The 273,107-nt window shown below is 40.3% G+C and overlaps 6 protein-coding genes and 2 non-coding genes across 13 annotated transcripts in view; 5 read left to right on the top strand and 3 right to left on the bottom strand.

Annotated features, from left to right (window-relative positions):
- Positions 1-6,585: 6,585 nt before the first annotated feature.
- Positions 6,586-9,325, bottom strand: NEUROG2 (neurogenin 2). The gene is made up of 2 exons (XM_012436470.3): positions 8,927-9,325; positions 6,586-8,545 (listed from the first exon to the last, which is right to left on the bottom strand). The coding sequence occupies exon 2, from the start codon at positions 8,542-8,544 to the stop codon at positions 7,726-7,728; it is 819 nt and encodes a 272-aa protein (XP_012291893.1). The 5' UTR covers position 8,545; positions 8,927-9,325; the 3' UTR covers positions 6,586-7,725.
- Positions 9,326-31,472: 22,147 nt separating this feature from the next.
- On the bottom strand, positions 31,473-116,187 carry ZGRF1 (zinc finger GRF-type containing 1). The gene is made up of 29 exons (XM_064383987.1): positions 116,099-116,187; positions 113,163-113,252; positions 111,929-112,009; positions 106,687-106,746; positions 102,890-103,078; positions 100,322-102,578; positions 93,186-93,250; positions 89,725-89,775; positions 87,074-87,157; positions 75,407-75,509; positions 75,230-75,327; positions 73,781-73,931; positions 71,361-72,010; positions 70,506-70,644; positions 69,262-69,446; positions 67,695-67,891; positions 63,547-63,686; positions 54,611-54,754; positions 53,854-53,968; positions 52,210-52,472; positions 49,633-49,792; positions 46,254-46,331; positions 45,905-46,052; positions 42,212-42,339; positions 40,088-40,211; positions 33,668-33,844; positions 33,396-33,530; positions 32,426-32,687; positions 31,473-32,193 (listed from the first exon to the last, which is right to left on the bottom strand). The coding sequence occupies exons 2-29, from the start codon at positions 113,184-113,186 to the stop codon at positions 32,075-32,077; spliced, it is 6,327 nt and encodes a 2,108-aa protein (XP_064240057.1). The 5' UTR covers positions 113,187-113,252; positions 116,099-116,187; the 3' UTR covers positions 31,473-32,074.
- A 221-nt stretch (positions 116,188-116,408) lies between these two features.
- LARP7 (La ribonucleoprotein 7, transcriptional regulator) lies at positions 116,409-139,485 on the top strand. Of its 6 annotated transcripts, none has more exons than XM_064383984.1 (13): positions 116,409-116,527; positions 124,130-124,333; positions 125,687-125,787; positions 125,864-125,947; positions 126,069-126,233; positions 126,319-126,412; positions 126,485-126,832; positions 126,922-127,066; positions 128,776-128,927; positions 129,691-129,809; positions 133,787-133,946; positions 134,807-134,898; positions 139,146-139,485. In XM_064383984.1, exons 2-13 carry the CDS (start codon positions 124,132-124,134, stop codon positions 139,224-139,226), a joined length of 1,743 nt encoding a protein of 580 aa, XP_064240054.1. In that variant the 5' UTR covers positions 116,409-116,527; positions 124,130-124,131; the 3' UTR covers positions 139,227-139,485. The 6 variants fall into 6 exon arrangements, with proteins under 6 accessions (XP_064240054.1, XP_064240052.1, XP_064240053.1 ...); XM_064383982.1 differs by having other exon boundaries at positions 128,776-128,933; XM_064383983.1 differs by having other exon boundaries at positions 116,410-116,527; positions 126,482-126,832.
- LOC105706294 (non-histone chromosomal protein HMG-17-like) lies at positions 120,770-121,705 on the bottom strand. The gene has a single exon (XM_064383986.1). It carries the CDS (start codon positions 121,620-121,622, stop codon positions 121,350-121,352), a length of 273 nt encoding a protein of 90 aa, XP_064240056.1. The 5' UTR covers positions 121,623-121,705; the 3' UTR covers positions 120,770-121,349.
- Positions 135,538-135,644, top strand: LOC135277914 (U6 spliceosomal RNA). Its single transcript, XR_010345475.1, has one exon. It is a non-coding gene; the product is annotated as a U6 spliceosomal RNA (small nuclear RNA).
- A 34,950-nt stretch (positions 139,486-174,435) lies between the features above and the next one.
- Positions 174,436-189,165, top strand: LOC135277767 (oligosaccharyltransferase complex subunit OSTC-like). The gene is made up of 3 exons (XM_064383745.1): positions 174,436-174,788; positions 183,486-183,558; positions 188,956-189,165. The coding sequence occupies exons 1-3, from the start codon at positions 174,439-174,441 to the stop codon at positions 189,163-189,165; spliced, it is 633 nt and encodes a 210-aa protein (XP_064239815.1). The 5' UTR covers positions 174,436-174,438.
- The window catches only part of ANK2 (ankyrin 2), a 678,679-nt gene continuing 594,729 nt past the window's right edge, over positions 189,158-273,107 (top strand). Inside the window, exon 1 of the mRNA XM_064383969.1 lies at positions 189,158-189,768. Coding sequence (XP_064240039.1) covers positions 189,697-189,768 — 72 coding nt within the window. The 5' untranslated portion in view covers positions 189,158-189,696. The remainder of the gene's footprint in view (positions 189,769-273,107) is intronic.
- Positions 203,955-204,061, top strand: LOC135277836 (U6 spliceosomal RNA). The gene has a single exon (XR_010345418.1). It is a non-coding gene; the product is annotated as a U6 spliceosomal RNA (small nuclear RNA).

Here is a 273,107-nt window from a genome sequence, read left to right as displayed (position 1 = left end):
TGTTATGAAAGTGTCGGCAAGATCCAGAGTAATGTGGAGGCAAAAAGGGTACCACTGGCCAGTGCCTTCATCAGTTCAGCCTCACCCCCTAGAGTTCAAAACAAAATGATTCTCAAAACTCTAGGACATTGAGAAAACCCTCCCCAATGTAGAACAAAAAAGCCTAAGATGCCAGAACAGTTCTACTCAAGGAGACTCAAACCCCCTTTAAAATTGTTTGCTTACAGAATAATAAAATTCATTTTTCACTATACCCTTTCTGAGACTCCCAGACTGAAAGTGTCAGGTGGACTTTCCTAGATCTACTGAAAATTATAGGAAGGAGCTTCTATTGCAGATGCCATGAAAAACTCTACTGAACCTGTTTGCCTGTGCATATGCCCAATGTCACACAGAGATATAGTCCAAAATGATCTTCTAATTCAAGAGAAACATTGAATGTGAACTCAGGACTTTGAAGTCTTTACTATTTTTCCAGCAAAATTATGTTTTTTTCTCGTCTGCTTCCAAGCTGTTGCCACGGTAATTTTGAGGGTTAGGGGAAATATTATTTACTTGGATAGGATGTATTTATTTATTTAGAGACAGAGTCTTGCTCTGACCCCCAGGCCGGAGTCCAGTGGCATAATCTCTGCTCACTGCAACCTCAGCTCCACGGTTCAAGTGATTCTCCTGCCCCAGCCATCCAAGTAGCTGGGATTACAGGGGCATACCACCACGCCCGGCTAATTTTTGTATTTTTGGGTTTCGCCATGTTGCTCAAGCTTGTGTGGAATTCCTGGGCTCAAGTGATCCTCCCACCTCAGCCTCCCAAAGTGCTGAGATTACAGGCACGAGCCACTCCACCTGGCCTAGATAGGTTTGATATTTTTTTAAAACACCTTTTTGATCACATTCTAGGCACTGTGATATGAAAAAAAGTATTAATGCATTAATACAATGATTATCTAAAATTTACAGCTAGTCTTTAGTTAGTTTCACAGTTACGTTCAAAGTTTTATCTCACTTGACTTCTTTCCCAAATTATCTGGAAAGTAAGGCAAAAATAAATAAATCATATCTTCACATTGAATCAACTTTCTTGTATTGGTTTGCATGCAATGCTTCAGTAGATGTAAAAGTTTGAAAAAACACAAGATTAAATTAAACTCATCTCAGAATCCTTCATGTTTGATTACTTCGATGCATAGCAAGATTTATGCATTGCAAGGGGAAAAAAAAGAAAAGAAAGCAATGGCAAGCCCGTGGGGTTACTCTTTTGTCACGCTGGCACTAGTTTGGCTTCTTTGGGCTATTCTTATGCCAAGGAGGCAGTAAACCCCCTTGAGAGTCATAGAGCTTCCCCTGGAGCCCTGACGGTGCAGAGAAGCTTTTATGCCAAAGTACAATACACAAAGGGATCATAAACACGTTTGAAAAGGAAGATGACCTCTTTGTCACTTGGAATTAGGCTTTATTGCAAGCTGCTGCCATGGAAACCAGCCCCCAGCTCTCTCCATATTTTAAGCCTTCCCGTTTCCATTTTACATGGCAGCACCTTTATTTGATTCTTTCTACATCAAATAAAATAGGTGAAAGGTTTTGGTTCTTTGCTCTATTGTTTAATGTCTCCACATTTGCCTTTAGGTATGGAGCAAAGGGAGTGAAGGTGGAATTGAGAATTTGAGTGCAGATGGAAATAAAAAGAAGGTGATGATGGAATTATTAGAAAGAAATAGAGACAAACATTGGTGACACAACCTGCTGTACAATTCGACGAGATCTATCAGAGTAGATATACACTCCGTATTGAATCTTTTAAGAGCCAGCTACAGTCCAAACAGGCTACCCTCGGAGATGTGTCCTTTGGAAATAACTTTTAACATGTTGCCTCTTGATTTTTTGCATGGCTGGACTTCCATGTGCAGCAAGAAGAGAGTCTCCCAGGTAACACGAATCTAAAGAGCTGCCCCCAAAGTCGAGCCTTAAAAGTACGTTTCCATTGGGAAGAATTGTGGATCCCGGGTTCATTTCCTAAGAAATATATAACTTTTGTAAGAAACTGACTATGCAGAAAACCGAATGCTTATATAGTTACAGCCTTGAAAAGTAAAAGGCAAAGATAACCAAGTAAAAAGAGAATTGTCGATGAGCTAACCACCGCTGAAGCTCTGCGATCCCAAAGCTGCTCGGACATTTGAAGAATGGCCCGGGGTCAGTTCGGTGAGATGCGGGGCTAAGGAGAAGAAGGAGTGGGACCCTGGACGCGCAGGTGTTTCAAGGATCCTCCTCCTTTACCCCTTCCATCTCTGACTTCCTCTCCGATTTGGATCCCGGGAGGCCGAGCATCTCTCACGCAGTTGACACCTCTCCAGGCTGGAGCGCGAAACCGGCGCCAGTCCGGGTGCTCAGGGAGGCCTGGCCTTTCACTCGGTGTTCTCAGTAGTCCAAGTTGGCATTTCCCTCTTCGCGGTCTGAGCAGCTAGAGAAGCAGAGAATGCGAGCGAAAGCAGACAGAACCACCCCTATCTCCCCTCCCCCGATACTGGCACCGAGACGGGGAAAAAAGTCATTTGTTGTAACGCACACACCATCAGGATTCTTTCCCACTCCATCCTCCCGACTCACGCCACCTTGTAGGGAAATAATAGGTTCGGCTACACTGGCTTTCGAATTCTGCTTTCCGGATGACTGAATTTCTTTGCTTGCCTCTCCAGTCGGGGACCATCTGAAACTGCCTCCAAGCTGCGTTCCCAGGGAACCCCCCTCAGCCCCCACTCATTCCACTTGGGTACTAAAGAGCGACTCACTTCAGCGTCCTCCATAAGACGAACCCCATCCCGGCTGGAGAAACCAAACTGGGAAGAAAAAACGCGTAGGGGGCGAGGAGGACCGCTCCTGCAGACCCAGCCCCTCCTTGGCCCCGGGGGACCCCTGCCGGTGCCCACTCGGAGCCACGTGGGGCGGCCCCAAGGGAAATGCACCATTCCCCAACCCAAGGGCTTTGGAAAAGAAACTGCAAAGAACAATAAGAAGCATGGGCGGGGGGGTGGTGGAGCGAGGGGGTGCCGGTGGGGTGATGGGAACTATGGTCTTTCACCCCTCCTTTTTTGGACATTCCTTAAGTTTAATCATTAAAGTGGATCCTTTAAAAAGGAGGCAGCAGCTTAACGCTGCTGTTTCTGACAATCTGCCCCACACACTGTCAGCGAAGTGAAAGATCTGGATCTAGCTTTGTTGCTTCGCTACCAATAGCAGACTTGGGGAGACCAAACCTCCGATTTCTGGCCACATCAAAGCACTGATTATGCAAATACCCATTTTTTTTAAGAATAAAAGAAAATGGAGGGGGAATTATTTATCACACAATGAACCCCCTGCCAGGGCGGGAAACAATAGATCAGACCCGATAGCCCTTCTAGCCCCAGGCTGGGGGAACGGGAAGGGGGGAGGTATTGGAGCCCTCACGTTTTATTGGTCTAACCTAATTTCACTAATTCTCTTTTCACACATTTCTTTGGCGGATTCGGAGGCCGGGACTTTCACGCTCCCGGGAGCGCCCTGCATTGGCGCGATTCAAGAGCTGCCCGCTTTATTTAATTAATACATTCAAAGCTCGCTTGGGAGCCCGAGGGGGCTCGGGGGAGACCGAGGCCGGCAATGAGGAGGAGGCGCTTTTAACCGGTTCCAGGTGTCGGTGCCCAGAAGTCACAACCGGCCCAAGGGTGTGTAATGCAGGGGGGCGTACCCAGCGGGTGAGGGAGCCGCAGCTCCCAGCCTCGCCCTCCAGCCCGGCCCTTTAGCTGCCGGGAGCTTGTGACCCAGACTGGCGGGTGGGCGGCTGAAGCCGGCCTTGGGCCTAAACGCCCTTCCTAGGCCATCGGACTAGGCTTCGGGAAGTGCCGAATGGGCCCTTGCTCCCTCCTGGCCAAGGCCGCCCGAGGCCTTCGCCTTAACTGGGGCACCGGGGCGCCCACCCGGCTCTCACTCCAGGTGCGGCTGGCCCGGGGAGCCTCAGCACCTCCTCCTGCCTCCGGCTGCGCCTGGGTCCGGCTCCCGTGGCGGCCCCAGCGGCTGGCAGTCCGCCTCTCTACTTTTTTTTTTTTTTTCTCTCCTTCTTGGCACTCAGATGGATGTATTTAAAATCTAGTGAAGGAAAAATGAGCCGTAACAAGGCCTGGGCATTTTAGAACAAATAAATACAACCAATCCCGGAACGCCGACCGAGCTAAAGCTACGCTCCAATGAGGACAGGACCCACCTTCGCGCCTCACCCCACTTAGGAAACGCTAAGCTGGCGCTGGAAAGATCTAGCAACACTGGCAGTCTGGGACTGTCACTGGAAGAAAATCTCCACAACGTTGTTTGAAGTGTCTCTCATCAGAGAGCCACCAAAAATAGAACGCCGTGGCTCCGAGGCCTGCAAACCTGCTTGGTGCACACAGATCCAGCTCATCACAGCGCGGTCACAATATCGGGAGGGAAATGGATAAAATGGGAAAATGACTTTGTTGCCTATTGCAGAAGCAGCGGCTTCGACCCTCTAATTGTACTCATTCCTACTGGGAAGGGAAGAGAACGACTGGGCTCAGTCCACAGACTGTGAAGGTTGCAACGGATTAGGGAAGAGAATCTCGGCGCTGAGGCAGTCAGAAGCTCATTCTTACCTGCTTTAGATGATTAGACGCCATAAAAAATAATTGCACCAATTTAGTGTAAAATAGGATATGTTCTAGATGGGGAAGAGAAAGCCTGAGTGTGAATTGCAGATGGTAGATGGAAGCCCTGGCACTCAGGATGTGCCTGTGTGTAATGGGGACGTGCAAGCTCCAGCTTTGAGAACTTGAGCAAGACTCTGGACCTGGAAGAAGTGTGTAGAGTCATCTAGGTCAAGAGTGAAGTCTCTATTAGCTTTATTCAGAGCTAGGATTATTAAATCATCTGTACATCCTTGCCTCTCCAACTGAGCCATTAGGGTCATCTTTTTATGGGATGGCTTCACCAATGGAGAAGGTTTCCCATAGTCGGACAAGTAGATTAGCCTGAAATTTTGTCATGAACTCTTTCTTTGGCAAGTTTCCAAAGGAAGCACCATGTAATATCATCAACAGAAGCAGCATTGTTCAGCACCAAAACTGATGTCTTCAAATGATCATATTATATAATTCCTTTGCTTGGTGGCTTGGCTTTTTAGAAACATAAATGTGAGGCTGGGCATGTAATGCCAGCACTTTGGGAGGCTGAGGCAGGTGGATCACAAGGTCAGGAGTTCGAGACCAGCCTGGCCAAGACGGTGAAACGCTGTCTCTACTAAAAACACAAAAATTAGTCGGGTGTGGTGGCGTACGCCTGTAATCCCAGCTACTCAGGAGGCTGAGGCAGAAGCATCACTTGAACCTGGGAGGCAGAGGTTGCAGTGAGCCTAGATCAGAGCAAGACTCCATCTCAAAAAAAAAAACAAAGTGACTATATGAGAAATATCACTTTCTCCCCTTGTCAGATAATCAAAGAGCAGCTAAGAGTCACACAGTCTTTAAATCAGAGGGGATTTACCAAAAGGCCTCTCATGTTTGCCTATAAAAATGAAACAACCCTGAGTTAGTTCTTCCTTTGATTAAAATGGACTTGTTAGAGAGGAGTAGTTTCAGATAGACATCTCAGGAGAAATTATTATTGCATTGTGCAGGAGAGTGGAATATTTAGCCCAAACAGATGCAGGTAAGACATTCATGGGGAGGGGGGCGCTGCGAACAACCAAGGTTTAATGTGATCTTTTTCAGCTTGTGTTGTCGTAGAAACTCTCTCCCAAGGGGATTAAACCTAGAATGTGGTCAATCTTCATTTGGTCATTTTTGACCCAAAGCCAATCAAAGGTCATTCGTTGCTGCTTTGGAGATTGGGGTGTAAGTTAAACCATTTTTGCTTTCTCTTTGAAGAAGTTTTGACTATGTAATTACTTTAACAAACATTGGAAAGCAGAGCTATTTTTTTTTTTTCATATGTTTTCAATTCCAGCTCACCGTAAATATCTGCATTATTCTGGGAGTCTGCTTTTAAAAGCAACTAGCTTGTTAAAATGTCTAATAGGAAATCTGCTTCTAATAATGAATTTGTAAGTAGCGTTACATCACAGATGTTAGGGCTGGAAAGGGGGCGCCCTTGGGAGTCACGTCCAGGGCCTTCAGTTTACAGATGAGAGTTGAAGCCAAACAAATTGTATAAGAAACAAATTTCTACGCACTCCACCAAGAAATGTCAACTTCACTTTTTTTTGAATCAAGGTTCTCTAAACTTTGGAGCTTATCATGACTTAATTACCATTTAAATTCTTCTCCGCTTTTTTGCTCATCTTGTTTGCTCAGAAATTCATTTCTTAAAAATAAATTGTGTGTTTGTATTGAGAGTTACATTCTTATTTCAATATTAGTGTCTCAAATATGATTCAGCTTTTTGTGATTTTAGTGAAATTCTACACAAAACATTGCCAAAAAATACAAGTACTATATTCAATTTGACATGGGGAGAATTTAAAAAAAAAAAAACCACAACTCATTCAGCATCTAAAAATCACATAAGCAAGAAAAAGTTATAATACAACACACAAACTTATGAAAATTAGATACTTTATTTATAGTTTAATCACAAGAACAACTTTCTTGTTCTTCAAGACGTAAATACATACTAGAATAAACTCTGTAGAATATACAAAAAATACATATTTTCCCATGAAAAATTTATTTATAATAAATAGAAGGGAACACGTGTGTGGCTGATCCCAATAATTCTCCATGTCTGCTTAGGTTTTCAGACTGTTGATTTATTTTTAATCTCTCTAAAGAATGGGGGAGTTCCTTCTCCCCTAAAAGGTCGAGATAAATAATGCATGAAGCAATCCTCCCTCCTGATTTTTCCCTTTTCCTCCGCATTTTTCCTTTTGATAGAGAGTTCAGCCTAAATTTCCACGCTTGCATTCAATCATTACAAAGCCTACAAATTATACAATGACTTCTAACCTGCCCCTGTAACAAAACAAGTTTTTTCCCCTTATAAATCATAAGAGACAGATGGCAAAATGGGGAAGAAAGAGGAAAGAGAAGGACAGGACAATAGGCATTGTGACGAATCTGGGAAACAGAACAAAGTGCACATCAGAGAGAGAAAGTTTGGTTTGACAGGTGAAATTCCCACAGCCTGCAGACAGCAATGGGAATAAAGCAGATGCCAGCCATTGCAAATCTGTGGATAATATTATTACCAGTAAAATCATTCAGATGCTAAGATACATTTCTTTCTACTCGACATTAACATCTCTATGTAGAAGCAAAGGTGAAGAGATCACAGGAACCAGTTGCATTCCCCCTGCGATATTCACACGAACTGCTCCAAGTCCTCCGGCGTTACAGAGAAAGGGGAGGAGCGTCAGTCCGCTCTGCAAACTCTTTAGATATGCCACCATCATCTCTTCCCAGCGTCTTTTCGTCTCAAGAAGCGCCTCCAAAACGCCACCCTTCGCTTTGACAATAAGCTCCGTCACACCTTCAATAAATCAGAGCCCGTCTGAATGAATGAGACCCAAAGCCAGGAAATGCAAGAAACAAGCAAGGAATCAGAACAGCTACACCTGCCCTTTGAAGTGAGATGGTTTCCAGGGCTTGGAAAGGAGGGGCAGGGGAAGGGAGGAGGGCTCGGTTGGGGACAGGAAAGGGGACCCACTAAGGCCTGGCGTGGGTAGCAGAGATGGCAGCTCTAGATACAATCCCTGGCTATGGGAAGGTGAGGTGCATAGCGGTGCTTGTCGGGAGGTGGGGGCTGCCAATAGTCCATGTCTGACCCGGCGGGGCTGGCGGGCGATAAAGTGCAGCTGTAGGGGGAGGTGGAGTTGGAGGACGCGGAGGAGGACGGCGCAGGGCTGTTGGTGCAACTCCACGTGGAGGCGGGCGAGGGGCTGTCTCCACTGCTGCTTAGGGCGGCGCTGGCGCCTCCCGGGCTCAGCAACACCGCCTCGGAAAAGAGGGCCCCCGGCAGGCCCCCGCCGCCGCCCCCGCAGTGATCCGCCAGGCGCAGGGTCTCGGTGAGCGCCCAGATGTAGTTGTGGGCGAAGCGCAGGGTCTCGATCTTGGTGAGCTTGGCGTCCTCGGGGAACGTGGGGAGCACCTCGCGCAGCGCGTCCAGAGCGGCGTTGAGGTTGTGCATGCGGTTTCGCTCGCGGTTGTTGGCCTTCAGTCTCCGGGTCTTCTTGATGCGCTGCACTGTCTCGGCGGTCTTGGCGCCCCGAGAGACGGCCCGCGCCCGGGAGGGTCGCCGTTTGCACTCGTGCACCAGACCCAGCAGCCTTGAGGGCCGGCAGCCCTCGGCCACCGCCGCCACGCCGCCCCGCGACCCCTGGCCGTCCTCAGCCCCGCGCTGTGGACGCGCCCCGCCCGATGCGCCCAGCTCTTCCTCCTCTTCTTCGTCGGCGCTGGACGACAGCGGGGTCAGAGCAGCCGAGGTGGGGGATGCCGAGCCGAGCAGCACCAACACGTCCTCTTCCTCCTTCAACTCCAAGGTCTCGGATTTGACGAACATCCTACCGAAGAGGGAGGGGAAGGAGGAAAAGGCAGTGAGGTGTAAGGAAGAAAACAGGCGCGATCTTCTGGTTAGCGGGCGTGCTGCGGCGCGCACCCGAGAAGACTGGCTCGGAATGGCGCGGAGGTGGAAGGCGGGGAAGAAACCCAGGCAGTGCTAGTCAAGGTCAGGAGCGCCGCTAGCGCTCCTTGTGACCCTGCCGCCAGTCAGCCGGGTCCTGCCCTCTGCGGGCGGTCCTGACTGCTGCGTTCCCGCCTCGAGAAGGGACACGGCGGCCTCCGCGAAAAAGATTCTGCGCGGAGCAGAGGGCATGCGGGCGTGGTTGGACTGATCAGGTGCGGGAAACCACCTGCGAAGTTGGAAGCGTGGCTCGAATACTTACTTAGTTGGCTGTAACTGTGCCTCGGCGTTGCTGTGACTTTGGCGTGTGCCCGGAATCTCCGCGCAGCCGCGAGCGCAGCGCCGCGTCCTTCGCCCTGCGCGAAAACTGCAAGCCCGGCGCTACCGTGGTGCAGCTCCGCGGGGGACCTCGGCGACCGGAGAGTTTGCCAAGAGCCCCGGAGGCGGCGGCGGCGGCCCGCCCGGGTCTCGTGTGTTGTGGTGGTGGTGCGTGTCTGTCTGTCAGTCAGTCCCTGGCCGTGCGGCTCCTGGCACGCGACTCTCAGGCACTCCAGTTAAAGCGAAGCTGCTTGTGGTTCAGTGGCTGTGTGTCTGGCACACGACTCTCCTTAAAACCCCTTATATACCACCAAGAAAACAATCAGATCTGCCCCGGACCCCCCTCCCCCGCTACCACCTCCTCCTCCTGCCCCCCTTCTCCCCCGCTTTCCCTCCCCTAGCTTATTCTTTTCATTGCATTATCATCATTCATTTCTTTCTCTTTCTTCACCGCCTTTCCCCCTCCCTTGGCCCTGCCATCCATCCTCCTCCTCCCACCACCCCCGCCTCTCTTTTCCCCCTTTATCTAATCAGCATAAAATGGTTCTAAAGCTCCTGTTGGAGCTCCAGGCTGCGGCCGAAGCTGGCGAAGCCGGGGCAGCCTCAGCGGCTCAAGCTGCGGCTGTTGTCGCCGCCGCTGTCCATTGTGATTGGTGGCTCGCGCTCGGCTGGAGCGTGCCGCTAATTTATTAATGAATGGAGGTCGCGAGGCGCAGCTGGCCAATCAGGGCGCCCCGGACTCCGGGAGGCCTGCGAGCCACGCGCACCGGAGCCCGCTCCCTTTCAGCAGCTCATTAGGGGCCCGAGCGCTGGGGGCGGATGGGGGACCCGTGCTACCGCCCCCGCCTTCGTTCTCGCTGCCGCCGAGGCTCCCCCGCCCGGCGCGCGCGCAAGCACCGCACCCGGCGGTGCCGGGCCTCCTAGCTCCCGGGTGATGGGAGCTAGGAATTAGTTAATGGGGGTCAGAATCCCGGGGAAAACAGTTAGCCCTGTGGTGCTGCCGGGCGTCTTTTGGCAAAGCCTCTTAGGAGCTGTATCAAATAGTAAGCGATTTTAAAACGGATTCATTTGGTCAGGGGAGGAGAAGGGCATGGATGGGGAGCTGTGGACACATCGTGGATAAGTATGTTTGGCGTCTGTCGAAACTGGCGTGGGAGAGTGAAAAGAGAGGACACTGGGGATTCAAAGAGGCGTCTACTGGGAGGGGAGGTCGGATGGGAGAGCAGTTGATGACCTTTTGGAGGATGTGAGAATAAAAGTACTCACATGTTAGAACTGAAAGGAACTCCATCATTTTACATGCGGTAAACTGAGGCTGTGGGCACTGATACAGGTTTTGCAGGGGTTAACCCAGTTTATAGCCTGGAGGCACAGCAAGGAGGCTTCCTGCGTGGGTGGCAGCGAACCGAGCGGGAGGAGCGCTGCGCTGACATTTCTGTGACCTCTGCTCCGCGCTGGGGGGCGTTGTAGGGACAAGGGGCCCATCTTCCCAATTCTCCTCTTTTTCAATGAGAAAAAAGAGCTGAAGGGTGACTGGACCTCGGAGGAAATTTGTTCTGAATTGCTCGTCAGCCCTCCCCACTTTCCCCACGTTCGTGCCCACCCTCTTGTCGACTTGGGAATGGATCCGGACTTCAGTAGACTGGAGTGGCTTCCCTTGAGATCCCTTTTGCGAATTAACTTTAGGCGACGCACAGTTGGAGTGTTAGGAGTGGAAGAGGAGAAGAGAAAGAGAATACCATCTTCTGGTCTCTGTCTCCCTCGGTTTATAGGACTTGGAAACAAGCTGTATTTCAGAGAAGGGGTGGTTAAAGTGGCTGTTAGCATTTTGGCATAGCTTTAACTTGTTTAATGTTTTCTTCAGGGAGGTAACAAGACGGAGTGGAAGTCACAAAGCAAAGAAAATGAAAATTATAATCCTATGAGAAGGAGCATTGCCCATTGCAGTTCTTGAACCTACAGACTTCCCTCTGTCTTGTAATTACTTGAAAACTATCATGATTTCCACTTTGCTCTTTGATGTTTGTGTTTTCATGTTCTCCCTTTTTAAAGTAAATTCCATTCCCAAAATATAAAAACATCATCTGCCAGTTTCCTCCTCAATTCTTGTAGAACAGCTTTATTTCATTTGTTAGAAGTGCAGAAATAAAAAGAAAGCAAAAAGGGAGACACTGTCAGTGTTCGTGGCACACAGCACCTGTCTCTCACACATTTTTGGGTTTCTGTCTCTGTATCATGAACCTGCAGAATCAGAAGTTCATAAAAAGTCTGACCAACAATTATGCTAGAAGTGCTTACCTTTGTTGCTGTACACATGAGCATTAATTTACAGGCAATTATCACTGATACCAAACAGGCAAATACTCTTCTCATAGTCCCCATAAAAGAAAACCCGCCAAGGGTGTGGACTTGTCCAGCCCAGTAGGGACTAAAGGAACACGTGGGAGCAGACACATAATTTTTGTTTGTTTGTAAATTTGAATAAAATAAAAGGACAAGAAAGCTAGGTTGTGAGGAAATGATCAAAGACTTAAAAATAAATACTGGAATGATAGGAGGAATCTTGGTTTTCCAGTCTTTAGATGTCTATATCTCTTCACAGGAGTTGTCTGCAAAGAAATACAAGCCAAAATAGATTAATGTAATAAAAACAAAGATTTATTTTAGTATCAGTGGAGATACCTGCCTTTGGACCGGTTGCTTTAAACTTTTGGTTTAGCTAGGAAGTGCTGGGTTGATTTAATAATAAAATATACTTGGGGGAATAACAGAATTGGAATCCAGTTAAGTAGAGGCTTAAAGGGAAACTTGGTGCCTTGTATAACCCCAAATTACAGTGAGATCAAGCTGGGTCTGATGCTTAGTGCCAGTGAAACACACAATGGATTTCTTGAGTTGATTGTTAACAGTATTTGGACATCTGACTCTCCAGTTTTTATATTCTCCCAGGATTTTATGTTTTTATGACTCACTGAAAGGACATGTTTTCCTTTGACAAAATTCAAACCTTCTGTACTGTCTGTGAGTGATAAGTTAATAATGCATATTTAAGTATATCAGTAATGGTAAAATTATACGAAGGTAAACTGCACACTTCCTATTCTGGAAGTTTCCTGCAAAAGGAAAAACCAACAGTGTCAAGAAACTTAGGGTTGTATACATATTCAAACATTGATATAAATCAATTTCTAATCATTAAATGTAAAGCCATTGTCAGGTTATTAGAATTTAATTTTTTTAAATAAGGGCTTCTTTGGGCATATGCAGGGATGTATGTCAGATTACTATAAAAAGTACATCTGTAAATGGAAACACATGGACACAGGGAGAGGAACATCACACACCGGTGCCTGTTGGGGAGTGGGGGTCAAAGGGAGGGAGAGCATTAGGACAAATACCTAATGCATTCGGGGACTTAAAACCTAGATTATGTGTTGATAGGTGCAGCAAACCACCATGGCACAAGTTGAAACATACCTGCACGTTCTCCACATGTATTCCAGAACTTAAAGTAAAATTTTTTTTAAAAAAAGATATAAAACAATTTTTAAAAGTACATCTGAAAAACAAACAAACAAAACAAAAAAGAAACAAAAGAACCTGCCCTCTATATATCCTGGAATGGTTGTGTGTTTGTACTGTAGCCTTCAAGAGCTACCTCACTCTTGATAACAGAGCACTTCTGAAAATATTTCTCACTGTGAAAAATATGATTTTTAAAAGAAAACAAGCTCAAGGACAAACTCATGCAATCCCAAGACCAACCATTCGTACTCACTGTTGCCTAGATAGCAGAAGTGTTTGTGTTCAGCATTTTGCTTAGTGTTGCCAGAAAAAGAAGGCAACTTCGATTCGTAGTCAGCTTTGCGAAGGCATAACTAATGCCAAATATCCTTAGCTGGACTCTTCTAGCACTCTTTAAATTCGAGAGGCACTTGTGTGGTCTAAAAGATTGTCCAGATGAAACGAGGCTGAAATGTTACGTGAAGGGGGAGGGGTTGAGTGAATAGCACAGCCAGGATTGTGGCCGAGGGCCGCTCCTGTCCATCGCACGAACTGTCCTAAGGGGCCAAACTGTTCATCTTCAGCCCTTCTTTCAGTGCGCAATCCTACTTTAAGAGAACAAAAGCTCAAAGCAGGCAGTTATCAAGAAATGGGAGCACAATGATTTAAACTCATCCCCAAGCCTCAGAAAGAAAGGGGGTTGAGTGTGTGTAGTGAGAGAAAAGTGGGGTAAGGGGAGGGGTAGGAGGGTGGGATCTTTAGAAAGTCTTTGTTGCTTCTAAGAAGCTTGAACTTTGAGACGACCCAAAAGCCCTAAAGTTTAGGGTAGGTGTTGCTGTGCAGCCATAGGCTACATCCCCTCCACACTCCGACCTCACAAGTGGCAAAAGAGGACAAATGGTCGCCGCGCTAGTCCCTTGCTGTTGCAGATGATTGTCCGGGGCGCGAAAGAGGGCGCCCTTCCCTGAGAGGGCAAAAGCCAAAGTTTGGCTGTCCAGTGAGCCTATCCCCCAATTCACAGTCAACTACTGTCGGCCAAAGAAGACAGCATGTCTACGCTCTGCTAAAATAACAACAACAGGACCAAGTACCGGACAAGGGGGCTTTGTAACCCAAATCCTAATCCTCCGAGTGAGTCCTCAGAAAGATGAGAAGATGGCGAGAAAAAGTTGGTAAATCCTAAACATCTTTCACACCCAGGGTCTCTAGTTCTTTGCTGCAGGCTAGAAACACAGTTTCCAGATCAGGGGAGCCTGGGATGGGAACAATTAGCTTTCTCCGCAGAGCACTCTTTGCAATGCTAGGACTCGTTATTGATAGTGGTGAGCGCTGGGAATGAGTGTGAATTCGGAGTTTCTGACGGTCCCCTATCCGGGAGCCAAGGAAGTCAAGGGGAAAACAATGTAAATTCGCCCTGGTCCCCAGCTACTGCACCCCACAAGGTATCCTTGGTCTTCCCCTCCTTTATCCCCTGTCCAGAGAGTACTCTGCTTGAACCTAGTCCTGGAGAGGTCCCGGCCAGGTCACTTCACTGCGCTTCACTGAGCCAGCCCCTCCCCTTCAGTGTTTTCGTGGCGTCAGAGGAATCCGTATTCGCCAGAGCAGACAGAAGGCAGGAAAGATCATCCTCCAGACCCCAAGCCCCACTCTAGAGACCCTGGTCCCAAGCCCGCACGGAGAGCTCTGGTGCCTCCAAGCCAAACATTCCGGAATTCGGTTTGACCCACAAGGTCGGCTTGATAGCGGCGGAATCGGCCCCGCAGGTGCTAGGTGGCTCGCTTCCTTCTTCGCAGACGCTACCCTGTCCCCACCGCAGACTTCTTACCCCAGATGCAACCCGCTTCCCAAGTGTTCCTCTTCTTTCCCACGAAGGAAAGAAATTACCGTAGGAGATTTTGCCAATCCATGCCAGCTTTCTGATTGTTTTCTTCAGGTGAGCGGAAAAGAACAGCCGGCGCGTGAATGGAGGGCGGGGGCCCACTAGGGAGAGAACCTCTCCACCACCCTTCTGTGCCTGCAAAAAGGGACATTGGCTATCCAGGGGAAAGTGCAAGAAAGAGAGCACTAATCGCTGAACCAGGAGACAAACACGATTACCAGCTCCGAGCCTTGAGTCAGAAAGTCTCATAGACTTTAAGATGTTAATCCCCAGCATAATCCTTCCTTTGGCGTGTAGGAATAGTGCAGCCACAAGAGTTGTTTTGTTATTTATATTGGCGTTTAATAAAACTCAGCCAGTGGTGAATGGGCTGCCCACTCTCCAATGGTAATTAATTCCCTATTTCAGTGACCCAATTGTCCTGGGACAGAGCGGTGGGCCCGTCCCAGTGCCCCGATCCCCCTTTGTGCGGATACACTGCCCTCGTGCTTCAACAGCTATGGAAACTCATTCTTTTGATGTCATTCAAGGAGTTTTCCTTGGGCATCTTCTAAACTTCAAGGACCCTTTTTTTTCCTCCATTTCATGAAAAGCAGTGCGAGCTTGACCACCTCTGTAGAATTTAATGATTTGGTGAAAGGGCCCTTTGGGATTTGTGTAAGGAGTTAGACAGAGAGAAAGGAAATTTGGCAGCCTGCTCCCTCGCAGGGACCGTCCCGAACCTGGAAAACACAAAACTTATTCAGAAAAATGGATAAAGATCTTGAAAGCTGATTTTCCCTCTCCTCTCCCCACTAAGGAAAAAAATACCAAAAACAAAATAAAACTTAATTCTCTTCTGGAAATACATGTAGTGTTTGTTGTTGCTGATACAAATTAAAAGGGTGATGTTGAGGTAAATAAGTTCTAATCTTTAGCAGAGACGATTCCTTAATGTGTACCATTTGGGAAAAGGATATCAGTTTATTACTTTAAGTTATTCATTGAATCATCCCTCCTTCCTACATTCAAAATACACTTGATGAGCACCCAATGTGTGTCACACACTGTACTAGGCCCAGGAAACACTGTAACGCACAAAACGCACGTTCCTACCCTCTAGAGCTTACATTCAAAAGGCATTAAAATTCATTTTAGGAGTCAGGCGCGCGGTGGCTCACGCCTGTAATCCCAGCGCTTTGGGAGGCCGAGACAGGCGGATCGCGTGAGCTCAGGAGTTCGAGACCAGCCTGGGCAATAAGACAAATCCCTGACTCTACAAAAAAAAAAAAAAATTAGCCGGGCGTGGTGGTATGCGCCCGTAATCCCAGCTACTCGGGAGGCTGAGGTGGGAGAATCACTTGAGCCCGGGAAGGGGAGGTTGCAATGAGACGAGATCGCACCACTGCACTCCAGCCTGGGCAACAGAGTGAGACTCTGTCTCAAAAAAAAAACTGTTTTATATATCAGAAAATGATACTTGTATGTAGACAATAAAACAGTGTAATATAATAGTGTTGGGAGACGGGGGTGTGGCGTATTTTCAGGGATCTAAAGGTATACTTTAGAACCTAAAACATTGGCGGTCGACCCTTATCGCTGATTTATCCATTCTTTCTTCACCCAGCAGTATTTCTCGAGGGCCTACGGATTGCTAAGCGCCTAGTGAGGCGCAGCGTTTGCACCGGGCGCGAACCATGCAGCTGTGGCCTGCCTGGTAGAAACGACCCTGCGATAACGCAGTTGCTAGCACCGCTCTCGGCGGAGGAGCCAGGGCCGGGTCTCCAGGCCGGGAGGGGGCGGCCGCGGCGCGCCCGGGCAGCGCTCCCTGAACAAGTAGCTCTTCTATGTCTTTACACGCACTTCCAAAAAAACTTCGCAAGTCACAGAAACAATTCAGAATTCAACTAAGAAAATACAGAGTGAACCATATGGCCTGGGTGGCTCGAGTCGGCTGCATTTTCCTCCAGACAAAGAAGGGATTGAGGGTTGAAGGAAAGGAGAAAAAAAACCAACTTTCCGGCTGATGAAGCTGTTGTCTGGAGGCAATGATCCCAAATCTGAAGGCTTTATTCCGGCTCCGACGGAGACGTGATATGTCATATGATTAGCATCTTTCATATTTACAAGAGTGGTATGGGCTGCCAGTCTTGAGAGAAAGGCGAGAGAAAGAAGGGGGCATATGCTGAAATGGATTTAGCATTTGAAAGAGAGAAAGGAGATCGGATAAATACACTTAAACGAGGATTTAGTTTTACTCCCGTTGAGTTCTAATAGATTGTTGATTGAGATTTTAGGGGCCTGGAACCGAGGTGTCAGCAGTAATTTAAAGAAGGTATTCAGTCCGCCAGCGCCTCTTTTCTCCGTTTCTCCCTCCCACCACCCACCCCCCCCCACGCCCCTCCCTCATTTACGCCTTCAAGCAGTACGGGGCGGAGAAGACTTTTAAAACAAAACACAAAACAAGATCTTATGTGAGGGCGGTGTCCTAGGGAGCCCGAGCGCTGACGGGTGTGCAGGAGGCGCCCCCTACAGCCGGCTGCGCCTTCCGGATAGCGCTCCCTTCCCGCTGCACTTGAGCGTTTTCAGGACGCGCTTGGGTCCGAGAGGGCCGGGCTCGCCGGAGGGCAGCAGACTTACCACGGGCGCGCAGCGCAGTCGGGCGCCCCCTGGCGGGGCACGGAAGTCGAGGGGGTATCCCGAGAACACCGCGGGGCTTCGGGTCCGCGGGGAAGTTCCCGGGCCAGCCGGCCGCCGGGGGACAGCGGGTTTGGGATCTCGAGGTCGGTCCGGGGACGCCCTCTGGGGCGCTTCACCTGCGGCTCGGGTTACAAACGCACAGTGCCCAGCCGCGTCCTCCCCTGCAGTTTCAAAAACCGAAATAAACAAATACAAAATACCTCCCCTAGTGGTTCTGATGGCTGCCAAGTTTGAGAACAATCGGATTTAAGCCCCACGAGTTTTGTTTTTTGTTTTGAGGATTTAGTAAGTCAGCTAGAAGTGACGGCAAGACCCAATAGGCTGGGGAAAAAGACTGGGTCTCCAGGCTCAAAAGGACCTCAGATGCACTGAGTCGGTATAGACTCTGTATTAACATCATGTGTGTACAGATGTTTTCTTCACGCACCCAGAGCCACTTTCAGATTCATTCTCCAGACTGCCTGTCGCTCCCCTGGTACATTTTAATTACCATCCGAATTGGTATTTGATGTTCATTTTTAGCTAGATGTCTCGTGTGTAAAATGTTAGGCGGGGACAGAGAGCTTTCAGCATCATTTCTCTTAGGCCTTAGTTTATAGGTCCAGATACCCAAATTTCTATTTCCGCTGGCCATTTTTATCTCTTTCCCGCTTAAATTTACTTGTCCTTAACTTTGTCAACAAATTACTGTGCTTTCCTAAGAGTTTAAGTAACTTAAGGACTTACCATTTTAGCACTTTACCTGTTAATTAGAATGAATTTAAGTTGCCCACAATTATCAACAGTACAGACTAATACATTATACAATAATTTACTACAAAACTTTGGTAGTAAATATATTCACATATAATTGCTACAATAACAAAATGTCATGCAGACATTAAAATTGTATTTCTGATGGATATTTAATTTTTAAATCTCATGTTTTAGTATGACCCCAATTTATAGATATTTGTATCTAAATGATTGGACAGACATATAAGCTCATACATCCTAGAGTGAAAAATACATTCATAGTGGTTATCTTTTTTCCCGTTGAATAGTGATAGTTAAGTTTTTTATCTCTGTGTTTTCTAGGTAAATACTGGAACATTCATAATCAGAAATTGTTATTTTTTAAAATGCTGGCCTTTTATGTTGTAGTCTCTGTCTAACGTTGGAAGGAAATTTCAGTTCAGAGATGTCTAAAGTGGTGGTAATTTATATCATAGAACTCATCCACAGTTAAAATTAAGGCCCCAGGAGCTGGGCCATTTACATTGACATGGGATACTGTAATTTTAAGACAAACGTTTAAAACTTGGTCTTGAACTATCAATGGAAACACTGTTGTAGAGGAGAGGAACATACAGTGCAATTTCAGTATTCTTGTTAAATCAAAATTCCTAGGGCTGGACAGAAAAAGGAAAGCTCCTCAATGCTGGATCACAGAACTTTCAGGGAGATGAGACCTCATCTTAGGGTTTTGGTGGATTTCTAAAGAAAGATTTGTGTTTTTTTTTTTTTTTTTTTTGAGACAGGGTCTTGCTCTGTCACCCAGGCTGGAGTACAGTGGTATCATCTCAGCCCAATGCAACCTCCTTCTCCCAGGCTCAAGTGATTCTCCCACCTCAGCTTCCAGAGTAGCTGGAACTACAGACAGCACTATGACACCTGGCTAATTTTTGTATTTTTAGTAGAGACAGGGTTTCACCATGTTGGCCAGGCTGGTCTCAAACTTCTGTTTGCCTCGGCTTCCCATAGTGCTGTGATTACAGGAATGAGCTACCGTGCCCAGCCAGATTATTAAAAAATAATAACAAAAAACAACAACAAAAAACTACAAGTCTCAAAGCAATACATTCTCTTATTTAATAACACTTGCCAGCAGGAAACTCTTTGTGTCTAATTTTTCTTAAATGTGTTTCTTCTTGACCTGCCCTCAATAGTAATTAAAAACTTTCCTCCTTTTTCATTTTGTGCTTGGAAATATGGCATTTATGGCTACTGTTTTAAAAAATAATCAGGATCCAGAAAACATTTGATTCTGAGTTTTGCTTTCTTACACTGTTAGGCTTTTGGCTTTCTCTGTGACAGAAGCCATCTTAACCTGAAGGATGCCACTGTGGGTTTCTGTTTAACAGCATTTTTATAGTACCAATCACCACACTGAAACTATGTTGTATTACTGTTGGGTGCATGAGACAGCAGGACTGAGAATAAAAGAAAGGAAAGGATTTGCAAGAGGATAATGGCATTCTTCTCAGCAAATTCTCTTTTTCTCCAGGGTTTTTATTTTTGAGGATTTGAGGCTTCATTTTCTCTTGAAGGAAGAAAAAGATTAACCTCACAATACAATAATGTATAGAAAAATCAAAAGATGCCTTTCTAAGGCTATATGGTAAAAATCTACTAAGAAATTCTGAAAAAACAAAATAGACTAGAAATAAAAAATAAAACTCTATGTCAATGTTAACCCAAACCCAAACTCCTATTAACAGCCTAAATAGAAGATAGCTTTCACCTTGTTTTGTTTTTAAAACAAAGTATGCCACTAAAAGGTAGAGAAAAATATAATTTTATTATTTACATGAATTTGGTGAGTTCTGTTCTTTTTTATGTATTTATTTATTTTGAGACAGGGCCTCGTGCCTGTCATGCAGGCTGGAGTGCAATGGCATGGTCACAGCTCACTCACTGCAGTCTCAACTTCCCTGGGTCAGATGATCCTCCCACCTTTAGCCTCTTGAGTAGCTGGGACTACAGGCATGCACCACCATGCCTGGCTAATTTTTGTATTTTTTGCAGAGATGGGGTTTTGCCATGTTGTCCAAGCTGGTCTCAAACTCCTGAGCTCAAGAGATCTGTTCACTTCAGCCTCTCAAAGTATTGGGATTACAGGTGTGAGCCAATGCACCTGGCCTAGTCTTATTCTTACAATTCAAATAATTTGAGTTACATTGGATTTGAGACCAACAGTATTCTCAGAAAATAAATGATCAGAAGTTTCAGGAAGTTGCATTAGGGTTCAGTGTGTTGTTTCTTAAGATAAATTGCTGGCCACCCAAAAAGTCATACGGTATTTTGATTTCTTCTCTGAGTCTTCCTTTGGCTCTCAATGTCTCATAAAATTGGCATTAAGAATGCTAAGTGTTTTCGGCTGGGAATAGTGGCTCATGCCTGCAATCTTAGCACTTTGGGAGGCAGAGGCAGGAAGATTAATTGAGTCCAAGAGTTCCTGGATGCACTGAGCCAGATGGTGCCACTGCACTCTGGCCTGAGCAACACAGAGGGACTGTCTCTAAAAAAAGTAGTTCCTCATTCGAATAAAAGCCTTTTCCAGCAGGCATGGTGGTTCATGCCTGTAATCCCGGCACTTTGGGAGGCTGAGGCAGATGGATCACTTGAGGTCAGGAGTTCGAGACCAATCTGGCCAACATGGTGAAACCCCGTCTCTACTGAAAATACAAAAATTAGCTGGGTGTGGTGGCTCTCACCTGTAATCTTACCTACTCAGGAGGCTGGGCAGGAGGATCACTTGAACCTGGAAGGCATAGGTTGCAGTGAGCCAAGATCATGCCACTGCACTCCAGCCCAAGTAGCAGAGTGAGACTCCATCTCAAAAAATAAAAATTTAGGCCAGGCGCAGTGGCTCACACCTGTAATCCTAGCACTTTGGCAGGCTGAGGCGGGCAGATCATGGGGTCAAGAGATGGAGACCATCCTGGCCAACATAGTGAAACCCATTTCTACTAAAATAAAAAAATTAGCTGGGCTTGGTGGCGGCGCCTGTAGTCCCAGCTACTCAGGAGGCTGAGGCAGGAGAATTGCTTGAACCTGGGAGGCGGAGGTTTCAGTGAGCCAAGATCACACCCCTGCACTCCAGCCTGGCACCTGGCAACAGAGCAAGACTCAGTCTCAAAAATAAAATAAAATAAAATTAAATTAAAAATTAAATTTAAGAAAAGCCTTTTCCTTCCCTCTCATCCTAAAAATTCAAAGTGCTTTTTTCTCCCTAACAAAATAGAGGTGAAATAAGCCACATAGAATTTTTAAAATAATAATTAGAAACATACGAATACAGCCTCCTAAGAAGTCAGTAGTAATCTTTCAGTTCCAAGCATTTGGCCAAGAAAGAATATCTAGATAGTTATTTCAGTCACAACTTGCTGGTACTGGAATTTCTTTTTGACATTTAAGAAGAAATAAATCTGTAACTGCAGGACACAAAGTGATTTTTCTTTACTTACCCAGGTGATTTAATCAGTGTGGAGAGCCAAGTTAAAAGTTAGGTCAACATGGCATTTATAGAGATGAAGACGATCACTTTTCCTCCTTCTCCTCCTTATTGGACAGTGTATAGTCTATCCCCTTGGCAAGGTTGTGTCAGCGCTCTTGACAAAGTTATCCTCTAAAGGAATGATTTCTTTTGCAGTTTTTTCTCTACTTAGTCTTTCTCCATATTTTTAGGTTGCATTGGGTGACCAAAGGATTCAGTGTTTTTCTGGAACACTTTTTTTAGATGTTTATTTGCAGCTGATACCTTTTGCAAACTTGGAGGATACAGGGACTGCTTCTTGGGGAAGCAAACCTACAATGAGCCAGGCACCACCCTACCAGGTACGAACCTTAAATATATTATTTAATTTTGTCTTTGCACAAATCCAATGAGGACATTATTGTCATTACCATTTTCACAAATGAGGAAACTTGCCTAAGATCACCCAGATCCCAACTGCAGTCTAGGCCTGTGACGCTGTATACCCAGGCTTGACAATTTCAGCCTTGTGCCCTCTCCTTGAGGAATGTGTTGACCCTTCTGAAGGGAAAAGATTCTCTGTGGCCTCATCAGTGCAGGCAGTGCTACTGTTATTACAATGTTATCTAAAGATGGACAAATATAAATCTACTGTAAATTCCTTGTTTTTATCTCTTATATAATCATGACAACCAACAAAATTTATAAATATAAGTACAACTATAAAGGCAATTCCATCCAAATTAACATCAACTTGATGGGATAGATGTCATATATATTTTTTAATCACCTAAACGTACAACACAAATTTCATATAAGCTGCCACTGTGACGTGTCAAGTTTTGGTGCCTTTAGTATGACACCAGGTATTGTGTGATATGCCCACCACTCCCCACCCACCTTTTCTGATATACTGAGAAATATTTGTTTGTACAGTGTCATTTGGCTATCATTAAGTGTTGACTAATAATGTATATAGTAAGCTGCCATTTTTTTTTCTTATTGGCTACTAAAGCACTCCGTGGAGCCAACATGAACAGAAACATAAACAGGGCACTAAAATCTCACATTATTAATGAGTACAGAGAATCCCTATGTCCCCACAGATGCCTGTCCTTAGATTCATAAGCTCCACACCAGAGTTGGGACCTACCCCATGAACTGACAACGGGAACACCACCTCCTGAGTTCTTCAAGACATGTAATGAGATAGACATATCCCAACAAGATTGATTGGAAATTGCTTTAATGTGACACTGCTACAGAAAAGACACCCAGAGGTGCTCAACTAGCCATTTTCTCCTTTTTTTTAATAGTAATCAGATCCCCATTTTTAGCTGGACATGTGGCTACCTAGGATAAAGACTACATTTCTCACTTTCCTTACAGCTAGGAGAGGTCAGTGCAACCCAATTCTAGCCAATGAGGTGCAAACAGAGGTGGCACATGCAACTTCATGTCCTTAAGGGCGGGGGCATGCCCTCCTCCCTTGCTTTTCCTTTACCCTGCTGTTTAGAATATAGATATGATAAATGGATTTCCGTCTAGGGTCATGAGGAAGAGGAGCACAGCCTGGAGATGGTAGAACAGTGACACGGTATCAGTTCTCCATTGCTTACTTTCCAACTTAATTGCAAGGGAGAAATAAATGTCTACTTGTTGAGGCCACTGTTATTTTGGGTTTTCTATCATCCACAACTGAATCTAACAAGCTCCAAACCCGCAAACCAATAAAAAGTAACAGAGAGAAGGAGCTCCTTTCACGTCTCTCTCAAAGTTACCTTGGTTCCTAGATAGTCAAAGGTGGCAATCTTGGCAACAGAAGAAAGTAAACTAGTGAGCATCTTATGTGGTCTTCATGGCAGTCAGTGGTCACCAGGAACTTGATGATAGCAGAGTGGTCCAGCTTGTTTCTCTTGGGGGCGTTCTTCCGAGGGTATCTGGGCTGCCTCTGGAGTCGCAGTGTCTTGGGCCATGGGAAGGTGGGTGACATATGGTTCTTTTTTTGTGTGTGGCTGTGGACACCTTTCAACACTTCCTTTGGCCTTCAAAGCCTTCACCAAAAGGAGGGGCAGGAGCTTCCTTCTTTGCTTTCAGTGCCATCTTGTGAAAAGGGCACACAAAGTTTTTTGTTTTTTTGAGACGGAATTTCGCTCTTGCTGACCAGGCTGGAGTGCAGTGGTGCATTCTCGGCTCACTGCAACCTCTGCCTGCTGGGTTCAAGTGGTTCTCCCGTCTCAGCCTCCAAGTAGCTGGGATTATAGTTGCCCACCACCACACTCAGCTAATTTTTTGTATTTTTAGTAGAGACAGGGTTTCATCATGTTGGCCAGGCTGGTCTCAAACTCCTGACCTCAGGTGATCTGCCCACCTCAGCCTCCCAAAGTGCTGGGATTACAGGTGTGAGCCACCGCGCCCGGCCGGGGTATTTGAAGTTTTAACACAGGCAAAAGTAGTCTCTAGAGAGAGTGGATTAGTGGTTACTTTGGGTGGAGGAGAGACTGATTCGCTCCAAAGGGGCCCAAGGGAAGTTTGCAGGTAATGAAAATGTTTTCGATTGTAGTGGTGGTTACATAGGTATACATACATTTGTCAAAATTCATCAAGATGTACACTTAAATTAGGCATATTTTCTGTACCTCAATAAAAGTAGTTCTTAAAAAACAAAAACATATTTCTTGGGATAAATGACTTTGAACTCCGTGGTTCTGATACAGGTGGACCAATGATCTCATGTTGAGAAACAATATTATAGGTGATGGGATGCAATAAAAAAATTCTAATGTGATCACACTTGCAATGTTAGAAAAATCATTCTGGTAGGAAGAGTGACTGAAGACAATGAGTTGAAGAGCTTAGGGACATATAACTTCTGGGCACATGGGACATGTGAGATCAGTTACCATAAATGTGTTGTGGCACCCATCTGCACATTAGTATAATTTCCTCTAGAACACCCAGAAGCCCAGGTGTAAGAAAACGGAAAAGGATGTCTGAATAAATCCATAGAGTTTTATCAGCTGGAAAAAAGTCTGCAGCAAGCCAGTAATTTGCCAAGGTAGTTGAGAGTGCTTAAGTAGGAAGGTGTCTGGGCAGAGAGGAAAAGATAAGGAAACTGATGATAGAATGTCAGAATAGTAATGAGTCAGGAGATGAGAGATCATGTTGAAGCCAGAAAATGTGTGTGGAAGTCAGGGAGAGGCCGTGGTCAGCAGCATGTTGGAGTAATTTAGGGTGATGATAAATCTCAGATGATTTTTTTTTTAAGTATAGACAACATGGAATGAGCTCTAAGATATATTGTTCAGTGAAAAAGGCAAGTATACAAAATTTTTTACACAGTAGCCTACCATGTAAAATGGGGAGACCAGGCTGGGTACAGTGGCTCATGCCTGTAATCCCAGCACTTTGGGAGGCCAAGGTAGGAGGATTGCTTAAGGCTACAAGTTCAAGCCTAGCTTGGGCAACATAGCAAGGCCCCTTCTCTACATAAGGCTATAGTGAGCTACATTTGCGCCACTGCACTGCATCCTGGATGATGAAATTAATCCCCATCTTTTAAAAAAATTGAGACCTGGCATGCTCACACCTATAATCCCAGCATTTGTGATGCTGAGGCAAGAGAATCTCTTGAGCCCCAGCAAGGGCAACACAGTGAGACCCTGTCTCTACAAAAAATACAAAAAAAATTAGCCTGGCATGTACTTGTCATCCTAGCTACTGGAGAGGTTAAGGTGGGAGAATCACCTGAGGCTAGGAGGTTGAGGCTGTAGTAAGCTAAGATCATGCCACTGCACTCCAGTCTGAGGGGCAGAGCAAGACCCTGTCTCTAAAAAATAAAAATAAAATAAATTAAAAAAAAAAAAAGCTGGTGGCGGGGGAAACATTTATATGCATTTACCTTGCAGAAATATCTTACCAACATACAGAAATCTTATACCATTGGTTGATTCTGGGGAGAAAACCCAGGAGGCCGGAGGAGACAGGAGCAGGGGAGACTTTTAGCTATATTCCTTTTTGTTTCTCTTGAGTATCAAACCATGGGAATGTTTTCTATTCAAAAATATATAAATAGAATTAGACAAAAATTAGGGGAAAGAGAATAGATGTGGCATAAGGAATAAAAACAGAATACAGAATGAGATATTCATGCTTCAAGCATATAAATTAGGCACTGGCAGACACGGTGGCTCATGCCTGTAATCCCAGCACTTTGGGAGGCCAAGGTGGGCAGATCCCTTGAGCCCAGGAGTTTGATCACACCACTGCACTCCAACCAGGGTGACAGAGTGAGACATTGTTTCAAAGAAATTTAGTAGAGACAGGGTTTCACCATGTTGGCCAGGCTGGTCTTGAATTCGTGAGCTCAAGTGATCTGCCTACCTCGGCCTCCCAAAGTGCTGGGATTACACACATGAGCCACCGTGCCCTGCCCATTCTAGATTTTTATAACTTTAAATAGTTAAGCACTAACTGAGCACCTACTGTATTGGTGCTGATCCCAAATTATTAATGCAAAACATGATTCTGAAGAGCCACTGGAACTAAAGTTATATATGTAGCTCCTTTACCAGTGTGTTGACTATTTTGTCCTTGGTCCCTTACATTCAGTCTGCTTGCCTAGGCAGCAAACATAGTGCATACAACAATGTCTGGTCTCATACAACAACATCTAGACTCATCAAATTACACTGGACTGCTTGCTGTTCATTACACTTGACCTTATGCTCTAATTTTGTTCTTATATGATGCCACCATGTTGCTCAGGAAGGTCATCATCATCCATTCAAAACACTGGATAGGGCTCATAATACCTAAAAGGAGTCACAGACCTGTGGGAGTGGTCAGCTGGTTACACGTACATCCACAGCTGTGCTGAAAGACTCGGGATCTTTATATGCCTCAGGACTTGTTAACCATATTGTCTTCCCCACCTGGTAGTCCCTTCCATTCACAACCATCCTTCTACCTCTCTATGACTTACATGGTCTTCAAAGATATAACTTCTACTTCACACTCCATAGCCTGACATTGACTCTAAATATAAGAAACCTAAGGATGTAGGAGACAAAGTATTGAGCTCCTGATGACATCATGGCCACGTTAGCTCTTATTTAGAGGTACACATTCCAAAAGAATGGGCAGAGGAGCCAGATCTTCTTGCTTCAAGTATGCCCCTTAGTTTTTCCATCGATGAGAGCTCTACTTTGCCCCATGTGGGGGTGGAGTGGTAGATAACTAGCCCTGCATTCCATGCCTGGCCTAACACATAAAACAAACTGCATATGCCTGTTGTGCACAAAGGGCCAGCCACAAGAGTAGATGCTCAATGAATGCACTGACTTTAATGGCACCAAAGAAATAATTAGTTCTATGCCAAGAAGCCACAAATCCATCATAATCAAATGAAGTAAATCAATCTTTAAAGAGGCTAGCTACCATAAGTACCCTAAAACTTTCACTTAGGAAATTCTCTCTACCAGTTCTTTAGCCTGCAAGGTGACTGCTTCCTGATTTTTCACACATACAAGCATGCATACATACATCTTCATTTATTACCAGGACTAGATTTGCAATAATTTAGACACTCACAGAGAATTTTTAAAAATCAACCTAAGTAGTGTTTCAGGATGAGAGAAACTAAGAGGACTGCAGAGACCTTTGGTTAGTATTTTTCCTTTACTTTATAATCAAGTCATGCTAATGTAAACCAAACACACAACTTGAACTAAACACACATTTCACTCATGACTAATTACAAAGCAGGCATTTCAAATCAGTGTTGATCTAATGTTTTTAGAACAATTATTTAATTTTCAAGGTCCAATATCTGTCGAGTAAATCACCAATTTCCAGTTCATTCTTATTTAATATAAACTAATCTAATTAGTATAAAGATATTTCACAGCTGTCTTTAAATTAAGCCATAGTCAAGAGCAAGCTGCATTTCAGGTTTGCTTTGGCATCCCCAAATCAAATGTTTTTAGTTTAAATATAAAAAAGCAATAACACAAGTTATGTTTTATTTTGAAGTTTTAAGCTAAGCTCCATAACCTCAAGTAACCTGTAATTTTTCACAAGTAATTCAAATTTTGAATAAGGACAGGAGCTGGTTACAGAGGAAAGCAAAGTATATTATTTTTTCACCTACTTTTGAGAATTATAAGAATTTTAAGAATCACCAGTTCAGCTATAAATACATTTTTGTGAAAAATCAATACTTCTCTTGCATTAAGTAACAAACTACATCTCATAATAGCAAATGTAGACATTTAAAGAGAAATAAACAAACCCATTTCTCTAGTAAAAATTATATTTACCAGGCAGGTATAGACTGTTCAACATATAGGCCAGGCACAGTGGCTCACACCTGTAATCCCAGCACTTTGGGAGGCTTAGGGAGGGCAGATCACAGGTTCGAGTCCAGCCTGGCCAACATGGTGAAACCCCACCTCTCTGTCTCAAAAAAAAAAAAAAAAAACCAACCAACAAATAAATTGTTAACAAATGGTCACATACTAAATTAACTAAGGTAAATGATCAGGACATGAGTCTAGTTGGCTCAAAGAGGACTGAAACATTTTTGGTTTCAGTGTCTTTCAACCTTTTGATAAAGTGACTTGCAATACAAGTGGTACAGTATAGCCTAGCCTCAGAGTTGGATTAGCTTGGGTTCCAGCCTTACCTTATACTAGTCATGGTAGAGTAGGTAGATCACTTCAACTTCTCTGACCCTTGGCTTAATCATTTACACAATAGGGAAAATACCTATACCCCCACTGGGGTAAATGTTTGTGACAAAATCTTGAAACAAAAAAATCCAACACACATACTATATAAAGTAAGCAATTAATGATGAGTAAAGCCTAGAAATTTCATTCTATTTCAATATGTGATAATAGACATTCTATAAATTAAAATCTTGATGACATTCTTATATAATCCTATCATTTACTAAACACAAGTTGGGAGACATTGTTTTAAGATTATTGTTATCTATAGATATTTGATGGCTATAATTGTAAAACTGGCTTATTACTTTGAGTATATTATAAAATCCTAAGAAACTTTAATATTTTGGTTGTTTATTGAATGGGATGCTTCTTAAAGTTCAATTTGTGTTTTTCCAACCTTGCAATCTGAGGTGAAAAAAGTAAAGAATGTGTTAGCCTGGGCTTTGGGGATTTTTTTTTAATGTCAAATATTTCTATTATCTTTTTCTCACTGTAATACATATAAAGACCATATTAATATTCAGGGTTCAGAAAGTATATTTTCACTCAAAATATATGATGGAGCCGAAAACAACTCCACAATGGTCAATACCACCCAATCAGAAGAATGTTTTGATTTATTAATCTCTTTAAGAAAGATAACGTAGATGAGCCCTTAGATCTCCCGCTCCCTTACTGGTTCTTTGAAGGAAATAAGAAAGTGAGAGCTGTTTCTCACCTCATTTCTGTTGTAACAGCCTTGGGAAAAAGGAATGAGTGAAGACTCTGCTGTAATGGACAGGGGCTAGGGCAGGAGCACTAAGATCCGACTCCTAGATATAAACCAGGCCTGCCGCAGCTGACATTACACTTTGGGATGACCTTCTGTGACCCAATCCATGATGGGAAAGATTAAAACCAGAGACAAAACTATTAATGCCATATCCACTGTGGAGTAAGGTCCACCCAGAGTGAAAGAAACCCTCTCCATCCTCTCCCCTACGTGGGAATCTCCATCCTAAACTAATGGAGTGGGGGCAGCATGGAAACAGAAACTAAACCATTTCCATTTCTTCCTCCGCACCACCATTACTTTTTCTTTTCTAAAATTCCTGGTGTAAAAGAGTGCTTAATCTAGTTAGCTATGCAGGTGGTCTAGAAAGAATGGAAAGGGGTTCTGCAAAACCAATATTATTTTCTATTAACAGAGTTTTAATTTTCTGTTAATTATAATATACTATAAATTAGAAAAAGGGAAATAATAGGTATGTAGCTATAAGATAGGGCTAATCCCTTAGCAAAAATAGCAGCATAGTATATTGTCAATCTTTTTGCCACCTTCTACACCATAGCATTTATACTAACTTCTTATGTTCTAAACAAGAGGAATGTTGTTGAATGGAAAGTTCTTTTAAAGATTTCAATGTGTTCCTGTTTAAAAAGGAGCCAGGTGTGGTGGCTCACACCTGTAATCCCAGCACTTTGGGAGGCTGAGGCAGGCAGATCCCCTGAGGTCAGGAGTTCGAGACCAGCCTGATCAACATGGTGAAACCCTGTCTCCACTAAAAATACAAAAATTAGCCAGGCATGGAGATGGGTGCCTGTTATCCCAGCTACTTGGGAGGCCGAGGCAGGAGAATCACTTGAACCTGGGAGGCAAAGGTTGCAGTGAGCCGAGATTGTGCCACTGCACTCCAGCCTGGCAACAGAGCAAGACTCCATCTCAATAAACAAAAATAAAAATAAAAATAAATGAAAAGGTTTCAGTGGCCTCTGTCACATTAAAATAACTACAAAAACACATAAGATAAATATTTGACACTCATAGCTGACCAATTATTGTCACAAATTGGGAGGAACAGTAATGAACCGCTACAATGATATAATTGGATTGAAAATATAAAATTGATACACTAGGTATAAAATGCCATTAGAAACAGAGTAGGCATGCTCACCTAAAAAAAAAAAAACCCTTTATTAAATATCAAAAATACAAGGTTTATACCTACCAAAAAATAAGGCAGCTATACTTTTCAGTGCAGTTACTGCTTTCTGAGATTGCTGGAATGCTGAACCCACCCTCTACATCAGAATATTTGGCAATGTCTGGAGACATTTTTAATTGTCACAACCTTGGGGTAAGGTGCCACTGGCATCTCGTGGGCAGAGGCCAGGGATGCTGCTACAGAGCACAGCACAGCCCACCATAAGAAAGAATTATCTGGTGCAAAAATGTTAAAAATGCCATTACTCTATACTATCAAGACCTCTCCCTACATCATGGTAGAAATTGAAATTTCTGGAAAACTGACAAAATGAGAGGTTAAGGGTAGGGAGCAGTTAATGACAGCACAGGCACAAGTGTGGAAGATTGTGCCAGAGCCTCTGAGCAGTTCTAGATAAAAGCTAGTAGGAATTAGACTGGGAATAGTGCAAAATCAGTCAGCCATTCAGCTATAGATCTGAGATAGAAATTCAACTATCATCCAAATGAATAGTAAGTGAAGCCAAGGGCAATTCACAGAGTGTTTACATAGCTCTCACAAGGGTATGTAACAGAAATATATCCTCAGATATACAAAGCCTCAAAAGATATATCACCTATATACACTTTTTGAGGAAAATAAATTACCTGAGACCTAGCTCCAGCAGGCCAACAGACTCAAATTAAGAAATAAAAAACAGGGAGGTCTGGGCAGCAAAATTCAGGAACCCAGTTTAAATGTATGTTGTCAGTTAGATTTATGGGTAAAGCACGGTTCTGTAATACTTCCTTCAACTATTCCTTCTGCTTTGTAAGGATCTGTTAGAAGTTACATCTTTCACTTCACAGTTTGGAAGAACACTTAAAAGAGCAACTGTTGTTGCAAACAGTAACACATTTGGGAAAAGCCTTGGAGAATGAGTAAACCAGAAGTTTTATTATTGAATTTATTTTTCTCCCTAAGAGTTCCCAAAGAGGCTGACCAGTCATTTTTTTTTATTGTGAAATAATTCAAGTAAGAATTTTCCTGCATCTTTGAAATGAATATTGAGTGACTTGGATCACTAAGATTTTTTTAATTGGTAAAAATATTGCATTGATATTAATTATAATCAAGCCCTTGTCATTTTTCCATCCAGGATGTATAAATGCTCCTTCGTTAATAATGTCCAAGAATCAGTATGGACACAAATGGTTTAAAACTTAACTATATATATACACATAGAATATGAGCATAGAAAAAACATTGAAGGAATGTTAGTGATTATCTACCAGTAGAGTATTTCTAGGTGACTTTCGTTTTCTGTTGTATACTTTCTTGCATTTTGCAAATTTTCTACATGAATAATGTATTATTTTTATAATAAAAAGTTGTAATCCACATAGATAGATCAATACCTACTGTGCAAACAAATGCAGAGGTAAAAGACTAGAAAAAAATGAACCAAAGGTAATTTTCATTCATTTGTTCATTCTTCCAATGGATACTTATTAAGCACCTTACACATATCTACATCACATATGGTGCAAGGCACTAGCCAAGGCCAGGTGTTGAACACTGCTATCTCCAGGTGTAAACTTTTAGTGTTTTCCTTTCTTCTTTTGTGTACTTTTCAAAAGGTTTAGACATAAAAACATATTTATGAATATATTTTTATTTATAAAATAGTGAGGCCTTATAATCACTGGAAAAATATTCTCATAAAATTAAAGTTTAGAAAGGTGTTGGTAATCTGATTGTGTAGACATGTTCCAACAGATAAGCTCTGGAGACGTTCACTTATTATTGAAGTATGTAGGCATTCTCCATACCCTGCCCCTTGTAAAATTCATTTCATTAGCAAACAGAAATCGTTCTTAGAAAAAAACTTATTTTTTTAGTAGGATTTTATACTACCTTTAATATCTGCCTATCTTAATATAAGTACTGTACATTTTTTGAAGAACAAAATTTTACATCTGTTTAGTATGTTATTTAAATATCATAAAGCATTTTTAATAACAGTTTAGAGGAATCAATATAAAAAAATAGTGTAAAATGAGTCTGAATTTACATAAATACAAAATATTTATACCATGCCTTTTGTGAATGATATTTATCTTTTTTCACTCTTTTTTCTCTGTTTTTCTTCAGCTTGTTTTTCAAAATAATCTTTAAGGAGATGGTTCAGCTGTGGTTCATACTGGCTTGCATGTTGTAATCCATCTTCCCTTCCTTAAAAAAACATATAACATTGAATAACTAAATGCTTATATATGATTATTTATATATATATATGTATATATATATAACATGAGACAACTATTCTTTATTTTACAGAGGTCCCAATATTATCATGTCAGTTACTTCCCACAGTGGCAAATTCAGTTGTTCCTGCTTGAAGCACCCCAAGCATTAACCCATAAAAGTCAGTTTGAACTTGAAATAAGTGCATTATTTATTTTACCTTCGCAGTGTTGGATCACACGTCCCCACAGTCGATTTTTCCTCAAACAGGCTAAATTTCCCACAATCAGCAAATGCCTCTTTCCTCTGGTCAATGCAACATTCATTCTTTTTTCTGAATCAATGAATCCTACTTGTCTTGTCCTTACACAGGACAAAATAATGATTTCCTTTTCAGCTCCCTGAAAAGCATCTACTGTGGACACCTGCACAGTTTTAATATCAGGATGGTCAAAGTCTACAGCACTGAGTAAATGACAAAGCTGTGGAGGAAAAGACAGCAATCATGTAGTGAGAGATTGTGAAGAACTTAAGCTACTGAACCTACTCAAAGCAACCATTGTAACTTAACTAATAGTAAATAATTTTCATTTTTCTTTTATGACTCACATAGACTGGGCTAGTTTCTAAAATGATAAATGACTAGATGACAATATTAATTATGACACAAAATCAAAAGCTGTTTATCTACTGCTGGGAAACTCATTCGGATATGCTAATTTGGAGCTGATAAACTAATAATGAAACAGATGAAAAAATACTAAAAGGAAAAAGAAAAATCTAGTTAGAAGTAATTGGCTCAAGTGTACATTAACATCTTGTATCTATCCTTGATTTACTGATAAAATGTAATAATAATAAAAGAACATTTTGGATAACAGAGATTCAATCCCATCTGTCCACAAAGCATACACCATATTTTTTTCCCACTAATTTGTTTGTTGCATTTTTGCCCCAACAGCTGTAAACTAAATTTAATTAAACCTTGTTAAGTTTACATTTAATTATACAGAAGAAAAGCCAGACCAAAAAAAAAAAAAAAAACCAGAATGTTTCTTTTTTAATACATTAATTATAGTACCAAAAGTTTTTCAGGCTCCAAACCAACTACTATAAATGTAATATCAAATATGGTAATGTGTAATTATAATATCTAATATATGACAAATATTGTAATACATAATACCAACCTTGTACATTTGGGATTTGTATAATGTTATCACGCCAATCATAGAGCCCGCTATTCCACTTGCAATCAGTGATTGAATCAGCTTGAGTGTAAAAGCAGCTTCTGCCACATTATGAAGGCTGTTATCTCTTTCTAGCTGGAGTAAGAAATAGATCCTAAATTACATTTCCCAGAAAGGCTATGGAAAAAACAAGTAAATTCATACAAACAACAACAAAAATTAAACCAGGAACCTAAACCATGTTGACTCTCACCAACATTAATGTCATTTACCTGTTCTAGTCCTTTAACATTATAAAAACACAGGGTTGGTAGCCATTCCAATAAAGGGCTCCTCTCTATTTCTGTTACACCGTTCATGAGGTTTCCTTCATAAAACATATCATTAGCAATAGCACTGATTGCAGGGTGACAACGGTATTGAGTTCTCAACAGAACTGGCTTGTGACCCTAAGAAATTTAAATGAAGAAAAATAAGAAAATAAAACATAACATTTTTTATTCTTCTAGGGAAAGCAAAATTATACTTTTAATATTAAAAATATTGCTATATTGTGGTCTTAGGAGATGAATTACAACCATGATAGAATAGACTATAAATAAAAATATTTTTAAATTACTAAAAATATGTTCATATTAAACTATTAAATTAGAAAATTATAAAATGTAAAAAATGTCAACTTTAGACTTATCTAATAAGTTTGGCACCTAACATTATTATTATTATTATTATTATCATTATTATTATTTAGACAGAGTCTCACTCTGTAGCTTTGGATGGTGTGCATGGCACGATCTCAGCTCACCGCAGCCTCCACCTCCTGGGTTCAAGTGATTCTTCTGCTTCAGCCTCCTGAGTAGTTGGGATTACAGGCACCTGCCATCATGCCCAGCTAATTTTTGTATTATTATAGAGAATGGGTTTCACCATTTTGGCCAGGTTGGTCTTGAACTCCTGACCTCAGGTGATCTGCCCACCCTGGCCTCCCAAAGTGATGGTGTGAGCCACCGCACCCAGCCAACATTATCCTTATATATCTGGAGTTGGTCTAATACTAAATTGAAAAGATTCTCTTAAAAAAATTAGGAGGTATTGTAGATATCTCATTAACTTCCCTCATTGAGTAAAAGCCATTTTTCATTCTGAATCTTCAAAGAAGTTTCAGATTTTGTTAATGCCTCATAAAATCCAAGTCCTATCTACTTTAGGGCTCTTCGAGCAAAGAGTTCTACAGTGTTGTTAAAACATTTTGCATAGCTACAAGGTACTCTAATAATAATACATATATAATTAAATGCAGGATTAATGACCACAAGGAGATAGAATCTTCTATGGCAAAAAAAAAAAAAAAGGAAAAATCAATGACAGTACTCTTTGGGGCATACATTTGTCTAAGTTTGTAAGTCCAAGTCAGCAAGCAAGGAAAACTGCTGACAAAAATGTCAAGTATAAAAATGCTGAAAGACAAAAAATGCTCTGCTCAGAGCGGGTGCAGTGGCTCATGCCCCCGTAATCCCAACACTTTGGCAGGCCGATGCAGGCAGACCACCTGAGGTCAGGAGTTCAAGATCAGCCTGGCAAACATGGTAAAATATAAAAATTTCTCTACTAAAAATACTAAAATTAGCCAGGCATGGTGGCAGGAACCTGTAAAACCTGCTACTTGGGAGGCTGAGGCAGAATTGCTTGAATCTGGGAGGCATAGGTTGCAGGGAGCTGAGATGGTGCCACCGCACTCCAGTCTGGGCGACAGAGCTATTTGTGCACTAGACTCTATATTTATGCACTCCAGCCTGGGTGACAGAGCAAGACTCTATATTTATATTCTATATTAAGTTATATTTATGGTATGGTTTCAACTATGTACAAATACATTATTTGATATAGGCATATAACCCTAGGATAAAAGATAGAAGGAAAAATGCGAAAATCTTACAGTTTTCTCTTAAGGCCAGTGAGATTATTATAGATGTTTTGTTTTGGTTTTACCTTTTTTCTTTCTTTTCTGAGACAGGGTCTCGCTGTTGCTTAGGCTGGCCTCAAACTCCCCAGGCTCAAGCGATCCTTCTGCCTCAGCTTCCTGAGTAGCTGGGACTACAGGTGCCTGACAGCCCACCCAGCTTTATCTATTTCTTTCTTTCCCTCAATCCCCCCCCTTCCTTCCTTCCTCCCTCCCTCCCTTCTCTCTCTCTCCCTTTCTTTCTTTCTTCTCTCTCTCTCCTTCCTTCCTTTCCTTTTCCTTTCTTCCTTCCTTCTTGCCCTTCCTTCCTTTATTCTTTCCTTTTTCTGTCTTTCAGTGGCGAGATCATAGCTCCCTGCAGCCTCGAACTCCTGAACTCAACTAACCCTCCCACTTCAGCCTCCCAAGCAGCTGAGATTAAAGATTATAGGCACAAGCCAACACACCCAGACTGCCTTTTCTCTTTTCTGCAGTTTCCACACTGTCTATAAAGAGTAGTACTTTTATTTCTTTTACTTTTAATAATTGTGAACTAGTTCAAATATATAGAAAGCAAAGAAATAATATTATGTCCATGAACTTACCACCAGGACTTGACATTAGCCAATTAAGTCATTTTTGTTTTGGCTCTCTCTTTTGTTAGATAAAATATGACATATATAGCTAAAGATCCTCCTTCATTGCTTTCCTCTACCACCTTTCCCAGAAATAACCCCAGTCTTGATTTTGTTTTGTGGAATCATGTTTATTGTATTGGTATGAATCTATAAATAACATGTTATCTTATGTACTTTTGAAATTCTCATAAATGGCATTTTACTACAATTATCCCTTTGCGTTTGCTTCTTCCAACATCCACTATGTTTCTGAGAACTTTCTATATGGATCAAGCTCATCTATAGTAACTGTTCTTTATTCTACTCTGTGACTAAACCACTTTTTTGTTCATCCCTTATTTGCCCTTTTAGAATTCCCCCAAATAAAAACCTACTTCATATTTTAAAAGGCATTGACAATAGGTACAGGAAAAAGGGCAGAAAGGTATACAGAGTACACTACCATTTTTAAAACAGGAAGGGAAAATCTTATGTATTTGCTTACAATGGCATAAAATATCACAAGAAATGTACAAGAAGGGGATGACAGTTGCTTTGGAGGAAAGAGAATTAATAGTTGGGAGACAGGAGAAGAAGTCTTCACTATCTTCACGTTTTCTAGTTCCTCTTGAATTTTGAACTATATGACTATATTACCTCTTCAAAAATGTTTTAAAACTTTAAATAACTTTTTATTTAAAAAATTCTGGTAGAGGAGGGGTCTCACTCTAGTACGAGGGCTGGTGTCGAACTTGTGGCCTCACTGGTGTCGAACTCATGACCTCAAGTGATCCTCCCACTTCAGTCTCCCAAAGTGCTGGGATTTACAGGCCTGAGCCACCATGCCCAGCCCTTTTTTAAGATTTTAATTTTAGTTAAGATTTTTTTTAAAAGCCTTTGAAAAAGTCTGATACCAAAGAAGTTGGATACTGCCTTGTCACAGAAGAGTAGAAAGTTTTGCAATTAAATTCAATCACAACAGCTCAAGACAATTGAAAGCTTCATTCTTCACAAAACAGAATACAATTGAACTCAAAATTCCATGCAACTTGAAACTCAATCTAAGGGAGAACTTCTTAATTAAAAAGGTAGAATAAAGCTGTCTTGTAGAATCCATTCTCCAATATATAAAGGTACAAAAAATACAAAAACAACAGCAAAGAAAATTCAGCAATTATGCAACCAAGAAAGGTTTACAGCCAACCCAATGTCATAAACTTCAAAAAGTGCTAGTCATCAAGAAAGAAACAAAATTCTGAGGTGGAAGGGGAAAATGCAGCATAGTGAGCCAGAATTTATATGATGGTAATGGTTCCTAAGAAGAATAATGAAAAAGGGGAACGTGAACTGGGCAGTTTTTAGTAGAAATGAAGGCTCAAGAACTGTGTCCCTTTTCCAGAGGAGGGATACTCTTGGGCCTCAGATGTCCTATCAGTTTGATGGGACACTACCATAATTTCAGGGTACTGAGAAAACAGAGAATACAGATCTGAGAAAGCAACTGATTTCCAAGCATAAACACCAGAAAATGAAACAAGAATGGCAACTATATAAACATAGTGTTTATACAGTTGTATAGTTTGTATAGAATCAGTGTTCTCTCTCTCTCTCTGCCATGTGAGGATACAGCAAGAAGGTGGCATCTACAATCCAATGACCAATGGGATAGAATAGAAAGTCCAGAAATAAACCCTTGTATATGTACTCAACTGATTTTTTATGAGGGTCCTAATACAATTAAATGGGGGAAAGGGATAGTATTTCAACACCTGGTGTTGGGAAGCCTGTATATCCACATGCAAAAGAATGAAGTTGGACCCTTATCTTATACCATATACAAAAATTAACATAAGAGCTAAAATTATAAAATTCTTAGACAAAAATATTGGGGAAAATCTCTATGACATTGGATTTGGCAACAATTTCATAGATAGAACACCAAAAGCACAAGCAACAGAATAAAAAATAGGTAAATTGAACTTCGTCGAAATTAAGAACTTTTGTGCATCCAAAGATACTATTAAGAAAGTGAAAAGACAACCAAAAAAATGGAAGAAAATATTTGCAAATCATATATTTGAAAGGGCATTAATTTCCAGAATACATATTTTTTAAAATCTCCTATAACTCAACAACAAAAAAAACAAACAAGACAATTAAAAATGGGCAAAGGACTCAAATAGGCATTTCTTCAAAGAGGATACATAAATAGCCAGTAAGCACATGAAAAGATGCTCAAGATCATTACTCTTTAGGGAAACCATGAGAGTCCCTTTCACATCCATTAAGATGGCTATGATATTCAAAAACCAACAAGAAGTGTTGGTGAGAATGTGGAGAACTTGGAACCCTTGTACACTGCTGTTGGGAGAGTAAAATGGGTGCAGCTGCTACAGAAAAAAGTTTGGTGGCTCCTCAAAACTTTAAACATAAAATTATCATGTGACCCAGCAATTACATTTCTAGGTATGTATTGAACTGAAAGCAGGGATTTGAGCAAATATATATCAATGTTCACAGCAGATAATTCACAAGAGCCAAAAGGTAAAAACAACCCAAATGATCTATCAACAGAAATGCAGTACATAGATGTAACAGAATATTATTTAGCCTTATAAAGGAATGAAATTCTGATACATGGTACAACAAAGATGAACTATGAACACATTCTGCTAAGTAAATGAGACAGACATAAAATGACAAATAGTGTATGACTCTACTCAAATGAAGCACTTAGAATGGCAAATTCATAGAGCTAGAAAGTAGAATAGAGATTACTAGGAGCTGAGGGAAGGGGAAATGAGAAATTATTGATTAATGGTTCAAAGTTTCTGTTTGGGATAATGAAAAAGTTCTGGAAATGGACAAGTGATGGTTGTACAATATTATGAATGTACTCTAAAGTAATAATAATATAGTACATGTACTGCTACAATATGAATGAACCTCAAAAAGTGAAAGAAAACAGACACAAAAGATCATATATTGTATGATTCCATTTATATAAAATATCCAGAATAGATAAATCCATACAGAGAGAAAGCAGGCTGGTGGTTGCCAGAAGCTGTAGGGAAGAGGAAATGGACAGTTAATTGCTAAATGGGTATGGGAGATTATTTTTAAGTGATGAAAACATTTTGAAACCAGATAGAAGTAGTGGTTACACAAGAAACCATAAATGTACTAAATGCTACTAAACTGTTCACTTTAAAATAGTTTCTGCTATATAAACTGCATGCTCTAAAGAAAAAAAAATTTTTTAAGAAATTTAAGAAATGGTTTTATGTTAGATGAATGCAATGGTTTGAATGTGTCCCTCAAATTTCATGTGTTGGAAACTCCATCCCCAGTGCAACAGTGTTGAGAGGTGGGACTTTCAAAAGGTGATTAGGCTGTGAGGATTCTGCCTAATCCTCATGGATTAATGCCATTATCACATGAGTGGGTTCCTCATAAAAGGATGGATTTGTGAATGGATTAATGCCATTCCTGGTGTATGTGTGTGGGTTAATGGATTAAGGCCATTATCATGAGTGTGTTCCTCATAAAAGGATGAGTTTGGCCTCTTGCACTCTCTTGCTCTTCCATCTTCCACCACAGAATGACAATAAAGCAAGAAGGCCCCTAACAAATGCGAGTCCCAGGTCTTAGACTTCTCATCTCCAGAACGATAAGCAATAAAGTTCTGTTGTTTATAAATTATCCAGTCTGAGGTTTTTCTGTTATAGCAGCACAAAACAGACTAAGACAGTAAATTCCACTCCAATTTAAAAATGTTAATAATTAATTTAAAAATTATTTGCAATGTGTAGTGTTCCATGTAGATAATAGAGGCATTACAGGTTTTTTTTGGTTTTAGAGCAAAAGCTGTATACTCTACCCACTACTCAAGTAAATAAGGAAAAAATTCTTTTTATAAAAGGGCACTTAAATTACAGAGTTCCACTTGACTTTTTTGTAAACCTTTATTACAACAAAAATGTTATTGATTAATTGGAGTACAACTAATGTTATACTCCAATTATACATTAATTTGAGGCAGGACTAAGTCTTCTAACATTTTCATTCTCTGTCAACACACGCACACAATGTATAATCAATAAATGACAGTTCTGTAAGAATTTAGCAGTAGGTACCATTAAGCAAAGTCGATCAAAAAGAGTTTGCTCCAATCCATTTCCATGAGCTGCATCAGAACCCTGAATAGTAGGAGGTAGCTGTTTGGGATCCCCAACAAGAATCAGTTTTTCACACTCAAACCTAAAACAGAATTTCAAAAATTAATCTAAGCAATTAAAAAGAGTGCATTAACATCATTTATTGCACTGTTAGCCAAAACTGTATTTCAAAATATTCAAATGCTATGAAGTATCCTGAGTACTAATAAAGCTTAGTAGTGCTGTTAACTGCATTAAAGGCTTTGAAAAGCTATGCAATAAAGGCTCTTTTACATAATTTAGTTATCCTCCTCACACATAAAACCTAGTAGGTGCCCCTTGCCTCTGCATGGAATTAATATTTCACAGAGCATATTTGGGAAATACTGGTTTTGACTCCGCAAACTCTTGGAATTAGAGTCCTTCTTAGAAGTCATTTAGCTTAAACCCTTGTTTTAGAAGTGAAGTAAATTGGGTTCTTAGGAGTTAAGCGTCTTCCTAAAGAGGAGTAGGATACAGTGGGGAAAAAAAATCAAAGTTTTATTTAAAAAAAAACTATATCTAAATCTCAACTCCATTATACTTTAGAGACCCAGCAAGTTATTTAATCCTTTCATGTTTCAGTATTATTATTATTTTTTCTTTGTTTTCTTTTTTTGAGACAAGGTTTTACTCTGTGTCACCCAGGCTAGAGTGCAATGGTGTGATCTCTGCTCACTGCAGCCTTGACCTCCTGGGTTCAAGCAATCCTCCCACCTCAGCCTCCCAAGTTGCTGGGACTTTAGGCACACAGTATCATGCCCAACTAATTTTGTATTTTTTGTAGAAACGGGGATTTGCCCTGTTGCCCAAGCTGGTCTCAAACTCCTGGACTCAAGTGATCCACCTGCCTCAGCCTCCCAAAATGCTAGGATTACAGGTGTGAGCCACTGCATCCAGCCTATGCTTCAGTATTGTTAGTAACTTGGAGGTAATAATAACTTGTGTGTCTATTTTAAGGATTAAATGAAATATGTAATGTGTTTAGTTTATAGTAGGCATTCAACAAGTATTACTCCTCTGCCCTTTGCAGTTCTTTCATCCTTGGCCCCTGAGTAGGATAACCAACTCATCCTAAAATTTGAAAGCCCCATGATCCAGGAATCTTCCAAGTCCCAAGCAAACCATGATAGTTAGTACCTTACTCTATCATTAAATGGGGACACAGCATAGGCTAGAACTCAGACCTACTGAGTCCTAGTCTAGTACTCTTTTCATTACCTTTAGGATTCCTTAATAAGAGATGCTTTAAAAGCACAATGTTTCAATTGGCTAGGACAGCTTAGAAGATTTCATGGTCCTCTAATTTTAGTAGACAAATTTTTATATTCAATTTGTTTTTCTTTATATGCTTTATATGTTTTCATCGTCTAAAATTATTTACAAAACCTAAACACTTGGATTATATTAAGGTAAGAAAACTGAAGGACATTCTTCAACAATGGAGTTAGGTTCTTAAACTATGACTAAAGAGCACTTTTTTTTTTTTTTTTTTTTTTTTTTTTTTGAGATAGAGTCTTGCTCTGTTGCCCAGGCTAGAGTGCAGTGCCATGATCTCAGCTCAGTGCAACCTCTGCTTCCTGGGCTCAAGTGATTCTCATGTCTCAGCTTTCCCAGTAGCTGGGATTACAAGCATGCACTACACACATTCAGCTGATTTTTGTAATTTTGGTAGAGATGGTGTTTCACCACATTGGCCAGGCTGGTCTCGAACTCCTGGTCTCAAGTAATCTACCTGCCTCGGCCTCCCAAAGTGCTGGGATTACAGGTGTGAGCTACAATGTCCAGCCTAAAGAGCACTTTTAATCTAGTTGAGAAATCTGCAAGTTTCTACGAGAATCCTAGCACTAGGGCTATAGTATGTCATCCAAATGTCTAAACTGTGATCTAACAAAACTTTGACACATCAGCCTCCTAAAATTCCCCTATATTCTTTTTAAAAATCAGTTTAGTATTTAAATTGTTAAGAATTTTCAAAAAAATTTGGTAAAGGATTGAACTGCAGAAATGTTTGATATAATTGTGACAGCTGAGTACCCCTGGGGAAAGAATCTTATAGGTTACCTTGCAATGGGAAGGAGAGAGGCCGGTTCAGTTATCTGACTACACTCGTCCAGCACAACTACTGGAAATTTAAGATCATTCATGCATGGGAATGGGCAGGCTGCACAGGTAACTCCAACTACTTGAACCTTTATTACAACAAAAATGTTATTAATTAACAACTATTAAGAGAAAATAACGGAATGTATTTACCAAAGAACTCATGGGCTAAAATTAGAGAGTGAACTAGTCCTAATTTAATTCCTAGCCATCAGAAATCTTAGGTCATGATATCTCCACATTTTCATTATTCCTACATACAAAATGGAAATCAACAAATATAGGTTACTTAAGCCACAAGTCCATTAACAAGAACAAATAAAAGACACATTTTGATATTCAGAAGGAAAGTATCACAATATCAAGGATTTGTAAAATAGGATGACACACATATATTATCTTCTAGATGAGGTTAAGTAGACAACATATATTAATCAACACAGGCCAAAGTTCTTCACAAAGAACATTAAATATGCTAACAAAATATTCTTTGCTTAGCCTTCAAGCACATTAGTTTTATTTATTTAAAAATGTAAAGATGGCTAACTAATTCTTAACAACAGTAAATAAAATGTACTCGTAGCCTGTAAGTATATTTGAATCTTATAAGTTAAACATCATAGCAGCATGCCATTACACTGAAGGCAGAAAACTTCACAAAAGCTGAGTTTTACCTCTAGAACTAAATGTAAACAACAGGGAAACTTATGAATTTTCTAATTAGATGTGGTCATTGGCCTAGTAGCCCACTATCTATACACACACGTGTACATACACATACACACACACATCTAATTAGAAAATTCCTAGATTTCTTTATTGTTCAGATTTAGTTCTAGAGTTTAAAAGTCAGCTTTTGTGAAGTTTTTTTGCCTTTAGAGTAATGGTACACTGCTATAATGTGCAACTTATAAGATTCAAATACACACACACACATGTATGTATACATATGTGTATATAAACACACACAAACATATACAGTCATGTACCACAAAACAATGTGATGTTTTGGTCAATGATGAACCAGATATATGATGATGGTCTCATAAAATTATAATGGAGCTAATAAATTCCCAGCCCCTAGTGACATCACAACCTTCACAGCACAATGTATTATTCATGTGTTAGTGGTGATACTAGTGTAAACAAACCTACTGCACTGCCAGTCATATAAAAGTATAGCACATACAATTATGTACAGTTCATAATACTTGATAATAAATGACCATTTTAGTGGTTTATATATTTACTATAGTATACATTTATTATTATTTTAGAATACACTCCTAACTTACTAAAAAAAAAAGTTGACTATAAAACAGTTTCAGGGACATCCTTCAGGAAGTATCCAGAAGAAGGTATTGTTATTATAAGCGATGACAGTCTCATGTGTCCTACTGCCCCTAAAAACTTTCTAGTGGGACAGAATATAGAGGTGGAAGACAGTGATATTGATGATCCTGACCCTGGGTAGGCCTAGAATAATGTGTGTGTTTGTATCTCAGTTTTCAACATTAAAAAAAAAAAGTTTTAAAGGTTAAAAAAAAGAAAAATTTTAAATAAAAAAGCTTATGCTAAATTTAAAGAAATTACTATTATAGAAACCTAAAATATTAAGTCTTCTTTTAAAAAAAGTTATCTTTTAATTTATTACTATGTGTGAGATTCTAACAGCAGAAAAGATTTTATTATTGACCTAGCAAGTGTTAATTAACTATAAAGCATTTTTAAAAATTAGTTTTATTGTGAAAATATGTCACTTTAGAAATGTGTCAGGTCTTCCAGGCACAGTGGCTCATGCCTGTAATCCCAGCACTTTGGGAGGCAAAGGTGGGAGGATCACTTAAGGTCAGGAGTTTGAGACCAACCTAGCCAACATGGTGAAACCCCATCTCTACTAAAAATACAAAAATTAGCTGGGCATGATGGCGGGTGCCTGTAGTCCCAAGCTACTCAGGACGTTGAGACAGGAGAATCACTTGAACCCAGGAGGTGGAGGTTGCAGTGAGCTGAGATCATTCCACTGCACTCCAGCCTGAGTGACAAAGTGAGACTCCAGCTCAAAAAAAAAAAAAAAAAAAAAACGAAAAAAACTATGTCAGGTCTGAATGCCTGACTGGACCTTAGAAATATACCAGAGAAAACTTCTAAAAAAAGAATTCCTCTAAAATATTTTCATTTGTGCATAGGTGATACCAACGAGCAACAGATCATGGTAACTGGGCTTTCATTCAGAAAATCATCCAAGAAATAATTAACAATGATATATAAGAATAATGATTCTTACATATCATTATTATGTTGGGTGAATAAAATGGTAAGTAGTCTACATAAATGACTAATTTGTATTAATTGAATACAGCCAAACTAAGCCTTTCTGGATTTGGTTAAGAAGAGAATACAGAGTTAACTCTGCAATTCAAATAAAAGAAAGTTAGTCTGAAGTTTTCTGAGGACTTCCAGAACCAAAACTTGTTATAGATTGATTATTATTTCCAGTTTCTCCTTCCCTCCCTAGGAAAGTATTATTACACATCCACACCCTTTGCCATGTTACCTGGCAGTGCTTCCCACCAGAGAAGTAGAGGAGTATATTTCCCTGCCTAACTGACGTTAGGCTTGGCCATGTGACCCCTTACAGCAAATGGAATGTCAGCAGACATAATATGAGCTGAAGCTTTAAATGTGTTTCTGTGATCTGTCCTGCCCTCTTGCACTTCTGCCATCTGTCAGAAGATCATGCCATAGCAAATGTTTTCAGAAAGACAGACTTGACCCATAGCCTCAGGCCAAGCCACACCACTTGACTTGTAGAGTCATAAGGTGTTGTCTTAAAGTACTGAGACTGAGTTTGTTAACCCTCATTATTTCAGCAATAGCTTATCAATACAGGGTCCCAAGTAGACTAATTTTCTCAAATCTCTAGCATAAAGTTGCCAATGTGCAAGTGGTCCAGGAAGCCAACAACTTTCTTTTCCTCCATCCCCACTGCTTTTCCCCATGCTCTCCCTTCATAGAAGGAAGCTGCTGATTGATTTCTTTCTCTTCCAACAGCTGATGCCCAGGCTTCCCTGGATCAAAACTTGATAAAGGAGATGGTGCTACTTGTTATAGCCTGGAATCTTGTGTGCTTAGTCTTGGCTCCCAATACCTGGAAGTGTTTGAACTACCTGGATTCTTGGATACACACAAACACTAAAAGTTCTGGCTTTCTTGGACAGCATCAAAGACAAATTTCACTTGGATATTCTGCTCAGGGTCACACCTTCTCTATCACTATTTCTCTTAGAATACAACCAATTATATTTCTCAGAATACAACCAATTTTATAAATATTATAACTTTCAAGGAATCTATTCCCACCTCTATACTTTCCTTCTCAAGCCTATGAAAAGAAAATAAAGAGGGAGGAGAAAGGATGACTTAGCCATGGTGAGTTGGAGATATTCATGAATGTGAAGAATGCTTTGAAGCAAACATAAAACATACACTGGGTAGACCATATCCAAGGATATACATACATGCACCTTAGTAGAATCTAAGCTATCACAGCAGTTTGTTCTATTTAAAGCAAATATTTTTTCATCAACAGAAATAAGAGAATCTGAATGGCATATATAAACCAAGAAACAAACTGAAGCTACTACTTCTTACCTGTTTCAGCAGGGTTCTATTGGTCCCCAGTTTATGCTGCTCAATGCTTTTTCTCACATAGACTCTTTCTGTAGGAGTCAGGTCTTCTTTCATTAGTGCATGTAGTTCTTTTAATTGTTCACTTTCATTTTCTGAGCCAGCATGTAAGCTAAAGAATTATACAAAAAACACTTCTTTTTATTCCATTTTTCATAACATCACAGTAAAACAAAATACAGATTTTCTAAGTTAACCAAGAAAAGATAAGCCTTTCTCCATTCTTCAAAAACCAAATTTAAGGTAAGAGTGATATGAAATTACCATACTTCCCTCTGACCATGCTGTGACTTCTGGAATTTTGCATTCTTACCTATAAGGTAAAATTGGTTTGGCAATCTTCCTAACACTCCCAACTCTGACAAAGTTTTCAAATCCAAGACTGAGAAGCCTTTAAATAAGAAAACAATATAAAGTAGATTCTGATTATTTAGGAAACAGAATATAAAGTTTCAAATAATAACTGTGTTATTCCAATTAATTTTGTGTAACAGTATATTTTAATTATAAAATTGGATGTGAAATACCTAAACTCATATAAAGTAAATGCAATATAGTTGGTTTTTTAAACATAAGGCATTTTCTAGAGAATTTTTAAATATGCGTTATTCCATTTTGAAGGCTCATTAAATGTTCATAAAATACCAATGTTAGTATTTATCACAAATAAAATTGCCTCTAGAGACATAAGAAAGAAAGTAATGGCTACCTTACACTTAGCACCAAGATTTGTTAGGAAGAGCCTCTTTACGTATGTTACATTGTTTAACCCTCACTACAGCTCTAAATGATATCTCCTCTTAGAGATGAGGACCCAAGCATAGAGGAGAGGTATCATGATTCAAACCCAGGCAACTCTGTCTACATCCAAAGGTTATGATCATTTCTCTACATACGTTACCCTCCAGTTAGGGCTTTGTGAGGAAGGAACCCCTCACCTACACTTCCCTTTTATATATCTTACAGCTCTAGCACTATGCTGGAACACAGTTGGAACTCAGTGAATGCCCAACCCTCCAAAACTTCTTCCACCATGTCAGAATGGGAATTTAAAGAGCTGGAGAACTAAACTATAGCTCTCTAAAAATAATATTCCAAAATAATTATGAAACAAACTATTTAGTGTGAATATGTGAATAGATTCAATTGTTACATTTTTCACAGTCTTCACCTTGAAGAATAATAGCTACTTAACAGGCTGAAATACTAGTTTACAATTTTTTTCCAATGCAAGTTTGGTTAAATCTATAATAATAAAGGGTAAAGTCTCTTCAAAGTACTATTCACCCCATGCTATTTCATTTCTTCTCAAGAAACTGTTCCATCCATTACAATAGGAAAACACTGTTCAAGTATACAATGAAAATGTTATTTCAGTGTGAAAAACCCATATAAAACCAGACTATAAGCAGTTGAGGCTTAGATCCTAATTAGAGATTCACATTTCTCAGGTCCTCATCAGAAACTTAAGCATTAAGGAATCTCTTTTATATGTTTCCTGTAAACTTTTAGTATTGAGTATTTACCTTCCCTTCTCATTCTACCTTCTGTTTTTTGTTTTGTTCTGTTTTCTAACAGTCTACAGTTAATTTTCATCTTGGGCTAAGCAATCTAAAGTTCTTTCCTGTGTAGACTCCAGGTAACTCCTCATTATCTTTATTTTTTTTTAAAAAACAAAAAACAAACAAAAAAAAACAACATTGTCCTCAGCCACTCTTTTAAATTACTTATAAGAGTGTACACTGGAAAAATCTTTCTGAAGGGAAATTTTGAAAAGTACATTTAGAAGCTTAAAAGTTTTTGTATCGTTTATTCTAGGCTTAGGATTATATTCCTAAGGAAAGAATCAAAAATGGATACAGAGTTTTATGTTTAAGGATCTTTGTCATAATATAATTCATACTGACAAGAATTTGGAAATAATTTACTGATCAAAAATTGCTTAAAATATGATATAAGCAAATCATTGAATATAACAGTTATAAAAAAATTATGTTTTCTATGATTTTTTTTTTTTGAGACAGAGTCTCACTTTGTCATCCAGGCTGTAGTGCAGTGATGCAATCTTGGCTCAATGCAACCTCTACCTCCCAGGTGATTCTTGTTCCTCAGCTACCTGAGTAGCTGGAATTACTGGCATGTGCCACCATTCCCAGCTAATTTTTATATTTTTAGTAGAGATGGAGATTCACCATGTTGGTCATGCTGGTCTTGAACTCCTAGCCTCAAGTGATCTGCCTGCCTCAGCCTCCCAAAGTGCTGGGAATACAGGCGTGAGCCACCTTTTTTAAGTAAAAAAAAGCAGGACACAAAACAACACATACTATCGAATCTCAAAGTTGGAAAACAAAATGTGTGCGTGTGTGTGTGTGTGTGTGTGTGTGTATTTAAAAATCTGTAAATAAATATAATAAAACATCTGTGTAGTCTGCATATATTCTACATAAGCATCAACTTGTATGATTATGAAAATTAATTTTTAAAAAACCTAGACTTAAAAATAATGAAGGGTTTCTCCTAATCAAACTTTGCCATTTATATTGAAATTCAGATCATTAAACATTGGAATGTTGGTGAAATACTGTTATACTTCTTTGAATTTTTAATAAAGTCATGTAATCACAAAAATTACCTTCAGAACAGATGGTTATTGTCTTCTTTGCATCCCTCTTATTGAAATAAAAAACATAATTTACTTAAGTTTTTTTTTTTTTTTTTTGAGACAGTCTCCCTGTGTCACCCAGGCTAGAGTGCAGTGGTGCAATCTCAACTCACTGCAGCCTCCATCTTCTGAGTTCAAGCGATTCTCCTGCCTCAGCCTCCTGAGTAGCTGGGATTATAGGCACCTTCCACCATGCCTGGCTAATTTTTTTTTTTTTTTTTTTTTGGTATTTTTAGTAAAGACGGGGTTTCGTCATGCTGGCCAGGCTGGTGTTGAATTTCTGACATCAAGTAATCTGCCTGCCTTGGCCTCCCAAAGTGCTGGAATTACAGGTTTGAGCCACCACACCCGGCCTGATTTTAACCTACTTCTAAGGTAACAGACCCAAGACTCCTGGGTCAGAGACAAGAGCACAGGCACAGGCAGCAGCATAATCATCAACATATTTGCATTGGTTTCCCTTGGCTTCCAAGTCACACGAGCAGACAAAAAACAGGGTCCAGGTAGATGCCTGCACATACCGTGGGTTGAGGAGTAGGGCAAGAACACTGAGGTTGGGGATCCATTATCTTATTAGAAGTAATAAGCAAGCCTACTCTTTGTCCTAGAGGGACAGTTTTTACTTCATCAGTCAAAACTGCTTATTGCAAACAAACTGTGACAAATGCGTTGGATAAGAAAGGTCAGGGCCTTGCATCCTTGGCATCCCAGCAGGGATGCTCAGGTTCACTGGCAGATTGCTTCCCCCAATAATACGTCTCTTGCCCTATATGTTCTTGGCTGAACTTGAATTTTTGCATGAGTATCACTGTGCCAAAATTTTCAGTTTTGGTTTTAATTTTATCCTACTTACAAACTAATTAGTTAGCCTTTTACTATTTCATAGATGCTGGCTCCTGGGTCAGAGACAAAGGTTTTGCATTCTTGGCATAACCAGCAAGACTACATGGACACTCGGGGCTCATAGCAGGTTACTTCTCTCAACAATATCCCAAAACATTAGCTACTTAAATGCACTTGTCATGCCTACCCAAGAAGTACTCTGTCAACAGCCACATTCGTAGAAGAAGAAATCAGCAGTTTCCATGGCCTTGCATTTCCAGTGTTGGGAGCTTCACTCTTTTCAAACAGCTGTACAAAGAACAAAATCACCACTGCCAGCAAATAACTCTTTCCTGCTCCAAACACACCTAATTATTTTAAAAGAAGAAGAAAAAAATAAAAAGTATAAAATAAATTTCTTTTTTCTTTTTCTTTTTTTGAGACGGAGTCTTACTCACTCTGTCACCCAGGCTGGAATGCAGTGGCATAATCTCAGCTCACTGTAACCTCCACCTCATGGTTTCAAGTGATTCTCCTGTTTCAGCCTCCTGAGTCACTGGGATTACCGGTATGTGCCATCACGCCTGGCTAAGTTTTATATTTTTAGTACAGGCAGGGTTTTACTATATTGGCCCAGCTGGTCTGAAACTCCTGAACTCAAGTGATCTACTTGCCTTGGCCTCCCAAAGTGCTGGAATTACAGGCGTGAGCCACCTTGCCTGGCCAAATGTAAATAAATTTCTACAGGCATAACAAATATTTCATCCATCTCTCCCTGCTTCATTTAATTAATATGTTCAAAAAACATTGAGTGCTCACTGTGGGCAAAGCACAGGGAATAAATAGATAACCAAAATACCTCCACTTTTAATGAGACCATCACCTACTTAAAATGATAAGTAAAGGAATAATTATAAAATAATATGGTAAGTAATATTATTTTGGATCAGAGAAGGAAGAAAATCTATCTCTGTTTTGATGGAGATGGGAATATTTCCTAAAATTAGGAAGTAGACCTAAGACTTCCAGAATAAGCTATCCAGACTGCTTAGAGAAAGGGCCATTCCAGGCAGAGCCGTGACAAAGCATGTAGCTGTTAAAAGAGCTTTTCTATATAACCTCTACCAAATAGGCAAGGTATGAGGCTGACAAGGTAGGCACAGGGATAAATCACAAAAGCTCTGTTTGCACAGCTAAACAAAGTTTGAATTTTATCTTAAAGGCCAACAGAAGTCATCTAAAGATTTTAAGCAGTGGGTTTGATTTTTTTTTTTTTTTAAACAGAGTCTGGCTCTGTTGCCCAGGCTGGAGTGAAGGGTACAATCTTGACTCACTGCAATCTCTGCCTCCCATGCTCAAGCCATCCTCCCACCACAACCTCCCAAGAAGCTGAAACTGCAGGTGCATGCCTCTATGCCCAGCTAATTTTTAAATTTTGTAGAGATAGGGTTTTGCCATGTTGCCCAGGCTAATCTTGAACTCCTAAGCTTAAATGACCTACCCTCCTTGACCTCCCAAAGTCCTGGGATTACAGGTGTGAGGCCAAGCAATGGGTTTGACTTCATCAGATTGTGCTTTAAGAAAACAACTTGAATGAAAATATGAAGTAAGGCAAAACTAATGGTAGATCAATTAGAAAGTTGTGTGAGATAATTATAACAATAATAAATGTTAACTTTACTAAGCATTTCCCATGTGCCAAGCACTGTTCTAAGCTCTTTACGTATGCTAACTAATTTAATCCTCCAACCCTATGAGGTGAATGCTATTATGATCTCCATTTTACAGAGTAGGAAATTAAAGATTAAGAGATATAACACCTGCCCAAAATCATACAGCTAACAAATGATAGAGTCAGGACGTAAATTCAGGATTCTAACTCTAGAGCCCACACTCTTATCCACTAGGCTACATGGAGATATGATGAAGGCTTGGACTGAGAAGATACAAGTACACTGGAGAAGAGATAATCAATATGAAAGACAGATAGAAGCTAGAAGGAACACACCTCAGTGACTAATCTGATGGTGGGAGATGAATAGTGAGAGAACAAGAGGAGGATTAAGAGAGAGTCACTTAATCTTGAGAGAAAGAATAGTCTAGGATGACTCTCAGGTTTAATTTGGTCAACAAAGTGGATGTGATGTAATTCTTCAAAATAGGACAAAAAAGTAGGATTAGCTTTGGGATGGAGGTCTATGAGAGGAAATGTGCTACAGAGGCAACAGAATCCAGATAGAACTATTTACTATAAGTAGGAGGAAGTAAATCTCCTTCACTGTGACAGAACCAAGAGCTAAGAATAGCTCCAAAATTAGATAAATTGGAGAAAGAGGGCAGGACATTGAAAGCAGTTTCTGTTACGACCTCCATTTCCTCTTTAGGGTCAAGAGAAAGGGTAAGAATGAGGTTATGAGAAGAATTAAGGTTTGTAATCACTGATATGAAGGATAGAAGAGTGAGCTGACTAGGAATAAATAAAAGATTCTGCCGATCAAGTTAAATCTATTCTAGTAGAGCAACATGTAAACATCTAGATCAAATCTGGATACTCTGACCATAAGCTTATAATGCTACTCATTTATCTGACAGCTAATAAGTCTCCCTTTTAGAGTAGTCAGTTCTGTTCTCATCCAACAGTTTACCAAAGTGGGTTGAGGTTAAAAAAGTCTACTTAGAGTTATTCTTGAACCTCTTTTGACTAAGAAATTATAAAGGAGCAGACTGAGTTATAAAAGCTTACAAATAGAAAACAATTACAATTATTTTCTTTCTTGCTTCTTACCATGTATGATCGTGATAGGGAGGGTATGAGCTTGCAGTTCCTTCACTTCTTCAACGCTTTCATGTGATGCCATCATTTGAGCTATCTGAATTAGAGCTACAGCTTGATCTTTGTTTAACTTGTGTGCTTGAATCAACTCACTAGCAAACTTCAATGTTGCTCCTAGGCTGAGTAGTTCAAATTTTGTGTTGACATTTGTGAAGGCTGGTGGGATAAATTTTCTCTTACTGACTCTTTTGTTGCTAACTATAGTTGGTGAAGACCTAACAAAAATGAAGCAAATAAACAACAAAAAGATTAGAGGCATTTGAAAAGATTAGTAGAACAATTCATAACTTAGCCATCACTTTGTAAGCATTACAGAGAACAGTTTTTTATGGAAACAAACAGTAAGTGGATATACACTGTAAATGGATATATACGCCAATATTGAGGAGGGTAGAAGAGAACTAATGTTTGTTGAATACTTACTATGTGCTGACACTCTGCTAAGCATTTTACATATTACTTGATGAAATCTTCACAATAACACTAGGAAGTAATTAATTAGTTAATTATCCAAAATACAGATACAAGAATATTAAACTTTCCCCCAACACCACACCACAAATAAGTGGTAGGCTGACTTTAAAACCCATGCTCTATTATCCAAACCTGACTGAGATAATTAATCTAGCCCTCATTTCAGGTAAAACTAGATCACATGAATGGTTTTATTTATATTTCTATGAAAACTCAATTCATTTCAAATTGGATGAACAACATAATGAAATCATAAGGATATTTTTTAACCTAGGACTTCATTGTAGTGAGAAAAATAAAACACCACAGATAGATAATAACATTCCAAATTGAAAACTGAACCTTTTCATATCATTTTTAATGCATTTAATATAATATACCACTTCCAATTTTTTAAATAGGGACATGGTGCTTGAGAAATTGAAAATGAAATATGCCTACATCGAGAATAAAATCAGCATCAATATACACACTGGATTCAAACTGTAAAATGATTCCTTTAAATGTTAAATAATTTGTGGTACAAAAATACAGATAATAAAAAATAAAATCAACACTGAAATAATCCTTAAATTATTTCTTGACAAAGTGAAAAAATTTACAGTAACATTTATTAGCTCAAATGTTAATAAATAGATAAAAAATAATGCTTAATTCCTTTTCTCTTTTTTTTTTTTCTTTTTGAGACAGAGTTTCGCTCTTGTTGCCCAGGCTAGAGTGAAATGGCGCAATCTTGACTCACTGCAACCTCCGCCTCCTGGGTTCAAGCAATTCTCCTGCCTCAGCCTCTCAAGTAGTTGGGATTACAAGCATGCATCACCACGCCCAGTTATTATATTTTTAGTAGAGACAAGGTTTCTCCATATTGGTCAGGCTGGTCTTGAACTCCCAACCTCAGGTGATCCGCCTGCCTCAGCCTCGCAAAGTGCTGAGATTACAGGCGTAAGCCACCGCGCCCAGACCCTTTTCTCTTTTTAACTACTAACAGTAATGTCATAGTCTGAAAAATAATTACAATTTCATTGGCAACATTTTGTAATGTACTTTTATTGAATTTTCATATTCACTTCTGATTAGCATTTTTTAATACCAATGACTCAAAGGTAAAAAAAAATGACTTACATTGTTAACAGGTACTGTGTTAGAGGTAGAGTAGCTGGATTAAAGTAGTCCTGAATGTTTTTCAAAGTAGTCAGTTCTGTGCTAGCATTACAAACCAATAATGCATGGACAACCACTGTATAGAAGATGCAGAAAATAAACATTTGATGTAAACAAAATGGACCATAAAAACTCTGTTAAATGTTCACAGAACTCAGAGTTTGGCTACTGAATTAAGCACATGACATAAAACAAACTCTTAAACACACACAGAGATCCCAAACTCATATTCATTGAATTACTATGCTATCTGCCCGTTCGTTTTACAATAGCTACTCATATATTGCATAATTTAAATCATATTTGGACTTCCATATATCAGCAAATGAACAAGAATAGTTGTGTTGAGTTAGTACCCAGTGGCACAACTTCACAGACAGCAGTTCCCTTTAATTAACATATCATTTGTGCCATACAGTAGTATTTGTATAATTTTTAAACACTTCCTTGCATTTTTTTCTTCAATTACTTTACAGAAATATATGGAAAACAGAAAATCAGAACAATCTAATTAGAAAATTAGAACAAAACAATCCATACACAGCATTCTTCCCGAGAAATATCTATATATTCAACTTTCATACACATTTTTAGGAACACATTGTACACAATAGTAAGAACTAGAGGTGGATGCTTTTTGTTGGCTTTAATCAAACAGTGCATCTTATGTCTATCATTCTTTTTAAATATAGACTAAAATGAGCATAGTAATACTCACTGTTAGTGGGCCAATTAGAAGGGAAATAGCCTTTCAAAGGCAGTAGTTCTATCTCATTGATAGATGATGGTCCAAAGAAAGCACTACATGCAATAAAAGTATCCAGCTCAAAGTCTAGGGTTTTTGAAACCACCCAAAGATCGTCTGAAAAGACAAACATTTTTAAATACTATACAGACACATGTATGGTTCTATATTTTTTTTAATTATATGTATTTGCAAATGTGTGTACATACATCTATAGTACACATATACCTATACATGATGAGAAGTTCTGGAAATATATTCATCAACTATCAACCTAAAGGTTGGGAGTTCTCCTGAACAAAAGAACCAGCATCAGATTCTGCAATCAATACAGTACCTCTTGAATCACATAGAAAAAGGCTAAAGAGATGGCAGAATTACAGAGTTAGGAAGAAGGAAGGTAGAGACATCACATAGGAAGAAGAGTTAGGTACAATGGGAATCCCTAGGTTTTGCATGAACTGACAGAAGGCCTAAGAAGGCAGGACATGGGCTAGCCCATAAGACTATTGTATTAGTCCGTTCAGGCTGTTATTAAAAAAAATCTTAAATGAGTAATTCACAAATAGTGGAAATTTATTTCTCATAGCAGTTTTGGAAGCAGTTGGCTTCCTTTCTGTGGAGAACAGAGAGAAGTGGAAAAACCATGGAAAACCTTGAGTTGGAGGGCCTGTTTTGAACTGGTTTGTGTTTCCCTGAACTGATTTTGGCAACGGGCAGAAGGGCTGTAAAGAAAGAGAGGGTCAAAGCGGGTGAGGAGGCTCTTGGGGTTCTGCTCCTGCTTCCCATCCCATCCTCCCCGCATCCACAATTGTCCTAGGACAAATAGGGTAAGACGATTTATACTTCTGGTCCAGAAATCCTCTGGAGGGGGAAAAAAAAATCAGGGCAGCAATGCCACCTCTGTGCTATAAAGAGTGGAGAAAAACAGACGGTAACTCATTAATCACAGGCAGTCTCTACCTCACCTCCAAACTCCTAGAACTGAAGAATTTTACAATCTAAGAAATGATACCTCTTAATGTTGCTTTTTTCCTTTAACTAGAGGGTTCAGACCTCACTTTAGGGATTATTCTGTGGGTAGCTGTGATTTTCTGGCGCATGGGGCTCTCCACTCTATAGCTCAGTTACACTTTCAACTCCCTGAGCTCCTCAGAGCTGACCAGATTGGGGTGGGCCTTCCCCGACATACACTGCCAGAAAGAAAAGCTGATACTGCCAGGGGAAAATGAGTTCACAGATCAAAATAATGACACATTTGAGGAACACAAAGACTTAAAAAAAAAAAAAACTGGATTATAGATTCATATAGAAAAGGGAAAGCTAGAACAGATAGACAAATAATTTAAACTTGGCCTGGTAAAGAGACGAAAAGAGGTAAAGGAAGACAGTAACAATGTAAAATAATAACAGCCGAGTGCAGTGGCGCACACCTGTAGTCCTAGCTACTTGGGAGGCTGACATGAGAGAATTGCTTAAGTCCCAAAGTTTGAGACCAGCCTACTAAAAATAGTCAGACCTCATCTCAATAAACAAATACATATGTACATACATACGAGAAAACAGGCCAGGCACTGGCTCACACATATAATCCCAGCACTTTAGGAGGCTAAATCAGGAGGATCACTTAAGCCCACGAGTTCGAGATGTGCCAGGGCAACATAGCAAGAACCTATCACTACAAAAAATTTTTTAAAAAAATAACTAGCTGGGTGTACTGGTTTGCACCTGTAGTCACTGCTACTCAGGAGGCTGAGGTGGGAGAATCACTTGGGCTTAGGAGGTTAATGCTGCAGTGAGCCATGATTGCTCTATTCCAGCCTGGGTGACAGAGTAAGACCTTGTCGCAAAAATTAAAATTTAAAAAAAAAAAATATGAAAAAGAAATGAATAGAAATATTAGGTTGGAAAAATATGGCAGTTGAAATAAAGTTATAATTGATAAGTAGTAGAATAGATACATTTGAGCAATAAATAGCCAATTCAGATAATCATATTGATGATATTTCCCAAAAGTAATAAAAGACAAAAATTCAGAAAATATAAAAGAAAAATTAAGAGATTTGGAAGACGGATCCAGAGTGCTAACATTTGAATAACAAAAGACCTAGAAAGGAGAAAAAGAGAGGAAGATTATTTGAAGAAATAATGAAGATCAATTTCCCGGAAGTAAAAAAATAATAATAATGAACTTTAGATATAAAAGGCCCATAATGTGCCCAAAAGGAGAATAAAAGGAAAAACCCAGTAAGACACTGCATAGAGAAATATAAGACTATCAAAGTCATGGAGAAAATTCTAAAACTCTCAGCCAGAAAGAGCACATTAACACATTAAAAAAAAAAAAAAAATTAGAATCAGAGTGGCAGCCAGGCAGGGTGGCTCACCCTTGTAATCCCAACACTTTGGGAGGCCAAGGCAGGTGGATCACCTGAGGTCAGGAGTTCGAGACCAGCCGGGCTAACGTGGTGAAACCCTGTCTCTACTAAAAATACAAAAAATTAGCCAGGCATAGTGGTGGACACCTATAATCCCAGCTACTCAGGAGGCTGAGGCAGGAGAACTGCTTGAACCCAGGAGCCGGAGGTTGTAGTGAGCCCAGATTGCACCACTGCACGCCAGCCTGGGTAATAAGAGTGAAACTCTGTTTAAAAAAAAAAAAAAAAAAAAAAAAGAATTAGAGTGTCATCAGACTTTTTAACAACAATGAATGCAAGAAGATAACTAAGTATATTAAATGTTGGACTAAAATATTTGAAAGTGCTATTTTAATTCAACAAATCAACATAATGCTTCCTTCATTCAGAAAGCTTGCTACAAATAAAACAAAATACAACTGAACTAAACAGTGTGCTAATAATAGAGGTCATTTACATTCTGGAGCAGTTCCTCAGCTCTCTTTGGGAACCAGTAAGTTTGTGGACCAGAACCAGCCTACAGACTCTACCTTGATTAGCACTAGTTTAGATTTTTGTCAACCGGGGGTAAGCGGGGAAGAGTAAGGGAAGAAATCAGGGGAAGAATCAAGGGATGTGGATGCTTTCTAAGTATCTATTTTATTGGGGGCGGGGTAAAATTTAAATATCAATTTATTTTTTTAAAAAGTAAGAAATGGCTAGACACGGTGGCTCACATCTGTAATCCCAATACTTTGGGAGGCCGAAGCGGGTGGATCACGAGGTCAGGAGTTCAAGACCAGCCTGGCCAATATGGTAAAACCCCGTCTCTACCAAAAATACAAAAACTAGCCAGGCATGGTGGCATGTGCCTGTAGTCCCAGCTACTCGGGAGGCTCAGGCAGAAGAATCACTTGAACCTGGGAGGTGGAGGTTGCAGTGAGGCGAGATCATGCCAATGCGCTTCAGCCTGGGTGACAGAGCAAGACTCGGTCTCCAAAAAAAAAAAGAAGAAATGATTAAAAAGAGCATAATAAAATTAGAACAAACAAAAATAATTTATTATAGAAACATATCCAGGTATCAATTACTATAATAAATTCAACTATTAGGCTTATTCTATTTAAAAGGCAAATCTTTAAAATTGAGGTATATGCTGTTTATAAGAAATACTTGTAATCTAGAAACAAAGATGAAAAAAATGAAAAAAAAAACACTATGAAACAAATACTAGTCAAAATAAACAGCATATCTATATTAACAGATTTTCAAGAAATAATTATTAGAGATGGAGAGGATCATCTTTATATAATGACGTAAGTTTAAATTTACCCCAAAGTTAATAATAATTTTAAAAATATATGTATCTAATAAAATAGCCCTAACATATAATATTGAAAAAGTAATAAAATAACAGGGAGAAAATGCACCACAGAGGAAGTTTTCAACTCATCTCCCTTAATTACTTAGATAACTGCCACAAAAATTTGGCAGGACTACAGAAGATCTGAACAGGACAATTAACAAGCTTGATCTGATCGTTAAAGAGTTCTGTATTCAACAATTAGAGAAAACATATTTCTCTTGTACTATGCCATTAAAAGAAACCCTTAACAATACCTCTTTTCAGTCTTTAAGATCAAGCGTACAAAAACCTTAGTAGGCAAGTTGTGGTGGCTCATGCCTGTAATCCCACCACTTTGGGAGGCTGAGTTGGGCAGGTCACTTGAGGCCAGGAGTTTGAGACCAGCCTGGCCAACATGGTGAAATCCTGTATCTACTAAAAATAAAGAATTTACTGGGTGTGATGGCAGGTGCCTGTCATCCCAGCTACTTGGGAGACTGAGAAATAATTGCTTGAACCTGAGAGGCGGAGTTTGCAGTGAGATCATGCCACTGCACTCCATCCTGGGCAACAGAGCAAGACTCTGTCTCAAAAATAAATAAACAAACAATAAACTTTAAAGAATAATATTATAAAAATCATAATATCTACCTATTACAGATTTAGTCAGAAGTTAACAAAAAGTTAACATAGAAATTCTCTACATTTTTAAATATTAAAACACATGCTAAATTACTCACAGGTTATAAAAGAAATAATAATGGAAAATTTAAAACAAACTGAATTATAATGAAAAAAGTAACTCAGCAAAAATAGAGTGGTAGGCCAGGCACAGAGGGTCACATCCGTAAACCCAGCACTCTGGGAGCCAAGGCAGGCAGATCACTTGAGGTGACGGGTTCAAGACCAGCCTGGCCAATATGATGAAATCCCATCTCTACTGAAAATACAAAAAAGTTATCTGTGTGTGGTGGTGAGTGCCTGTAGTCCCAGCTACTCAGGAAGCTGAGGCAGAAGAATTGCTTGAACCCAGGAGGTAGAGGTTGCAGTGAGCTGAGATTGCACCACTGCCATCAGCCTGGGAAACAGAGCCAGACTCCATCTCAAATGAACAAACAAAAAAATAGAGTGGTACTTTAAGGAAAACTTACAACCCTAATAATTATATTAGAGAAGAGAAAAGTCTCAAAATTAGCTAAGTATCCAGCTTAAGATGTGTGAAAAAGAAGAGTATATTATCCCAAACAAAACAGAAGAAATCAAAAAATTAAAGAGAAAGCCAACAAGAACAACAATAAAAACAAAACAAAAATACATTGCTGATCTTCTGATCAATAAAGCCAAAAGTCAGTTCTTTGAAAAACATAACAAAATAAGACAAACCTCAGGCAAGACTGGTCAGAAGAATAAAAATATGAATAAAACAATGGTGGCATTTCAGATCAGTGAGGAAAAGAAAAACTAATCAATAAAAAATGACTAATAATCCAGCAAAACTGGTAATAAGAAAAAAATGGACTAGGTATGGTGGCTCATGCCTGTAATCCCAGCACTTTGGGAGGCCAAGGCAGGTGGATCACCTGAGGTCAGGAGTTCAAGACCAGCCTGGCCAACATGGTGAAACCCCATCTCTACTAAAAGTACAAAAATTAGCCAGGCACCTGTAATCCCAGCTACTCAGGAGGCTGAGTCAGGAGAATAGGTTAAACCCGTGAGGCGGAGATTGCAGTGAGCCAAGATCACACCATTGCACTCTAGTCTGGGTGACAAGAGTGAGACCCCCATCTCAAAAAAAAAAAAAGATGAAACTGGATCCCTATCTCACACCATATAACAAAAAAAAAAAAAAATCAATTTCAAGTAGACTGAAGATTTAAATCTCATAGTCACCAAAACAGCATGGTACTAGTATAAAAATAGGCACACAAACTAATAGAACAGAATAGAGAGCCCAGAAATAAAGCCAAATACTTAGAGCCAACTGATTTTCGACAAAGCAAATAAAAACATACGTGGAGAAAAAAACACCCTTCAACAAACTGGGGTAATTGGCAAGCCACATGTAGAGGAATGAAACTGAATTCTGATCTCTCACCTTATACAAAAATCAACTCAAGATGAATTGGTATACTTAAATCTAAGATCTGAAACCATAAAAATTCTAGAACATCAAAAAAACTCTTCTGACATTGGCTTAGGCTAAGACTTCATGACCAAGAACCCAAAAGCAAACACAATAAAAACAAAGACAAGTAGATGGAAATTAAACTATTAGCAAAAAGCTTCTGCACAGCAAAAGAAACAATCATCAGAATAAACAGACAACGCACAGAGTGGGAGAAAATCTTCACAATCTATACATCTGACGAATGACTAACACTCAGAATCTACAAAGAACTCAAACAAAGCAGCAAGAAAAAAAATCCCATCAAAAACTGGGCTAAGGACATGAATAGACAATTCTCAAAAGAAAGTCAACAAACATGAAAAATGCTCATCGTCACTAATAATCAGGGAAATGCAAATCAAAACCACAAGCCAATATTGCCTTACTCCAGCAAGAATAGTCATAATCAAAAAATCAAAAATAATAGATGTTGGCAGGGATGTTGTGAAAAGGGAACACTTTTACACTGCTGGTAGGAATGTAACCTAGTACAACCAGTGGAAAACAGTATGGAGATTCCTTAAAGAACTAAAAGTAGAACTACCATTTGATACAGCAATCCCACCACTGGGTATCTATTGAGAGGAAAAGAAGACATTACACAAAAAGATACCAACACATTTATAGCAGCACAATTCACAATTGCAAAAATATGGAACCAGCCAAAATGTCCATCAATCAATGAGCAGATAAAGAAATTGTGATGTATATATATACATACACCATGGAATACTATTCAGCCATAAAAAGGAACGAAATAATGGCATTAGCAACCACCTGGATGGAACTGGAGACCACTATTCTAAGTGAAGCAACTCAGGAATGGAAAAACCAAACATTGTATGTTGTTACTTATAAGTGGGAGCTAAGCTATGTGGGTGCAAAGGCATAAGAATAATACAATGGACTTTGGGGACTCAGGGGAAAGGGTGAGAGGGGGATGAAGGATAAAAGACTACAAATGGGTACAGTGTATACTGATAAGGTGATAGGTGTAGCAAAATCTCAGACATCACTACTAAAGACTTATTCATGTAACCAAACATCACCTGTTCCCTCTAAAACTTAAGGAAATAAATAGCAATAATAATAATAATAAAGATTTAAATGTCAAAAACCAAACTTTAAAACATTTAGTAGAAAATATAGGTGAATAATTTTAGAACTCAGCATAAGAAAAGCTTTTTTTTAGATTTTTAAGAAATAAAAAGCATTGTCAAAAAGAAAGGATTAGTATAAATATGACTATTCTATAATTAAGAATTTTTATTTACTTTAAGATACCTTAAAGTAAGTGAAACGACATGATACATACCAGGAGCAGATATTCACAACATACATAATCAACAAAGAACTAATATGAAGAATACATAAAGAACTTCTATAAATAAAAGAAGCTTATAAAGAACCCAGCAGTAAAATGACTAAGAAGAAACATTTGTTACTAAATAAACACATGAAGAGTATTTTAACATCACTGGTGAGCAGAGAAATGTAAGCTAAAACCACAATGAGATCATCTTACACTCATTTGAACGGGTTGACCCATAAGATCTCTTATACTTAGGATGAGTACAAACTGATATAACCACTTTGGAAATCAGTTTGGCACTACAACCTAAAGATGTGTGAAGTATTTCATATGCTGTAAGGCAGCATTTTCATTCCTTGAGTCATATTTAAATAGAAAACTCTTACATATCTACAACAGTAGAAGAATATTTATAACACCCTGTTCACAATGGTAAAACTTAGAAACCCAAACAACAATGGAAACAATAAACTATTAGCATGTTCACAAAACATTATACAACAGTCAAAACAAATAATCTAGACTCTAGATTTAAGAACAACAATATGGATAAATGGCAGCAACATACTAACCAAAAAAAGATAAATTCTGAAAGATTATATACAGAATGACATCATTTTAGTAAGGTCTAAAAAAACTAAAACTTTTATATAGATCTTTAGGAATTCATTTACATAAATCTATACACAAACGAAAGAAAAATTTTGTTGAGTGCAATAATCAAAACGATAATTACTTTGGGTTTGGAGAGAGGAGATGAGGTAGTGGAGTTAACTTAAATGTAGGTTGACTTAAATATAACTTAAATTGTGGGCGCACAGATGCTTACTATATTATTTTAAATAACTAATTAACTAATTAAATAACTAAATGAAAGCAAGCTATGTGAGGACTGATAACTAAGAGTAAATCACAAAATCACAGATAATGATTAATGCAACTTAGTGCACCTAAGGTCCTTTAAAAACACTCAGTGCTGGCCAGGCATGGTGGCTCATGTCTGTAAACCCAGCACTTTGGGAGGCCAAGGTGGGCAGATTACCTGAGGCCAGGAGTTCAAGAAGGGGCTGGCCAACATGGTGAAGCCCTGTCTCTGCTAAAAATACAAAAATTAGCTGGATGTGTTGGCGCACACCTGTAATCCCAAATACTTGGAAGGCTGAAGCAGAAGAATCACTTGAACCCTGGAAGCAGAGGTTGCAGTGAGTCTACATCATGCTACTGTACTCCAGTCTGGACGACAGAGTGAGTAAGACTCTGTCGTGGAAAAAAAAAAACAACAACACTCAATGTTTAAAGGATGTTATCTCCAAATACACAAAATTTAGGGTCCAATGTTGCCAAATTACATAGACAATAAAAGAAGCATCAACAAACTCATTACTACATTTTTTCAGTTTATTTTCGACACTAACAGCACAGTTGAATCAATATACTTACTTACTTATATGATTCCAAGAACTAATTAAATGTTTTTGGTGTTTCTTTATCTAATAAAGTTTTCAAAAAGCCCAAACATCTTAAAATATGTATGGTCTAATTTATTATACAATAATTTATAATACATAGTACTATTAAATTACACTTTTAAAATTTAACTGAAGTTCTTTAACATAAAGAACTTATATAGCTGTACGTAATGGAGATACAAGGCTAGACTGAATCACCAATATGATCAGATCAACTTACTTTTGCTATAAGCTGAAGAACTTTCCTTTCGACTCAGCTTAAGATAAAGTCTGGTTTTTGGTTCATTATAAAACTCAGGATTTACAGTAGTAAACTTCTGTAGTTTGCCATACCGTTTTCTCTGAAAATCAAATCCTTTTCTGAAAAATAAATAAAAAATAAAAATGAATTGCAATATTAAGGTGCAAATTTTTTGAAAATCTTTAAAATACGGTATGAAAAGAACCAGGGTTTTATATGTTTACCTACTTTCATACATGTATACAAAATATAAATATATTTTATCAAAGTAAGAAAATAACAACTCTCACAGAACTGTCATCCGTTTTAAAAGAGACCAAGATAGAAAAGTATCTAAAAGAGGGTAGGGGCTAGGGGAGAGATAGCATTAGGAAAAATACCTAATGTAGATGACAGGTTGATGGGTGCAGCAAACCACCATGGCACGTGTACATCTATGTAACAAACCTGCACGTTCTGTACACGTAACCCCAGAACATACAGTATAATAATAAAAAAAAAAGAATAAGCCCCAGTTCCTACAATTGATCATGTAGCAACATCTGCCTTGCATTGATATTAAAAAAAAAAACAAAACAAAAACTAAGAGATAGAACACTTCATGTGCTTTTTAAAATTTTTAAATTTAAATATTTTTATTGGTATATAACAGTTATATATATTTTGGGGGTACATGTGATATCCTGATACCTTTACACATTGTGTAATAATCAAATCAAATCAGGGTAACTGGGATATTTCATTACTTCAGACATTGATCTTTTTTTTGTGTGAGGAACATTACAATTCTTCTCTTCTGGTTATTCTGATATATATACAGTAAATTACTGTTAACTATAATTTCCCTACTATACTCTCAAATACTAGAGTTTATTCCTCCTATTTTTTTTTTTTACACTTTAACCAACCTCTCTTCATCTCCCATCCCCTTTTCTTCCCAGCCTCTGGTAACCACCATTCTACTCTCACTTCCATGAGATCTGCTTTTTTAGCTCCACACATGAGTGAGAACATGCAGTGGTTATCGTTTTATGCCTGGATTCATTCTTTTTCTTTCTCTCTCTCTCTCTCTTTCCCTTCCTCCCTCCTTCCCTCCCTTCCTTCCTTCCTTCCTTCCTACCGGCCTGCCTGCCTGCCTTGACAGGGCTGGCTCTGTTGCTGGTGGCATGATCTTGGCTCACTGAAACTTCACCTCCTGGGCTCAAGCCATCCTCTCATTTCAGCCTCCCATGTAGCTGGGACTATAGGTGCACACCACGACACCTGGCTAATTTTGTATTTTTACTAGAGATAAAGTTTCATAGAGAAAAGGTTTCATCATGTTACCCAGGCTGGTCTTGAACTCCTGTGCTCAAATGATTGGCTCTCCTCAGCCTCTTAAAGTTCTGGGATTATGGGCCTGAGACCGTGCCTGGCCTTTGACTTATTTCACTTAACATAATGACCTCCAGTTGCTGAGGATGACAGGATTTCATTCTTTTTACAGCTGAATAAGATCCCATTTTGTGTGTGTGTGTGTGTGTGTGTGTGTGTGTGTGTGTGTGTGTGTGTGTTTATATACCACATTCTCTTTATCCATTCATCCATTGATGGACACTTAGGTTAATTCTGTATCTTGGCTATTATGACTACTGCTGAAATAAACATGAAAGTACAGGTATCTCTTTGATATACTGATTTCCTTTCTTTTGGATGCATACCCAAGAATGGGATTGCTAGATCATATGATAGTTCTAGTTTTATTTTTTTGAGAAATCTTATTTTCTAAACTATAAAATGGGAATAATAACTTATTCCTGTATCTCCATATCTCACAGGTTATTATAATGATTATATAAAATAATTCATGTGATGATACTGCTACCAAAGCAGCAATATAGAATAGAACAGAAGAGAGGCCTCGAAAGTAATGCCACACATCTACAACCATCTGATCTGTGACAAACTGGACAAAAACAAGCAATGGGGAAAGGATTCCCTATTTAATAAATGGTCTTGGGAAAACTGGCAAGCCATGTGCAGAAAGCAGAAACTGGACCCCTTCCTGACACCTTATACAAAATTTAACTCCAGATGGATTAAAGATTTAAACATAAGACCTAACACCATAAAAACTCTAGAAGAAAATCTAGGCAATACCATTTAGGACATAGGCATAGGCAAGGACTTCATGACTAAAACACCAAAAGCATTGGCAACAAAAGCCAAAATAGACAAAGGAGAGCTAATTAAACTTAAGAACTTCTGCACAGCAAAAGAAACCACCATTAGAGTGAACCGGCAACCAATAGAATGGAAAAAAATTTTTTGCAATCTACCCATCTGACAAAGGGCTAATATCCAGAATCTACAAAGAACTAAAACAAATATACAAGAAAAAAACAAACAACTCCATCAAAAAGTGGGCAAAAGATATGAACAGACACTTTTCAAAAAAAGACATTTATGTGGCCAACAAATATACGAAAAGATGCTCATCATCACTGGTCATTAGAGAAATGCAAATCAACACCACAATAAGATACCATCTCACGCCAGTAGAATGGCAATCATTAAAAAACCTGGAGACAACAGATGCTAGAGAGGAGGTGGAGAAATAGGAGCACTTTTACACTGTTGGTGGGAGTGTAAATTAGTTCAACCATTGTGGAAGACAGTGTGGTGCTTCCTCAAGGACCTAGAAATAGAAATACCATTTGACTCAGCAATCCCATTACTGGTTATACACCCAAAGGATTATAAATCATTCTACTATAAAGACACATGCACATGTATGTTCACTGAGGCACTATTTACAATAGCAAAGACTTGGAAACAATACAAATGCCCATCAAAGATAGACTGGATAAAAAAAATGTGGCACATATATCCGTGGAATACTAGGCAGTCACAAAAAAAGGATGAGTTCATGTCCTTTGCAGGGACATGGATGAATCTGGAAACCATCATTTTCAACAAACTAACACAAGAACAGAAAATCAAACACTGCATGTTCTCGCTCATGAGTGTTGAACAATGAGAACACATGGACACAGGGAGGGAAGCATCACACACTGCGGTCTGTTGGGGGGTGGGGGGGCTAGGGGAGGGATAGCAGGGGGCAGGGAGATTGGGGAGGGATAACATTAGGAGAAATATTTAATGTAGGTGATGGGGGGATAGAGGCAGCAAACCACCATGGCATGTGTATACCTATGTAACAATCCTGCAGGATCTGCACATGTAACCCAGAACTTAAAGTAAAATAAATTTAAAATTTTTTTAAATAAATAAAATATAATAATAATTCATGTGAAGTGCTTAGTTAGAAGAGGGCCTGGCATATATAAGCTCCCAACAAAAATATTACTATTAAATCACCATGATGCAAATGGTCATTATATTTATTTTTAATAATCTAACTTTTACAAAAGACATACTTCCAAAAAGTAGCATTCTATTATCTTATAAGCTATGTAGTTTAGGCATAAAAATGATCACTTATCTATTATGCCACACTGCTAAAAATTATTCCTATGGTTTGTCAGATAGGATTTCCCTTAGGATTGTGGAAAATAGCCCCAACTACACATAAAATAAGTTAGAAAAATAGCATCCTGCTAGTTAGCCTAATATTGTTCACACCGTTTGATGCTTAGAGGGAGCCAAAATAACTTTAAAGACTTACTCCCTGGCTGAGCATGGTAGCATGTCCATAATTCCAGCCCTTTGGGAGGCTGAGATGGGAGGAGGATCAATTGAGTCCAGGAGTTTGAAACCAGCCTGGGCAACATAGCAAGACCCCCATCTCCACAAAAATTTTAAATTAGCTTGGCATGGTGGCATGTGCCTGAAGTCCTAACTACTCAGGAGGCCAGGGTGGGTGGAGAGCTTGGGCCCAGGAGTTCAAGGCTGAAGTGAGCTAAGGATCACACCGCTGCACTCCAGCCTGGGCAACAGAGCGAGACCTTGTCGCTATACAATTTTTAAAAAAAGACTTATTTCCATTTTGCAAGTTTAGAAACTGAGGTATTCTATCTTTTAAATAGTTTTCCTATCTTAATCTCTTTTAAAACTGATGATAATTCTGTGAAGGCTATCATTCTCCTATAAAATCACAAGCAATTATTTGGTACTATAAAACGTACTTCACCAAAAGCTGGCATTCCTCGTAGAGTGGTATCTTTTGACTTCTTAAGTACAAGCCAATACTCTTAATATCACTTAAAACCATGCCAGGTCGAGTTCCTTCCTGTGTTAAATATCCTGGAGTCACGTCCTCAAGCCATTTAAAGAATTTACATCTATTAGCTTTGGGTCCATCACATGTATAAAAGAGACGACCCTAAAGTGAAAGAAAAAAGATCAAAATTTAGTGAAAAAAATGCTTTTATTTTTCTATTGTTCTTGCATTTGTCAAGGCTTCTATGAAGACTGCTTGGCATTGTTGTACTCTATAGTAAATTAGCCAATATACAACTTAGCTTTATTATTAGCTTAAAATTTAAAATTTAAAACCACCTACTTTTCCATTTACTTTCTGTTTATCAAAAGATTACATTATTCTGAGAATAAAAGCTTATTTGAAAATGTGTTTCTCTGATTTAAAACGTTAACTATAAGCAACCTGAATGCTGTTTAGAAATACTGAATATCTTATGCATTTCTTTCTATTCTTTTTTCTCATTCACATTAAGTGCACACACCACAACCCAACAAGAGCAAACACATGTAATTTCTTTTTTTTTTAAACAAAACTCAGATGATACATTTTCTACTCTGTAACCTAGCCCTTGTACCCAACAACATAGTATGAGCAGGCAACTATGTCATCAAATAATCTTAAAAAGAAAGCAAAGACTGTTAGTGGCTATATTTTAGTCCACAGTTATACCGTTATTTATGAATTTTTGCTTTTGACACCTAAATTTAAATCCAAATTTACACACTTAGCTAACGATAAAGTGGGATATGCAAATGGTGGAAGGAAACTGTACTATGAATGGAAACACAGTTCAACAATGAGTACAAGCCATCAATCAACATAAATTTCATTAATCTGACTTACTCCATAATATATTATTAAAAATATAAATTAAGTCAGCATATTCTTCTATTCCTCTGGCCTTATCTGTTACTTGTACTAGGGACTAAATAGTAGACTAGCTTCAATATTCATTTCTTTCAGGCTATTTCTGAATTCTCTAAGCTCTCAGCTTGGAACATATTCCCTTTCTCAGTGATCTCACTGTAATGAGCATATTCCTCCTATTTTATCAACTACAGAAGTATATAAAATTTTCAGCTGAGCACGGTGGCTTATGCCTGTAATCCTAGCACTTTGGGAGGCCAAGGCAGGAGGATCGCTTGAGCCCAGAAATTTAAGGCTCCAGTGAGCTGTAATCATGTCACTGCACTCCAGCCTGGGCGACATAGTGAGACCTTGTCTCTAAGAAAATAATGATAATAAAAATAAAATAAAAATACTACACAAAAAGTTCCTGAGCAACTTGAAGGTTAATCTTAACTCATATTTTTGTATCCTAGAGTACAGATAATTCTTTCAATAAAACTTTAAGCATTTACCGCATGTTAGGTACTAACACCTCAAATAGAATGCTCTTAATAAAGATTCAGTCTTTAAACTTATAATAAGTACCTAAAGCCTTTATAAGACAAGTATTGGTATGGTAGGGGGAGGGGAAGCAAAAATACCTTATTTGGACCTTCCTTTTTAACCATGACAAGTTTTGCAGGTTGACTATGATGACAGGATGGTACATTATTTTCTATGCTTTTAGGGTTCTCTCCCTTCAACGATGTGTAAAATGATATGTCAACTTTTGAGAGAGCTTTGTGCAAGTTTTGTGCTAACCCAAACAACAATATATTTAGATGTTCTACAAAAAAGAGAGAGAGAGAGAGAGAGATACAGAAGAAAATTAAATAGAAAATAATTTTGTTTGTATCACATATATACTGTTTGTAGCTAAATGTGATAGCCTTTTAACAGAGTCATATATAATACAAATATCCATTTTTTTAAAGGTATTTTCTGCTAAATTTAACAGGTCATTTATAACAGTTCTAGTTAAAAAAAAAAGAAAGAAATAAAAACTCTAACTTTAAAAAGATAATACTGGGCTGGCGCAGTGGCTCATGCCTGTAATTCCAGCACTTTGGGGAGGGCAAGGAAGACGGATCATGAGGTTAGGAGATGGAGACCATCCTGGCTAACACAGTGAAACCCCGTCTCTACTAAAAATACAAAAAAAATTAGCCAGGTATGGTGGCATGCACCTGTAGTCCCAGCTACTTGAAAGGCTGAGGCAGGAGAATCGCTTGAACCTGGGAGGCAGAGGTTGCAGCAAGCTGAGATCTCACCACTGCACTCCAGGCTGGGCGACAGAGCAAGACTCCATCTCAAGAAAAAGAAAAAGAAAAACATGATAATACTGTCCAAGCATGGTGGCTCATGCCTGTAATCAAAACACTTTGGAAAGCCAAGGTGAATGGATGACTTGAGCCCAGAAGTTTGAGACCAGCCTGAAATACATGGTGAGACCCCATTTCTACTAAAAATACAAAAATTAGCTGGGCATGGTGGTATGCACCTGTGGTTCCAACTAATTGGGAGGCTAAGGTGGGAGGATCACTTAAGCCTGGAAGGCAAGGTTGCAGTGAGCAAGACTGCTCCACGGCACTCTAGCCTGAGCAACAGAGTGAGATCCTGTCTCAAAAAAAAAAAAAAGAAAATCGTCATTTCCCACTTTCAAAACTCAGTTTTGATCTGAAATTAGAGTAACAGTTACTGTCAAAAACTAGAATCAATATATGAAAAATAAATCGTGAATGAGGAATTTACTATAAAAATGCACAACATAACGTATTACACTCTCACAATTCTATTACTTACATGAAACAGCAATCAGAATACTATAAAAATATAACAGTCATACCTATGAGGCAAGATGTGAAAGTCTGCTTATAATGAGCAGGAGACTGAAAAACAGCTGGTATGTGAATTTGCCTTTGGGGAAGATAAGCAGACTTTAATTTCTGCCCACTTGGAAAGCATAGCTCAGAGCCACTTATCTCCTGCAATGGAATAATTCAAGTTATGGTAACAACTCCAGAAAAATACCGTTTACTAATGAGTAAATTATTTTTCATAGACATATTTTTAAAAAATGTCATTTTCTTTTGATTTCTAGGATCCTTGAAAACTACTTTCAAATTTTAAATGAGAAACCAAATATAGCAAGAATAGCTATTAATGGCACTTTTAACCGTAAATAAGAGTAACTTTTCTTATCTGCCCCTTAATAAGTTTTTATATATTTTTTGCTAAGAAAAAGCTAGCTGATGTGAATGGATCATTATGTATCTTTATTTCTAGTTATGACTATAATAAGGATTATTCACAACTAATGTGAAATAAGATACACCTTTACCCTAATGATCACTTAATTAGCAAACACAATTGACAGTCAAAAGTAAAAACGATCATTAAATCATTAAAAACAATCAGTAGTAGTGATGAAAACAGAAATAGGAACTATCACTTATTAAGTATTGATTATGTGTCAGACACTGCACCAGATACTTTCAAATAAATCATTTCATTTAATGTTCATTAAGATCAGGAGAGATTTTAAGTAAAAGAAAGTGATGTAACTGCAGCTCAGAGTTAGGATCAAATAAAAGCCATCTGTCCAAATTGCTCTGATGCAGTATATTTTGGTAATTCTTTTACTGAAATTCAGACAATAACTATTGGAATAATGCATTACAAGGCTGGTACATTTCCTCACCTGTAAATCCTTTACACTGTCGTAGCAGGTAGACCCTCCTAATACATTTTTAATTTCCTCTGTCTTAGAAGTCTCCTTTAAATTCAGAGGAAGTACTTTTTTTCTGGAAACCAAATCTTGACTGCTAAAATCCTGCTGCTGTTGATAGAGCATGCCTTTTATCATTTGCAAATGCACAGAGTCTAAAGAGCTATCACTGATAGCATCACTCTGTCTTTTACTTGTATCTCTAAAATGCATCCCAGAAATAGCCTCGGCAAAGAAGCCATCGGTTATTCTCTTATCAACTCCGTTTGGAGTAGTCACATTGCATTGGGATGTGTTTTGATATTTCAGCCACTTGCTCTGAGTAGATATATTAGTGAGAAGTGAAACATCCCCTGGAGTCACTTCCCTAGATTCTCCACCGAAAGAGGTTTCATTATGATCCTCAGGCTCAACACTAAAAGAAAGAACTGCTGACTCTTCACACAAGTTGAGCTTGGGGGAACCAGAAGACTCACATGTGTTAGAGTTGATCATATATGAATGAGAGTCTAAGTCAGGTGGTCCATCAGTAGGTGGCAAAGTAATAAGTGGAACCTGGGTTCTACTTACTAATGAAAGCTTTCGAAGGTTCTCATTCTCCAGAGAACTGGATTTTTTCCTTCCTGAAAGAAAACAGAATGCTGATTAAATAAAAATGTACTACTAGTCATCACCTAGGCTCTAGAAAACAGTGGGTATATAAAAGCAAAAAGTAGTAACTTGCCCTGAAAAAATACATATATGTGTATATTATTTCCTTAAAAAAAATTAATGGTTTTAATCTCAAAAAATAAAGATTTCAAAGCTTAATTCATATATACTGAAACTTTTTTAGGGTTGATAAAGTCCTCTTTTTCTTTTCCTCCTTAACTAAGAATTTTTTTTAATTAATAAATTGTATTTACATACCACTTACGTTTTCAAAGCACTTTAAAGATAATAACAACAAAAATGCATCATTCTCATTTTACAAATGAGCTTACAGAAGCTTAGAGGTAGCATAACTACAAAGTGTCAGAGTCAGGATGAGAACCTATATGAGTTTTTTATTGAGAACCTAGACTAATTTTTTATACCCACTCCATTCTTTCTCTGGAAACTGAAGTTCATGGTTCATTTATATGACTATGTGATTGTAACTTCCTTTATATATTTTTACACTCCTGAATTATCATGTTACCCTTCAGGGTGAAAAATATTTTAGCTTTATTATGAGTTAATCGTGTTTGATAAAATTCTGGTGAACTCATAGTAAATTCTGTCTGAAGGAGTTTAATGATTCCTTCTATGTGTCAGCAGCTTTAGTGATAGATATATTACTAAAAATCTAAGAAGCAATAAATATTTGTTGAATACATAAACAAATGAATAATACTGCATCAGAATTATGTAAGCTTATAGTTTTTATCTGATATTGCTATGGATTCCTATTTTATAATAATGTACCTTCCTGACAGAGTTGCTGGAGATATACTCTGGAGATCATTTAGAAAGTAGCAGAGCAGTAGGTGAGTCAATGAATATTCTTTTATAAAGTGCTAACAAGTTGATCAAGCAACACTGAGAAAAGTTAAAAATCCATTAAAGAAGTAAAAGATTCATGGTATAACTGTGAAAATCATCTATTATTTCATTGCCGTATCACTTGTTCTTGAATAGCCACTCCCGTGTATTTGATTCTTCTCTACCTTGTTGCCTTCTACCAACCACATCCATAAAACCTCTCTAACCCAATTACCAATTCACATTACAAATTTTTTTATATCATCCATCCAAAATCAAAAAAATTATCTACAACTCACCCCTCACCCAAATAAACTCAGAACTAGGGGAAGATATATTGATAAGATTATAAGAAAAGAGAGAAGAAAAAATTTTAGTGGAAGGGATCCTAGAGAATAGTATTGTATTTATCAAGAAGCAAAAGCTGACTCATAGTGAAGAGCCAAAATGTATGAAAACCCAGCGTCCTAGGAATGCTGGAATACCAAAGCAAAAAGAGAAACTAAGAGGTTATGCTAAGGTCAACCAATGGTGTTGGTGAAACAGTCACAATGAGTCATTCCTCTGGAACAGGAAGGGGCTGTAAAGGGGTTAGACACTGGAGTTACAGCTGTTAAGACCTATTGACAATGGTAGATGATACTTTCAGGGGTCTGTGTGACAAAGTTGGGAGGAGAAACAAGAAGGAACTAGATAGCTAGAAGGGAATATTGTACTTGCAATAGCTACCTATGATAGAAAAAGTTCAAAGGAAAAAAGGTTATGGAAAGGCTTCAAGGGGTATGACACTGAATCTGGTTCTAAGATATTTTTAGTGTAATAATCTCTCAAATAAAAAACCTTCATCTTAAATGGATAGCCAGATATTAGAGCAATATGGTAACAACTACCCTCCAAGTGGAGAAAATGAAGATCATCAGGTAAAGTTCTTGCTTTCAGGGACTTCTCAGAGAATTCAACCATGAAGTCTTCATCTCTTGAGTTCAAAGAAAAGGTAGAAACAGGGCTCAATGTACAGATGTTTTGTTCTGGTGATGTCACCTATACAAAAAGAAGAATCAAAACTATCGACCAAAATCTTCTGATTTTTTTCTTTAGTTTGAATGAATTCTAGTCATCTATATTATAAAAATAATAATGTAAAGCACATCATGCAGAGCTATGGTAGGGGCAAAGACTATAAAACTTCTTCCAAAAAGGACAGAACTTACTAAAATCAATAAGAATAACAGCAAAATACAGAGCATAAAATCTTTCGGATTTATTTGTCAGACTTTGATTTGAACTGTTCTGGGTTATTAGGATTTAATGGGTCAGACTTTGATTTGAACTGGTCTGGGTTATTAGGATTTGGTCCTGAAGATCTACTAAAAATACAAAAATTAGCTGGGCATGGTAGTGCACGCCTGTAGTCCCAGCTACTCAGGAGGCTGAGGCATGAAAATCACTTGTACCTGGGAGGTAGAGGCTGCAGTGAGCTGAGATGGTGCCACTGAACTTGAGCCTGGGAAAAAAAAAATTTTTTTTGTATTTTTAGTAGAGACGGGGTTTCACCACATTGGCCAGGCTGGTCTCGAACTCCTGACCTCAGGTGAACCACCCGCCTCAGCCTCCCAAAGTGCTGGGATTACAGGCGTGAGCCACCACACCCAACCTAATTTTTCAAGTTTATCTTGTCTTCATTTCCTTTCTAAAAATCCCTCCTAAACTTTTAAGTTTTAATTGGTTATTTTAATTCTATTTCTTCCTTTCTAATTATGCATGTCTCATTTCCTGTCATATTGCAAAGATCAAAGCATCTTCAAATAACAAAGAAAGCAGTCATCTACATTTTGTTAGATTCTAACAAAAATTACTCTGCAGGTCAGGCGCCATGGCTCATGCCTGTAACCCCACCACTTTGGGAGGCTGAAGTGGGCAGATCACCTGAGGTCAGGAGTTTGAGACCAGCCTGGCCAACATGGTGAAACCCCATCTCTACTAAAAATACAAAAATGAGCCGGGCATGGTGATAGGCGCCTGTAGTCCCAGCTACTTGGGAGGCTCAGTCAGGAGAATCTCTTGAACCTGGGAGGCAGAGGTTGCAGTGAGTTAGGACTGTGCCACTGCACTCCAGCCTGGGCAACAGAGCGAGACTCTGTCTTAAAAAAAAAAAAATTACTCTGCTGTTTTATCACCAAAAAACATTATTAGTTAGTTATTGATAAACATTCTTGATCATGTTTAATAAATCATCTAGTCTTAAGATTTTTATCTTTTTAGATTTTAATAGATTCATTTCTTGTGAGACTACCAAAAATTTTTTATTCTCAACTATTAAAGCTCTATTTATATCATACCTTATTTGCTTCCCATGAAGTCTTCTCTGCTGATTTAAAATTACAATCCAAATACTGATATAAATGTTCTGAATCTTTAGGAGAAAAACCTAAAATTGCTGTGGAAAAATAAAGCAAGGATCTTTACATAACAGTTTGTTCAATGTCACCTATTTTTTAATGTTATATTTTACTTACAATCATTTTCAATTGAGTCCTTCTCAGACCCAGATAGCACTTTAAAATTGTCTTCAATGTTAAAGGTAGTACCTCCTTTTGGAAAGTTTTCTTTATCTGTGAACTAGAAAACAGAGATCTACTTATCAGTTTATTTAGTAAAAAGAAAAAGTATGTGTGTACACACATTTATATGTGTATCTACATATGTACACATGCATACACAGTTTATTATCATAATTTGAGACACAGAAAAACAGAAACATTATGAAGCCAGTTCTATTCAGAGAAAGCATAGTACATTATGGTTCATCAATTCTTTTTTTATATTTTTTGATACAGAGTCTCAGTCTGTGGCACAGACTGGAGTGCAGTGGTGTGATCTTGGCTTACTGCAAACTCTACCTCCTAGGTTCAAGCAATTCTACTGCCTCAGCCTCCCATGTAGATGGGACTACAGGCACATGCCACCAGGACCAGCTAATTTTTGCATTTTTAGTAGAGATGGCGTTTCACCATGTTTGCCAGGTTGATCTCGAACTTCTGACCTCAGGTGATCTGCCTGCCTCACTCTCTCAAAGTGCTAGGATTACAGGCGTGGGCCTCTGTGCCCAGCCTTCATCAATTCTTATGACTCACTTTTCTTACATTTTGATATCTTTGAAGTAGGGAAACACTTTAAAAGTGATGACATTTTTACATCTCTATAGCACAGGCAACAGTTGTGACATAGTTGTCATTGCCTGTGCATGTGCAAATGTATGCAAATTAGTCATACTGTTCATCTGATAATCACTTAAATATGAATTAGTTTGTGCATTGCTAATATCAAACATGTTCTAAGTCATTTTGTTGTTTAAATGTCTTCAAAAGATTATACTATGTTTTAGCCCTAAACAAAAAAGTATTATGTTCATAGAAAGGCAAGAAAACAAAGCAATGTAATATACAATTAAAAACTGTGCCTAGCAGAACATAGTGGCTCATGTCTATAAACACTGCACTTTGGAAGGCCAAGGCAGAAGGATTGCTTGAGGATAGGAGTTCAAGACCAGCCTGGGCAGCATAGTAAGACCCATTCTCTACAAAAATTATATACATATGTTTGTGTGTGTGTGTGTGTATGAATATGTATATATATATGTCCAAATAAGCCTAAAAGCATTCTTTCAATATATATAACACTAGAAGTCTAAGTGAAGATTAAAAAGTTCTAGAGATCCATTTCAAAACAATGTAAATATACTTAACACTACTGAACTGGTTGAAATGGTAAATTTTATGATATATGGTTTTCACCACAGTAAATATTCTATAAAGTTTTTAAAGTCTAGGATATGGAACACTGTGTAATGTTTAAGTGACTGCTCTTCGTTTTTAGTGCTATATAACTGGTGCTTTTTATAGTGATAGTATCTCAGAATTTGATGAAATACAGAATTTTTTTTTTAAGTCAGAGATTGCTATGTGCAAGCATTGTCACGCTTATTCAAAAAGTCACTTATCTGTTTGTAGATCTAATCATTTTGTTTCAGAACATTTTTGGTAAACTCAGGATATAAAGCATATAATCATAACTGATATAGATAACCACTAGAAATAAAAATAATAGACTTAAGTTTCTTTTTCAATATGGAATACTTCTAAATTTTATTCTCCTCTCAAAAAATACAGAGGATGAGAAACAGAAACTCCATATTTGATGAAACTAAGAAACAATAGTAATCCTGAATTATAATATAATATTAAGAAGATGGAGAATAGTACAGACTTGGCAATATCAAGAAAATCCAACCAAAGCACCTAGTAAAGGAAAGCCCAATAAGAAGTAAACTGATTTGCCTCAATAACCCTACAAGGGTTCAGAAATTGAAGGCCACACCTGAAAGTAGGGTACAATGGACTGAAATATTTGGTAGAAGATTCTAGAAAGAAAATCCAGAAAACGCCGGAGAAAAAAAAATCAGCAAATAATTTTTTTAAAGTTTCATAAGATGAGTGGATATGTATCTGCAGAATGAAAAGATCCACTGAGTACAATGTATTAATGAAACCCGAAGGAAAGAACATCACAGTGAAATTTCAGAATATCAGGATTTTTTTTTTTTTTTTTTTTTTGGAAAGTGGGTCTCATTCTATCACCCAGGCTGGAGTGCACTGGCACAATTTCAGCTCACCGCAACCTCTGCCTGCCAGGCTCAAGGGATTCTCCTGCCTTAGTCTCCCAAGTAGCTGGAATTACAGGCACATGCCACCATACCTGGCTAATTTTTAATTTTGTGTAGAGATGGGGTTTCGCCCCATTGCCCAGACTGGTCTCAAACTCCTGAGCTCAGGTGATCTGCCCATCTCAGCCTCCCAAAGTGCTGGGACTATCTAGCACTTTGGGAGGTCATGCATGGCTAGAATTTTAAAGTCATTAAAAATTGCTAGGCTGGGCACAGAAGCTCACGCCTGTAATGCCAGCACTTTGGGAGGCTGAGGTAGGTGGTCACTTGAGGTCAGAAGTTTGAGACCAGCCTGGTCAAGAAAGTGAAACTGAGTCTCCATTAAAAATACAAAAATTAGCCAGGTGTGGTGGTGCACGCCTGTAGTCCCAGCTACTCAGGAGGCTGAGGCAAGGAATCGATTGAATTCGGGAGGCAGAGGTTGCAGTGAGCCACGATCACGCCACTGCACTCCAGCCTGGGTGACAGAGTCAAACTCCATCTCAAAAAGGAAGGAAGACCAGGCACTAAGGCTCACACCTGTAATCCCAGCACTTTGGGAGGCTGAGGTGGTAGGATTGCTTGAGTGCCGATGTTTGAGACTCGCTCAGCCAACATAGGAAGACCGCATCTCTAGAAAAAGTTTTTAAAAATTAGCCAGGTGTGCATCTGTAGTCTCAGCTACTCAGGAGGCTGAGGCAGGAGGATGGCTTGGGCCCAGGAGTTTGAGGCTACAACGAGTTATAATCATGCCACTGTACTCCAGCCTGGGCAACAGAGTGAGACCTTGTATCAAATAATAATAATTCTAGAGAGAGAAGGCACTGTTAAATTTAAATTTAAAAAGAAGCCAGGCACAATGGTTCACTCCTATAATCCCAGCACTTTTGGAGGCTGAGGTGGGTGGATCATTTGAGGTTAGGTGTTTAAGACCAGCCTGGCCAACATGGCAAAACCCCATCTCTACTGAAAATACCAAAAAAAATTAGCTGAGCGTGGTAGTACATGCCTGTGGTCCCAGCTACTCAGGAGGCTGAGGCAGGAGAATCACTTAAGCCTGGGAGGTGGAGGTTGCAGTGAGCTGAGTTCACGATACTTCACCCAAACCTGGGCAACAGAGCCAGATCCTGTCTTAAAACTTTCACGTACACACACTAAAAAAATTAAAAAGCAGATCATATCCAAATTCTATACTAAGTCAAACTATCAATCAAGCATGAAAGCAAAAAGAACATTTTCAACATGCAAAGTCCCCCAAATTTTATCTCCATTGCTCTCTTTCTTGGGAGGTACTCAAAGATGTACTCCAGGATAACAAGAAAGGAGATGTAGTGTTCAAGATGTAAGCAACCCATGCTAGGAAAGCAGCAAAGGGCATTCTCAAGATGTCAATTATACAGTGCATACTGAAGCAGGCAGATGAAAAACCTGGAAAAGATGCCATAGGAAAATAATGGAACAGACACAGAGTATCTGAAAAGTTTGTATGAATTCCTGTATTCCTTTATAAAAAGTATTTTATAAAGCTTTTGGAGGGTATGGCAAAACTTTGCCCCAATATTCAAAGAACACTAAGCAAATTTTAAAAAGAGACAATTACAAACCAAGAAAAAGCCACAAGTTATAAAGGGAAGAAAAGGTAATCATAGTACACCAGTTGGCTCAGCAGTAAAAATATTAAAACATTTATAATAAGGAAACATTGAACATATATTTATCTTAAAATTGTAATATAGCTCTTAATATAATACGCACCTGGAAGAATATAAAGGAGGGATTCAGAAACAACTAATTTTACTGTAGCCACTCTAGCCCCTGTAATCATCAGCTCTTTTTAAAGACAGTGCAAAATAATAATAGTTAATAAAAGCATCAAGGTGCTTTTATTATTAATAATAATGTTTTTATTAATAAAAAACATTAAGTGAATACTTAAAGAGTTCTGGGCTCCAGAAATCACAAAAAAACACTGACAGATTTGATTATATAAACTAAAACATTCAATTTTAGAAAAATCATAATCAGGCCAGGCACAGTGTTAAATGCCTAGAATCCCAACACTTCGGAAGGCCGAGGCAGGTGTATTGCTTGAAGTCAGGAGTTCTAAACCAGTCTAGGCAAAACGGTAAAACCCTATCTCTATAAAAACTTTAAAAATTAGCCAGGCTTGGTGGTGTGTACCTGTAGTCCCAGCTACTCAGGAGGCTAAGGTGGGAGAATTACTTGAGCCTGGGAGGCAGAGGTTGCAGTGAGCCGAGACCATGCCATTACACTCCAGCCTGGGCAACAGAGTGAGACTCCTTCTCAAAAAAAAAAAAAAAAAAAATCAGAGTCAAAACACTAATATATTGGAGAAAAATGACAAAAGGTTAATTTTCTTAGTATATAAAGAGCAAAGAACTTCTACAAATCAAATATGCAAATAATATACAGAGAAACTCTATACCAAAATTATAAAAATTACTAGGAGATACTGCAGCAGATTGAAATAAATGGAGAAAAATATTTTTATAATATTAAAAATTTATCAGTAACATATTGTAAAAATGTTAATTCTCCTCAAAATTGATATGCACAATGAAATTTAATCCAGATTCCCAGCTTGTTTGTGTGTATGTGTGAAAATTGTTAAGCTAGTTCTAAATGTATACACAAATGTAAAAAAAATAAGAAGAATAAGGTGGGAAGATTTAAAGACATATAGAAAGTGGTCAGGCGTGGTGGCTCACACCTGTAATCCCAGCACTTTGGGAGGCCAAGGCAGGCAGATCACCTGAGGTCAGGAGTTCGAGACCAGCCTGACCAAAATGGTAAAACCCCATCTCTACTAAAAATACAAAATTAGCCTGGTGTGGTGGCGCATGCCTGTAATCCCAGCTACTTGGGAGGCTGTAGAGGGAGGATCACTTTAGTCCAGGAGTTTGAAGCTGCAATGAGCCTGTATAATGCTACTGCACTCCAGCCTGGACAAGAGAGAAAGTCTGTCTCAAAACAAACAAACAAACAAAAGATATATAGAAAGTACATAGGCCAGACACTATGGCTCATGCCTATTGTCCCAGCACTTTGGGAGCCCAAAGTGAGAAGACTGCTTGAAGTTAGGAGTTCAAGATCAGCCTGGCAACATAGCAAGACCCTGGCTCTAAAAACAAAATTAGCCAGGCATGGTGGTATGTGTCTATAGTCTCAGCTACTTGGGAGGCTGTAGAGGGAGGATCACTTTAGTCCAGGAGTTTGAAGCTGCAATGAGCCTGCATAATGCCACTGCACTCCAGTGAGATTCTGTCTAAAAAAAAAATTAAAACAACAGGAAGAAAGACAGAAAACACATACTTTGTGACTTCTGAAATTGCAGACCAATAAATCAGAAGAGAAACTAACAAGAGACCCATAATGTATGGATACTTGATTCATGGCAAAGGAATGAAGAAAAATAGATTTTTCAATAAACGGTGCTGAGTCAACTGAATATTCATATGGAAAAAATATGTAACTTCACATAAACTGTACTCAATACATAAAAATCAATTACAGGTAATCTGTAGATCAAAATGTAAAATGTAAATTAATAAAGCTTCACAAGATAATATGAGCAAATATCTTAATGATCTTGAGGTACAGAAAGATTTTTTTTCTTTGAGACAGGGTCTCACTCTGTCACCCAGTGCAGTGGCATAATCATGGATGGCTCAAGGCAGCCTCAACCTCCCAGGCTCAAGCAATCCTCCTACTTCAGCCTGCTTAGTAGCTGGGACTACAGATGCACATCATGACATCTAACTAATTTAAAAAATATGTTTTTTGTAGGGACAAAGTCACTGTGTTGCCCAGGCTGGTCTTGAAGTCCTCACCTTAAGTGATCCTCCTGCTTCAGCCCCTCCAAGTCTGGGATTACAGGTGTGAGCCACCAAGCCGGCCAGAGAAAGATTTTTAAACAAGATACAAAAGCACTAATTGTAAAGGAAATAACAAATAAATTATATTACATTAAAAATGATAAACTAGGGCCAGGCACAGTGGCTCATGCCTATAATCCCAACACTTTGGGAGGCCGAGGCAGGCGGATCATGAGGTCAGGAGTTCGAGACCAGCCTGGCCAGCATGGTGAAACACTGTCTCTACTAAAAATACAAAAATTAGCTGGGCATGGTGGCAGGTACCTGTAATCCCAGCTACGTGGGAGGCTGAGGCAGGAGAATCACTTGAACCCTGGAAGTGGAAGTTGCAGTGAGCCAAATCACACCACTGCACTCCAGCCTGGGTGACAAAACAAGACTCCATCTCCAAAAAAAAAAAAATTATAAACTAGGCCAGATGTGATGGTTCACACCTATAATCCCAACACTTTGGGAGGCTGAAGCAGGAGGATCGTTTGAGCCCAGGAGTTTGAAACCAGCCTGTGCAACTTGGTGAAGTCCCATCTCTTAAAAAAAAAAATTTTTAATTAGCCAGGCAGCCGAGCGTGGTGGCTCCTGCCTGTAATCCCAGCACTTTGGGAGGCCGAGGCAGGCATATCACTTGAGGCCAGGAGTTTGAGAACAGCCTGGTCAACATAGCAAATTGTTCAGCTAGTTCAAATTTATATACAACATACTAAAAATACAAAAAATTAGCCAGGCATAATGGCATATGCCTGAATCCCAGCTATTTGGGAGGCTGAGGCAGGGAATTGCTTGAACCCAGGAGACACAGGTTGCAGTGAGCTGAGATCACACCACTGCACTCCAGCCTGGGCGACAGAGCAAGATCTTATCTATAAATAAATAAATAAATAAATAAGCTGGGTGTAGTATTGGGCACACGTAGTCCAAGATACTTGGGAGTCTGAGGCAGGAGGGTTGCTTGAGCCCAAGAAGTCGAGGCTGCAGTGAGCTGTGTTCAGGCACTACACTCCAGCCTGGTTGACAAGAGTTAAGACTCTGTCTCAAAAATACAAACAAACAAAAAAGACAAACTTTGATTCATCAAAGAAACCATTAAGAGTGAAAAGGTAAGTAAGGGTCAGGAAAGATATTTGCAGAGCATACAATTGACAGTGAGAAGGTATTCAAATTACATAAAGAATTACAACAAATTTTTTAAAACATAAGCACATCAATTAAAAAATGAGGAAGAAAGCGGAACAGACACTACATCAAAGAGGATAAAGAGATGGCCAATAGGCATACAAATAAGATGTATGGCAGGCAGGAAAATGCAAATTAAAACTATAACTGAAGTACCAGTATATACCCACCAGAATAGCTAAAATCGAAAACAAAAAACAGTCAGCATCAAGTGTTGGTAAAGATGTAGAGTAATGGGGACTCTTATACACTCCTGATGGAGATGTAAATTATAAAAACCACTTTGGAAACCAGTTTGGCATTATGTACTGAAAGTAAATATATCCTATCCAGTGACTTAATGATAATACTCCTAGGTAGTATAACCAACAGAAGTATGTTACACGTGTGTGTATATGTACATGTTCATAATGGTACTTGAATGTTCGTAGCAGTAATATCTGTAACAGTCCCTAAACACGAATAACATAAACATCTGAAGAACGGATAAATTGTGATATATTTATGCAAGAGAATACTACACCAGCAATGAACATGAATAAATTATAGCCACAGGCAACAACATAAATAAATTTCAAAACTGCAATATTAAACAAAAGAGGGTATACACAAAGAATACACTGTGTATGTTTCTATTTATATAAAGTTTTAAAAGCATAGCTAATATATGGTGCTATACGTCAAGACAGTGGATATCTCAGGGAAAAGCGAAAAGGGTAGTGATTGAAAAGGGGCAGAAGGAGAGCTTCTGGGATGCTGGTAATGCTCTACTTGTTAAAGGTAGAGGATATATGAGTGTTTGTGGTGATTACTTATTTTGTATATATATTATGCTTTTTTTCTTTATTTCTTCTAATATGTATTATGCTTTAACAAAAAGGGAAATTTTAAAGAAAATCTCAGTGATGGCGACTGTTTCAAATACATGCTTATCATTCTCATCTCATGACCTCTATTTTCATCCCCAGAAACCTGCCTTTGTAGCAACAGTGTCATATTTAAGGAGAGAGGGAAATAACAGAAGAAATAAAATCTAGCCAGGAGCAGTGGCTCATACCTGTAATCCCAGCACTTAGGGAGGCTGAGGCGGGTAGATCACCTGAGGTCAGGAGTTCGAGGCCAACCTGACCAACATGGTGAAACCCCATCTCTACTAAAAATAAAAAAATTAGCCAGGCATGGTGGTGGGTGCCTATAATCCCAGCTACTCAGGAGGCTGAGACATGAGAATAGCTTGAACCCAGGAGGCAGGGGTTGCAGTGAGCCAAGATCGCACCATTGCACTCTAGCCTGGGTGACAGAGCGAGACTCAGTCTCGAAAAAAAAAAAGAAGAAAAAAGTTTATTAGATGTAAACAGATGAGTATATTCTTTGTGTAATCTACCTATTTGCTTTTGTCATGAATTTCTTGTCTTCTCTGAAGTGAAAAGTAATCTGTTAAACTCCCAATCCTAAAAAGGTAATATGTCTTTCAAGTAAAATATTTTATTATTTAGTTTTATTTAAGACATTATGCTTCTTGTCAATTTACTGTACTCCTTTTTAACATAACTTTACAAACACCTATACTATTTTTTAAAATTGTAGTATAAACATAAAGAAAATGATTTGGCAAAATGCAACTATAGACATATTTTTACCTGCAAGAAGTCAATCTGCATACACGTGCTAGGTAAGTTTGGTGACAAAAAACAAGTGTCCGTCATGAAGTTTTCATACTCAGTGTTATCTGGAAACTGACTGCATCCTAGCTGTGAGCTATGTCCTCTGACCATTAAACCACTAGCAGCTGATCCTTTTACTTGATGTCCTTGAAACTCAACAGGCTACAGGTAAATTATTAAAAATAAGAACTGCATAACTATATATTGACATATATATTCACAAAGTCAACACATACAATATAATACATAATTCAGCTTTTTATTACCAGGAACTAATGTAAATAATTACCAGGAGTTGAAAACCAGGAAATTCTCCTGTTATCCTAAAACATATGTTTTAGGTAACTAATTCAAAGTGCATCAATTCAATTTAACTGCATTTAAGTTCAACATTAGAAAGTATGATTTAGGCTGGGCGTGGTGGCTCACATCTATAATCCTTGTGCTTTAGGAGGCTGAGGCAGGCGGATCACTTGAGGTCAGGAGTTCAAGCCTGGCCAACATGGTAAAATCCCATCTCTACTAAAAATACAAAAAATTAGCCGGGCGTGGTGGTAGGCATCTGTAATCCCAGTTACTTGGGCGCCCGAGGCAGGTGAATCACTTGAACCCAGGAGGTGGAGGTTGCAGTGAGCCGAGATCATGCCACTGCCCTCCAGCCTGGGAGACATAGCAAGACTCCATCTCAAAAAAAAAAAAAGTATAATTTATAGCCAATGAGGGGGGAAAAAATGAATAAGTATAATTTTATTATGAGTATAAAGATAAGTATAATAATAATGGCTAATTAAACCAGAAATATTTAGTTGCTTCTTTCTCTATGTTTCCACTATATATTACATAACTGTGCATTACATACAATATTATACATTACAGACTTACAACTTCATACTACAATGAAATTTTTCCTTATTTCTATACTAATTGCACTGTAAGCCCCTTGATGGCAGAGATCTTATGCTTCATCTAGGTATCATCTGTATTTAACACAGTACTTGGTATACAGGAAGCAATCAATAAACAGCCAATAACAGAAAAGGAAAAATGAGAAAGAATGCAAACAGCATTTCTCTTTACTTAGGGGTTTTTGTAAAATATCAGGCTTAACTGCAGGATAGGTGGTGGACTCTCTGCCTTTCAGTAGAAAGATGTGATATCCTACTGTTCTGAGAGCAAAGGCCTAAGAGTGTGATTCCAATACAGATATGTTCCTTAGAGAGGTTCTTTTATTCAGTCTGCTTTCAGGCTTCAAATGGCTTTCTCTGCTGCCCCCTGGAGGGTTCTAGGATTTTTACTCCATACAAAGTAAAGCCCACCCAAAATGTAAAAAAATAAGACTGATAATAGAGTCAAAGGAATGTAGATAACGGATTAATTCATCTTTAACTAACAAAATGACAATAATATACAATTTGAATATACTCATTCAAAGATGAAGACTGTAAGTCACACATTTGAAAGAAAAATCTAATTTAAATGCCCCTTTAATAGGACTTTGGTGGAAAATAATCTTCTGAATTTAAAAACAGGTTCACACCTGTAATCTCAACACTTTGGGAAGCTGAGGCAGGTGGATCACCTGAGGTTGGGAGTTCAAGACCAGTCTGACCAAAATGGAGAAACCCCGTCTCTACCAAAAATACAAAATTAGCCGGGCATGGTGGCACATGCCTGTAATCTCAGCTACTCTCGAGGCTGAGGCAGGAGAATCGCTTGAACCTGGGAGGCAGAGGTTGCAGTGAGCTGAGATCATGCTATTGCACTCCAGCCTGGGCAACAAGAGCAAAACTCTGTCTCAAAAAAAAAAAAAAGAAAACATAAACATTGCAATAAAAATGAGTCTCAACTGTTAAAGATTCTATATATTTCTGCTTTGTATGATGGGTAATGTACACTCCCCACAAGGAAATAGGTACCTTGCCTTCTCTCTCTCTCTCTCTCTTTTTTTTTTTGAGACAGAGTTTTGTTCTGTCACCCAGGCTAGAGCACAGTAGCACAGTGTTGACTCACTGTAACCTCTGCCTCCCAGGTTCAAGTGATTTTCATGCCTCAGCCTCCAGAGTAGCTGGGACTACAGGTGTCTATTACCATACCTGGCTAGTTTTTGTATTTTCAGTAGAGATGGGATTTTGCCATGTGGGCCAGGCTGGTCTCAAACTCCTGGCCTCAAGTGATCCACCCGCCCTGGCCTCCCAAAGTGCTGGAATTACAGGCAGGAGCCACTGTGCCTGGCCAAAATAGGTACCTTGCCTTCTATACCACCATGTAGATCTCTTCCAGAGATGTCTTGGGTTTTAGGAGTAGAACTCCTATTTATATTTTTATGCTGTTGTCTGTTAATTTTTTATATAGAATAGGTAGCACCACTAGAGCTTGGTTATATACACTTCTATATACTCAGAAGTATAAGTGGTAGAATAGACTATAATAAGTTAAAAGCTATAAAGCCATTCATTTTGTTCCCCACAGAGTATTCATTAATTGTACTCTACATGGCTTTGTGTCCAACCCCTAGTGTACCCCATGTCTGGAAGGATACTGTAAACACTGTATTACTAGCTCATTAGTAGTATAGAGAAAGTTCAAGACCAAAAACGGGGCAGGAGTCAATTAGTTTTTCTTGTTCTTAAAACCAGATTCATTTATTATGCTACTAAACTTCTGCCTGTGAAAACTCTGATACTTGAGTTAAAAAAAAAAAAAGAGAAAATATAATTTGCTATAGAAATTGATGTTCTTCACAAATTTTACCTTAGGATAACAGGTTTTCCTCTCTATTTGTTTAGGTATAACAGCTAGAAAAGCAGTCTCTTCTTTACTTCCCAAGGAAGAGAACTAGAATAAAACAGCGGTAAGTTATCTAGTTAGCTAGAATAGTTTCACAAGTGGTTCATGATTTTGACAGAAAAATAATTGCAAAACTGAAGTTTGCCCTGTGAAAACACACTTGCCATCTCTAGCTTGCTTTTCTCTATACAAACATACAAGTTATCTCTCCCTGGCAAAGGGGTACTCTAGTGGATAAGTAATTTGAAAACTTACCATATTAGAAAACTCTGATTCTGAATTTTTAATTAAATCTTTGAACACTAGAAAAAAATTGCCATGTACATAATAAATCTCCTGTCAAACCTAACACTATGTTAATGTAGATCATTTATTTTTAAATTAGTAAGAAATGAAAGGAAGAAAAATGGAAACAGTGTAACTGACTATTTGAAGAATGAATCATCTCCTAGCAATCACAAAACACTTGATATTGATAACAGCAACAACTCATTTTTAGTTCATCAAGTAATATACAAAATAACCATAATTTTTCATAAGACTTGGACAGACACAGAAAATGAATTGAACTACAAAAATAATTGTTTAAATGTTTAACAAATATGGAGAAAAAACACTTTCCTAACAGACCAAAGAGGTAGTCTATTTCTTCAAATAATGGCCACTATCCTTTAATAACACTTATATATAAACACAACTGCCAACCAAGTAGTTATTAAAAATATTCAATCTATATTTTAGAATTAGAATTTTCTTTTTTTTTTTTTTTTAGACACAGAGTCTTGCTCTGTCACCCAGGCTGGAGTGCAGTGGTGCAATAATTGCTCACTGCAGCCTTGACCTCTGGGCTCAAGTAATCCTCCTGCTTCAACCTCCTGAGTAACTGAGACTAAAGGCATGTGCCATCACGCCAGCTAATTATTCTTATTTTCAAAATTTTTTTTAGAGATGGAGTCCCACTGTATTGCCCAGGCTGATCTCAAATTCCTGGCCTCAAATGATACTCCTGTCTTGGCCTCCCAAAGTGTTGGAAGTACAGATGTGAGCCACTGTGCCCAGCCAGAATTACAATTTTCTTATATACAGTTTTCAAAATTCTCTGTTGGAATAGTTCTTTTGCAATGTGTAGTTAATTACACTTTCAAAAATGGCATTAAAAACATTTTATATTTTGGTGAGAGGTTGTTTCAGAGTGTTGTAGTAAAAAAGAGCCATTATAGGCTGGGTGCATGCCTATAATCCCAGCACTTTGGGAGGCTGAGGTGGGAGGATCGCTTGAGGCCGGGAGTTTGAGACCAGCCTGAACAATACAGTCAGACTCCATCTTTACAAATAATTATCCAGGCACGGTACTGTACACCTGTGGTTCCAGTTACTTGGGAGGCTGAAGGAGGAGGATGGCTTGAGCGCAGGAGGCCAAGGCTGCAGTGAGCTGTGATTGTGCCACTGCACGCTAGTCTGGGTGGCAGAATAAGAACCTGTCTGAAAAAAGATAAAAAAAAGAAACATTACAAAAATACAAATGTATTCCTATTTTAAAGCTAAAAACAGATTTAAATAACTTTTATTCCAAAAGGTTAAGACCTTTTCATTACTGTGGAATGACAGCATATTTTTGTTGTTTTGTTAATGAGAGGAAGATTACACTATGTCTCATGATGTTGCCCAGGCTGGACTCTAAGCCCTCAGCTCAAATAAGCCTCCTGCCTCAGCCTCCTGAGTAGCTGGGATTACAGGCACGGGCCACTGTTCGCAGCTTCAACAGACTTTTAAAAAATGTGTGATATTTAAGTGGCAACTCATTTTAAGGGAAAAAATAGTGATAGTGTTTATCTGTATTTTATGCTTTGTGATACCTATCTTTTAAAAATTTTAAACCTTATTTCTTCAAGTGAAAAAAAGAATATGATCATTTGTAAGCTAAATTATGTAGTTGCTATTTATAATTTTATATGTATAATCTTGTTACATAAAGATAAAAAATGGCAAGAAACCATAATACAGATATTTTTGTTTTATTTTGTTCTGTTTTAGGCAACAGAGCTATGGGGCAATTGTCAATGGCTCATGGGTTTGGTAATGTTTGCAAATTTGCAAAATTAACTTCATAGTAAAGAAGTTGTTATTTAGGCTGGGCGCAGTGGCTCACACCTGTAATCCCAGCACTTTGGGATGCCAAAGTGGGCGGATCATGAGGTCAGGAGATCGACACCATCCTGGCCAACATAGTGAAACCCCGTCTCTATTAAAAATACAAAAATTAGCTGGGCGTGGTGGCACATGTCTGTAATCCCAGCTACTCAGGAGGCTGAGGTAGGAGAATCCCTTGAGCCAGGAAGTCAGAGGTTGCAGTGAGCTGAGATCGCACCACTACTCCAGCTTGGTGACAGAGTGAGACTCCGTCTCAAAAAAAAAAAAATTTGTTATTTAACCAAATTATATTGATCTTATAGTACATTTATACTAAATGAATATCACTACAAATGATTTCAAAACCTGACAATATGTAATACAAACAAATTTATTTACAAACTTAAAATTATATGCCATACCTATATATAAAAATATATATACAAATATAATTTGGCTAATTCATACTTTAAATGATAACTTACCTGCAAAGACTGAAGTGGTTCACTTAGTTCAACTTTATCTTCTTTTAGTATCTTAGGAATAGAATATTAATATAAGTTAAATCAATAAGCAATAATAATTTAGAAAACAAAAATATAAATTTCTATTAGAGTTAAGAAATACTAGAACACCATCACTAATATGAAATAAAAACTGGCCAGGCATTGTGCTCACACTCTGTAATCCCACCACTTTGGAGGCTGGGGCTGGAATGATTGCTTGAGCCCATGAATTTGAGACCAGCCTGGGCAAAACAGTGAAACCCCATCTGTGTGGTGGCATGCACCTGTAGTCCCAGTTACTCAGGGGGCTGAGGCAGCAGTATCACTTGAGCCCAGGAAGTCAAGGCTGCAGGAGCCAATCATGCTACTGCAGTCCAGCTGGGGCAACAGAGCAATATACTGTCTCAGAAAAAAATAAATAAAAACCAAAATCCTAATGAAACAGTACTGTCACTTAGCAAGAATTTAAAAAGCCCTCAACAGTACTAGTAAAATTGAAGTAAAATAAATATTCTAATTGTAAAACATTAAAATTTTTATATTTGAAAATATCATGGCCGGGCATGGGGGCTAATGCCTGTAATCCCACTCTGGGAGCACTCTGGAAGGCCGAGGCGGGCGAATCACCTAAGGTCAGGAGTTTGAGACCAGCCTGGCCAACACAGAGAAACCCCGTCTCTACTAAAAATACAAAAATTAGCTGTACATGGTGGCATGTGCCTGTTGTGTCAGGTACTCGGGAGGCTGAGGCTGGAGAATCGCTTGAATCCAGGAGGTGGAGGCTGCAGAGAGCCAAGATTGCACCACTGTCCTCCAGCCTGGGCGACAGAGTGAAACTCCATCTCAAAAAAAAAAAAAAGAAAATATCAAGAACCCAAGAAAGACAGTTGTTCCTAGCCTTCTAAATAATTAGTTCTACTTCTGGAATCAAATCTAAGGAAAAAACTTAAATTGCAAACAATGATTTATGTGCAAAAACATTTATTAAAGTGTTACTTATGATAGCAAAATGCTGAAAATTATTTAAATGACCAAAATAGAGAACTGTTTGTCCAAAGCACAAGAAAGCCATAGGATGGATGGTAAATAACCTTTAAAATGTATGTTTAAGAAGAATAATTAATAACGCTAGATAATATAATGATATTAAGGGGAAAGGATATAAAGCTATTCATACACAACAATCTAACCATATTTTTTTAACTGGGCACACACCAAAAAATCTGGAAACATTAATAAATATTCTAAGAGGTAGGGTACGTTTTATTTTTTCCTGTTTTGTATATTTAGAAAAAAAGGAAAAAAATCAAGATTATTAAAAGGAGAGAAGAAAGGACCAGTAACATAGAAAATAAAGTAAGATATAAAATGGAGGCAAGTGAGGCCGGGCACTGTGGCTCATGCCTGTAATCCCAGTACTTTGGGAGGCTGAGGCCGGCAGATCACCTGAGGTCAGGAGTTGGAGACCAGCCTGACCAACGTGGTGAAACCCCATCTCTACTAAAAATACAAAAATTAGCCAGGCATGGTAGTGCGTGCCTGTAATCCCAACTACTTGGGAGGCTAAGGCAGGAGCATCACTTGAACCTGGGAGATGGAGGTTGCAGTGAGCCAAGATCGTGCCACTGCACTCCAGCCTGGCAAAAGAGCAAGACTCTGTCTCAAAAAATAATAATAAAAATAAAAAATAAAATGGAGTAAGTGAAACATTCTACTTGCTTTTTTCCCAAACATATCTGTAGAACTGACCCTTCTAAAGTACTAATGATAACCCCACTGAGAGAGAAACTCATCTAGATGATTTATCCTAGAATTTCAATTCATCCTAATTAGAACTTTTTTTTTTCTTTTTTTGAGACAGAGTGTCACTCTGTCACCAGACTGGAGTGCAGTGGTGCAATCTCGGCTCACTGCAACCTCCGCCTCCCAGGTTCAAGTGATTCCCCTGCCCCAGCTTCCCAAGTAAGCTGGTACTACAAGTATGCGCCACCACACCCAGCTAATTTTGTATTTTTAGTAGAGACAAGGTTTCTCCATTTTGGTCAAGCTGGTCTTTAACTTCCTACCTCAGGTGATCCGCCCACCTCGGCCTCCCAAAGTGCTGGGATTACAGGCGTAAGCCACCGCGCCCAGCCCTAGAACCATTATCTTTTATATAACTACTGTGGTTTGGTTCCCAAACAGCGCAACAAGGTACTCTGGGGTGGCACAACTCACAGGAACTCCACAAGATGTTTTACATGTAGGGAAACAGTGTCACTTGATATCTGTCTGACACTGAATGAACTACTAACTCCAGGTCTATTTCAACATCAGATATTGCTACATATCCTTCAATGACATCATGTCTTTGTGAAGTTGGATTCTGAGAAACTGCTATGAAAAAAAGCAATTACCATGAAAAAATCAATGTGTAACAAGAAAAAAGGTGGTGTTACCTAATCTATTCCAAGATTTAAGAAGTTGTATACTGCTCAACAGAGATACACATTCCATTAGTAACAGTGTGGTTTCTTTGGGGGTTTTATATATATATATATATATATTTAACTGCACTTTAGGTTCTGGGATACATGTGCAGAACATGCAGGATTGCTGCATAGGTACATGCATAGCAATGTGGTTTGCTGCCTCCGTCCCCGTCACCTATATCTGGCATGTCTCCCCACGTTATCCCTCCCCAATCTCCCTACTCCTGACTGTCCCTCTCCTATTCCCCCTACAACAGACCCCAGTGTGTGATGCTCCCCTCCCTGTGTCCATGTGTTCTCATTGTTCAACACCCGCATATGAATGAGAACATGCGGTGTTTGATTTTCTGTTCTTGTGTCAGTTTGCTGAGAATGATGGTTTCCAGATTCATCCATGTCCCTACAAAGGACACAAACTCATCATTTTTTATGGCTGTATAGTATTCCATGGTGTATATGTGCCACATTTTCCTTGTCCAGTCTATCATCGATGGGCATTTGGGTTGGTTCCAGGTCTTTGCTATTGTAAACAGTTCCACAATGAACATACATGTGCATGTGTCTTTATAATAGAACGATTTATAATCCTTTAGATATATACTCAGTAATGGGATTGCTGGGTCAAATGGAATTTCTATTTCTAGGTCCTTGAGGAATCACCACACTGTCTTCCACGAAGGCTGAACTAATTTACACTCCCACCAATAGTGTAAAAGTGTTCCAGTAACAATGCTTTTTAACAAACAAAATGCTTACAAAGTTACTAGGAAATAAATTACTTAACACTACTAACTACATACTGTTAGGTATTTCTTTTGGCTGATGGATGCAATGAAAAAATTTATATGATACAGTAGGGGTCATGAACCAAGATAGCTTGGGACTGTATTACTATAATCCTATTACAAATTACAGAACATTCATATCAAAATAAAAGAACATACTCTTAGAAAAAAAAAAAACCTGTACCTGTTGAGAATCCTTGTGCAGATAAGGAGACTTTCGTGAAACTACTGTAGTAAATGGTTTCCTCACTGTAACGGTGAAAAGAAATGATCATGTCATTTTTACATATAGCAGTACTCTAAAATTTAACTTATTCCTAAAACCGAGACAAGGAATATAACTTAAACTTTGGTAATTGTTTAATCTGGAATGTAGTTATTTGAGGATTCACTGTACTGTTCTGTTTAAATTAAAACATTTTTATGATAAAAAATTAAAAATCTTTAGAATGAAAGCCCTTTTGTTTACTTTCTAAGTCAACAGTAGGAATTTTCCTTTTATTCCTTTTTTACACTAATTAAAAAATAAATACTAAACCAACAGTTATTAACCTATACTAAAAATGCTAAAAATGAAGTACTGGACAACTGTTAGGAACAAGAAAGTCAAGACTCCCAGTATACTGTTGCTATGTGCAACCACAGAAAAGAAAAACAAGTTCAGGCATGACGGCTCATTCCTGTAATCCCAGCAATTTGGGAGGCCAAGGCAGGCAGAGCACTTAAGGCCAGGAGTTCAAGCCAGCCTGACCAACATGGCAAGACCTTGTCGCTACTAAAAATACAAAAATTAACCAGGCATGGTGGTGCACAACTGTAGTCCCAGCTACTCGGGAGGCAGAGGCAGAAGAAATCACTTCAACTCAGGAGGTGGAGGTTGCAGTGAGTCAAGATGGCGCCACTGCACTCCAGCCTGGCTGACAGAGTAAGACTATGTCTCAAAAAAAACAAAAGAAAAAGAAAAGAAAAACAGCACTTCATGCTATTTCTAGTCTACCTTAAATCCATTTGGACTATGGCTTAGGAAAAAAAACTCTACATTCTAAAATATTCACTCAACAAGTATTTCCCAAGTACAATGTGCCAGGCACTAGGGAAATAACAGTGAATAAGACAAAATTAAAAAAAAAAAAATCCTTGAAAAAAGAGACACAGAAGACAAATAACTAAACCAGATAAATTCAGATTATGATACAAAATGGCACCTCATTGAACAGTGATACAATACAGAACAATTTTTGATACAGGGATCAGGAAAAGTTTCTCATGGGAAGTAACATTTAAGTTGAGCCTTCAAGAAAAAAACTCAGCCATGACAAGGGTAAAAGTGTTCAGGTAAAAGGCCGAATACCAAACTCTGAGGCAGAAAAGTTGGCAAGCATGCAGAATAGAAAGGAGTGCAGGGTGGCTAGTTTTGCCACCTTATCAGGTATTCCTTTAAAAACAGGATTTTTTGGCCAGGCACAGTGGCTTGCACCTGTAATCCTAGCACTTTGGGAGGCTGAGGCCAGCGGATCACTTGAGGCTGGGGGTTTGAGACCAGCCTGGCCAACATGGTGAAACCCTGTCTCTACTAAAAATACAAAAATTAGCCAGCTGTGGTGGTGCATGCCTGTAATCCCAGCTACTTGGGAGGCTGAGGCAGAAGAATTGCTTGAACCAGAGAGGCAGAGGCTGCAGTGAGCTGAAATCATACACTGCACTCCAGCCTGAGGGACAAGAGTGAAACTCCATCTCAAAAAAAAAAAAGATTTTTTTTATAAATCTAAAATCACAGAAAGACTAATTTTAAAATGATAATTACTATAAAAAATCACAGCTATAACTAGTGTAAACTTCATTTTTAGGCAATTGCTATTTATGACTTCATTATTTTCCTGCTAAAATTCAGAATAAAATAAAAAGTCATTTTGGAACTTGACATTTCTAAAAAGTTTTTTAAAAATACTGGATGAAAATTGATGTTTTCCCTTACTGCCTTTGCTACAGAATAACATTCTAAATTAACATTTCTAAGCTACATACAATTCTCTCACAAAAAAATGTGGAGTTTTTTTAACACTTTCACACATTCTAAATTGGTGGCAAAATTTATTCTTCTCTAATTTTGCATTAAACTTCACGAAAGTATGTTATACCCTAGTGATTCAATCTTCTCAAATTGTCTCAAGCAACCAACTTAATCCTTTTTAGAGAAATATATTTACATCAAAAAAGCAAATTTAGTCAATCATTACTCATGGATTCTGCCTACTCCCTAAAGTTTATTTGTGACCCCCAAATCAGTATTGGCTCTACTTTCATGGTCATTTGCAGACATACATATAGAGCAACAAAAAATGAATTGCATGAAGCACATGTTCTCAAGGCAACACTCTTGCCGTCTTGTTTTAGCTTATGCTGTAAACAATCGTCTTTTTCATCGTTGTTTAGTGCCACATTTTTCATTTTTGTGCTTTTTACTGGTAATTTCACTATTTAAAATGTCCCCAAAGAGGCTGGGCGCAGTGGCTCAAGCCTGTAATCTCAACACTCTGGGAGGCTGAGGTGGGCGGATCATCTGAGGTCAGTTCAAACCAGCCTGGCCAACATAGAAAAACTCCATCTGTAATAAAAATACAAAAATTAGCTGGGCATGGTGGCACACACCTTTAATCCTAGCTATTTGAGAGGATGAAGTGGGAGAATTACTTGAACCCAGGAGGCAGAGGTTGCAGTAAGCTGAGATTGCACCACTACACTCCAGCCTGGGCAACAGAGTGAGATTCGGTGTCAGAAAAAAAAAAGAATAAATGAGAGGTAAGAAAGCGGAGACTGTGTATGTAGCAAACGCCACTGCACTCCAGCCTGGGCAACAGAGTGAGATTCTGTATCAAAAAGAAAAAAAAGTCCCCTAAGTATAGTGCCGTCTAGTGTTCCCAAGTGCGGGAAGACTGTGATGTTCCTTACGAAGAAAGTACAAATGTTAAGTTTTTTACAGGTAAGAGTTATATTGCTGTTGGCTATGAGTTCAATGTTAATGAATCAACAATACATATCAAATAAAGCGTCTTGGCCGGGTGTGGTGGCTCACGCCTGTAATCCAAGCACTTTGGAGGCCAAGGTGGGCGGATCACCTGAGGTCAGTAGTTCAAGACCAGCCTGAACAACATGGTGAAACCCCGTCTTAAAAGTAAATAAATAAAATAAAATAAATAAAGCGTCTTTAAGCAGAAACATACATAAAACAAGGTAATGTATTCATGAATTAATGAAAATGTTCTGACCACAGACTTGCAGCAACCTAACCCTGTATTCTATTTCCCCTAGGAGCAAGGCTTATTTACTAATTATGTGTTTTCAATGACTTCATAGAACTAATGCAAATAATCAGAATCAACTGTAATTTTCTTTTCAACTTGATGAGAGAAGAGTTGGTTTCCCAAAACCAAATTATCATTTTTTTGAGATAAAGTTTTGCTCTGTCACCCAGGCTGTAGGGCCGGGGCACAATCTCTGCTCACTGCAACTTCTGCCTCACAGGTTCAACTGATTCTCCTGCCTCAGCCTCCCCAGTAGCTGAGATTACAGGTGCCCACCACCACACCCAACTAATTTTTATGTATTTTATTAGAGACAGGGTTTCGTCATGTTGACCAGGCTAGTCTCAAAGTCCTGACCTCTGGTGATCTGCCCACCTTGGCTTCCCAAAATGCTGGGATTACAGGCATGAGCCACCGCAACTGGCCTTCAAAATGAAATCCTGTAAGACCTAAACCTTCATGCTAGAAATTCATAGTTTTACATGGTATCATACAACTTTGTACTCATAGTTTTCATTAAAGCTTTTTACTTTCTTATTTATTTATTTATTTATTTATTTATTTTGAGATGGAGTTTCACTCTTGTTGCCCAGGCTGGAGTGCAATGGCAGTATTTCAGTTCACTGCAACCTCCACCTCCCGGGTTCAAGCGGTTCTCTGCCTTAGCTTCCCAGGTAGCTGGGATTACAGGCTGCCACAACGCCTGGCTAACTTTTTGTATTTTCAGTAGAGACAGGGTTTCACCATGTTGGCCGGGCTGGTCTCAAACTCCGCCTGCCTCGGCCTCCCAAAGTGCTGGGATTACAGGTGTGAGCCACCGTGCCCAGCTACTTTTAATATTTTAGAAAATAAACTAATAATTATCTTCAAACTTAACTACATTTCAAAGAATCATTTTAGTAGGTACAATAAGCTATTTATATTTTTCTCGGGAATCACATGAGATATTCAAATAAAAGTTCAATTTTACCTTCTGAGAGTAGTGCATTGTTCATTTACATTCAAATGTATACATTATTTACTATTGTATTCTTTAAAAGACAATGTTGTTGCCAGTGTACCATAAGGAAAGTCAAAAGATCAATGACATACTGAAAGAAAACATTTACAACATAAATCATAAAGGGCTAATAACGCTAATATATAAAGAACTCTTACAAATTAAGAATTAAAAAGCTGGACAAATGGCAGATAGAAAAGATAGTTTATGGAAAAAAATAGACAAATGATGTTTAAACATATGAAAAGATATTCAATTTCACCTGTACTAGTAAAAATACAAATTTAAAATACAGTGAAAAGGTCGGGCGTGGTGGCTCACGCCACACCAGTAATCCCAGCACTTTGGGAGGCCGAGGTGAGTGAATCACTTGAGGTAAGGAGTTTAAGACCAGCCTGATCAACATGGTGAATCCCCATCTCTACTAAAAATTCAAAATTAGCCAGGTGTGGTGGGCACACCAGTAATCCCAGCTACTTGGGAGGCTGAGGCAGGAGAATCACTTGAACCCGGGAGGTGGAGGAGGTTGCAGTGAGCCGAGATCATGCCACTGCACTTCAGCCTGGGCAACAAGAACAAAACTCGGTCTCAAAAAGAAACCAAAAACAAATAAATTAAATTAAATACACTGAAAAGCCATTTCTCATCTAACATATCGGCAAAAATTCAAAAACTGGGCAATACACTATTGGCAAGGCTGTGGAGAAACAGCCAGTCTCATACATTACTGATGGGAATAAGAAATGATTAATTCCTATGATCATATATATATATATATATATATTTTTTTTTTTAGACGGAGTCTGGCTCTGTCACCCAGGCTAGAGTGCAGCAATTCCCCTGCCTCAGCCTCCTGAGTAGCTGGGATTACAGGTGCACATGCGCGCACCACCATGCCCAGCTAATTTTTTGTATTTTTAGTAAAGATGGGGTTTCTTTTTTTTTTTTTTTTTTGAGACGGCGTTTCACTCGTTACCCAGGCTGGAGTGCAATGGCGCGATCTCGGCTCACCACAACCTCCACTTCCTGGGTTCGGGCAATTCTCCTGCCTCAGCCTCCGGAGTAGCTGGGATTACAGGCACGCGCCACCATGCCCAGATAATTTTTTGTATTTTTAGTAGAGACGGGGTTTCACCATGTTGGTCAGGCTAGTCTCGAACTCCTGACCTCATGATCTGCCCACCTCCGCCTCTCAAAGTGCTGGGATTACAGGTGTGAGCCACTGCTCCTGGCCTCCAGGATACATTTTTAAGTGAAAAAAGCAAGGTCTTAAAGAATATGAATTTATTATTTTACTGAATATGGAGAAATAAGAATTTCTATATGGAGCTATTTATTTTTATAAAAAGAACCATAAGTATATTGGTTGCCTAGAGCAGGTGGGTAGGAATGGGTCAGAAAGTATAAGAAAGGAATCTGAAATGTTTCTATACAGCTTTGACTTTTGAACTCAGTTAATATTTTACATTGTCAGAAACAAATTGGGCCAGGTGTGGTTGCTCACACCTGTAATGCCAGCACTTTGGGAGGCCAAGGTAGGCAGATCTCCTGACGTCAGGAGTTCGAGACCAGCCTGGCCAACATGGTGAACCCCGTCTCTACTAAAAATACAAAAAATTAGCCACACATGGTAGCAGGCGCCTGTAGTCTCAGCTACCGGGAGGCTGAGGCAGAAGAATGGCTTGAACCCAGGAGGCAAAGGTTGCAGTGAGCCGAGATCACACCACCATACTCCAGCCTGGGTGACAGAGCAAGACTCCATCTCCAAAAATGAAATCAATCAATCAATCAACCAATCAATCAACAAGGATGGACAAAAATAGCCCTCACACAGACTAAAAACAATGAACTTAACTACATTTATATAAAATGGTAACATAATCATGCTAAGGAAAAAGTAACCCAATTTTTGAACTAGTATTTCAATTCTATATTCTCAATAGAATATATTCTGAAAACAAAAACTACAAAGAATTTGTGAACTTTATGAATCTGTAAAGGTTTTTTACTAGCAGTAATAACGATATAACAATTTGGAACCTATCTAGTATTGCAGATTTGAGGAAGTATACAGATACTGGGACCCAGAATCCTTTCATATTGTGGGAGTATAGAAACGCAATTATGAACTGGGCACGGTGGCTCATGGCTCACACCTGTAATCCCAGCACTTTGGGAGGCCGAGGCAGGCAAATCACAAGGTCAGTTCAAGACCAGCCTGGCCAACATAGTGAAACCCTGTCTCTACTAAAAATACAAAAAAATTAGCCGGGCATGGTGGCAGTCGCCTGTAACTTGGGAGGCTGAGACAGGAGAATCGCTTGAACCCAGGAGGTGGAGGTTGTAGTGAGCTGAGATCATGGCATTGCACACCAGACTGGGGGACAAGAGTTAAACTGTTTTAAAAAAATAAAATAAAAGAGAAACACAACTATGGAATGGAAGAAAGAGGAATTCAGTGGTATAGAACTGAAGTTAGAAGTATTAATATAAACTCACTTTTTTAATAAAATTATTCCCTACTACCTGTCTAAAAATGAATAATGATAAGACTAGATGTAATTAGCTTGGCATGGTGGTGCACACCTGTAATCCCAGCTACTTGGGAGGCAGAGGTTGCAGCCAGCCACTCCAGCCTGGGTGACAGAGTGAGACTGTCTCAAAAAAAGAAAAATAGATTGACATATTCATACACATACACATACATATATATGTATATTTTTTGACATATTCACTTAAATATGCCAATATATGCTTATGTATACATAAAATATTTCTGGAAGGATATCTTAGAAGGAAACTGTAGCTAATTCTGAAGGGTAGACTGAGTGATGTGGTTGGATGGGGACTTACTTTTCATTGTATTACTCTCTATTAATACTGGTTTTATTAAGTACATGTATTACCCATTTAAACACTATGTAACTCTTTAATGTAGCAACCAGAGCTAATATATTCATTCTTTATAGCTCTTAGAGCTATAAAGAAAACAATCCAAAATAGACATTCAATTCTAACCTTCAGGACTGCTATCTGGCTCATATGTCTGTTGAGTTCCTTGTTCAAAGACAGTATTTTTCTTTCTCAATATTTCCAAGCTGTCTAAAGCAGTACTGTGTTCAGATAGTGACTTTAAAATGGAAATGGTATTTACTAATCCGGAAAGTTCTGAAGAATTTTTAGGATTCCAGTATTGTTTGTCCTCTCTGGAAGTTTCAACTTCAATATGGTTAGGGGGTAGACTACCAATCTTTCCCAAATCTTCAGGTTCAGATATATGTGCTTCTGTGTCTTTGGAAATAAGATGCTTTTTTCCCAGTGGGTAAAACAAAGAATTGGAAATGTAGGTATTTGATTTATCAAGTGTAATACAATCAGAGTGATTCTGATTGGTATTAAATAGTTGGACACTGTTGTCAGTACTAGAAGTTGATGGTAAAACATGTTCATCATTTTTGTCTAAGTCACTTCCCAAAATAAAAGGATGAGGTTGAGCATCTTCTGAAAATAGGTCACTGTTTTCAGCAGTCTGGTTTTGAATATGAGGAATATGTGAATTCATATTTATATCTTTAGACTTATTTGGGAGTAAAGCAGAGTCATAGTTAATTCTGACTTCTTGAATACATTTATTAGCATCTTCTTTGTTACCTATGTATACATCATCAGTCCACTCAAAAGATTCAGAATTGCTCAATGTGTCACTATACTTCTCTATCTCTTTTCCAGTGTTTCCAGCTTTACATATTCCCATGTCAAAACCCACAAAAGTTTTATCACAAAACTGTGATGGCAGAGTTTCTTTAACAGGAAATGTCTCTGTAGGCTTGCCACCAACAGATGTCAAGTGTGGCAAATGCTCACCCTCAATCTCTTTACAGTTTGTATTCTCAGACCTCTTTTGAACACATAAATTGTCATCACTAACCAAAATGTCCTTTACCCAACTCTCTGAATCCTGGGAAATTTTTTTGCTTTCCTGTGACTCCTCCTCAGTGTCACTGGTCTCAAAATCGTTCAGATTAAAAGTTACCTCCAAAAATGGTTGTGTTACATTACTCAGCGATTCATGAATACTATTAAGACTTTCATTATCCATTTTACTTTTAGAAAACATGTCTGTAATGTCATCAGAGATCCTAGCATTATTACTAGATTCAGTTTGGAGATGTTTCGGTTCTGGCAGAGATGACTCTGATTGTTCACGCTCCTTTTCCAGTGTTCCACATGTATTTACCTCCTGATCATTTTCTTTAATGAGAACTGATCCTTTAATGCACACCTTGTCATCTTGATTAAAAGGTATTTTATTATCTTCTTGAATGTCAGATTCTGATAATGTACCATCATTTTCTGCACTTTTACAGGTAACCTGTAAGCTACTGCCATCAATGGATGAAGGAATTTCTAATTTTACTTCTTGATTCCAGGATTGATCATTATTACCTACTGACTTGTCTACAGTACACTTTTTCCCCTCTTCAGCACATGTTTCAAAGAACTGTATCTTTTTTTGTAACAAAAGATCTTTCAAATTAGAATTTATATCATCTTCCTGAGCCCTGGGTTTCCTTTCTGTATCATCTTCAGTAGAAAAATGCCCATCTTCAGTAGAAAAATGCATAGGTGAACTTTGTGAAGATAAATACATGGCCCACCGGCTTTTATTTCTCATGGTACTTTCTGATTGATGCTGGTAGTATAAATTTTCTGTGCTCTTCATCTCAGCACACTCTTCCTGTTGAATTACATACTTTGATTTAGTAGCAATTTTTAAACTTCCATGTGGCTGTTTTTGAGGAAAATGCTCTGTCATCTCAGAATTTAGTTCCTCACATGTACCAGTTGATTGGGACTTCAGAAGAGCTAATATCCGTGCTTTGCTTCTGATGTTTTGTGAAATTCCTGAACAGTGGGATGCCAAACTGTCTCTTTTCACAGGCTCATTGGTCAGTAAAGAGTCTGAAAGTTTACTTCCAGAATTCATAGGTGAGCAAAAATAATTTTCTTCATGTAGCACTTCTGAGTTAATGTGGAAGGGTGGAGAAAAAACTGAAGAAAAATCCATGGCATTTCTCTCTCTGTTCTTGTAAGTCACAACATCTGCTGGTATATTATTTACATCTTTCTTGCCAACAGTAGGAAACAAAGGAGACATGCTATAGAATGGAGAAAAAAAAGTAGGGCCAGGTTTCTTAGCTTCACATGATGCAGCTGATTCACCGCTTTCCGTAATAACCATTTTCTTCGGAACCTGACGTGGTCCTTGAAAACCCTGAAAATATTAAAATAACTGTTAGTTGTACCATTACCCATAAAGGAAATGTTAAATAAACTGGCTAAAAAAATAAAAAAGAATAAGGATTGTTTGTGCTTTGACTAAGGTAAAGTAATAATTCAGATTTAAAATTGTTAAATTACATTCATTTGTAATAAGATTTTTCAAAGTAGGGTTTATTTCCTTTCTACCTAAGTATACTGTTAAGTGCCCTTTGAATGACAAAGTATAATCACTTCAAAATTCACTACTTTTTGAGACAATTTTATAAATATATCTGAGGCATTATTTTCCACAGAAAAACTTACAGTAAACTTCCTTTTTAAGCCAGAGGGCTGACATCCAAGAGATCGGCCAGAGGATATCAATGTCCTTGAATTTAACTCTGGTGCTTCTTTATTGATATTCTGCTTAACAATACCTGTGGCTCCAGCAACTTTAACCTCTTCAACTGTGATTAAATATCGATCACTTTCTAAGTCATCTCCAGGTTTCACCTAAAATTTAAAGAATAAATATTAAAATCACATACATCTAATTATTTTATTATCTATGTATTCCAGGATGCTCACTAGCAATAAGACAAAATAAATAGGTGTTGAACGAATAAATCAGTACCTAAAGTCTTCAATTATTTATTATTATATACTAGTTAACTATTAATAAGCACAAAAAAGGACAATAATATATTTAAAATTTTATCTGTTTTTTTTTTTTTGAGACGGAGTCTCACTGGCACCAGGCTAGAGTGCAGTGGCACGATCTTGGCTCACTGCAACCTCTGCCTACTGGGTTCAAGCAATTCTCCTGCCTCAGTCTCCCAAGTAGCTGGGACTACAGGCATGCGCCACCACGTCCAGCTAATTTTTTATTTTCAGTAGAGACGTGGGTTTCACCATGTTGGCCAGGATGGTCCCCATCTCTTGACCTCCCTCCTTAGCCTCCCAAAGTGCTGGGATTTACAGGCATGAGCCACCACATCTGGCCTCTAATTTATTTATTCAACAACACATATTAGAGCTAGATGTGGCTCACACCTGTAATTGCAAGACTTTGGGAGACCAAGGCAAGAGGATTGCTTGAGGTCAAAAGTATGAGACAAGCCTGGGAAAAAATATTCAGATCCTGTCTCTGCAAAAAAATTTTATTTTAAATTAGTCCGGGCTGGGTGGGATGGCTTATACCTGTAAATCCAGCACTTCAGACACCAAAGCAGGACAATTGCTTGAAGCCAGGAGGTCAAGACCACCCTAGTCAACATAGGAAGACCCCGTCTCTACAAAAAACTTTTAAAAAAATTAGCCATGCATAGTGGCATGTACCTGTAGTCTCAGCTATTCAGGGGATGAGGTGGGAGGATGATTTGAGCCTAGGAGGTCAAGGCTGCAGTGAGTGGTTATCACACCACTACTCTCTAGCCTAGGTGACAGAATGAGACTCTGTCTGAAAAAAACAAAAAAATTTAGCCAGGCATGGTGGCATGTTCCTATAGTCTTGGCTACTCGGAAGGCTGAGGTAAGAGGATCCCTTGAGCCCAGGAGTTTAAAGCTGCAGTGAGCTATGATCACACCACTACACTCCAGCCTGGATGACAGAGTGAGACAAAGTCTCTAAAAAAAAAAGAGTTAAATTAGTAAATAAGTATTAAGTGCTTGGGACCTATATGAGGCCCTTTATTACATGCTAGGAATACAAAGACAAACAAGAAAAAAAATGCCTCCTCTCAAGCAATTCACTTAGAATCCATACAACTAAATGTAACTTTTCAAAAATTAGAGCTATTATCAACTATATATCTTTAAATGAATAAGATATTCATAATTATCACAAATTAACATTATTATAAATCATTACAGTTGTTTAAATATATTCCAAAAATGCATTTTAATCACTTAAATGAACAAATGTAGTACTTGCAGCCACCTGTGACTGCAGCATAAAAATAAGATTATCAGCCTAACTTGAAAATACACAAAATCTGTATCAGATTAATATTTTACTAATGAAATGATTTTTTAAGATTAAATAATAGTAGTCACCACCAATCAAACCATATACTAAGATACTGATTCTCCTAGACCCTTTTAAAAAAATATAGTACCATAACCACTATTGATGTCATGTAAAATTTCAAAATGAATTCAATACTATGGCCAGAAGTCAACATTGTCATCATCATAATATACATTTTAACACATTTAGAATCACTGTACTAGGCCAGGTGTGATGACTCATGCCTGTAATCCCAGCACTTTGGTAGGCCAAGGTGGGAGGATCACGAGGTCAGGAAATCGAGACCATCCTGGCTAACACGGGAAGTCAAAATTTCAAGACCAGCCTGGCCAACATAGTGAAACACCATCTCTACTAAAAATACAAAAAATTAGCTGGGCATGGTGGCGCACACCTGTAATCCCAGCTACTCGGGAGGCTGAGGAAGGAGAATCGCTTGAATCCAGGAGGCAGAGGTCACAGTGAGGTGAGATTGCGCCACCACACTCCAGCCTTGGCGACAAAGTGAAACTCCATCTCAAAAAAAACAAAGGATCTGGGCGCGGTGGCTCACGCTGTAATCCCAGCACTTCGGGAGGCTGAGGCAGGCGGATCACAATGTCAGGAGATCAAGACCATCCTGGCTAACACAGTGAAACCCCGTCTCTATTAAAATACAAAAATTATGTGGGCATGGTGGCGAGCGCCTGTAATCCCAGCTACTCGGGAGGCTGAGGCGGAGAATTGCTTGAACCCGAGAGGCGGAGGTTGCAGTGAGCCAAGAGAGTGCACCATTGCACTCCAGCCTGGGTAACAGAGCAAGACTTCATCTCAAAAAAAAAAAAAAAGAAAAGGAATCATTATACTAAAACTGCTAGGCACTTTACAGAAGTTATTTCTAACCTTCAGACCAACCTTGTAAAGTCTGTCTATGATCTGCATTTTACAGCAGAGAAGTTAGACATAGAGAGCACAGGTGGACAAGGAAGTACTTAGATGTGAGAAATGAACCCAGAATGACCAACTCTAATACCCTTATTTTTCACTAAAATATGCCTTTAGTCCTTTTTCTATGCTTCTTCCTCTTTGAAAGGAAAAACAAAACTAAGTATTTGAGAGAATGCTTTATTTATGTATTTATTTTTAACTTTTAAGTTCAGGGGTACATGCACAGGTTTGTTAAAAGGTAAACCTGCGTCATGGGGGTTTGTTATACAGATTATTTCATCGCCCAAGTACTAAGCCTAGTATCCATTAGTTATTTTTTCCTGATCCTCTTCCTCCTCTCACCCTCCCTCTGTCCTCCAGTAGGCCCCAGTGTCTGTTGTTCCCCTCTGTGTCTATGCGTTCTCATCATTTAGCTCCCACTTATATGTGAGAACATGTAATATTTGGTTTTCTGTTCCTGCATTAGTTTGCTAAGGATAATGGCCTCCAGCTCCATCCGTGTTCCTGAAATGGAACATGATTTCACTCTTTCTCTATGGCTGTATAACATTCCATGGTGTATTTGCATCACATTTTCTTTATCCAGTCTATCGCTGATGGGCATTTAGGTTGATTTCATGTCTTTGCTATTGTGAATAGTGCTACGATGAACATACAGGCACATATGTCTTAATGGTAGAACAACTTATATTCCTTTGGGTATATACCCAGTTATAGGTCTGTTGGGTTGAATAGCAGTTCTGTTTTTAGGTGAGAGAATATTATACTTAAATGAGAATATGTCACAAAAAAATTCCCACAGTAGACCTCTACCTATGAAAAAATCATGTAGTCAAATTAGACTCTAGAATCACTTCTTGGGATCAAATCTCAGCCTTCCTACCACTGTAACTCTATGAACATGAGCTAGTTACTTAACCTTTCTGCACTGTCCTCCTAATCTATAAAAATCAGCTTGTTTTAGATTTAAACAATCAGTTGTAGAGATTAAAGGAAACAATATTTAAAAGGTTTTAGCACAGTCTAGTTATACTACATGTTCAAGAAACAGTAACTATAATTATTATTAATATCACGACTATGCTATTTAACAATATTTATAAAGGATGTATTTAAAGAGATTTTTAAATAATAACTTAAAAATAAGATAAACACACTAAAATACCTCAAGGCATTTAAGAAACAGACTCTCCAAACATGCTCCTTTGTCATCATATAAAATTGCCTGTATTAAAACAAAATAAATGTTAAAAGGGAACAACACAATTATGCTTTTCTTAAACATCTTCAAGAGGAAGTAAGTAATTATTATATAAGTAGATCACACAATGAAAGGATTACATTTGTTGAACTTGGATTTGAAAATGCCTCTATTTTGAATGTTTTTTAGGCATCAGTCTGTGTAAGAGAGTGAAGGCATACACAAATAAATTCAAGAACCTAATTCCTACCAGGAAGATATGAGAATGAAACTGGCAAGAGGCTGGGTGCAGTTGTTCACACCTTTAATCCCAGCACTTTGGGAGGCCAAAATGGTGGGATCACCTGAGGTCAGGAGTTCCAGACCAGCCTGGCTAACAGGGCAAAACCCCGTCTCTACTAAAAATACAAGCTGAGGCAGGAGAATGACTTGAACCTGGGTGGTAGAGGTTGCAGTGAGCCAAGATTGTGCCACTGTACTCCAGTCTGGGCAACAAAGCAAGACTCCGTCTCAATCAAAAAAAAAAAGAAGGAAGGAAGGAAGGAAATTGGAAAGAAAACATAATTCAAACACACTGAAGGGGACAAACAGGAGACGAGATAATTTGAGAGATTATTGCAGTAGGATGGTATACAGGATAAAGGAGATGATTAGCACTTAAAATTAGATACTGGCATTTGGGATAGGACAATTATTTATGAGATATAACGAATAAAACTTGTTAAATGTGAGGGATAAGGGGGAAAAAAGAAAGCTAAGGTAATTACCATTTTCTAGCTTTCCCCTTGTCTCTAGTCCTTTTTCATAGCAATTTTTCCACTAGTCCCTTTAACTTTGGTGTTTCCATCATGTTAAAAAACAGTTTGGCAATTCCTTAAAAGATTAAACATAAAGTTCTCACATGACCCAGCAATTCCACTCCTAGGTATACTCAAGAGAAAAACTTTTGTATATGTCTATACAAAAACTTGCACATAAATGCTCATAGCAGCATTATTCATAATGGCCAAAAAGTTGAAGTAACCCAAATGTATGTCAACTGTATTATGAATGGATAAATAAAACATGACCTATTGGGCTCAGTACATGGCTTGTGGTATAATCTCAGGTACTCCAGGTACTCTGTAGGCTGAGATGCAAAGATCATCTGAGACCAGAAATTCAAGATCAGTCCAGGAAACATAGCAAGACTCTATCTCTAAGAAAAAAAAACTTTTTTTTGAGATGGAGTTTTGCTCTTGTTGTCCAGGCTGGAGTGCAATGGCGTGATCTCGGCTCACCGCAACCTCCATCCCCCAGGTTCGAGCGATTCTCCTGCCTCAGTCTCCTGAGTAGCTGGGATTGCAGGCATCTGCCATCACGCCCAGCTAATTTTTTTGTATTTTTAGTAGAGACGGGGTTTCACCATCTTGACCAGACTGGTCTTGAACTCCTGACCTCATGATCTACCTATCTTGCCTCCCAAAGTGCTGGGATTATAGGCATGAGCCACCATGCCTGGCAAGAAAATTTTTTTTAATTAGTAGACATGGCTGTGCAAGCCTAAGTAGTCTCAGCTACTTAGGAGGCTAAAGCAGAATAATTGTTTGAGCCTAAGAGTTTGAGGCTACAGTGAGCTATGATTGCACCACTGCAATCCAGCCTGGGTGACAGAGCAAGACCCTGTCTATTAAAAAAAAGAAAATCATAAATCCATACAGTGTAATACTATTTGCCAATAAAAAATAAAATACAGGCCAAGTGTGGTGGCTTATATCTGTAATCCCAGCACTTTGGGAGGCCAAGGCAGGTGGATCATGAGGCCAGGAGTTCGAGAGAGTTCGAGACCAGCCTGGTCAATATGGTAAAACCCCATCTCTACTAAAAATACAAAAATTAGCTGGGCGTGGTGGCAAGCACCTATAGTCCCAGCTACTCAGGATGCTGAGACAGAAGAATTACTTGAACTCAGGAGGCGGAGGTTGCAGTGAGCCAAGATCATGTCACTATACTTCAGCCTGGGCAACACAGACTCCATCTCAAATAAATAAATAAAATATATATGAAGATATATGCTTCAACATGGAAGAACCTTGGAAATATGCTAAATAAGACTTATTCACAAAAGATTATTTGTTATATAATTTCATTCATGCAAAAATGTCCAGAATAGGTAAATCCATAGAGACAGTAAGTAGATTCATGTTTGCGTAAGGCTGGGGGCTGGGTACTGAGTAGTAACTGCCAAAGAGCATGAGATTTCTTTTGCGTGTCACAAAAATATGCTAAATTTAAATTGTGCTGATGGTTGCAAAACTATGAAAATACTAAAAATCACTGAATAGGTGAATCGAAAAGTGTGTGAATAAAGCTGTTTAAAAAATTATATTCTTGAGATGAAGTCACTGCACTCCAGCCTGGGTGACAAAGCAAAACTCCATCTCAAAAAAAAAAAAAAAAGTTGGAATTCTTGTCCCTCTATTCTTTTAATTCAATACACTCTCCCTGAGCACTATCATCCATATAAATCAGATCATGTTATGCTCCTGCTCAAATCATTCCAATGTCTCTACAGCTCCCTAAGAATAACAAAAGTTCTTTCCATAGCCAGTGAGACTTATATAATCCCCTTTATTTCCATTCTCGCCCTTGCTCACTCGTTCCAACCACACTAATGTCCCTGTTATTGTCTTACTCACTAGACATACATATTCATTTAATTTAGTGGTCCGTCTCCTTCATGTTATTTCCATGAAGTCAGGGATTTATGTTTTGTTCTCTGCTGTATTTCTTAGAACAGTGTGCAACTCACTCAGATGCTCAAAAAATATGTGTTGAATAAATGAATGCACTCCAATAGTTTCAAATACCATCTAAAAGCCAAGGACTTCTAATCTATACTAGTAGTTCAGAACTCCTTCCTGAGTTCTAGGTATCTACAGCTAATTACATGTTTCTATACTTCAAATTTATTTATTTATTTTATTGCATTTATTTTTTCTTTTTTTCAGACTGAGTCTCACTCTACCGCCCAGGCTGGAGTGCAGTGGCATGATCTCGGCACACTGCAACCTCCACATCCTGGGTTCAAGCAATTCTTGGGCCTCAGCCTCCCAAGTAGCCGGGATTACAGGCACCCACTACCACTCCTGGCTAATTTATTAATTAATTTTTTTTTTTTTTGAGATGGAGTCTCACTCTGTTGCACAGGCTAGAGAGTGTAGTGGCATGGCTCTGTCACCCAGGCTGGAGTGCAGCGGCGCAATCTCGGCTCACTGCAACCTCCACCTCCCGGGTTGAAGAGATTCTCCTGCCTCAGTCTCCTGAGTAACTGGGACTATAAGCACGTGCCACCATGCCCAGCTAATTTTTTGTATTTTTAGTAGTGATGGAGCTTCATTGTGTTAGCCAGGATAGTCTCAATCTCCTGACCTCGTGATTTACCCTCCTTGGCCTCCCGAAGTGCTGGGATTACAAGCATGAGCTACCGTGCCCAGCCAACTCATTTTTATATTTTTAGTAGAGACAGGGTTTCACCATGTTAGCCAGGCTGGTCTGGTCTCAAACTCCTGACCTCATGTGATCCACCCGCCTCAGCCTCCCAAAGTATTGGGATTATAGGCATGAGCTACTGCACCCAGCCTCAAATTTGTTATGTTCAAAATGGAACTAAAAATCTTGATTGTTCTCATTAACTTATTTTTCTTTTTGAAATGTCTCATTTCAGGAGATAAATACAGAAACCTTAAAGTCATTCTGGATCCTCCTCTCACCTTCAATATCCAAGATCTAAGAGGCTATATTTTTATAATTTCTCTCTAATCATTCTTTTTCTCTATTGCCATTGCTAATGGCTGCTTGGTCAGACTTCCATTATTTTTTGTCTAGATTATTCTACAGCCTCCTTAAGTCTTTGAAATCCAATCTGACTTTCATCCTATACAACTTTTACACTGCTGCCAAACCAATCTGTCTGAAATACAAACATAGCCAGTATGGTGGCTCATGTCTGTAATCCCAGCACTTTAAGAGGCTGAGGCAGGTGGATCATCTGAGGTCGAGAGTTGAGACCAACCTGGCCACCATGGTGAAACCCCATCTCTAATAAAAACACAAAAATTAGCCAGGCATGGTGGTGCATGCTTGTAATCCTAGCTACTCAGGAGGCTGAGACAGGAGAATCTCTTGTACCCAGGAGGCAAAGTTGTAGTGAGCTGAGATTCTGCCACTGCACTCCAGCCTGGCCAAAAGAGTGAGACTCTGTCTCAAAAAAAGAAAAGAAACAAATATATATATAAATATATACACACATATAAAAAAGACATTATCATTAACCTTAGTCACTCAGCCGGGCACAGTGGCTCACGCCTGTAATCCCAGCACTTTGGGAGGCTGAGGTAGGCAGATCACCTAAGGTCAGGAGTTCAAGACCAGCCTGGGCCACATGGTGAAACCCCATCTCTACTAAAAATACAAAAACATTAGCCGGGCATGGTGGTGGGTAACTGTAGTCCCAGCTACTTGGGAGCCTGAGGCAGAAGAATCGTTTGAACCCAGGAGGCAGAGGTTGCAGTGAGCCGAGATCGTGCCACTACATTCCAGCCTGGGTGACACAGTGAGACTCTATCACAAAAAAAAAAAAAAAAAAAAAAAAAAAAAAAATAGTCACTCTACTGTGCTACTGAACATCAGATCTTATTCATTCTATCTATTAGTGAATCTTTTTTTTTTTGAGATAGAGTCTCACTTTGTTGCCCAGGCTGGAGTGTAGTAGTGCAATCTCAGCTTACTGCAACCTCGGCCTCCTGGGTTTAAGCAACTCCTCAGCCTCCCGAGTAGCTGGGATCACAGGCATGCATACCACATCCAGCTAATTTTTGTATTTTTGGCAGAAATGGAGTTTCACCACGTTGGCTAGGCTGTTCTCGAACTCCTAACCTCAGGTGATTCGCCTGCCTCAGCCTCCCATAGTGCTAAGATTACAGGCATGAGCCACTGCACCTGGCCTAGTGAACTATTTTTTTTTCCTTTTTTCAGGAGGTTATCAATGAACTATTTTTAAAACGCACAAATTAGCCACTGTGATATGGTGATTATTTGAAATCTGTTTTCACATCATTTCAGTGTATGGATATATTTACATTTTATCACATACAGTTTTTTAAATATTCAATCGAAAATCGAGAACCTCACTCTTACACTCTGTAGTCAACTGCTTTGTACTCACTTTGTTTCCTAAGTGAGTGATCTTCAGAATTCCATCTTGCCACACTTTTGACTTTTTCAACTTCTGATGAGTATATAGGACCTTATTTCCAAAAACACACAAAAAAATGGTTTCCATTATATATATTCAATGTTATATATTTCATATATCCTTCCTACATATGAAATATATTTCAAGCACTTTTCATCAAAAAAAGGCATATACACCCATATCAATTTAAAAAATTTTAAAAACAGCAGCACAGATATGACAGTAACATTAAACATTAATTAAATGAAAGAAAAAGGGAAGGAAGGGAGAGAGGTAAGGAGAAGAAGAAGGAGGGCATAAGGGAGGAAAAGAAAGGGGAAGGAAGAAAGGAGAGGAAAAATCCAAGAAAGAAACAAAAAAGATAAATGAGCACTGAAAGTAATTTGAGCTCCCTAGTCATCAGAGAAAAGGGGAAAAATTATTGAGTTACACAGTACTTATAATCTGTGTAGTTCTCAAAGTTTGGTCCAGAGACTCCTGGAGGTCTCCAAGACCTTTACAGATGTCTGTGAGGTGAAAACTATTTTCATCATGCTGTCTTTTCATCCTCACTCTTTCAGGGTTGCAGAATGAAGTTTCCCAGGATTATGTATATGCAATATTGCAAGATTCAATTGCAACCTGAATATAGAAACATATATGAGACTCTAGTTGTCTTCTATTAAGTCAAATCATAAATACTTTTTACATGTCTGCTCTAACTTACTTCTAATATGAAAAACACCAATAGATGTGAGACCTACAGAAACAAGTTCTTTGGGGTCAATAATTGTCTAGAGTGTTAAAGAGTCCTAAGACCCAATAATGTGAGAACCAATCATTTGTACAGAAGAGGCGTGCCAGTTCTTTAAGAGAAGAAATTGTTTCCTGGTCTCACACTTCCAAAGAATAGGTTACAAAGGACTTTGTCTAATACTTGATCTTAGCCAAAAGGCTGAAAAGTGATGATTTTGTGTAACAAATATAAATAGCAGGTAACAGATAGGGTTGCCAGATAAAACAGTGCAATATTTGGGACATCCTTATGCCAAAAAACGTATGCATTTTTTATATGAAATTCAAATTTAACTTAGTAGCCTGTTTTTTGTTTTGTTTTTGCTAAATCTGGCAATACAGCAAGATGTTTGTGAAGCACCTTTAAAAGAAAGAAGGAAGAAAGGGAAAGAGGAAGGGCATTTCAATTGTGAAAAATGGTAAAACTTACAATAAATTCTTGGCTTTCCATCATTTCTTCTGAAGTTATAAACCACTGGGTCCAGAAAATAGGAAGTAGTTATGCAACTATTTATACCACCTAAAATTAAAAATGACATAAAATATCAACCTTCATTTTTTTAAAGTATCAAATATAATTTTTCTCAATAAACTCTTGACCACAGACAGACATGAATTAATGAATTCCAAGACTACCTAACTACCAAGGGAAACGGAATTGTAATAAAATTATCTATCACTGAGGACACAGTAAAAGTGATATCAAGCTATGAAACAAGAATTTTTTCACAAGTAAAGAAAAAACTAAGTAAAATATATAAACTAATGTGTAGTCTGCAAACATTTTTCCAGGTGCCATAATATGTATTAGAAAATACGAATTTGTCCTCCATGTTTGGTTCCTTATAGCCCAAATTCAATTTTTAAAGTTTTCTGAATTGCTATAGCCACCACAAGATGGCCCCCTTGTGTTTTAAATTTTTCCTTTCACATCTTACATCAATATACCACAGTATCTAGGACCAAATATGTATTATATAGTACCTCTGCAAGGAAAAATCTTTCCAACACTGTTGTAACAGTTACTGTAGTTATGCTATGCTAGTGGACAAAATTGTTATTGTGGACAAATTTGGAAATCTAAAATCACTGATGGTGACCGGAAGAAGTAAACAGAAATGCCAAAGAAACATATTTTCTTTTTTTGTTCCTGAAGTGGTGCTAAAGATGTGACCCCTGGACCAACAGTATCATCTGGCTCACGCCTGTAATTCCAGCACTTTGGAAGGCCAAGGTGGGCAGATCATCTGAGATCAGGAGTTCAGACCAGCCTGGCTAACATGGTGAAACCCTGTTTCTGCTAAAAGTACAAAAATTAGCCAGGCGTGGTGGCGCGTGCCTGCAAGCCTAGCTACTGGGGAGGCGGAGGTTGCAGTGAGCCAAGATCACACCATTGCACTCCAGCTTGGGCAACAAGAACGAAATTCCGTCTCAAAAAAAGAAAAAGAAAGGAAGAAAGGAAGAAAGTAAAAGAAAGAAAAGAAAAGAAAGGAAGGAAAGAAGGAAAGAAAAGAAAGGAAGGAAGGAAGAGAGAAAGAAAGAGAAAGAAAGAAAGAAAGAAGGAAGGAAGGAAGGAAGGAAGGAAGGAAGGAAAGAAAGGACCTATTAAATCAGAAAGTCTAGGCTTGGGGGCCCAACAGTCTGTGGTTTTTTTTTTTCTTTCTTTTTTTTTTAGATAGAGTCTCACTCCATCACCAGGCGTCAGGCTGGAGTGCAGTGGTGCGACCTCGGCTCACTGCAACCTCCGCCTCCCGGGTTCAAGCAATTCTCCTGCCTCAGCCTCCCGAGTAGCTGGGACTACAGGCGCGCGCCACCACGCTCAGCTAATTTTTTTGTATTTTTAGTAGAGACGGAGTTTCACCATGTTAGCCACGATGGTCTCGATCTCTTGACCTCGTGATTCGCCCGCCCTGTGCTCCCAAAGTGCTGGGATTACAGGCGTGAGGCACCGCGCCTGGCCCAGTCTGTGGTTTTTTTTTTTTGTTTTTTTTTTTGAGACAGAGTTTCACTCATTACCCAGGCTGGAGTGCAATGGCGCGATCTCGGCTCACCGCAACCTCCGCCTCCTGGGTTCAGGCAATTCTCCTGCCTCAGCCTCCTGAGTAGCTGGGATTACAGGCACGCGCCACCATGCCCAGCTAATTTTTTGTATTAGTAGAGACGGGGTTTCACCATGTTGACCAGGATGGTCTCGATCTCTTGACCTCGTGATCCGCCCGCCTCGGCCTCCCAAAGTGCTGGGATTACAGGCCTGAGCCACCGCGCCCGGCCCCAGTCTGTGTTTTAAGAAGCCCTCCAAGTGATGGTGATGGAATCTCAAGTTTGAGAATACAGACCTAAAAGACCTAGAAGGATTCAATAAAGTTATCATTTGTAATTTGAGTTCAGTTCCTCCTTTAGACATATAAAATATGCCACTTACATATTATTTATAAGTTATATATATTTATTCAGACGTGCCAGAACATTATGCTAGGCTAAAATATTTAAATGGAATTTCTATCCTTCATCTCAAGGAATTTCAGTATGGCACGGTGATAAATAGTAATTTTAATAAAATATGGCAGGAATAAGCACAGGAAGGGCACCTGGCTTGGTGTGGATCATCAAACAAGCCTTCTTCAAGGAAGTAAAGTCTAAGTTGTAAGCTGAAATTACTATTAGTCAAGGGAAGGCTAATGAAGGTCTTCCCAAACAGGAATTGATATGCCTGATGAGGGCGCTCTAATGCAATTAAGGAGTGAAGTGCAGGCCGGGCACGGTGGCTCATGCCTCTAATGCCAGCACTTTGGGAGGCCAAGGCAGGTAGATCACCTGAGGTCAGGAGTTCGAGACCAGCCTGGCCAACATGGTGAAACCCCGTGTCTACTAAAAATACAAAAATGAGCCGGGTGTGGTGGCAGGGGCCTGTAATCCCAGCTGCTCGGGAGGGGGAGGCAGATAATTGGTCGAATCCTGGAAGCGGAGGTTTTGCAGTTAGCCGAGATCGCGCCACTGCACTCCAGCCCAGGAGACAGAGCGAGACTCAAGTCTCAAAAAAAAAAAAAAGAAAGAAAAGGAAATCCACATCTCATTTTATAAGATTCTAATAACCATAATCCTGTGTCACCAAATGACAATGGAGACTTGGTCCTTCCTCGGTCCTAAATACAAACAGCAAAGCCCTCTTTGGTCCTCATATACACTCGAAATTACAAAGCAGGCTCTGGGAAAAGCGGTGAAGAAGAGGCTCAACTTTTTACAAGCAGTTCGAGCAGCTGCGACCACCATAATCCTGGTTCCAAATAGTATCCCTCCCAGTTCTCTAATGGAGCAGAGTCTTTCGTCCCTTCGCCTCAAATCCCCCAAGTCTCCCTGACTATTTACCTTTCATTCCTAGGAAATCCCGAGAAACACTTCACCTCATCTGTCAAATTCCACAAAATCCACTTTCGAATTTTTCCCGCGAAACAACGTGACGTCATTAACGCGGGACCGCACCAGATGAGGACCCAAGATTTAGCCCGCCCACCTCTGGCTCAGCCAAAAACCGCCACTTTCAACCCGCCAATCATGTTCTCCCTCGGCTTCGAGCCCCTCAGCCGGCCGCGTTCTCCGATGCCCCGCCCTCCCGGAACCACCTCTCCTGTGACGTAGGTGGCGCGCGCACTGCCTTCAGGCCCGTCTTTCTCGACTGGGACCAGAGAACGTTGTCGCTTGTCCTATGACGCGAAAGTAACCAAGACTGTCGGGATCGGAAGACTGAAAGGACCGAAGGCCGCAGTACTTGACCCTGTATTTTGGGAGTTGAACGGAGTAAGTTACAGTCGGCCTATAGGGTCGCTTAGCTTGCGCGAACTCTAAATAACTCCGTCCTTTTTCTCGCCGTCTACTCTATCATCTGTTGTCCTTCTTACCCCGCCCCCTCACGCGCTCCCTTCAGTTCCTTGGCCAAGTTCTCTATGCGCACGCGCCAAAGTCCTCCGGCAGCATTTGTAGTTCCCATTTTCAGAGAGTGGGGGCGCTTAGGGACCCTGCGTGGGTAGGTTTGGGGCGCGCCCAGCAAATGACGGCGTCCATGCGGAAGTACGGATGCCGACAGAAGCAGTAGTCAGTAAAGAGAGTACCTTATTTCGCAAATTGGAGCTGAGCTATGGCTGCCAGAGGATAACGAACGTGAGGATTTGTATTCTAAAATTATCATCTTCTTTTGCAGGACTCTGCCATAGTCCTCAAAAGAGTTAAAAGTCCAGTTATGGAAGGGAACTAACAATAAGTGCTAGATACGGTATGCAGAGTGCGTTAGTAAAGAAACTTAGAGAAAACAAATGAGGAGGCAATTAATTAGAGAACACATGGTGGTGGAAGACCTCAAAGAGTAAGCTACCATTTAACCTGGGTCTTGAAAATTTAATAAGGAAATTGAGATGAGAAGATTCAGACAAGGTAAAAGACCCAGACCACTAAGTGTTGAGGGATTTGAATTGTAGGCAGTGACTAGAGCAATGGTTCTTAACCTGTTTTTGGCACACGTCTTTTGAAAACATAGTAAACGTTATGGATTAGTTTCTCAGGAAAACGTACATGTTCACCTGTTAAAACATTTTCCGAGGCTTGACACGGTGGCTCACACCTGTAATCACAGCACTTTGGGAGACCAAGTCGGGCGGATCACAGGAGTTCCAGACCACCCTGGTCAATATAGCAAAACCCCGTCTTTACTAAAAACCCCCAAATTAGCGAAGAGTGGTGATGCATGCCTGTAGTCTCAGCTACTCAGGAGGCTGAGGTAGGAGAATCGCTTGAGCCCAGGAAGCGAAGATTACAGTGAGCCGAGGTCTTGCCTCTGCACTTCAGCCTGGGCAACAGAGCGAGGCTCCGTCTCAGAACAAAACAAACATTTTAGGCCAGGCACGGTGGCTTACGCCTGTAATCCTAGCACTTTAGGCCGAGGCTGGTGAACCACCTGAGGTCAGGAGTTCGAGACCAGCCTGGCCAACACGGTGAAACCCCGTCTCTTGTAAAAATACAAAAATTACCTGTAATCCCAGCACTTTGGGAGGCGGAGGCGGGTGGATCACGAGGTCAAGAGATCGAGACCATCCTGGTCAACATGGTGAAACCCTGTCTCTACTAAAAATACAAAAAATTAGCTGGGCATGGTGGTGCGTGCCTGTAATCCCAGCTACTCAGGAGGCTGAGGCAGGAGAATTGCCTGAACCCAGGAGGCGGAGGTTGCGGTGAGCCGAGATCGCGCCATTGCACTCCAGCCTGGGTAACAAGAGCGAAACTCCGTCTTAAAAAAAAAAAAAAAAATACAAAAATTAGCTGGGGGTGTGGTGGCGGGCACCTGTAATCTCAGCTACTCGGGAGGCGGAAGCAGGAGAATTGCTGGAACCCGGGAGGCAGAGGTTTCAGTGAGCTGAGATCGTACCATTGCACTCCAGCCTGGGTGACAACAGCAAGAATCCGTATAATTTCCTCAGAAAAAATTACTAAATACTTTTAAATAGCAAACACACACACACAAATGTCTTGGTGTCAGGCTCACTTTTCCAGGTTATCTGTGTATAATCTTTTACTATTTTACAGCTGTTTAACTTGTAGAAAGCAATATGGAAATTAGGTCTGTCCAGTAAAGGTGCAATTAATTATTGTCCTGACCAGTATTTATTAATATTTATTTCAACGTTTCTGATTATGTACCTGCCCTTTTTTTTTTTTTTTTTTTTTTGACAGAGTTTTGCTCTTGTTGCCCAGGCTGGAGTGCAATCTCGAAATCTCGGTTCACCGCAACCTCCGCCTCCTGGATTCAAGCGATTCTCCTGCCTCTGCCTCCTGAGTAGCAGGGATTATAGGCATGCGCCATCACACCCAGCTAATTTTTATATTTTTAGTAGAGATGGGGTTTCTCCATGTTGGTCCTACTGGTCTTGAACTCCTACCTCAGGTGATCCACCCACCTTGACCTCCCGAAGTACTGGGATTACAGCTGTGAGCCACCACGGCCAGCCCGACCTGGTTTTTAACACTTAACTGGTTTCCTCATTTACAGTCAAGCACCATATACCGACAGACCACATGTATGACAGTGGTCTCATAAAATTATACGTGTGTAGTAGCTGATACTAACTAGGTTTGTGTGAATACATCATAGAATAACTGCATGCTCTGTGATGTACTTACACAATCACCTGACTGCATTTCTCAGAATGTGTCCCTGTCATTAAGCAACCCATGACTGTGCTTAAATCTTTACTGTGAATTCATTTTATATTTGTACAAGAATCTTTGTTTTACCTTATCTTTAAAATGTATCATTTAACAGTTTAATGGAGCTCGCAAGAATTCTTGTCCAAAGTTGCGTGGACTTCAGGTTAAGAATTCCTGAGTCAGGCTGGGTGTGGTGGCTCACACCTGGCAAGCACTTTGGAGGCCAAGGCGGGCGAATCACCTGAGGTCGGGAGTTCAAGACCAGCCTGACCAACATGGTGAAACCTCATCTTTAAAAAAAAATTAAAAAAAAAAAAAAAAAAGAATTCCTGAGTCAGAACATAGAGTCCATGGTGATAAATTGCAGGAAATTCTACCAAAAGGTAGACAATCTGGATCAAACATACCTGAGACAACTTACTGAGCTACTAAAAATACAAAAATTAGCCATGCATCCCAGAGGCGGAGGTTGTAGTGAGCCAAGATTGTGCCACGTACTCCACCCTGGGTGACAGAGCAAGACTCTGACTTAAAAAAAAAAAAAAAGATGGCCGGGCGCGGTGGCTCACACCTGTAATCCCAGCACTTTGGGAGGCCGAGGCGGGTGGATCATGAGGTCAAGAGATCGAGACTATCCTGGTCAACATGGTGAAACCCCGTCTCTACTAAAAATACAAAACATTAGCTGGGCACCGTGGTCCGTGCCTGTAATCCCAGCTACTCAGGAGGCTGAGGCAGGAGAATTGCCTGAACCCAGGAGGTGGAGGTTGCGGCGAGCCAAGATCGTGCCATTGCACTCCAACCTGGGTAACGAGCAAAACTCCGTCTCAAAAAAATAAGAAAAAAAAAGATGGAAGAAACTGTTGCCTAGTGGGATTGTGAGGATTTACAAAAATGTATATAAAGTAACTGGTGGTGTTACACAGTAATTTTTATTCCAGTTAAATGTTACTTTTTTTTTTTTAGCAATGTTTTCTTAAACTGTATTATGTTACAGGAAGGTGCTAAGGAATTTCTATTGTTGCATGTTTTGACATAAGCATCACAAAACCACGTCTGTGTTTTAGATGGGTTATACATAGGCTCCTGTTGAGAATAGATGACTTACAGAACAGTTTATAAACTATTGCCATATTCTAGTGACAGTAGTTGTAGAAAACACTGGATGGAGATGAGAGCCATTTCAAAAGTCAAACTGATAAGATTTAACAACAGATTGGATAGAATAATGGTTACTTATTGTGTTCTATGTATCAGCAATTTGAAGTGCTTTATTTTCATTATTTTGCTAACAACTCTCTTACATAGGTATGATTTTTATCCATGTTTTATAGACCGCAGAGAGATGGTATAACTTCCTCAAAATCCACACAGCTAATAAATAGCTTGATTGGTTAATTTGGTGGAACATGGCATCCTTAAATAAGTTGAAGGAGGCCAAGGTGGGTGAATCACCTGAGGTCAGGAGATCAAGGCCGGCCTGACTAACATGGTGAAACCTCATCTCTACTAAAAATACAAAATTAGCCTCCCAAAGTGCTGGGATTACAGGTGTGAACCACCATGCCCGGCTGAAGAAAGTATTTTCTTTTTTTTTTTTTTTTTCCTAAGCCAAACTGTATCCAGCTTTATTAAAGATACTTTCCATAAACAATCATGGTATTTCAGGCAGGACATGGGCAGACAATCATTAACAGTATACAACAACTTTCAAACTCCCTTCTTTGATGGACTACCAAAAATCAGAAAGCCACTATAAAACCCAGTGAAGTCTTCATCTGATGCTCTGAACAGGGAAAGTTCAGAGTGAGGGTTGACATTTCACATTTAGCATGTTGTTTAACAACTTTTCACGAGCCGACCCTGACTTTCAGAAAGTGAAATGAAAATGGCAGAATTTATCTGAAGATCCACAATCTAGAAATGGAATCACTGTTCTTTTGACAGGTGCCATCTCAGTGGCATCACTGGCAAGTCCAGATTGCCTGACACACTGGTAACAAATGACTAGGGGTTAGGTCCCACCAGATGTCTGGGCTTAAGGGAGTTAAGTCTATGCTGAAAGACGGAAAGGGAGAAGAGGATATAAAAATGAATTTGTTTTTCCATACCACAAGGCTTTTGTGTGCCAAGGTGGCCATGTGTGTCAAAGTCAGGGAATCCCTCCTCCTGGTAGCCAAGAGGAAGTCTCTCAAAACTAGAAGGGAAAGGCATTTCCCCACATCAATCTAGCTTTGGAGACGTTCTATTAGTGACATATGCCCCTTCCCCCAAAGCAACAATGAAGTGTTCTGTGTGCTAACAACATAGCTTAAAAAAAAAAAAAAGTAAAACAAAATTCTGCATTTTTATAAAACTTGATAAAAAATAGTATTTCAAACTGTACAGTCACCAGAAGTACACAGTTATCAAAAATGCACACACTTCACTTGGCATCTCCAGCACCTTCGGCTTTCTGTGCCTGGTCTGTTTTGGCATCTCCATTTTCTTCAGGGTTATTCCCTTCCTTGCCAGCATCAGCTTTTCCCTTTTTCCCTTTGGGTACCTTCTCTCCTTTCTTTGCAGGGGCCTTTTTAGGCTTGGGCTCTGGCTTTGGAGGAGCAGGTTTAGCAGACAACCTCGCGGATCTTCTCTGTGGTTCGTCCTTCACCTTGGCTTTATCTCCTTTAGCATCCCCTTCAGCCTTTCTCTTGGGCATGGTGGCGACGGCGGCGGGACATAGGCGCTGGGCGCGGGATGCAGCAGCGCGTGGGCTTTGGTCGGTCCGGGGGTCGTTCTCGCCTCTTCTTCTTCACACTGCTCAGAAAGTATTTTCAAGGAGGAAGTTACCAACTGCATTTGCTGCTGAGAGGTCAAGTAGACAGTGGAGCTCATTGAGGACTTTGCAGTTTCTCTAGAATGGTTCAGCGGAAAGCCTAACAGAATGGGTTGAAGTAAAACCATTAGGTGAAGAACGTGGTTATGTGGTACTTAATGACACCTGATTGTTTTTCTATTATTCTGACCTGTAGCTGTGTTTTATGTCTTAAATTAGCATCACCTAAATATGATATTACTTGTATATCTTCAAAATTGGTGCCTGACTGATCTACTGAAGCCTGTTCTAAAATGCCAAAATGTCCTTCTGTTGATGAGAATGCATGTTTAGTTGGAGATTTGAGGTAAAACGCATTAAGGGCTTTGGACCCTCTTAACCGGATATCACTTTGAAACACATTATTTCTGTTACTATCAGCAAAATCACTGAAGCAGTTAGAGATACTAATCAGCAGTCAGACTCAAAAGGTTCAAATACTATGTTTACCAAAGAAAGATACAAGGCAAAAGATAGGGTAGATATAGCTTCTTCATCCCGGCAGAGGCCAAGCCATTATATCTAGCAATTACCCAGATTCACTTATTTTTTCTCCCATTTACCCACAAGAGGCATGTATGGCTTCCCTAGATAAGGACTAAGGTGTGTTTAGGATTCTTTGACACATAAAATCTTTAACACCTTTTGCCTGTCAATCTGCTGTTCTGGTCACATAGGTATAAGGCCTCCATGCCATTCAGTTGCTGCTCCAAACCAGGTGCAACATGGGAAACAGATACAACACTCTCCATTAGTCTCTCCAGTTTCCAAGAAGACTGTATTATGGGAGACTGAGGTTATTCTCAAGCAGACTCTATTATCCCAGACCTGATATTAATCCTTTGCTCATATACCTCTTGTGATTCAATTCATTCAACAAAATCTAGGCACAATTTATTCAACAGATTTTTAAGGGACTGTTGTGGCAGAGACTGACAATCTGTCAGTAAACAAAACAGACAAAAATCTCTGATTTCATTGATCTTACATTCTAGAAAAAAAAATAAATTGCATGGTAATTGTAGTAATGTTAGATGATAAATGCTGTGGACAAAAATAAGACATGGAAGTTACCGTGTATGTGTCCATAAATTTGCATTATTAAATATGGTTGTGGGAGGAGACCTCAATGAGGTGACCTTTAAATAGACACTTGAGGAGGTAGGAGAGCAAGCTGTGTTATCTCTGGGGATATGTGTTTCAGGGAGAACAGGTTTAGACCTGATAGACTTTGCTGGGTGAGTTTCAGGAAGTACAAGAAGGACAGTATGAGGAGCTGACAAAGCAAAGGCGAAGAGATATGCAAAGTAACTTGAGGAAGGAGGGGGTTAGAAATTGCTGCCCCAGAGGCTGGACGTGGTGGCTAAAGCCTATAATCCAAGCACTTTGGAGGCCAAGGCAGGCGGATCACCTGAGGTCGGGAGTTCAAGACCAGCCTGACCAACATGGTGAAACCCCATCTAAAAAAAAAAAAGATAAAAAAAAAATAAATAAAAGAAGAAATTGCTGCCCAAGAAATAAACATGGAAAGGAAAAAGGAAAGGCTGATTTCTATCGCTTACCAGTTGAATTCTGCCTCTAGAAAGCATAAATTAACATTTTAAAAATCAAAATCAATGATCAGTTTATTTTTATTTTGTCCCATAAAGGTTATAGTATTAAAAATCTGAATAGGCCAGGCACACTGGCTAATGCCTGTAATCCCAGCAGTTTGGGAGGCCAAGGCGGGCAGATCACCTGAGATCAGGAGTTCCAGACCAGACTGGCCAACATGGTGAAACCCCGTCTCTACCAAAAATATCAAAAGTTAGCTGGGTGTAGTGGTGGGCGCCTGTAATTCCCAGCTACTCAGGAGACTGAGACTGGAGAATTGCTTGAACCCAGGAGACGGAAGTTGCAGTGAACCAAGATCACACCATTGCACTCCAGCCTGGGCAACAAGAGTGAAACTCTCATTTCAAAAAAAAAAGAAAGAAAAAAAGTAAATAAAACTTATTTGGCAGGGGAGGGTGATTGTTGTGATGGAAAGTATCCAGGTTCCTTAATCTTACACTTTTCATTTACTGGCTTAAAAGTACGGCTTAGTGAGATAAAGGTGTAATTGTTATATTATACTAGAATAATCTGGCCCTGCATTTTAAATGGTGCAAAAAAACTAAAGATTTCTAACATAGGGGGTAAATTATTTTATAATTTAAATTATTAAATATAAAAATAAATTTTCCTTTTGTCTTCTGACAGCCAAATGATGAGTCCATTATTCTCTCAGACAATTAAAGACTACTCTAAATTAAACTATATTAGCTATTTTGCTGATTTAAATATTTACCTCTTTTTCTTATAATGCACAGGAATGGAAACTGAAAGTGGAAATCAAGAAAAGATAATGGAAGAAGAAAGCACTGAAAAGAAAAAAGAAGTTGAAAAAAAGAAACGGTCACGAGTTAAACAGGTGCTTGCAGATATTGCTAAGCAAGTGGACTTCTGGTTTGGGGATGCAAATCTTCACAAGGATAGATTTCTTCGAGAACAGATAGAAAAATCTAGAGATGGATGTAAGTTTGCTTCAGTAAAGGAACCAACTTTTAGATAATGGTTGCCTCTGAATTTACTTATAAAGTAGTATATTCTTTTTTTTTTCCTTTTTTTTTTTCTTTGACACGGAGTCTTGCTCTGTTGCCCAGGCTGGAGTGTATTGGTGCAGTCTTAGCTCATGCAACCTCTGCCTCCCAGGTTCTAGCGATCCTCTTGCCTCAGCTTCCCTATTAGGGATTACAGGCACACGCCACCATGCCTAGCTAATTTTTGTATTTTTAGTAGAGATGGGGTTTCACTGTTGGCCAGGCTGGTCTCGAACTCCTGACTTTGTGATCTGCCTGTCTTGGCGTCCCAAAGTACTGGGATTACAGGCATGAGCCACCATGCCCGGCCTAAAATAGTGTATTCTATAGTGTATATATTCATTTCTGCAAATATGTTTCTTGTAATGTTTTAATTTTTATTTAGTGAATGACAATCTTATCTTTTTAAGTATTTTGGGGTTTAATTGCTTCAGTAATCATTTATCATGTGTAACTGGAGATGACAGTGCTATACTTTAGTTCATATAATAAGGCATTTCACCTAGCTCAATGTCATTTTTTGTTTCACTTTTTTAAAAACTTTTTATCTTTTTTCCTTAGGCTGGAATGCACGGACTCCTTGTCTACTCATTCCAACCTCTGCCCCCTACCTCCACCCCTTCAGCTCTACTCAAGCAATCCTCCAACATCAGCCTCCCCAGTAGCTGGGACCACAGGCAGACATCACCATGTCAGCTAATTTTTTTTCTGGCATTTTTAGTAAGAGAATGGGATCCAGATATCCTTAGAATGTCTAGATATTGCTAAGCAATAATTTGTTTAAATCTTAATATGCAATTACATACACTAAAATCTGACATTTTAGGTCTGCCAAATATGCAATGCCATTTTAGACCTTATACCTAAACAGTACCTCATCACACAATATTGTTAATAATGCTAAACAGCACAGAGAGGGCAGGGGGTTGTTTTTCCTACATGAAGTGTCCCTCTGTCTCCCAGGCTGGAGTACCGTGGTGTGATCTCATGGCAACGATCTCATAGCAGCCTCCACCTCCCAGGTTCAATCAGTTCTTTTACCTCAGCCTCTAGAGTAGCTGGGATTACAGGCACTTGCCACTGCACCCAGCTAATTTTTTATATTTTTAGTAGAATTGGGATTTCACCAGGCTTGCCAGGCTAGTCTTGAACTCCTAACTTCAAGAAATCCACCCGCCTCAGCCTCCCAAAGTGCGATAATTATAGGCGTGAGCCACCATGTCCGGACTGAGGGGCAGGTTAAACCTGTTGATATACTAACACTATCATTGTTTTCATTTTCATTAGATGTTGACATATCACTACTTGTGTCTTTTAACAAAATGAAAAAATTGACTACTGATGGGAAGTTAATTGCCAGAGCATTGAGAAGTTCAGCTGTTGTAGAGGTAAGAATTAAGAATGACTACAGTTTTATTATATCCCCTAATTATAGTTTTATTAATGTAATGTGCTGTTTGAAAGCTTGATTTGGAAGGCACCAGAATCAGGAGAAAAAAACCTCTGGGGGAAAGACCAAAGGATGAGGATGAGCGCACTGTGTATGTGGTAAGCAAGAGCCCAGATCCCCAGTCAGAAACTGACATAGAAGCATAATTAAGACGAAAATTTATTGACATTCTGAAAATAAGGATTGTGAAAAACTAATGTTGCTTCTAATTTATCCTAGGAGTTACTTCCCAAAAATGTTAATCACAGTTGGATTGAAAGAGTCTTTGGGAAATGTGGCAATGTGGTTTATATAAGTATACCACATTATAAGTCTACTGGAGATCCGAAAGGATTTGCATTTGTAGAATTTGAGACAAAAGAACAAGCAGCAAAAGCAATTGAGGTAGGTAGGTCCAGATCCTAAAAAGGAAAAAAAAGAAAATATAATAACAAGTATCAAAATACTAAAACTTTTGCAATCATTTCAGTTTCTTAACAACCCACCAGAAGAAGCACCAAGAAAACCTGGCATATTTCCTAAAACAGTGAAAAATAAGCCCATTCCAGCCTTAAGAGTTGTGGGTGAGTATTTTTCAATATTTAAATAGATGTAGTTGCAGTATGATGAAACTAATGATGGCATTTTTACAGAAGAGAAGAAAAAGAAAAAGAAGAAGAAAGGCCGAATGAAGAAGGAAGACAATGTCCAAGCCAAAGAGGAAAACGTGGACACAAGCAACACCAGTGTCAGTAAAATGAAAAGGTCCAGACCCACATCTGAGGGCTCTGATCTAGAGTCTCCTGAACCCCAAAAGCAGCCTTCAAAGAAAAAGAAAAAACGGGATAAAGTTGAAGTATCCAGCTTACCTGAAGTCAGAACAGGGAAGAGGAAGAGAAGTAGCTCTGAAGATGCAGAATCCCTAGCTCCCCGATCAAAAGTAAAGAAAATTATTCAGAAAGACATGGTTAAGGAAGCTTCAGAAGTTTCCAAAGAAAATAGAGGTAAATCTCCAAGGTTTTAATTAGATAAATTAAGCTTCTACTTCACCCACTTCACAGCTCGATGTCTTAACTGACTTTTTTATTTCAAGATATAGAAATCTCTACTGAAGAGGAAAAGGATACTGGAGATCTAAAAGATAGCTCTCTCTTAAAAACTAAAAGAAAACACAAGAAAAAACATAAAGAGAGACATAAAATGGGAGAAGAAGTTATACCATTAAGAGTACTATCAAAGTAAGTCTGTGGTTTAAATTCTGTTGTCGTTGGCTTAACAATCCATCACCATTGCTAAAGTGCAATTCCAATTTTGTTCAACAGAGTTGCATATTAGCAACAGTAATAGCCTGTAGCCATGAACTGCACACAAAGTGGGCATTAACACAGTCGCTGATTCAGTAGGAACCACCACACTCAAACATGGAAGCACTTATTTTTGTCATGTCACAGCAAGTGCCTCCATGTTAAAGTAGAGGGGGTCCCTTAACAGACTTTAAAATACAAAATGAAGCTTAAATATGAGAAACTGTTAATACAATTAAGTTATTTTCTAAAGCTTATAAAAATGTAAAAGGAAGACTTACCATCACCAAAACATGGAAGCACTTACTTCTTTCGTTTCAAAGCAAGTACATCCACGTTTAAGTGGTGGGGAGCCCAGTCTTGGAAAAACTTAGAATCCTTTAATCTGTAACAAAAGCTAAATAACCTTAAAATATAGCAACAAAACAATTAACAAAAGGTGTGCTGACTTGGAGACACCTCCACTGAAACATGGAAGCACTTACTTTTGTTTCACACAGCAGGTACCCCCATGTTAAAGCAAAGGGGATCCCTTCAACCTCTATAATACAATGAGGTTAGCATGTTCTATCTTGGAGAAATAAGTTGGATTCACTCCTACTAAAACATGGAAGCACTTACTTTTAAAGTCACAGAAAGCACTTCCATGTTAAAGTTGAAGGGAGCCCACCCACATAAAACTTCTTTGGACCTCTGAGTAGTTAGAGCTGGAGAAAAACCAAATGACATACCTTTTGAAGAAAAAAATTTTCTTTACCTACCCAAAGTAGTTTTCAAAGATTCCTGTTCTCCTCCAGAAGGGTAAAAGGCAGGAACTTCAGCCACTTCTATTTATACTATTCTTAACTCCTGAATTCCTTTTGCCTTTTTATCTCAGAGAATCATTACAAGAGCCTTTTGTTATTTTAATGTATCAGCTCTCAGGGAATGTATGATCCTGGGTGGGTCTGGATCTTTTTTTTTTTTTTTTTAAAGTATACAGATGTCAATGTTAACAGCTAAAACCATTACCACAAGATATCTTCCTCTTTAAAAAAATAAAAAATCTCCTATGTGCTTGTTTGATGGCATAGATTAGGGCAACAATAAGTGCTCCCACAGAGCTAAGAGAGGCATTGTGTTTCTATCTGGAGGAACTCTAGCTGTTTGAAGAAACATCTACATGTTAAATGTATGTAAATAAATAAATTGCTTCCATGGAGTGTTTTGTTCTACTTGGAAATTCTTTTTGATTCAAGCAAATACTAAGGAATGTTATCTTTCAAATGGGAAGCAGTTTAACAAATGTTTAATCTCACTTTTCCCACAGAGATGACTGATACTAGTAAATGTTACTAGTTAATTAAGGAATTGATGCTGAAATTGTACTTTCATAAATTAAAATACTTGAGACAACTCAAAAATTTAATTGGCAGTCTTAAAACATTTAATCTGAATCTTGGGGGAAAGGGAACTCCCTTTGCCTTTTTGCTAGCTAAATGCCTGTAGAACCCAGGAAATATTTTGAATTTGTGTTTAAAGAAACTGGAAAGTTGGGAGGAGGAGTTGCTCCAAGTCATTGTGAATGTATATATTTAGATATTTCCATATTTACTTTTTATATTTAGTCATCTGTTATCACTATTTTGTTTCTTTTCTTGCAGGAGCGAATGGATGGATTTGAAAAAAGAGTATTTAGCACTACAAAAAGCTAGCATGGCTTCTTTAAAAAAAACAATATCCCAAATAAAATCGGAGTCAGAAATGGAAACAGACAGTGGAATACCTCAAAGGACTGAAGTAAAAAATGAAAAAAGTAAAGGTCACTGATAGTTTTGGCAACATTGTAATATATATGAAAATGCTATCTCTGAATTGTTACAGGATGAACTTTAATTTTAAAAAAACTTGATTATTCCATGTCATTATTAGAACAATTCTTGATTTGCTAAGTTATCCAGATGTGTGATTTACTCTAGATATAAGAATATTTAAAAGGCTCATTTTTAACAATTTTTTAAATAACCTGAGTTTTCTCTACAGTTTTCATTATTAATCAGATGAGTGCAGAGTGTGTAAATTGAGCAAGTTTGCAGGAATGATGTAGTTTCTCACTTGTAATTTCGTTCTGCAGTATGAACCACAAGCAGGAACAAGTTAAAGCAAGATTCTTAGGAATTCAAAATTAGGATGCATTTAAATTCTCATTTCTTATAAAAATAAATGTTCACATTTTAATAATAGTGTATTTAAAACACAGTATCCTATAACATTTTTTAACTTTTTTGAGTCAAAATTTGCTGTTCCTGTGTTCAGAGGGGCTATTTTAAAGGCTTTATGGATGCTCTTCTAGCAGTAACAGTTTGAATGTAGAATAATAAAACTTTCTCAATTTTATTTCATAGTATTTTGAAATAAGTAGTATGACATAAAATAACCTTTAATTGCTTATTTTAAATTAAACATGTTTTAAATTATTTAAATTTGCCTCAGAAATTATTCTAAGGTAGTCCTCTTAAATATTATATTGTTAAGGGTAAGAGATTAAGTCCTGGTCTTTTTCCTTTTCTAATCAACAGCCAGCAGTGAAGAGTGTCGCACCCAGGAGAAAGTTAATGCATCAGGACCACAGTTCGTGAGTGGAGTGATTGTGAAGATCATTAGCACAGAGCCTCTACCTGGCAGGAAACAAGTCCGGGTAATGATTTTCATCCCCTAGGGCATTCGTTCCTTTCTTTTCTTATTAACTTCCCTGTGTGATAATATTTTGAATATGGGAGACAAAACAAATTAAATTAGAATTTGTACCTCTATGGTAAACTACCTGTACAGTTTTGATTCCATGGTAACTCTGGTTTAATTTTGAAGCAGAATCTGACATCACTGAATCAGTTTTATAGTAAGCACAGTTTAAATATCCTTCTCTATAGGAAAATTGTAACTTTTGCTTCTTTTTATTGGCATTGTTTTTTTTGTTTTATCCATGTGCTGATTATTTTTAAAATTTTAATTATAGAAAAGTATAAAATACTTCTGAAAACCTATAAAAATGTTGCGTGCAACAGCCAGTAAATCCATAATTCTGTAATACAGAACTATGCTACGAATTGCTGTACACACAGGTTTTATAATCTTTTTTCACTTTCTACAGTCTATCTTCTATAGCCTTTTATACCACAATGATAGCAATACTTCTTTCTGTTAAGGAAATCATATACTTTTGTGTGAGAGTACCATATTTTATTTACCCTAACCCTGCCTGTCACCCTTTTAAAATGTGAATCCTTTTAAGTATTTTCTTTTACTGATGCTCATCATCTTAGTATATTGTTTTGATTTTACATAGACTCATATCAGTCACAGGTTTTAACTTGAATACCATTGAGGTGGTTGTTATCTGTAAGAACTCCTTATCTAAATCTACAGATAAGAAGTATCCTACAGTCTTATCCTGCAATCTTGTAGGTGTCACTAAAACACAAATTTTGATTCTCTTTCCAATATTGGTGAAGGATTTGGCCAAACCCAAATTGTTGTTACCAGGTTGCATTTCAGGAGAACGCTGAAAATTGAGGATGTAAATGCTGCTGTGGTTAGTCAGATTGCAGAAGATTTAATACAAAAATTACTCAGTGTTATTTGGAATCACTTATTAAATAACTTCTATTATTTAAATGGTAACTCTATCAATTACAGATTCATCATTTATGATCATCAAAATCATAAAATCAGTCCCTGCATTAATCCAGTTAAGCAGTTACTTACATTTTGCTGAAACAAAAACTGAGCTTTGCTGGTGGTTACAGCTGTCTGTGACTTGCCCATGTGATTAACAGGCTAATTTGTCATTCTATGGGTTTTAAATTCTAAGAGTTTTAAATCAAGAGATTAGCCTGACATTATAATGGATATTTAGTAAATATCTTTTGAGTTGTAGTAATTGAATCTGCTCAAAAGTCAGTTACAAAACTCATTACTGCTAGTGAACACAGTCAAATTTCACCAATTTGATACTGAATTTTTTACTTGCTTTATATCTAAACTTGATACTAAATAACTAGATAAAGAAGTTGGAAAGACTAGCAAATATATTTCTCTGCAGTTCTTGTTTTTTTTTTTTTAATTGATTCGGCAAACAGTTACTAAATGCCTGTTTCCTGATAGTTTGCTGAGTGTTAAGATGAGTTAAGATCTAGTCCCTGGCAGATTTTATTACATATTCTTTATTATATACTAATAAACTTTTCTTATTCTGTGATGAAGTAATACTCCCAGATATTGCTCAATTCGTTCCATAATTCAAACATCTAAAAATTCAGCATCTGAAAGTAATCTAAATTAGTTGTGTCTTGAAAATTTAGGTTAAAACTTAAGGAAGGCAAGATAAATAATACTTTTTTTCTCCTATTTAGGGATCTCCAGTTATTTCTTTAGCTTTGTGAATGGAAGTTGATGAATTAGGAATTAGTGTAACATTCCTGCATAAATGCATTGTATACTCTGTAAAACCTGCTGGGAAAAAAAAAAGTTGATTAAGAATGCAGGAATCTGGTTAATTTGCCCTCACAGCAGGCAGTGTAGGTAAAAGTTTTCTTTGCTGAGTGACCACAAATTGTTTAGAAGAGGTTACTTTGGTATTTTTTTCAGAAAGTAAGAGCTCTTAAACAATGTGGAAACCTAGTATTTTTTTTTAGGTTTGGTGAAACTTTTTTTCATGAGTTGTTATTAAAAGTTGAATGATTTGTACACATATTTTAAAGTCGTAGTAATTTTCTACAGGTGAGTAAAAACAAACCTTTCCCCTTAATCCTTTTTTTTTTTTATTTTATTCCTTATACTAACTACTCCTAGATGTGAACCCTTCCTGATTTAGGGGTTGGGGGACACTATTTCTGCTTTCTGCTCTACAAATCTGTTGTCCTTATAGAATAGTCCCATTCTAGTTCGTATTTGAAGGATGTGATTTAAAGAAAATAAAGGAAAATTTATTAGAGTTAACCTTAATTGGTTTCCTTTTTATTCAAATATATTTTTAATAACATGGTTTATAAGAAATATTTGATATAGGCATACTGCCACGTATGCACCTATGCAACAGCCTTGCATGTTTTTCATATGTACCCCAAAACCTAAAATGCAATAAAAAAAATAAAAATAAAAATAAAAAAATAAATACATACAATGTTATTTATTAAGACATTATTTGTAATTGCCAAAATATTGGAAACAACTCAAACATTCATATATAGAAAATTGATTGCATGAATTATGATAAATCCTTGCAATAGAATACTGTGCATCTTTTTTTAAAAAAATAAAGAAAACCTATATGAACTGACAAAATGATTTCCACGATTTATTTTATTTTATTTTGAGACAGAGTCTTGCTTTGCTGCCCAGGCTGGAGTACAGTGGCACAATCTCGGCTCACTGCAACCTCTGCCTCCCAGGTTCAAGCGATTCTCCTGCCTCAGCCTCCTGAGTAGCTGGGATTATAGGCAGGTGCCACCACGGCCTGATAATTTTTGTATTTTTAGTAGAGTTGGGTTTTTACTATGTTGGTCAGGCTGATCTCGAACTCCTGACCTTGTGATCCACCTGCCTCGGTCTCCCAAACTGCTGGGATTACAGGCATGAGCCACCGTGCCACCTCTTGGCCTATTTATTTATTTTGAGATGGAGTCTTGCTCTGTTGTTCAGGTGTAATGGTGTGCTCTCGGCTCACTGCAACCTCCTCCTCCCGGGTTCAGGCGGTTCTCTTGCCTCAGCCTCTCAAGCGGCTGGGACTACAGGCACCCGCCACCATGCTCAACTGATTTTTGCATTTGTAGTGGAGATGCGGGTTCACCATGTTAGTCAGGCTGGTCTCTATCTCCTGACCTCAAGTGATCTGCCCCCGTCAGCCTCCCAAGGTGCTGGGATTATAGGCATAAGCCACTTGCGCCCAGCCCCAATTTATTTTTAAAGAAAATAAGCAAGACACAAAAGCCTGAATGGGAAAAGGTGTCATTCTCCAAGATCGAAAATGCCAAGAGTCTGGAATAAGAGGGAAATTAAAAATATTGTTTTGGTTCAGACGTGGTGGCTCACGCCTGTAGTCCAGCACTTTGGGAGGCCAAGGCCGGTGGATCACCTGAGGTTAGGAGTTCAAGACCAGCCTGGACAACATGGTGAAACACCATCTTTACTAAAAATGCAAAATTAGCCAGACCTGGTGGCACATGCCTGTGGACTAAGTTGCTTGGGAGGCTGAGGCAGGAGAATCGCTTGAGCTCGGGAGGTGGAGGTTGCAGTGAGCCAAGATCATGCCATTGCATTCCAGCCTGGGCAACAAGAGTGAAACTCTGTCTCAAAATAAAACACAATTGTTTTGAACTAATTAAGCTTCAAATGCCTTTTGAACTCTTAATTTTAATATGATTTAATTTATTGATATTTTACTTTATGGTTTACATTATTTGTATCTTGCACAAGAATTAAAATACACTTTCCCATAATGCCTTCCAAAATTAAAAAAAAAAAAAAGAAATATTTGATATAGGATATTTGCTCCTCATTAATCTACAAAATGTTTTATTTACATAATATATTCTGGCATAACCATTGGAATAGTTTTAGAATTATTGTGAAATTTTTTTATTTTATTTTACATCTTTCTACTTAACTCTAATGCAGGATACTTTGGCAGCAATCTCAGAAGTTCTTTATGTTGATTTGCTAGAAGGAGATACAGAATGCCATGCTAGATTTAAAACTCCTGAGGATGCTCAAGCAGTAATAAATGCATATACAGAAATTAACAAGAAACACTGCTGGAAACTCGAGATCCTTTCTGGTAAAACTTCACAGAAGTTTCTCTTTTCCTTATTGTGGGTAATGTATTTTCTCGGTTTGGCTAATGAAACTAGTAATTTTTTTTTTTAATCTTGCTCTGTCACTCAGGCTGGAGTGCAGTGACGCAATCTCAGCTCACTGCAACCAATTCCCAGGTTCAAGCTTCTCCTGCCTCAGCCTCCCGAGCAGCTGGGATTACAGGCATGCATCACCTTGCCTGGCTAATCTCTCTCTCTCTCTCTCTCGCTATATATATATATATATATATATATATTTTTTTTTTTTTTTTTGAGATGGAGTTTTGCTCTCATCGCCCAGGCTGGAGTGCAGTGGTGCGATCTCGGCTCACTGCAACCTCTGCCTCCTGGGTTCAAGCAATTCTCCTGCCTCAGCCTCCCAAGTTGCTGGGATTACAAGCATATACCACCACACCCGGTTAATTTTGTATTTTTAGTAGAGACGAGGTTTATCCATGTTGGTCAGGCTGGTCTTGAACTCCTGATCTCAAGTGATACATCCACCTTAGCTTCCCAAAGTGCTTGGATTACAGGCATGAGTCACCACACCCGGCAATTTTTGTATTTTTAGTAGAACGAGGTTTCACCATGTTGGCCAGGCTGTTCTCCAACTCCTGACTTTAGGTGATCTGCCCGCCTTGGCCTCCCAAAGTGCTGGGATTAGAGGCGTGAGCCACCACATCTGGCGAAACTAATAATTTGTTTTCTATTCTGTAATATGTATAAAGTAGGATTAAATATAATCCAACAACTATCCTAGTTCTATTATTGAGAATGTAATGCCTTGAATATGGTTTTTTAGATATGTTCTTTTAATCCATCAGAGTTTTTGTTTGTTTTTAAGGTGATCATGAACAAAGATATTGGCAGAAGATTTTGGTTGATAGACAGGCAAAACTTAACCAGCCTCGGGAAAAGAAAAGAGGCACTGAAAAGGTAATTGATTTCATTTGTTTTTTTTTTAGACTATACTTTCTTTGGACATTGAATGCCAAAGTCAGTACTAGGTAGTCATAAAATAATCTTGGCTTTGCTATTACCTAACAAAGATTTACTGAGTATATACTATGTTTTAGGTTGAGAGAGAAAAGTCATTTCTCTAGATTTCAAAATGTGTGAAACTGAATTATTTATCTCACAAGGATACATAATTGTAGAGTTTTCCTTTTTCTTTTTAACAAGTGATATGCTTAGTCTTGATTTCTAGCTGCTATATCTTATAGTTTAGTGGTAAATTATTATACAAAGATTATATAATTAGTAAAAACACAGTGTATTTAGAATGTAGTTTATAAAGATTTGAGGCTCCACAGATAAGATTGAGAGACTTTATGCACAGTGTTTCCCTATAGCAATGATAAGCTTTAGTCTTCTTTCTCTGAGATAGTCAATAGATAATACAAACAAGCTTAAATAAATAATTTAAAGCAAGCCCCTCTTTCAGTAATTTTGTTTTTCTGTCACTTAAAATGATACTGGTCTGATCAGTAGTGGAATCACACCTGTAAATAGCCACTGCATTCCAGCTTAGGCAACATAGTGAGACCCTATCTCTTTAAAAAAAAAAAAAGTTTCGTGCTGTCTTCGGCAGCACATATACTAAAATTGGAACGATACAGAGAAGATTAGCATGGCCCCTGCACAAGGATGACATGCAAATTCGTGAAGTGTTCCATATAAATTTTTGTATTCTTCTAAAAATATTTCAAAAAAAAGTTTCATAACAAAAAAAATTGTCGGTAATTTATAATAATTGTTGCTAGTGAGCTTCCAAGTTTATTTTTAAAACAAGTTATTAGACATGTAAAGGTTAGCACATTTTAAAGTGCCTGGAACAAAGTAGGGTTCCTAATGCCTAACATTAACTGTAGTCGTCAAAATTTATAAATGTACATTATAAAAGTGTAACAAAAACGAAAAAGATGAACTTCCTTTTGTTACATGAGCACTTTAAAAGTCCTGTTTCCTGTAATTAAGCTTGTTGATTTGGGGTCATATTTATTTGAAAAAAAAATTTTTTTTAACTTAAAAAGCAAGTATTTTTCATCAGCTTTCTTCCATTGCCCGGAATTTATCATGATTTGTGGGGAGGTGTCGTACTCATCTTTGTGAATTTTGTTTCCTTGAAAGGAGTCTGAACTTGCTGTGATGGGAAAGCCTCCTGTGCTTCCTAAGGATTCTTTCAGGGATATGAGGTGTTAATTTCAAAGCCTGATTGAGATTATTCAAATGTTAAAATCACTAATCCAGAACGCTGAACTGAAGTGAAGTCACTTTTTAAAATAATAATCACCCTTCTAATTGATGTGAAATTTCATTTAGATTTTATATATTTTTAAAACTAGGAATAAATCATTGATTTTTCATTTTAAAAATTTAGAAAGAGCTCATCTTTGACCAGGAAGTTTCTTAAAATTGAGTTGGAACACACAACTCAGTTATAACACCAGGATTGTTGTTAGCAAAATTTGTTAAGTAGCAATGGAAGTAGCAAGTTGACTCTTGTCATGAAATGAAACGGAGGTACCACACAAAGTAAGTGCTGTGCAAAGTTTGTTGGAAAAAAGGAGTAGACCATACTTAGTTTAGCCTACTTGTTTGCTACTTAATTCAGCTACTGTTTTTTGAGTACCTTGTGTTAGGCACCATTCTTGAAACCTGGGGTAAAGCTGTGAATCACAAAGTCCCCTGCTTTCATGAAGCTAACAGATAAACAGTATAATTTAGGCGATGACCAGTGCTAAACAGAAAAATAAAGTGTATTGCAGGAGAGCATTATATCAGCTGAGGTTATCCGGAAAGCTCTCTGCAAAGGTGATGTTACAGCCAAGACCGTAGGGAAATGAGCAAGTAAGCCCCAGTAAAGTTTACAAGTACAACTTTTCAGGCAGAAACAAAGAAAATGCAGAGACCTTAAAGGAAGACTGTCAGGGACTAGAAGACCAGTGTAGTTGGAGTACTAGGGTGTCTTAGTAATTAATGGAAATTGCTTAGAAAAAAACTAGTAGAACATCAGTGAATCTGCCAAAAAGACGACATAAATACCTTATTGATATGACAATGTTTCTACAATAGTATTGCATTTGGCCCATCATTGAGTATAAGTAAAAAAATTCTGACTCTTAATACTCACATTATGGGGCTGGGCACTGTGCCTCACGCCTCTAATCCCAGAACTTTGGGAGGTTGAGATGGGTGGATCACTTGAGGTCAGTAGTTGGAGACCAGCCTGGCCAACATGATGAAACCCCATCTCTACTAATAATACAAAAATTAGCCAGGCATGGTGGCACACGCCTTGTAATCCCAGCTACTCGGGAGGCCAAGGAAGGCATATCACTTGAACCTGGGAGGCACAGGTTGCAGTAAGCCGAGATGGCACCACTGCACTCCAGCCTGGGCGACAGAGCAAGACTCTGTCTCAAAAAAAACAAAATTAAAATAATACATTAAACACAAGTAAATTAAATTAGTGATGTCTCACAAAAGATCAAGAAGATGAAGGAAAGGTCTGCTAAAAGAGATGTCCCTACTCATTTTAGCCCAAATCTTTGTAGTGTGCCCTATCATTTTGAGCACATTGGTAAAAATAGGTAACAGCTACTAGAGAACGAAGCTTTTCTTTTTTCTCTTTGCTTTTAAAACATATTTGAATTCTTTTCTGTACAAATTACTGATACCCAGCAGGTAAGGCAGAATTTGTAAGATTTGTGAACAGCAGCATGAGTATGATAGAGTTCTAAACATCTTTGGATTTTAATTCACCTCACTGATGAATAATAGGTTTTTAGTGTAATCTAAAAGTGAATTCCTTCCAATGGCCATATGGCACCAAACACTTTAAAACTATTTAAATGTATACTCATTAGAATTTATATTTTTAAGAGAAAAAGATTTGCATTTACTCCAAAGCTTAATATTTTAACTTCATTTTTTAATCAAGGAAGGTTTTGGAATATTTTAGACATTTTAAACAGTTTTCTTTTTTTTCTGTGTAATTTCATTTGCCTTCCTTAAAAATATTCAGGCCGGGCACGGTGGCTCGCGCCTATAATCCCAGCACTTTGGGAGGCTGAGGCAGGTGGATCACGAGCTCAAGAGATCGAGACCATCCTGGTCAACATGGTGAAACCCCGTCTCTACTAAAAATACAAAAAAAAATTAGCCGGGCACGGTGGTGCGTGCCTGTAATCCCAGCTACTCAGGAGGTTGAGGCAGGAGAATTGTCTGAACCCAGGAGGCGGAGGTTGCGGTGAGCCGAGATCGCGCCATTGCACTCCAGCCTGGGTAAAAAGAGCGAAACTCCGTCTCAAAAAAAAAAAAAATATTCAACAATTTATGTTAAGGGTGTAAGAAATAGGAAATAGTAAATAGTCTTAATAACAGATTTGATTTGTAATTGATTTGACCTAAGTGTAATTGTCTCATTTGTCATCTTCTCATTGGTTTGGTTTGGTTTTTGTTTGTTTGTTTGAGATGGAGTTTCGCTTTTGTCCAGGCTGGAGTGCAATGGCACGATCTCAGCTCACTGCAACCTCTGCCTCCCGGGTTCAAGTGATTCTCCTGCCTCAGCCTCCTGAGTAGCTGGGATTACAGGAATGTGCCACCATGCCCAACTAATTGTGTATTTTTAGTAGAGGCAGGGTTTCTCTATGTTGGTCAGACTGGTCTTGAACTCCTGACCTCAGGTGATCCACCCACCTCTGCCTCCCAAAGTGCTGGGATTACAGGCATGAGCCCCCGAGCCTGGACATCTTCTCACTCTTTTTTTTTTTGAAATGGAGTTTCGCTCTTGTTACCCAGGCTGGAGTGCAATGGCGCAATCCCGGCTCACCGCAACCTCAGCCTCCTGGGTTCAGGCAATTCTCCTGCCTCAGCCTCCTGAGTAGCTGGGGTTACAGGCACGCGCCACCATGCCCAGCTAATTTTTTGTATTTTTAGTAGAGACGGGGTTTCACCATGTTGACCAGGATGGTCTCGATCTCTTGACCTCGTGATCCACCCGCCTTGGCCTCCCAAAGTGCTGGGATTACAGGCGTGAGCCACCACACCCGGCCCTCTTCTCACTCTTTTAAAAAATTTCATTCAAACTGATAGTTGTGAAATGTTTTCTAGTCATAGTTTGTTTTTGTTTTTTTCTTAATTATCCACTGCATTCTAATTACTGATTTATTTCTCTATAGTTAATCACCAAAGCTGAAAAGATTAGACTGGCAAAGACTCAACAAGCAAGTAAACACATTAGATTTTCTGAATATGACTGAAAAAATGTTTACCTCTTAATACTTCACTAGATACTTGAGCTGTTCTTGGGATATTCACTTTTATTATGGTAGCACTGCATAATTAATGTTTTTTTTTTAATTAAAAGAAATACATTTATTCCTCAACTTGTAAATAAGACTTTTTTCTTAAGACAAATACGTTATATACCACAATTTTTTTCTTAAACATTGTATTTGTTGAAATTACCTTAGATGTCGATGTCAGGTGATTTAGTAAATAAATGTGTTTTGAACATTACTTGAAAATGTGCTGATTTTGTTTTTATATTGTAAAAACAAAACTTGCAAAAATAACACTACATGAATATATATAAAGTTTAGAAAAATGTTTAACAGCGAACTCTCACTGTACTTAGTAGTTTGTAACTTGCAATACCTTCAATACCTTTTCATGTTGATTCACACAGACATGTTTAATATTTCATTGTATTCATTCCACTTTGCTTATCATCTGAGCTTCCATTGAACAATAGACCATATGAATTGTGTCTAATTAAAATGTTAAATTCTGAAAGAATTGAGTTTTTTTTCTTTTTTTTTTTTCTTTTTTGAGACGGAGTTTCGCTCTTGTTACCCAGGCTGGAGTGCAATGGCGCGATCTCGGCTCACCACAACCTCTGCCTCCTGGGTTCAGGCAATTCTCCTGCCTCAGCCTCCTGAGTAGCTGGGATTACAGGCACGCGCCACCATGCCCAGCTAATTTTTTGTATTTTTAGTAGAGACGGGGTTTCACCATGTTGACCAGGATGGTCTCTATCTCTTGACCTCGTGATCCACCCGCCTCGGCCTCCCAAAGTGCTGGGATTACAGGCTTGAGCCACCGGGCCCGGCCTCAAGTTTATTTTTCATAAATGAAGTTAAATGTTTTATTTTGCTTAGACAAAATGTACTAGGTACTATGAGCACAAGAAGGAAAAAATAGAGGAATCAATCTTAGGCAGAACTGAGCTCTGTTATTTTATTCTGGAAAATCACACGATGAAACATTTAAGGCCTTCCCAGAATTGAATCTACTGGGTCTATACAGGGCTGGCATCTTAATCTCTTATCAAAATCTCAGGGAAGTACTCTGGACAGCCATGGAGTTCATTTCACTGGGCTACAAACCAAATCCTGGTTCTGTCAGCTTTATCCAAAATTGAGGGTCTTATTTGGCCACCCCTAACATAGATTGTGGCAAGGCTACAGTCAGGAATCTGTGCACTTCTATGAGCCAGATATTTAAGGAAATTGGCTGTCTCACTGGTTGGGGTGACAACAGCTAATTGCTACCAAAGTAAGTACCATGGCAAGTTCCCATTCACCCCCTCCATGAAGTTTTTCTCTGTCCACAGGAGCTAGCAAATGCATTTTCATGGAGGAGAAGGAAGAGGTATAAATAGTTGATAAGCCCTATTATGAGGATTATGACTAAAGATGCTCCAGTAGATCCAGAATATCAGGAGTAAATTAAGGTTTGAAGAATTCAATCCATGTCAGTGAGGAATGTCTTAAAGCAACATGGAGATGTTACCAAATAAAATTCCAGAAATTCTTCCATTAGCACTTTTTAAAATAATCATTCAACAAATATTTATTAAATATCTGTGTTTGGAAATTGTAACACTTGGAAACAGTGAATGAAAAGATCCCTCCCTCATGAAGTTTATATTCCAGAGTAGATACAGACAGTAAACAAAATGTAAATTATGGTTTGTTAGAAAGTGATAAGTCCTGGGAACAAAAAGGCAAGGGAGGAGAAATCCTATTCATTCTTTCATTTCTTTATTTTGTAATTCATTGAATTCAAAGAATGTTTATTTAGTCCCTGGTATATATCAGACACTGACTCTTTAAACATTAGAGATACAGAGAAAAGGTCCTTACCGTTGAATGTACAGTCTCTTGGTGAAGACAGGACAAGTAAACACAGTGTAATTGTAGTAAATGTAAGTGATAGAACAAAAGTCACTCCGGATGACAGGAGATGATTCTGTAAATAAAATCATATTACTTTGTGACTTTTCCAAGTTCCTGTTGAACCTGTAATCGTCATTTTGGTAAATTCTTACCGAATTACTGTGCTTAGCACATGGTAACTACTTAATATTTTTTTAATTCAATTAAATCAAATGTGTGCTTCATGATGTTTCCCAAGTGCAGATGTTATTTAGTTGCATAAAGGTGGCTTTTGTTTTCCAGTTGCTGATTCTTAGTATGCACATTTCTTTTTTTCTTTTTTCCGAGTGCCTGCTCTCTACCTATCCTTGTACCTGTCAGTGGGATTTGCTTATTTAACTGCAAAACGAATTTTATTTCTTTTTCCACAAGATGTGCTTATTGAGAAAGCAAAACCAATTTTATTTAATCCCTCCAGCAGCTCAGTAATACTTTCACAAAGAAAACCTTATGGGCCATTGTCTGAGTGGAGATGTGCTACCAGTGTAAAATACCCGCAGATTTTTTGGAAGAATTGGAAAAATATTATTAATCTTTTCATATTGAATATGTATTGAAACAATAATTTATTGTATGAAAGTGTATTATTAAAATGATTTCACCTGTTTCTGGATAATTTTGTATGTGGCTACTAGAAAATTTTAATTGCACATGTAGCTCACATTATATTTCGATTAGACAGTGCTGAGTTGGAGAAACCACAGTGCAACTTGAATCAATGGCAGTATTTACTGTAATAGCTTATGCTGACTCACAGTTACTGAATCAAATGGGAATATTAAAAACTTATATCTTTACAAAAGGCTTAGCTGATGCTAAGAAAGAAAAAAACTATTCTGTCCTCAAATTTATTTGATAAGCCTCATGCTTTATCTTTTGACTTAAAATATATCTGGATTTGTATTTTCCTGTTTCTAGCGGTATGACTATATAGTTTGTCAGGACTTAAGGAGTTTATTATTTTTCTATACTTGAAGAACATTTTGTGGAATTATTTTTAAAATAACTACTGAATTATATACCTGCCTAGTCTTTATTTTAATGTGAAGAAAATACGTGCTAAAATTGGATTAATATTTTTTTAATTAGTCATAATATCCTAGAAGTTAACTAGTGAGGTCGAGGCGGGTGGATCACCTAAGGTCAGGAGTTAGAGACTAGTCTGGCCAACATGGCAAAACCCTGTCTTTACTAAAATTACAAAAATTAGTTAGGCATGGTGGTGCGTGCCTGTAATCCCAGCTACTCAGGAGGCTGAAGCGAAAGAATTGCTTGAACCCTGGAGGTGTAGGTTGCAGTGAGCCGAGATCGTGCCATTGCACTCCAACATGGACAACAGGAGTAAAACTCCATCTCAAAAAAAAAAAAAAAAAGAAGTTAACTAGTGAATTGATAAATTGATAAATTTGTGTTATGTCCTAACACAAATCTCAGCCAACGAGTTAAGGTATACAGAAGATACAACTTTATTTTATATACTTCGATTTAATCTTGCCGGGCCTGGTGGCTCATGCCTATAATCCCAGGACTTTGGGAGGGCGAATCACTTGAGGTCAGGAGTTCGAGACCAGCTTGGCCAACACGGCGAAACCCTGTCTCTACTAAAAATACAACAATTAGCCAGGTGTGATGGCACACCTATGTAATCCCAGCTACTGGAGAGACAGAAGAAGGAGAATGACTTCTCAACCAGGTTGGAGACTGAGGCTGCAGTGAGCTGAGATTGCACCACTGCGCTCCAGCCTGGGCAAAAAAGTGAAACTCCCTCAAGATTTTTTTTTTTTGATGAGGATCTCATTCTGTCACCCAAGTTGGAGTGCAATGGCTCAATCACAGCTCACTGCAGCCTCTAACTTTTGGGCTCAAGCAATTCCCCTGCGTCAGCCTTCTGAGTAGCTGGGACTACAGGCAGATGCCACCATGCCTGGCTAATTTTTTGTATTTTTGGTAGAGACAGGGTTTTGTCATGTTGGCCAAGCTGGTCTCAAACTCCTGGTCTCAACTGATCCTCCTGCCTCTGCCTCCCAAAGTGCTGGGATTACAGGCATGAACCACTGCTCCTGACCTGACACTCTGTCTCAAAAAAAAAAAAAAATCACAGTACATGCTATATATGTAAATGTTTTATGATATTTGTACATATGGATGGATCAATTATACATTTGTTATAATTACATACTTAGTCATTTACATATGTAAAAGCACAGAGCTAAAAATAAAAGTAACCTAACTAATCACCTTATGTTGCATAACATTTAATTAAGTCCTACAAAAAGGTACTGCATTGACAACTATCTTTTCAACTTCTCATTGAAGTAAATAATATATACTAAGAACTCTACAAAAAGTTTAGCAAAAATCTATGAAATTTTACAAAAGGAATGTACCTGGGTAACTACTCAAATCAAGAAACAGATTACTGTGTGCCAAAGAGACACATCAGGAAAAAAAGAAAAGAAAGAAAAACAAACATATAATAGCTGGGCAAGTTGGCACATGCCCATAATCTCAGCTACTCAGGATGCAGACGCAGGAGAATTGCTTGAGACCAGGAGATTGAGACAAGCCTGGGCAACATAGAAAGACCTGGTCTCTTATTAAAAAAAAAAATTAGCCGGGCGCGGTGGCTCAAGCCTGTAATCCCAGCACTTTGGGAGGCCGAGGCGGGTGGATCACGAGGTCAAGAGATCGAGACCATCCTGGTCAACATGGTGAAACTCCGTCTCTACTAATACAAAAAATTAGCTGGGCATGGTGGCGCGTGCCTGTAATCCCAGCTACTCAGGAGGCTGAGGCAGGAGAATTGCCTGAACCCAGGAGGCGGAGGTTGCGCTGAGCCGAGGTCGTGCCATTGCACTCCAGCCTGGGTAACAAGAGCGAAACTCCGTCTCAAAAAAAAAAAAAAAAAAAATTAGCCAGACCGGGTGCAGTGGCTCATACCTGTAATCCCAGCATTTTGGGAGGTCAAGGTGAATGGATCACCTACTGTTGGGAGTTCGAAATCAGCCTGACCAACGTGGAGAAACCCTGTCTCTACTAAAAATACAAAATTAGCCAGGCATGATGGTGCATGCCTGTAATCCCAGCTACTCAGGAGGCATGAGATTCACTTCAACTGAGAGGTGGAGGTTGTGGTAAGCCAAGATCACACCATTGCACTCCAGCCTGGGCAACAAGAGTGAAATTCTATCTTAAAAAAAAAAATTAGCCAGATGTGGTGACACATGTCTGTAGTCCTGGCTACTTAGGAGGCTGAGACTGAAGGATTGCTTAGTCTAGGAGTTGGAGGCTGCAGTGAGCTGTGATGGTTTCACTGTACTCTAGGCTAGATGACAGAGTGAAACCCTGTCTCTGAAAAATCAGCCTTGGAACTGATCAGAAAAATGTAATGGCCAGGCATGATGGCACATGCCTGTAGTATCCTACTCAGGAGGCTGAGGCAGAAGAATTGCTGGAGCTCAGAAGTTCAAGACTACCCTGGGCAATATAGTGAGAGTCTATCTTAAAAAACAAAAGCACACACAAATGGCCAGGCACAGTGGTTCACTCTTGTAATTGCAGCACTTTGGGAGGCCAACGCGGGTGGATCACCTGGGGTCAGGAGTTCGAGACCAGCCTGGCCAACATGGTAAAACCCCATCTCTACTAAAAATTTAAAAAATTAGCCAGTATGGTGGCAGGCACCTGTAATCCCAGCTACTCAGGAGGCTGAGGCAGGAGAATTGCTTGGACCTAGGAGATGGAGGTTGCAGTGGGCTAACACCATTGGACTTCCAGCCTGGGTAACAAGAGGAAACTCCATCTAAAAAAGAAAACAAAAGGGCCAGGCGCCGTGGTTCATGCCTGTAATCCCAGCAATTTGGGAGGGTGAGGTGGGCAGATCACCTAAGGTCAGGAGTTTGAAACCAGCCTGGCCAACATAGTGAAACCCCATCTCTTCTAAAAATACAAAAATTAGCCAGGTGCAGTGGCGGGCGTCTATAATCTCAGCTTCTCAGGAGGCTGAGGCAGGAGAATTGCTTGAACCCTGGAGGCAGAGTTTGCAGTGAGCCAAGATTACGCCACTACACTCCAGCCTGGGCTACAGAGCAAGACTCCATCTCAAAAAGAAAAAAAGAAAAAAAAATACCCTACAAAGAAACATTATTATCAGCAACCCCTCCTTCAGTCACTTCCCAAGGGAGAACTCAACAGAATAAATTAGTTGTATCTGATTTGTGCTTTATATAAACAGAATCAAACAATTTAGATGATTTTTGGTGTCATTAGTTTGCTCATTACAATATTGTTCCTGAAAGAAAAAAAAAAAACAACACAAAATCCATCCAAAAAAAAGACTATTTACGTGGTAGTATATTTATACAAGGAAATGCAATACTCAGCAGTGGTTACAATTGAAGTGGAGGCTGGATACAGTGGCCCACGCTTGTAATCCTAGCACTTTGGGAAGCTGAGGCAGATGGATCACCTGAGGTCAGGAGTTCAAGACCAGCCTGGCCAACATGGTGAAAACTGTCTCTACTAAAAATAGAAAAATTAGCCAGGCTTGGTGGCGCATGCCTGTAATCCCAGCTACTCTGGAGGCTGAGGCAGAAGAATCTCTTGAACCCAGGAGGTTGAGGCTGCAGTGAGCTGAGCTGAGATTGCACCACTGCACTCCAGTCTAGGTGAAAGAGCAAAACTCTGTCAAAAAGAAAAAAAAAAAATGCCAGGCATGGTGGCTTATGCCTGTAATCGCAGCACATTGGGAGGCCAAGGTGGGTGGATCGCCTGAGGTCAGGAGTTCAAGACCAGCTTGGCCATCATGGCAAAACCCTGTCTCTAACAAAAACACAAAAATTAGCTGGGCCTGGTGACGGGCACCTGTAATCCCAGCTACTTGGGAGGCTGAGGCAGGAGAATCGCTTGAACCTGGGAGGTGGAGGTTGCAGTGAGCTGAGATCGAACCACTACACTCCAGCTGGGCAACAAGAGCGAAACTCCATCTCAAAAAAAAAAAAAAAGATTGAAGTGGAAAAAAAAAGCTATTCCAATTCAGTACATATGGTATTAGCCCATCTAGGTAAACATATTAAAGAGAATATATCTCCTTTTAAGAAGCATATATCATATATGTGCTGTTACATACATTAAACACATTTTAGATTAGAATAATATAGGAAATTACAATGGTCCCTTTTTTTTTCTTTCACCACATAAGATGTCCAAGTTTATAACAGTGGTTGCTTTGATGAAGAACTGAAGCAAAGATGGAGACTTCTTTCTAAATTTAGTTTTTGTGTCCTGTTTGTGTATTTTAATCAAATGCATTACTTTTATTTAATGTATTTTAAGTAGACAAATGGAAAGTTGAAGAATCTTTCAAATATAATCTTCATGTTTCATATGAAAGCCTTTGTTGACAGCCACGCAGTAAGACGTTGACCCTTGAACTTAAGTTGCACTGTTGAAAAGTACATGAAAATTCTAGGAGCAATTGGCAAGCCACTAAAATTGTTCATTTTCGCTTAGAATCAGTCCATTTTTGCAGTCATCATTTTCAAGCCCTTAAAATAAAATTGGACTGGCAATTAGTATGCATATCTATTACTCAGGAAATCCAAACAGTTTTAAAAGAAAGGAATGAAAAAACAAATAGAAAAGAATGTTTGGGAGTGTTAGCTGCCATTACTAAGGAAACCAACTCTAATTGCCCTTTCTAGTTTAAAACAAAAAGCCACAAAGTTTGATAAATAGTAAGAAAAAAAGGCTGAATAAAGGAATGAAAATATACTTTTAAATTATCTCAAGTACTAACAAAAGCATAAAAATGTAACAACCTTAAAATTCTAGTTAGAAATTACTTTCCATATTTCAACTACTCAACAAAAATTTAGTGTGAAAAAAATTTATGAGCCGGGCGTGGTGGCTCTCGCCTGTAATCCTAGCAATTCGGGAGGCTGAGGTGGGTGGATCACCTGAGGTCAGGAGGTCAAGACCAGCCTGGCCATCATGGTGAAACCCCATCTTAAAGAAAAAAAAAAATTTATTCTGAAAAAAAACTAGAAAAAAACATAAGAACAAAAAAGAAAAGCATCAAAATTCTATACATGCTGTAACAGTTTCATAACTTCCTTTGTTTACTGACGGATACACTATAAAGATTTTTGTTTCAAAAAGCATTATCCCCTTGAAGTCAGGTTTTTAATTGGTAAAATAGAGATAATATTATCTGCCATCTCTCTTGGCAGACAGTAATCATTCAACAGCTAGTCCACTGCACCTTTGTCTCTCTCTAAACTTGCATTCTTTTCGGTTTTGATTTTGTTTTCGAGCCTCCCTCTGTCACTCATGCTGGAGTGCAGTGATATGATCATGGCTCACTGCAGCCTCAACTTCCTGGGGTCAAGCAATCCTCCCACTTCAGCCTCCCAAGTAGTTAGGACTTACAGGCACAAATGCCACCATGCCAGGCTAATTTTTAAAAATTTTTGGCAGAGATTGGCTCTCCCTATGTTGCCCAGGCTGGATGATGATGATGATGATGATGATGATTTGTAGAGATGGGCTCTTGCTTTGTTGCCCATACTGGTCTTGAACTACTGGCCTCAGCCTATCCTCTTACCTAAGCCTTCAAGAGTGCTGGGAATACAGTGCTGGGATTACAGCCTCTACCATGCCAGCCAGGCTGGGTTATTTTTAATAGGTATTTAGTATGCCATTATAGGTATCCATCATAATTTATCAATTAATCTATTATTGCTTGACTTTTTTTTATTTTTTATTTTATTTTATTTATTTATTTATTTTGAGATGGAGTCTCATTCTGTCGCCCAGGCTGGAGTGCAATGGTGCAATCTCAGCTCACCGCAACCTCCGCCTCCTGGGTTCAAGCAATTCTCCTGCCTCAACCTCCCAAGTAGCTGGGATTACAGGTGTGCACCACCACACCTGACTAATTTTTGTATTTTTAAGTAGAGATGGGGTTTCTCCATGTTGGTCAGGCTGGTCTCGAAACCCTGACCTTGTGATCCAACTGCCTCAGACTCCCAAAGTGCTGGGCTTACAAGCGTGAGCCACCGCACCCAGCTTATTTATTTACTTTTTTAGATAAGGTCTCACTCTGTCACCCAGGCTGGAGGGTAGGGGTGCAATCACACCTCATTGCAGCCTCAACTTCCCAGGCTCAAGTGATCCTCCTGCCTCAGCCTCCTGAACAGCTAGGACTTCAGGTGCCACCACCACCATGCCCAGCTAATTTTTTTGTAGAGATGGGGTTTTGTCATGTTGTCCAGGCTGGTCTAAGGGGCTCAGGTAATATGCCTGCCTTGGCCTCCCAACGTGCTGGGATTACAGGTGTGAGCCACCACACCCAGCCTTATTTTAATTCTTATAGGAGAATTAACTATTTTTGATTACTGAAGAAATATCCATTTACATGCAATTGAGATTGATTTCAAATTATTTATTTTTTTTTTATTTTTTTGAGACGGAGTTTTGCTCTTGTTACCCAGGCTGGAGTGCAATGGCGCAATCTCGGCTCACCGCAACCTCCACCTCCTGGGTTCAGGCAATTCTCCTGCCTCAGCCTCCTGAGTAGCTGGGATTACAGGCACGCGCCACCACGCCCAGCTAATTTTTTGTATTTTTAGTAGAGACGGGGTTTCACCATTTTGACCAGGATGGTCTCAATCTCACGACCTCGTGATCCACCCACCTCGGCCTCCCAAAGTGCTGGGATTACAGGCGTGAGCCACCACGCCCGGCCCCGAGCACACCTATTTATCTTGTGACTCCAGTACAGTTGATGGGCTGACAGGACAACAAGAGGAATTGGAATAATGAGAACAGAGAGGAAAATACAAGACACATATGCATCCACTAGGGAGGACACTACCTGGTGATTTTCTTTGGTTTTTATAATGTATGAAATCCTTACGCTTCCTTTCTCAGCATCCCAATTATTTGGGATGTGTCCTCCTTTCCCAATACTTAAGAGTTTTGGCCAAAAAGTTAGTGCCGACTCTTAAACATTTTGAAGTAAATCCATGGGCTCTGCTTTTCAATACATTGCTCTTCTTAGCTCTTACAGTTCTTGACAGGTTTGGAAAGACTTCAGTCTGAAATCATTACTTCCTAGGCTATCAAGCCTTGGCAAAATTCTTGCACTCACTTGCCATCCATCCATCAACTCTGCTCTAGATTTAAATTCACCATGATAGACCTGAATTATATGGACCCCAGAGTGAACAATTACAGCTCAATTATAGATGGATTTTTATGCATGTAGAATATTAAAATTAAAAAGAAAAAATAGAACTCAGTATTGGAACATATAGCATCACATCTCCTCTTTTATTTGATATCTTTGGCATATTTAAAATATTAAAAATTTTTAGAGCTGTATTCAGCTTGATTACTGTCCCAGTTAAAGACAATGAAATGTGAAATTAGATGCAGTTGCCTTAAATGAAGCTGACAGCAGATGCAAAAAATACAGCAAGCACGGACTTCACTGGTTTGACTAGGGTTAAGTGGTACTGCCATTACAGCTCAGTGCTAGTTGAGTGGGTTCAGAAACATGGTACAGAAATGCAGTGTTAGGATTTGTTCAAGAAAATCTAAATTACTTTTGCATAATAGAAATTGGTGTGTCAGCAGGGCGCAGTGGCTCACGCCTGTAATCCCAGCACTTTGGGAGGCTGAGGTGGGAGGATCACAAGGTCAAGAGATTGAGACTATCCTGGCCAACATGGTGAAACACCATCTCTACTAAAAATACAAAAATTAGCTGGGCTTGGTGGTGTGTGCCTGTAATCCCAGCTACTCAGTAGGCGGAGTCAGGAGGATTGCTTGAACCTGGGAGGTGGAAGTTGCAGTGGGCTGAGATCACGCCATTGCACTCCAGCCTGGCAACAAAGCGAGACTCCATCTCAAAAAAAAAAAAAGAAAGAAAAAAAGAAATCGGTGTGTCAGCTGGGTGCAGTGGTTCACTCCTGTAATCCCAGTACTTTGGGAGGCCCAGGCGGGTCGATCAGTTGAGGTCAGGAGTTCAAGACCAGACTGGCCAACATGGTAAAACCTTGTCTCTACTAAAAGTACAAAAATTAGCCGGGTGTGGTGGCATGTGTCTGTAATCCCAGCTACTTGGGAGGCTGAGGCAGGAGAATCTCTTGAACCCGGGAGGTGGAGGTTGCAGTGAGCTGAGATCCTGCCACTGCACTCCAGCCTGGGTGACAGAGTGAGAATAATAATAATAATAATTTGGTGTGTTGGCTGAGCCCAGTAGTTTACACTTGTAATCTCCAGCACTTTGGGAGGCCCAGGTAGGTGGGTTGCTTGAGCCGAGGAGTTCAAGACCAGCCTTGGAAACATGGTGAAACCCCATTTCTACTAAAAATCTAAAAATACAAAAATTAGCTAGGCATGGTGGCATGTGCCTGTAGTCCCAGCTACTTAGGAGGCTAAGGTGAGAGGATCACCTGAGCCCGGGAAGTGGAAGCTGCAGTGAGCTATCCCACCACTGCACTCCAGCCTACCTAGAAAAAAGGGATTTGATATGTCAAGGGCTATTTTCTAGCAAAAATAATTTACATTAGGATTTTTTACACTGGGCTGGGTGTGGTGGCTCACCCCTGTCATCCCAACACTTTGGAAGGTCAAGGCGGGCAGATTGTGTGAGCTTAGGAGTTTGAGACCACCCTGGGCAATATGGTAAAACCCCCATCTCTACTAAAATACAAAAAAATTAGCTGGGCCTAGTGGCGTATGCCTATAGTCCCAACTACTCAGGAGGCTGGGGCACGATAATTGCTTGAGCCCTGGAGGCGGAGGTTGCAGTGAGCCGAGATCACGCCACTGCATTCCAGCTTGGGCTATAGAGTGACACTCTGTCTCAAAAAAAAAAAAAAATTATTTTATAATAGTGTAAATACTTATATCTTATTTACAAAAAAAATCTTGCTTTAAATAGCTTCTATTGCCAATAAAATAAACTTGTGGATTTTAGTTCTTATAGAATGTTAATTTGGGGTATCAGTTTTTATTTTTGTTTTTATTTTTTTTCATATGATGCTGTAGTTTTCATCACATCATTTCCTCATTTGTGAATATATTATTTCCCTGTGTACTGATTGTTGTATCTCTAGGCTTAGCGTTCTGGGCTTGCTGTCAACTCTCCAACCTCATTTTTTGTTATTCTCTAACATGACCTTCTTCTTAGGCCAAGTTAATTGGCAGATAGCACACAGCACATGACTAGCTACTTCCTTTCTTTAGGCCCTTAGAAAGATCTGAAATGGGGCCGGGTGCGGTGGCTCACGCTTGTAATCCAGCACTTTGGGAGGCCGAGGCAGGCAGATCACCTGAGGTCAGGAGTTCGAGACCAGCCTGGCCAACATGGTGAAACATCATCTCTACTAAAAATACAAAAATTAGCCGAACGTGGGGGCACACCTGTAATCTCAGTTATTCAGGAGGCTGAGACAGGAGAATTACTTGAACCTGGGAGGCAGAGGTCGCAGTGAGCCGAGATCATGCCACTGCACTCCAGTTTGGGTGACAGAGAAAGACTCTGTCTTGAAAAGAAAAAGAAAAAGAAAGAAAGACCTGAAATGGCTTTTGTACTCTCTGCCAATCTGTATCCATCGCTTCCTCCCAGTCTCAATCCAAAATTTAATTTTCTTCAGGGAGACATCCCTTTCTGACCACTTCTTGACTTCCTATTCTCTAATCACTTAAGCTCTGTGGTGCTTCTTAATGTAGTCCTTGTTAACTTCTTCAAGTGACTATTGTCCTACAGAACTGGGACTGGTCCTTTATTTCTTTGCTATCTGAACTGAACTTAACACATAGTGGCACTCAATGCTCTCTTCAAGAGAAGATTCACATGTTATTACCACTGCTTGTGATAAAGGTTAGAATTTAGTTGTTTAATAAGCCACTGAGGCCAGGCCCAGTGGCTCACACCTGTAATCCCAGCACTTTGGGAGACTGAGGTGGGCAGATCATGAGGTCAGGAGATTGAGACCATCCTGGCTAGCATGGTGAAACCCTATCTCTACTAAAAGTACAAAAAAATTAGCTCGGTATGGTAGCACACACCTGTTATCCCAGCTACTCGGGAGGCTGAGGCAGGAGAATCACTTGAACCCAGGAGGCAGAGGTTGCAGTGAGCCAAGATCATGCCATTGCACTGCAGCCTGGGTGACAGAGTGAGACTCTGTCTCAAAAAAATACAAGTATATAGATAAGACTGATAAAGCATAATAAACACAAAATAAAAATACCAAATATCACAAAATAGTATATATATACTGATTTCAACATAGTAAAATATGTAATGTGTACATTTACTTTGTATCATGTAAATTGCACTAGAGATGAAGATGACTTTTCTCCTGTAAATTTGTTGGAATATAATAAAAATTAAAACATAAGAAATTAGTGACAAAAGTTACGAGTTCTGGTTCCTTGGTATATATATAGAAGTATATTCCTTCCCTCTCTCCCTTCCCTTCTTCCACAAGAATTGATGAAGCATTTATTTTATTTTATTTTATTTTATTTTGAGACAAGGTATTGCTCTGTCACCCAGATTGGAGTGCAGTGGCGCAATCACAGCTCACTCCAGCTTCAACCTCCCAGGCTTAAGCAATTCTCTTATTTCAGCCTCCAGAGTAGCTGGGAGTACACAGGCATGTGCCACCATGCCTGGCTAATTTTTTAGTTTTTTGTTTGTTTGTTTTTTAAGATAAGAGCCTCACTATGTTGCCCGGCTGATCTTGAACTCCTGGCCTCAAGTTATCTTCCCATCTCATCCTCCCAAAGTGCTGGGATTATAGGCATGAGCCACTGTGCCCTGCTCTGAAGCACCTATTCTGTACAGGGCATCAGAGGTGGCGATCCATCACCAGGTGATTATTCTATGCTCTTTAATGCTGCAGAACCACTGCACTAAGGCACAGAATACACTAGTTCAGTGACTTTCAATTTTTAGCATGCATAAGAATGACCTGGAGAGCTTGTTAAGCTTGTTGGGCTCCACCCCAGGAGTTTCTCATTCAATAGGTATGGGGTAGAATGAGCATTCCCAGCTCTAATAGGTTCCCAGGTGATGCTGATAACTGCGGATCACTGCTCTAGTGTTTCTCTGATGCTAACATTGTGAAACAAATTATTGCATATTATTTGGCTGCTTCTACTTGCTTAAGCCCCACATCATATTCCCTTGTGAGCTAACCTATTGTCTTACTCCAATGTACCTCCCCTCTGTTTACACTTAATTTTTCTTCCTCTACAGCTTCTATGTAAAAAGACCACCATATTGTAAAAAGAATAACTTCTTGTCTAACTTATTTACACCGAGAGAGCTATAATTAAAAGTTTTCCAGAGCCAGGCGCGGTGGCTTATGCCTGTAATCCCAGCACTTTGGGAGGCCAAGGCTGGCAGATCACCTGCGCTCAGGAGTTGGAGATCAGCCTGATCAACATGGCAAAACCTCATCTCTATTAAAAATACAAAAATTAGCCAGGCAGGATGGTGGATGAGTGTAATCCCAACTACTCGGGAGGCTGAGGCAGGAGAATTGCTTGAACCCCGGTAGGTGGAGGTTACAGTGAGCGGATATAGCACCACTGCATTCCAGCCTGGGAGACAGAGCGAGACTCTGTCTCAAAAATAAATAAAGTTTTCCAGAGCAATTTTTTAATGACTCTGCTTTACTTACCATCCAAAGCGAATGTTTAATCCTAGCATTGTGAGACTCTGCACCCACCTAAAGTGTTTAGTTTCACTATAGCTCTAGCCTCAAACTGCATGTCATTGACATGCAATCTGTACTGATTTTATCCCTAACTTTGCAGTGGTCTGAAAAAGCAAGAGGAGGCTTAACACCTTCCTTATGTTGTATCAAAGGTTCTTGAAAACTGACTTTACAAAGACACAGAAACTATAGCAAAGGGTATGCACGCTGGGTTGAGAGTGTGCGAGCTATCAGAAGTGAGAAGAATGCTGTCAACACATGACAAATGCTCCTGCGGCAGCTGGGAAGACGTACATAGCTTCCAGTATGATACAGTATATTTTTGTCTGGAGTCACGTAGTCCCTGACTTTAAATATCCAGGTTGCTCTTTGAAAGGACAGTCCAAATACCGATCATTTATGATTTCTAATTATTACATAAGCAATAGAGAATTACAAATCTGTTTCTTAAATTTTCCTATGTCAAGGTTGAAATCAGGAACAACATAATATGTTCCTCATTGATGGGATCTTATTTTGGCAAGAGTTACACAGTCTTTATTTCTTACAGTATGATGTGTCTATATTTAGGTAGTTGTTCCTTTCTGGGCCCTTGAAGCAACTTTTTTTGGCTTTGCTTCCCTTAAAGGAAAAGGAGAGCTCTATTAACATGAATGAGAACTGGCCACAAATGGGTTTTTAAAAAGCAATAGAACTTCTGAGATGAGGTTTAGGTTTTCTTCAATTGCCAAAATTAATGCAGTATTGTTGCTGACCCAGCGAAGAGGGTTAGCCCTCTGCAAAATAATCAAATAGACAAATTTGTCTTTAGACTTCTAGGACTTCTTTATTCTGAGCCCTTCACCTCCTTGAGTGGTGTACCCCTGATTCTCATATCCCCCACATGATTGTATGTTTATTAAAATACTTTCCTAAATCTTCCATTACAAGATAGAGGTATCATTCATTCATTCGTTAATTTAGCCAATATTTAATATGCAACTATCAGGGGCCAAGCATCAGTAACAAAATAATAGATCTACCCTCACTGAGCTTTTACTCTAGTGTCGGGAGATCGCAATAAATAGATGAATACATGTATACGTATTATTATATCAGATGATAATACAGGCTATGGAGAAAAATAAAAATAGAAAGGAACTTGTGATCGTGTAGGTTAATACTTAATAAACTCCCATATATATATTTATGGATTATATATATATATTATATAATAATATATATTATATATATATATGGATTTTATATATATATATATAATATTAGTTCTGTCCCTCTAAGAGAGCTCTGACTCTACAAACGGTAATAGGGGGGCCAGGCACAGTGGCTCACGCCTGTAATCCCAACACTTTGGGAGGCCGAAGTGGGTGGATCACCTGAGGTCAGGAGTTCAAGACCAGCCTGACCAACATGGAGAAGCCTCATCTCTACTAAAAATACAAAAAAAAATTAGCCAGGCATGGTGGTGCATGCCTGTAATCCTAGCTACTGAAGAGGCTGAGGCAGGAGAATTACTTGAAACCGGGAGGCGGAGGTTGCAGTGAGCCAAGATCATGCCATTGCACTCCAGCCTGGGCAACAAGAGTAAAACTCTGTCTCAAAAACAAAACAAACCCAAAGGGTAATGGGGGCCAGGTGCAATGGCTCACACCTGTAATCCCAGCACTTTGGAAGATAGAGGCAGGTGGATCACCTGAGGTCAGCAGTTCAAGACCAGCCTGGCCAACATGGTGAAACCCCGCCTTTACTAAAAATGCAAAATATAAATATATATATATCCAGGTGTGGTGGTCCATGCCTGTAATACCAGCAACTAAGGAGTCTGAGGCAGGAGAATGGCTTGAACCTGGGAGGTTGCAGTGAGCCGAGATTGCGCCACTGCACTCCAGTCTGGGAAACAGAGCAAGAATCTATCTCAAACAACAACAACAACAAAATACAAAGGGTAATAGCGAGTTCAAAGGAATGGTTGTGTGATGTTGCAAGTTTAAGTAGTCAACCTAGAGTTTGGTCTTGCTTAGAAGATAGCATTTGAGCAAAGACCTGAAGGAGGTAAGATAGAGAACTATTTGCAGTAGGATTTGAGAGAAGACTTTCAGGCCCAAGGATAGCAAGTGCAAAGGCCCTGAGGTGTGAGTGTGCCTTCTTTCCTGAGATGCAGTAAGGAGTTCAACATAGCTGGTGTGGCATGAACGAGAGAGTGGGTGGTAGGAGATGAGGCCAGAGTCCTGGAGGTCAGATGATACAGGACCTTGGGGCTCACTGCAAAAAAATTTTATTTTGATTCTGAGGGAAATGAGAAACCACTGGAAGGTTTTCATCGGAATGACATGGTCTAAAACAGCTTAAGTCCTTTCCAGGACTGCAAAGTTGTAGAGATAAAATAATTACTATATTATTATGTTTAATATAATGGTAATAGAAATAGCCATCTTACATTGCACAATTAATATGTGCAGGCTCTGTGTTAAACTTTTTTTTTTTTTTTTTTTTTTTTTTTTGTGAGCCAGAGTTTTGCTCTTATTGCCCAGGATGTGCAATGGCACGATCTCAGCTCATCACAACCTCTGCCTCCTGTGTTCAAGTGATTCATCTGCCTCAGCCTCCAGAGTAGCTGGGATTACAGGCATGCGCCACCATGCCTGGCTAATTTTGTATTTTAGTAGAGACGGGGTTTTTCCATGTTGGTCAGGCTGGTCCTGAACTCCCAACCTCAGGTGATCTGACCACCTCGGCCTCCCAAAGTGCTGGGATTACAGGCGTGAGCCACTGCGTCCAGCTGGAATAAACATTTTACAAGGAGATTCTGAAACATAATTTCAGGGACAGGATGATACTTTTCTGTAGGGGATGTCTTCCTCCTGAATCATTTCACTTTCTCTCTTCCCCTGCCTACAGATAAGAGCAGCCATGCAGTGCCCTGAATTTTGCTGGTGATGTGGGAGTTAAGCTACTCTTTACAGAAAGAGGTAATATAAGAAAAAATTTTAATTATGTTGTTCCAGAAATATTATTCTTACTGTAAATCCATCATTAAAGAGGAAACCATCATTGCTAACTCACAATTTTTAAAAACGCTGTCCAATTTTAGCACTTCATATGCATTCAATGCTATGTGCATGTCTTGGATGAGAGTAATTCTTCCTCTTTTTTTCCCTTTCTAAATTCTTTGCTGGAACCAAGATTTATATTGAGAGTCTCTTGCCGGGCACGGTGACTCACTTCTGTAATCCCAGCCCTTTGGGAGGCTGAGGTGGGTGGATCACAAAGTCAGGAGTTTGAGACCAGCCTGGAATGACCAGTAGTACCCAGACCCAGGAATTTTGCAGCATGCTGCCATAGAGCCTGCATGATTGAATTGACAGCAAAGTTATATCAGACTTGGATTAGTCATCACTGTCAGAGACTCTCTCTCTCTCTCTCTCTCTCTTTTTAAACTCATGTTTATTATGTGCTCATCTATTTAATTCACTTGCAACAAATACCCATGAGACAACATTCTAGGTCTGATAAGAAACAAGGGTTGGGCCGGGTAGGGTGGCTTACACCTGTAATCCCAGCACTTTGGGAGGATGAGGCGGGTGGATCATGAGGTCAGGAGATCAAGATCAGCCTGGCCAAGATGGTGAAACCTCGTTTCTACTAAAAATACCAAAATTAGCTGGGCACGGTGGCAGGTGCCTATAATCTGAGCTACTCAGGAGGCTGAGGCAGGAGAATCTCTGGAACCCGGGGGACAGAGGTTGCAGTGAGCTGAGATCACGCCACTGCACTCCAGCCTGGGCGAAAGAATGAGACTCCATCACACACACACACACACACACACACACACACACACACACACACACAAAAGAAACAAGGGTTTAAAAATCTGTCTCCTTGGCACTGTATTAATCTTTTGGAATATATTATTTCATTTAACTTTTACAATCGGAGTTACATATAGTTAGCCCCATTTTGCCTAAGGAAATTGAAACTTGAGAAGTAAAATTGCTTGATGAAATTCTTACAACTAATAAGTTGCAAAGTTAGATGTAAGATTTCAAGTTTATCCAACGTTAAAGCTCATGTTTTACCAGCACAAATGGTAACATTAAAAAAAAAAAGATCACAGCAAGAATCACAGAAAAAAAAATAGAATTCAATATCAAGCATAGTCTATATATAGTTTCATTATTGTGGAACATTAAACACAATTAAACTATGTAAATTGTGTATCACTGTGGCGAGGGATCTGTTTGATCTTTTATTGAGGCAAAAATGTTGCCCAAACACAAGAAAGCTCCCTAAGGCAATAGTGATTACTAGCAATCCTAAGAAAGCAGCACTCGCTGGAATGTCCTGGGTATTTTTGTTGTAGGGTTAATAGGAAGAGTGAGAGTTGAACCTCAGCATGTCTTAATGTGGGTCTCAAGGGCAGGATGGAGGAGGGAGGTAAAGGGCAGGCACTTCTTGTTGGGCAGGGGTCCAGATGCAAGATGAGAAGCAACAGCAGCTGAGGACTGAGTAAGAAGAAACATGTGCCTCTGAAACCTGTCCTTCCTCTTTAACCTTGACTTTCTTTCTTTTTTTTTTTTTTGAGTTTCGCTCTTGTTGCCCAGGCTGGAGTGCAATGGCTCATGGCAATCTCCACCTCCCGGGTTCAAGAGATTTTCCTGCCTCAGCCTCCCAAGTAGCTGGGATTACAGAAGCACACCACCACACCTGGCTAATTTTGTATTTTTAGTAGAGATGGGGTTTCTCCATGTTGGTCAGGCTGGTCTCAAACTCCCGACCTCAGGTGATCCACTCGCCTCAGCCTCCCAAAGTGCTGGGATTACAGGTGTGAGCCACCGCGCCATACCAACCTTGACTTTCTTTTTCTACTTTCTTTTACATTCAGTATCAACCTTCCCTTACTTTCTTTTCTGTCCCCTAAACTAAACAGGTAAGGCTTCCTAAACCTCTCTGAGAAAAACATCACCAAGATGCAAAACCTTAATTCAAGGATACCACTTTTGTTTTTTTCCAAAATGAAAATTGTGGGTTTTCTCCATTTTGTTATGACAAGCAACACGGACAAGTAGAGGTGAAGTTCAAGGGACATATATCCGTACATGTACATAAAAGAGAAAGGATATAAAATGGTATATGCTAGAAGTTACTGTTTTTGCTTGGATTACAGCACTTAGATTTCTTTTTTTTTTTGTCATTTTAAAACATTCTTAAGTAAACATTAAAAAGGAAATATATTTCCTTTATAATAATTATAAAAGATTATTTTTAATTTTAAAATATGCATAAATGATTACTTACCAATATTTAAGGTGAAAAGCTAACAAATAAGTTGGAAAGGCTGTGTTAGGACAGATGCAGCACCAAGCTATTATTACAGATGCTCAAAACAATAGGTGAACAGTTACGGAAAACCTGTAGAGGATCTGGTACGGAGGCTTCTGCAAACCCACCTCAGCTCTTTGGGAAAGTCTTCACGGAGTGCTAAGGGAAGAGTAAGACATCCACTTAGCTTCCCAGATCAACTTAAACTCTGTGATGGATGGGTCAACAATAGTCAAAGATAGATCATATTAATATCCAAGTAAATTCCACAGAAAGTGAATAAATGAACAGATGAAAGAAATTGGATAAGAGAGTAAGTAAAACTGGCTGTCATCTATTGTACATACAATGTGCTAGATGCTGTGCTAAGCACTCCATTATCGATCCTTAAATTGACTGCCAAGAAAGGTACCATTATCACCATCAGCATCCTTCTTTTTCAGCTGAGGATTTCTTTTATTTGTTCATTTATTCGTTTATTCCATAGAATTTTTACAATCATCAAAAAGGTAAGTTCATTAAAACTTTATGGGGAGAAAGGTTAAATGAATAAGTCAGGATGCAAAATTGTATTTATAGTAGAAATACAAATAAGTTAAAAAAAATAAAAATAACCTGAGCATTAAAAAATTACTGGAACGAGGGTGGGGCACGGTGGCTCACACCTGTAATCCCAGCACTTTGGGAGGCTGAGGCAGGCAAATCACGAGGTCAGGAGTTCAAGACCAGCCTGACTAACATGGAGAAACCCTGTCTCCACTAAACCAAAATACAAATTTAGCCGGGTGTGGGGGCGAATGCCTCTAATCCCAGCTACTTGGGAGGCCAAGGCAGGAGAATCGCTTGAACCTGGGAGACTGAGGTTGTAGTCAGCTAAGATTGTGCCATTGTACTCCAGCCTGGGCAACAAGAGCAAAACTCCATCTCCAAAAAAAATTACTGGAACAAGATCCACCAGGAGTTTAGCAGTCACTGTGGTTGAGTGGTGGGACTGAGTAAACTGATTTCCGATTTTTATCTTTCTGTATTCCTAAGATTTTTAAGACTTGTGTTATCTTAGAAGTAAAATGGCTGGTTGGAGTGGCGTGTGTCTGTAGTCCTGGCTACTCGGGAGACTGAGGCTGGAGGATCGCTTGAGTCCAGGAGTTCTGGGCTGTAGTGCACTATGCCCATCGGGTATCTGCACTAAGTTCAGCATCAATACGGTGACCTCCCGGGAGCAGGGGACCACCAACTTGCCTAAGAAGGGGTGAACCGGCACAGGTCAGAAATGGAGCAGGTCAAAACTCCCGTGCTGATCAGTAGTGGGATCCCGCCTGTGAATAGCCACTGCAACCCAGCCTGGGCAACATAGTGAGACCCTGTCTCAAAAGAAGAAGAAGGAGGAGGAGGAGTAGGAGGGGGAGGAAGAGGAGGAGGAGGAGGAGGAGGAAGAAAAATGAACAGGACTGGGCATGGTGTCTCACATCATCTGAGGTCAGGAGTTCAAGACCAGCCTGACCAATATGGTGAAACTCCGTCTCTACTAAAAATACAAAATTAATCAAATGTGGTGGCGCATTCCTGTGGTTCCAGCTACTTGAGAGGCTGAGACAGGAGATTTGCTTGAACCCAGGAGGCAGAGGTTGTAGTGAGCTGAGATAGTGCCATTGCACTCCAGCCTGGGCAACAAGAGCGAAACTCCGTCTCAAAATAAAAAAATTAATAATTTTTAAAAATAAGTAAAATGAATAAAAAACGAAGGTGGCAAAATTTAGAAAATAACCACCATAAAATAATTTGGGAAACACTGTTCTTGTGGGATTTTTGACTGAAAATTTAAAAGCTTAGACTTCTTTTTTTTTGAGACGGAGTTTCACTCTCTTGTTGCCCAGACCGGAGTGTAGTGGCACAATCTTGACTCATGGCAAACTTCACCTCCCAGTTCAAACAATTCTCCTGTCTCAGCCTCCCGAGTAGCTGGGATTACAGGCATGCATCACCATGCTTGGCTAATTTTGTATTTTTAGTAGAGACGAGGTTTCTCCATCTTGGTCAGACTGGTCTCAAACTCCTGACCTCAGGTAATCTGCCTGTCTTGGCTTCCCAAAGTGCTGGGATTACAGATGTGAGCCACTGAGCCCGGCCAAAAGCTTAGACTTCTATAGAATGTTTATGTTTACCAAGTTTTAGCTTAATTTTTATCTCAGCTTTATAAATATTGAATAGAGGGATATAATTTAAATGAATTTCAATTAGAAATTCAAATTAGATAAAACATTTATTACTTTTTTTTTTCCAGGCGGAGTCTTACTCTGTCACCCCAGGCTGGAATGCAGTGGTGAGATCTCAGCTCACTGCAACCTCCCTATCCCGGGTTCAAGGGATTCTCCAGGCTCAGCCTCCCAAGTAGCTGGGATTACAGGTGCCCACCAACATACGCAGCTAGTTTTTGTATTTTTAGTAGAGACAGCGTTTCACCATGTTGGCCAGGGTGGTCTAAAACTCCTGACCTTTGGTGATCCACCTGCCTTGGCTTCCCAAAGTGCTGGGATTACAGGTGTAATACCATGTTGACCTGATAGTAGAATCCCGAAGAAGGAACACTCCTTCAGTGCTATTTATTTAAAATTTTATTTTTAAAATTATTTGTATTTGTTTTTTATTTTTACACTGCTAGTTATGATAAGGAAGAATTGGAAGAACCTGCAAGAGTAGTTAAATTGTGTTGCATACACCCTGAATTATATAACCATTATAAAAATGAATTTTGAAATCCATGTAGACAAAAGGCAAAACTGAATATGTTATTCCCAATACTTTATTATGTAAAAGTAAGTATGCATCTTGTAAAGTGCTAGGAAAGGAATATACAAAAAAATAATATTAGGCTTAGGGAGGTGTGATTATGGATTATTTTCCTCCTATTTTCTAAATGTTTTTAAAAGTTTTTTTAAATAAATGTAATTTATAAATTTTATAATTAAAACCTTTTTTTTTTTTTTTTTTTTTTTTTTTTTGAGACAGAGTCTTGCTCTATTGCCCAGGCTGGAGTATAGTGGTGTGATCTTGGCTCACCACAACCTCCACCTCCTGGGTTCAAGCGATTCTCCTGAGTTGCTGGGACTACAGGCACAAGCTACCATGCCTGGCTAATTTTTGTATTTTTAGTAGAAACAGCCACGTCTTCTATGGCAGTACAGTAGCAATCTTGAGACAAAGTTAACCAGAGAGAGATTAAGAGAGCTGGAGAGCTCGTTGGGCTAAGAATACTTTGGCAAGGGCAATGTAGGTCAAATTCAGTTATTTCTTCAGTTTCTCTAATCTAGGACCTTGATAGATAAACTATCAAGGATGATCGTGTGCTAAGGAAACTAGCTCAAGGTACCCAAATTCACAGGCCATAAAGACATTTTGTTTATTTTTTAAAAAGTGACCAACTAGTTACTGAATATGTGTCCTATTTCCAGATCACTCCTTTCCCATTAACTAGATATCTGGGTAAGCAGCTTAATAAGACATTCAATAAGTTTATATTGACAATATGAGTAGATGATAAGTAATACATGGTGTTTCCTTTTAAGGCTTTTACAGTCTCTTGGGCAACAATAGAACTTCCAAACAACTAATTGGAACATGCAGACAATGAAGGAAGCACAAAGACAAGGAAGTGAGAAGGTTGTTTGCTGAGCACAGATGGGGAAGGGCAATTAGTTGATACTCAACTAACCCTTTAACCAGTCTACTCCAAAGAGCATGAATTTCTAGTGTGCCTCCAAATACTGTACTAACGCCATTGCAATGTCACTATTTTTTATTTCAATGTACTTTTTGCAGCACTTTTTTTTAAGTTTAGACCTCTGAGTGCATTATCAGAGTGCCGATCACATCTAGAGGGGCAGAGCCATGTTGAGCCTGGAGAACTTTTATCTTTGGTAGCCCCTTCCCAATATAAAAACTGTATTCTATGACTGTGTTGGCAAAAAGACAAATATGTTAACAGCATTTATAAAAATATTTCCTCCAACTTAAGAGTCATTTTTTTCTTTTGATTTTAAAACAAGTTAAAACATTTTTGCAGGACCCCCAAGAGTACTGTGAGCCCTAGACACTGCCATCTGTGCCTACTGGAAAAGTTAGCCCTGTACTGCCTTATGTTAATCTTATCAGTAGCCAGTCCCTATGCAGGAAACTCTCTTATACACAGCTAACCCCACCTACAGGTGTAGATCCCTATCAGTCTTAAAGCGAATGACTCTTCTCTACCTTCAGATCGCTGAGTGCACGGTCACTTAAAGAAGGTTTAATGAATAGATGGACAGACAAAAGAAATTAGAAAAGAGAGTTAGTAAGATAAGCTCTCATCTGCTCTGCATACTACGTACCAGATGCCATGCTAAGCACTCCGTTACTAATCCTCAAATTGACTGCCAAGAAAGATACCATTATTACCACATTCATCTTCCTTTTACAGATGAGGAAACTAAACTGGAAGAGGTAAAGTGACTTATCCAAATTCACACAGAGAACAATTGGTCAAGCTGGAATCCAACATGATAGGAGAACCACAGTGAGAGATAAAAATATCAGGTGCAGGTCCGGCACGGTGGCTTCTGCCTGTAATCCCAGCACTTTGGGAGGCTGAGGCAGGCAGATCACAAGGTCAAGAGATCACGACCATCCTGGCCAACATGGTGAAACCCTGTCTCCACTAAAAATACAAAAATTAGCTGGGTGTGGTGGTGGGCACCTGTAATCCCAGCTATTCAGGAGGCTGGGACTTTTAGCCATGTTGGCCAGGCTGGTCTCGAGCTCCTGGGCTCAAGAAATCTGCCTGTTAAGCCTCCCAAAGTGCTGGGATTATAGACATGAGCCACCACACCCAGCCAAAATTTTGAAATTTTAACATATAATCCACTTTGAAATTCTTTTTTTTTTTTTTTTTTGAGACGGAGTTTCGCTCTTGTTACCCAGACTGGAGTGCAATGGCGCGATCTCGGCTCACCGCAACCTCTGCCTCCTGGGTTCAAGCAATTCTCCTGCCTCAGCCTCCTGAGTAGCTGGGATTACAGGTGCCCAGCTAATTTTTTGTATTTTTTTAGTAGAGACGGGGTTTCACCATGTTGACCGGGATGGTCTCGATTTTTTGACCTCGTGATCCACCCGCCTCAGCCACCGAAAGTGCTGGGATTACAGGCATGAGCCACCGCGCCCGGCCCTTCTGAAATTCTTTTTTTTTTTTTTTTTTTTTTTTTTTTGGAGACGGAGTCTCGCTCTTGTTACCCAGGCTGGAGTGCAATGGCGCGATCTCGGCTCACCGCAACCTCCGCCTCCTGGGTTCAGGCAATTCTCCTGCCTCAGCCTCCTGAGTAGCTGGGATTACAGGCACGCGCCACCGTGCCCAGCTAATTTTTTTGTATTAATAGAGACGGGGTTTCACCATGTTGACCAGGATGGTCTCGATCTCTCGACCTCGTGATCCACCCGCCTCGGCCTCCCAAAGTGCTGGGATTACAGGCTTGAGCCACCGCGCCCGGCTGAAATTCTTAACATATTCTTTCTGTTTGTAATTTATGTATTATTGGCTGGGTGTGGTGGCTCACGCCTATAATCTCAGCACTTTGGGAGGCCGAGGAGGGTGGATCACGAGGTCAAGAGATAAAGACCATCCTGGTCAACATGGTGAAACCCCGTCTCTACTGAAAATACAAAAATTAACTGGGCACTGTGGAGCATGCCTGTAGTCCCAGCTACTTGGGAGACTGAGGCAGGAGAATTGCTTGAACCCAGGAGGTGGAGGTTGTGGTGAGCTGAGATCACGCCATTGCACTCCAGCCTGGGTAATAAGAGTGAAACTCCTTCTCAAAAAAAAAAAAAAAAAATTTATGTATTATCTAAGGTATATGTAACATAACATAATTGGAATCATACTTTATATTGAGTTTTGTACCTGATTTTTTTTTTTTTTTTGAGACAGAGTCTTATTCTGTCACCAGACTAGAGTGCAGTGGCCCAAAATCATCTCACTGCAAACTTCACCTCCCGGGTTCAAGGGATTATTTTGCCTCAGCCTCTTGAGTAGCTGGGACTACAGGCACACGCCACCACACCCAGCTAATTTTGTATTTTAAGTAGAGATGGAGTTTTACCATGTTGACCAGGCTGGTCTGGAACTCCTGACCTCGTGATCTGCCCTCCTTGGCCTCTCAAAATGCTGAGATTACAGGCGTGAACCCCTGCGCCCAGCCCTCGGTGGAGATTTTAATTTTTCTTTATATTTTATTTTTATCTTAAAAATATCTTCAGTGGATAGTAAAATCAGAAAAAAGTGTTCTTGGGGCCGGGCGCGGTGGCTCACGCCTATAATCCCAGCACTTTGGGAGGCTGAGGCGGGTGGATCACGAGGTCAAGAGATCGAGACCATTCTGGTCAACAAGGTGAAACCCCGTCTCTACTAAAAAATACAAAATTAGCTGGGCATGGTGGCACACGCCTGTAGTCCCAGCTACTCGGGAGGCTGAGGCAGGAGAATTGCTTGAACCCAGGAGGCGAAGGTTGCGGTGAGCCGAGATTGCGCCATTGCACTCAAGCCTGGGTAACGAGCGAAACTCCATCTCAAAAAAAAAAAAGAAAAAAGAAAAAAGAAAAAAAAGAAAAAAGTGTTCTTGAAATATGTGCTTCTAAGATCCACTAGACTGAAAGTGGATCTGCTCTTATCATCTCAGCATGTACCACATTTACTGGCATTCTGCTAGCATGCAGAAATACTGGATAAATAAATATCTGAAAGAATAAATGAACAAATGAACAGATGAAATAAGATAGTCATGTGCATTCAGGCCACTTGGTTATCTTTTCCCCATGCCTCACATTCAATCCATCTTCAGATTCTGTCAGCCTTACCTTCATTTTTTTTTTTTTATTTTATAATTTGTTTATTTATTTATTTTTTAAAGATGGGGTTTCACCATGATGGCCAGGCTGGTCTTGAACTCCTGACCTCAGGTGATCCACCCACCTTGGCCTCCCAGAGTTCTAGGACTACAGGCATGAGCCACTGCGCCCAGCAGCCTTACCTTCATAAACAACACGAATCTGATCTTTCTCACCTTGAACACTGGTACCATTATAGTCTAAGCTACCATCCTTGCTTAACTGAACCATTGCAATGGAATCTAACTGGCACTGCTACTTCTATTTCTGCCGCCTACAACTATCCACAATAAAGCAGGCAGAGAATGACAGAACTTAATCACTCCTCCCTTCTAAAACCCCAAGTGACTTTCAATGTCAATCATAAGGAAGTCTAAAGTCCTTCTGATGGACCACCAGGCCTGTGTATCCACCCCCACCCCAGGCCCCTCTGACCTCATCTTCTACTGGATCACAGCACTCCAGCCACATTAGCTTTTTTCTCTTGCCTTAGGTTCTTTGCACCTGCTTGTCCTCTGCCTGGAATGCTCTTCCCCAAAATAACTGCAAGCCTTGCTCCATCACCTCATTTAGGTCCTGTGCAAATGTCAGCATAACAGAGAGGACTTCTTAGATTCTCCTATTAAAAATAGCACCATTCCCCGCCTTCACTTCCCTGTTATTCTCTGTCCTCTTACTCGGCTTTGTTTTTCATCATAGCCCTTATAACCACCTGATATGATGTATATTTATTTATTTTCTCACACCCCACTGGTCAGAATATAGGTTCCATTAAAGCAAGGGCTTTTCCTATTGTTTTTTTTTTCCTCTGCTATACATAAGATTGATTCCTTATAAAAGTAATTTTTTGAAAACTAAAACACAAATACTGTCAAAAGATTAATGATACGTTCTCCTCTCTGAATTATCTCAAAGATTCGTAATGCGGACATCCTATCTTCATTTCCTTCTAAACCTCAACTTGGAAAGCTGAAAGGTTCCAAAATGTCCAGTTGTTATAAAATAATGTGTTAAGCCTAGCTGTACTATGAGAATTACTGGAATTATGGTATAGAAGTTACCAAAATGCATCTTATATACCAAATTATGAATATTTTAATTGTCACATTATTAAAATATTTTATTGTATGGTTAGAATTAATTTATAATGCAGATATTTTAAGACCACCTGGTCCCAGTTCTGCCTGACATTCGCAGGTGACCTCGGGCAACTTGCTTAAACCAGCTCTGTCCCATAGAAGCATAATGTGAGACACATAAGTAATTAAAAATTTTCTAGTAACCAGGTTAAAGAAAGTGAAAAGAAACAGGTGAAATTAATTTTAATAACATATTTCACTTAAGCCAACATATCCAAAATATTTCAATATATAATTAATGTAAACCAATGCTAATGATATAAAGTCTTTGAAATGTAGTGTGTGCTTTACACTTAGATCACAATTCAGACAAGCCACATTTTAAAATTAAATCAAATTTTACTTTTTTGAGACAGAGTCTTACTCCATCACCCAGGCTGGAGTAGTGGTATGATCTCAGTGGTGTGATCTTGGCTCACTGAAACCTCTGCCTCTTGGGTTCAATTGATTCTCCTGCCTCAGCCTCCTGAGTAGCTGATATTAAAGGCACCCGCCACCACACCCACCTAGTTTTGTGCTTTTAGTAGAGACAGGGTTTCACCATGTTGGCCAGGCTGGTCTTGAACTCCTGACCTCAAGTGATCCACCGCCTCGGACTCCCAAAGTGCTGGGATGACAGGCGTGAGCCACCGCACCCGACTCAGACAAGCTGCATTTCAAGAGTGCAATTGCTCCATGAGCTAGTGGAGATAACATTGGATAACATAGGCTCAGACTTCTTTCACAGTTTTCTTATCTGTTAAGTGTGTATAGTAATAGTATCTGGCCAGGTGCAGTGGGTCAAAGAGAATCTCTTGAATCCAGGAGGCAGAGGTTGCAGTGAGCGAAGATCACACCATTGCACTCCAGGCTGGGCAACAAGAGCGAAACTCTGTCTCCAAATAAATAAATAAAAATAGCTGTCAGCTGCACGCATTGGCACACACCTGTAATCCCAGCTACTGAGGAAGCTGAGGCAGGAGGATCACTTCAACCCAGGGGTTCAAGGCTTCAGTGAGCTATGATCTATCATGCCACTGTACTACAATCTGGATGACAGAGGCAGACCCCATTTCTTAAAAATACATATATATGTAAATATATGTAATAAATCAATTAATTAAGAAAATTCTATCTGTTTCATATGACTAAATTTGTTAATGGATACAACAAAGTGCTTAGGATACACTCAGAATTTTAAAAGCAAAATGTTATTGGCCGGGTACGCTGGCTCATGCCTGTAATCCCAGCACTTTGGGAGGCCGAGGAGGGTGGATCACCTAAGGTCAGGAGTTCGAGACCAGCATGGCCAACATGGTGAAACCTGTCTCTACTGAAAATACAAAAGATTAGCCAGGCGCAGTGTATATGCCTGTAATCCCAGCTACTCAGGAGGCTGAGGCATGAGAATTGCTTGAACCCGGGAAGCAGAAATTGGAGTGAGCTGACATCACACCACTGTACTCCAGCCTGGGCGACACAGCAAGACTCTGTCTCAAAAAAAAAAAAAAGCAAAACGTTGTTAGTGGCTGGAGGAGGTCACTGGTCAGAGGCTGGGAACCACTCCACATCATTTCCTTAGCTTGCTTCACGCTGGAGGATAACTCAAGGCCCTCTGCAAGAGTGACCTGATGGTGTAGAGAAGAGGAGCTGGTTGTCACTCAGAGTAGAGGAGATCTCGTGACAGGAGGATCAGCAAGGTTATAATCACAGGTTAGAAAAGGTCACAAGGGCACTGATAGCATACATTTGATAAAGATCACAAGATTTGCCCAATAAAACATTAATGATTTTGTTGAGAAGTTTAGTGTTCTCTCTTTAATTACTGATACAGAACCCTATCTTGTTTTGGAGCAGCTCATTTCTACAACAGAAAGTGCCAAATAAACAACTGCTCTTCAATTATTATTATTATTATTTTTGAGATGGAGTCTCACTCTTTCACCTAGGCAGGAGTGCCGTGGCACAGTCTCGGCTCACTGAAACCTCCGCCTCCCAGGTTCAAGCAATTCTCCTGTTTCAGCCTCTCGAGTAGCTGGGACTACAGACATGCTCCACCATGGCCAAGTAATCTTTGTATTTTTTGTAGAGATAAGGTTTTACCGTGTTGGCCAGGATGATCCCTATTTTTGACCTTGTGATCCATCCGCCTCGGCATCCCAATGTGCTGGGATTACAGGCTTGAGCCACCACGCCCAGCCACATTATTATCTTAATATTTGCAAACAACTCAGTTTAAAAAAAAAGGTGTTTTTATCTCCATTTTTCAGGTTAAGAAATCTATAGATGAAATCAATAGCTAAGTTACCCAAACGTCACCCAAACAGGACAGAACAAAACTTTGGTCCTGGGTTCATCTGTTTCCCAAGCTCATATTATTTTCATTTACTAAAAACTACCATAGATTATGCCAGATATTTAAATCAAATAGATTTTAAAATGTGTCTTTTCACAATAGCATATCTTATCACTATCAACTATATAGTCATATGTTCAAATGTTTATTCCTCTTTTTGTGGATTTTATTTATTTTTATTTATTTATTCTTTATTGCATTTTAGGTTTTGGGGTACATGTGAAGAACATGCAAGATTGTTGCATAGGTGTATACGTGGCAGTATGATTTGCTGCCTTCCTCCCCTTTACCTATATCTGGCATTTCTCCCCATGCTATCTCTCCCCAACTCCCCACCCGCTGCTGTCCCTCCCCTATTTCCCCCCAACAGACCCCAGTGTGTAGTGCTCCCCTCCCTGTGTCCATGTGTTCTCATTGTTCAACACCCGCCTATGAGTGAGAACATGCGGTGTTTGATTTTGTGTTCTTGTGTCAGTTTGCTGAGAATGATGGTTTCCAGGTTCATCCATGATTTTATTTATTTATTATTTTTGAGACAAGGTCTTGCTCTGTCACTCAGGCTTGAATGCACTCGTGCTCACTGCAACCTCAAATCCCTGTTCAGGTGATCTTCCTGGTGTAGCTAGGACTACAGCATGCACTATCATGCCTGGCTAGTGTACTAGTGTATTTTGTTTGTTTTTGTTTTTAATTTTAGTAGAGATGATGTTTTGCTATGTTGCCCAGGCTGGTCTTGAAATCCTGGGCTCAAGTAATTCTCACACCTTGGACTCCCAAAATGCTGGGATTACAGGTATGAGCCACTGTAAGCCTTAGCCTTTCATGGACTTTAGTTTTTAAAATGGTACTACATTTTACACACACACACACACACACACACACACACAGTTTTTTGTTTTTTTTTTTTAAGATGGAGTCTCTCTCTGTCGCCCAGGGTGGAGTGCAGTGGCACAATCTATCACTGCAACCTCCACCCGCCAGGTTCAAGTGATTCTCCTGCCTCAGCCTCCCAAGTAACTGGAACTAAAGGCGCGTGCTACCATACCTGGCTAATTACTGGAACATAAACTCCCTAGGTGCAGATTCCATTTGAATACAATATCGAATGGGTGAATGGATAATGGATGGATAGATGATAGATGGAATCTTCTGATATTAGCTGCCAGGGCTACTTACAAGCTCAATTTTTTTTTTTTTTTTTGAGACAGAATCTCACTTTGTTGCCCAGGCTGGAATGCAGTGGCGCAATCTTGGCTCACTCCAACCTCTGCCTCCCTGGTTCAAGCAATTCTCTGTCTCAGCCTCCCGAGTAGCTGGGATTACAGGCTTCCGCCACCACACTTGGCTACTTTTTTTTGTATTTTTAGTAGAGATGAGGTTTCACCATTTTGACCAGTCTGGTCTTGTACTCTTGACCTCGTGATCCACCCACCTTGGCCTCACAAAGTGCTGGGGTTACAGGGGTGAGCCACCATACCCAGCCTTCCAAAATATTTTTATTCTAATCATTGTAGGTGGGGTGTCAACAGTTTTTCCTACTCAGAATACTTCCTTACTTAATGATTCTTTTGCCTCTAGACAAATGTGATATTAATATATAAAATGTAGGCCAGGTGTGGTGGCTCACATTTGTACTCCACACTTTGGGAGGCTGAGGAGGGTAAATCATGAGGTCAAGAGTTCAAGACCAGCCTGACCAACATGGTGAAACCCCGTCTCTACTAAAAATACAAAAATTAGCCAGGCGTGGTGATATGCACTTGTAATCCCAGTTACTCAGGAGGTTGAGGCAGGGAATTGCTTGAACCTAGGAGGCAGAGGTTGCGGTGAGCCGAGATCGTGCCATTGCATTCCAGCCTGGGCAACAGGAGCAAAACTCTGTCTCAAGATAAATAAATAAATAGCTCGCTTGCTGCTACCAACATGGAGGCTTAGTACTGCATCCTGTTCTTATTTTTTTTTTTAAAGAAGAAAAAAAAGGAAGAAAGAAAGAGAGAAAGAAAAAAAAAAGAACAAAGGGTGAGAAAAAGGAAGAGAAAGAGGGAGAGAGAATGGGAGTATTGCTTTATTGCCTAGGCTAGAATGCAGTCTAAAAATGGGAATTGAAAACCTCTTTTATGCCAATAATTGTGCTTAACAATGGGGACAGGAAGGAGTAAGGGAAGAAAATAACAAATAAGCAGCCAATCAATATTTCATTTAAACCTATGAAATGCTATGCAATTAATGAGGAGTGATTTACTTCCAATTATGTAGTCACTTTTGGAATAGGTGTGATATGGTACTGATAAGAATGTGTGTTTTGTGTATTTGAAGTGGAGCGTTCTATAAATGTTTATTAAGTTTACTTGTTCTGGGTCTGAGTTCAAGTCCTGGATGTCCTTGTTAATTTTCTATCTCGTTGATCAGTCTAATATTGACAATGTGATGTTGCAGTCTCCCACTATTATTGTGTGGGAGGCTAAGTCCCTTTATAAGTCATTAAGAACTTGACTTGTGTATCTGGGTGCTCCTGTACTGGGTGTGTGTATATTTAGGATCATTAGCCCTTCTTGTTGCATTGATCCTTTTATCATTATGTAATGTCCTTCTTTGTCTCTTTTGATCTTTGTTGCTTTAAAGTCTATTTTATCAGAGGTGAGAATTGCAACTCCTGCTTTTTATTTATTTATTTATTTTTGCTCTCCGTTTGGTTGTTAAATCTTCCTCCATCCCTTTGTTTTGAGTCTTTGTGTATCGTTGCATGTGAGATGGGTCTGGATACAATATATCAATGGGTTTTGGCTTTTTATCCAGTTAATAATATATATGAGTTTAATACTGCCATTTGATGCTAGCTGGCTGTTTTGCCCATTAGTTGATGTAAGTTCTTCATTATGTTAATGCTGTTTACTTTTTGATATATTTTTGGAAAGGCTGATACTGGTTGCTCCTTTATATGTGTAGTGCTTCTTTCAGAAGCTCTTGGGTTTTTTAATTTTTTATTTTTTTTTTACATTTTATTTATTTATTTATTTTTTGAGACGGAGTTTCGCTCTTGTTACCCAGGCTGGAGTGCAATGGTGCGATCTCAGCTCACCACAACCTCTGCCTCCTGGGTTCAGGCAGTTCTCCTGTCTTAGCCTCCTGAGTAGCTGGGATTACAGGCATGCGCCACTATGTCCAGCTAATTTTTTGTATTTTTAGTAGAGACGGGGTTTCACCATGTTGACCAGGATGGTCTCGATCTCTTGACCTCATGATCCACACACCTTGGCCTCCCAAAGTGCAGGGATTATAGGCGTGAGCCACCGTGCCCAGCTCAGAAGCTCTTGTAAAGCAGGCCTGGTGATGGTGAAATCTCTAAGTACTTGCTTGTTCATGAAATATTTTTTCTTCGCTTGTGAAGCTTAGTTTGGCTGGATATGAAATTCTGGGTTGAAAGTTCTTTTCTTTAAGGATGTTGAATATTGGCCCCCACTCTTTTCTGGTTTGTAGGGTTTCTGCTGAGAGATCTGCTGTAAGTCTGATAGGCTTCCCTTTGTGGGTAACCTGACCTTTCTCTCTGGCTGCTCTTAGTATTTTCTCCTTCATTTCAACCCTAATGAATCTGATGATTATGTGCCTTGGGGTTGGTCTTCTTGAGGAATATATTTGTGGTGTTCTCTGTATTACCTGGAGTTGAATATTGTCCTGCCTTACTAGGTTGGGAAAGTTTTCCTGAATGATATCCTGAAGAGTATTTTCCAACTTGGATTCATTCTCTTCGTCACATTCAGGTACACCTATCAAATGTAGATTAGGTCTTTTCACACAGTCCCATATTTCTTGGAGACTTTGCTCATTCCTTTTTATCCTTTTTTCTCTAATCTTGACTTCTTGTTTTATTTCATTAAGTTGGTCTTCGACCTCTGATATCCTTTCTTCTGCTTGATCAATTCTACTGTTAAAACTTGTGCACACTTCGGGAAGTTCTCGTGTTGTATTTTTCAGCTCCATTAATTCACTTATATTCCTCTCTAAATTGTCTATTCTCGTTAGGATTTCGTCAAACCTTTTTTCAAAGTTCTTAGTTTCTTTGCATTGGGTTAGAACAAGTTCTTTTAAATCACAGAAGTTTCTTATCATCCACCTTATGAAGCCTACTTCTGTTAATGGAACGCACTCATTCTCCATCAGGCATTGTTCCGTTGTTGATGAGGAACTGTGATCCCCTGTAGAGGGAGAGGCATTCTGATTTTGGGTATTCTCAGCCTTTTTACACTGGTTTCTTCCCATCATTATAAATTTATCCACCTATCGTCTTTGTGATTACTGACTTTCAAATTAGGTCTTTGAGTGGACGTCCAACTTGTTGATTCCCAGTGCCGAAATCTGAGCAATCCACTGCACTGGCCAAAACAGCAGTGTTAAGGTTGATGGTGCTTTTCTGCCTGGGAATCTCCAGTCTAGCTCCCTTCTTAAGTCCGTCCTTCAATCAGCTGAATAGGCGACTCTGTCTTCCCAGAGCTCCAAACAACATCGGCCAAAAGGGGACCCAGTCCCACTCACTCTGCACCAAGAACTGCTGTGCCGAGGCGCTGGCAAAACCGCCGCGCTGGCCACAAGAGTCGTGCTGCTGACCCGTGGGGCTCCTCTGCTGGGAATCTCCTGGTCTGTGAGCAACAAAAATTCATCTGAAAGTGTGGCGTCCTCTCATTCTCTGCACTTTCACTGAGAGCTACAATCCCGAGCTGCTAGTGATCAGCCATCTTGGCTCTCTCCACATCCTGTTCTTAGTACTCAAATGTCCCAACCTGAAGCAGAAGAAGTCACCCTGGCTGCACATGCCATCAGCCATGACCGTGTATGCTCTGGTGGTGGCGTCTTACTTCCTCATCACTGGAGGAATAATTTATGATGTTATTGTTGAACCTCCAAGTGTTGGCTCTGTGACTGGTGAACATGGGCATCAGAGGCCAGTAGCTTTCTTGGCCTACAGAGTAAATGGACAATATATTATGGAAGGACTTGCATCCAGCTTCCTGTTTACAATGGGAGGTTTAGGTTTCATAATCCTGGACCAATGGAATGCACCAAATATCCCAAAACTCAATAAATTTCTTCTTCTATTCATTGGATTCCTCTGTGTCCTACTGAGTTTTTTCATGGCTAGAGTACTCATGAGAATGAAACTGCTGGGCTCTCTGATGGATTAGAGTACCTTTGATAATAAATCAGTGGATACTGGATTTGCTCTGGTCAATGAAGTTTAAAGGCTTTACCAATCCTTTAATATGAAATAGAGAAAAGAATGAAGAGGGGGCCAGGTGCGGTGGCTCACGCCTGTAATACCAGCATTCTGGGAGGCCGAGGCAGGTGGATCACGAGGTCAAGAGATCGAGACCATCCTGGTCAACATGGTTAAACCCTATCTCTACTAAAAATACAAAAATTAGCTGGGCATGGTGGTGCGTGCCTGTAATCCCAGCTACTCAGGAGGCTGAGGCAGGAGAACTGCCTGAACCCAGGAGGCGGAGGTTGCGGTGAGCCGAGATCACGCCATTGCACTCCAGCCTGGGTAACAAGAGCGAAACTCCGTCTCAAAAAAAAAAAAAAAAAAGAAAAAAATGAAAAGCAGCAGTAAAAGAAATATACAGTGAAAGTACAGGAAGCATATTGAAGCTTGGAGTAGAATTTTTTCTTGGTATTAAAGAGACAAGTTGATTACAATATTTTTTTTTCCTGCTGACCTATTGCTATACCAACAATGTTGAGTGGTATTTTCTTTTTAGTTTTTCATTTCTTAAAGAAAATATACTCCATATCTACAAGTATAATATCAAATAAAATGATTATTTTTTACAACCCCCTTAACATTATTTGAAGATGATGTTTTTGATTTTCAGAAATTAACATAAAATCAAGAAGCAAGATTCCATAAGCTGAGAACTCTAGACAGCTGATCAGCTTTACCTATGTTGCTTTGCCTTTAACTAGAGTGTGTGATGATAAATTATTTCAGGTATGTATGTAAGACTGTTTCCTGGATGTATGAAAGGAGCAGAAATAAATATTTTTTCTAATTAAAAATACATACATATATACATAAAAATAAGGCCAGGTGCAGTGGTTTACGCCTGTAATCCCAGCACTTTGGGAGGCCGAGGCTGGCAGATCATCTGAGGTCAGGAGCACGAGACCAGCCAGGCCAACATGGTGAAACCCCGTCTCTACTGAAAATACAAAAATTAGCTGGGCGTGGTGGTGGGCACCTGTAATCCCACCTACTCAAGAGGCTGAGGAGGGAGAATTACTTGAACCTGGGAGATGGAGTTTGCAGTGAGCCAAGATTGCACCACTGCCCTCCAGCTTGGGTGACAGAGTGAGACTCTGTCTCATAAATAAATAAATAAGACTGGTATTAGCTGGGTGTGGTGGCATGCACCTGTAATCTCAACTACTTGGGAGGCTGAGGCAGGAGAATCACTTGAACCTGGAAGGCAGAGGTGGCAGTGAGAGGAGATTGCACCATTGCATTCCAGCCTCTGCAACAAGAGTGAAACTATGTCTCAAAAAAAAAAAAAAAAAGACTGATGTGGGGTGGGGCTGCAGGCAGCAGCCCAGAAGAGGGCTCTTGAGCTGTGTTTCATAAAAGTAAGGGAAACAGTTGAATAATAGGGAGCAGGATATTGGAAGGCAAAGTGGAGAGGAAGAGTAAGATATACTCAGCGCCCTGTATGTAGTGCTAGAATGGCTGGTCATGAGGCAGGATCCACAAGCTGGGACCACATTGCGAAGATCTTTGTGTAGTAAACCGAAGAAGTTGCCGGGCGCGATGGCTCAAGCCTGTAATCCCAGCACTTTGGGAGGCCGAGGCGGGTGGATCACAAGGTCAAGAGATCGAGACCATCCTGGTCAACATGGTGAAACCCTGTCTCTACTAAAAATACAAAAAATTAGCTGGGCATGGTGGCACGTGCCTGTAATCCTAGCTACTCAGGAGGCTGAGGCAGGAGAATTGCCTGAACCCAGGAGGCAGAGGTTGCGGTGAGCCGAGATCGCGCCACTGCACTCCAGCCTGGGTAACAAGAGTGAAACTCCGTCTCAAAAAAAAAAAAAAAAAAAGCCGAAGAAGTTGGATTTTATTGAATCCAATGTATCCAATTCAAGTATTTATTGAATACTTGGAGTAGAAGGAGAGGTGTCACCTGGTTAAGACTTTTGTTTTAGAAAGATTATTCTAGAATAGATCATAGGATCAGAGTCAGAAAGACCACTCAGGAAGTCCCAGTCCATCTCCAAAATGAGGGTGGTGGGAGAAACAGGGGATGGTGAGAGTGTGAATAAAGATAGTGGCAAATGTGAAGACAGAGAAGGGAAGTACTACAAAAGAAGTTGGCATGAGGTGAATTCAATGACTGTTGTGGGAAAGATTGGAGGGAGAGAAGGAGATTAGAATAATCCCTAAAATTCTAGATTTCATGTGAAAAAGCAGAGAAGCAGCTGAAGTTGGTTTTGGACACGCTGAGTTTGAAATGCTTAATGGGCCTGAATAGTTGACTTTTGCAGTATGTTTTATCCTCATCCTGGTCTTTTAGCATTATTATTCTTCATATTTCCATTTGCATGGTTCAAAAAAAAAAAAAAAAAGCACAGAGAAGGAAAGAAACTTTCAAGGACACAAACTAAAATGTTGTCTGCATGTTAAACTGAGGAAAATATTAAAGTAATTATCTTAAAAGTTAACATGTAAAGTACTTTGAGCAGAAATAGGAAAATAATTGTTTAGTTTTGGGGTCTAGACATTGTTTTCTTTGTCACTGGTATACTCTCCATTTCTCTCCTGTTCTCTCTGATCTATTTTTGCAAAGTCACATTTATGTGCCATCTGCAAACCAATGAAATTTGCTATTCAAATTTTCCTAGTTGCCTATAAATATTCTGCTCCCATTTACAGATCCTTAGATCATATTTTAATTTATAAAAATCATAAAGGGTCAAACATACATTTTTCCCATCTAAAAACCTATGTCTAACATTATTTCCTCTCCTCATAGTCTCTCCATGATCTCACCAAAAGCTAATACTTTGAAAGAAAGACATTCTATCATATGGCAAAATACCTTTTTTTTTTTTTTGGAGACCAACTCTTACTCTATCACCAAGGCTAGGGTGCAGTGGCACGGTCATAGGTCACTGCAGCCTTGAACTCTGGGCTCAAGCAATTCTTCCGCCTTAGCCTCCTGAGAAGCTGGGATTACAAATGCAAGCCACTGCACTTAGCCCAGAATTTACATACATACATACACACACATGCACACACACACACACACACACACACACACATATATAGTGCTTCTAGGCTGGGTGCAGTGGTTCACACCTGTAATCCCAGCACCTTAGGAGCTGAGGCAGAAAGATAGTTTGAGCTCAGGAGTTCGAGACCAGCCTTGGCAACATGGTGAAACCCTGTCGCCATCGAAAATACAAAAAATTAGCCAGGTGTGGTGGTATGTGCCTGTGGTTCCAGCTTCTTGGGAGGCTGAGGTGGGAGGATGGCTTGAGCCCAGGAGGTCCAAGCTATAGTGAGCCAAGATGTGCCACTGTACTCCAGCCTGGGTGACAAGGTGGGACCATGCCTCAAAAAAAGAAAAAAAAAAAAAAAGGAAAAGCGCTTCTTGACAGAGTATTATTTCACATTTCCTGAAGCTTCTTACAAAGCTGTTTCAACAATTGTGAGGTTCAAAGTGTCCTGAATTTGCAGTTTTCCTCATCCTTCCTTGTCCTTCACAGTTTCCTAACTCCTCTGAATAGGCAATATCATCTTAATCCACTAAGATAATCTTGTCCTGCAAAAGGAAGTTGTTCTAAACACCAGAGAGAGGTCATAAAAGAGTACTTTACCCTTTTGACCTACTCAAACAGCTGGTTTTCACTTTGGCTCTTCATGTATCAGGCATGCTGCCCTGGAGGAAATGGAAATTATTCCCATGGAGAGGAACACCAGAAGCCTCTTCTAGAGGTCTCATTAAATCTAGGATTACTGTTCTCGTCCCTTAAGGTCAACGTAAATAGTGTTGACCAAATGATTAAATACTCACAAACACAGTGGTATTTCTTAACTTTACACATTTCCTATTGGAAAGACTGTCCTGGGCTTCACCCAGGGTCATATTCATGAAGTAACCATTACACTGCTGAATACAAAAGTAGGCCTATATTTATTTCAATGCAATGTTTGACATTTAGAGTCACTTATATTTAGTTTCTTTCTTTCTTTCTTTCTTTTTTTTTTTTGAGACGGAGTTTCGCTCTTGTTACCCAGGCTGGAGTGCAATGGCGCGATCTCGGCTCATCGCAATCTCCGCCTCCTGGGTTCAGGCAATTCTCCTGCCTCAGCCTCCTGAGTAGCTGGGATTACAGGCATGCGCCACCATGCCCAGCTAATTTTTGTATTTTTAGTAGAGACGGGGTTTCACCTTGTTGACCAGGATGGTTTCGATCTCTTGACCTCGTGATCCACCCGCCTCGGCCTCCCAAAGTGCTGGGATTATAGGCGTCAGCCACCGCGCCCGGCCTATATTTAGTTTCTTTTTCTTTCTCTTTTTATTTATTTATTTTAGAGATGGGGTCTTGCCCAGGCTGGACTGCAGTGGCTATTCACAGGTGCGATCCCACTACTGATCAGCACGGGAGTTTTTATCTGCTCCTTTTCCGACCTCGGCAGGTTCACCCCTCCTTAGGCAAGCTGGTGGTCCCTCGCTCCTGGGAGGTCACTATATTGATGCTGAACTTAGTGGAGACACCCGATCAGGATAGAGCACTACAGCCCAGAACTCCTGGGCTCAAGCGATCCTCCCACCTCAGCCTCCCGACTAGCTGGGACTACAGGCACGCACCATGGTTCCCGGCTATTTAGTTTCTTAAAATGTATTGTGGGCCATGGCTCATGCCTGTAATTCCAGCACTTTGGGAGGCTGAGGAGAGTGGAGCACTTGAGGTTGGGAGTTCGAGACCAGCCTGACCAACATGGGGAAACCCTGTCTCTACTAAAAATACAAAATTAGCTGGGCGTGGTGGCACATGCCTGTAATCCCAGCTACTCAGGAGGCTGAGGCAGGAGAATCTCTTGAACCCGGGGGGCAGAGGTTCCAGTGAGTTGAGACCATGCCATTGCACTTCAGCCTGAGCAACAAGAGCAAAACTCTGCCTCAAAAAAAAAAAAAAAAAAAGTATTGTGATAGAAGATGCTGTGGTGTCTGAGGTTAACACAGTAGCTGGGCGGATAGGCCTGGCTAAATTAGAATCTTCATACCAGACACTACAGCATCTTCTATCACAATAAGGAGAATCCTTGAGACCAGGAGGGCTGTAGTGTGCTATAATAATCAGATGTCTGCACTAAGTTCAGCATCAATATGGTGACTTCCTGAGGTCAGAGGATAACCAGGTTACCTTGGTAGGGGTGAACAGGCCCAGGTTGGTAGGAAAGTAGGTCAAAACTTCCATGCTGATCAGTAGTGTGACCGTGCCTGTAAATAGCCATTGCACTCAGCTTGGGTAACATAGCAAGACCCATTTCTTAAAGAAAAAAAACAAATTCAAATTTATACTACTTTATGATAAAAAGGAATGAACCACTGATGCATGCAACAACTAGAATGAATCTCCACGGAATTTTGCTGAGCAAAGAAGGCCAATCTCAGAAGGTTACCTATTCTATGATTCCATTTATATAACATTTTTCCAGATATTACTTTGATAATTTAAAAATTTATTTTAAAAGCACATACACAAATATTCATAAATATGTGGAATAGTATTGGAAGAATCATAAGAAGTTGGCAATAACAGAAAACTTTGGTAAATTTGGTGATAAAATGGTAGTGATCAGAAGACTCATTTTTTACTGTATTCCTTTCTATATCTTTTGAATTCAGTACCATGTTAATTATCTATTTAAAAATAAATTCGGGCCATGAACGGTGGCCCATGCCTGTAATCCCAGCACTTTGGGAGGTTGAGGCAGGCGGATCAGCTGAGGTCAGCAGTTCAAGACTACCCTAGCCAACATGGAGAAACTCTATCTCTACTAAAGACAAAAAAAATTAGCTGTGCTTGGTGGTGTATGCCTGTAATCCCAGCTGCTGAGAAGGCTGAGGCAGGAGAATCACTTGAACCCAAAAGGCAAAGGTTGCAGTGAGCCGAGATTGTGCCACTGCACTCCAGCCTAAGTGACAGAGCAAGACTCTGTCTCAGATTAAAAAGAGAGAGAGAGAGAGAGAGAGAGAGAGAGAGGTAGGCGTCCTCCAAGTGCTTAGTTTTATCTAAGGGAGCATAGACCCTGCAGCTTCCGTATGCTGCTCTAATCTCTTTAATTTGGCTTAAAATCCTTTGCGGCAAAAATGTATCCTGTGTTGTGATGAGACATGAGAAGCTGGTGCCAGGTCCTCCATGGCGCTGCTGCTGTCTTCCCTGTCCTGTGTTCTTTCTGGAAACTAAACTTGGTGCTGACTAAGCCTGTGGTGTCTGTGAGCTTGAGTAAGTGGAATCTGAAATCCACTCTGGTGGTCTACAGCATGAAAATAAACCAAAGGACCACAGCACTTAGCCAAAATAATAACAAGCCACTTATTCAATCATGAGGGAACACAAGAATACAAATATGATCTTTTATAAACGAGTGATAGAATTTAGCTCTATTGTGCTGTGGTTACTCATGTAATGGGCAAACCCTCTACAACATTTGTCAGCTACAGATTCCTAATAGCAAATAGGTGGTTATAGGGAAGAAAGTCACACAAGAAAATTAGAAAAAAATATATATAAATAAGTTTAGCAGAGTTATGGTTTATGGGCCAAACAGATTTCAGATTAATTTAATCAGGTTTTCTAATTTTTTTTTTTAGAGACAGGGTCTTGCTATGTTGCCCAAGTTGAACTGCAGTGGCTATTCACAGGTGCAGTCCCTCTACTGATCAGCACAGGAGTTTTGACCTGCTCTGTTTCCAAGCTGGGCTGATTCATCCCTCCTTAGGCAATCTGGTGGTCCCTCGATCCCGGGAGGTCACCATATTGATGCCAAACTTAGTGCAGACACCCAATCAGCATAGCACACTACAGCCCAGAACTCCTGGACTCAAGCAATCCTCCAACCTCAGCCTCCTGAGTAGCTGGGACTACAGGCACGCGCCACCGCGCCTGGCTCTAAATTTGTTTTTTACCTCTTTCCATTCAACGGAGCATAAATATGAAATGCTTATATAAAATAGATTTCATTTGAATGCTTTAAATACAAAATTTGAGCACAAAGCAATGCATTATGGTCTCATGAATAAATTTACGAAACATTGTAATGAAAAATTAATAGCTTCAAGTAAGTAGATAGTACTATACAAACGCTTGTCCAACAAATGGCATTTTAAATAGAGGAAGAAAAAGCGATCAGTCTGGGCAACATGGCAAGACCTTGTCTTTACAAAAAATACAAAAATTAGCCTGGTATGGTGGCAAGCACCTGTAGTCCCAGCTACTTATGAGACTGAAGTGGGAGGATCACTTGAACCTGGGAAGCAGAGGCTACAGTGAGCCAAAGATGGCCTACTGCACTCCAGCCGGGGCAACAGAGTGAGACCCTGTCAAGTAATAGATAACTCCACAAGACCACCTGATAGTCTGATCATGGCACCTGGCAATTTGTAGAAAGCAACACTTCACCCGGTGCAGTGGTTCACCCCTATAATCCCAGCACTTTGGGAGACCAAGGCAGGTAGATCACCTGAGGTCGAGTGTTCCTGACCAGCCTTACCAACATGGAGAAACCCCATCTCTACTAAAAATACAAAATTAGCTGGATGTGGTGGCGCATGCCCATAATCTCAGCTACTCGGGGGGCTGAGGCAGGAGAATCGCTTGAACCTGGGAGTCAGAGGTTGCAGTGAGCCAAGATTATGCCATTGCACTCCAGCCTGGGCAACAAGAGGAAACTCCACCTCAAAAAAAAAAAGAAAAAAGAAAGCAACACTTATAACCCATTTTATCATTCCTAATTGAGCTGTCTGTACTTTCACACGAGTTTTGAGCTTATTCATCATCTTGTTGATTGTTCTTTCCAGCCTGGGGGATCTGGCAAACTCGTTCAACATATTGACCAGGGAGAACTCTTGCTTCATATCCTGAATTTCTGCTCTCATCTGCGACTCCTGCTCCGCATCCTTGTGCTGCACCCTGGACATAAAAGAGAAGGATGAGAGTAAGATCTGAAGGACACTGTAACCAAACAGGAAGCTGAGCACCAGCAGCTACCCCCAGCGGTTAGCCTTGGCCCTGCCCGTGTCAGACTCTCCTGGTGGTATAGGCACCATTACCTATGGTAGCTCCATGGGGATCACGTTGGCAGCACCTATATAGCAGTTCTGAAATGACAACATTTTAGAAATGGAGGATAAAGTGGATGCCAGGGTTTAAGGAGAAGTGTTTATAAAAGGGCAACACAAGAGATCCCCTGATGTTGAAACTGTTGTTTCAACTTGCCTGTGGTGGGTGGATACACAAATCTACAAAGGTGATAAAATTGTATGGAACTTAATACACATACACTCACAAACAGGGACGAATGAATATAAGTAACAGTGGAAAAATCTGAACAAAGATAGTAGATTGATCAATGTAACTATCATGGTTTTGGTATTATACTATAGCTTTGTAAAATGTTATCATGTGGATAACTAGGCAAAGTGTGCAGGGGATCTTGCTGTATTATTTCTTATTACTGCATGTAAATCTACAATTACCTCAATAAAATTTCAACTCAATAAAAAATGTCAAGAATCCATAGTTTCTTTACATCAATATTGCATCATCATATAATATGTTTTGCTTTTTTTTTGAGACAGAGTGTAGCTCTGTCGCCCAAGATGGAGTACAATGGCGTGATCTCAGCTGACTGCAACCTCTGCCTCCCGGGTTCAAGCAATTTTCCCACCTCAGCTTCCCGAGTACCTGGAATTATGGGTATGCACCACCATGCCTGGCTAATTTTGTATTTTTAATAGAGACTGGGTTTCTCCATGCTGGTCAGGAATACCGCACTTCAGATGATCCATCCACCTTGGCCTCCCAAAGTGCTGGGATTACAGGTATGAGCCACTGTGCCCAGCTTTTTTTTTTTTTTTGAGACAGGGTTTCTCTTTGTTGCCAGGGCTGGAGTGCAATGGTGCAATCATGGCTCACTGCAGCTTCCATCTCCTGGGTTCAAACAATCTTCCCACCTCAGCCTCCTGAATAGCTGGGACCACAGTGATACAACACCATGCCTGGCTAATTCAAAAAATTTTTTGTAGAGACAGTTTTGCTATGTTGTCCAGGCTCATCTCAAACTTCTGGGCTCAAGTGATCCTCTAGGCTTGGCCTCCCAAAGTGCTGGGATTACAGGTGTGAGCCACTATGTTTCATATAATATTTTAATTATTATATATTTGTTATATAAGGCTTTTGTAGGTATCAAATACTATAATAAAAATGAAGTCAATTTACACATATTGATATGGAAACATGCTATATTGTAAAGTTAAAAAAAAGGACCTTGTCAAGTAGCATGTATAATATAATCTCCAAAATACACTTGTCTTTGCAAATACACGTGCTAAGAGTTTTGAAAGGATAAAAAAGAGGCCAGGCACGGTGGCTCATGCCTGTAATCCCAGAACTTTGGGAGGCCAAGGCGGGTGGATCACGAGGTCAGGAGATTGAGACCATCCTGGCCAACATGGTGAAACCCTGTCTCTACTAAAAGCACAAAAATTAGCCGGGCATGGTGGCGTGCACCTGTAGTCCTAGCTACTCAGGAGATTGAGGCAGGAGAATTGCTTGAACCTGAGGGGGTGAAGGTTGCAGTGAGCCAAGATCTCATTACTGCACTCCAGCCTGGATGACAGAGCGAGACTCCATCTCAAAAAAAAAGGAAAGAATGAAAAAGAAGCAGTTTACAGTAGTTACCTCTGGGGCATAGGAGTACAGGACTAGGGAGTGAAGGACACTTATTTTTCACTTTAGATGTAATTATTTCTTTTTCTTCTTTTCTTTCTTTCTTTCTTTCTTTCTTTCTTTCTTTCTTTCTTTCTTTCTTTCTTTCTTTCTTTCCTTCTTTCTTTCTTTCTTCTTCTTTTTTTTTCTTTTGAGACGGTCTTACTATGTTGCCCAGGCTGGAGTGCAGTGGCATGATCAGGGCTCATTGAAGCCTCGACCTTTCTGGGCTCAGGTGATCTCCCAACCTCAGCCTCCTGATTAGCTGGGACTGCAGGTGTGCACCACCGCACCCAGCTAATTTTTGTATTTGTAGTAGGGATGGGATTTCGCCATGTTGCCCAGACTGGTCTTGAATTCCTGGGTTCAAGCTATCTGCCTGCCTTAGCCTCCCAAAGTGCTGAGATTATTGACAGGAGTTACTGTGCACAGCCCATTTTATATTTAATTCTGTAATGTATGTATGCTCTTCACCATCCGCATGTACTACCTTTATAATTAAAAATTCTACAAAAAATATTCTAGTTTAATAGAAATCTAAAATCTTTTCTTTTTTGAGATGGAGTCTCACTCTGTTGCACAGGCTAGAGTGCAATGGCGATCTCAGCTCACTGCAACCTCCGCCTCCCAGGTTCAAGCAATTCTCCTGCCTCAGTCAGCCTCCTAAGTAGCTGGGACTACAGGCACGCTCCACCATGCCTGGATAATTTTTGTATTTTTAGTAGAGATGAGGTTTTACTATGTTGGTCAGGCTGATTTCAAACTCCTGAACTCATGATCCACCTGCCTCAGCCTTCCAAAGTGCTAGGATTACAGGAATGAGCCACTGCACAAGGTGCAATCTAAAATCTTAAAGGCAATAAGGTAGCCACATGTTGTCACCTAAAGACCAACGTGTTCTTCAAAATTTGGCTGCTCTATAAACTCTATTAGTTTGAAAAAGCCAAAAATGACAGAAAAAGGAGAAAAATAATTCTTTTTAAAAATACTTATGTTAAAAAAATGCTCATTTCTTATGCTCTTTTCATTTTTGGTGATTTCCTCAAATCATGAGCAATTATCATTTATTTCTTGTCTATATTCATAGAACACGTGCTGAGGTTATAAGCAAGCATATGATACCACCTCTGACTTGAAGATGTTAACAACATAGCTACTGGAAAATAGGGCATATGCATAAAAGATAAATAACTGTACACTATAGCATAAGCATTATGTGTATTATATAGGAACTACATATATATTATATAAGCAATACAGAAGTATTGTATATATTATTTGGTAGATATAGACAGTAAGTATTCGTAAATGATCATAGGATGAGGTAATAGCAAAAGTATAGGAAAATCCAATTGTGCTTTATTTAGTAGAAGACAGAATAAATTTGGGATTTTATTTCAGATTGAGTAGACTGATTCAGCTGAAAAAAGGTTTATGTAGAGAAGAGAAAGGAAATAAAATTGGAAAGAAAGGACAGAGTGTTAATGTGAAAACTCTTAAACATCAACCACCTGTCAATCAGTCTATATTTAATATGAATAAAACTTGGATCGAGATCCCTTTAAGCTAGAATATCTAAATTTTAGTCTATTGATGTGTTTTGTGTAGCTGAAACTCCTACCCATTTAATTTTAAGATTGTTTTGAGCCTTATTTATATTGATTTAAAATGTTTATTTGGGAATGGGCCCAATTCTCTTTAGAGGTTTATTACCCCTCTCAATTTTGTACAGATGTTAGTCAGGTGAAGAAGAGAGGCGAAGAGGTTCTAGGCAGATGGAACCCAGGATATGTAAGGCCAGAGTCACAGGCAAGACTGACTTCTGAGGAAGGAGAACGGCAGGAACATAGCATGAATGAACAGCAGAAGGAAACCAGTTCAAAAGGCCAGTTATGGAAAAAGTTGGAAATGTCACCAAAGTAAGGCCTGGGTGGGGGCAACTAATAGCTTGAAACAATTTTATTATACAAACAATGGAACCAGTAATATTTGCTTAAAATATTTTGGTCAAGTGTGGTGGCTCACACCTGTAATCCCTGCACTTTGGGAGGTGGAGGAGGGCGGATCACCTGAAGCCATGAGTTCAAGAAACCAGCCTGGCCAACATGGTAAAAGCCCATCTCTACTCAAAATACAAAAAAAAAAAATTAGCCGGATGTGGTGGTGCATGCCTGTAATCCCAGGTACTCCTGAGGCTGAGGCAGGAGAATCGCTTGAACCCAGGAGGCAGAGGTTGCAGTGAGCCAAGATCATGCCTTTGAACTCCAGCCTGGATGACAGATCAAGATTCTGTGTCAAGGCCGGGAGCGGTGGCTCACACCTATAATCCCAGCACTTTGGGAGGCCGAGGCGGGTGGATCACGAGATCAAGAGATCGAGACCATCCTGGTCAACATGGTGAAACCCCGTCTCTACTAAAAATACAAAAATTAGCTGGGCATGTTGGCACATGCCTGTAGTCCCAGCTACTCAGGACGCTGAGGCAGGAGAATTGCTTGAACCCAGGAGGCGGAGGTTGCAGTGAGCTGAGATCGCGCCATTGCAGTCCAGCCTGGGTAACAAGAGCGAAACTCCGTCTCAAAAAAAGAAAAAAAAAAAAAAGATTCTGTGTCAAAAAAAAAAAAAAAAAAATTTACTTGAATGGCTGAATAACATTCTATTCTACATCCCAATATGTGGAAGTTCCATAATGTATGTACTCAATCCTCTCTTTTAGAATATTTAGCTGATTTCCAGGTTATTGTTTATTTGTTTGTGTTTTGTCTATTATAACCAGTGCTACAGTGAAAATCTTTGCTAGGGTCCATGATTATTTTCAAACGCAAAGCGTATGTACGTAAATCCGGGAACAATGGTTCACACCTGTAATCCCAGCACTTTGTAGGGCCCATGTGGGAGGATTTCTTGAGGCCAGGAGTTTGAGACCAGCCTGGGCTGGTCGAGATTCCATCTCTACAAAAAGGAAAAAATTAGCCTGGTGCGGTGGCATACACCTGTGGTACTAGCAACTGGGGGGCTGAGGAAGGCAGATCCCTTGAGCCCAGGAATTCGAAGCTGCATTGTGCTATGATTGCTTCACTGCACTTCAGCCTGGGTGACAGAGCCAGACCCTGTCTCTAAAATTAAAAATTAAGAAAAAAAAAAGAGTAAGTACATTTTTAAGGTTTTTTGATATAGAGTGAAAAACTATCCTTCAGAGAGTTTATGCCAATTTACATCCCTATTAACAATGTCTGAGTACCCTTTCTGAAGCTCTGGTGAGATTTTCATTACTTAAAAATCTCCATCAGGCCTGGTGGCTCATGCCTATAATCCCAGAACTTTGGGAGGCCGAGGCAGGTAGATCACCTGAGGTCAGGAGTTCAAGACCATCCTGGCTAACATGGCAAAATCCCATCTTTACTAAAAATACAAAAATTAACCAGGCATAGTGGCATGAGCCTGTAGCCCCAGCTACTAGGGAGGCTGAGATAGGAGAATTGCTTGAACCTAGGAGGCGGAGGATGCAGTGAGCCGAGATCACACCACTGCACTTCAGCTGGGTGACAGAGTGAGACTCCATCTCAAAAAAAAAAAAAAAAAAAAAAATTCTCCTGTTGGGCTGGGCCCAGTGGCTCACGCCCACAGTCCCAGCACTTTGGAAAGCCAAGGTGAGTGGATCACTTGAGGTCAGGAGTTGGAGACCAGCCTGGCCAACATGGAGAAACCCCATCCACAAAATTATCTGAGCGTGGTGGCACATGCCTGTAATCCCAAATACTCGGGAGGCTGAGGCAGGAGAGTCGCTTGAACCCGGGAGGCAGAGGTTGCGGTGAGCAGAGATGGCGCCACTGCACTCCAGCCTGGGCAATAAGAGCGAAACTCGGTGCGTGGGGGTCTAATCCACCTCAATAGGACAGCTGAGCCAATGAAGAAAGACAGCAATCAGATTTGGAAGGTGGTTTGCAAATCCATGGAAGCTCTATACCCCTGGGAAACAGTGAGGCAAACAAGGTTGGCCCCATGCGGGATTTATGACTCCTGCCACAAGCCCTTGCTCAAAGGTCTGCAAAACCTGGTCCGTCTTTTAAGTTGTTCACAGAGCTACAAAAGAGGTGCTCTCTGCCTTGGTGAGGGATGGGGCCAAGTCCCTACGCTGGACGGTAGCTGGAAGATGCTTTTTCATAGTGAAGAAGGTGGATAGATCCAACCTTTCTAGGGAGGGGGAAACGCCCAAAGCGTGAAGGACACACCGCTTGGGGCACTTCATCCACCAGCCCGCATCTGATGGGGGGTTGAGTTCCCGGTGGCATTTCACATCACGTTCACTCTGCAAATTAATTCCCCCGTATCAATAGGGAGTACTCGGCAGAACAAAGAATGTGTGCGCGTGGAGGCTAGAGGTGGGTGGGTGGGTGCCAGCACAACGCCAAGGGGAGAGTGAGTGCGGAGAGGAAACGTGTGGATGGCATGAATGGAAAGAGCCGAGAGTGAGTGTGGAGATGGGCAAGGAAGAGCTGGACGCGCCCCAGCAGCCGGGGGCCTCCCGAGGGAACGTCCGCCAGTGATGCGGGAGCGCCCGCGGAGGAGCCTCCTTCTCCCCACCCACCTCCCGAACTCCGGCAGTCAGTGGTGCATATAGACATATTTCTGGGAGCTGTCCATGAGCTCATCGCTCTCCCGGCGAGAGCGGCGGCGGCGAGGGAAGCAGCAGCCTTTCTCCCGGCGCCGCAGCTCGAATAAGCCCGGCCGCTCGCAGTTCGACCACACGCGCGGGGCGCGGCGCTGGGAAGAGGCAGCCGCCGCCCCAACCCCGCGGCCAAGGTCGCGTCCCACCCCGGCCCTCCGCGGCCCCGAGTCCGCCGGCCGGGATGTAGGTGGCGCGGGAAGGGACTCCGGGCGGGCGAGCGGGCGAGCGGAGGGCACAGCCGCCCCTTCCACTCTGCGGCGCAGGAGCCGGGGCGGGTCCGCGGGGCGCGGCGGCTGCGGAGACTCCGGGCTGGTCGCGGGGCGCGGGCCGCAGGCCCGACGCTGAGGAGACTCAGGAGACGCGGGAGACCCGGGCGTGACAGGAGGAAGAAACCCGGAGCCGCAGGAAGATGGCTTCTCCCACCTCCCCGGCCCCGGAAGGCGGGGCCTCCACCCCGCCGAACCCGCCGCGGATTCGTCAGGTGGGTGCACAAAGTGCGGGAGGGGCGCCGGCACCCCATTGTCCTCGCGCCCCCAAGGGCGGGGACCTCGCCCCAATGCAGAGGCTCTCAAGGAGCGGGGCCCAAGCGAGCCGACTTGGCTACATCGCCCGGCCCAGGACCATTCTCTAAACCTCTTTTCTCAGTCTTACTTCACACACAGACACACAGACACACACGCAGACAGCCCTAGAAAAATACGCCTTCCAAAACCAGACGTGTAACTTCAGAACGCACACACTCGCACTCACCCGGCAAACTCATTGCTCCCACCCCACACAGAGGCACACACCCAGCTGTCACATGACCCACTGCAGAGCTATACCGTTAGAAAAAACCAGGGTGCCCCTAGGGGGAATGGTACCCCAGACCCAAACTCCCTGAGGACCTTGAGAAGGATTGATTGCTGGAAGCATTTACTTTCACCCGTAGGAGAGCAGGAACCTCGTCTAGAGGTTACTCACCATTTCTCAACTTTCGGGTAGAGCTACACCCAGCAACTGCAGCCCTGTATCCTGCATTAGCCATGTAGTACAGAAAACATGTGTTCTTGGTCTCCCCACGTCTATAGAGACACAAACAGCTTCCCCCAGCACTGCAAAGAGGAATGCACGTTTCTTTGACTGTTTGAATAAGCCTGTTTTCTGTTTATATGGTAATATTAAAACAAGGGAGTACTCCATCTGGTTGTGATCTGTGATTTGGTATCTAGATTTTTTTTCCTCCTGCTACCATTGCCAGGAACTATAGAATTAGCACTTTAGGTTATTACAGTAGTAGCGATTGTGCACTTGCTGTATTCAGGGTAGTGCATGAGTGTGAGAATATGATTCATTGACTGCAAATAGGAAACCTCTTTACCGAAGAAAATTGGATTCCTGTTTAGAAATAGGGTTAAAATTGGTTGATGAATACTATCTGTGCAGAAAAATAATGCCCAACAGAATGATCTTTCTCCCTGGCAGTGTGGAAATTTTTAAAAATAAAAGAGACTCCAGAATTTATAAAAAACATGACAGTAAAATCAGTTGATGCCTAGCAAAGTCACGTTTGAATTTTAATATGTGTAGGCAGTGTTATATTAGGGACAACCTTTGTTTGTGGGTATTTTGCAATTCAATGACTAAAAAGTAGTGTGTACAATCTTTCTGGCAATCTGCGTCCCAAAGAAATTGTTAGGGTTTTAAATTCTTATAGAATCTAGGACTCTTAATTTTATGACAATGCATTTTTAATTGCACTTGGAGGTATCTTTTTTAAATTTTATTTTGTGGAAGGATTGTGGTAGCAGATATCATTAAATCTGTATTTGTGATACGCATTCAAGAACGAAGGTGAAAGTATTGTTATTTGCAATATAAAAGAAATCATTTTAAGCAAAAAATTATTTTTATATTTGTTTGGCTAAATATATACATACGTACACATAAATAAACACTGAGGAAGTAAAATTTGTTAATTTATTAATAAATAGAATATATGCACTCAAAAATTTCTATAAAATCTTATTCTATAAAGCACTTTTATTGATCTAGCAAATAGTATGTATGAAAATAGTTATAGAAAAAATGTGCATGGAAGGTCATTGTTATTTTGCAGACTAGACACCATTTAGAGAAACTCATAATTAAAAGCTGTGTAAAATGACATAGTGCTGCAACGTTCAAGTTATTGACTAATATCCTCTGTTCAGGCTTTCATTTATATGACCTTACAGTAGCACTGTTTTAGTGATTGGTGCATTAATTTGCATAGGATGTAGAAATAGGTTACTGAAATTATTGGTCCTTCTAGTCTACCTGATTCACCCAGTCAGGTGGAACAGAAGTACTGACAACCTCTGGCTGCAGAATCACCATTTGCTTGAAAGTGATTTTGAGCAAATTAGAAATAGAAAGACAGAAGGGATAACTGTGTTGTTCTACCAAATGGTGAAATGTTTTAGGCCCCATTCACATTGTATTTTAACTGTGTCACTGTTTCTTGGACATGTTTTTCCATGTTCATTAATAATTCTTTTTCAGATCAATTCTAGATTAAATTGGAATTAAACTGGAATTGCTTTACTCTTTCTGAACCATGTAAAAATTCAGAAAAAGCATAATTTTAAAAAGCACAGAAGTCCAAGGGAGTAAAAGATTTTAATGTGGATTTTAGCAACAAATCTACTGGTCATACTATTAATTACATAATGGAAATTTAGAAATTAAAATATTTTAGAAAAGCTTTTGGTGAATATAAACATAACTGGCAAATTACTAAATTTAACTACTAATTTCAATGAAAATAACCTGTGTGGGGATTCATTTATTCAACAAACATTTATTCAGCATAAAGTAATGTTTCGTGCTCTAAAGATAAAGAAATGAAAAGGACAAAAAACCCTACCCATTACAGGTGTAGGTATTTGAAGCATCAAACTATTTAAAATTTGAATTACTTATAGAGTCTTTTCCATGTTATTTAGACAAAATAGTTACTGATCAGCTTTTCGTTTTGATCATTCCTCTAATAATAAGCCTAAATAATATCTAATTTGTATGTACCTAAAATGTCACTGTGTGATTGATGTTTGCATTTATTTGCTGTATTTCTGTTCTCATTTAATGATTTCGTATGTTATTAGAATTACATATCATAAACTATATGCGTTATTTTTTACAATTTGATATTTTGAACAAAGTTTTTTTAAAGCTTTTGGAAAATGCTGATGTAGCATGAAATATCTAAAGTGGGCCGATATCTTCACACAGTGTTTTCAAAAGTGAGAAGGACAGGGACAAATGACCTTTCAATTCATTCTGTTAAAGGAGAGAAAACTTTATCAGTGCGCCATCTTTTCAGGCTTCTTAGGCTTTAGGTATTTCCTTTTCTTCTTCTTCTTCTTGTAAGAAAAGGGGTATCTTTATTTTATATCCAGGATAAAAAGTTACAGAAGTTTCACCTACTTTTTCCAACTTGTAAGTCAAATTAGTTATTAAATTAGAGATTTCGTGAACATCAGCCCATGTTTATTCTTCATTCATTTTCTAACTTTGTAAAAGAAAAGATTAAGAAATGGTAGTTTTGCAACTGAAGTTTTAAATAGTTTGTCTGTATATATCATATACATCAAAGGACCCATATGACTCCTATGGCCATTTCCAGAGAATTTAAATCAAAGCTAAATGAGTACTTACTGAGATTGTGAAGTATAAGATACATTGTAGGCCGGGCATGGTGGCTCATGCCTGTAATCCCAGCACTTGGGAAGCTGAGGTGGGCGGATCACCTGAGATCAGGAGTTCCAGACCAGCCTGGCCAACATGGTGAAACCCCACCTCTACTAAAAATACAAAAAGTAGCTGGGCATGATGGCAGGTGCCTGTAATCCCAGATACTCAGGAGGCTGAGGCAGGAGACTGGCTTGAACCTAGGAGGCAGAGGTTGCGGTGAGCCGAGATCGCGCCATATCATGGGACGGATTCCTGTGAGACTTGGAAGAGCTGTAAGACAGTCTGTCATTGGTGCCAGAAAACTTCACTGTCATTCTCTTGTTTCTTCATCAGTCCTTCCCTGTGGTCTTTGGGTAATGGTGTCATTTCATTTATGGCAGCAAATTAGTTTTCCTTCTTTGTTTGCTGTGGAAATGTTGAGACATCCCATGTGGTAATATTGAAATATTTACAATGAGCCAGGCATGGTGCTGAGTGAGGCATAGTTTTCACAACAGTCCTATGAAGGAGATGTTATTCCCATTTTCTAGACGAGAAACCGTGCGTTTAGAGAAACTAAGCTACATACCCAAGTTCATAGTTAGTTAATTTGGAACTCAGTGATTTAAAATATGGTCTTAATGATGCCTTACTTCACAATCACTGTTATTTACTGTCTTTCTCTTCTAATTATCAGGCATTGTGACTATTAAAGGAGCTCCTCTGTTACTCCTAGTTATCTATAATTATTCTCATGGAGCTCTGCTTTGAATTACTTAGATTTAACTGTAGTATTTACAGTAGAGTTGAAGTGATTTTCATTACTCAAATCCATCAGGAGAATAGCTTGAGCTGTGCATGGTGGCTCAAGCCTGTAACCCCAGCACTATGGGAGGCTGAGGTGGGTGGATCACTTGAGGTTAGGAGTTCGAGACTAGCCTGGCCAACATGGTGAAACCCCATCTCTACTATGAATGCAAAAAAATTAGCTGAGCTTGATGGTGGGCACCTGCAATTCCAGCTACACAGGAGGCTGAGGCAGGAGAATCACTTGAACTCGGGAGGCAGAGGTGGCAGTGAGCCAAGATTGTGTCACTGCACTCTAGCCTGGGTGATGGGAGGAAGACTACATCTCAAAAAAAAAAAAAAAAAAAAAGAATAGCTTGAATTCCATTTTCGCTTCTGTGTTCTCTTAAAAAATCTTTTTTCAGCATCATGGTTGCTGAGAGGGGAGACTAAACCCTTCAGTTAGCTTTTGCCTCCACTGGGAGCTCCTCAGTTCTTTCTGCTGTTTCTATGATGGTCTTGAGAAAAACAATTCTGAGAATGAATTGGGTTAATGGAGAATCTTCTTGAACAGGCATATACATATATACACACACATATATGTTTACGTTTTATTTATTTATTTATTTATATTATATATAAAGATGAGATTTCACTATGTTGCCCAGGCTGGTCTCAAACTCCTCAGCTCCAGTGATCCTCCTGCCTCAGCCTCCCAAAGTGCTAATATTACAGGCATGAGCCATTGCACCTGGCCAGGCTTACATTTTTAAAGGTTTCTTTCAGAGTCAGGGTCACTTGGTGCAATGGCTCATGCCTGTAATCCTAGCACTTTGGGAGGCCGAGGCAGGAGGATCGTTTGAGCTGAGTAGTTTGAGATATTGGGTTTTTTTAGACAGAGTCTAAATATATATATTACTCCCTCCCCTGCTTTTTTTTGAGATAGACTCTCACCTCGTCCTCCAGGCCAGAGGGCAGTGGTGTAGTCTCAGCTCGCAACCTCCACCTCCTGAGTTCAAGCTATTCTCTTGCCTCAGCCTCCCGAGTAGCTGGGACTACAGGCGTGTGCCACCATGTCCAGCTAATTTTTTTATTTTTAGTAGAAATGGGATTTCACTATGTTGGCCAGGCTGGTCTGGAACTCCTAACCTCAGGTGATCCACCCATCTTAGCCTCCCAAAGTGCTGGGATTACAGTCATGAGCCACCGCACCCAGCCAAGATGTTATATTTTACATTTTTATTTTATAAAAAGTGTTGAGGCTGGGTGCGGTGGCTCACGCCTGTAATCCCAGCACTTTGGGAGGCTGAGGTGGGCAGATCATGAGGAGTTCGAAACAATCCTGGTTAACATGATGAAACTATGTCTCTACTAAAAATACAAAATATTATCCGGGAGTGGTGGTGGGCGCCTGTAATCCCAGCTACTCGGGAGACTGAGGCAGGAGAATCACTTGAACCTGGGAGGCAGAGTTTGCACTGAGCCGAGATTGAGCCACTGCACTCCAGCCTGAGCAACAGAGCGAGACTCCATCTCAAAAAAAAAAAGTATTTGAGTTACAGTACAGGATAATTTATGTTACAAAGTGAAGGGATGAAAGTCAGAGGCAATAAATAAAGTTATATTTTGACATTAATTTAGGTTTCAAAATTTTGTTTTTTAATTTACATATAGGAAAATTCACTTTTTATATAGTTAAATGAGTATTGACAAATACTTAGAGTCATATAAATGTCACCACAATCTAGGTAGAGAACAGTTCTATCACCCTGAAACATTCCCTCATGCTAATCCCACTGTAGTCAAACAAAAGCTCTTTCTACCTTCAATTTCTGGTAGCCCCTGATCTGTTCTCTGTCCATATAGTTTTGCCTTTAAGAAGGTCAGCTAAATTAAATCACCTAGAATATAACCATTTAAAATTGATTTTTTCAATCAGTATAGTTCCTGTAAACAGGTACCTCGTGGCCGGGTGCGGTGGCTCACGCCTATAATCCCAGCACTTTGGGAGGACGAGGCGGGTGGATCACGAGGTCAAGAGATCGAGACCATCCTGATCAACATGGTGAAACCCCGTCTCTACTAAAAATACAAAAATTAGCTGAGCATGGTGGCACGCGTCTGTAGTCCCAGCTACTGGGAAGGCTGAGGCAGGAGAATTGCTTGAACCCAGGAGGCGGACGTTGCGGTGAGCCAACATCGTGCTATTGCACTCCAGCCTGGGTAACAAGAGTGAAACTCTGTCTCAAAAAAAAAAAAAAAGGTACCTCTAAGTTCTTGCATGTATAAACATTTTGTTCCTTTTTATTACCGAGTAGTATTTCATCATATAGGTGCACCACTGTTCAGCTATTCACCAGATGAAGGACATTTGTGTTGTTTCCAGGTTGGGGCAGTGATGAGTGAAGTTGCTGTTAAACATTTATATGGGTTTTTTGTGTGAACCATGTTTTTATTTTTATTTCTCTTGGGTGTACACCTAGGAATATAATTACTGGGTCATATAGTAAGTATATTTTAACTTAATAAGAAACTGTCAAACTATTTTCCAGTGTGACTGTGTTGCTTTTACATTTCTTCCAACAATGAATTAGAGTTATTGCTCTGCATCCTTGCCAACATTTGATGTTGGCATTTTTTTTGGTTTTAGTCATTTTAATAGGGGTGTAGAGATACTTCTTTGTGGTTTTCATTTGTATTTCCCTAATGACTAATGATGCTGAATATTTTACATGTGCTTATTTGACATCCTTATATTTTATTTTATGTATTTATTTATTTACTTACTTATTTTTTTACTTTGAGACAGAGTCTCACTCTGTCACCCAGGCTGGAGTACAGTGGCACAATCTTGGCTCACTGCAACCTCTGCTTCTTGGGTTCAAGCAATTATCCTGCCTTCCAGGTAGCTGGGATTACAGACATGTGCCACCACACCCAGCTAATTTTGTATTTTTAGTAGAGATGAGGTTTCACCATGTTTTGGTCAGGCTGGTCTTGAACTCCTGACCTCAGGTGATCTGCCTGCCTCAGACTCCCAAAATGCTGGGATTACAGGCGTGAGCCACCGCGCCTGGTTGAAAAGATTATGTTTTATCTATTAAATTTATCTTTTTTTTCTTTTTTTTTGAGACAGAGTTTTCGCTCTTGTTACCCAGGCTGGAGTGCAATGGCGCGATCTCGGCTCACCGCAACCTCCGCCTCCTGGGTTCAGGCAATTCTCCTGCCTCAGCCTCCTGAGTAGCTGGGATTACAAGCACGCGCCACCGTGCCCAGCTAATTTTTTGTATTTTTAGTAGAGACGGGGTTTCACCATGTTGACCGGGATGGTCTCGATCTCTTGACCTCGTGATCCACCCACCTCGGCCTCCCAAAGTGCTGGGATTACAGGCGTGAGCCACCATGCCCTGGCGCCTTTTTATCTTTGTCAAAATTCAGTTGACATATTGACATGAGTCCATCTCTGGACTTTCTCTTCTGGGTTTCAATATTTTTAATTTTTCAGATTTTTTGTATGTATTATATAGATTTAGAAAATCTTAAGAGCATTGATATGCAATTTAGCTTGGCTTTAAAATTTTTTTTTGTTGTTGTTTTTGAGATAGAGTCTCTCTCTTGCCCAAACTGGAGGGCAGTGGTTTGAGCTTGGCTCACTGCCATCTCTGCCTCCTGGGCTCAAGCAATCCTCCTGCCTCAGCCTCCCAAGTAGCTGGGACCAGCATGCACCACCATGCCTGGCTAATTTTTGTATTTTCAGTAGAGATTGGGTTTCGCCATGTTGACCAGGCTGGTGTCAAACTCCTCACCTTAAGCAATCTACCCACCTTGGCCTCCCAAAGTGCTGGGATTACAGGCATGAGCTACTGCACCGACTTAAAATACTTTTTATACAATTTCCAATCTAAACATCATATGAATCTATAAGACAAGTACTCATTTCTGGAAGGAAGGCTATTTATAAAAGTGAAATGCAGCCAATAAAACCATATCAGCCAGGCATGGTGGCTCAAGCCTATAATCTCAGCACTTCGGGAAGCCTAGGCGGGTAGATCACTGAGGTCGGGAGTTCAAGACCAGCCTGGCAAACGTGGTGAAACCACATCTCTACCAAAAATACAAAAAATTAGCCAGACGTGGTGGTGGGCGCCTGTAGTCCCAGCTACTCGGGAGGCTGAGGCAAGAGAATCACTTGAACCTGGGAAGCAGAGGTTGCAGTGAGCCCAGATTGTGTCACTGCACTCCAGGTGGGCAACAAGAGCGAAACTCTGTCTGCAAAAAAAAAAAAAAAAAGAAAACCTATATTAAAAAATCAAATGGAAAAAAGACACAGTAATACATGACATCTTCTTACACCCTACTTGAATACAGAGAGTTCTCACAGGCTTTAAAAAAATTTTCTTTTTTTTGAGACTGTGTTGCTCTCTCACCCAGGCTGGAGTGCAGTGGCACAATCTCGGCTCACTGCAACCTCCGCCTCCTGGGTTCAAGCAATTCTTCTGCCTCAGCCTCCCTAGTAGAAGAAAACAATTTCTAAATCAGCTTTGTTGAATATGAACAATAAGACAAGAAATAAATAGGGACTTTAAGCTTCATTCACTACTAAGTTTGGAGAAGTTTAGCATTTTATGTTTTTATATGAGCAGATTATGGTATATTAAGGAGCTAATTATCTACTTCTAGTGACATATATAGCCTTAAGTTTACTAGCCTATGAACTTAGTTTTTATTGCAAGGATATATAAACACAGTTTCAGTTATCTATTGATACATTATAAATCCCATCAAGCATAGTGGCTTCAAACAAGAATAATCATGTGTTTTGCTCATTAATCTGCAGTTAGCCAGGACTTGTTGAGTATCTGAGGAATCAGCTAGAGTGACTAGAAGGCTGGAGGTGACTCCATGGCTGGGGCATGAATCATCTAAGATTTGCTCAGTCACATATCTGGTGACCAGTGCTACCTGAGGGCATCGGCTAGAACACCTATATAAGTTCTTTCTGTTTGGATCTTGGCTTCCTTGCAGCATGGTGATTGGGTTCCAACAGTAAAAGTCCCAAGAAATTGTGGCAGAAGTAAAAGGCATCTTTTTTTTTTTTTTTTTTGAGATGGGGTCTCGCTCTGTTGCCCAGGATGGAGTGCAGTGGTGTGATCTGGGCTCACTGCAACCTCTGCCTCCCAAGTTCAAGAGAATCTCCCGCCTCAGCCTCCCAAGTAGCTGGGACTATAGGTGCGTGCTACAACACCAGGCTAATTTTTTGTATTTTTAGTAGAGACAGAGTTTCATCGTGTTAGCCAGGATAGTTTCCAACTTCCAATTAAAATTTTTTTTTTTTTTGAGATGGAGTCTCACTCTGTCACCCAGGCTGGTGTGCAGTGGCGAGATCTTGGCGCACTGTAACCTCCACCTCCCGGGTTCAAGCGATTCTCCTGCCTCAGCCTCCCAAGTAGCTGGGATTATAGGCACATGCAACTATGCCTGCCTAATATTTTGTATTTTTAGTGGAGACGGGGTTTTCACCATGTTAGCCAGGATAGTCTGGATCTCTTGGCCTCATGATCTGCCCACCTCGGCCTCCTAAAGTGCTGGGATTACAGGCATGAGCCACCGTGCCCTATGTAAAAGTCATCTTTAAGACCTAGCCTTAGAAATCACAAGTTTCTTTTGCCATACTCTTGGTAAGGCAGTCTTAGAGCTTCACCTAGATTCAGTGGGAAGAGACATACATCTCACAATTCCATAGGAGGGATGGATATTAACATCACATTGTAAAAATAGAATGTGGGAGGGATATTGGCCACCTTTGAAACTATGGTATACCACAGAGCGAGAACTAGGTTAACACAAATAAACTGGTATCAAACAAGCACGTTATTTTTGTCATTGGATCAGGAGATAACACAGATGTTGTAAGAACTAGTTATGGCCGGTTGTGGTGGCTCACGCCTGTAATCCCAGCACTTTGGGAGGCCGAGGTGGGTGGATCACGAGGTCAGGAAATCAAGACCATCCTGGCTAACATGGTGAAACTCCATCTCTACTACAAATGCAAAAAAATTAGCTGGGTGTGGTGGCGCATGCCTGTAGTCCCAGCTACTTGGGAGGCTGAGGCAGGAGAATCACTTGAACCCAGGAGGCAGAGGTTGCAGTGAGCCGAGATCATGCCACTGCACTCCAGCCTGGGTGAGAGTGAGACTCCATCTCAAAAAAAGAAAAAAAAAAAACTAGTTACAGGCCAGGTGCGGTGGCTCATGCCTTTAATCCCAGCACTTTTGGAGGCTGAGGCAGGCAGATCACAAGGTCAGGAATTTGAGAATAGCCTGGCCAATATGGTGAAAACTTGTCTCTACTAAAAATACAAAAGTTAGCCAGGCATGGTGGTGGGTGCCTGTAGTCCCAGCTACTTGGGAGGCTGAGGCAGGAGAATCGCTTAAACCTGGGAGGTGGAGGTTGCAGTGAATGGAGATCAGGCCACTGCACTCCAGCCTGGGCAACAGAGTGAGACTCCCATCACAAGATAGACAGGTAGAGAGATAGATAGATAGATAGATAGACAGATAGATAATAAAATGCACAAAATGCATTTTGCTCAATACCTGGCAATTAATTAATACTAAATAATTTTAGCTATTGTTAAATGATAAACGCATAATAAATGTCAGCCTCTTCCTTTCCCGAAGGACAGCACAACAAGGAAGGATAGCCATTTGCCTGAGGATTAGACATGGAAGTCAGAAATCAGGCTTGTACAGCTCCCCTAGTTGCTATCCAAGTAACTCTGAGTAAATTATATAATCTTGCTAAACTTCAGTTTTATAATCTATTAAATGTCAGTAACTATAATTCTATCTCATAGGTCCATTATTATTTTTTCTTTCTTTTTTATATATAGAGACAGGGTCTTGCTATGTTGACCAGGCTAGTCTTGAACTTCTGTCCTCAAGCAGTCCTCCCACCTTGGACTCCAAAAGTGCTGGGATTACAGGTGTAAATCACCACACTGGGCCTTATTGGTCCATTATTAATCGCTAATCATATAATGTTAGTGTAAGTACTTTCTAAATAATCAAATATTATAGGTGTATATGCTATTGTGAAAAAATATGTAATTTTTATTTCAATTGTTTATATTGTAAGCCCCTTGGTAAAACTATTAGAATAAGACTAAATGTCCCTTATTCTAATAGTTTTTTTGATAGAGATGAGGTCTCACTATATAGCCCAGGCTGGAGTGCAGTGATGATTTATAGGCATAATCATAGTACACCACAGCCTTGAACTCCCGGGCTCAAGCGATCCTCCTGCCTCAGCCTCCTGAGTAAATGGTACTATAGGCTGACAGCACTGCACCTGGCCTCTAATAATCTCTAAACATGATTTTATTGTATTTTTTTTTTACATTGAAGAAGTTATGCAAGAATGTAGTAATGTCACATATTTTTAGACGGATATGTGGGAAAAATAAACCTTACTCCAAAACAAAACACTGCAATCCCCCCTCTCCCCCTTTGGTTTACATAAATGGGAGCCTACTATCCACACTGCTTTACAACATGGTTTTTTAACAATAATTTATTTTGGTAGGCCAGACACGGTGGCTCACGCCCGTAATCCCAACACTTTGGGAGGCAGAGGCGTGTGGATCACCTGAGGTTAGGAGTTCAAAACCAGCCTGGCCAACATGGTGAAACCCCGTCGCTACTAAAAATACAAAAATTAGCTGGGCTTGGTGGTGTGTGCCTGTAATTCCAGCTACTCAAGAGGCTGAGGCAGGAGAATCACTTGAACCCAGGAGGCGGAGGTTGCAGTGAGCCAAGATTGCTCCACTGCACTCCAGCCTTGGCAACAAAGTAAGATTCCATCTCTAATAATAATAATAATAATAATAATAATAAACGTTTAAACTCTGGACAAATCACTTCATGCCATGCCCCTTTAGAATCTCTGTCTTCCAACCAGATTGCCTCCATTAAGTCCCTTCTAAATAGAAATTCTGGAACTGGGCCGGGCTTGGTGGCTCATGCCTGTAATCCCAGCAGTTTGGAAGGCCGCGGTAGGCAGATCACAAGGTCAGGAGTTCAAGACCAGCCTTGCCAATATGGCAAAACCCCATCTCTAGTGAAAAATACAAAAATCAGCTGGGCATGGTGGCGGGTGCCTGTAGTCCCAGCGACTTAGGAGGCTGAGGCGGATGAATCGCTTGAACCCAGGAGGCAGAGGTTGCAGTGAGCCTAGATTGTACCACTGAACTCCAGCCTGGGCAGAGTGAGACTCCATCTCAAAAACAAAAAACAAACAAACAAAAAAAACAAAGAAATTCTTGAACTGTCATGCGCGTGGGCTTTTTAATTGAAGAAATAACTTATTTCAAAGGCTGAACAGTAATAGATTTAGAATCATAGTTCTGTTAAGATACTTTATGTGAAAGTAATTTTTAGAACACTCAGAAAAATAATGAATATTATAATGTATATTGCTTAACTGGTTTGGCTCATCTGTGCACCAGAACCTTGACTAATATCCAGATATTACGCCAGGTATTTTTTATGACAATACTTGGAAGAGGTTCTTTAATTTAGGACTTTATGAAAGTAATAATGGAATTTGTAGGAAATAACATTCAAAGAATTCAAAGAATTTAAACAGACCTCTGCAATTATTAGTACTATCCCCTGGGGTTTGATATTATTAATACTATTCCCTGGGGTTTTGATATGCGATTCTGTGCCTCTTCACTAGGAAGTCTCAGTCCTGTCTGGATTGGATTTTCTTTCTTCCAAATGTAGTCTGATCACATTCTGAATTCTATATTGTTCTTTTTCTGCGGTGTCTATGCTGAGGTTGCTAACAACCTTGTCTTAGGGCCATTGTCAGTATTTGTACATTAATCTTACTTGCTGCTAATGTGATTACATTTAACTTAAAGTACTAAGTTTGTTCATCTAATTTTGGGGGTGTTTTGATTCTCTCACTTTACAGTGTAAAACCTCCACAATTACATACCTGTTAGCCTGATAAAAGCGTCTCTCTAGCCAGTGTTTTCTGTCTTGAATATGTGTATTTGGCCATGATCATTGCTTAGTGAGCTGTGGGTGATGGGAAGGGTATTTTAAGTTACAGCTACACAGGTCATTTCTTGATTAGAGTTTAGACTGAAAACAGAACCCTTTGAGCCAAGGATCGGCACTTCTGTATTACACATGACAGAAGCAGATCCCTTGAAGATGTGCCCAAATTTAGAAAATCGGAGACGGAAGAGCAGCCCAACAAGAAGCCTAAGAAGAATTAATCATGCTCCTTGAGAATGACATCGCACAGCCTGAAGAAATTGGAAGAAGCATGAAGACCTGGGTGATTGTCAAGTGCTACATCTGAAATATATTTTTCCTTTTAATGAAATTAAGCAAATATTCTATTGTTTTACCTGAGCAAATCTAAAAATAATTTTGTTCTTTTACGTGCTTTATTTCACTAGACTAATATATAAGTTATTTATCTCAACAATTTTCCTTAAAATGAATGGTATCTTGCCAGGCACTTGGTATTAAAAGCGAGACTCCTGGAAATGCAGTTCTTCAAATCTATTAACCTTTATTCAACTCTTATCATAATAAATGTAGAAGAAGCATGTCATTTTTCTGCAGTGTATTATCTAATATATAGTGGGCTTGTGTGACCTTTTTTCTGATTGTCCTAAAAGATGTGCTTATTAAACTATTTTTCTATAAGTTTTATGAATACTGAATTTCCCTTCTGCTATCTGTCTGCACTTTAATTTCATAAAGTTATTTTGCCCTAGTTCGTTTTGGAATTGAGCAAATCAAATAAACTCTTTCTGAGACTGGGTATAGCCTGGTTTAACTTATTTGCTGCCCAGTGTAATGACTGATAATAATGAACATGAAGGAAAATGATAGATGCATGGTATTGTGATATTGCTTAAATTGTGTGAGCTTGTAGATTTCAGAGTAATTGACATATTTAATATATATTATGAGGACTAATCGATTCATAATTCCAGTTTATAAAGAAAAATGTTTACTTTATGAGTTTGACCACTGAGCTAAACATAATATCTAACAAGCCAATATGCTTTAGTGTTATTACCTATCCAAGATAGTTACCAAGTATTTGTGTAGCTCTGCTAGAAGTGCTTATACAGTTTTTTAGACAACAATGAATATTTTCGTGCTTGCTTCGGCAGCGCATATACTAAAGTTGGAACAATACAGAGAAAATTAGCATGGGCCCTGCGCAAGGATGACATGCAAATTCGTGAAGCGTTCCATAATTTAAAAAAAAATTGAATATTTTCTTTTCTTTTTTTTTTTTTTTTGAGACAGAGTTTCGCTCTTGTTACCCAGGCTGGAGCGCAATGGCGCGATCTCGGCTCACCGCAACCTCCGCCTCCTGGGTTCAAGCAATTCTCCTGCCTTAGCCTCCTGAGTAGCTGGGACTACAGGCATGTGCCACCATGCCCAGCTAATTTTTGTATTTTTAGTAGAGACGGGGTTTCACCATGTTGACCAGGATGGTCTCGATCTCTTGACCTCGTGATCCACCTGCCTCGGCCTCCCAAAGTGCTGGGATTATAGGCGTGAGCCACCGCGCCCGGCCCAAAAATGAATATTTTCTTTAAGAAAATATATATTTATAAATATAAAAAGCTAAAATGTACAAGAGTACTGGGGCTATTGACTAAATGAGACTTCTAATTGGATAAGAGCCCTTGTATGCCAACTTAGAAAATCTTATCTTTTTTTCTGATAAAAACTTGGATGATTATATAGCTGACTTAATTCTTTCATCTGAGAGTACAAAATGTTTTATGCATGAATGGCTCTTTTATAGACACCTTCTTCTTCAGTTATAAAAGAGAAACAGGAACACACATCCACTTCTGAACATTTGCATTTTCACATATTCTTGCCTTCTTCCTTCCTGTTTCAGAGGAAGAATTATCCTGACCTTGTGATCACATTCTCTTCTGCCTATTCTAGGACTTTGCTCTGTTTAGAAGGTGTTGTTTTCCCCAATTCCTTCATCTTCACTAGTTACAGAGATTGGGGCAAGGCTGAGCCTGACAGTGAGGTTAAAGAAACCCAGTTGATGGGGAAACAAGGAGGCTTTAGCTGAGTATTTAGTAAATGGATAGCCCTAATCCTACTAGTCATCTTACAATTTTTTTGTTCTCGAGGTGGAGTCTTGCTCTGTCTCCCAGGCTGGAGTGCAGTGACGTGATCTCAGCTCACTGCAACCTCTGCTGCCCAGGTTCAAGCAAATTTCCTGCCTCAGCCTCCCGAGTAGCAGCTGGGATTATAGGCACTCACCACCACTTTAGCTAATTTTTGTATTTTTTTTTTAAGGATGAGAGGTTTATAGGTTGCCCAGGCTGGTCTCAAACGCCTGACCTCTCCTCCTCATGCACCAGGACAACTGGCCTAAGCCACTGCAACTCCCATAATTTTTGTATTTTTAGTAGAGACAGGGTTTCACCATGTTGGCCAGGCTGGTCTCATACTCCTGACCTCAAATGATCTGCCCGCCTCGGCCTCCCAAAGTGCTGGAATTACAGGCATAAGTCACTGGGCCTGGCCTACTTCTTAGCAGTTTTGATTCTGTTGACCATTTCCTCCTTCCTGAAGCTCTTCTTATTAGGACTATGGAGCACCATTCATATATTCAACAATTAAGTTAAACTCCCTTTGAAATAAAGATGCTTATACTAACTAAACCTGAATGTGTGTCAAGCTCTGTGACAAATTCTTTACATGTATTATTTTATCCTCACATCCATTAGATGAGATAGGACAATAATCACTCTAATTTAAAGAAACCAGGCTTAGAAGTTTGGTGAAGATCATGCAGTCAAGCAAATGGCAGAGGAAGGAATTTATATCCACATGTGTTAGATATCAAACTTGTGTCCTTAAATAGTGCATGAAATGCCACCTTCTCATGCCAGGTATCATGTTGGGGCCTGGAAATGCAGAGGTGAAAACCCTTCAAAGAGGTGGAAACACTCAGTACTCAGGGAACTATGGTAGACTGGAAAAACCAACCAAGCAGATAGAATGTGATGATTTTAATAAAGAACGTATAATTCAAAGCAGTAGGGGCCTCTGCTTGGGGAATTCGGCAACGGCCTTAAAGAGAAGCTGGTGCTTGAAGGAAGAGCAAGAGCTTACAACATGATTAAGACAGAAAGGGAATTTCAGAGGAAACAGAAATTGCAGAAGCATGGAAGTAGAAAGCATATGGCATTTTAGACATTTTAGGGAGTTATCAGAAGTTCTGAATGGCTGGAGCACAGTTTTGGGGGAGGTGGCAGGACATGAGACTGGTGGGTTAGTCAACAGCCGGATCCTCAAGAGCTATACTTATTATCATGACTTATTCACGTTTCCTACTAGTGTTCTTTATCATTCTCCTCCATCCCTTCCTCTTTCTTCACTTGTTTAAACATTAATGTCAACCAGGGTTCTACTTTCCATCTCTGATTTTCATCTGACGTATTTATACTTCTTCCCAGACCAATGATCCACTCCTGTAGCTTCCATTACCATCATCTGTTGATGTCTGTTCAATCAGTGTCTTTAGTGTCAACCCCTCTGTTGACCTGGTACTTTCATCTGACTTCTGTAAATCTCCTCCTTTATATCTTGTGGATCCTTCAAACATAACATGGCTATAAAAGTCTCACTACTTGGTGCCTACCCTTGAGTGCTGTTTTTGGTTTCTTTTCCTCTCTCCATCTTTTCTCCAATCTTACTTTTTCTGTCCAGTTCAGAACCACATTGGGTCTTATATGGACTATCTTATAATAGTGTCCTAATTGGTCTCACTCTCTGCAGTCTCTCCCATTTACAAACTCTGTTGTATACAACTAACACATCTGATCCTGTCATTTCCTAATGGAATCAGTTGTAAATTTCCCTAATTGCTGCATTATGAGGTGTTGAGAGTAGAACAGGGCCTATCATATTGCCTGATATATAACAGGTGCTCAATGAATAATTTAATCTTTTAAAATTGAAATTAAAGTCTCACCTATGTGGAGTAGATAGAAAGAAAACATAGAGTTTGGTTTTATAATGTGCTTTTAATAATTAGGGTATTTCAAAGCACTTGACTGTGTAACGCATAACTCAAATATTTCTTGCCTAGAGATTGTGTTGGCAAATGGAAAACTCATTATGCATTAAAAGAAACCTTACATTGACTGTGACTGTTAGAGGAACATCAAGGGTATAATGGCTCCATGATTCAGAAGTTTTGCCTAGCTGTTATCTGAGTATTTAGGAAAATCCTCCACTCCATCCCCATCAACATCTACTGGCTTCTTTTACTCTCTTGCTGCAGGGAAGAAAATAGAATCCCTGAATCTCCAAGGTTCAGAAGCCCATGTTTGCCAGCCTGTCTCAGGGTTGTGTACATGAAAGGTAGGCGAGAGGAAGGATGCTGAAGAAGGGGTGGGACAGAGATGGAGAATTCCTTTGTGATTCTTGGAAGGCGGGTTGCTATTGTGATGATGATAACGGAAACTCCTTTATCATCCTGGAGCGGATTAAAAGTTTGGCTATCCAAGCCATGCACTGTAGCTCACACCTGTAATTCCAGCACTTTGGGAGGCTGAGGTGGACAGATCACTTGAGGTCAGGAGTTTGAGACCAGCCTGGCCAACATGGTGAAACCCTGTCTCTACTAAAAATACAAAAAATTAGCGAGGTGTGGTGGCATGCACCTGTAGTCCCAGCTACTCGGGAGGCTAAGGCAAGAAAATCTCTTGAAACTGGGAGGCGCAGGTTGCAGTGAGCTGAGATTGCACCACTGCTCTCTACCCTGGGTGACAGAGCAAGATCCCCTCTAAAAAAAAAAAAAAGTTTGGCTACCTTGAAGAAAGTACTGTTCCTATATACCTGGAAAAGGCCTGAGCTTCCAAATGGAAGTGTGGGAAAGTAGAAAGTAAAGGAAAAAATTCTAAAGTTATTGCTCTTTTCAAAGGGAAAAGTAATAATGAAATTGTGAATCCTGAAATGAAAGTGCCAGAAATTATTGTGTCTAGCTAGCAACTCATATGCAGGTGTGATGAAAATGGCATTGTAAGCACTGGTAGAAAACATGTCAAAAGCAATTCATTGTTTGGGTAGGTGAGACCTGGGATCACACTAAACTCATGGCATCTGGAGTGATCTCTAAAAGTGAGTTTCTTCTAGAAAAGTGAAAGTGTCAGAGAGGTAATATGCATATCTCACAAACATTATTATCAGACTTTATTTGTTATCCTTCTCAAATTTAATAGGAAAAGATGTAACCTCATAAAAGCTTTTATTTTATTAACTATATGAAACACCCATAGGCTGGTGACTCTGCAGTCACATTATTTAAGCCATTTCTAAACAGCTGTCAGCATTTGCTATGTTCTAAATTGTTTCAAGGCAGGCAGAGACAGCTCCAGCAAAATAGTTTGCAATTTAGCTTGTGTTTGTATTTTCTTTTCTTTTTTCTTTTTTTTTTTTTTGAGATGGAGTTTCGCTCTTGCTACCCAGGCTGGAGTGCAATGGCGTGATCTCGGCTCACCGCAACCTCTGCCTCCTGGGTTCAAGCAATTCTCCTGCCTCAGCCTCCCAAGTAGCTGGGACTACAGGCATGCGCCACTATGCCCAGCTAGTTTTTTGTATTTTTAGTAGAGACAGGGTTTCACCATGTTGACCAGGATGGTCTTGGTCTCTTGACATTGTGATCCACCCACCTCAGCCTCCCAAAGTGCTGGGATTATAGGCGTGAGCCACTGCGCCCGGCCTAGAAAAGTAGATTTTAAAGTGTTCTTATCACACATACACAACAGAATAAATAGGCTGGACACAGTGGCTCATGCCTGTAATCCCAGCACTCTGGGAAGCTGAGGTGGAAGGATGACTTGAAGCCAGGAATTCAAGACCAGCAGGGCAACATAATGAGACACTGTCTCTAAGAAAAAAAAAATGCGGGCCGGGCACAGTGGCTCACGCCTGTAATCCTAGCACTTTGGTATGCCAAGGTGGGTGGATCACCTGAGGTCAGGAGTTCAAGACCAGCCTGGCCATAATGGTGAAACCCTATCTTTTAAAAAAAAAAAAAAGAAAAAAAAATGCTGGTGGTGCACACCAGTGGTCCCAGCTACTTGGGAGACTGAGATAGGAGGATTGCTTGATCCTGGGAGATTGAGGTGGCAGTGAGCCACAATTGCACCACTGCACTGCACTTTAGCCTGGGCAAGAGCAAGATCTCATCTCAAAAAAAAAAAAAAAAAAAAAAAAAAAAAAGGTAAATATGGGAGGTAATGAACAAGTTAACTAATTTGATTTACCTAATTCACAGTATACACATATATCAAAACATCTTGTTTTACAACAGAAATATATACACTTTTTTCAATTAAAATAAGAAAATAAATAGAAACTTTGCCCCCAAAATATATAATTAATAATGTCATTTAGATGGGCATCAGTCACAGACTTATGATGTCTCTAGATTTCATCTAGAGGGAATCAAGGGTGGAAAGCAGAGGCATTGGAGGAAACTGGAAGATGCATTTGCATAGCAAACATGCTGTTTTAGTTAGATTATATAGATTATATATATATTTTGAGACGGAGTCTTGTTCTGTCACCCAGGCTGGAATGCAGTGATGTAATCTTGGCTCACTGCAACCTCTGCCTCCCAGGTTCAAGCAATTCTCCTGCCTCAACCTCCCAAGTAGCTGGGACTACAGGCATGCACCACCACACCCAGCTAATTGTTTTTGTACTTTTAGTAGAGACAGGGTTTCAACATATTGGCCAGGCTTGTCTCGAACTCCTGACCTCATGATCCGCCCACCTCAGCCTTCCAAAGTGCTGGGATTACAGGTGAGAGCCACCACACCCGGCCTAGTTAGATTATATTTTTATTTAGGGCCTTCTGAGGATAAGGGTGTCACTGGGCATCACTACGAATTTAGTTATTTTGAAAATTGTAGGCTGGGCACGATGGCTCACACCTGTAATCCCAGCACTTTGGGAGGCCAAGGCAGGTGGATCACCTGAGGTTGGGAGTTCGAGACCATCCTGACCAACATGGAGAAACCCCATCTCTACTAAAAATACAAAATTGACTGGGCATGGTGGTGCATGCCTGTAATCCCAGCTACTTGGGATGCTGAGGCAAGAGAATTGCTTGAACTTGGGAAGCGGAGATTGCAGTGAGCCAAGATTGCACCATTGCACTCCAGCCTGGGCAACAAGAGTGAAATTCCATCTCAAAAAGAAAAGAAAAGAAAAGAAAACTGTAGTGTATTATAGTGTATTTGAACATTTCAAAGTCAGAGAAAATGCTGTCATATATATTATAATAAGTATATGTAGTGACTGGCTGGGCGCAGTGGCTCACGCCTGTAATCCCAACACTTTGGGAGGCTGAGGTGGGTAGATCTAGATCACTTGAGCCCAGAAGTTTGAGACCAGACTGAGCAACAAAATGAGACTCCTTCTCTACAAAAAATACAAAAATTAGCAGGGTGTGGTGGCACACGCCTGCAATCCCCAGCTATTTCAGAGGCTGTGAGGTGGGAGGATTGCTTGAGCCTAGGAGTTTGAACCTGCAGTGAGCCACGATTGTGCCGCTGCATTGCAGCCTGGGCAACAGAGACTTTGTCTCAAAAAAAAAAAAAAAAAAATATATATATATATGTATATACACACACACACACACATATATATACTATATATAGTAACTGATATCTACATGTTTTGTATGCATATAACACTCATCAAGTGCAGAAACAAGGTCTCACTATGTTGCCCAGGCTAGAGAAATGCCTATGTGTCTGTTGACAGGCACAACTGTAGCACACAATTGTAGCCCTGAATTCCTGGGCTCAAGCCTTAGGGTCTCAAGTAGCTGGGACTACTGGTGTGCACCACCATACCTGGCTCAGGCATTTTCATAAATATTTCATACGTTAGCCGGGAGCGGTGGCTCACGCCTGTAATCCCAACACCTTGGGAGGCTGAGGTGGGCAGATCACCTGAGGTTAGGGGTTCAAGACCAGCCTGACCAACATGGAGAAAACCCGTCTCTAGTAAAAATACAAAATTAGCCAGGCATGGTGGCACATGCCTGTAATCCCAGCTACTAGGGAGGCTGAGGCAGGAGAATTGCTTGAACCTGGGAGGCGGAGGTTGCAGTGAGTTGAGATTGTGCCGTTGCACTCCAGACTGGGCAACAAGAGCAAAACTCCATCTCAAAAAAAAAAAAAAAAAAACTTTTATATGTTGTAGTATACATGTACAAGCTCACAACAGCAGATGGTTAAAATATTAGGAATTCTATAAGCTAGTTGACTCATGTTGGTGGCTTGAAATCATGTAGAAAATTGGTAAGTGCTATAAAGCTTTCTTATTCCCAGGTTGGTTAAACATTTACCAGCATACCACTGTGTGTATCAGTTCATTTTACTCTTACAATGACTATAAAATGGATACCATTAGTATTCCCATTTTGTAGATGTGGGAGCTGACAGAGTAGGGATTTTGTTTTTTAAAGAAACAGTATCTGGCTCTTTTGCCCAGGCTGGAATGCAGTGGCATGATCATAGCTCATTGCAACCTGAAACTACTCAAACTACTGGGCCCAACCATCCTGCTTCCCAAGTAGCTACAGAGCAAGACTCTGTCTCAAAAAAAAAAAAAGAAGAAGAAGAAAATTAATGGAAAAACTGAAGACAGAAACCAATTTTTTTTTTTTTTTTGAGATGGAGTCTCCCCCGTCTCCCAGGCTGGAGTGCAGTGGCACAATCTTGGCTCACTGCAACCTCTGCCTCCCGGGTTCAAATGAGTCTCCTGCCTCACCCTCCCAAGTATCTTGGATTACAGGCATGTGCCACCATGCCCAGCTAATTTTTGTATTTTTAGTAGAGATGAGGTTTCACCATGTTGGCCAGGCTGGTCTCGAACTCCTAACCTCATGATCTGACTGTCTCAGCCTCCCAAAGTGCTGGGATTACAGGTGTGAGCCACCACACCCGGCTGATGGAGATCAATTATATGATGTGGTGTGTATGTAAAATATATATTTGCATAGTATATCTGTGGAAGGAAACAGAAGGAATAGTAACATTGATTTCCATTAGATATGAAAAGTGTGAATTCAATTTTAAGCCTATTCACAGTCTCCTTAAGAGAAGAAGATGCCATATTTTCTAATCTTTTGGAGAAGGACCTGAGCTCCCTAGTTGGCTCACTGAATGGGACTTGACAAGCTGTGAAAAATATTATCTTTAGCATGGTGAGTAGTGGGAGCATTTCTGCTATTCCCTCTTTCTAGTTATATTCAGGGCCAAAACGTATTCCTGGGATAGCTTAGAACCTTTCCTTTTCCTGTGTCCAGAATCATTAGTAGTCAAGAACTACTTACTGGAGAAAGTATATTGTGAGGAGCCCTGTTAGGGGGGTTATAAAATCAATAAAAGGCAAGCTGCCTGCCACCAAGTAGCTGGAATCCCCAGATTGGTGAGATAGCGATGGGTTCCTCATCATTTTTCTTTAGGGATTTCAAGAAATGGTTCTCTTGTATTCTGATGCCACGTATAATAACAATTTTTTAAATAACAATTTATATTATTAGGGCCGGGCGCAGTGGCTCATGCCTGTAATCTCAGCACTTTGGGAGGCCGAGGCGGGTGGATCACGAGGTCAAGAGATCGAGACCATCCTGGCCAACATGGTGAAACCCCATCTCTACTAAAAATACAAAAAATTAGCTGGGCATGGTGGCGCGTGCCTGTAATCCCAGCTGCTCGGGAGGCTGAGGCAGGAGAATTGCCTGAACCCGGGAGGCGGAGGTTGCGGTGAGCCAAGATCGCCCCATTGCACTCCAGCCTGGGTAACAAGAGCGAAACTCCGTCTCAAAAAAAAAAAAAAACAAAAAAAACAACAACAAAAAAAACAATTTATATTATTAAATGTTTTCCGATTATCAAAAGATATTCATGCTTATTTTTAAAACAGAAAGAAAAAGTAATACCGAGAAAAGAAAAAAAGTCTTTCATTGTTTTACCGCCCCCAAATAACCACCATTTTTGGGAGACATTTGTTTCCATTTTTACTTTTATAGTACTTTGTCAGTGTGTGTAGGAAGTAATCTGGGCATTTTGCCCAGTTTGGTTTAATTTTTGTTTATTCGTGAAGTGTCTTAGATTGCATTACACTTATTAGATCATTACTGTTATTAGCTGTTACTAATGATACATCATCATGTGATCCTGTCAATCTAAAACTGAAGCAATAAAAAGTTCATTCCCTAAAGCAATCTCACATGTTGCCTCAATTATGAAGAAATGATGCACACTGGAAATATAACTCTAACTTCAGTGAATTTAAAATTCTGGCTGAGTAAGATGGCTCATGCCTGTAATCCCAGCACTTTGGGAGGCTGAGGTGGGTGGATCCTTTGAGCCCAGGAGTTCGAGTCCAGCTTGGGCAATATAGTGACACCCTATCCCTACAAAGAAATACTGAGGTGAGAGGATCACTTGAGCCTGGGAGGCAGAGGTTGCAGTGAGCCGAGATTGTGCCACTGCACTCCAGGCTGGGTGACAGAGAGGGACTCCGTCTCAAAAATAAATAAAATAAAATATAAAATTCCCTGGATGTGGTTCTTTAAGCATTCCTTCTCTGTGCACATTGCTTAAGTGTGAAATCAGACTGGGTTCCTTTCTATCCCCCAATACATTGCGGCCTCTTCCACCTCCTCAATTTTGCTTATCTCTTCATCTTCTTGTCTCCACCTGTCAACATTCATCATCTTCAAGGACTGCCACCCATCTTCCCACAAGGGGGCCTTCCTTGTCACACTGGTGTCATTCACATGACATCAATGAATCTCTCATTTCCCCAAAGCACTGAAGCACTACTCTCTGTATCATTCATGTGGTATGTATATTCTATTTCTTTTTTTAAATTGTGGTTAAAAAAAATACAGAATTTATCAACTTAACAATTTCTAAGTGTACAGTTCAGTGGTATTAGATATAGTCACATTTTTCTGCAACTAATCTCCAGAAATTTTTCATCGTGCAGCGCTGAAACTGTGTACTCAATTGAACAACTCTCCATTTCCTCCTCATCCCAGCCCACGGTAACCACTATTCCTTATATTTCTACGAATTGTTCTGCATAAGGTGCCTCACATAAGTGAAATCATTTTCAGTATTTGTCTTTTTGTGATTTTTTTTAATAAAGGCTGTTATATTTGTAGTCTACTTATATAGACTATAACCACATAGTCTATGTTCCCAGAATCCTACCTTCCCTTTTAGATTTGAAAACAGAAATAGGGCCGGGCGTGGTGGCTCACGCCTGTAATCCCAGCACTTTGGGAGGCCGAGGTGAGTGGATCACGAGGTCAAGAGATCGAGACCATCCTGGTCAATATGGTGAAACCCCGTCTCTACTAAAAATACAAAAAATTAGCTGGGCACGGTGGCGTGTGCCTGTAATCCCAGCTACTCGGGAGGCTGAGGCAGGAGAATTGCCTGAACCCAGGAGGCGGAGGTTGCGGTGAGCCAAGATCGCGCCATTGCACTCCAGCCTGGGTAACAAGAGTGAAACTCCGTTTCCAAAAAAAAAAGAAAAGAAAGCCCATCTATGACAAATTAAATCACTATATTTTTATAATCCCTTGTTTAACTTAATAAACTAATAGCTGGCTGGGCGTGGTGGCTCACACCTGTAATCCAAGCACTTTGGAGGCCAAGGCGGGCGGATCACCTGAGGCCGGGAGTTCAAGACCAGCCTGACCAACATGGTGAAACCCCGTCTTTATTTAAACAATAAATAAATAAATAAAATAAACTAATAGCTGCTAAATTTATCTTAAATTTCAGTTAAGAAATAGAATCATAAAGTTTTAGAGAATTTAACAAATCAATTCTCTAATATTACAAAAGAGGAAATTGAGTCCAGAGAATCAGGTATACAGAAGTATGTGGTAGATCACTTTTCATTACCCTTCACAATGGCAAATTTCAGGCATCTACCACTCAGGGAAGAGATTTTTTATTAGAGAGGCTTTTCCTTGCAATCACACTATGTCAGTAGGTGCTACATGTGTGGTAAGGTTAACGCTCATTCTGCAAATCCTTTTTAAAGGTAACATTTGTGACTGAATCATTCTTCTCTTAAACGCTTGTTGGGGGGCTGTCATGTAGTGAGATTACTGATCGCATCACTAGACCAGTAGTCTTGGAGGAGCTCAGCTAAAGCTGGAGAGAAAGAGAAATGGAAATGGAGAGAAAGGGAAATAGTGACAGTAATTCTCCCTTGAAGGAGCACATTTAAATTGTTCTGACAACTGGTTTTGGTAGTGGTAAGTAGTGGTGGTGGTGGTAGTGGTGGCTTTTTTTTAGAAAGGCCCTCTAGTGTTATTAAGACCTTGGGCTCTGAAGTTGCATGGTCAGAGTTCAAATCCAGACGCTGAATCTTGCTCAGTGTGTGACCTTGGACTGATTCATCTCTCTCTCAGTTTTGTTGTCTATAAATTGGGGATAATATGGTAGCATATTGCTGTTGTGAGAATTTAATTATTCACACAAAGTGCCAGGCACATAGTAAATAGTTCATATTTGCAAACATTAATTATTTTTCATAACTAAGAGAAAAATGCTAACACTTTATAATGCTTGATTTAATAACATATTAGACTATTGTATGTTCAGGAAATATAGAAGTTCTCTCTGTAAATCTGCTGCCTTTCATTGCAGCAAATCTTTGCATATACATGCACATAGAGCACATGGTTTATATTTTATTGCTATGAAATGTAAATATCCACGTATCCTCTATCTCAGTTATCAGTTGCTGTATAACAACCATTCCAGCCGGCGCAGTGGCGCGTGCCTGTAGTCCCAGCTACTCGGGAGGCTGAGGTGGGAGGATCGCTTGAGCCCAGAAGTTCTGGGCTGTAGTGCTGTTATGCCGATCGGGTGTCTGCACTAAGTTCAGCATCAATATGGTGAACTCCTGGGAGCAGGGGACCACCAGGTTGCCTAAGGAGGGGTGAACCGGCCCAGGCTGGAAACAGAGCAGGTCAAAACTCCATGCTGATCAGTAGTGGGATCGCACCTGTGAATAGCCACTGCACTCCAGCCTGGGCAACATAGCGAGACCCTGTCTCTAAAAGAATAAATATTTTGTTCTAATAAAAAAAGTTAAAATTTAAAAAATGTTAAAAAGATGTAAAAAAAAACCCAACCATTCCAATGTTCAGTACCTTAAAACAATAGCAATCATTTATTTGCTCCTGATTCTGAGATTTGTTCAGGACTTGGCAGAGCAACTTGTCTTTGGTCCACATGGCATCAGTTGGAGCAGCTTCACCGGGGCTGGATGATCTATTTCCAAGGTGGCCCATTCACATGACTGGTATGGTGGTGCTAGTTGTGTTTTGTTTGTTTGTTTTGAGACGGAGTTTCGCTCTTGTTGCCCAGGCTGGAGTGCAGTGGCATGATCTGGGCTCACAGCAACCTCTGCCTCCCAGGTTCAAGCAGTTCTCCTGCCTCAGCCTCCCAAGTAGCTGGGATTACAGGCATGTGCCACCACGCCCGGCTAGGTGCTAGTTGTTATCTGGGAGTTTGATTGGAGAAGGGGTGCAGTTCTTGCTCAGGTGAGTTCCTCAGTTCTTGCTGCCAGCTGGGTTCTCAGTTCTTTTACATGTGGCCTCACTATATAGATGACTTGGGCTTCTTTCTAGTTTGGTAGTTGAAGGAGTTGGACTATGTATGTGATGATTTACTCCCATTTGCACAAAAGGAAGAAACTGTCAAGGTTTCGTAAAACTTAGCCCTGGAGCTGGCACAGGGCAACTTCAGCTGTACTCTATTGGTTAAAATGTATCAGATTTGCCAGGCGTGGTGACTCACACCTGTAATCCCAGCACTTTGGTATGCTGAGGCGGGCGGATCAGGAGGTCTGGAGATCGAGACCATCATGGCTAACAAGGTGAAACCCTGTCTCTACTAAAAACACACACAAATAATTAGCCAGGTGTGGTGGTACGTGCCTGTAGTCCCAGCTACTCGGGAGGCTGAGGCTGGAGAATTGCTTGAACCTGGGAGGCAGAGGTTGCAGTGAGCCAAGATTGTGCCACTGCACACCAGATTGGGCGACTGAGCAAAACTCCATCTCAAAAAAAAGAAAATGTCAGATTTAGCCAAGTGCAGTGGCTCATGCCTGTAATCTCAGCACTTGGGAGGTCAAGGTGGGCAGATCACCTGAGGTTGGTAGTTCGAGACCAGCCTGACCAACATGGAGAAATCCTGTCCATAACAAGAATACAAAATTAGCCGGACATGGTGGTGCATGCCTGTAATCCCAGCAACTCAGGAGGCTGAGGCAGGAGAATTGCTTGAACACAGGAGGTGGAGGTTGCAATGAGCCGAGATCATGCCATTGTACTCCAGCCTGGGCAACAAGAGCGAAACTCCGTCTGAAAAAAAGAAAGTGTCAGATTCAAGAAGAGACAGCACAAAAATGTAAATAGGAGATTTGTTTCATTGGGGTTCATCAATAGAACTACCACACCATTTATCTAACATAAGTATTTAGCAACCTTGATGTATAAGAGAATAATCTTTTATTAATTCCAAAATTATTTACTGAGCATCTGTCCTGTGCCCAGGTTTACAGTAGGCACTGTGGATAAACAGTTGAACATGACATGTGGCTGGGTGTGATGGCTCATGCCTATAATCCCAGCACTTTGGGAGGCCAAGGAGAGCAGATCACCTGAAGTCAGGAATTCGAAACCAGCCTGGCCAAGAATGGAGAAAGCCGGTCTCTACTAAAAAATTACAAAAATTAGCCAGGTGTGGTGGTGGGCGCCTGTAATCCCAGCTACTCAGAAGACTGAGGCAGGAGAATCGCTTGAACTCAGGAGGTGGAGGTTGCAGTAAGCCAAGATCATGCCACTGCACTCCAGCCTGGGTGACAAGAGTGAAATTCCGTCTCAAAAACAAAACAAACAAACAACAACAACAAAAAAAAAACAAGACATACAAGCAAGATTCTTGCCCAAGTGGAGCATACATCAGGTAACTAAACAAGTGATTTCAGTAGTTTCTTACTAACAGGTGCTATAAGAGTAGTAAGGGCTATATGCTGCAGGTAGCTAGCAGGGGCCTTAACCTAGTCTGCAGGTTCAGGCGGGTTCTGAGTTGTTAGTTAAAAACTACATTCTAGCTCTTCCTCAGCTCTTCCTACAGAGGTGACAGCCATCTCCGCCTTGGCATCATGGCCACCCTCAGACCTCTTGTGAAGCCCAAGCTCCTCAAAAAGAGAACTAAGAAGTTTATCTGGCATCAGTCAGACTCATATGTCAAAATGAAGTTTAACTGATGGAACCCAGAAGTGTTGACAACAGGATTCATAGAAGGTTCAAGGGCTAGATCTTGCCCAATATTGGCTATGAGAGCAACAACAATGACAAAAAACTAAAACTAAAACTAAAACAAACTTACGTTATGGCTGGGCGCGGTGGCTCACGCCTGTAATCCCAGCACTTTGGGAGGCCAAGGCGGGTGGATCACGAGGTCAAGAGATCAAGACCATCCTGACCAACATGGTGAAACCCTATCTCCACAAAAAAAAAAAAAAAAAAAAAAAAAGGATATTTCTAGGCCAGGTGCGGTGGCTCACACCTGTAATCCCAGCACTTTGTGGGGCTGAGGCAGGCAGATCACGAGGTCAGGAGTTCAAGACTAGCCTGGCCAACATGGTGAAACCCCATCTCTGCTGAAAATACAAAAATTAGCTGGGCATGGAGGCACATGCCTGTAGTCCCAGCTACTAAGGAGGAAAATCGCTTGAACATGGGAGGGAGAAGTTGCGGTGAGCCAAGGTTGCCCATTCCAGTCTCGGAGATAGAGCAAGACTCCCTCCTCTCAGAAACAAAAAGATATCTCGGCCCACTCACGTTATGCTGAATTACCAATTTCCTGATGTTCCCTTAGATGGGGGAAGGAGGAGCAATTTCCTCCTCCCTCTCCTCCTATCACTCTCTCTGTGCTCTTAGCTTTGTCAGTGGAGAGCTAAGTTTAAATATTAAAATAAATAAATAAATAATTTAAAGACCAAGACCAGCCTAGGAAACATGAGGAAAACTCATCTCTATTAAAAATACAAAAAGTAGCCAGGCATCGTGATGCCAGTCTGTAGTCCCAGCTACTTGGAGGCTGAGGCGGTAGGATCTCTTGAGCCTGGGAGGTCAAGGCTGCAGTGAGCTGTGATCACGCCACTGCACTCTAGCCTGGGCAACAGAGCAGAACCCTGTCTCAATCAATCAGTCAATCAATCAATAAGTTAAAAATAGGGGCCGGGCGCGGTGGCTCACGCCTGTAATCTCAGCACTTTGGGAGGCCGAGGTGGGTGGATCATGAGGTCAAGAGATCGAGACCATCCTGGTCAACATGGTGAAACCCCGTCTCTACTAAAAATACAAATATTAGCTGGGCATGGTGGTGCGTGCCTGTAATCCCAGCTACTCAGGAGGCTAAGGCAGGAGAACTGCCTGAACCCAGGAGGCAGAGGTTGCAGTGAGCCGAGATCGCGCCATTGCACTCCAGCCTGGGTAACAAGAGCGAAACTCCGTCTCAAAAACAAACAAACAAAAAAAATAAGTTAAAAATAAAAACCTTCGTTGCAGGCTGGTTCCTCTCGCCTATTTCCATTTCCAAATTCTCCACACCAACCTGGTCTTTCTAAATGTGGTTAGCTATCAGTATTTTAGCTAAGGTTCTGTTCTGATAAGGAAAATAAAAAAGAGGAAAAGTAGGGAAAAATGGCCATTATCAAAGAGTCAAAAGTGTTCTTTTTTAAAATTAGCATTCTTTATCTATTTATTTATTTATTTAGAGACAAGGTCTTGCTCTGTCTCCCAGGCTGGAACAGTGATGTGTTCATAGCTCACTGTAACCTAGAATTCCTGGGCTCAAGCAATCCTCCTACTTCAGCCTCCAGAGTTTCTGGGACTACAGATGCATGACACCACGCCCCGGCTAACTTAACTTTTTTTTTTGGTAGAGGCTAGGCACAGTGGCTTACACCTGTAATCCCCGCACTTTGGGAAGCCAAGGCAGGCGGATCACTTGAAGTCAAGACCAGGCTGGCCAACATGATAAAACCCCATCTTTACTAAAAGTACAAAAACTAGCCAGGCCTGGTGTTGAGCACCTGTAGTCCCAGCTACTCGGGAGGCTGCGCAGGAGAATCACTTGAATCCAGAAGGCAGAGGTTGCAGTGAGCTGAGATTGCACCACTGCACTCCAGCCTCTGGGATAGAGCAAAACTCTTGTCTAAGAAAAGAAAAAAATTTGTGTAGGGATGGAGATCTCATTATGTTGCCCAGACTGGTCTCTAACTCCTTGACTAAAGTGATCCTCCTGCCTCAGCCTCCCAGCGTGCTGGGATTACAGGTGTGAGCCCCCATGCCTGGCTAAAGTATTATTCTCTGAATGGATATTATCATATATTACAACCACAGTTTTTCTAGCAACAACTGTTTATCACGTGCTCCTATATGCAGAGATCCAGTTTTGCCTTCTTCACCCAGTCATAAATACGCAGGAGAAAGAGATTAGGCTGGGCTCGGTGGCTCACGCTTGTAATCCCAGCTCTTTGGGAGACTGAGGTGGGTGGATCACGAGGGCAGGAGATAGAGACCATCCTGGCCAACATGGTGAAGCCCCGCCTCTACTAAAATACAAAAAGTAAGCCGGGCCTGATGGTGGTCACCTGTAGTCCCAGCTACTCAGGAGGCTGAGGCAGGGGAATCGCTTGAACCTGGGCAGCAGGTGAGCCAAGATTGTGCCACTGCACTCTAGCTTGGCGACAGAGGAAGACTCCATCTCAAAAAAAAAAAAAAAAAAAAAAAAGAAGAAAGAGATTAGGTCAACTCTCTTCGATTCAGTGAGCTATTTCTACTAGGCTTTTCTTTAACCAATAGGCTACTTTCCAGCAAGCCCAAGCATCCCTTCACTTGGCCCTCTCAGAGCACTTCCTTTTCCTCGCATAGCCATCCTGACCAAGGAAAGCCTGCTCTGTCCATGCTGCCTCTTAGGGCTGGACCTGGGCAGTGTGGTCAGGATCGATGGGCCCACGTTCGCGGTAGGATGGCAGAGCAGTCAGTCTGTCACCATCATAGTCAGTGCTTTTATGGCTGTGTCTATACAGACGCCTAGTATAAGTGCTCCTTGTCAATTTTGTTTTGGGTATAACTATAACTTTTTGTCTATTTTCCTTTCCACTTGGATTTCATTATACTTCCATTGAAATGGCTGGTTTGTAAATCTTTAAAATTGTCATTGGGTTTAGGGCAAGGTGTGGTGGCTCATGCTTGTAATCCCAGCTACTGGGGTGGCTGAAGGTGGGAGGATTGCTTGAGCTCAGGAGATAAAGACCAGCCTGGGCAACATAGTGATATGCTGTTTCTTAAAAACAAACAAAAACAATAAAATTGGCATTGAGTTCTAAACCTTTCTCAAAGCATTCTTCTGATTTATTGATATAAACAGTTATAATATGGTACTGTTGCAGTTACTAGATGTTGAGTACTTGTCCCCTTTATTTGAACAGATTACTGTTTAGAGAAGAGAATAAACACTTAAATAAAACAGGGCTGGGAGTGGTGGCTCACTTTGGGAGACTGAGGTGGGAGGATCCCTTGAGACCAGGAGTTCAAACCTGTCTGGGCAACATTACCAGCCAAAAAATTTTTTTTAAATTGGTTGGGTGCGGTGGCATGCACCTTAAGTCCCAGCTACTTGGGAGGCTGAAGCAGGAGGATCTCTTGAGCTCAGGAGGTCAAGGAATGCACTACTGCACTCCAGCCTGGACAACAGAGTGTGACCCTGTCTCAAAACAAAATAAAATAAAATATGATGGCCAGGCATGGTGGCTCATGCTTATAATCCCAGCACTTTGGTAGGCTGAGGCAGGTGGATCATGAGGTCAGGAGTTTGAGACCAGCCTGTCCAATATGATGAAACCCCATTTCTACTAAAAAATACAAAAATTAGCCAGGCATGGTGGTGCATGCCCGTAGTCCCAGCTACTCAGGAGAATGAGGCAGGAGAATCGCTTGAACCCGGGAGGCAGAGGTTGCAGTGAGCCAAGGTCATGCCACTGAACTGCAGCCTGGGTGACACAGTGAGGCTCCATCTCAAATAAATAAATAAATAAATAATAAATAAATAAATAAATAAATAAATAAATAAAATATGGTAAGTGCTACTCAGACTTGGGGAAGCCTTCACAGAAGGGAAATTGACTGCATTGGCACAGTGTCTTCAAACTTTTCACTGAATTCTGTGTGTGTGTGTGTGTGTGCATGTGTGTATATTAGGAGGGCTATGGAGTTGGGTCAGTGGAGACATACCCTAGATAAAACTGGTTAAGGTAGGTTGTCAGAAGGGCCTTGTGTGCCTTGATAAGGAGGAGTTTGGGCCGGGCGCGGTGGCTCAAGCCTGTAATCCCAGCACTTTGGGAGGCCGAGGCGGGTGGATCACGAGGTCAAGAGATCGAGACCATCCTGGTCAACATGGTGAAACCCCGTCTCTACTAATACAAAAAATTAGCTGGGCATGGTGGCGCGTGCCTGTAATCCCAGCTACTCAGGAGGCTGAGGCAGGAGAATTGCCTGAACCCAGGAGGCGGAGGTTGCGGTGAGCCGAGATCGCGCCATTGCACTCCAGCCTGGGTAACAAGAGCGAAACTCCGTCTCAAAAAAAAAAAAAAAAAAAAAAAAAGGAGGAGTTTGGGCATTATCTTTTAAACAATGGTTATTCATAATAGATTTGCAAATAGAGGGACTAATATAATCAGATTTACTTTATTTCTTAAACTAAAGCTGAAGAAAAGTCCCCTAAACTGAAATGCCAGATAATCCAAAATTCCATTACAGTCATTTATAGACAGGTTTTAGGGGATTTCAGTTCCTCATCCCACATCTTCTGAGCTCTATCAGAACTAAGTCCGGTCAAGGCTCAATTGTTGACTCTGTTACTTTGCATGAAGAATATGGGATTTTAATCTTCCTCGGACTGTAAAAGCAAATCTTTTCCAGAGTAGCTCAATACAGGGCATAGTCAATGACAGAGTTATCAGTGTAATAGCTTCTTCTACAGGCTAACCATTTTAATGGAGTTTTATGTAACCTTTCCTTTTTTGAAACATGAAAGTGCAGGCAGTTTCCTTTGGCTGATACCTGACAATTTCATTATGGTAGAATGCTGAATAACTTGCTTTGTTCATTATTTTAATTATTATTTACATGTTTTCTTTCAGTTCTACAATATTTGGGTTTTTTTTTTTGTTTTCTGTTTTTTTTGAGATGGAGTCTTGCTCTGTCTCCCAGGCTGGAGTGCAGTGGGGGGATCTCGGCTCACTGCAGCCTCCGCCTTCCAGGTTCAAGCAATTCTCCCACCTCAGCCTCCTGAGTAGCTGGGATTACAGGCATGCGCCACCACACCTGGCTAATTCTTTGCATTTTTAGTAGAGATAGGGTTTCACCATGTTGGCCAGGCTGGTCTTGAACTCCCGACCCCAGGTGATCCACCTGCCTCAGCCTCCCAAAGTGCTGAGATTACAGTCCCCGCACCTGGCCAGGATAAGATTTTAAAAGTAGAATTTCTGGATCATACTAGAGCATTTTGAATAATATATGTTATCAAATTATCCTCTACAGTTTTGGCACAAATTTTATTCCTACTTACAGAATATGAGAGTCCCTGCTTTAGCAAATACTTGCCAACATTAAGCATTTTCTCTCATTTTTATCTTTGCCAGTATAATCGTGAAAAAACATTTCAGTGGATTAACATGTATGTCTTCATTTGTCATCGGGTTAAACATATTTTTGTAAATTTATTAACCATTTATATTTCCTTATTTGTGAATGTCTGTTGACAGTCTGTCGTTTTCTAATGGTGCTTCGAGTTATTGACTTGTAACCTCTTTCTCTCTATGTGTCATACGTGATCAAGTTATTTTTTCTCAGTTGGAATGCAATCTTTTCAATTCATTTGTCATATTTTCTTTATTATTCATAAGCAGGTAGTCAATTTATCAGTCTTTTTCTTCCTTCATTGGTTACTTCTTCCTTAATTCTAAAAGAAAAGTATTACATAATTCACCTATTATACAGGTCACAACACAAACACATCAAACGTAAGTTCAGACATAAAAACTGTCATTCTTTTTTAAATCTATTTTTATTTTCTTTTTAATTTTTATGGGAACATAGTAGGTGTATATATTTATGGAGTGCATGAGATATTTTGATAGAGGCATGCAATGTGTAATAATCACATCAAGGTAAATGGGTATCCATCGCCTGAAGCATTTCCTTTTTTGTGTTACAAACAATCCAATTATGCTCTTTTAGTTATTTCTAAATGTACAATAACTTATTGTTGGCTGTAGTCACCCTGTTGGGCTGTCAAGTACTAGGTCTTATTCATTCTATCTAAATATATGTTTGTACCTATTAAACATCCCCACATCCTTCTGTTTTCCCCTGGCTGCCCTTCCAGGTCTCTGGTAATCATTTTTCATCCTATTTCCATGAGTTCAATTGTTTTAAATCATTCTTTTCTCTTTTTTTCCTTTCTTTCGATAATCCTGTCCTCTCACTCATCTACCATCCACTTACATCAGCCCTTTAAGGGAATGCACTATATTTTCAATTCTAAAGTGGCTCGTAAAGAGATTTTGGAAGTTCTTAGATAGGATTACATATATTTAGGATGACAAATTAGCAAGTATGGCCAGCTTTTATTGATCATTAAAATGTACAAGAACTAAAACAATTGAAAAATTATATTAATCTTGAGTAATTTTCTAAATATATTTGCAGAAAACACCATGTATATTTAATTTCATTTAAAACTGCTTTCTTAGTGCTTACATATGATACAAACAAAAAAAAGTTCAAATGTTGTTTGGATTGTGAGGGGTAGAGTTAACTTGGGGGTTAGAAAATGCCTTTTTACTCATCAATTAATTTTCTGGATAAGAAAGTTGTCATTATTTTCTTGTGTTGAAGTTATACAGATGATGTGCTCCTTAGCTTATCACATACATTAGTGTCAAGTAATATTTGGTTTTATCTGAAGATTTGTAAAATAGAAACAAACAGTGAACACATATTAATCTAAAGGAATTTCTTCATTTTATTTTACTTTTTGTTGTTTTTATTTTTTCTTTATTTTAAAAACTTCAAAATAGTTTTTAATTATGTATTAACTTAAATCCTGCATAATAGGAAAACTGGATGAAGCTTATTAAAATTATTCCTTGACATATTCAATAACAAAAAAAGACATGCTTTTGTGATTTTTCTGTAATTACTTCAAATATATTCAAATATCTAATTTTAAGCAGTAACTTAGGCTATAACTGAGGTCACGCATTTACAAAATCCCTAAAACAAATGTCAGTTTGTATTATATCAGGAACTGAGCACAATTAACAATGGTATCAGACTCACAGCAGCAGACCTTACCTTTGCATTTTTCTAAAAAAGAAGGGAGCAACACCAACCTTATCTTTTAAGGTTGAGGAATTCCTAACAGCGTAAGTCATAATGAAGAGTATCAACATCCAGAGGTGACACATTCTTCACCCAAAACTCTGTGGGGATTTTCAAAGTGAGAAATTCTTTTGTGTCTTTGAAACCAGGCAAATCAAAGGAATTTATTTTAATCTGGCTTAAGTCCAGGCCAGTGAGTGGCACTAATAAGGAACAAACACATTAGCACCAAAAGGAAATGATCATTAGAAAAGAAATCTTAATCTGTCCATAGCCCACAGGGTGAGATCTCCAAAGCCTTGTCACTGGACTTTAAATGTAAAAACCGCATTCAAATGTGTAAAATGAATGTACAAGAATATTTGCATGTGAAAATTGGTGGTTTATGTGCATAATTGGTTAGTTGAATACCTTTTGTTGGGAGCAGGGGGTGGAGTTCAGCTAAGAACTCTTGGGCCTCTGAGGAGGAAGAGAAAGGTTTTATGTAAAAGCACTACATTTAAGAGTAGATCCATTCTTCAGATTGAAAGTTAAATAGTTCTGACAATTAAGCAAATTGATTCTGATCTGATTTATTTTAATGGTGGATCTCTAATTTCTGGTTTTACTTTCTGGAATATCAAGAATATTGAGAATTAAAAGAAGGTGGGAAAGAATGACAGGATGGGAGTAACAGAAGACTTTCAATACCAGACTTTAACCCTCCAGTATCCTAGGGCTGGAAAAGAGAAATACTAGGAGATAGAAGATAGAACTTGGTAAAGATTTCTGAATATGTGATAACTGCTGGGGTTATTGAAATAATCCTAGCACAATGGGTTGATAGTTTTCTATTCTAGAGAGTTCCTTGGAATTTCATCAGATGTATATTTACTAACTTCTTTCATTGATAAGAAGATTTGGCTATCATCCTAGAATATAATGAGTTCTACATTAGCTATCAAGATGTAGTAAAAGCTGTTTTCATACACTTTTTGTAAGGCATCCTCCAAGTGATTCAATATCTGCAGTGCATCAGGAAAAAATGTGGTGATTAATATTGTATGATGCGGAACACTTAAGAGCTCTTCTTTCAAGGGGCTAACTTAGGCAAAAAACAGGATTTTAAAATCTGGCACTGAACACCAAATCTGCCTACACAGACAAACACGCTTACCATGTAATGATTGTTACACAGCAAATTAAAATGGTCATATCATTGTGGGTTTTATAGAGTAAATATGGCACAACTAAAAAATCAAATTCAAGGTCCTCAAGCAGTGGCAGATCTAGTTCAGTCTTGCTAGACTGGAGCCTGCTATGGGAATGTGGACAATATCCTCATAACAAGCCTAATGCAACATATTTCTTTTAGGAATGTGAGTGACCTGGTATCCTTAATTCCTGGAGAGGTCTAGCTCAATGACAAATTATTTTCACCTTAACCTGCTGCTTTTTTTCTAGCTGGCTTTATGTTTATCTTACCGTTAACCTATAAGGCTATGCTAATTTTATACACAGACACCACAGTCCTGTTTGACCTTATTTCCCTTCCTCTGACTCCTGCAGCTTTTCAGCCTAAAGTTCCTCACAACATAATTTTGTGCTGGATTTGTTCTGAGAATGGATGAATCCAAGGTACTCAAATACATATTTTATGGTCCCCTGAGTCAAGGCAATTGAAAACTACTTGATTGGAGGACATTTTGAAGCACACCCATGCTTTTAAAATGCTTTGAGTTATTGGAAACAAGAATTGCAGATATTCATCTTACTAACAGCAGCTGGAGGTAGAGACTGTCTTTTAAAATGAAGTCAGTGAACTGACCTATGATTTTACTTTATTTATTTACTTTTTGGAGATGGAGTTTTGCTCTTGTCACCCAGGCTGGAGTGTAATGGTGCAATCTCGGCTCACTGCAACCTCTGCCTCCCTGGTTCAAGCGATTCTCTTGCCTCGGCCTCCTAAGTAGTTGGGATTACAGGCATATACCACCATGCCTGGCTAAGTTTTGTATTATTAGTAGAGATGGGGTTTCACCATGTTAGCCAAGCTAGTCTTGAACTGCTGACCTGAGGTGATCCATCCCCCTCGGCCTCCCAAAGTGCTGGGGTTACAGGCATGAGCCACTATGCCCGGCCTGATCTATGATTTTAAATAATCTTTGATCAAGCATGCATTCTGCCGTGATACCTGTACCTTGAACAGTTATTACCATCTGTAATGTTACCAGTAATATCACTGGTAATGTATGGGAAGAAAAGTCTGAGTCTTAAGAGTAACATGCGGGGGCCGGGCGTGGTGGCTCACGCCTGTAATCCCAGCACTTTGGGAGGCCGAGGTGGGTGGATCACGAGGTCAAGAGATCGAGACCATCCTGGTCAACATGGTGAAACCCCATCTCTACTAAAAATACAAAAAATTAACTGGGCACGGTGGCGCGTGCCTGTAATCCCAGCTACTCAGGAGGCTGAGGCAGGAGAATTGCCCGAACCCAAGAGGCAGAGGTTACGGTGAGATCGCGCCATCTCACTCCAGCCTGGGTAACAAGAGCGAAACTCCGTCTCAAAAAAATAATAATAATAAAAATAAAAAGAGTAACATGCTTGTAGGGATTTCAAGTCTCTGGTGGGAAAAAATGTCTTGAATGACTTTGTATTTAGGCATAAAAATAGATCCATCGATATTAATGGCAAGCGCTTGTTTATGGACCCAACTCTGGAATTTGAGGTGTAAAGTTATATTCGGGAAATGTATGGAAACTCATGAGCTGTTTACTCCAAAATTTTTCAATGTCAGCAGTCACCATCCCTGGAGAGCTTATGAGAGAGATGGTCTAACTGAATAGTTACTGGATTGAGAACAGTTACAGCAGTGTTTCCTAGGATTGTATCATGATGTTTGTGGAAAGTGATAGATAATACTGAAGCAAATTTTAGACATTGAGATTTATCATAGAACATAAAAGTTGCTAATTTTGGGATTATCTAGCTGTAGGTAACTTCTAATACATTTTCTCACTTTTTTTTTTTTTGAGACAGGGTCTCTGCTGTGAGGCTGGTGTGCATTGGTACAAACACAGCTCACTGGCTGGGTGTGGTGGCTCAGGACTGTAATCTCAGCACTTTGGGAGGCTGAGGCAGGTGTATTGCTTGAGCTCAGGAGTTCGAGACTAGCGTGGGCAACATGAGGAAACCCCATTTCCATGAGAGTCGCTTGAAGCTGGGAGGTGGAGTTGTAGTGACCCGAGATCGCCCCACTGTACTCCAGCCTGGGTGACAGAGTGAGACCCTGTCTCAAAAAAAAAAAAAGTAATATTGTATTATTATTATTATTATACTTTAAGTTCTGGGGTACATGTGCAGAACATGCAGGTTTGTTACATAGGTATACAGGTGTCACGGTGGTTTACTGCATCCCTCCCTCCATCATCTACATTAGGTATTTCTCCTAATGTTATCCCTCCCCAATCCCCAGACCCCCTGCTATCCCTCCCCTAGCCCCGTCACCCCCGAAATAGGCCCCAGTGTGTGATGTTCCCCTCCCATGCAGTGTTTGGTTTTCTAATCTTGTTGTAATATTATATTTTACATACATACATAGATTTGTGTATCTAAACAAATAATTACCATTGTGTTACAGTTGCCTATAGTATTTAATATAGTAACATGCTGTACAGGTTTGTAGCCTAGGAGCAATAGGCTATACTGTTAACAGGAAGGGATCCTGATCCAGACCCAAGAGAGGGTTCTTGGATCTCATGCAAGAAAGAACGAGAGGTGAGTCCATAGAGAAACGTGAAAGCAAAGTGTATTCATATAGTAAAGGAATAAGAGACTGGCTACTCCACAGGCAGAGCAGACCCAAGGGTTGTCTATTTTTATGGTTATTTCTTTCCCTTTTTTTTTTTTTTTTTTTGAGACATTGTTTCACTCTGTTGCCCAGGCTGGAGTGCAGTGGCGAGATCTTGGCTCACTACGACCTCCACCTCCTGGGTTCAAGCAATTCTCCTGCCTCAGCCTCCCGAGTAGCTGGGATTACAGGCACACACCACCATGCTCAACTAATTTTTGTATTTTTAGTAGAGACGGCGTTTCACTATGTTGGCCAGGCTGGCCTCAAACTCTGACCTCAGGTGATCCACCTGTCTTGGCCTTCCAAAGTGCTGGGATTACCGGCGTGTCCCACCATGCCCAGCCTAGAAGATTTGACAAGGTACAGAAACAGAACAAAAAAGGAAGCAGCCACCTCTCTGGTAGCTATTTAATGCCATCGTCATAACCCAGTTTTCCTGCTTATCTATCCCTAAATTCATTTTGTTACATGGTACTATCTCCAGTCCCCAAAACCAACCTTAACCCCTCTCTCCAAGGAAATGTGGCAGTGTAGAATATGACCGTGCTTGCAATGTGAAGGAAAACTGCCAGCATTTACAATGCCATATACCAGCAGCAAGCAACCTGTGAAAGAGAAGAAACAGCTCTGAATTTTAAAAGTAAAGTAGCACAGTTAACAACACTGGAAAGCAGAAAGCTGCAGTCTAGTCCTGGCTCAGCCATTAACTAACTAAAAGACTAAGCAAATATGTAAATCCATGAGGTTAGACTAAAAGGCGACTCAAGGCCCTGCCAGTTTGGTGATTCTAGAACTTTTTAGAACAGACTTTACTGAAGTTCAAAGAAAGAAGATATCATTGTGGGCAGGAAATGTCAGGGAAAACTGTGGAGGAGCTGGGGATTGGATTAGGCCCTAAAGGATGAGAAGGATTAAGTAGCAGGGGGGAAGGGATGGAACTGGAGGGGGTTAAGGGGGAAGCAGAAGGAAACAGCTTTAACAAAAACGTAGGAACAGGAATGCACCCAGAGATAGGCTAAGGTGTAGGGGGAGTTCCCACCAGATGGCAGAGATCTTATCTCTAAGGTAGGAAGTGAGATCCAGCTGCATAAAGAATCCCAAAGGAGGTGTTAAAGACTTAAGAAGTGGGGGAAATTTTTGGACCATTTCTTATGGGGGATGTGGAGGATGTGCTGGAGTCTCAACAAGGGGTGCTGCAGCACAGCTGGGAAACCCTTTTAGTGAAGCCTGTGAAATGTTAGTGAGTTGATTTTACTATAGTACAAAGAATAGGGAGAAAGTAGTTTGCAGCATGCTCTGGTGCTTTTGCTAGCATCCCCAGGACTTATTAACCAAGGGTAAATGACCACTGAAACCAGTAATCCTTATACACATAGCACAGCCTGATCCCTGCTCCCAGAAATTAGAGGGTTTTTTGCTTCGTTTTGTTTTTAGAGACAGAGTTTTGCTCTTTTGCCCAGGCTGGAGTGCAATGATGCGATCTTGGCTCACCGCAATCTGCACCTCCCTGGTTCAAGCAATTCTCCTGCTTCAGCCTTCTGAGTAGCTGGGATTACAGGCATGTGCCATCACGTCCAGCTAATTTTTTTGTATTTTTAGTAGACACGGGGTTTCTCCATGTTGGTCAGGCTGGTCTGGAACTCCCGACCGCAGGTGATCCGTCTGCCTTGGCCTCCCAAAGTGTTGGGATTACAGGCGTGAGCCACTGCCCTGCCGTAGAGGTTTTTTGTTTTTTGTTTTTTTTAATGAAAAATTAAAGGGAGGAGGGAGCCCATATTCTACACCTGACACAGTTAGGAGGCTCACCCTGGGCTCCTTGTCCTCACTGGATTACTAACATCACTCTCTGCTCTTTACCATTTACTTCAACTCCATAAACCCTCCTGCGAGATGTGAGTGGACGCCTGTGCAGGGCAAGCACTCTACTCAGCTGGTCCCTGGGCTAAAGAAGCAAGAGAGCAACTCTGGGGCATTAAATGTTGACCAGCAAGTGCCTCACCGTTCTAGTTCAGTCCTTTTTCTCCTCCTCCCAGCTTTTTGTTGTTGTTGTTTTTTAGAGACAGGGTCTGGCTCTGTCTCACAGGCTGGAGTGTAGCAGCAGAATCCCGGCTCACTGCAGCCTTGATTTAGTAGCTGTGCCTACAGACGTGCCACCAGGCCTGGCTATTTTTTTTTTTTTTTTTTTTTTTTAACTTTTTTGTTGAGACAGGCATCTGGTGATGTTGCCCAGGCTGGTCTCAAGCAATCTTCCCACTTCCGTGTCCTAAAGTGCTGGGATCACAGACCCGAACCACTGCACCTGGCTCTTCTCTCTCCACCTCTTTTTTTGTTTGTTTGAGACTGAGTCTCTCTAAATTACCCAGGCTGCAGTGCAGTGGTACCCGCTACAGCCTCCCACTTCTGGGCTCAAATGATCCTCCTGTCTTGGCCTCCTGAGTGGCTAAGACTACAGGTATTTGCCACCATGGCTGGCTAATTTTTGTATTTTTTGTAGAGAAGAGGTTTCGTCATGCTGCCCAGGCTGGTACTGAACTCCTGGGCTGAAGTGATTCTCCCACCTAAGCCTCCCAAAGTTCTGGGACCGTAAGTGTGAACCACTGCGCTGGCCTCCCCCTCTTCCAAGCAACACCTACTTGCTATGACTGTCTCTGTCACCACCACCCTTCATTTTATGAATATGCTGTTCAGGAACCTTACCATAAGCCTGGTCTCTTGCTCTCCCCAGGTCTCCACCCCATATTGTTTTCCTCTAGCCCCAGGCCATTCATTTCCTTGGGAGAGCACATCCGTGTCTCCCAAAGCCTCACCAAGGTGCTTCTCTGGGACTCAAAGAATGAGTCTTGCTTCATCTGCTGATATTTGAAAAATGTGCGGACAGGTGGTAGAAAGAGTTTTGGAGAAATACCTAAACCCATAGATAATTACAGTTGAGCAGACTGGATAGCTGGATACACATACAGTCATGCATTGCTAACAATAGGGATACATTATGGGAAACGCATTGTTAGGCAATTTCATAATTGAGCAAACACCATAGAGTGTACCTACACAAACCTAGATGGTAGAGCCTACTACACACCCAAGCTACTTGTATTGTCAGAGGCATTTGAACCAGAGCAAAGCATCTTGAACAGGGGCTGCATAAAAAGAAGCTGAGACCTGCTGGGCTACATTCCCAGGAGGTTAAGGCATTCCTAATCACAGGAAGAATTAGGATAGAGGCACAAGATACAGGTCATAAAGATCATGCTGATAAAACAGGTTGCAGTAAAGAAGCCGGCCAAAACCCACCAAAACCAAGATGGCCACAAGAGTGACCTCTGGTCATCCTCACTGCTACACTCCCGCCAGCACTATGACAGTTTACAAATGCCATGGCCACGTCAGGAAGCTGCCCTGTGTGGTCTGAAAAGGGGAGGTGTGAATCATCCACCCCTGTTTAGCCTGGTATCTCACCCCTGTAATTCCAGCACTTTGGGAAGCCAAAAACGTGGATCACTTGAGATTAGGAGGTTGAGACCAGCCTGGTCAACATAGTGAAACCACATCTCTACTACAAATACAAAAATTAGCTGGTGTGGTAGCACATGCCTGTAATCCCAGCTACTTGGGAGGCTGAGGCACGGGAATCACTTGAACCCGGGAGGCAGAGGTTGCAGTGAGCCGAGATCGTGCCACTGCACTCCAGCCTGAGCAACAAAGCAAGACTGTCTCAATAAAAAAAAATTAAAAAAATTCTATGATTGCATGGGGATATATAAAACAGCTTTCCAGTTGTTCACAGGTTCTCTCTTCCACTAGACTGTGAACAGCTTGAGGACAGGACAATTACTATGGCATGTCCTCTGCCTGGCATAGTCATTAGTCCCCAGTTAACGTTGGTTCACCTGCACTGAAGCCATAGCCCCTTTCTGGGCCCCGGTTTCTTTTGCCATAAAATCAAATATTTGCACTAGATGATTTCTAACCTCCTTTCCAGTTCTAACATCCTGTGGTCAATCTGAAGCTTCTCATAAATCGAAAGCAGAGGTAGCTAACTGTTAGCTTGTGAGCCGAGTTGGGTCCATATTATTTTTGCTGTTTGTATTGTGATGAGTTTTTTTTTTTGGAGGGGGTGTATTATATTAAAAACTTTTAATGAGTTCCAGGGGCTAAAAGTCTTCATATTAAAGAATGGATTTCCAGCTTCTCTCAAAAAACAGGGCCCACTGAGCCTGCCTTCCCTCAGGCAGCCATTGACTAGAGCACTCTCATGTGGCTGCCACCTGCACACTCGATTTAAGGTCCCCTGTTCCCCAATCTCCAGGCCACAGTGCATACTAAGTTTATAGTCCCCGCTCTAAAGCTACCCAAGAAAGCTTACTGAAAAGGGAAGCGGTAGAAGGGAGAGTGAGGGGGTCAGGTAAAGACAAGCGTGGAGATTAGGGGAGATGAAAGACTGAAAGAACATATTCTAACATTGTAACAGAGATGGGGAGGAGGGAGAAAGATGAAGACTTTTTACTTTTTTACCTTAAACTCTTATATCCTAATAATTCACCAGTAGGGGAAATCCGAGATGAAAACTTAAAGGCATATGATCTTAGTAGCTAATATTTACTTTGCCAGGGTCTGAAGTCTGATGGTGGACCACTCTATATGCCCTGTGGCAAGAACAACTTCCTGCCCTACTTCCTTGCCTCAATCCTGCCCCCCTCCAATCTCCTGGGCCCCATCATTGATTTATTAAAGAAACTGGATTAATTGTCCTTGTGAAGTTTCACATTCTGGATATGTCTTATTGCTTTCTTATGTTGTTTAACTTGTTCTACTGTCTTGCCACATGTTTTTAAAGATTGAATTATGACCTTTCCAATGAATTAGTTAACTGGTAAGGCTTCATGGAACTATTGTTAGTTGGCTCTGTATCATGCCAATAATAGAAATGTTTTCTTTTTTATTTTCTTTTTTTTTCTGAGACAGTCTCACTCTGTCGCCAGACACCAGGCTGGAGTGCAGAGGCGTCATCTCGGCTCACTGCAACCTCTGCCTCCCCGGTTCAAGCAATTCTCCTGCCTCAGCCTCCTGAGTAGCTGGGACTACAGGCGCACGCCACCACACCCAGCTAATGTTTGTATTTTTAGTAGAGATGGGGTTTCACCATGCCAGGATGGTCTCGATCTCTTGACCTCCCTCGTGATCCGCCCGCCTCAGCTTCCCAAAGTGCTGGGATTACAGGCGTGAGCCACCGCACCCGGCCGTTTTTTCCATTTTTAAAAAATTTTTTTAGACTAGTCAAGTGAAGCAGTGGGAGTGGAGAAGAAATAGAAATCTGTAACTGGTTATAATCAATTAGTTGTAAACATCACTGCACTTGGACCAGCCTTATTATAATTATTATTATTGAGACAGAGTCTCCTCTGCTGTCCAGGCTAGAGTGCAGTGGCTTGATCATAGCTCACTGCAGCCTCAACCTCCCAGGCTCAAGTGATGGAAAGGTCTTCTAATGTTGGAAGGATTGAGTTTCGATTTTTTTTTTCAACAACTGAAGACTGAATTAGAACCATTTACTCCCCTTCTTTCATGCAATTCTCAGAACATTTAAGAGGACAACTTGAGGAAGGAGGATCACTTATTCCCAGGAGTTCAAGTCCAGCCTGGGCAACATAGCAAGATCCCATCTCAAAAAAAAAAAATAAAATAAGCAAACAAAAACAAAACAACAGAGAAAGAGGACAGCCTGAATGTGGTACAGTATGCCTGGCTCATGGGGATAACATAGGACAAAATGATCTGTTGCCCAGTCATTCAACCGAGTGTTATTGAATTTTGCTCTACAATATACTGTGTGTGTGCTCTGACATAATTTATTTGACAAATAATTGTCAAATAAATTTATCTATATGACAAATTAGGCCGAGCTCGGTGGCTCACACCTGTAATACCAATGCTTTGGGAGGTGAAGGAGGGTGGATCACTTGAGACCAGAAGTTCAAGACCAGCCTGGCCAACGTGGTGAAACCCCATATCTACTAAAAATACAAAAATTAGCCGGGCATGGTGGTAGGCGTCTGTGATCCCAGCTACTCTGGGGCTGAGGCAGGAGAATCACTTGAACCCAGAAGGCAGAGGTTGCAGTGAGCTGAGATCAGGCCACTGTACTTCCAGCCTGGGCAACAGCATGAGACTCCATCTCAAAAAAAAAAAAAAATCTGGCTATAAACAATGGTAAACACGTTTATTATAGTACTGACTCACTGTTGTTGAATATATTAAGTTCGTATTTTAACTTCATCTGTCTTAACTAACTTTAATTGGATTGCAATTCAGCAAATATGTGTTGATAACTTGCTGTATATAGGCTATATGTTATTGATACACAATAGCATTTGTTCATTCATTAAACCCCTTGACAAATACATACATCATTTAGCAATACTATATGCTAGGCACTGTGTAAATGCTGGAGTTGCAAAAAGGAAAAGTCATGATTTCTGCCTTCCTTTTGTCACAGTCTGTCAGATTTAAGTTCTTGACTAGGAATAGGATAGAGATGGTGGATTTTATGGGAGGATTCAGATGTCATCATCTGAGTAGTTCATTCTTGAAATAGAGAGTGATGCATTCTTAGGAATATAATATCTCATAATAATGGTAACTGCTGCTACAATGACTATGTTCCAGATGTGTGTGTGTGTGTATATATATATATATATATATTTTTTTTTTTTTCTTTTTTGAGACGGAGTTTCGCTCTTGTTACCCAGGCTGGAGTGCAATGGCGCGATCTCGGCTCACCGCAACCTCCGCCTCCTGGGTTCAGGCAATTCTCCTGCCTCAGCCTCCTGAGTAGCCGGGATTACAGGCACACGCCACCATGCCCAGCTAATTTTTTGTATTTTTAGTAGAGACGGGGTTTCACCATGTTGGCCAGGATGGTCTCGATCTCTTGACCTCGTGATCCACCCTCCTCGGCCTCCCAAAGTGCTGGGATTACAGGCGTGAGCCACCGCGCCCGGCCCAGATGTATATATACACTGCATATATGTGACCTCTAATCCCCATAACAATCTTGCACATATAGGAGAGAAAAAGTAGTATTTTCACCTAACAAAATGGCTGAAACCCCTATAACAAAAGATAGATTAACAAAAGAAAAGGATTGCCCTCTCTGTGGCTCATGCACTTTGGGATGTCAAGGAGGGCAGATCACTTGAGGTCAGGAGTTTGAAATCAGCCTGGCCAACATGGTGAAACCTCGTCTTCACTAAAAATACATTTTTTCAGGCATGGTGGTGCACACCTGTAATCCCAGCTACTCAGGAGGCCGAGGCAGGAGAATTGATTGAACCCAGGAGGCGGAGGTTGCAGTGAGCCAAGATCGAGCCACTGTACTCCAGCCTGGATGACAGAGTGAGTTAGATCTTAAGAAATTTTTCTAGAACTCATGAGTGCCATCGCTTAAAAAAAAAATTGTGCTTATATCATCCTGTAATTCCCAAATTATATCACTTTATTGCTGACAGTTTACATTAGAGCTTTCCTGAGGTCTCTCAGTGGCAACAGTGTCTTTTCTTTTCAGTAACTGTCTAATAGTATTAAGGAGAGTCTACATTGAAAAATCACCACATGCTAGGCACAGAAGCAGGTATTTTACATGCATTAATTTATTTAATCTCATAAGAATCCTGTGTGGTGACAGCTAATATCATCTCTGGTTTTATAGATGAGGAATTAGAAGCATAGATAATTAGTTTAAAGTAGCTAACTTTTGGACAATCATTTATTTAATAAGGAATCCATGGTTTATGGATTATGAGTTCTTGTAAATTGAAATCATCGAACTTCTGACTCATGAATATCTTATAGTTCTCTTTTTTTTTGTTTGTTTGTTTGTAGAAAGTGATTTATTTAAAGAGAGAGAGAAACAGGAGAAGGAGAGAGAAAGAAACAGCTAACTCTCACACTGAGTGACAGAATCCCGAATGATGGGATCCAGGAGAGGAAAGCAGCTTCCTCACTGATTGGAAAGGATATAGAGAGATGGAGTTTAGGAGGGAAGACAGGCTTCCACGAGAGAATGTGGAAGGGGATTCCAGAGGGGAAATCCAGGAGAGAGAAAGATGGCTTCCACGAAGGGCGTGTTCGTGGAAGGGGACCCTAACATGGAGTCCTATCTTATACTTCTCTGCACTTTGCCTGTGAGATTTTAGGGTGAATGTTTTGTGTTTGTAGTTGTGGATTGAGAAGTAGTATATGTGAAGGAGAAAAGAAATGTAAAAGTCTTCTTAATTTTGGGTTGTAATCCTTCAAAGATGTATTTTTCAGCTCTATTGTTCTGAGTCAGGTACACATTCTAACATTAAATTAGAAAAATGGAATTATTTTTCTATAGTCAATTTTACAATTTCTTCCTTTTTATTTCTATTAAGTGCTTCATAATACACTCATAACCTTTCAGCAGGAGTAGATGAGCATAACTGAGGTATTTTTTCATCAATTAGGAAACGATTTCTGTTTTTTTTTTTTTTTTTTGAGAAGGAGTCTTGCTGTGTTGCCAGCTGGAGTGCAGTGGATTAATCTTGGCTCACCGCAACCTCCACCTCCTGGATTCAAGTGATTCTCCTGCCTCAGCCTCCTGAGTAGCTGGGATTACAGGCATGTGCCACCATGCACAGCTAATTTTTGTATTTTTAGTAGAGATGGAGTTTCACCCTGTTGGTCAGGCTGGTCCTGAACTCCTGACCTTGTGATCCGCCCACCTCCCAAAGTGCTGGGATTACAGGCGTGAGCCACTGCACCCAGCAAATGTTTTCTAAATCAAATATTCTCTAAACCCTTTGACATATACTATAATAACGACTCCACAGATTCATCCCTTTCCATCAAACTCTGCTATTAGGAATACTGGCTCTTTTTTCCTTACCCCAATTAGTGAACCTGTGGATGTGTGCAGTGGTCACTCTGGGGATGAACAACCTTGTGCCTGTGAGGGTGATTCTAGGGAGAATTTCGAACCACATAGCAGCATAGTTATCTAGTCCAGAATCTTTTAGTACCTTTATAGATAGGTGACCTATCTTCCTATGGTCCTTTTTAGATTTGAAATACAAGCCTAAAAATATTTTGCTCTCTGATTAAATGTTATTTCTTCCTAATTAGTTTTTCTATTTTTGATTTTCATTAAAAAAAAAAAAACCTATGGATTAGGTCTACTATCATCAGAACAATCTTTATAAGATAGCTTTTTTTTTTTTTTTAAGAGACAGAGTCTCGCTCTGTCACTCAGATTAGAGTGGAGGGGCACAATCATAGCTCACTGCAGCTTCAAACTCCTGGGCTCAAGTGATTCTCCTGCCTCAGCCTCCTGAGTAGCTTGGATTACAGGCACACACCACTGAGCCTGGCTCATTTATTTATTTATTTTTTGTAGAGACAGGGTCTGGCTTTGTTGCTCAGGCTGTTCTCAAACTCCTGGCTTCAAAGGATCCTCTTACCTCACCCTCCCAAAGTGCTGGGATTATAGGGGTGAGCTACCAAGCTGGGCCCAAATCTTTCTAATTACCACATTTGAATAGCTATTTTCTTTACCTTCCTAGGAAGTGTTTTCAGACTATAAGAATAAAGACAGAAGTTGCATGAAAATAAGCATCCTTTTTGCTCTGTTCCTTGGTGGTAGATTCCATCTCAATAATGTTGAGAGGTAGGAGGGATGAGTAAATTAGCATGTGAAAAGGAAACAATTTTCTCTTTTACCCTCCACTTTTCTAATTTTATTTGCTTCAGTGGGATCACACCAGCATTCTCCTGTCATCTAGACTTGGACATATTTGATTAATAATGATCATTATGGCTATATACATTGTAGATAACTTTGTACTTTTCAAAGTGCTTCTACATGCATATATATATATATTTTTTTCTCTCTTTCCTTCATCTTCTCCATATCATCACCAAGTTCCTACTGATTCTGTAGCTAATAATGTCTTTTATATTCAACGACTTCATTTCAGTAGCTGACACTATAAAAATCACAGCATAGTGGGATGGGAAGGATCCTTAGAGACCACTTAATATGGGCTTCTCGTTTTATAAATGTAGAAACTGAGCGTTAATGTGTTTGAGTAACTTTGGCAAGATTATAGTTAACCCCTTCTCCAGGTTCCTTGATCAGTGCTTTCAAGGCCATAAATCAATGGCTGACTGACTGTTTGGTTTCACCCCCACCCACATGCCCACACCAATTACGTTCCATTCTGTATAGAGTTGGGAGAAAAATCTTTTTCAAATTCCATATTATTAAAGGTGGGCTCTTTCTTCCAGACTTAATGGGACTTCTTATTTTCTGTTATATTAAATCAAAAGTCCTTTAAATGTGTTTATTATGTGTTCCTTCTTTTTCTTCTCTTTTTTTTTTTGAGACAGAGTCTTGCTCTGTCACCCAGGTTGGAGTGCAGTGGCACCATCTTGGCTCACTGCAACCTCCACCTCCCGGGTTCAAGTAATTCTCCTGCCTCAGTCTCCCAAGCAGCTGGGATTACAGGCATACGCCACTATGCCCAGCTAACTTTTGTATTTTTTTAGTAGAGATGGGGTTTCACTATGTTGGCCAGGCTGGTCTCTGACTCTTGACCTTGTGATCTGCCCACCTCAGCCTCCCAAAGTGCTGGGATTACAGACATGAGCCACCGTGCTGGCCATGTGTTCCTTCTTTACAACGCAAACGTGCATTTTTATAGTAAATTAAATACATTTGAATGTATGTTGTTTTTATAACGTACTGAAATTTGGGGCATGCATAGTTTATTTACCCAGTATGCTTGAAATATCTTGAATTAGAAACTGTGCCATTTCTTTTGTAAGCGTTTCCATGGTGTCTTATATAGTGTTCTGAGTTGGTGCTCAATAAAAAAAAAAGGAAGTTCTTTTCCAAGTTAAGTGCAAAGACAGTGCTTGGAAATAGTTTTTTCAATAATAAATGCAAACACAATGTTTGTCATCTTTCTCTACTATACTTCTACAGTTACCATACTCCAATTTTTGCATGCAATTGCAGTTTTTTCTCATGTCAGTCTATTCTCCTATAAACTCCTTGAAAGAAGGAACTGAGCCTCCAGTAGGTTCTGAATAGCATAGTAAGTTTTTTTTGTTTTTTTGTTTTTTTGAGACAGAGTCTTGATGTCACCCTAGCTGGAGTGCAGTGGTGTGATCTCAGCTCACTGCAACCTCCGCCTCCCAGGTTCAAGCAATTCTCCTGCCTCAGCCTCCCAAGTACCTGGGACTACAGGTGCAGGCCACCACCCCTGGCTAATTTTTTAATTTTTAGTAGAGATGGGGTTTCACCATGTTGGTCAGGCTGGTCTTGAACTCCTGACCTCATGATCCGCCCACCTTGGCCTCTCAAAGTGCTGGGATTACAGGCATGACTCACTGCACTCGGCCAGTAAGTTCTTAAGAACTATTTACTTCAGTTAACTGCATTGGCTACACCAAGTGTTATAGGAATACAGAGAAGCACAGAAGAAGGAATAATTAACTTTTCTGCAGGTGATGTGGTGCTAGAAAAGCCATACCAACATCTGAGTCGAGTCTTGAATTTGCTGAGCATGGAAAAAGGACATTTCAGGTAAATCACCAGGGTACAAAGAGTTCCAGCATTTTGGATGTGACTTTAAGATGCCCCAGCGAATCACTGTTTTGCCACATTGAAAGCTCAGACCTCAAAGGGCTATTTATTTGGATTTCAATTTATTACTCAAGTTTAAACAAATGTTTTCTTTTTTTTTTGAGACGGAGTCTCACTCTGTTGCCCAGGCTGGAGTGCAGTGGTGCAATCTCAGCTCACTGCAACCTCCACCTCCCGGGTACAAGCAATTGTCCTGCCTCTGCCTCAGCTTTCCAAATAGCTGGGATTACAGGTGCCTCCCACCACACCTGGCTAATTTTTGTATTATTTTAGTAGAGACACAGCCTCACCATCCTGGCCAGGCTGGTCTTGAACTCCTGATCTCAGGCTATCTGCCTGCCTCAGCCTCCCAAAATGCTGAGATTACAGGCAGTAGCCACCGCGCCTGGCCCACAACAAATGTTTTCTTAATATTTGATTAAATAAATCATTGAAGCATAAATAGATGCAAGGAAACATGTTAAAGGAAAATTAGTAAGTTCAAATGTCTACTCTTAATAAAGCAAGGTAATTTGGTAAATCAGTAACCTCTATTTTAAAATTGCAACAAGACTTTATGATATGATTCTATTGATTTTTTTACGTTTTTGAGGGTTTGAAACATTTAGTGGCAATGTTTAAAAATCAGTTAAAAATATTAGTTAAAAAAAGTAATGAAAATGTAAAGGCATGTGAAAGCTTTTCTAAATTTTTTTTTTTTTTTTTTTTTTTTTTTTTTGAGACGGAGTTTTGCTCTTGTTACCTAGGCTGGAGTGCAATGGCGCCATCTCGGCTCACCCCAACCTCCGCCTCCTGGGTTCAGGCAATTCTCCTGCCTCAGCCTCCTGAGTAGCTGGGATTACAGGCGTGCGCCATCATGCCTAGCTAATTTTTTGTAGTTTTAGTAGAGACTGGGTTTCACCGTGTTGACCAGGATGGTCGCGATTTCTTGACCTTGTGATCCACCCGCCTCGGCCTCCCAAAGTGCTGGGATTACAGGCTTGAGCCACCGCGCCGGGCCTAATTTTTTTTTTTTTTTTTTTTTTTTAAGACAAAGTCTCTCACCTAGGCTGGAGTGCAATCACATGATCTCGGCTCACTGCAACCTCCGCCTCCTCGGTTCAAGAGATTATCCTGCTTCAGCCTTCAGAGTAGCTGGGCCTACAGGCCTGCACCATCATGCCTGGCTAATTTTTGTATTTTTAGTAGAGAGGGGGTTTCACCATGTTAGCCAGGCTGGTCTCTAAGTCCAGACCTCAGGTGATCCACCCGCCTCGGCCTCCCAAAGCGTTGGGATTACGGGCATGAGCCACTGCGCCCGGCCTCTAAATATTTTTGACACTATAACTTGCACTCTATTTTGTTTTTAATACTTTAATGTGTTTCGTGAAAACTATTTTTATGTTTATGCTTCTGAGCTTCTGGTGCCCTCTAGTGGCAATTTTTTTTTGAGCGGAGTCTTGCTCCGTCACTAAGGCTGGAATGCATTGGCGCAATATTGGCTCACTGCATCGTCCACCTCCCAGGTTCAAGTAATTCTCCTACCTCAGACTTCCAAGTAGTTGGGACTACAGTCACGCACCATACCCGGCTAATTTCTGTATTTTTTCTTTTTTTAGTAGAGACTGGGTTTCACCATGTTGGTCAGGCTGGTCTCCTCGAACTCCTGACCTCGTGATCCGCCTGCCTCGGCCTCCCAAAGAGCTGGGATTCCGGATGTGAGCCACCGCGCCCAGCCTAATTTATTGTTAAACCCTTGCGTTTGGAAAATGCTATTACTTGATACAGCGGAATTCTTTTTTTTTTTTTTTTTTTTTTTTTTGAGACAGTCTCTCTCTGTCGCCCAGGGTGGAGTGAAGTGGCGCGATCTCAGCTCACTGCAACCTCCATCTCCCGGGGTCAAGTGATTCTCCTGCTTCACTCTCCCAAGTAGCTGTGAATACAGGCGTGTGCCACCACACCTAGCTAATTTTTGTATTTTTAGTAAAGACGGGGTTTCACCATGTTGGTCAGGATCCTCTTGATCTTTTCACCTCGTGATTCTCCAGCCTTGGCCTTTTAAAGTGCTGGGATTACAGGCGTGAACCACCGCGCCTGGTTGATATAGTTGAATTCTATAGTCAACATTTCACTGGAGGAAAATTAAACTTGTAAATGATGGGAAGAAAGTGCTAATTTGGATTAGTGTAGTAACTCCTAGAAACATTGTTGCAACATGTGATGAATAATAATTTAAGAAACAAGAGTGGGGGCGGGGCGCAGTGGCTCAAGCCTGTAATCCTAGCACTTTGGGAGGCTAAGGCTGATGGATCACCTGAGGTCAGGAGTTTGAGACCAGCCTGGCCAACATGGTGAAATCTCGTCTCTACTACAAATAAAAAAATTAGCCGGGCGTGGTGGCTGGCATCTGTAATCCTAGCTACTTGGGAGGCTGAGGTGGGAGGATCACTTGAGTCCAGGAGTTCTGGGCTGTAGTGCACTATGCCCATCGGGTGTCTGCACTAAGTTCGACATCAATATGGTGACCTCCCAGGGGCAGGGGACCACTCGGTTGCCTAAGGAGGGGTGAACTGGCCCAGGTCGGAGACGCGGCAGGTCAAAACTCCAGTGCTTATCAGTAGTGGGATCGTGCCTGTGAATAGCCACTGCACTCCAGCCTGGGCAACATAGCGAGACCCAGTCTCTTAAAAAATAAAAAAGAGTCGAGTATAATTCCTCAGGTCTTAACCAATACAATTTGGAGCTGAATGCCATGGAAATTTAACTAGAAAGCTAGGGTATCAAATCAAGAAGACATCAAGAACATACAAACTGGAGTGATAGTTTACATAGTTTCTTTCATCTGTAGATTTTAGACAGGAAATAACTGCCCTTGGGAGGGTGATCCTGCTGTATTCAAAAGATTAGTAAATGCAGTGTTATTTGCCGGGTCTCAGAAATCAGATTATAGATATACAAAGTATAACATAATTGGTCAGTTTTCTTTTCTTTTTCTTTTCTTTTTTTTTTTTTTTTTGAGACAGAGTCTCACTCTGTCACCTAGGCTGGAGTACAGTCATGGCTAACCATAGCCTTGACCCCTTCAGGCCCAGGTGATTCTCCCACCCCAGCCTCCTGAGTAGCTGCAACTGTTGGCATGAGCCACCACACCTGGCTAATTTTTTTTTTTTTTTTTTGAGACGGAGTTTCGCTCTTGTTACCCAGGCTGGAGTGCAATGGAGCCATCTCGGCTCACAGCAACCTCCGCCTCCTGGGTTCAGGCAATTCTCCTGCCTCAACCTCCTGAGTAGCTGCGATTACAGGCACGCACCACCATGCCCAGCTAATTTTTTGTATTTTTAGTAGAGACGGGGTTTCACCATGATGGTCTCGATCTCTTGACCTCGTGACCCACCCGCCTCGGCCTCCCAAAGTGCTGGGATTACAGGCGTGAGCCACCGCGCCCGGCTTGAAGGGAAGTCTTACTCTGTTGCCCATGCTGGAGTGCAGGGGCACAGTCTCTGCCCATTGCAACCTCCGCCTCCCGGGTTCAAGCCATTCTCCTGCCTCAGCCTCCTGAGTTGCTGGGACTACAGGCATGTGCCACCATACTCGGCAAATTTTTGTATTTTTAATAGAGATGGGGTTTCCCTATGTTGGCCAGGCTGGTCTCAAACTCCTGACCTCAGGTGATCCACCCGTTTTAGCCTCCAAATGTGCTGGGATTACAGGCTTCAGCTACCATGCCCCACCTAGTTTCTTTTTTCCTCTCTCCCTTTTTTGAGACAGAATCTCATTCTGTTGCCCAGGCTGGAGTACGGTGGTATGATCTTGGCTCACTGCAACCTCCACCTCCCAGGTTCAAGCAATTCTCCTGCCTCAGCCTCCTGAGTAGCTGGGACTATAGGCATGTGCCACCATGCCTGGTTAATTTTTGCATTTTTAGTAGAGATGGGATTTCACTATGTTGGCCAGGCTGCTCTTGAACTCCTGACCTCAGGTGATCTGCCCTCCTTAGCCTCAAAAGTAAACCCTGGGATTACAGGTGTGAGCCACTGCACCTGGCCAAAATTTGAATTTTTATGCTCAACACTCTTGCATTTACTGATCTCTTTTATTCCCAATGTTTTATTCACTATTTTTATGAGGAGTATTCAAAAATCTATCTAAGTATATTTCTTCCAAGGTCCATATATAGTATTTCCACAGGCTTATTTGGGGAATGGTACCCGGTTGTCCTATATCTCTCCTTGGATCTCTCACTCACACTTAAAGTTTAACATAATTCCCATATATGCTCCTTTTGGGTTTCATGATTATTTTTCCTTCTACCATCCTTCCTTCCCATTGGCCTCTTTTCCATTCCCTAATCTATCTCTCCTTCTGTTCTGATGGTTCTGTATTTATACCACTTATTACCTTTCCCTTTTATTTTGTAACTGGTCTCCTTGAAAAGTTTTTTTTTTATTTTTAATTTTTTATTTTAGCATTTCTAGTAGTTATATTTTGAGGAATTAGAAACTAAATATGCTATACAGTAGTTTGATAATCGCTAACAAAATTTTAAGATTTGAATAAATACTTGTTTTTTATATATATTTTATTGCATTTTAGGTTTTGGGGTACATGTGAAGAACATGCAAGATTGTTGCATAGGTACACACGTGGCAGTGTGATTTGCTGCCTTCCTCCCCTTCACCTGTATCTGGCATTTCTCCCCATGCTATCTCTCCCCAACTCCCCACCCCCTGCTGTCCCTCCCCTATTTCCCCCCAGCAGACCCCAGTGTGTAGTGCTCCCCTCTGTGTCCATGTGTTCTCATTGTTCAACACCTGCCTATGAGTGAGAACATATGGTGTTTGATTTTCTGTTCTTATGTCAGTTTGCTGAGAATGATGGTTTCCAGGTTCATCCATGTCCCTACAAAGGACACGAACTCATCGTTTTTGATGGCTGCATAATATTCCATGGTGTATATGTGCCACATTTTCCCTGTCCAGTCTATTATTGATGGGCATTTGGGTTGGTTCCAGGTCTTTGCTATTGTAAACTGTGCTGCAATGAACGTTCATGTACATGTGTCTTTATAGCAGAACGATTTATAATCCTTTGGATATATACCCAGTAATGGGATTGCTGGGTCAAATGGAATTTCTATTTCTAGGTCCTTGAGGAATCGCCACACTGTCTTCCACAATGGCTGAACTAATTTACACTTCCACCAACAGTGTAAAAGTGTTCCTATTTCTCCACATCCTCTCCAGCATCTGTTTTCTACAGATTTTTTAATGATTGCCATTCTAACTGGCGTGAGATGGTATCTCAATGTAGTTTTGATTTGCATTTCTCTAATGACCAGTGATGATGAGCATTTTTTCATATGTTTGTTGGCCTCATATATGTCTTCTTTTGTAGAGTGTCTGTTCATATCCTTTGCCCACTTTGGAATGGGCTTGTTTGTTTTTTTCTTGTAAATCTGTTTTAGTTCTTTGTAAATTCTGGATATCAGCCCTTTGTCAGATGAGTAGACTGCAAAAATTTTTTCCCATTCTGTTGGTTGCTGATTCACTCTAATGACTTTCTTTTGCTGTGCAGAAGCTGTGGAGTTTGATTAGGTCCCATTTGTCTATTTTGGCTTTGTTGCCAATGCTTTTGGTGTTTTGGTCATGAAGTCCTTGCCTACGCCTATGTCCTGAATGGTTTTGCCTAGATTTTCTTCTAGGGTTTTTATATGTTTAAGTCTTTAATCCATCTGGAGTTAATTTTAGTGTAAGGTGTCAGGAAGGGGTCCAGTTTCTGCTTTCTGCACATGGCTAGCCAGTTTCCCCAACACTATTTATTAAACAGGGAACCCTTTCCCCATTGCTTGTTTTTGTGAGGTTTGTCAAAGATCGGATGGTTGTAGATATGTTGTGTTGCCTCCGAGGCCTCTGTTCTGTTCCATTGGTCTATATCTCTGTTTTGGTACCAGTACCATGCTGTTTTGATTACTGTAGCCTGCTAATATTGTTTGATGTCCAGTAGTGTGATGCCTCCCGCTTTGTTCTTTTTGCTTAGAATTGACTTGACTATGTGGGCTCTCTTTTGGTTCCATATGAAGTTTAAGGTGGTTTTTTCCAGTTCTGTGAAGAAGGTCATTGGTAGCTTGATGGGGATAGCGTTGAATCTGTAAATTACTTTGGGTGGTATGGCCATTTTCACGATATTGATTCTTCCTAACCATGAACATGGAATGTTTCTCCATCTCTTTGTGTCCTCTCTTATTTCGTTGAGCAGTGGTTTGTAGTTCTCCTTGAAGAGGTCCTTTACGTTCCTTGTTAGTTGTATTCCTAGGTATTTTATTCTCTTTGTAGCAATTGTGAATGGCAGTTCGTTCTTGATTTGGCTCTCTTTAAGTCTGTTATTGGTGTATAGGATTGCTTGTGATTTCTGCACATTGATTTTGTATCCTGAGACTTTGCTGAAGTTGCTTATCAGTTTCAGGAGATTTTGGGCTGAGACAATGGGGTCTTCTAGATATACAATCATGTCGTCTGCAAATAGAATTTGACTTTCTCCTTTCCTATTTGAATACCCTTTATTTCTTTTTCTTGCCTGATTTCTCTGGCATCCCTAAAATACCTTTGGAGCTAAGTTGTTCAAATTGGGATCTAAGCAAAGTCCCACATTGCTTTTCGTTGTTTTCTTAGGTCTCTTTTAATCTGAACAGTTCTCATCTTCATCTCCCTGCACCCCTCTTTTTTTTTGGAGATGGATTTTTTTTTTTTTTTTTTTTTTGCTCTTATTGCCCAGGCTGGAGTGCAATGAGGTGATCTCCGCTCACTGAAACCTCCACTTCCCAGGTTCAAGCAATTCTCCCGCCTCAGCCTCCCAAGTAACTGGGATTATAGGCATGCACCATCACGCCCGGCTAATTTTTGTATTTTTAGTACAGATGGGGTTTCTCCGTGTTGGTCAGACTGGTCTTCAACTCTCGATCTCGGGTAATCCACCTGCCTTGCCTCCCAAAGTGCTGGGATTACAGGTGTGAGCCACCACACCTGCCCCCAGCCCCGTCACCAACTTTTTTTTTTTGAGATGAAGTCTTGCTTTGTCACCCAGGCTAGAATGCAGAGCCACAATCTTGGCTTACTGCAACCTCTGCCTCCTAGGTTACAGCAATTCTCCTGCCTCAGCCTCCCAAGTGGCTGGGATTACAGATGCCTGCCACTGTGCCTGGCTAGTTTTTGTATTTTTAGTAGAGACGGGGTTTCGCCATCTTGGCCAGACTGGTCTCAAACTCCTGACCTCATGATCCACCCGCCTAGGCCTCCCAAAGTGATAAGATTACAGCCTTGAGCCACTGTGCCCAGCCATCTCACCTCCCCCACCTTTTTTTTTTTTTATGATTTTGCCTTGTTGACAGGGAGGATGTCCCCTTTTGAATCTGTAGGATAGAAGTTCTGTTTTACCATTAGCTGTTTTAGCTCACTTCTGGCTATAGGTGGCCTCAAGTATTGTGTTTGTCCTTCATCATGTGGTATTTTGTAACATTTCTTTCTACTCAGCTCTTCTAAATTCATTAAAACCCTTGCTTGCAGCTGGGCACAGTGACTCACACCTGTAATCCCAGCACTTTGGGAGGCTGAGGCTGGTGGATCACAAGGTCAGGAGTTTGAGACCAGCCTGGCCAATATGGCAAAACCCTGTCCTTACAAAAAATACAAAAATTAGCTGAGTGTGGTGGCAGGTGCCTGTAGTCCCAGCTACTTGGGAGGCTGAGGCAGGTGAATCGTTTGAACCCAGGAGGCGGAGGTTGTAGTGAGCCGAGATCACGCCACTGCACTGGCGACAGAGCAAGAGTTTGAACCCAGGAGGCGGAGGTTGTAGTGAGCCGAGATCACGCCACTGCACTGGCGACAGAGCAAGAGTTTGAACCCAGGAGGCGGAGGTTGTAGTGAGCCGAGATCACGCCACTGCACTGGCGACAGAGCAAGACTCTGCCTCAAACAAAACAAAACAAAACAACAAAACAAAACCCTTGCTTGCCTTTTACTTTCTAATACTACATACCACCGTGTTCTGCCTTGTGGAACAACTTTCCCCGCCTTTAAAAAAAAATTCCTGATTAGGACTTCTGATGCGTCTTTTAGATGGTATATGTCTGAGAGCTCTAAAATCCTTAATTCTGTGTTGCCATGGTCTGTCTTTCCCCCAGCTTCACTGTTCTACTTCAGCATCGTACTGCCCCCTAGAGGAACTTCTGAAAATTTGTGACATATTTTAGTTGTCCCAGTAACAGTGACTGGGGGCTGTACTGGCGTATATTGACCAGAGGCCACACGTGGAATCATCCTCAACAACTAAGAATCACCTTACCTAAAATGCTAATAGTGCCGAGGTTGGGAACACTATGCAGCGAATCCTAGTTAACTTACTCTCAGTGTGGCTGACACAATGTGATATACCAGCACATAGTAGGTGCTTAATATTTGTTGCATAAATGAATGCATTTTGAAATTTGACTTTTGTAAAGCAGACTATTTTGCCACCACAAAAAAAATTTTTACAAAAGTTAACTATTTTGTTAGAAATCCTTTCATTACAAGTGAGAAAAATTCAGCTCATACTGGATTACTTAATTGAAAAGTCCAGGGGTATCTGCCTTCAGAAATTGCTGGATCCTCAGGGTCAAATGGTATTATCTGTACTTAATCTCCTTTAATTTTTTGACTTTCTACTCTGGGTCTTGACTTCACTTTCTGAAAGACTTTCTCCTCAAAGTGGCGCTCAGTAGCCCAAAGCTTATATCCCTCTACCCTCAAGCCCAGCAGAAAAGATAATTCTCTTTACCCCACAGTTTCAATCCGTACTATAATCTTATCAGAGTCATTTGCAACACCTGTGTACCTCTAAACCAATCATCACGGCCTGAGGAGCGGGGGTACCTTGGTGGGTCAGGCTAGATTGTGTCTTTTCCCTCATCCAACGCAGGAATTGAGTTAGGCCACCTGATCCAGATGTCTCTACCAGGAGAGGGAGTGGATGATGAGCAGGAAACAAACAACACACATTTCCACAGCACAAACCGTTGCTCGGTACAAAATACCAGAAAAATATCCATTCAGTCACTTACCTGTGCCAGGCACAGATTTTAAAAGTATAATTATGCAATGTAATTTTAATGTAATGATATAGTATCGCTCATATATTTTGAATATCTTATGATGTGAAGCATCATCTCTTTTTTACCACAAAACTAGAAACTAAAGGGATATTCCAAACAAAATTGAATCCTTTAATTGAATTCTCCAGGTATTTCTTAAGGCCTACTTTTGGTATAAAATTTATAGTAAAATAATTGAAGAGCAAGTCAAGAGAGTATGAATCAAAATGCTAAATTTAATCTTCTAAAATGTGGTGCAGACAGTATGTTCCGCTGGGCGCAGTGGCTCACACTTATAATCCTAGCACTTTGGGAGGCTGAGGTGGGCAGATCACTTGAGGTCAGGAGTTTGAGACCAGCCTAGGCAGCCTGGTGAAACCCCATCTCTACCAAAAATACAAAAACTAGCCCAGTGTAGTGGCGTGTGTCTGTAGTCCCAGTTACTTGGGAGGCTGAAGCAGGAGAATTGCTTGAGCCCAGGAGGTCAAGGTTTCAGTGAGCCAAGATTATGCCGCTGCACTCCAGCCTGGCATTGGGTGTTAGAGTGAGACCCTGTCTCAAATAAAATAAAACAAAACATGAAACAGACAATACTCTAGCCCTCTAGGCTTTGCCTATGGGGAAAGTGAATGGGCAGCAGGCAAATAATATTTATAGACAATGTTATCTCTCTGAATATATGTTATGAATATGTAGCTACTCTTGCTAAAAATTAAATATTTATTTATAGTATTTTTGGCCATTGTTATTATCTTAATTTAGCAGATACCAAGAGTAACTCATTTTTAAACTTAAAAAGGACTCAATTTCCTCAGAAAGTCTGGGATTTCTGATTCAGGCAATCAAATATTCCTGTTACAGAGATATCTTTTCCCATGTCTTTTATCCCCTCCCAAGTCGGAAATACCTCCCCTTGCCTTTTACTGAAAGAAATCAGAGGAATAAAAGAGTATGGCCAGAAAGGCAGGTGAAGGAAAAAACAAAGGGAGAAGGAGACAGGGAGAGGGAAAAGAAGAAGAAATATAGGAAGACGAAGTTGATATGCAAGATTTATTGACTGGCTATTGTTTAATGGGCGGTCACATGAGCATGTGGGGGTTTCCCTTTATGTCTACACTGATATTACTCCATAATCAATAGGCAAATACATTTCAGTCCTCATCCCAATTGAACTCAGAAGCATTTGGTACTATTTTTCATGCTTTCTTGGAATTGTCTTTTTCTTATTTTTCTGAGACAAGGTCTCACTCTGTCATCCAGGCTGGAGTGCAGTGGCGCTATCTTGACTCACTACAACCCTCCGCCTCCTGCTCAAGAGATCTTCCATCTCAGCCTCCCAAGTAGCTGGGACTACAGGTGAATACCACCATGCCCAGTTAATTTTTGTAGAGATGGGGTTTCACCATGCTGCCCAGCTGTACTCAAACTCCTGGGGCTCAAGCATTCTGCCCGCTGAGGCCTCCCAAAATGATAGGACTCCAGGCGTTAGCCACCACACCTGGCTATTTTTTTTATTATATGTTGTAATTTTATTTTCTCCTGCAGCAGGAGAGAATACCTGTTTTTCTACTTATCCTTTAAATGGTGTTTTCCAAAGTTCCTTTTTTTGCTCTTAACAAAAAAACCTCATTCTTTGTATTCTCAGAGATCACTTTATGCTGATGACTCAAATTTATATTGCCAGCCAAAAATTTTATTTGCATTCCAGAATTATTATTATTTTTTTTTGAGATGGAGTTTTACTCTTGGTGCCCAGGTTGGAGTGTGCAATGGTGTGATCTTGGCTCACAGCAATCTCCGCTCCCTGGGTTCAAGTGATTCTCCTTCCTCAGCCTCCCAAGTAGCTGGGATTACAGACATGGGCTACCACGCCCAACCAATTTTGTATTTTTTGTAGAGACAGGGTTCTCCATGTTGATCAGGCTGGTCTCGAACTCCCAACCTCAGGTGATCCACCCGCCTCAGCCTCCCAAAGTGCTGGGATTACAGATGTGAACCACCATTCCCGGCCCTCATTATTTTGTTTTAAACCACCATTCACTACCTTTACATTTCAGTAGTGGTTTTCAGATTTATGTGCATTAGGCTGGGTGTGGTGGCATCCAGCCTGGATGATGGAGTGAGGCCCTGTTTTATTATTAGTTTTAAAAGCACAGAAAAATATAAACAAGAGCACAAAATTGGCCCATATTTCCTCTATCCAGATAACTCAGACTGACATAAAAAAAAAAAAAAGCCAAAAACACGCATGTGTTTGGAAAATTCACATAGCATTGAAGGTATAAAACAAAGTAAAAAATAAAAGCTTCTCTCCTCCCTCCTACGCCTAGTCTCTTTCCTAAAAGATTATCACCCTTGCTACTTTCCTGTGTTTTTACCTAGGTAATATTTTGGGAATCCACTGTTTTGGGGGAAAATCTCTCCCATTAATTATCATGGTTAGCAACATTTGAGAGATGTTGCGCTAAGGAAATGAAGGGACACTTTGATGCGTTCAGCTTGTGCCAAGACAGGCTACATTAGCCCAGCCCTTATGTGGTAATAGATACAATATGTATTTCCACTCCATAAGTATCCACCCGGTAAATCTTTATCCACCTAAGTAAATATATATTTTTTTCTTTTTGAGACAAAGTCTCACTGCCACCCAGGCTGGAGTGCAGTGGTGAGATCTCGGCTCACTGCAACCTCCACCTCCCAGGTTTAAGCAATTCTTCTGCCTCAGCCTCCCAAAGCATTGGTATTACAGGCTTGAGTCACCATGCCCAGCCGTAAATCTTTACTCTGCTAATTGGTGTAAGAGACAAAAATGAATCGCAGCCCTAATCACGCTCTTAAGGAAGGATCTTCTATCCAGGTATTGTAAGATATAAATAACTAACAACTGCGTGGTACGGTGGCTCCATCTGTAATCCCACCACTTTGGGAGGCCGTGGTGGTGGATTATGAGGTCAGGAGATTGAGACCATCCTGGCTAATACGGTGAAACCCTATCTCTACTAAAAATACAAAAATTAGCTGGGCATGGTGACAGGCGCCTGTAGTCCCAGCTACTGCAGAGGCTGAGGCAGGAGAATTGCTTGAACCCGGGAGGCGGAGATTGCAGTGAGCTGTGATAGCACCACTGCAATCCAGCCTGGGTGACAGAGCGAGACTCCATCTCATAAATAAATAAGTAAGTAAATAAATAAATAACTACCGTAAGCCTGGAAGAAATGAAACTCTCATAGAGGTTAAAGACATTGCCATAGGCAGCACAAAGAGGACCGATGTATGAGTTCTGGTAGGCAGGCAGCATCTGAGTTGTCTTTAAAGGACAATAAGTGAAATGGTAAAGAAAGAAGGGTGGAAACGGGAGGCCAAGTCCATTCCAAGGAATAGTGTGAGTCAAATGTGGACTGAGACCACCACATCATGGCAAGAGGCAGGGAATTAACAACTTCCTGTCATATTAAAGATTTGGAATTGTTTATAGACAACGGGAAATTTTGAAAGTTTTTGAGAAGAGATTTAACAGGACAAGACTGATGCTTTGAAAAATAATAATTCTTGTGGGCAACAGGTTCACAGAGACTCAGGCCTGTGGAAAATAATTTTTAAAAACTCTCAGCATCAAATATGTACTGACATTCAACACAGTCTCTCCACCAGTCTCCCCCCTTCTCATGGGTTTTGTGCAGCAGGAGTGTGATGGATGCTTTTGTGTTTGGATCAACTGGAGGTGAAAAGGCCGGTTACTGATAATCTGCAGTATAGACAGTGAAAGAAAACAGGAGAGTAGGGCATAAAGAGATGATCCTAAGGTAGAATCAGAACTTGGTGACCAGAGGGGGCCGGTAAGAGAATAAGACAATTAAAATAGACAATTCCTAAGATTTCACCGAAGGTGGTGGCTCATGCCTGTAATCCCAGCACTTTGGAAGGCCAAGGTGGGTGGATTACTTGAGGTCAGGAGTTCGAGACCAGGCTGGCCAACATGGTGAAACCCTATCTCTATTAAAAATACAAAAGTTGGCTAGATGTGGTGGCACACACTGTAATCCCAGCTACTTGGGAGGCTGAGACAGGAGAATAGCTTGAACCCCAGAAGGTGGAGGTTGCAGTGAGCCAAGATCAGGCCACCACACTCCAGCCTGGGCAATAGAGCTAGAGACTCCATCTCCAAAATAAATAAATAAATAAATTTATAAGATTTCTAGGCTAATAGACCAGGTGAGTGTTGGGTATTTTTTTTTGTTTTGTTTTGTTTTTGAGACGGAGTTTCGCTCTTGTTACCCAGGCTGGAGTGCACTGGTGCGATCTCGGCTCACCGCAACCTCTGCCTCCTGGGTTCAGGGAATTCTCCTGCCTCAGCCTCCTGAGTAGCTGGGATTACAGGCACGCGCCACCACGCCCAGCTAATTTTTTGTATTTTTAGTAGAGACGGGGTTTCACCGTGTTGACCAGGATGGTCTCGATCTCTTGACCTCGTGATCCACCCGCCTCGGCCTCCCAAAGTGCTGGGATTACAGGCGTGAACCACCACGCCCGGCGAGTGTTGGGTATTGTTAACGGAGAAGGGAAGGTAGGAAAAGGGACAGGTTGTAGGGTAGAGGTCGCTTAGGGAGTTTTGTAGGAAGATGGAAGTGTATCACTTTAACTTTGAGTTACGCTGTGGGTATTCAGATAGGGAGACTTAGCAGACATGGGAAATTAGGTCTGAAGCTCACAAAACTGGTCAGAGCCAGGAATATAGGTCTGAGTAGTTGCAAGCCTATAAGGACGGAAGTCTTGTAGGTGGAGGGGATTGCATGAAGTCTGTGGTTTTGGTTTTCCACACTTGAGCATGTGTAAGAATCTTCTGAGGGCCTGTTAAAACATGTTGCAGCCCTGCCACCCTTGAGTTTCTGATTCAGTCTGATTAGGGCTCAGCAATTTGCGTGCCTAACAAGTTCCCAGGTGATGCTGATGCCGTTGGTCTAAGGACTACGTTTTGAGAAGCACCAGCACAGGGAACATGTAGTGAGAGAAGAGAACTAAGGGTAGGATTTGGGGGAGTGTTCTGGTTAAGAAGGAAGTGAAGGAAGAGGAAGCAGTGAGGGATACTGTAAGGGAAGAAAAACATTCTTTCCCTTTTTCCCTCCTAAGTTTACAGGTGGGACCCCTGTAACAAAAGATTAGCAAGAGAAAAACATACAAATTTATTTAATATAAACTTTACATGACATGAAAATTCTCACATAGAAGTGAATACCGAAAGAAGCAGAGCCGAATGCTTATTTACTGAATTGGACAAAGGGCAGTAAATTCTGAAAATGTGGCCAGGTGTGGTGGCTCACGCCTGTAATCCCAGCACTTTGGGAGGCTGAGGTGGGTGGATCACCTGAGGTCAGGAGTTCGAGACCAGACTGATCAACATGGAGAAACACCATCTGGACTAAAAATAAAAAAATAGCTGGGCGTGGTGGCACATTCTTGTAATCCCAGCTACTTGGAGATTACAAGTAGCTGCCTCTCCTGAGGCAGGAGAATCGCTTGAAGTGGGGAGGTGGAGGTTGCTGTGAGCTGAGATTGTGCCATTGCACTCCACACTGGGCAACAAGAGTGAAACTCCATTTCCAAAAAAAAAAAAATTCTGAAAATGTGACAAGACAAAAAGGCTTCGGCTAGGGCAATTCATGGTGGAAAAGTAGGAAGGTAGAGTGAATTTGATACGGTTCATACAGACTTTTCTCAGCCTTAACTCCCCATCTCTCTGATAAAAATGTTATTTTTCTTCTGGAACAGGGAGGACATCTTCCATATGGGAATTTTATTTCCTGTGCTTAGGAAGAAAAAGGAAAGGTCAGAGTGCCTTTCTTGCACTTGCTGTTTTTTAAGGGACTTTAGCTCAAAATAGCCCTTGTACCAAATTGGCATATTTTGGGGTGGCCATATTCCACTACTCTTCAATACTTACAGATTTGTCTTAGAGTTCCCATCACATTGTAATAAAAATAGTTGCACATTAAATATGTACATTATGCAAATATATTTGCACATTAAGTAGGCATCTATCAGGGGTGCAGTTAGGAAGTTTCAGAAGAAAACTAGAGAAAGAGAGAATACTGTGAATCCCATAAATTTGATCTTTCTAGGAATCCCTCTCACTCCATTTAATCCCTGAATGGCTTTCATTTGAAAGTCACCCATTTCACATAGCCGTCTCATTAACTGAGCAGCTTTTCCTCATCCCTGAAACAAAAAAGTCAAACCAAATTTATATTCTGAAATCTCCTGTGAGTTGTTTCTAAAAATTGAAAGGATTTTAATTTTTCAAACTATGAGAAAAATAAAAATAATCTGGGTAACACAAATAACTCAGTGAATGTTGGCATAATATATTCTTCTTAATTTAGTTAAATTGTTTCCATACACAAGTTTGTTTGGAAGGGTGAGCTACAGCTGATGGGCGATATACATATGGAAGGTTTACATATGCAAAATCACACAGGGGAAACGGCTCACCAAGTGAGTTTGTAAAAAGCCCTCCTAATAAACATATTGAAAAATATTCAAGGCAGTTTTAAAAAAATACATCCGTAATCTTATATTTGATAAATAACGACCATGAAGATTTAGGTTTATTTTTTTTTTTTTCTTCTTCTTCTTTTTTTTTTTTTTAGATAGAGTTTTGCTCTGTCACCCTGGCTAGAGTGCAGTGGTGCAATTTCAGCTCACTGTAACCTCTGCCTCCTCCTGCGTTCAAGCTGTTCTCCTGCCTCAGCCTCCCGAGTAGCTGGGATTAGAGGTGCCAGCCACTACGCCAGGCTATTTTTTTTGTATTTTTAGTAGAAACGGGTTTCATCATGTTGGTCAGTCTGGTCTTGAGCTCCTGACCTCAAGTGATCCACCTGCCTCAGCCTCCCAAAGTGCTGGGATTACAGACACGAGTGCCTGTGCCCTGCCAATCTGAGTGTTTTTATGCTGGGTTTGAAATAGCTGAGATTACAGGCACCCACCACCACGCCTGGCTAATTTTTGTATTTTTAGTAGAGACAGGGTTTCACCAAGTTTCCGACGCTGGTTTTGAACTCCTAACATCAAGTGAGCCCCTGCCTTGGCCTCCCAAAATGTTGGAATCACATACGTGAGCCACTGTGCCTGGCCAATCTGAGTGTGTTTTATTTTTGTTTTTGTTTTTGTTTTGAGACGGACTTTCACTCTTGTTACCCAGGCTGGATTGCAATGGTGCAATCTCGGCTCACTATAACCTCCACTTCCTGGGTTCAAGCGATTGTCCTGCCTCAGCCTCCCGAGTAGCTGGGATTACAGGCATGTGCCACCATGTCCGACTAATTTTGTGTTTTTAGTAGAGACAATTTTCTCCATGTTGGTCAGGCTGGTCTCGATCTCCCGACCTCAGGTGATTCACCCGCCTCGACCTCCCAAAGTGTTGGGATTACAGGTGTGAGCTACTATGCCTGGTCCCAATCTGAGTGTTTTAATGCTGAGTTTGATGAAGAGTGGAGACATGGAGAAATATTATTGGAGGAACAAAGTGTATGATCTAATGGTTATAAAATGGGGGGACTTAGCAAGGCCTCTTTGTTCAGATTCCTTTTGGTGTCCCTGTGTTTTCAGAGATAAAGATGTTCCCCTCCTCTGGGTATAAGGAGGCATCTTATGACCTGTTTCAGAAGGCCAGAAAATCCTCCCTGTACATGCCATTTCTTGAACTCCTTCAGCCTGAAATATTCAGGATGTCAAGGTACCATATTGTAGTCTGGAGTAGCTGGGACTACAGGCACAGCCAACACGCCCTGGAAAATACTGAAAATAATTTTTGTATTTTCAGTAGAGATGGGGTTTTACCATGTTGGCCAGGCTGGTTTCGAACTCCTGGCCTTAAGTGATCCACCCACCTCGGCCTCCTAAAGTGCTGGGATTACAGGCATGAACCACTGTACCTGGCACTGAAATATGACTCTGATTAATTGTCATTTGAATGAACATCTGTGGAGGATACAATGAAATCCATGTATAGCTAAGGATTGGGGAGACTGGGAAAGACAGAACACAGTCCTTCTCCTTAAAGAGTTTGCCACCTCTAGCTGCTCTGAAGCAGGTAGGTTGATATCTGTGCCTTGCTTGCCCCTTGCAATAACGATGTAAATTTGAACCAATTTTTGACAAGGGGCACCAGCCTGCAATAGGATTGTTACCTAGATTTTTCGTGTTTGTGTTTAGGGGAATGTGGAATGTGGGAGTGGCTGTTAGATAACCACCCAGGACACCATTGGCTGCAACTGCTTTGTTTGTTTAATTTTTTGTCTGGGGGAAATTGAATGTGTAATAACTTCTGACTTCCCAACATCATCATTTACAGGCAGCACTAGTACTTTCCACTGATTTCTGACTTGCTGAGCTAGCTTAAACTACCTGTTCTTCACATCACGTTAGACCTCTAGGGAAACCTAATTTGCGCCAAAATGGTCAGAAATTGAAGTTTGTCCCTGTGCAAGTTTACTATTAGATTGGTGCAAAAGCAGCTTCTAAATATATCGTCATTCAGTTTGAGTGATCCTGCAGTCCCTATTTATTAGTGCTGTTTTCTGGGACTGTAGAGCCACTCTTTTGGTGAAGTCGTGATATATTTCTTAATGTACATCTTATATATGTGGGCTAAGTAATTTTTTGGATAATTCTGCTTTTTTAAAAAGCCACTTTATTCTTATTAACAAAGAAATACATAGATTTCTCTTTTTGTTTTTGAGACAGAGTCTTGCACTGTCGCTTGGGTTGGAGTGCAGTGACACGATCTTGGTTCACTGCAACCTCCGCCTCCTGGGTTCAAGCGATTGTCTTGCCTCAGCCTCCCAAGTAGCTGGGATTACAGGCGCCCATCACCATGCCTGGCTAATTTTTTGTATTTTTGGTAGAGAAGGGGTTTCACTATGTTGGCCAGGCTGGTCTAGAACTCCTGACCTTAAGATCATTCCTCCTTGGCTTCCCAAGGTGCTGGCATTACAGGCGTGAGCCACCACACCTGGCGATTTCTCATTTTCTTCTTATTTACTTATACAGTGATCTCAATTATACAAATGTATGAGAGGAATCCTCGGATATTACCACATGATTTAACATTTTCCTCAAAGTTCTGGAAAGTGGAGTACTCTAAATGTTTTATGGAAGCATTTATATGCACTTTAATTTCAGGCCTTTTTTTTTTTTTTCTTTTTTTTTGAGACGGAGTTTCGCTCTTGTTACCCAGACTGGAGTGCAATGGCGAGATCTCGGCTCACCGCAACCTTCGCCTGCTGGGTTCAGGCAATTCTCCTGCCTCAGCCTCCTGAGTAGCTGGGATTACAGGCACGCACCACCGTGCCCAGCTAATTTTTTGTATTTTTAGTAGAGACGGGGGTTTCACCATGTTGACCAGGATGGTCTCGATCTCTTGACCTCGTGATCCACCCTCCTCGGCCTCCCAAAGTGCTGGGATTACAGGCTTGAGCCACCGCGCCTGGCTTCAGGCCTTTTTAAATTGTCTTCTTGCCTTCACCTGAACATACCCTAAAGTAGGAGGAAAATAAAAAATTTATGATAGAGCCTGACATTCTGGTTTCCAAAAACAAGGGGTTTCTTGCAGGGCATTATTCTTTCTTTTCTCCCAGGAACTCTGCCAGCAGATGGCATTGTGCTCAGAGCCCCGTCCACTGCACCGTCAACAGAAGTCAGTGAGCCAGGCGCGGTGGCTTATGCCTGTAATCCTAGCACTTTGAGAGGCCAAGGTGAACAGATTACCTGAAGTCAGGAGTTCAATACCAGCCGGGAAAACCTGGTAAAACCCTGTCTGTACTACAAATACAAAAATTAGCCAAGCTGGTGGCATGCGCCTATAGTCCCAGCTACTTGGGAGGCTGGGTTGCAATGAGCCAGGATTGTGCCACTGCACTCTAGCCTTGGTGACAGAGTGAGACTCTGTCTCAAAAAACAAACAAACAAAAAAGGTCAGTGAAAACTCTGCAGCAGTGGGAAAGCCCATTAGCCTCAGCAAAGCTGACAGGAAATGAATTTGCATGTGCATCTCCAGTCAAGGGCAATGCCATTAAGGTCTGCAAAATTACAATATTCCAGACTAAAGATTTTTAAATTCTATTGCTGGCACACCAGTAAGACACTTTCTTTTCAATTAGACCAAGGGCTGGAAACCTAAGTAACAAAGGCGCAGTAGCTATGGTAGAAAACAATTATAATTATGAAAGAAACAAGTGAATTCTGAAGGTAATCTATATGTTGAGTTAGTTGTAGAATATAGGTAACTTTGTATAGTATAATATTAATGTATAATATGATTCATATATAGAACAATAGCATATAATTATTGGATTAGTCTGTTCTCACACTGCTATGAAGATACTACCAGAGACTGGGTAATTTATAAAGGAAAGAGGTTTAATTGACTCACAGTTAAATGTGGGGAGGCATCAGGAAACTTACAATCATGGCAGAAGAGGAGAGAGATCAAGTGTGTGAGGGAGGAACTATTAAACACTCATAAAACCATGAGATCTTGTGAGAACTCACTATCATGAGAACACTATTGCGGACACTGCCCCCATTCTCCAATCATCTCCCCCCAGGTTTTACAATCCCCCCCGGATTACAATTCAAGATGCGATTTGGGTGAGAACACAAAGCCTGACCATATCAATTATTTAACTGTTTCTTATGACCACAAGTTGAACCCATTTTAATTTTCAGTAGTTTTTTAAAAAGCTATTATTATTTTTTGAGACAAGGTCTTACTCTCATCACTCAGGCTGGAGTGCAGTGATGTGATCACAGCTCACTGCAACCTCCATCTCCTGGGCTCAAGTGATTCTTGTGTCTCAGCCTCTCAAGTAGCTGGGACTGCAGGTGCGTGTCGCCAAGCCTGTATAATTTTTTGTAGGGAAGGGGTTTCATCATGTTGCCCAGGCTGGTCTCGAACTCTTGAACTCCTAGGCTCAAGGGATCGCTGCCTGCCTTGGCCTTCCAAAGTTGTGGGACTTCAGGTGTGAGCCACCGCACCTGGCTTATTTTCCTTAAAAAAAAAAAAATGCTATTTGATAGTAATGCTACCAAAGATTGCATTGGCAAATTTTGTTTAATTCCTTTATTTCTTTAAGAAAATCTAATATGTGCATGTGGTAAAAAGGTAAATATGTGCATATGGTAAAAAACATATGGAAGAAGAGTAAAAAATGAAAAGTAAACTTTTTTTTTTTTTTTTTCCGAGACGGAGTCTCACTCTGTCACCCAGGCTGGAATGTAGTGACAAAATCTTGGCTCACTGCAAATTCTGCCTCCCAGGTTCAAGCAATTCTCATGCCTAAGCCTCCCAAGTAGCTGGGATTATAGTCGCCTGCCACCACACCCAGCTAATTTTTGTATTTTTAATAGAGACGGGGTTTTACCATATTGGCCAGGCTGATCTCGAACTCCTTATCTCAGGTGATTTGCCCGCCTTGGCCTCCCAAACTGCTGGATTACAGGTATGAGCCACCATGCCTGGCTGAAAAGTAAACTTTCCCTATTGAATTTCTGACTTTCATTTCCATTGCCAATGATAACTAATCATGATTTTTTTTTTTTTTGAGACAGAGTCTCACTCTGTTGCCCAGACGGGAGTGCAGTGGTACGATCTTGCTCATGGCAACCTTTGCCTCCTGGGTTCAAGTGGTTCTCCTGCCTTAGCCTCCAGAGTAGCTGGGACTACAGGCACATGCCATCACACCTGGCTAATTTTTTGTATTTTTAGTATGAACGGAGTTTCATTGTGTTAACCAGGATGGTCTCCATATCCTGATCTCGTGATCCACTCGCCTCGGCCTCCCAAAGTGATGGGATTAAAGGCATGAGCCACCATTCCTGGCCACTAATTGTGTTTTACATATTCTTTTTTTTTTTCCACCATTTATATAGTTTTATATTGATATAACTTAGAGAATGTTCTAGGTTACCCTATAGAGGCAGTGCTCTTGCTTGTTTATATGCCAAAGTGTGTGTTTTACATATTCTTTCAGAAAGAAACAAAAAAAAGTTATCTCAAAAACAGAAATAAGTTCATATTCTTCATTATTTTAATGTTAATTAAAGATTGTTCAAACCATTATTATTATTATTATTTTTGATGGAATATTGCTCTTGTTGCCCAGGCTGGAGTGCAATGGTGCAATCTCGGCTCTCTGTTACCTCTGCCTCCCTGATTCAAGTGATTCTCCTGCCTCAGCCTTCTGAGCAGCTGGGATTACAGGCGCACAACACAATACCCTGCTAATTTTGTTTTTTTAATAGAGATGGGGTTTCTTCATGTTGGTCAGGCTGGTCTGGATCTCCCGACCTCAGGTAATCTGTCCACCTTGATCTCCCAAAGTGCTGGGATTACAGGTGTGAGCCACCTCACATGGCCCCTGAACAATTATTAATACTATGAAAGAGATTGTCAATCAATTGTAAAGCATGGCCCTACTTGCATCCTGATTTTTAAAAATCATAAAAAATGCACAGACTTTTTCCAGGTGCTGGTTACATAAATATGTTCATTTTATAAAAATTCATCAAGCTGTCTCCTTATAAATATTGCAACATAAAGTTTCCTTATAAATATTTATGACACAAGCAACAAATTTTAACAGTGACTATTTTTGATAATATTAAGAAATTGTTAAAAAAGAAAAAAAGAAATTGTTAACTTTTAAAGTGTGATGACAGTATTTGGGTTATGATTTTGTGGGTTTTTTTTTTTTTTTTTTGTGATGGAGTCTCACTTGTTGCCCAGACTGGAGTGCAGTGGCCTAATCTCGGCTCACTGCAACCTCTGCTTCCTGGTTTCAAGTGATTCTCCTGCCTCAGCTTCCTGGGAAGCTGGGACAAAAGGCACCACCATACCCAGCTCATATTTGTATTTTTAGTAGAGACAGAGTTTCACCATATTGGCCAGGCTAGTCTTGAACTTCTAACCTCATGATCCTCCAGCCTTGGCCTCCCAAAGTGACCCATCATGCCCAGCCTGGGTTATGGTTTTTAAAGTCTTTATAAGATATATATTGAAATGCATATAGATAAAATCTAGGATTTTCTTCAACATAATTTAATATTTGTTTCCGGAAAAGGGGTGGGAATAGAAGTGAAACATAATTGGCCATGATTTGCTAATTGTGAAGGCAAAATGATTTGGGTTCATTATACTATTCTCTATACTTTTGTTTATATCTCATTATACTATTCCCTCTACTTTTGTTTATATTTATAATTTTCCATAAGAAATTGAAACATATTTTCATAAAATATTTTCCAACCATCCAAACAACTATACAAATAATGGTAATGGAATCAAATAGTGCTTACCCATGTGCCAGGCAGTCTTTAAGTCCTTTACATATGTCAACTTATTTTGATCATTAGCATAGTCCTGTGCGATATGTATTATTTTTATCCCCATGCTACAGATGAAGAAACCAGATTAAATAACTTTCCTGGGATAACAGTATTAAATAGTTTGTGGAGCCGCATGCATTCATGTGAAGACATGTGTATTCACCTCTTAGCTTAAGAAATACAACCTGAGCTGGGGGCGGTGGCTCACGCCTGTAATCCCATCACTTTGGGAGGCTGAGGCAGGCTGATCACAAGCTCAAGAGATTGAGACCATCCTGGCCAACATGGTGAAAGCCCGTCTGTACTAAAAACACAAAAAAAATTAGCTGGGCATGGTGGTGCGTGCCTGTAATCCCAGCTACTCAGGAGGCCGAGGCAGGAGAATCGCTTGAACCCGGGAGGTAGAGGTTGCAGTGAGCTGAGATCGCCCCACTGCCCTCCAGCCTGGTGACAGAGCAAGACTCCATCTGAAAAAAAAAAAAGAAAGAAAGAAAGAGAGAGAGAAAGAAAAAGAAAGAAAGAAAGAAAGAAAGAAAGAAAGAAAGAAAGAAAGAAAGAAAGAAAGAAAACCTGTTTAACATAATGGAACACTACTTATATGTTGGTTGAAACATGAGACTGGTGTTTTTGTAGATCATATAGTTTTTTTGGTGTGTCATATAGTTTAACCCCGTATCTCTTTCCAAGTATATCCTCCTCCAACTCCCCAGGTAACAACTCCCATTATTCCCATGCATTTCTTTGAACTTGTACTTCATATGAAGGTATACCTAACAATAAATATAATTGTTTCTCATGTTTTAAAATTTCATGATAGTATACTATTAGCATTTTGGTGATTTGCTTTTTGTCTTCAACTTACGTTACAAAATCTATGTTGATATATTTTAAAAACATGTTGTGGTATACTCATACTCTGGCAGAGTATACGATAGTGAAAATACATGAACTAAAGCTGAACTACGGGCTTAGTATCCATTCATGGTATGAGTAAACTAATTTGTGTAACCAGCTGCCTACTGATGGACACTTTGGTTGTTTCCCATCTTTTATTGTGATAAGCGATGCTTCTACAGATACATATGGCATACTTCAATGAGTATGTTAAAGCACAAACTCCTATCAGTGATGGCAGTTTATATGCTTTTTTTTTTTTTTTTTGCTTACCACAGCTTCAATCTCCCAGGTTTAATCAATCTTCCCACCTCAGCCTTCCAAGAAACTGGGACTACAGGCATGTGCCATCACCCCTGGCTAATTTTTAAAAAATTATTTTTAGTAAAGACAGGGTTTCACCATGTGGCCCAGGCTGGTCTTAAACTCCTGGGCTCAAGCAATATGCCCACCTTAGCCTCCCAAAGTGCTGGAATTACAGACATGAGCCACCATATCTGGCCTTACACTTTTAATTTAATGGATAAAAATGCGGTGCTAGGCCAGGCGTGGTGGCTCATGCCTGTTATCCCAGCATTTTAGGAGGCCAAGGCGGGCGGATCACGAGGTCAAGAGATTGAGACCATCCTGGCCAACATGGTGAAACTCTGTCTCTACTAAAAAATATAAAAAATTATCTGGGCATGGTGGCGAGCGCTTGTAGTCCCAGCTATTCAGGAGGCTGGCTGGAGAATCGCTTGAACCCAGGAGGAGGAGGTTGCAGTGAGAGGAGATTGGGCCACTGCACTCCAGCCTGGCGACAGAGCGAGACTCCTTCTCAAAAAACAAAACAAAACAAAAATGCAGAGCTAATCATCTTATTTTGCTTTATGAACAGATTTGATTGGATTTTATTTTATCTCCCTGAAAATTTTCCAAATGGTGCTCACTAATTCTCATGAAAAATTCTCATTTGGTCTTACAGGAAAATATATTTCCTCTTAAGAGCAATTACAAGTGTGGATCGACAAAGCCAACAGTGCTTTGTGGTTGAGCTGGAAAATGTTTACTCAGTTTGATGGTGTGGCCAATAAAATAAAACAAGAGGAAAATATCAGAAGTATGGGAACAGAGGGAGTCTTTAAAAGTATAATATATTATAGCAAGTCACTTTAATGTAGCTTTGGCGAAAGAGAAAAATCCATTTGGAAGGTTTGTGAGTTGTAAGCTGTGAATGCAAGTGATGGAAGAGTTTGTACATCTGGATTGTTGGTGGGAATATTTAACTTTTTTCACTGCTTACTCTTGGTGCTTCTTTTGCTACCTCCCCTTGATCCTTAATATGTCTGCCTCAGTTTGGATTATGAACAACCTTTCCAATGACCTTCAATAAATGGTTGAAGCTCTTGGCAGTGGTGGCTTTTTTTCTTTCTTTCTTTTTGCTTTTTAAAGAGACAGGACCTTGCTCTGTTGCCCAGGCTGGAGTACAGTGGGTGCGATCATAGCTCACTCTAACCTTGAACTTCTGAGTTCCAGTGATCCTCCTGCCTCAGTCCCACAAAGTGCTGGGATTAGGTGTGAGCCACCATGCCACCCTGGTGTTGCTTTTTTTTTTTTTTTATAGACAGTTTCTTGCTCTGTTGCCCAGGATGGAGTGCAGCAGCGAGATCTTGGCTCACTGTAGCCTCTGCCTCCTAGGTTCCAGCGATTCTCATGCCTCAGCCTCCCAAGTAGCTGGGATTACAGGCATGTGCCACCGTGCCCGGTGAATTTCTGCATTTTTTGTAGAGATGTGATTTTGCCATGTTGGCCAGGCTAGTCTCGAACTCCTGTCCTCAAGTGATCTGGCCACCTCAGCCTCCTAAAATGCTGGGAGAATAAGCCACTGAGCCTGGCCTATTTTGAGATATCCTAGAAACTTTTTGTAATGTTGACCAAAACATTTTGGTTTACAAATCCATCCTTCTACTTCCTGCTGACAGATTTGATGAAAAAAAAAAAAAGTGAAAAATACTCCCACAAAATTTATCCTTCACTGTGTGTAAAAATAGATGACAATATGAGATGTGGGTGTAGATCTCCATCATTTTGTGTGAAAAAAAGATTTAGAGAGCTTTGGCTTGTTATGTCAACTCACCACCAGAATTTTTTTTTTTTTTTTTTGAGTTGGAGTCTTGCTCTATCACGAGACTAGAGTGGAGTGGTGCGATGTCAGCTCACTACAGCCTCCACCTCTCAGGTTCAAGCAATTCTCCTGCCTCAGCCTCCTGAGTAGCCAGGATTATAGGTGTGCACTACCATGCTCAGCTAATTTTTGTATTTTTAGTAGAGATGGGGATTCACTATGTTGGTCAGGATGGTCTCTTTCTCCTGACCTTGTGATCCACCCTCCTCAGCCTCCCACAGAGCTGGGATAACAGACATGAGCCACTGTGACCGGCTACCACCAGAATTTTTAATGCCTTTGGTCATCTGTGACAAATAAGTGTAAAATCAATTCTTTTTTTTTTTTTTTTTTGATGAGCCTCACTCTGTTGCACAGGTTGGAGTGCAGTGGCATGATCTTGGCAAACTGCAGCCTCTGCCTCCCAGGCTCAAGTGATTCTTGTGTCTCAGCCTCCCGAGTAGCTGGGATTATAGACACGAACCTCCAGGCCTGGCTGATTTTTGTATCTTTAGTAGAGATGGGGATTTGCCATGTTGGCCAGGCTGGTCTCCAACTCCTGGCATCAAGTGATCCGCCTGCCTTGGCCTCCCAAAGTTCTGGGATTTCAGGTGTGAGCCAAAACGCCTGGCCAAATCAAACCTTTTTCTTCATGCTATTCAATTCACATATATATCTTGCAAATTAATTTATTTCTATTTAGTCTGATAGGTACTGTTTTAGTTTTAAGTTTTGTTAAATATCCAATGGCAAAATTAATGTAAGATTAGGTTAAAAAATCGCTTCTCGACCTTTTGGCTAAGATCAAGCATAGATTAGATAAAAAAGACAAAAATATATGTTTGACCTTCAGAATTCTTCACATATGAAGACCTCAGACTCTTTCAAAATTACCTTCTATTATCCCCTCGATAAACCCTCTCTTCAGGGTAGACTTGTGTATTCTTAAAGTATGTTGCATCAGGCTTTTTTGTTTGCAAGGAAGAGATTCACTCAGATAATTTAATAAATACCCAGGACCCAGGCTTTGTTGTCTCGTGTCTTCTTGGGGTGTTACTCTCTTTCTTTCTCCCTCTCATTCAACCCTCTCTGCATTCTCTACTATAAATTCTGGAGGGAGATAGTCTGGACTAATTTCCATTGCCACAGTAAGAAGAGTCCATTGAGTACGTCCACTCCGTGGGTTAAGGCCCAGGCTGTGGAGGAGCTGCCCTCGGGTCAGGTCCACTCTGTTCCAATCAGTGACCTCTTCTGTGTAAAAAATGAGTAGCACCACTGTCATGGGTAGGCATTCAGTAGGAAGGAAGAGACTTTCTGTGTGACCCGGGATTGTCATATCCAGACTACGTCTGAAGCACCTCACTTCCCTGCATTTGCTAGCACCTATTCTTTGGTCCATAGAGTTTTTCCATAAATTTACACATTTTCTGAACTTAGCTGAAATCCTAATGGGTTAGGCAAAGCCTGTCTCAAATATTGCAGTCTCCTGACATCCTCCATATGTGATTATTATATGATTAATATCATTATATGATCATTAATAATTAGTGAGTCATTACTAAGCACATATTGTGTGCTACCTAATATATTTTTTTAATTATTAGAATTATATACTTCCTCATCTCAAATAGAGCATAAACTCTCTGAGGGCAGGGACCATATTTTGTGTATTTTTGTTTCCGTTAAAGTGTTTAGGGCATGGATTCTATATAATAGATTTTGGTTTGGTGCCTTTTGCCAACTTAAAAAAAAATCACATTTGTTTCTAAGGAAAAAGTAACATATACTTATTTGCAAGAAAACAATACTCTCATTAAGAAGTTGTTGTGCATAGAGGGTGCCCTTATACAATTATTATACTGTGGTGAAAGGGAAAGTTCAGACAGGGCTCAGAAGGGATTTGAGGGAAAAATCCCCAAGTCTTAGATGAGCTGAAGCCTGAGGTTCTCAGCTTACTAGAAAATCCTTAAGTGTTAGAAGACTGGAAGTAAAGGTAGCTGGGAGAAAGGCATCCCAAATAGGAAGAGCAAAATGAAGGTTTAGCTAAAGAATTTCCAAAGACTGGCTCTTTAGAAATTCTTAGAGAAAGAGCCCAGGGAACACCATCTAAATCAGCAGGTCTCATGGCTACCAGGGGCACAGTTATGATTGAGACATGAAGGTAAAGAAGGCCTTCGTAGAAAGGACTTTTATAACAGGCTGTAGGAGCACAAAAACAAGCATACTCGTATTTATTAACTTAGAATTGAATTTATTATGGAGAGGAGAAGAAACATGGTCTAATAAGGACAATAGTGACCATTGATTGCTTTAAATCTGGCCAGTGATTTCTCTCAGGAATATGTAGTGTATGTTCTCAAGTTCCTGTATATTCTAGTACCTCTGTGCCCTTGATCTCTGTGTTTGGGACCACAGCAGTTGGAATAGGGGAAGGTATGCTGCTAGAGAAGAATGAATAAGGGATGGGAGAGAACATGAACCAAAAGGTGGAAGACTGAAGGCAAAACCTCTCTCTCTTTGCATCAGAGAAATGTGAAACTAAACCAAAACGAAATGCCTCCTTATATTTGTTAGGATGGCTACTATTACAATAAAAACAAAACCAAAAAAACCACACACCAGAAAATAATCAGTGTTGGTGAGAATGTGGAGAAATTGGAACCCTTGCTGGTGGGATTGTAAAAGAGAGCAACCACTATGCAAAAGAATATGGTGGTTCCTCAGAAAATTAAAAATAGAACTACCATATGATCCCCTAAATCCCCTAATTTCACTTCTGGGTTTACATACAAAATAATTGAAAGCAGGGACTTGAATAGATAGTTGCATATCCATGTTCTTAGCAGGCACTATTCACAATAGCCAAGAAGTGGAAGCAACCCAAATGTCCATCTACGTATGCATGAGTAAGCAAAATGTGATATATACACACCATGGAATATTATTCAGCCTTATAAAGGAAGGAAATACTGTGACATGCTGCAAATGTACATAAACCTTTAGGACATTATGTTGAATAAAATAAGTCCGTCAAAAAAGACAAATACTGTATGATTTCATTTATATGAGGTATCTAAAATGGTCAAATTTATAAAAACAGAAACTATATTGGTTGCTAGGGCTAGGGGAAGGGGGAAAAGCCAAGTTATTAATGAATATAGAGTTTCAGCTTTGCAAGATGAAAAAGTTCTAGAGATCTGTTTCACAACAATGTGAAAACACCTTAGACTATTCAATTGTACACTTAAAAATGGTTGATGGTAAGTTTTTTTTTTTTTTGAGACAGAGTCTTGCTCTGTCACCAGGTGCCAGGCTAGAGTGCAGTGGAGCAATCTTGGCTCACTGCAATCTCCGCCTCCTGGGTTCAAGCAATTCTCCTGCCTCAGCCTCCCGAGTAGCTGGGACTACAGGCACACACCAACCTGCCCAGTGAATTCTTTTTTTTTTTTTTTTTTTTTTTTTAATGGGTCACGAATTTATGAGCCATGTGTTTTAGATGGAGAAAATTCAGGGTCAAGGCTAACATTCTGTAAAGAAAATTAAATCTTGACATCAAGTCTAAGCTCAACTAAAAGCCATCTCACTGCATTTTGGGCGCTGGGTGCTCCACACTTTTCTCGGTGTTCTCACTCTATTAGATCCAGGTAAAGCTGGTTGTTAAAAAGAGCCTGGCACCTCCCACTTCTCCGTCTTGCTTTTTGGATTCTCTTATTTTAAGCAACTTTCCCTGCTACCCAATTGCCTAACTCATGAAATATTACCTGAGACCACTCATTCTGGGCAGCACCTATAATTCAGACATTTCCTGAGTACCACACTCCCTGCTGTCCAATATCACATTCCCCTTGAGCAGATTTGGCAACCCTGACTTCATATAAAAATCATTTTAGGAGCTTTTAAAAAATAATGATCGCTGCTTTCCACCCCTGCCCACCAAGGCTCTAATTTAATTGATCTGGTGGAGGACTTGGGCGTCGGTAGTTCTTTTTTTTTTTTTTTTTTTTTTTTGAAAGAGAGAGAGAGAATAGGAAGGAGGAAAAAGGAAGAGAAAGAGAGAGAGAGAATGGGGAGGAGGGAGAAGGAGAGAATGGGAGTATTGCTTTCTTGCCCAGGCTAGAATGCAATTTAGTAATGGGTATTGAAAACCTCTTTTATACTGATAATTATACTTAATGATGTAGTCAGGAAGGAATAAGGGAAGAAGATAACAAACAAACAGCCAACCAATATTTAATTTAAACCTATGAAATGCTATGCGATTACTGAGGAGTGATTTACTTCCAATTATATAGTCACCTTTGGAATAGGTGTAAGGTGGTAATGTATGTTTTGTGTATTTGAAGTGGAGAGTTCTATAAATGTTTATTAAGTTTACTTGTTCCGGGTCTGAGTTCAAGTTCTGAATATCCTTGTTAATTTTCTATCTCGTTGATCTATAGAATCGTTAGCTCTTCTTGTTGCATTGATCCTTTTGCCATTATGTAATGTCATTCCTCGCCTCTTTTGATCTTTGTTGCTTTAAAGTCTACTTTATCAGAGGCGAGAATTGCATCTCCTGCTTTTTGTTTATTAGTTTATTTTTACTCTCTGTTTGATTGGTAAATCTTCCTCCTTCTCTCTGAGTCTTTGTGTATTGTTGCATGTAAGATGGGCCCGGATGCAGCATACCGATGGGTTTTGGCTTTTTATCCAATTAAAATATATATAAGTTTAATACCGGCGTTTGATGCTAGCTGGCTGTTTTGCCCATTAGTTGATGTAAATTTTTTATTGTGTTAAAGTTCTTTGCTTTTTGATATATTTTTGGAAAGGCTGATATTGGTTGTTCCTTTATAAGTATAGTGCTTCTTTCAGAAGCTCTTGTAAAGCAGGCCTGGTGGTGGTGAACTCTCTAAGTACTTGTTTGTTCGCAAAAGATTTAATTTTTCCTTCGCTCATAAAGCTTAGTTTGGCTGGATAGGAAATTCTGGGTTGAAAGTTCTTTTCTTTAAGGATGTTAAATATTGGTCCCCACTCTTTTCTGGCTTGTAGGGTTTCTGCTGAGAGATCTGCTGTAAGTCTGATAGGTTTCCCTTTATGGGTAACCTGACCTTTCTCTCTGGCTGCCCTTAGTATTTTCTCCTTCATTTCAACCCTAATAAATCTGGCGATTATGTGCCTTGGGGTTGGTCTTCTTGAAGAATATCTTTGTGGTGTTCTCTGTATTACCTGGAGTTGAATATTACCCTGCCTTGCCAGGTTGGGAAAGTTTTCCTGAATGATATCCTGAAGAGTATTTTCCAACTTGGATTCATTCTCTTCATCACATTCAGGTACACCTATCAAACGTAAATTAGGTCTTTTCACATAGTCCCATATTTCCTGGAGACTTTGCTCATTCTTTTTCATCCTTTTTTCTGCATTCTTGTCTTCTCGTTTCATTTCACTGAGCTGGCCCTCGACTTCTGATATCCTTTCTTCTGCTTGATCAATTCGACTGTTTAAACTTGTGCATGCTTCGCGAAGTTCTCGTGTTGTGTTTTTCAGCTCCATCAATTCACTTATATTCTTCTCTAAATTGTCCATTCTCGTTAACATTTCATCAAACCTTTTTTCAAGGTTCTTAGTTTCTTTGCATTGGGTTAGAACAAGTTCTTTTAATTCACAGAAGCTTCTTATCACCCACGTTTTGAAACCTGCTTCTGTTATTGGAACACACGTGTAATCTATTAAGCCTTGTTCCGTTACTGATGAGGAATTGCAATCCCCTGTAGAGGGAGAGGCATTCTGATTTTGAGTATTCTCTACCTTTTTACGCTGGTTTCTTCCCTTCATTATATATTTGTCCGTCTGTCGTCTTTCTAACTGGGTCTCTGACGTCCAACTTGTTGATTCCCTGCGCCGAAATCTGAGCAATCCACTGAGCCGGCCAAAACAGCGGTGTTAAGATTGATGGTGCTTTTCTGCCCGGGAATCTCCGGACTCTGCACCAAGAACTGGCGTGCTAAGGCACCAGCAAAACCGCCACGCTGGCCACAAGAGTCACCCTGGTGACCCGTGGAGCTCCTCCACTGGGAATCTCCTGGTCCGTGAGCAACTAATATTCGTCTGAAAGTGTGGCGTCCTCTCGTTCTTTGCGCTTTCACTGGGAGGTACGTGCCCGAGCTGCTAATCATCAGCCATCTTGGATCTCTCCTGAATTCTTGTATTTTTTAGTAGAGACAGGGTTTCACCATGTTGGCCAGGATGGTCTCGACCTCTTGACCTTGTGATCTGCTGGCCTCAGCCTCCCAAAGTTCTGGGATTACAGTCGTGAGCCACCGCGCCTGGCCGATGGTAAGTTTTATGGTCTGTGTGTGTGTGTTACCATAATAAAAAAATTTTTCTCTTTGATTTTTTTGGAAGCAGCATTAGAGAGTTATCCAAAATGGTGAGAGCAAAGGATTCACTGAGGAGCTACCCAGATACCAAAGGATTAGATTTATTTTCTCTTCTATATAGTAGAGATAGCTTGCTATAGTGGACTACTTAGTTTGTCATTGTGGAAAACAGATAATAAATGAGAAGACTGATTTAGATATTTTTGGAAATAAGAAAGGTGATAAAATACTAAATTAACTTCTATTTATAAGAAGGAATTATGGATTCTTTGTTTATTCAAATGACCTCGAGTCAATAAAAATAATCTATGCCTGATAATGTACTCATTTGTCTTATGAAATATCAGGGCTCCAACCAAT

Source organism: Aotus nancymaae, unplaced genomic scaffold (genome assembly GCF_030222135.1).
Source record: "Aotus nancymaae isolate 86718 unplaced genomic scaffold, 86718_ANA_hifiasm-v0.15.2.pri h1tg000033l, whole genome shotgun sequence".
In the NCBI taxonomy this organism is placed as follows: domain Eukaryota; kingdom Metazoa; phylum Chordata; class Mammalia; order Primates; family Aotidae; genus Aotus; species Aotus nancymaae.
The sequence above is the reverse complement of the archived record's forward strand: the minus strand, read 5'-3'. Positions and strand labels throughout refer to the sequence as shown.

Bases quoted from the DNA above. Each gene is read 5' to 3' on its own strand.
- LOC135277767 (XM_064383745.1), top strand. From the start codon at position 174,439: ATGCCATCAGCCATGACCGTGTATGCTCTGGTGGTGGCGTCTTACTTC. The intron at 174,789-183,485 runs GCTGGGCTCTCT...TTTTTTTTTGAG, and splicing joins GTACTCATGAGAATGAAACT to ACAGAGTGTAGCTCTGTCGC. The intron at 183,559-188,955 runs GGTTCAAGCAAT...CCGTATCAATAG, and splicing joins ACTGCAACCTCTGCCTCCCG to GGAGTACTCGGCAGAACAAA.
- LARP7 (XM_064383980.1), top strand. From the start codon at position 124,132: ATGGAAACTGAAAGTGGAAATCAAGAAAAGATAATGGAAGAAGAAAGC. The intron at 126,234-126,318 runs GTAGGTAGGTCC...CAATCATTTCAG, and splicing joins AAGCAGCAAAAGCAATTGAG to TTTCTTAACAACCCACCAGA. The intron at 128,934-129,690 runs GTCACTGATAGT...TCTAATCAACAG, and splicing joins AAAAAATGAAAAAAGTAAAG to CCAGCAGTGAAGAGTGTCGC.
- ZGRF1 (XM_064383987.1), bottom strand. From the start codon at position 113,186: ATGATGGAAAGCCAAGAATTTATT. The intron at 87,158-89,724 runs GTAAGTTATCAT...GTTTTATTCTAG, and splicing joins AACCACTTCAGTCTTTGCAG to TTCTCTTCCTTGGGAAGTAA. The intron at 42,340-45,904 runs GTAAGAAGTAGT...GTTGTAATAAAG, and splicing joins ATAGAACCCTGCTGAAACAG to GTTCAAGTAGTTGGAGTTAC.
- NEUROG2 (XM_012436470.3), bottom strand. From the start codon at position 8,544: ATGTTCGTCAAATCCGAGACCTTGGAGTTGAAGGAGGAAGAGGACGTG.
- LOC105706294 (XM_064383986.1), bottom strand. From the start codon at position 121,622: ATGCCCAAGAGAAAGGCTGAAGGGGATGCTAAAGGAGATAAAGCCAAG.